Source organism: Castor canadensis, chromosome 4, assembly GCF_047511655.1.
Source record: "Castor canadensis chromosome 4, mCasCan1.hap1v2, whole genome shotgun sequence".
NCBI lineage: Eukaryota > Metazoa > Chordata > Mammalia > Rodentia > Castoridae > Castor > Castor canadensis.
The window spans coordinates 83078188-83296769 of NC_133389.1; the positions used below are offsets into that span (position 1 = coordinate 83078188).

The 218582-nt window shown below is 45.0% G+C and overlaps 4 protein-coding genes and 2 pseudogenes across 12 annotated transcripts; 3 read left to right on the forward strand and 3 right to left on the reverse strand.

Annotated features, from left to right (window-relative positions):
• Positions 1–18083: 18083 nt before the first annotated feature.
• On the reverse strand, positions 18084–21962 carry Tmem177 (transmembrane protein 177). The gene is made up of 2 exons (XM_020180273.2): positions 21884–21962; positions 18084–19356 (listed from the first exon to the last, which is right to left on the reverse strand). Exon 2 carries the CDS (start codon positions 19332–19334, stop codon positions 18399–18401), a length of 936 nt encoding a protein of 311 aa, XP_020035862.1. The 5' UTR covers positions 19335–19356; positions 21884–21962; the 3' UTR covers positions 18084–18398.
• LOC141422962 (small nucleolar RNA SNORA51) lies at positions 20530–20653 on the forward strand (annotated as a pseudogene).
• Positions 21963–22261: 299 nt separating the features above from the next.
• Positions 22262–43281, forward strand: LOC109699407 (elongation factor 1-alpha 1-like; annotated as a pseudogene).
• Positions 43282–49828: 6547 nt separating this feature from the next.
• Cfap221 (cilia and flagella associated protein 221) lies at positions 49829–135542 on the reverse strand. Its single transcript, XM_020184091.2, has 24 exons — positions 135169–135542; positions 133613–133799; positions 130920–131020; positions 122934–123020; positions 122677–122775; positions 119926–120026; positions 101117–101220; positions 93187–93346; positions 89642–89762; positions 89447–89558; positions 89171–89279; positions 85494–85581; positions 82313–82402; positions 80967–81065; positions 77447–77552; positions 75682–75815; positions 73757–73837; positions 73027–73134; positions 72807–72938; positions 67620–67778; positions 66287–66378; positions 60256–60345; positions 52728–52823; positions 49829–50051 (listed from the first exon to the last, which is right to left on the reverse strand). Exons 2-24 carry the CDS (start codon positions 133749–133751, stop codon positions 49943–49945), a joined length of 2517 nt encoding a protein of 838 aa, XP_020039680.2. The 5' UTR covers positions 133752–133799; positions 135169–135542; the 3' UTR covers positions 49829–49942.
• A 10111-nt stretch (positions 135543–145653) lies between these two features.
• Positions 145654–206510, forward strand: Sctr (secretin receptor). Of its 8 annotated transcripts, none has more exons than XM_020184084.2 (13): positions 145654–146062; positions 162551–162671; positions 172935–173042; positions 177209–177312; positions 183056–183153; positions 184120–184252; positions 186364–186517; positions 193860–193920; positions 195780–195849; positions 197291–197382; positions 198773–198899; positions 204051–204092; positions 205527–206510. In XM_020184084.2, the coding sequence occupies exons 1-13, from the start codon at positions 145985–145987 to the stop codon at positions 205695–205697; spliced, it is 1359 nt and encodes a 452-aa protein (XP_020039673.2). In that variant the 5' UTR covers positions 145654–145984; the 3' UTR covers positions 205698–206510. The 8 variants fall into 8 exon arrangements, with proteins under 8 accessions (XP_020039673.2, XP_073926649.1, XP_073926646.1 ...); XM_074070546.1 differs by lacking the exons at positions 145654–146062; positions 162551–162671 and adding exons at positions 164439–164540; positions 165049–165186 and having other exon boundaries at positions 177192–177312; XM_074070548.1 differs by lacking the exon at positions 145654–146062 and having other exon boundaries at positions 177192–177312.
• Tmem37 (transmembrane protein 37) lies at positions 204869–213716 on the reverse strand. 2 transcript variants are annotated; one of them, XM_074070551.1, is made up of 3 exons: positions 213581–213696; positions 212379–212504; positions 204869–208378 (listed from the first exon to the last, which is right to left on the reverse strand). In XM_074070551.1, the coding sequence occupies exons 1-3, from the start codon at positions 213599–213601 to the stop codon at positions 207806–207808; spliced, it is 720 nt and encodes a 239-aa protein (XP_073926652.1). In that variant the 5' UTR covers positions 213602–213696; the 3' UTR covers positions 204869–207805. The 2 variants fall into 2 exon arrangements, with proteins under 2 accessions (XP_073926652.1, XP_020039677.1); XM_020184088.2 differs by lacking the exon at positions 212379–212504 and having other exon boundaries at positions 213581–213716.
• Positions 213717–218582: the final 4866 nt, after the last annotated feature.

The window sequence follows — 218582 nt, forward strand, 5'->3', positions numbered from 1 at the left end:
ACTGATAGTAGTCAGACAGTCTCTCAAATGGAAAAGGGATAACAGCCCTATTATAGTCTCTTTAAGGTTGCTTTTTCATTGGCAAGACTTGAAGACATGGTCCATCATTCCTCCTTGGGAGCTTGTTTTATTCAGGTGTAGTGGATCCATCCCTTTTTAGCAATATGCGTACTGCAGTCTCGGTAGTGAGTGACACCTGACAAAGTCCCTCCCAGGATGGCTTGAGATTTTCTCCACTCCGAGTTTGGATCAGGGTGTGGAGTCTGGGCCAGCAGTCCCTGTTGCCTAAGGGATGATACAGCTGAAGACAGACCGAGCACAAAATTTCAGAGAAACTGATCTGTGAGCAAAGGTTATATTGCAAAAAGTTACAGTACTAGCTTCACGATCAAATATAAAGAAACTTCCGCCTTTATCATAAGCAAATGATGTTTCTTGAACTATGGCTTTTGAAATACTTTTTCTCACAGCTGGGATAAACTTACAGGCCTTTAGTGGAAGAGGAATGCCCCCACAGCCTGGAGTGCCTCCCCATAGGAAGCAAAAGGCTGTATTGCTTTTTCCTTTTTGAATATAATGTCCTGCCTTTTGGTTTCAAAGGCTATCTAAATTTAAGATTACTAGGGCTGTTAATTTGAATTTTTACCTTTAGAGTAAGATTTAGCAAAGCCTTTAGACTGCTTACAAGCTTAAGGAGACAGTGTTAGTGCCCCAGACAGAATTTTTTTTTAATTGACCAAGTGTTGGTCACTTTAAACTTTTATAACTTTAACCCCCATGAACTTTTGTATAGCATTTAAGTGAAATTTAGACATGCATTCCACACACTTTTAGTGTGATAAATGTACTAAAATCACTGAAAAGACATTCAGTTAGGACTCAGTTTCCTAAAGAGTCAAAACGCTGATAAGTCCCACAAGCAGTATTTTTACTTTAGGAAATACCTTAGATAACTCTTAAATTACAGCCAACTTCATTACACACATAAACTTTTATAAATTCCATCTATTGTATACTTTTAAGACTTACTTAGGACCTTTATACAACATTTTGAACCTTTTAATGGTTTGTCGTTGTTAGATCCCTGACATCCATAGGGCAGGCGGAAAGTCCTGAGGCTATCACTGAAATCAGGTCCCCTGGTCCATACTGCTTGCAAAATCTCCCTGCTTGCAAAAGTGCAGAAAACTTCCTGTTTTTCAACTAGCTATATGTACCGAGCCATTCCACCTGGTGATCACTGACAATCAGGGCCCAACAACCCAATTGTTCTCTGAAACAGATACTCTCCCCCCTTTGATGGATGGTCCCTCCTATAAAGCCTACAACCCAATCTGCCTGGGCTGCTGGACTCTGAACCCAAGGCTCAGCCCGGCAGTCTGTGCTTCCAATAAATCTTTCTTTTCTACACATGGCGTGGTTTTTGTTCGGCAGTTTCTTACAGTCCTTATCCCTCTTTATTTGGAACAATCTTTAGAACAAACCTTTCTTTACAAAATTTTTTCTCATCCAAAAGCACTCTTTTCCCCTAACACATACTTAAATATCTTTGTTGGGTCTGGAGACCTAAGGCAGATGAGTGAGTATCCCATCCCCCTGGAGAGCACTATCATTCCTGCATCCTGAAATCTGCATTCCTGCATGCTGCAAAGGAGCTGTAAACCTGCATTCTTGCATCCTGAGAGGGAGTTGTAAATCTGCATTTCTGCACCTAAAGAGGAGATACAGGGTCTGATAGATCTGCCACAGGGCGGATGAGCAAAATGCTCATCAACATTGTTTCCCCTCCTCCCATAAGGGGCAAACAGACCAGCTCATCTAGGAAACCCTGAGAATCCACGGCCAATGAAAAGAACCCACCTAACCCAGAGTTAAACCATCCATAAAAACCCCAGCCTTCACCTGAACAAGGAGCTACTGGTTTCCAGGCTCTGCTGTACTGCTCTAGCTGTAGCCTTTCCTTTCTTGCTAATAAATCTTACTTCATAAACCAGCTTTGGCTCACAAATTAATCAACTGCCTCACAAGCCAGTTCTCTGGCCTGTGAAGGCAAGGACCCTCAACACCAGCCGGCAACACTTCAAACTGGCATGTAACACCTTTTTATATCCTTTCTACTTGTTGACTTTGTAGCTTATATTTTAAAATAACCTTTATAAGAATTTTAAATTTAAATAAAGTTGTCTTTTCAATTACCCTTATTTTTTACTATATAGACCCATGAGGAAAGGCAATTTTGGTCCTTCCTATTATTGCTTATACTCTCTCTTCAACAAAATTAGAGATAAGGGCAAAATAGTTTCTGCCTGGTAGTGAGGGGGTGGGGGGGAAAGGGAGGGGATGGGGGAAAAGGAGGGGGTGGGGGGAAGGGGGGAGAAATGACCCAAACATTGTATACACATATGAATAAAAGAAATAAAAAAAATTTTTGCATTGGTTAAAAAGAAAAAGACATATCCAATTATGAAAGAATTGAAGGTAAGACAGGATGAAACAGGTCAAGATTACTGTCCATAAAATAATGCCTGCATTTTAGTTAGACCTGGTTGAAATAAAACTTTGAAAACTTGGTTTTTCTAAAAAGTAGTAGCAGGCCCCACCACTGATGAATGGATTAAGAAAATGTGGTATCTATACACAATGGAATTTTATGCAGCCATGAAGAAGAACAAAATGTTATCATTCGCTGGTAAATGGATGGAATTGGAGAACATCATTCTGAGTGAGGTTAGCCTGGCCCAAAAGACCAAAAATCATATGTTCTCCCTCATATGTGGACATTAGATCAAGGGCAAACACAACAAGGGGATTGGACTTTGAGCACATGATAAAAGCGAGAGCACACAAGGGAGGGATGAGGATAGGTAAGACACCTAAAAAATTAGCTAACATTTGTTGCCCTTAACACAGAGAAACTAAAGCAGATACCTTAAAAGCAACTGAGGCCAATAGGAAAGGGGGACCAGGAACTAGAGAAAAGGTTAGATCAAAAAGAATTAACATAGAAGGTAACACACACGCACAGGAAATCAATGTGAGTCAATGCCCTGTATAGCTATCCTTATCTCAACCAGCAAAAACCCTTGTTCCTTCCTATTATTGCTTATACTCTCTCTACAACAAAATTAGAAATAAGGGCAAAATAGTTTCTGCTGGGTATTGAGGGGGGGGAGGGAGGGGGCGGAGTGGGTGGTAAGGGAGGGGGTAGGGGCAGGGGGGAGAAATGACCCAAGCCTTGTATGCACATATGAATAATAATAAAAAAAAAGTAGTAGCAGAAGAGGTGAGGGAGAGAAGAGAACAGAACCAGCAATTCCTTTATATTAACTCTATAATAAGAATCACACATAAGAATAACTATAATAAGAATTAAAGTTGTTGAAACACACACATATGCAAAAAAAGTGTTAATTAAGCATGCCATAAATGTTAACTTAAGCACGCATAGATGACCTGGAATTCCAGAACAATCATAAATGGAAGACTAATAGACACACACACACAAAGGCATATAAAAACAACTAGAATGCACTCATGGGAAAGCCTTTTAAACCATGTATTAGTTAGGATTTTCCTTAGGGTAGAAACAAGATAAACTCAGGGTCTTTAATTTTTAAACAAATCACAAAGGATGTCTTTAAACATCCTGTTTTAGTATGTACCATCCCTTCCCTGCTAAAGACCAAAATAGAATTCAAATTTCCCTGCAAGACAAACTGCAGAAACCTAAATCAGTTTAAAAATAACACAAATGGCTCAAAATACCAAAGTTGCAATTGGAGTTTTTTAAGGCCCAACTCTGAGACATCTTAATATTAGGTGTGGCCATATATTATTTTTGTTGGCAATAATGGTGCCGATAGGTTTCGGTTCTTACTGCACCCTTAAGCTCCTGTTTTCCAGGGTCACAGTCCTGCCTCCCAGGGTCACGGTCCTGCCTCAAGTCTAGCTTGAATCCTCCTTCTGCCCCGACCTCCAATCAGCATGAACCATAAGATCCTAACCAATCAGATCATGCTGAGTCTCACTGAGGGGTATTTAAGCCTCTCTCTCTCTCTCTCTCTCTCTCTCTCTCTCTCTCTTTCTCTCTCTCGGCTCTCTGCTCTCTCTCTCCCACCCCGCAATAATCTCTTGGCCAGATCACTCCTCTCCATGTGGTCATTTGGGGTCCACATTTCCAACATTTTAGTGCCGTGACTCGGGGCAGGGTTCCCCACTAATCTTGGTGGGACCCCAATTCCAACTGACCCCTCGACCACCCTGAGGGTGTGACTGGCCAGGACTCATCCTCCCAATTGCCCTCGCTTGTATCCAACACCGGACATCTTCTTGGTGAGTCCACACACCCCTATTGGGCTCCCATTGCAGTCTCTCCCTTCGGTGTCTCTGGGGTTTCAATATTTCCCCTTTCTGATCATCCCTGGGACTCAGACAGTGGGGAAAGATCTCCCCATCTGCCACGGGCTTGGGTCTATGCTTGTCATCCTTGGCCCTCGCAGGCTGCCCTCCAAGAAAAGCCCGGCGCTGGGTGACCCATAGCCTCCACGGGCCTTTTTGGCCTGCAAACCACCTGAACTCAGCGGCGGTTGGTTCTCGTGCACTTTGCGTTTTCTCCGATATTTGTGCTGCGCGAGGACCCTCCACAGTACATAATATCCTCCTCTCCCATTCCGGGACCAGGTCCCTCATAATGGGTGCCTCTACATCTTCTCTGCTGTCTGACTCCCCATTGAGATGCCTCCTCAATAATTTGGACACCTTGGGTTTGACCCCAGACATAAAACCAAAAAACTTGATCTGCTTTTACACCCAAATCTGGCCCACTTATCCTTTAGGCAACCAAAGTCACTGGCCCCTTTTCGGGTCTTTAGATCCCAATCTCCTGCGGGACCTATATAACTACTGTGAGTGATAGGGACGATGGGGAGAGATTCCATATGTTCAGGCCTTTTCCTACCTCTGTCTGAATCCGGCTCTCTGCACCACTTGCAAACCTAAACATGTACTTCTTGCTCTAAAGCCTTCAGCCTCAACTTCTGCTCTCTCTTCGGATTTCGACCCAGCCGATGAGCCTCCTCCATATTGTGGGCAGGCTCCACCCGATCCTCCTCCTCCTCAACCTACCCCGTCATCTTTCAACCCGCCTCCACTTCCTGCTTCTTCATCCCCTTCTGCACCACCACCCCCTGCCCCCACTTCCCCTTCCACTCAGATTCCTCCCTCTTCCCCCACTTTCAGTCCGCCCACCACTAGGTTATGCACTCTTGCTGCCCAGCCTCCCCCTCCTTCCCTCCTAGCACCCCTTCAGGAGGTAGCCGGATCTGAGGGCATTGTTAGGGTTCATGTCCCCTTCTCTATGCTCGATCTCTCCCAAATCGAAGCCCGCCTGGGCTCCTACACGACTAACCCCTCTGCCTATGTCAAATAATTTCAATATTTACTCCAGTCTTACAGCCTAACCTACCATGATATCTATCTCATTCTCTCTAACACCCTCTTACCTGAGGAACATAGAAGGGTTTGGGAACAGGCTCACACGTACGCGGATGAGGTCCATCAAACCAGTCCTGCTCACCCTACTGATGCCCTGGCGGTGCCTGATCACGATCCCAATTGGGACTACAGCACCCAGGCTGGGCTCACTCTCCGAGACCAATTTGCCACCTGTCCCCTGGCAGGACTAAAACGGGCATCACAGGCCATTAATTTTGAAAAACTCCAGGAGATCATCCAGGATAGAACAGAAAACCCCTCTACCTTCCTAGATAGATTAACTAGGGCTCTCCAACAATACACCAACATTGACCCAGAATCTGCAGATGGTAGACAGCTCCTTATGCTTATTTTTTCTCCCAAAGCTACCCTGACATTAGGGCAAAGCTAAAAAAACTTGATAGAGGCCCCCTCACTCCTCAGACCGAGGTACTGGCAACTGTCTTCAAGGTGTTCCACTCCCAAGATGACAAGGCAAGACGCCAAAAATACCAGATGTTGGCCCAGGCTATGAGAGGCCCGAACCCTCAACCTGAATGGGAAAATCAACACCCATCACACAGGAGACCACCAGGCCCCTGTTTCAAATGTGGAAAGGAGGGACACTGGGCCAAATTCTGCCCTAATCCCAAGACACCACCTCGGCCTTGCCCTAGATGTCATGCTCATGGGCATTGGGCAACTGATTGCCCTGGCTCCTGGATTGGGGGCCGGATCAAATTCTCGCTCCAGTCCCGACCTTATAGGGCTGGCAACTGATGACTGAAGGGGCCTTGGGACTCCCCTCCTGGCGACTACCATCTCGTTTCTGGAGCCCAAGGTAAGCCTTCTGGTTGATGGGTGCCCCATCTGCCTCCTCCTGGATGCCAGTGCCACTTTTTCGGTTCTGACAGAGTTTTGGGGGGCCACCAGCCCATCACAAACCCCTATTGTCGGGATAGGGGGACAAACTATTTTTCCCAGAAAGACCGCCATGCTTTCCTGCTCCTTTTCGGGTCATCCTTTCGTCCACCAGTTTCTAGTCATGCCCCAATGTCCCACCCCTTTACTGGGAAGAGATATTTTGACCAAATTTTGGGCCTCCATCTCATTTAACTTCTATCCCATTCCCCTTCTTGCCCTTACGGCTATGGCCGGCCCTTCTGATTTCACCAGCCAGACTCTTCCCTTGGGGTGGACCCCAAGGTATGGGACACTAATACTCCCTCCCTGGCCACTTGTCCTCCCATTAAGATTCTTTTACAGGATCCCCATCGCTTTCCGTGCCAGCCTCAGTACCCCCTCCCTACTTCCAGCCTGTTGGGACTACAACCAATCATTAACGATTTACTCCAAAAGGGGCTCCTCAGATTTACCCACTCCCCATACAACTCCCCTATTCTAGCTGTAAAAAAATCAGATGGCACCTACTGCCTTGTCCAGGATCTTAGACTCATCAATAATGCTGTTAAACCTATACACCCCCTCATTCCTAACCCTCACACCATTCTCTCCTCTATTCCTGCCTCTTCCACTTACTTCTCTGTCCTTGACCTCAAAGATGCCTTTTTTACCATTCCCCTCTCCCCTGACTCACAGGACATCTTTGCTTTCACTTGGACGGACTCCCACACACACCACTCTCAACAACTCACCTGGACAGTCCTCCCTCAGGGTTTTAGGGGTAGCCCCCATCTATTTGGCCAGACACTTGCTAGTGATCTCAAAAACCTCCATCTCTCTAGGTCCACCCTTCTCCAATACGTGGATGATTTACTCTTATGTAGCCCCTCTCTAAACATCTCTCAAACCGACACCACTTTACTCTTAAATTTTCTGGCAGACAAGGGATATCGGGCCTCTCTCCACAAGGCCCAACTTTCTCAATTAACAGTTACATACCTGGGAGTTCAATTGTCCCATGACTCTAAGGTAAATACTCTGGACAGAAAACAGCTCATTCGGGAAATGCCAGCTCCCAAAACGAAGGAAGAAATTCTTTCCTTTTTGGGACTGGCCGGATACTTCCGGTCTGGATCCCCAACTATTCCCTCCTGGCAGCCCCCTTATACGATGCCACTAAGTGAGACCCCTCTGAACCTTTACTAACCTCTATTGACACCCCTTTCCGACACCTTCAACAGGCAGTCCTCCAGGCCCCAGCCCTCCACCTGCCAGATATCCAACAACCATCCACTCTCTATGTCCATGAAAATAAAGGCTTAGCCCTGGGGGTTCTAGGTCAAGACAAGGGTCCAACATTTGCCCCAGTAGCATATTTATCTAAAAAACTTGACCCCACAGTCCGGGGATGGGCCCCCTGTCTACGGGCCTTGTCAGCAGACTATGTTCTACTTCAGGAAGCAAAAAAACTTACTTTCGGGGGGGTCAATCACAATCATCTCCCCCCATCACCTGGTGGAACTCCTGACATATAAGGGCTTAAGAACCCTCCCCCCTTGCTGGATCCTGTTGCTTCTTGTCTCCTTCCTCCATGACTCCTCCATTACCCTCTGCGCTTGTTCTTTCTTAAACCCTGCCACCCTCCTGCCCACCTCTACTGCCATGCCTACCCACTACTGCATCGAGACCCTGGAGGCCCTTCTCCCCTGCCCTTCACACATCCAGGAGGGGCCCCTGCAGGGCTCCACCTACACCTGGTTCACTGATGGCAGCTCACATGTAGAGGGGTATACGGAGAGTGGGTTATGCTATAGTGTCCTTAACCCAAGTCATCGAGGCACAGCCCCTCCCTCCCAGCACCACCAATCAATTTCCAACAATTTTTTTAATTCCTCCTTTTAAAAATGATACACACTTAGTAGTACCCTTAGCTCAGTAAGCAGCGCTCATAAAATCCTAAGGGAGAATCTCCAGGACTGCGTTTTCTCCTGTGCTGTCTCAATTTGTGCCTGGAGAAGACAGAAGGAAGAAAAGACAGAAATGGAGCCATGCGTATCTACATCTGTTCCCTTTATTTGGAATAACTAATATAACCCCTTAAGGACGGAAGTGTCCTTACACCCTAATGAGCATGATTAATTAAGCCTGCAATGATTTTTATGGAGGCGTCCCTTTTTAATCATTGCACCTCCTCAGTCCTTATTGCTGGGTCCTGGACTTCCCCATCCTCTAGGGGTCCCCTTACTAGGCATATTGAGACACAGGACTAGGATCAAAGAGTGAGATCTTAACTTAAAATGGCCTCTTTTAAGACCTCAGATTTACCCTTAGAGGGTGCATTTTAAATAACCTTTAATAATAGTTTACCTGTGGTACAGCAACTTTGTTATTAGTTAAACCTTTTAAAGGAAATTTAGGGAGCCTAGTTTTGGATGGAAAGCTGCCATCCTATATCCTCCAGAAAAGGGATACAGGATGCTCGAGTCTAGCCTCTTACTTTACATCAAAAAATAGTTTTTCAAATTAGAATCTGAATGTCAGACAAGGAAAAAGGGATTACATCTCCAACGACACTGGTGATGTCTAGCTATCTTAGTAAGAATGGAAAAGGTAGAATGAATTAGCCGGTTAAGAGTTAATTTCAGGTAAGGAGCTCCTCGTAATCATAAAAAAACCCCAAATGCCTTATTGAATCCATAATAGAACCCAAGAAGGGGGATGCTTGTTGCCTTTTAGCTAATGTAACAACCTGGAATATTAAGATCCCATTTTAAACACATGGGCATTTGTAGGAGATAAAGAAAAGCTTACACAGGAAATTGAAATTCTCTCTCTGGTCTCTCTTGCCTGTGTGCACATGAGGTGGAGAGCATGGGTCCATAATCCCAACTGAGTGATGTCTTGGCCAGCCCATGGTTGCTGCCTGCAGTGACCAGGACACGATCTGTTCCCTCTCCGGGTCTTGACATGTCTGTGATGGGAAAAGTGTCCCATCTTGAAAGCAAGACTTAAAGGGGTTAACTGGTAGTAGAGAGTTTAGACAGATTTAGAGACTTAGAATTAGGTGGAAACAATCCAGGAGAGAAGCAGCCACAAGCCATTTAGATTACTTTCACCTTCCTTAGAGCTCTTGCAGTGTTCCCCATCCCCGTCTACTGGCTGGTGAGAATGCCCCGTAGATGCTCAACCTCCCTAACTCTCTGGAGGTGTCTCACACACTGACCCCACGTAATCTGTCCATCTCTGACTGATTCCCTTGTGGGACAATATCCAGTTGGTGATGCTACTTGGCAATAAGCAGGTTGGTAGAAGCCCCCGACTAGGTCTACATGGACTGCTGATAAGCCGTATGTAGTCGCCTGGATATCTGTGGAACTGCGGATTAGGACTCCACACTTGCCCTGTGTCTCAGACACATCTCATTCATCTCTCATTCACTCTCATGCAACCTCTGAGATCCTCTCTGATCACCAAGGAATACTTTCCCCGGTGATGACATTTCTTACCTTGGCCGAGGAACAGAATTGCTTGGTCACAGCAGTGCTTGCTAAGGCCCCTTTTCCCTGCATTGCTGAGATAATTCAGGCCTGGAATGGATTTCCAGTCCAAGAGCACTGGTTACCTGATACTCAAGGCCATTGCAATGAGGCAGAGGGATGAGTCTCCCCCAGGGGAAGGGGCTTATAAGCACCTCTCCCAGATGGAATTATCCGGGATAAGTGCCCAAACTGTTAGAAGTAAGACTCCTAAAGACCACAGGGTCACAGCTGAAGATATAGAAATGGAGAATTGTCTCTGCAAGGCAAAATTTACTTCTACAGAAGGGTGTGTAGGCACACAGGCATAGTAAGCACTAGGAGAAGGAAAAGAGTCTTCCTTTTTATTTCTGACGCAGTGAGCTCTGCCCCTTTACTCAGATTGGTCAAGTTCGGGTGCACAATGTGCTCTTGATTGGCTAATGTTACACTTGGAATCTAAGAGTGGGGTAGGTAGTAATTTTGGTGTGAAAATGGAGCTCAGTGAACAAGAACCTGGAACTGCAAGCAGCTGAGATGGAGACACACTTTGCTAGAAAAGACTGCTTCCCTCACAGTTCCCATCCCCTCCTATCCCCAGTTTCTCTGTAGCCATGGGCAAGTTTCTTAACCTCTCTGAGCTGCTGCTTCCCACCTGGACCCATACACTAGTCTCTTTCTTTCTTTGTCCCTTTTGCTTTCTTCTTTTTACATTTATTTGTTTTTGAGACAGGCTTTCGCTCTGTAGTCCAATCCCCCTGCCTCAGCCTCCTAAATGCTGGGATTACAGGCACCCATCACTAAGCCCACCTGCCTTTCTTTAAGGCATTTTGTGGTGGCAAGTAAATGAGATAAGATGAGGAAATCACCTGATTCCTCTCATGGGAACTGAATACTGTTCCATGGAAGAAATTCCACCGTGCCCCTGGGCAGAACAGGCTGAGGGGAAGATTCACCTCAGTGGGGTGCCAAGAGCCAACTCTACCACCCCAGGCCCGACCTAGTCAGCAGGAGGTGGACCTGATGTTCTCGCAGGCTCCCCCAGACCTGAGGTTGCAACCTGGGGCTTTCTCTTCAAGAAGCAGCTTGCTGTGCCTCCTCAGTTGTCTGCAGACTTCTCTGACCCGCCTTTCCCTGCGCAGTTGCTTGTGCCCGCCTCAGGTTAATGCAACTTCTGATAATTTAGCAATTCTCCACTTGCTCAACTGAGGATTTTATCAGAGGCAAAACAAAATTGCTTCCTATATATGTAAGCATGTTCCCAACAGCTGCCACTAGCATAGGCAACAGATGGCGCCTGACATCCACTTGGCTGGCAGGCAAAAGCCTTAATGCCGATTCAAAATGGGTCGAACAGGAGTCCGGAGCCAAAGGGAGCTGCGGGTCTCCAGGACCAGGAGGCACCAAGGCTGATCAGGGCAGCTGGGCGGGTGAGCTCCCTACTAGTCCGGACATCTGCGCATGCATCCTCTGGGGGGCAGCGTCCAGACCACCAGGTGGGGGAGGGAGAGAGGGGGAGACACTTTTCCTCCCCAGGGACCAGGCAGGATGATTAGCGTGTCAGAGCGCTGAGCCAGATCAGAGGAAGGATGGCCGAGAGCGGCCTCTTGCGGCAGCTTAGGAGCAATGCTGTTAGAAGGTGCTCGGGGCCCCTTTTGAGGTGTTTTGGTCAGAGGGGACCAGACTGGGGAAGAGAGGCCTGGCCACAGCAGCCTCTCTGCTGGGTGGCCCCCTGAGAAAGGTGCTCTGAGCTGACCGTCACAGCTCAGTAATGCATTTAGCAAACACTTCCTGAACACTGACTTTCAAGGCAAGGAGTAGGAGGAGGTGGGTGGCCCTCGTTGCCACCCTTATAGGGATCCTAGGCCAGGATGGAGTCACACTTATAAATAAGACTCTGCTGCAGCTTGAGAACGTTCTGTAGGGCACTCTGCCAACCCTGACTCACGTCACGGTCACCTGAGACTCTTCCAAAAGTGCCACTTTGGGCCAGCTCTGATTCAGTCACTTCCTGACAACTGCCTCAGGCAGTGACTGGTGAATAAAAATTATGTTCCACTTTTTCAAGCTTTAACTCTGGGCCATGCACTGTTTTACAAATTATTAACTCATCAGAGGAAAGTGGCAAGCATTGTCATTATTCCCACTTACATGTGGGGAAATTGAGGCACAGACAGGGTGACATGCCTAAACTATCAGGTTGCAGAGCGTGGATCTTAACCCAGGAGGAATGGCTCCGAGGCCAAAGGCAACCTGGAGAGGCACCTGAAGATTATTCCCGCTGGCCAAGGGCTCCCGAAGGTCCCCTAGTCTCCCAGGACCCTGATTCTGGTTCTTTCCTGCCTTAGTAATTTGACAAAGACGTGCACATTTCAGGTCTGTTGGGATGCTCACAAGCAGAAGAGTTCTCCCAATCTGTTGAGTTCGTCTGTGACATGAACCAGCTCAGGGAACTTAAGCTTAGGGACTTGGAAAGACAGGCATTTCCTGCCACTGAGACAATACCTTGACCTTTTCATGTGCAGATAAAGTTAGGGAAAATTCAACACTGACAGTGATTTGAAGTCTTGGGAAACTGAGTCAGTGAGCAAATGGATAGTACCCACTTGGCTGGGCTGCATAAAAGCAAGCATAGTTATAGGCCTGCTGTGACCTGTCCACACATAACTAGCCAGCCAGTGTCCTGTGGAATCCTTTTGGGACTTAGCAACAGTGAACTCTGGTGAGGCCCCTCCCAGTGGATAGCTTCCCCAGCATCCTCTTGGGTGGCTTCATATCAAGTTCTGAGCACCTCTTATAGATGGCTTCTGTTATCCCAGATAGTGAACTTCCGGAAGTTCTTCTAGTGCTGCACCTTGGCGACTTCTCTGCACTGGTGAGTCATGGGCATACCCTCTCCAATGTCTGGATGGTTTCCCCGGCAGGCAGGAACTGTTCCTTACATCTGCCATTCATGTAGTTTTATACTCCTCTTGATTTCTTACAAGTCAGTCCTGTGTCATGTCTTACTCGGTAGCAATTCATTTTAGTGAACTTACCCTGTTCAAATCACTGTGTGATTTTAGTCTTCTGTTTGGATCTGAACTGACACAAGAACCATAAGAACCACTTCATTGCTGGCCTTTGTCCAGGCTCTTCTCCTGGCTTGTTTCATCTGGCTAACATCGTACAGTGTTATGAGCACAGATCCTAGAGTCAGGGGGTCCCATGCCTTAGAGTGGTTCATGGGAAGCCACTTAACCTCTCTCTACCTTGATCTTCTTCTGTGCAAAATGGAGATTTCTTAGTCCAGTTGGCTGCTATTTCAAAATCCCATAGGCTGGGTAATTTGTAAACAGCAGAAATGTTTGACTTACAATTCTGGAGGCTAGGAAGTCCACAATTAAGGGGGCAGCAGATTTGGTGTCTGGTGAGGACCTGCTTCTCATAGATGGTGCCTTCTAGTGTCTGCAAATGGTGCGAGAGGCAGAAGTTCTTTGGTCCTTTTTTATAAGGGCACTAATTCCATTCTGTACCCATGGCTTATCACCTCCCTAGTGCCCTTACCGCTTACTGTTATCACCTGGGGGATTAGGTTTCAATGTATGAATTTTGGAGGACACATTTAGACACCAACAGGGGATAACAGGATTATTGTGGGGATTATGTGAGCTAATGTATGTAAAGAACTTTATTATACACCTTATACATGTACTGAGTATTATTTTCTTGATTTCTTTCAATTACTCGTAATGGTTTTGGCAACAGGGTTGCCTTTCCTAGGAAGTCCTCCCTGACCTCCCATCCCAGGCATGGCAGAGTTAGGTGCCCTCTTCCATGCCCCCTCATACACTGCACTGATCTTACGTGTTGTCACCGCAGGTGTGCTTATCAGAAAGTCTCTTTGGTAGGATTGAGAGCTAACTGAGGGCAGGGGTGTGGCCCCAGGAGCTCACAGTGTACCTGCCTGAGAGAGGAACCAAGTTAGTTGAGGTCCTCTGAGACTAGACACAAGACAGGAATAATGAGAAAGAGCTGCATTGGGGAAATGCCTGTGAAGGACAGAGGGAGGGGATAGAAAGGGGAAGATTGGAAGATCCTCTGACACCTGTAGAGAAGGGTCTCCGACATCAGAAGAGTTCTAAGAAAGCCTTTATCAGGCCATTGGGGAGTCCTCAAGCTACAGTCTCATCTGCAGTGGTGCTGCCACCGTGCCTAGTCACTGGTTGAAAGCAGCCCAAGGCAGCATGGCCTTAGAGTGAATGTGGTGGTGGACCTAGAGAAACACAGCTGGGGTTGTCAGTCAAGTCTGCTCCTGCAGCAGGTCTGAGCAATGCATTTTCATGGTTGCTATAGTTATAGACAGAAGGTTGGTCACATCCCAAGAATACAAGGCCAGAAGCTGGGATGCAGAATCTGGCACCTTGATATAGAAAGGAGGAGGAGGTCCAGGACCCTCTAAGCATGCCTTTACATATACACTCATGCAGACACACACACACAAATATATAGCGTTAAGTCCCTACCGCTTAAATGAATAAAATCATTCAAGATCCTACTATAACAGAATTACTTTCAATTTTGTGAATTTCTTACCATGTTTACATCATTAAATTCATCATGGAGGTAGTACTTAGTATTTTTTTTAAAGATTTGATATTTATAACTAATATTTCCCCAAGTTCCTACCATAGTTTTCATAATTATACTTTTTAGTGGCTAAATAATTCATTATTTCCTAAGTCATTGATGTTCAACATTTCCATTGTTTCTATTTAAAAAATAGAAACAAAAAATATACTTATTGTACATCTTTGGACATATACTATTTAATGTTTTTTGGGTTGTAACCCTGGAATAAATTTCTAGATTTGAAGTTACTGTGTCAAAAGATACAGCTTTATGTTTTTTTTTAATCAAGTTTTTCCACATTGCTTCCTAAAAGTATTTTATCAATTAGTAATTTATGTTAGTTATCTACTTACTGCCTAACAGGTTGTCACAAAAGGAAGTAACTTACTACAACTTGCATTCATTGCCTCACTGTTTCTACCTGTCAGGGATCCAGACACAGCTTAGCTGTGTTCTCTGCTTCCAAGTCTCTCATAAGCTTCAGTGAAGGTGTTGGCTGAGGCTAAGGTCTCATCTGAAAGCTGAACCTGAGGATTCTCTTCCAAGCTCACGATTACTGATAGTTCCTTGTGGGCTGTTGGACTGAGGTTCTCAGCTTTTACGTGGCTATTGGTCAGAGGCCACCCTGCTGTGGTTTCTTACCATCTGGGCCTCTCCAACATGGCAACTTGCTTCATCAAGACATGCAACTCAAGGAGACAGAAATTGGCAAGACAGAAGACAGTCTTTTGTAACTTCATCATAGCAATGGCATACTCTCTGTTAGTCAGCTTCCTATTACTATAACAAATACCTGAGATAATCAACTTGAAAAGAGAAAAAGGTTATTTGGGCTCACAGTTTTGGAGGTTCTAGTCTATGGCCCCATTGTTTTTAGGTCTGTGTTGAGGCAGTCCTTTATGGCAGAAGTGCATGGTGGAGCAAAACTTCTCATCTCATGGTCAGGGAGCTAAAGAGGGAAAGAGGAAGGGACTGGGGTCCCACTATCTCCTTCAAGGCATAGCTCCAGTGGCCCAAAGATCTCCCATCGCTTAAAGGTTTCACTATCCTGGGGACCAAACTGTTAACACTTTCAGGGCTATTCCAGATTTAAACTACAGCATCCTCAGTGTTGTCATATTGTATTGCTTAGAACCAAAGGGGGCAAGGAGAGTTTACAGAAGGCTAAGAACAGCATGACCAGGTACCACTGGCAGCCATCTTGAAGGTCATCTACCATGTCACCAAGTGTATATGCTTGTATCAATTTTACCACAGCTTCAGTAACTAAATGTTCCAGTGTTTAAATATGACTAATATAATTGGAGTAAAAGACCATCTCTTACCTCAGTGCACTCTTCCACAGCATAGGGCCATCTGTGGTTTGTTCTTGGTTGCTGCTAAGTAATTTCCCAAAGGTATCAACTGATAGCAACCTAAAGGATTGCCCTGACTGGGTTTTGAAATGATAGACAGTAGAGGTATATCGGGTGGCAATAATGCCTGAGAGGGACTGATTCTCAAAGATTTACTAGTATTGGGGCAGCAGCTCCAAGACCTGAATACCCTGGTACTTGCGTCACTTAAAAGTACTAAAATACATATTATACTCCCCAGGTTTCACATGCTGCAATGGCTTCTGTGTGGTATGCCCAGCTCCTGGCATGGCTGGGTGGATTCTGCATTGTGGACACTGGTGGGGACAGAAGTAGTAGGGCCAGCTAGGGTTGTGGTAGACAGAGCCTAGAGCCAATACCAATGTCATGATTCTGGGACTTGGTTCCCTATATTCTGGCTGTATCTGGATGTGCCCATGGGGGCAAAGGGGTAACACACACACACGCGCGCGTGAGCCAAGGTTTTGGGGATGGGATATATGTAAAGCATGTGTGAAGATTAGGAAGAGCCCATGAGTAGAGACAAAGATTGTAACTTGAAGTAGAGACAAGTAGACAGCCGCTCCAGGGACTTGCTCTCTTCCATACTGAGCTACCTTCCTGTTTAGTCTGTTTTCTATTGCTATAATACAGCACCTGAGGCTGGTTCATTGTAAAAAAGAAAGATTGCAGCACCAGCTTCTGCTAATGTCTGGCAAAGACTTTATGGAGGATGGCATTCAATGGTGGGAGCACATATAAGGAGAGATCGCAGGATGAGACAGAAAGCCAGTGGGGAAGGCAGTCTCACTCTTTTTATAACAATTCATGCCAGGCATGGTAGCACATGCCTATAGTACTAGTTATGTGAGAGGCTGAACTGGATCACTTGAGCATGAGTATCAGACCAGCCTAGGCAATATAGTAAGACTTCTCAAAAACAAACCAAAAATATAACTTGCTATTGCCAGAGCGTATTTCTCAAGACCAGCATTAATTCTGAGGGTGACGTCCCCAACAACCTCCCTCTAGGTTCCTACCACTTAAAGATTCTGGTACTACTTAACACTGCTACATCGAGGCCAACTTACACTTTCAAACCTTAGCACTTACCTTACTGTTGGACAGATCATCAGGATCTGATGCTGCCATTTTAGTTTCTGCCAAGATTAAGACTAGATAGAGGGGAGTGACAAAAACTCATGTTCAAACTCCAAACCGCATTTCTCCAGCCAAGAAGCAGGTGGCCCACATGGCCTTATGGTCCTTACCGCTCAGCAGCAGAGGCAGCGTGATATCCCAAAGAGCCCTGGGAATCTGTATTTGCCAGGGAGGTGACTCATTCACCCTGTCACTATCTCACTCATCTGTTTTTCAAGCCCACACCCTGTGGTGTCCTAGGCACCAAGGACTTGCAGATTGGCTGAGAACACTGAGCTCCAGCTCAGTTCCCAGCAGTGTATGTCATGCCCACCACATCCTTCAGTCTTACCTGGCTCACTCTCCTCCCAGGAACGATCTGCCACCACTGAGTGCTATTCCCTGGGTGCTGCCTAATCCTTTTTCCTTGAGTTACATTGGTACTGGGCTTGAATTCTTCAAAACTCTTAAAGAGAAAACATAATTTCCAATGAAAAAGATGACTCCTGACCAATAATCAAAGCAGGGGATCTATTCTATCTACCACTGAGGGTTCAAGGAAAACAAGCAGGAGGAAGATACAGCCCTCATGGGTCCCAAGTGTGACACAATGTCCTGTTCACTGCCCTTTGTGAGCCAAGTTCCCTCCACCTAATGCCCCTTTCCGCTCCAAGCCCTCACCATGCTCTGTGCTGCAGGAGATCTGCTGCTTTGGACTGTCTCAGAGGAGGCTGTTTGGCAATGGCTTGCTCCTGCCATGTTCCCAGAAAACTTCCCTGTCCCTCAGGTCCAGGGGCTCTCCTGGTGCACCACTACCCCTTTTTGGTTTCTCCTGTCTGCACATGCCATCTGCATCCACAGGACCCTAGTGGTATCCCTCTCCCCTGCCAGGCCCACCTTAAAGCAGCCTCTGGCCTAACTTCACATCTTGGCCTGTTAAATCTTTTAACTCCACCACAGTGGAGGAAAAAATTGACATCTGACAGACATAACGGTTCTTCACTGCAGGAAAGGGTTGACATACTACAATCATCTTTGGTGGGAAGACCTGGCGTGACTCCCACAGTGCACTGGACCATACACAGACTAAGACAGAGTGATATGCTCTTTATTTATGTTGCTGTCTGCCAGGCACTCCTGTTCATGACTTCATACAACCCTACAATCCTTCGAGGTAGCTTGTATCCTTTCCACTTTACAGTTGAGGAAAGATTCATACAGGGACTTGCCCAAGGTCACCGAGTCTATAAGTGGTAGGTGAGGGCAGACTCTAGGCTGTTTAATTTCAAAGCTTGTCACTGTCCTGACTTTGGGCAGTGGGTGCAGAGGCACCAAAGGATTCCCCAGAGTCAATGGCTCAGTGGTGGCTGCACAAGTTGGGAATGTCCTGGTGATGGGCTCCTCAAGAGTGGCCTGGGTTGAGTGCCACCCTCCACACCTGCAGTACAGAGTCCCGGCGGGTGGTGTAGGGTAAATGTTTGATGCGGAACCAGTGTCTGGGGACGATGTTTCCACTAGGTGTATACAGCTTCTCCCCATATTTTCCCAAGAGGCTGCGCAGGGCCAGGTTGCCTGACAGAATCTTCTCATAGAATTCTACTCCACCCTGGGCGTAGGCTGCAGACAGGGATGCTGTGCGGCGGTCCAGCCAGCCTTCCAGAGCATGAGTGAGAGAATCTGTGGAGAAGGCATAGGCCACAAAGCCTGCCACTGCTGCCACCAAGTTGAAGGCAGCTCGTAAATTCATGGGGCCTCCATAGAGCCCCAGTGCATGCTTGGCACCCACACTCAGTGCCCAGGTTCCTGCCAGGCAAGCTGGGGCTGGCAGAGCTTGCAGGGCAGCTGCACCACTTTCCAGGTACACCACCTCCCTGGCCAAGGCAAACTTCTGGGCATCATGGGACAGGGTCAAGGAATCTCTCAGCCGGGTGCCTGCTGGGCTCCGCCAGTCCACTTTTTGCCCATGTATGACCACAGGATGGTCAGTGTTGATTACCGAGCCACCCAGGAAGCTGGCAGGGATGCCCACCACAGCCCCAGCAGGGAGTCTCGGGAAGCCAGCACTCACAGGCTGGAAGGTGAAAGTGGTGAAAGGCTTGTAGCAGTGGCTTGAGGGGACACCCACATCCTGTAGCACCTCTTGGAAGAGACTCTGCAGCTGTGGGAAGAGAGGTGCTGGCTGGCCCTGAGGCCAGTACTGGTACAGCCACCGGACTACGGGATCTGGGAACAGGTGGTATGAGATTTGAGCTCCAAACAGGCATGCACAGGAACCCACCAAGAGGCCTGTCCGGTGTCTCTGTACAAAGGCTGCGGCCCGCCACAGGGGACCAGCCATGAGTACTGCCACTGCTGACAACCTGGCCAAGAAAAAGAGAAGTCAGACTGGTTTCCAGCTCTTCTTATGGCAGAACATCTTTCAAAGCCACTTTCTCCTCTTTTTTTTCTTCCCAGTACTAGGGATTGAACCCAGGTGTTAGGCAAGTGCTGTACCCATTCAGCTACATTCCAGGTACATCACTTTTTAAATTTTTTATTTTGGGAAATGGTCTTGCTAAATTGTGTAGGCAAGGCTCAAATTTGTGATACTCCTGCCTCAGCCTCCTTAACTAGCTGGGATTACAGGCGTGTGTCACCATGGGCAGGCCATATCCTTCTTAACTGAAGCAATACTGCACTATGGTTAGATCATAGGCTCTAGAGACAGACCACCTGGGTTAAAAGCATCATTTCTCCATCTGCCAAAAAGGCACATGACAATGGCAAAGGTGGCTACGATGAGTAAATAAAACATTTAGTGTTTGATATAGTAGCAGACATCCTCCTCACAATGGCTGTAATTAGTATTTTTATTCCCAAGGCTAAGTACCTAACTGCCTCACTCTACCCACCACTCATCACACAGTGAAGCTTTATAATCACTAACTTATAAATTAGTCACATGCTCAATTTATTGAATACTTACTACATGCTAGACAATCGAGAGTTTTCTCTATACAGCTGTCCCTCAGTATGTGCAAGGGTTTGGTTCTAGAACCCCCTGCACACATCAAACCCTGAGGATGCTCAATATATGTAAAGAACCAATGCTGTTGTATTTGCATATAACTTACAAACATTCCATTATACGTTTTAAGTCATCTCTAGATTACTTGTAATATGTGATACCTAATGTAAGTGCTATGTATATAGATATATTACATTTTTAGGGAATAATCACAGGAAATAAAAGCCTGCATGTCTAGTACAACCACAACTTTTCTTTCAAGTATTTTTGATTTTTGGTTGGTTAAATTCGTGGATGTGAGCCTATAGATATGAAGAGCCAACTGTATTAAGAAAAAAATCTGTAACAGTAATATACGCACTATATATATATATATGTATGTATATCCTTGTGTGTATATACATACACATACACACACCATAAATCTATAGAGTTGGCCCTCTATATCCACAAAGATTGCTCCTAGGATTTCCACAGATAACCAAAATCTGCAGATACTCAAGTCTCTTATACAAAATGGTTTAGTGGCCTCCTGGTGCTTACCACAGGCTGTGTTCTCACATTGTATGGAAAGAGGAGGCAAAGTAAACCTAACCCATATACACCTCTGCTCAGGCCCTGTGCCCAGTCTATATTGGGGTGAGGCATGGGGTGGGAGAAAAAAAATAAAAAGGCTTAGTAGCAAAAAAAAAAAAAAAAAAAGATAAAGGCTTATTACCTACACACATCCTCCCATAAGTTTAAAATCATCTCTAGATTACTTATGGCTGCTACTACAATGTAAATCCTATGCCTATAATTTTATACTGTTTAGGAAATAATGACAAGTCTGCACATGTTCAGTACAGATGAATTTTTTCCCCCAAATATTTGCCATCTGATTGAGTCCCCAGAGGGTTGACTGGTGGTGTAACAACTGAATCCTCACAATCCCAAGACATACAGTATGACTGTCCCTATTTTAAAGCTGTGAAAACTGATGCACAGACAGTTTAAGTAAATTGACCAAAATCCCAAGTTAGTAAAGTGGCAGTGCTAAGGGCTGGATTGTGTCCCTCAAAATTCACATGTTGAAGGCTAAGTTCTCTGTGGCTGCGTTTGTAGACAGGGTCTTTAAAAAGTGAAGAAAACGAGGTTGTTAGGATAGTCTTTAATCCAATCTGACGGATATTGCCCACATCTTGTTCTTGGGCCTCTATCCTCCAGACAGAGAGAAAGTAAACTTCTGTTGCTTAGGCCATGGGGGTCTGTAATACTTTTGTTATGACAGCTTCGACAACCTTTAAAGTGCACGGTATTTGACCATGGGCTGTGGGGGATGTCCACAGCAAACTTCATTTTGGGAAAGTTGTTATGCTAAATTACAGACGTACAAGTTTCAATCATTATCAACTGCTGGCCAACACTTTCATTTCTACTCTCACCCACACCCCCTGGCCAGGTTCATTTTGAGACATTCTGGGCACCCTATCACCACCATTAAATTTTAGTTGAAACGTACGGTATTCCTATCTGAAAAAAAGCGTTATAATAAGCAATGAGTTCCGGCAAACAAGAACGCAGAGTACTTCAACTCCTGCTAACGTCACATCATTTATGTCTTTTTTTCCGATGAGGAAATAGGTTTGGAGAGGAAGGGTCCCGGCCAAAGCCCCAGCACGCCAAGTCGCGCTACGAGGTTGGCCTCGGAGGCGGTGCCGCGCAGCCCTTGGCTAGGCGAGGAGGGGTAGCTGGACACTGGCAGATGGGTCCCCGCCATACTTCCACCCCGGGCTCCGTAGGCTACTTTCGGTAGCATGAACTTGATATCTCTGGGAAGCTAGGGACCGAGGACGACATCCAGAGCCCATGCGAATGCCCACCCAACTCCAGGTGCTCACCTCCTCCGCAGAGGCCCGGGAAGCTACAACGCGTGCGCAGGACTGGATAGCCGCAAAGCACGTCGGTCAGGACTCTGGGGGCGGGGCCTTCGGGGGCGGGGCCTTCGGGGGCGGGGCCTTCGGGGCGGGGCCTTCGGGGCGGGGCCTTCGGGGCGGGGCCTTCGGGGCGGGGCCTTCGGGGCGGGGCCTTCGGGGCGGGGCAGGGAGCAATTTTAACTGTGTGGAGGGAGAAACTGCGGAGGATGACGCTGGGAGGAGCCTGCTTGGCTGATTAGGCAGCGCGGGAGGATTTTCCCAAACCTAGCTGCTTGGGGCTGTCTGCTGGGACGTTGGTCATCGGTTTAACTTCGGAAGGAAAGGCAGCCCCGCGTGTTTCACATGGTGGCTTATGGCAAAACCCCTGTCCAGGCACTGGCCGATTTGACTGCCTTTTCCAGTCTGAAAGCGCTTCGGGGCTCCGAGTTTGTACGATAACCACGTGCGTTGCAGTACACAGAGCTGCGTCACTTCTGTCACATCTGCTTCTCAACATTAATGTGAGGTAGATCAGGGATCGCTTGCCCGTGAGCCAGAGCCTGCTCTTTACCTGATTTTGTAAGTAAAGTTTTACAGGCATACAGCCACAACCATTCCTTTTCAGGTTGTCTGCGACTGCTTTCCTGCTAGAAGAGCAGAGTGGCTGGGACCGAGACAGTCTGGCCCACCAAGTCTAAAATACTATCTGGCCCTTTGCAGAAAAAGCTTGCTGATCCTTGAAGTAGATTATCCCCATTTTACAGATGAAGAAACTGAGGACGGAACTTCGAGTTGGGGTGCCTAGCTGGTATGCACCTAGTACGCACAGGAGGAGGACGCCCCTGTGTGTTTCCCTTTCTGCAGTTCTGCCTCTCACAGGACTGGCTGCAGTGAATCAGTCCACCTGAGAAGATGGACTGTGCCTGAATCCCAGCTAACCCATCCCATTGGGGGCACCTTGAGGCCAGCACTTCCAGTCTCAAGACTGTAGCCCCTGGTGGCTGGAGAGGCAGAGAAGATCCTGCTGACTCAGGCTAGAACCTGGACTCCACGTGACTGCCCACCAGACTTGGGTCCAAAATCAGTCTTAGGGAGACTGCAGCCCAGGGCAGGAGACCTTGCCTGAGAGACCGGGAGACCTCCACCTCCCTGGACCTTATCTCTAAAATGAGGACAAAATAGCATTGCAAAGGGCCCTGTTGCACTCTACTCTTAGAAAATAACTGCCTAGACACTTGTATAGCTAAGGGGAGAGGATTCTTCAGGTCACTGCCCTCAAAATGAAGCTCTGACCTGGGGTCTCCCTTCAATCTTGGCCTTGAAAAACACCCTGTCTGTCACTTAGGGCTTCAGTGACTACAGGTAAACCTTGCAGTAGTGAAGAACCACAGATACTGGAGCCAGACTGCCTAGGGTTAAATCCCAGCTTCACTTCTTACTAACTGTGTGACCTGGGGCAAATTTTAACCTCTTTGGGCCTATGCTTTCATCTGTAATATGGGGATGAGCGTTCTACCTATCTTCTAGCATTGTGGGAATAAAATGAATTCATGTATGTATAATGTCCACTACAGTTTGTGCCATCTGGCTGGTACCTATTATTAAGTTCTTTTCTGCTTCTGAGACACTGAATTTGGCTGCTCAGTTGTTTGTATGTAAATTTGTGTGTCCTCAGCCAAATCCAGAATGGACATTCTACAGGGCAAATGATGTGGTTTAATTCAACAAATTGAGAGAATGAAAAACATGGAGGGAGGGGGGTCATTATGAGATGAAAGACATGAGAGACAGCAGATAAATGCAGTATTGGCTTCTGTTGGGAAACTGAAACAAACTAACTAAAAAAGACTCCTTTGAGACAACTGGAGAATTTTAAATAAGGATTGCAAATTTAAATAAGGAACCAGTCAACCAAAAACCAGGGGCATAGATGAAATTGAACAACATTGATAGAATGCTAGTCATTGCTGACAGTGCATGCAAGGTTCAGGGGGTCTCCCTTAAACCGTGTTCTACGTTTGTGTGTGTTTGGAAATTTCCATAATAAAATAGTTTTTAAAATGTATTTTAAAAATAGGCTGGTCAATTAGAGTTCATCAAAATGAAAAACTTTTTGTATCAAAGAACACTGTCATGAAAAGTAGAAATCCACAGACTGGGAGAAAATATTTGCAAATTATAGATATGATAAAGTCTCCAGAATATGTAAAGAACTCTTAACAACAAAAAGAGGCTAGTTAAAAAAGGATAAACAAGCCAGGGGTAGTGGCACATATGTGTAAACCCAAGTGCAGAGGCAGGAAGATTACGGGTTCAAGGCCAGACAAGGCTACATAGTGAGACGTCTGAAGGAAAAAAAAGTTTTTTCAATGAGGGAGACATTTCTCCAAAGATGATATACAAATAGCCAAAAAAACACACAAAGTACACTGGCCATTCTTAGTCACTAGGGAAATTCAAATTCAAACCATAATCACTAAGATGACACCTTCAGAAAAACAAAAAATAAATGAAGAATGTTGGTGAAGATGTGGAAAAACTGGAACCCTAATGTGTTGCTGTAGAAATTTAGAAAAATTCAACCACTGGAAAGAACCTTTTGGTGGTTCCTCAAAAAGTTAACTTACGGGACTGGCGGAGCAACTCAAGTGGTAGAGTGCCTGTCTACCAAGGGTGAGTTCAAACCCCAGTACTCCCAAAACGAACAAACAAACAAACAAAAAAGTTAATTTACAATAACCATGTGAGTCAGCAATTCCTCTCCTAGGAATATACTAAGGAACTACACACAGGTACTGAAACAAACACTTGTGCACCAATGTTTACAGTATTGCTATTTACAATAACCAAAAGGTGGAAACAACTAAACTACTAACTATTGCTTGAATAAACAAAATAAGGCATATGGAATATTATTCAGCCATAAAAGGAATAAAGTACTAATACATACTGCACTATGGATGACCTTGAAAGCATGATGAGTGAAAGAAGCCAGACACAAGAGCCACATACGGTATGACTTTATTTGTATTAAAATTTTAGAATAGGCCAATCCATTGAGACAGAAAGTTTACTTGTGGTAGCCAAGGGACAGAGGAGGGAAAATGGGGAATGAAGCTAATAGATGTACGATTCCTTTTTGTGATGATGAAATGCTTTGGAATTACTATCAATTCAGTGTGTGTGTGTGTGTGTGTGTGTGCGCGCGCGCGCATGTGTGTGTGTGTGCGTGTGTGTGTGTGTGTTTCTGGGGAACATGAAAATGCTAGGCAAGCACCCTACTACTGAGCTACATCGCTGGCGTGTTTTGTATTAGAGAGAGTAGTGATGGCTGCATGGCATTAAATATACTAAAAGCCACCATTTTTACACTTTAAAATGGCTAAAATAATAAATTTAATGTAATCTTACCTCAATAACAAATGCATATATTTATATCCCTATATAAATATCTCTATCTCTGTATCTATAAAAGCATGTTGGCCAACCATACTGCTGAGCAGGTAGAACATTTATCGCTCATTCCATGAGGCACCTGGAAGGGTTATTTTTCAGGAATGAGGACGGAGAGCCCAGGGGATAAGTGAATATCTTGCTTGAGGCTGGGCTTCCCAGTTGAGAGTGTGTGGTCATTGTCACGTGTACTTGGGGGTCCAACCATCCCCAACAATTCCTCCCTTGCCCCTTCTGGATGTGTCAAACTCTGCCATTTATGCATCAGCTCCTACCCTGTGCCAAGTGATGGAGGTAAACCAGGGATAAGGATCAGACACAGCACTCAGATTGCTCCCTGATCAATAAAGCAGACCGATTAGCAAATCTATGTGGGCAAAGAATCCTTGTCGCTTTCCTCATAGGGCCACAAAGGAGAGAGTGGCCACTTCTCAGGGAGGTGCCTTTGTGTGTGAACTTGGGAAGACTCGTGGGAATTCATTGGTAAAGGGGGGCAGAGTCAGTGCTTTCCTTGTAGACACTGGGTCCCTCATTTCAGGTAGGTTGAGTGGGTCCCCTGTCAGCTCAGCCTGATAGTTGCCTGAGTGTGGGATTGGACAGAGCATAAAGGACAAGGGAAGAGCAGCCATAACAAGATGGGAAAGGCCCAAGAGGGAAGCTCCTTGGGTGACTCTGGGTTGAAGTAACAGGTTCTTAAAGCTGAGGTCTATATGGTCCCAAAGGCCTCCTTACAATCCTCCCAGTGTGAGGCCAGGGTGTGGTCAATGTCTAGCTCACAGGCTTCCAGGTAGATGACAGATAGTAATTTGCTGCTTCCACTTCATGGAATCCAAGAATGTCTGTGACAAATGTCTCACCTCTTCTCTTTTGCTGGGATTCTTCTGTTCAGGAATGTCCTACTCTGGGTCTAGGAGTGACACAGGCTAGAGTTAGGGAAAATTCATGACTCATGGAAAATATATGACTTACTATTGTATTTTGGATTAAACATTCCTCCCTTTCTCTGAGCCTTCTATTCAATTACAGTTGTCCACACCCTGGCTCAGACTACTCCGATCGCCCTCACCTGGCCTGGGGACCACCCAAGCTTCTCCCTACTCATTGATTATTGGATGAGAATTACAGGGTTCCTCCTTTCCCATAGGTCAGCATAAGTTTTAAAAGCACCTGGAGAAGAGATGCACACTGTCTCTGCTTCCAGCTTCCACCTGGGTCCACCATGCTCCCTTTTGTAATTCCCTTCCCTAACTTGTAATAAACTCCATTTATACCCACTTCCAAGTGGGACACAAAGAATTTGGAAGTCTTCTATCACAGTCTGCACCACTGCCATTAACAGGAGGGGTTGGGCTGACCCAGGGTGGGTTACCCCAGGCCAGGACAAGGGTTTGATCCTGCCAGAAAGCCACTGTCCTTCCTTCTTTTTTTAGCTGACCTTGATTCTGAACAGTACCCAGGAGTGCCCTGGGGGTGGTGAACCAAGGCCATGATTATGCCTAGGAATGATGCTCTTGAGCTGTAGGTCGGCCAGGTGTCTCAGGGGCAGATCTGACAGGCATGGCTTCTTTCTTCCTTCCTTATTTCTGCTGCTTGTGGGTTGGGTGAAATTTTCAGTAAGGGTTTGCTTTTTCAGTCAGCACATTTATTTGCTTTCTTACTTATTCAGCAGCTGTGAACATAAGAAAATAAGATGATTTCCAAGAGGGCTAAGCAGTTAAAGTGATTAAAACTGAATAATAGGAAGTAGGATAGGGGGTTCTTTAGCTAAGGTGGTTGGGGAAGGACTGTCTCAAGGGATGCTGTTTGAATTGAAACCTATGTGATGGGAAGGATGAGATGGAGATCTGGTGGAAAATGTTCCCTTGTTCCAAGGCTCAAGGACAGGAATGAGGAACATGAAGCCCAGAGTGGCTGGGATAAAGCGAGACATGAGAAGGTGGGAAGGGGCTGGGTCACCAAAGTCTTAGAGAGGTGTTGCATTTTATTTGAATTGCAATTGCAGGTCAGTAGTGACACAGACAAGAGATATTTAATGGAATGGGCTGGAGGTATGGATCAAGCAGTAGAGTGCCTGCTTTGCAAGCAGGAAGTCCTGAGTTCAAACCCCAGTCCCACCAAAAAAAGAGATATTTAATGGAGAGGTGAGCAGGCATTTAATGCAATGTGAGATTACTTAGTCTGGTCAGAAAGAGATTGAGAGATGAGGAAGATGAACAACTCTTTTGGCTGTGAAGGGAGCAGAGACAGTATTGTAGCTCAAAGTGCACAAAGGGCCCAAGAAGGGTCTTGTGTTATTTTGTAAGGTGTTTATATGATAATGAGCTAACTGGGAGATAAACTGATGATGTCAGAGGGACCACTGCAGGAAGGAATTGCATAGGTAGGTGAGCAAGAATAAGGCATTTGATCAGGAACAATTCATCACAGCAAAAGAGGAAAGCTGTGGTCCATGGACCCAGCCTGGTGACTCATGCTGGGATGATGAGGTTATTCTTACCACATTGTTTCTTTTTCTTCAGTGAACTATAGAGTGAAGTCATCAACTGAGAGTTTCATGGGGAGAGGAGGGAGGGGTTGAAAGCAAGCAGAAAAGATGTAAAATTTCCATTTGAAGAGGGAGAAAGAATCCACTAGGAAGATGTAAAGATTGTTGTGCAGTGTTGAGTGCCCACTTGAGATGTGGGCCAGAAGTGCAGTGTGAGATTACTTAGTGTAGTTGTGTGATTTTCCTGGACTGTGTCCTGGTGCTCAGGTGCAGGGATGGGTAGTGGTTAGTCATGTTTAATCAGAGCTTGGAGTTTGCCAGTTGTGATGGTTAATCTTGATTGTCAACTTGATTGGATTGAACAGTACCCTGCAGATTAGTAAAGCACACCTCTGGGTGTGTCTGTAAGGGCATTTCTAGAGAGGATTAACAACAGAGAAGATCTGCCTTGAAGGTGTGTGGCACCATGCCATGGTCTGGGGGCCCACGTGGAATGGAAGGAGAAAAAGGAGAAAGCCCACTAGTGCAGGCATTCTTTCTCTCTTTCTGTTTCCTGGCTGCAATGAGCTCTGCTCTGCTCCACCCTCCCTTCCATGATGGACAGAAACCTCTGAAACCATGAGCCAAAATAAGCTTCTCCCTTGAAGTTTTTTTGCCAGGTATTTTGTTGAAGTCACAAAAAAGCCAACTAACACACCTGCCAAGTACAAAGTGGGGCGAGAAGGACAAAGGTTACTGAAGGAATTGGCAATGATGTGATCACATGGACCTTGAACACCAAACTAATGGGGAAGGTAGTAAATCACACACCTGGGGGTGTGTGATTTATGTACTTAACACCTAAATGTTGGTTAGCACTGTTTCTTGGCAGTTTGCAGAAGGAAGAAGCAGCAAGATCATTGGCTCAGTGAACTTGAAAATTGTTGGAATGGAGTCACCAGTCAGTCAAGTAGAAGTACAAGTGGGAGATTCCAAGATGGCGGCTAGAGGGAGGAAGCAGAAAGCATGCCTCCTAAAGTAAAACCTTGGAGAGACACTGGAGATACACCTTACAGGAAAAACCACCTAGAAGAGGCAAAACTTTGACTCCTCCACACCTCCAGCCTGCACAGAGCATTTCCACTCCACATTAAATGGAGAAACAAGGAGGGCTCCCACGCTGCTGCCATCTGGCTTGGGAAGATGTGGACCACAAGGTGAGCTAAGCAGCACTCGCTACTCCCACAGACAACCCTGGGCCAGATCAGCATAGCCCCCCTGGACAGACTGACCCCCACCCAGGGAAAAAAAGAGAAACTGAGTAATAAGCAATAACAACAAAAAAAGGCACATAGCAAAGAGGTGCTCTGAGCACCAAAGGGAAGAGGGGAAATCCCTCACCAGCTGACTGGAGAAGGCAGGAGAGGCGGCACACACCCAGCAACCAGGAGTGGGAAAACCTGTAAAAGTGGTGGTAGGAAAACTCCACAGGAGAGGGGGGCAGACCCACTTCCCACATGAACTGTAAATAAACACACTGGCCTGAGAAAGTGGGTGCAGTGTCACCTCCCCCAGTGTGCTTGGAAAGGGGAAAGCTTGTAGCAGTTGTGACCAGGAGAACTCTAAGTAAACAAAGCCTGTGGGGCCAGGTGAGTGCTAAGCTCACTCCAAAGATCTGCATAAATAAAACCTCCAGCAACAGCAGGCTGACAGCAGTGGGCAGGTGAGCCACAGTGTCAGATAGCCATTTACAGACCTGTCTCCAGACTCTTTTTTTTCTCCCTACCTTTGATGAGACAACAATTGAACTACATCTGCATGCTGAAAAACTTACTAAAATTGTATTGCATTTGAACTTGGGACACTTTGTGGGTTTTTTTTTTGTTTTGTGTTTTTTTTTTTTCCCCTTTGATGAGACAATGACAGAACTACTTCTGAGACACCATCTCTAGGATTGGAGGCTGAGGGACGAACATCAAAATTCTTAAGGCTGCAAAATGAAATTGAAGCAGCAATCAAGAGTCTCCCCAAAAAGAAAAGTCTAGGACCTGATGGATTCTCTGCTGAATTCTATCAGACCTTTAAAGAAGAACTGATACCAACCCTCCTTAAACTGTTCCATGAAATAGAAAGGGAAGGAAAACTGCCAAACACATTTTATGAAGCCAGTATTACACTTATCCCAAAACCAGGCAAAGACACCTCCAAAAAGGAGAACTATAGGCTAATCTCCTTAATGAACATTGATGCAAAAATCCTCAACAAAATAATGGCAAACCGAATTCAGCAACACATCAAAAAGATTATTCACCATGACCAAGTAGGCTTCATCCCAGGGATGCAGGGGTGGTTCAACATACAAAAATCAATAAACGTAATAAACCACATTAACAGAAGCAAAGACAAAAACCACTTGATCATCTCAATAGATGCAGAAAAAGCCTTTGATAAGATCCAACATCATTTCATGATAAAAGCTCTAAGAAAACTAGGAATAGAAGGAAAGTTCCTCAACATTATAAAAGCTATATATGACAAACCTACAGCCAGCATTATACTTAACGGAGAAAAATTAAAACCATTCCCTCTAAAATCAGGAACCAGACAAGGATGCCCACTATCTCCACTCCTATTCAACATAGTACTGGAATTCCTAGCCAGAGCAATTAGGCAAGAAGAAGGAATAAAAGGAATACAAATAGGTAAAGAAACTGTCAAAATATCCCTATTTGCAGACAACATGATCCTATACCTTAAAGACCCAAAAAACTCTACTCAGAAGCTTCTAGACATCATCAATAGCTATAGCAAGGTAGCAGGATATAAAATCAACATAGAAAAATCATTAGCATTTCTATACACTAATAATGAACAAACTGAAAAAGAATATATGAAAACAATTCCATTTACAATAGCCTCAAAAAAAAATCAAATACCTAGGTGTAAACCTAACAAAAGATGTGAAAGACCTCTACAAGGAAAACTATACACTTCTGAAGAAAGAGATTGAGGAAGACTATAGAAAGTGGAGAGATCTCCCATGCTCATGGATTGGTAGAATCAACATAGTAAAAATGTCGATACTCCCCAAAGTAATCTACATGTTTAATGCAATTCCCATCAAAATTCCAATGACATTCATTAAAGAGATTGAAAAATCTACCATGAAATTTATATGGAAACACAAGAGGCCACGAATAGCCAAGGCAATACTCAGTCAAAAGAACTATGCAGGAGGTATCACAATACCTGACTTCAAACTATATTACAAAGCAATAACAATAAAAACAGCATGGTACTGGCACAAAAACAGACATGAAGACCAGTGGAACAGAATAGAAGATCCAGATATGAAGCCACACAACTATAAGCAACTTATCTTTGACAAAGGAGCTAAAAATATACGATGGAGAAATAGCAGCCTCTTCAACAAAAACTGCTGGGAAAACTGGTTAGCAGTCTGCAAAAAACTGAAACTAGATCCATATATATCACCCTATACCAAGATTAACTCAAAATGGATCAAGGATCTTAATATCAGACCCCAAACTCTTAAGTTGATACAAGAAAGAGTAGGAAATACTCTGGAGTTAGTAGGTATATGTAAGAACTTTCTCAATGAAACCCCAGCAGCACAGCAAATAAGAGATAGCATAGATAAATGGGACCTCATAAAACTAAAAAGCTTCTGTTCATCAAAAGAAATGGTCTCTAAACTGAAGAGAACACCCACAGAGTGGGAGAAAATATTTGCCAGCTACACATCAGACAAAGGACTGATAACCAGAATATATAGGGAACTTAAAAAACTAAATTCTCCCAAAACTAATGAACCAATAAAGAAATGGGCAAGTGAACTAAACAGAATTTTCTCAAAAGAAGAAATTCAAATGGCCAAAAAACACATGAAAAAATGCTCACCATCTCTAGCAATCAAGGAAATGCAAACTAAAACCACACTAAGATTCCACCTCACCCCTGTTAGAACAGCCATCATTAGCAACACCACTAACAACAGGTGTTGGTGAGGATGCCGGGGAAATAGGAACCCTCTTACACTGTTGGTGGGAATGTAAACTATTACAACCACTCTGGAGAAAAATTTGGAGGCTACTTAAAAAGCTAACCATTGATCTACCATTTGATCCAGCAATACCACTCTTGGGGATATACCCAAAAGACTGTGACACAGGTTACTCCAGAGGCACCTGCACACCCATGTTTATTGCAGCAATATTCACAATAGCCAAGTTATGGAAACAGCCAAGATGCCCCACCACTGACGAATGGATTAAGAAAATGTGGTATGTGGGTGGTAAGGGAGGGGGTGGGGGTAGGGGGGAGAAATGACCCAAGCATTGTTTAAAAAAAAAAAAAGAAAATGTGGTATTTATACACAATGGAATTTTATGCAGCCACGAAGAAGAATGAAATGTTATCATTTGCTGGTAAATGGATGGAACTGGAGAACATCATTCTGAGTGAGGTTAGCCTGGCTCAGAAGAACAAAAATCACATGTTCTCCCTCACATGTGGACTTTAGATCTAGGGCAAACACAACAAGGGGATTGGACTTTGATCACATGATAAATTGAGAGCACACAAGGGAGGTATGAGGATAGGTAAGACACATAAAAAAGCTAGATAGCATTTGTTGCCCTCAATGCAGAGAAACTAAAGCAGATACTTTAAAGCAATAGAGGCCAATAGGAGAAGGGGACCAGGAACTAGAGAAAAGGTTATTTTGAGAAGAATTAATTTAGAAGGTAACACACATGCACAGGAAATTAATGTGAGTCAACTCCCTGTATAGCTATCCTTATCTCAACTAGCAAAAACCCTTGTTCCTTCCTATTATTGCTTATACTGTCTCTTCAACAAAATTAGAGCTAAGGGCAAAATAGTTTCTGCCGGGTATCGAGGGGGTGGGGGCAAGAAGGAGGGCACATGGAGGGGGTAAGGGAGGTGGTGAGGAAGGGGGAGAAATGACCGAAGCATTGTATGCACATATGAATAATAATAAAAAAAAGAAGTACAAGGAGGAGGTGGTTACAGGATGGGGTTCTTTTTTTGGGGGAGAATAGGAGGTGCTGTTCAGAATAGAACCCAGGGACTTGAACGTGGTAAGCATGTAATCTATCTCTCAGCCACACCCTCAGCCCCGAGGGTGGGATTCTTGAAATGGACATTTCAAGGGTGGTGTTGACACTGGTGTTGATAAGGTCAAGGGTACAACCATGAGAGCACTTGGTTGAGTGAGAGGAAGAGAACATTAGTGAGGGTTGAGGAGGCATATTAATCATGTTTTTCCCCATAGTTTATGATGCTTAACATTGGGTGGATTTGCTCATCCTAGAAAGACTGCCTTTCTCAGGGCTAGCTAATACCTAGAGATGGCAAAGAACTTAAACTATCTGTGTTGTCACCCCATAAGTTAAATTCCAGGTACCATCAAAACAGAAGGGTCAGTAATGGGAGATCAGGATGTTGGGCAGATTTTCTGTGCAGATGCTGAAGTTGGCAGCAATGGTAAAAGAGGAGCAGTAAAGAATACAGGGGTCTGGGTCTTAAAATAATTCAAGAACGAGAGGAAGTAACCAGGAGATGGGCAGATAGTGGCAGTATATTATGGGTCGCATACTGGAAAGGTTTGATGGCATGCGTTTCAAAGGAGGTGGGGTTTGTGAAGGGGAGAATGACTGCGTCCAGCAAGAGCACAGCTATCATTCCCTGATTTCTGCCCTGTCAGGGTGGTGTCTGCAGGAAGAGGGCTTTGGTGTCTTCAAGAAGGACAGCCAAGCTTTACTGAGATTAAGCAAGGGAAGAAGAAGGAAGATGGGATTTACTGAAAGTGGACCACGTATCTCAAGGTCATGGTGAAGTGACCTGGGAGACCTGCAGGGGTGAGTGATTGAGAACAGAGTAGGGGATAAACAGGAAATAAATACAGGGACAAGCACCTAGGTAATGATGGATGACTGGGCATCTGATGAGTTTTATAAAGAGAAATCTGAGGATGCTTTTGGGAATGAAACTAATACTTAAGAATTACTAATGTTTTAATTGTAATTCAGTTGATTAAATTAATAAATTTAAATAGCCCATGTCTCTTAAGCCTAAAATCTCAGCATTACCTTATTAATAAATCCAGAAATCTTTGTATAAAATAAGAATTTTTCTACTTGTTCTTTGATTAGTTTTTCAATTAGCCCATAGGCTTTACAGATTAAATTCTATTCATACCACACAACTTCTGTACTTAATTAATCAAATTTCCTCAGACATTTCAAGCCAAACTTTCAAAATTGAATGTAGTTAACCTTCTGAAATATACCAGCCTCCTCTAATAGTCCGAGTTCTCCAGAGAAATAGAACACAAACACACACACACACACACACACAGAGAGAGAGAGAGAGAGAGAGAGAGTGAGAGAGAGAGAGAGAGAGAGAGAGAGAGAGAGAGAGAGAGAGAATGCATTTAGAGAGCTTTTCTTAAATTATTTCTTTTATTCATATGTGCATACAATGTTTGGGTCATTTCTCTCCCCTTCCCCCCACCCCTTTCCTTTCCCTCACTCCCTCCTTTTACCCCTCCCCCCTCGCTACCAGGCAGAAACTATTTTGCCCTTATCTCTAATTTTGTTGAAGGGAGAGTATAAGCAATAATAAGAAGGACCAAGGGTTTTTGCTAGTTGAGATAAAGATAGCTATACAGGGAGTTTATTTGCATTGCTTTCCTGTACATATATATTACATTCTAAATTAGTTCTTCTCAATCTAACCTTTTCTCTAGTTCCTGGTCCCTTCTCCTATTGGCCTCTATCACTTTAAAGTTTCTGCATTAGTTCCTTTGCATTGAGGACATCAAATGCTATCTTGTTTTTTTTTTTTTGGTTTCTTGACTATCTTCATACCTCCTTTGTATGCTCTCGCCTCATCATGTATCAAAGTCCAATCCCCTTGTTGTGTTTGCCCTTGATCTAATGTCCACATATGAGGGAGAACGTATGATTTTTGGTCTTCTGGGCCAGGCTAACCTCACTCAGGATGATGTTCTCCAGTTCCATCCTTTTACCTGCAAATGATAACATTTCATTCTTCTTCATGGCTGCATAAAATTCCATTGTGTATAGATACCACATTTTCTTAATCCATTCATCAACAGTGGGGCATCTTTGCTGTTTCCATAACTTGGCTATTGTGAATAGTGCCACAATAAACATGGGTGTGCAAGTAGATTTGGAGTAACCTGTGTTGCATTCCTTTGGGTATATCCCCAAGAGTGGTATTGCTGGATCATATGGCAGATCAATGTTAAGATTTTTATGAAGCCTCCAAATTTTTTTCCAGAGTGGTTGTAATAGTTTACATTCCCACCAGCAGTGTACAAGGGTTCCTTTTCCCCCACATCCTCGTCAACACCTGTTGGTGGTGTTTTTGATGATGGCTATTCTAACAGGGGTGAGGTGGAATCTTAGTGTGGTTTTGATTTGCATTTCCTTTATTGCTAGAGATGGTGAGCATTTTTTGATGTGTTTTTTGGCCATTTGAATTTCTTTTTTTGAGAAAGTTCTGTTTAGTTCACTTGCCCATTTCTTTATTGGTTCATTGATTTTTTGGGAGAGTTTAGTTTTTTGAGTTCCCTGTATATTCTGGTTATCAGTCCTTTGTCTGATGTGTAGCTGGCAAATATTTTCTCCCACTCTATGGGTGTTCTCTTCAGTTTAGAGACCATTTCTTTTGTTGAGCAGAAGCTTTTTAGTTTTATGAATTCCCATTTGTCTATGCTATCTCTTAGTTGCTGTGCTGCTGGGGTTCCATTGAGAAAGTCTTTGCCTATACCTACTAACTCCAGAGTATTTCCTACTCTTTCCTGTATCAACTTTAGAATTTGTGGTCTGATATTAAGATCCTTGATCCATTTTGAGTTAATCTTGGTATAGGGTGATATACATGGATCTAGTTTCAGTTTTTTGCAGACTGCTAACAAGTTTTCGCAGCAGTTTTTGTTGAAGAGGCTGTCTTTTCTCCATCATATATTTTTAGTGCCTTTGTCAAAGACAAGTTGGTTATAGTTGTGTGGCTTCATATCTGGGTCCTCTATTCTGTTCCACTGGTCTTGATGTCTGTTTTTGTGCCAGTACCATGCTGTTTTTATTGTTATTGCTTTGTAATATAGTTTGAAGTCGGGTATCGTGATACCTCCAGCATTGTTCTTTTAGCTGAGTATTGCCTTGGCTATTCGTGGCCTCTTGTGTTTCCAAATAAATTTAACAGTAGATTTTTCAATCTCTTTGATGAATGTCATTGTGATTTTGATGGCAATTGCATTAAACATATGGATTGCTTTTGGGAGTATAGCCATTTTTACTATGTTTGTTCTACCAGAGAACATGGGAGAACTCTCCACTTTCTATAGTCTTCCTCAATCTCTTTCTTCAGGAGTTTATAGATTTCCTTGTAGAGGTCATTCACATCCTTTGTTAAGTTTACTCCTAGGTATTTGATTTTTTTTTCAGGCTATTGTAACTGGAATTGTTTTCATATATTCTTTCTCAATTTGTTCATTATTAGTGTATAGAAATGATAATGATTTTTCTATGTTGATTTTATATCCTGCTACCTCGCTACAGCTGTTGATGGTGTCTAGGAGCTTTTGAGTAGAGATTTCTGGGTCTTTAAGGTATAGGATCATGTTGTCTGCAAATAGGGATATTTTGACAGTTTCTTTACCTATTTGTATTCCTTTTATTCCTTCTTCTTGCCTAATTGCTCTGGCTAGGAATTCCAGTACTATGTTTAATAGGAGTGGAGACAGTGGGCATCCTTGTCTGGTTCCTGATTTCAGAGGGAATGGTTGCAGTTTTTCTCCATTAAGTATAATGCTGGCTGTAGGTTTGTCATATGTAGTTTTTATAATGTATGGTACTTTACTTCTATTCCTAGTTTTCTTAGAGCTTTTATTATGAAATGGTGTTGGATCTTATCAAAGGCTTTTTCTGCATCTATTGAGATGATCAAGTGGTTTTTGTCCTTGCTTCTGTTAATGTGGTTTATTACATTTATTGATTTTTGTATGTTGAACCACCCCAGCATCCCTGGGATGAAGCCTACTTGGTTGTGGTGAATAATCTTTTTGATGTGTTGCTGAATTCGGTTTGCCATTATTTTGTTGAGGATTTTTGCATCAATGTTCATTAAGGAGATTAGCCTATAGTTCTCCTTTTTGGAAGTGTCTTTGCCTGATTTTGGGATAAGTGTAATACTGGCTTCATAAAATGTGTTAGGCAGTTTTCCTTCCCTTTCTATTTTGTGGAACAGTTTAAGGAGGGTTGGTATTAGTTCTTCTTTAAAGGTCTGATAGAATTCAGCAGAGAATCCATCAGGTCCTGTACTTTTCTTCTTGGGGAGACTCTTGATTGCTGCTGCAATTTCATTTTGTGTTATAGATCTATTCAGGTGATTGATTTCCTCTTGGTTCAGTTTTGGATGATCATATGTATCTAGAAATCTGTCCATTTCTTTAAGATTTTTGAATTTATTTGCATATAGGTTCTCAAAGTAGTCACTGATGATTTCCTGGACTTCCATGGTATTTGTTGTTATCTCCCCTTTTGCATTCCTGATTCTACTAATTTGGGTTTTTTCTCTCCCATTTTAGTCAGGTTTGCCAGGGGTCTGTCGATTTTGTTTATTTTTTCAAAGAACCAACTTTTTGTTTCATTAATTCTTTGTATTTTTTTTGGCTTATATTTTATTGATTTCAGCTCTTATTTTTATTATTTCTCTCCTTCTATTTGTTTTGGGATTTGCTTATTCTTGTTTTTCTAGGAGTTTGAGATTTATCATTAGGTCACTGATTTGAGATCTTTCAGTCTTTTTAATATATGCACTCATGGCTATAAACTTTCATGTCAGGACTGCCTTTGCTGTGTTCCATAGGCTCCAGTAGGTTGTGTTTTCATTTTCATTGACTTCCAGAAACCTTTTAGTTTCCTCTTTTATTTCATCAATATCCCATTGTTCATTAATCAATGAGTTACTCAGTTTTCAGCTGCATGTTTTTTGTCTTTATTTTTGTTGTTGAGTTCTAGTTTTAATGCATTGTGATCAGATAGAATGCATGGTATAGTTTCTATTTTCTCATATTTGCTGAGGCTTGCTTTGTGCCCTAGGATATGATCTATTTTAGAGAAGGTTCCGTGGGCTTCTGAGAAGAATGTATATTGTGTAGAAGTTGGGTGAAATGTTCTGTAGACTTCAACTAGGTCCATTTGATCTATGGTATGTTTTAGATATAAGATTTCTTTATTGATTTTTTGTTTGAATGACCTATCTATTGATAATAGTGGGATGTTAAAGTCTCCCACTACCACTGTGTTGGAGTTAATATATGCTTTTAGGTCCTTCAGCATATGTTTCATGAAATTGGGTGTGTTGACATTGGGTGCATATCGGTTGATAATTGTTATTTCTTTTTGGTCTATTTCCCCTTTTATTACTATGAAATGTCCTTCTTTATTTGTTTGATCAATGTAGGTTTGAAGTCTACTTTGTCCAAGATAAGCATTGGTACTCCTGCCTGTTTTTAGGGTCATTGGCTTGGTAAATCTTCTTCCAGCCTTTCATCCTAAGCCTATGCTTATTTCTATTGATGAGATGGGTTTCCTGTAAGCAACAAATTTTTGGATTTTCCTTTTTAATCCAGTTTGTCAAATGGTGCCTTTTGATGGGGGAATTAAGTCTGTTAATATTAAGTGGTAGTATTGGCAGTATGTGGTGATTCCTGTCATTTAGTTGTCTTAGTTGTTTGAAGGTTTGATTGTGTGTAGCCAAATCGATGTTACTTTCTTCTTTCTTGCTTTTTCTTTTCCTATAGTTTGGTACTGCTTGCCCTTTCATGGTTATGTTGGGTTTCACTTTCTGTGTGCAGAATCCCTTGAAGAATCTTTTGTAGTGGTGGCTTTGTGGCCACATATTGTTTTAGTTTCTGCTTATCATGGAAGACTTTTATTGCTCCATCTATTTTGAATGATAGTTTTGCTGGGTAGAGTATCCGAGGGTTATAGTTATTTTCATTCAGTGCCCGGAAGACCTCACCCCAAGTTCTTCTTGCTTTTAATGTTTCTGTTGAGAGGTCTGCTATGTTTGATGGGTTTACCTTTGTATGTTATTTGTTTTTTCTCTCTTACAGCCTTCAATATTCTTTCTCTAATCTCTGCACTTGTTATCTTAATGATAATATGTTATGGGGTAGTTCTATTTTGGTCAAGTCTGTTTGTTGTTCTGGAGGCTTCCTGTACCTGTGTGGGAATAGATTTCTCTAGATTTGGGAAATTTTCTGTTATTATTTTGTTGAATATATTATACATTCCTTTTGCTTGCACCTCTTCTCCTTCTTCAATGCCCATGATTCTCAGGTTTGGTCTTTTGATGGAGTCAGTAAGTTCTTGCATTTTCTTTTCACAGGTCTTGAGTTGTTGAACTAATAGTTCTTTGGTTTTTCCTTTAATTACTGTTTCATCTTCAGGTTCTGAGATTCTGTCTTCTGCTTGTTCTAGTTTGCTGGATTGGCCTTCCATTTTGTTTTGCATTTCTGTTTTGTTTTTTTTTCTGAGGTTTTCCATATCTTGAGTCCCTTCCTCTTTAATATTGTCTATTTTTGTCCTGAGTTCATTTATCTCTTTATCATGTTCTTTGTTTCAATTTGGTGTTTATACAGTGCTTCTATAGTTTCTTTTATTTGTTCTTGTGCTTTCTCAAATTCTCTATTTTTGTTGTCTTGGAATTTCTTGAGTGTCTCCTGTACATTTTGGTTGACCATCTCCACTATCATCTCTATAAAATTCTCATTGATTACTTGCAGAATTTCTTCTTTCAGAGTGTTCTTGTGGGCTTCATTGTGTTCTTGGGCATAGTTTATCTTCGTTTTGTTGGAGTCTGGACTTGGGCATCTGTTTTCTTCATTTCCCTCTGGTTCCTGTACCAATTTATTATTGGGGGGAAATGGTTTCCCTCTTTTTTCTGTCTTCTCATCATTGCCCTTGCTACTGTTACTGTCCCTGTACTGTGTGTAATTCAGTATTGTCTAGCTTGTAATAGTAACAATGATGATATCTAGAATGGAAGGGTGAGAGGAGAGGGAAAGCAAGGAAGGTAAAGAAAAAGGGAAAAAAACAAAACAAAACACACACACACACAAACAGAATGAAAGAAATAAACAGGCAGAGACAGTGTACTAATCAACAGTGAGCTAAACAGGCATTAGAGAGACAGAGGATAAAAAAAAAGTTCAGGTGTTGGTGTCTGAGTAGTAGTTCTGTTGTTGTCTCATGAAAGGAAAAAAAAAAAGGAGTTTGGAGACAGCTTTGTGAATGTCTATCTGAGGCTGTGGCTCACCTGCCACCTACTGTCAGCCAGTTGCTGCTGCAGGCTTTATTTATTGCAGATCTCAGTAGTGAGCTTTACACTCACCTAGCCCCTAAGACTTTGTTTATTTAGAGTTCTCCTGGATGCATGCCCCTTTTGTTTTCTCCAGTATACAGCCCTACTCACCTGTTGCAATTACAGTCCTTTTTTATTTAGAGTTCATGTGGGGTTGTGCCCCTCTACCAATCGCTGATGAATCTTTCTACACAACAGCCACTGTTACAAGCTTTCCGCACTCCAAGGTTGCTGGGCGGGTGCCACCACTCCTGCCTTTTCTGGCCAGCTTGTTTGTTTACAGTTTGTGTGGGGAGTGCCTCTCCCCCACTCTCCTGAGCTCAGGGCACCCCGCCCTCTTTGCTATGTGTCTTTTTTTTCCTGCTGCTTGTTTATTATTCAATTTGTTTTTTTCTCTTTTTATCCCTGGGTGGGGGGTCAATCTGTCCAGGGGGCTATACTGATTTGGCCCAGGGTTCTCTGTGGGAGTACTGTGTGCCACTTAGCTCACCTGGTGGTCTGCTTCTCCCAAGCAGGATAGGCGCTGGCATCTGGCAGCCCGGGAGCCCTCCTGGTTTCTCCATTTAACATGGAGTGGGGATGCTATGCATGGGCTGGGGGTGTGGAGGTGTTGGAGTTTTTCCTCTTCTAGGTGGTTTTTCCTGCCAGGTGTATCTCCAGCATCTCTCCAAGAGTTTACTTTAGGAAGCATGCTTTTTGCTTCCTCCCTCTAGTCGCCATCTTGGAATCTCCTCTAGAGAGCTTTTTTAGAAGAGTTGGTTCATATAGTGATAGAGGCTGAGGAGTTCTAGCAAACTGGAGACACAAGCACCTCTGTGTAGTTCCAGGGTAAATCAGGAGCCCTGAGAAGCAAGAAAACCAAAAGGTGTAGGCTTCCATCTGAGTCTGATTCCAAAGCCGGGATGCCCCAGATTTTTGTTTAAAGTGTTGGGAATTGAACTCAAGGCTTCTACCACTGAGCTACATCCCCAGTCCCATGTCCCAGTTTTAACATTGGGAGGGAGGGAGAAAGAGAAAGAGGGTAGAGAGAAAGAGGAAAGAGAGAGAGAGAAGAAATTCTTTCTTCCTTTGTCTTTTGTTCTACTCAGAAATGGATTGGATGAAGCACATCTATTAGGCAGGGCCATTGGTTGAATCTCCTTTAGAAACACCTTCATGGAATAATATTTTACCAACTAACCGGGCATCCATGGCCCAATCAAGTAAACACATTAAATTAACCATTAAGCTTCCCCAATCCCCGCAAAAGAAGTAGTCTTTCAAGTGTAATAAATAAAATCCTACTAAACTTTTAAACAACTGTTTGTTTTTTTTAGTGATGGGACTGGGGTTTGAACTCAGGACCTTGTGCTTGTGAGGCAGGTGCTCTACCACTTGAGTCACACTCCCAGCCCTTTTTTGCTTTAGTTAGTTTTCAGATAGGGTCTCAAGTTTTTGTCTAAGGCTGAGATTGGACCCTGATCCTCTTACCTATGCCTTCCACATAGCTTGGATCACAGGCACAAGGTACCATGCTTGTTTTTTATTATTTGTAAAAAAATAATATCTGTGCATTGAAGCATAAATGAAATGACTTTATGTTTCCAGTAGTTGCTACCAACTGCACATTGGATTCAGTCATATTTCCTGCTCAGTAGCAACACTTCTTGATAACACACAGCCCACATCCAAAATTGCTAGCCAATATCAGTCACTAAGGTAGTCTCATTTTGCTCAAGACTGAGTCTCATTGTTTTAAAACTTAAAAACCACTTTTTCGCAAATAGTTTGCTGTCAAAACACAGGCATCATACCAACCACCACTAAATTAAAGCCAAGTAGGAAAGGCAAAGAGTCATAGCAACATTGTCCTCATTGGACACATAGATTTGGGCAAGTTCACCACTATTGCCCTCTGATCTATGGGTATGGTGGAATTGACAGGAATCATTGAAAAACTTGAGAAGGAGGCTGCTGAGATGGGCAAGAGCTCCTTCAGGCATGCCTGTGTCTTGAATCAACTGATAGGTAAGCTGGTATCACCACTGACATCTCCGTGTGGAAATCTGAGGCCAGCAAGATCTATGTGCCATTGTTAATGCCCCAGGACATAGAACCTTTATCGAAACCCTGGTTACAGGCACCTCTCAGGCTGGCTGTGCTGTCCTGATTGGTGCTGCTGATGTAGGTGAACGTGAAGCTGGTGTCTCCAACAACGAGCAGACCCATGACATGCCCTTCAGGCTTACACCCTGGGTGTGAAACAACTAATTGTTGGTGTTAAAATGGATTCCACTGGGCCACCCTACAGCTGGACTAGAGAAGAGGAAATCGTTAAGGAAGTCAGCAGCTCCATTAAGAAAATTGGTGGGAGGGGGATAAAGGAGAATAAGAGAGGGGGTGAATTGAACTATGATATATTGTAAGAACTTTTGCAAATGTCACAATGTACCCCCAGCACAACAATATGATAATTTAAATAAAAGGAAAGAAAATTGGTTACAACCTTGACACAATAGATTGTGTCAACTTCTGGTTGGAATGGTGACAACATAGTAGAGCCAAGGCTGACATGCCTTGGTTCAAGTGATGGAAGGTTGCCATAAAGATGGCAGTGCCACACAGTCTAAAGCTTTTTCTTTTTTTCCAAAGTTTGTTTATTTATCTATTTGTTTTCGCTGTACTGGGATTTGAACTCAGGGTCTAACACTTACTAGGCAGGTACTCTACTACTTGAGCCATTCCTCCAGCCCTGTCTAAAACTCAACTGACAAGTAACTGTGTCTACCCCTCCAGACCTGAATCACCCAGGTCAAATCAGTGTTGGCTGAGCCCCTGTACTGGATTGTCACCCAGCTCATGTTGCTTGCCAGTTCACTGAACTGAAAGAAATGATTGATCACCATTCTGGTAAGAAGCTGGACGATGGCCCTCAATTCTTGAAATTTGGCAATGTTGTTGTTGTTGATAGGACTTCTGGAAAGTCCATGTGTGATGACAGTGTCTCTGGCCAACCTCCTCTGGGTTGTTTTGCAGTTCTTGATGTGAGATAGCCAGTTGCTTTTAGTGTCATCAAAACCGTGGACAAGAAAGCTGCTGGAGCTGGCAAGGCCACCAAATCTGTCCAGAAAACTCAGAAGGCTGAATGAATATTCTCCCTAACACCTACTACCCCAGTTTGAACCAGTAGTGGAAGAATGGTCTCAGAACGGTTTGTTTCCATTGGCCACTGAAGTTTAATAGTAAAAGACTGCTTAATGATCACAATGCATCATAAAACCTTCGGAAGGAAAGGAGACATTTTATGGACCATTTGTGTGTGTGTGTGTGTGTGTGTGTGTGTGAGAGAGAGAGAGAGAGAGAGAGAGAGAGAGAGAGAGAGAGTGTTTTAAGTTACAAGTTTTCCAAAATGGGAACAACTTGACCAAAAAATTTGTCACAAAATACTGAGACCCATTAAAACAAAATTTAATGAGGAAAAAATCGCTTCAACCTATATTTCTCACAAAGCTGCCCTACCTGTAAAGTCCCTTTCACAATGGCTTTAACAAACATCCTGCAGAACCAGGCACAGTGGCTCATACCTGTAATCCTAGCTACTTGAGAACACGGGACAGATCTCTGAGGAGATTCCAGGAATCTCTGAGAGGATTTCAGGCTAGCAGGCCCTGTCTGCCTGTTGACCAGCACCTCTTGGGTAAGGTGCTTGTTCCGCTCTGATTGGATCCCCTAGGCTGAGGAAGGGGCTGCTCCTTTTCTGGGTGCTTCTGGGTAGAGGGCTCTCCTGCAAGGTGTCTTCTAGGAAAGATGGATTTCCTTGCATCCAGGAAGAGGCCCCTCTCTGTAATGGCATCCACTTAGAGAAGGACAGTGGCCTGTGGTCTGACCCAGAAGGGCAAGGCTGCAAGGCCTGGACAAAGAGTTCTCCTGCTTCTGGGGACCCATACTCCACCATTCCCACTCTTTAAACTTGGACTCAAATCTGTTCCTGAATCCCTGCTTGAAGAGGGGCTCCTTAGTGTTCTTTAGGGCAGTGTTTCCTTCCCCTCTCCATCTGGAAAGTTCTCTCAAAGGCTCCCATGCTGTTGACTCATGGGAGTTGGGTAGATGGAGGTAGACAGTGTAGCTGAAAAAGATGGGGTGGTACAGATGCAGCTTTACTCCCTCAGCAAACACTGTCATCCCAACAATAGCTCATAGTTACTGGGTTCTTATTGTACACCACCCTAGCACAGATATCTCGTTTAATCTCATAACAATCCCATGAAACCAATGCTGTCATTTCTGCCTGTTTAGTAGCTGCAGGAAAACTACATGAATGTACTAAATTTATAGAGATGATGCCATATTTATCATCATGGGACGAGCTGATATTCCATGTCCTTCCATCTGATGTTCTGGACTCTAAATTCATCTATTAGGTTCAAATCCTATTTTCCCTATAGCAAATATACTCTGTAAACATACAGAGCCACGAAAACGTAAATGAATATTAGAGACATAGTTTTCATATCTCTTTTCTATTTTTTAATTCAACAAACACCTGATCTCATGTGATGAGTTATCATCAGAACGCAAGTGCACTAGAAACATTGAATGAAATTATCTTTAGGTGCTGGGTGCCAGTAGTTTACACCTGTAATCCTAGCTACTCAGCAAGCAGAGATCAGGAGGATCATGATTCGAAGTCAGCTGGGGCAAATAGTTTGCAAGACCCTATCTCAAAAAGACCCATCACAAAAAAGGGCTGGTGGAGTGTCTCAAGAGTATAGGCCTTGAGTTCAAACCCCAGTATAAAAAATTATCTTTGGGTAATGTGTATATGAAACATCAATGAATTTCCTGTTTAGAATTGGGTTCTGTACCCAACATATCTCAATATTCCAAAATCCTAAAAGGTCTGAAAATGCTTCTGGTCTTGAGCATTTTGGAGAAGGATTTGTCAGCCAGTAGCAACTGTGTGGCTCAGAATGTGAGAATCATTGAGAAAGCACTTCACAAAGTGAAAGCCCTTGAAAAGGAAGAACAGAGGTAGATTATCCCGAAGCTCTCCAGTTAAAAAGCTGTTGGGCCTTAGAGAAGGAACTGTGACAATCTGAATGACTGCAAGAGAGAGAAGGCTGGCAGGTCTCCAAGACAGCCGTTTCACCCTGTGATCCTGTATCTCTTAGTCAGCCTTTGGATATATCCACAATCGCTAAGGAACCTGGGTAACTGATGCCACAGAGAGCCCCCAAAACTTCACATAGCCAGTGATTTAATTAAAGGCAATTTTCCCATAGGATCGATCACAGAAGGAAACAAAAGGTGAGGGTTCCCTGCCTATTTCCACCTAAAGGTGGAATGAAAAAGGAAAGAAAAACCCTGACAGCAATTCATATTTGGAAATCCATTTGGTTTATGATGGAACCGAGTCAGGAGAGGCCTTTCCTGTGACATCCACCAGGTGGCAACCAATCCCCAACACAGTCAATACAACCTTTACAAGGGGCCATAGCCTTAGGATGGACCTTGGGATGCCAGGAGAGAAATAAAAGAAATTGGCCCTTGTTTTTAGGAGGGGAAAGTGAGGTACATATAAATATATGCATTGACATGCAAACAGGTTCAAAGTAATGTAACAAGGCCTGAGCCAGAAAGGTCACTAAGGGCAAAGGAACTTGGCCTGGGAAGGCACCAAGGTGAGGAGGTAGTGGAATCTTAGGGAATGGCATGCAAAGGTCCAGGGGTGTAAACAAGTGGTCTATGCTTAGGAAATTGCTGGTAGGTTAGGCTTTTGAGAATGGTGCATGTGGTGAGGGGAGAGCGTGGTTTTCAGTCCTTGGGAGACTTAAGTCACAAGTGAGAAGGATAAACTAAACTGAAGAGGTTGCTTATCCACAGAGAGACAGTGTTCGGATGGGGGATGGGCATGGAACAGCAAGAATGACACTTGTCTGAGTGTGTCTCTGTATATACCTCTGACTCGTACAATCATAGTAATGTTTCCATTACATACCCCCAAAATAAATGACTAATTAAAACAAACTAGGATGTGGGGGAATTCAAGATGGAATTCAAACAGTAACAAGTGAACCTAATTATATCCCTAATAAACAACTCAATGATGCTGATGGGTGTGGAGGGGAAATAAAACCTAACCTAAGTGACTTTGGAAAACTATTTTAACTGGACCCTACAAAGGTGAAATAACACACACACACACACACACACACACACAAACACACACACACACATTCTGCAATCTAGTTAGTAAATGCTTCTTTCACTGGGAGAAGTGTTACTTTATAGTATACTAAGATTGAACAAATAAGTAAATATATTGTAGATAATGAGAATAGAGTTTCTCATGGTAGGGAAAGGAAGATACAAGTCAGGAAGGGGGAAGGCCAGAATGACCCACACAATGTTGGATTGAAATGGAAGTATCAGTGTTAATTGTATATGTTAATTGCATATGTGTGGGCATTTCTATCATGATGACAAAATACCTGGATAAGAAACTTACAAGGAGGAAAGATTTATTTTGGCTCATGCTTTTGATACATGGTCACTTGGCCCTACTGCCTTTGGGTCTGCAGCAAGGCAGCACATCATGGCGGGAGTGTGTGGCAGAGGTAACTGCTCAACTCATGATGTCCAGGAAGCAAAGAGAAAGTCAGGAAGGCCAGGGTCCCAATATTCTCTTCAAATGCACTTCTCTAGTGAGCTAACTTCATCCCACTAGATCCTGCCTCTTATAGGTTCCATTGCATCTAAACAGCACCACAGGCTGCTGACCAAGCCTTTAACATGTAGGCCTTTGGGGGATACTTATCCAACCATAGCAGTGGATCAAATTAAACACATGTATTTCCTAGCCTAGACACAATGAGGACCACAGTAACAATGAACACATCTGCTTCTCAGATCTTGGCTTCTAAACACTACTCTCCAATAGAAGATATCAGATCCCTCGGAGAAATGGTTCATTCTGGGGCAGAGGCAGAGAAAATGCAGATGAGCCTGCGATATCATGAGATGGCAGGAAGTAAGGACATATGTAAGAAAGGGTGAGGGTATGTCAAAGGGACAGAGAAATAACTTGCGGGAGCTCCCATGGCCAGAGTGGGAACAGTGGAAGAAACAAACAATGGTATTGTATGATGCGTTATAACCTTATGATTAAATATCCATGATCTCTTCCTGATCGAGATGAGGGAGAAGGGAAACTGATGGAAATCAGCACGAAGCAAACACCATGGTAATAACCATCACAGTTGGATGTGGGAATATATACACGTATATATGAACACATGAATATGCATATCTATGTATACATGTGTATACATACATACACACATGCAGATAGGTGGATACAGAATGGGAAAAAAGTGGAGAATAAATAGGATACTTGTATAATCTCAAAATCTCTCACTTAGATGATTGTCCATTACTGAGTGTTATGGTTTAGATCTTGAATGTGCCCCAAAGGCTCAAGTGCTGAACACTTGGTCCCCAGCCGATGGGATGGGTAATAGGTAGGAGGGGGAGGAGGTATTTGGAAGAAAGTATACTCTTCTTGGTGAGAGGAAAAAGAAGTGGCCAGTAGTTCTGGGTCAGGAGGGTGGTACCATGGGAACCTAATATTATCAGGGGTTTCCCTATCTGAGACTTACCTGGTCTCAACCCCATTGAGCTTCAGTGAAAAGGCCAGATGGGACTCTATGTGGATGGTGAGGCTTTAGACATTCACAGCCAAGCACTGGCATTCTGAGAGCCAGCACCATAATCCACACTTCTGCAGACCCTGGGCCCAATGCCTCCTAGAATAGGCCTCTGCAGCCTTCAGGGACTACTGCTGGCCCCTTCCTGCTCAATGCACTGGTCTCTAGAGAGTTCCCAAGTAACAGGTCATACTCTTAGGGATGCCAGGCCCATCTCAGCTTCTCACCTGGTTCCCTTTTTTTGTTGCCCACATAAGCAGTCAGACTGACTGAGGAGCCAGCCCCACCTCCATGGCGCAACTCAAGAGGGGAAAGAAGAGGTGGGTGCTAGTGGCTTATGCCTATAATCCTAGCTACTTGGAAGGTAGCGATCAGGAGGATCAAGGTTCGAAGTCAGCCTTGGGCAAATAGTTTGTGAGACCCTATCTTGAAAATACCCAACACAAAATAGGGCTGGTGAAGTGGCTCAAGTGGTAGAACGCCTGCCTACCAAGTGTGAGGCCTGAGTTAAAACTCCAGTGCTACCAAAAAAAAAGTGGCAGAGGGGCAGGGAAGAAGCCTGGGACACCTGAAATGCTAGGTGTCTCCCAACACAGGGTCTCTCTAGCCCTCCAGGCAGGCTTCTGAAATCCAACTGATCCAGCCAGATCTGTCTTGGATAGGGTTGTGAAGTTTTTTTTGGGGGGGGCAGGAGTGGCTGGGCCATTCCTTGTCCCTCAGTGGGCCCTGTGACCCTCAATGAAGCCCAGCTGAGCCCTGGCTCTCCCTCCAGCCAGGTCCCATCTTCTGTTACCCATACTCCTTTGCAGAGGGTTTCCACCTAGCTCTTCCTCCGCTCTGTGAAAGACCCCATTCCAAGACAGGAGGTGACTGAGTGTGCCTCCTTTCATTGTTTAAAAGAAGAAAACCTTTACTGATGAACAGGTTCAGGTGAATGTACCAGCTCCCCTCCCCTGCCACCCAGGATGATGATGCTTGGGCTGTGCCTGGAAAATGCCAAGCTGCCCTGGGGGTGGCTGTCAGCTGAAGGGATCCTGGGCATAGCGGTGACAGTCTCCTTTGGTTTTCTGGTCTCTTGGAGGTCACTTGCCAGGATCAAGTAAAGGACCATCTGTGTGTGTGTGTGTGTGTGTGTGTGTGTGTGTGTGTGTGTGTGAGAGAGAGAGAGAGATTCTGTGGGTTTATAATTATATACACACACATAAACATACCTATACGTATAGATAATTATATATACTTATGCTTAGAAAAATGAATAGAAAGAATACATTCAAACATATTTGTATAATTAACAGTTGTTATAATCCAAATTCCATCAGCCTTGCTAGCCTGTGAGTATGAATGGAGTAGACAAACAAAAAGGCCTGGTTTTTACCAATCCATGCTTCCAGGGGTTCCTGGCCCCTTTGCAATGACTTCCTGCCCCAGGTGCTTCTGGGAGTTTCTGGAGGGATGTTCCCCAGTTGTTTGCAAATCAGTCTGCAAACTCCAGCCATCTCACAATATCCCCTCCAGTTCTGGTCCCCCTTGCTAGTGTCTCCCACCAGCATAACTATTTGGGGAGCCAATGTCCATTCAGTGCTGTTCCTCCTGGGAGTGGTTGCCAGTGTCAAAATCCGAGATGCTAGTTCTGTGCAGAGGTGGGCACACATCCCAGTCCCAGACCTATCTACCTTAGGCTCCTGGGCACCACACCACAAAAAACTCCCTGAAACAGCTGTCAGCACCTGGTTCTTAGTCTCTGTCATCACAGTGGCTTGTGCCTTGTTCAGGAAGGCTTTGTTCCAGTGCATGAATCTTGCAACAAGAAGCTTTCAACACTGCCCTTATGCTAATGATATTTTATTATCAGAAAGAAAAATTTCAAAATATATACATCCACATTTCAATTTTTGCCTCTAGAGACTTTAATTCCAAAAATAGCTGGAGTGTAAATGGATACTCAGGCCCTTGGTGACCTGCGGGAAGTGAATGAGAAGAGCTGACCTCCTGGTGGTTCTATTCTAGAATCAGGTACGCACTGAGAGCTCTGCTCTGCAGGTTCTTCATCTCCTCCTGCACCTTTTCCCCCGCCTTTTCTGCTGCGTGGGCCTGGTCTTTCACTTCTCTGAACATCAAAAAACACAACAAGGTCACACAAGGCACTTAATAAAACATGCAAGTCACCCACCAATGCACAGCACTGCCAGTGAACATTGGAGTTTTTGTCTTAACAAATAAAGTTAACATATAAATAATTACATATCACAGTGATTTACTAAGCAGTGAGAACCTTCAGCCTGCAAGTGATTCAAACTTGTTTTCTAGTCTCAGTGGTACCAGTTTCCTAGAATTGGGCAAGTTACCTACAGGCCCCGTCTCCACCTCCTGGTGGTGGTAATTGCTGCCTCCCCTCATGGTTGTGAGGGTGAAATGAGAAAACAGTCACAGAGATCCTATCTTGAGGTCTTCTCCATGCCCAGTCCATATTAGTGTTTTAAAAAGTCTTTATGAATAAAGTAAACAGATGACATTTCTGACTCTGGTGATGGCTGCAGGAGGGTGGGGTATGCACCTGGACCAAGTAGCGGTAGACATGGGTCTACTGAGCACGATGGTAGGTGTGGCCAGGGCTGCTGTGTAGAACTTCTGCCAGATGTGGGGGGGCTGAGGCTAGGGCTGAGGGATGGGGAGTATCTGACCTTTGGTGGGGCCGATTTGCCCATTGGTGGGCTGGGGCCCAGGATGAAGGAGCAGATGGAGATGTGGCAGGGCAAGTGTACTGGTTGAAAGGATAGATACCTTATCTAAAGACCATGAAGTCTTTATATGAACTCATCTGCTTGGGAAGTAGGAGATCTAAAATTAAATGATTCTGAGACATTTTCTAAAGAGAGTGACATGTGACTCTGGCAAATGCCTGATACTTTTGGAAAGCCAGAAATATCTGAACCTGCAGAACTGAAATGTTCCCTACTGCACATAGTTAGAGAAATTAATTGGTGCTATGTTATGGAATCGTTTAAAATATGTAGATCATGTCTCCTTTTAAAGACAGTAGTGATCGAGTAATAACTGTGATAATATAGGAGTGTTGAGTGATGCGTCAACAACTAAAGTCACTCAGTTTCTGGGACATTTGTCAACACGATTCCCCTTTGTGGGTCTTGAGAGAGCTAAGACCTCTCACTGTCCAGGCAGCAAGAATCAATTTAGTTAATTATGGTTACTGAAGGAGAGCAGATGTCTTTGCATCAAGGAAAAGAAATATTTTCCAGAAACTGAATAGACAGCAGGACTTTTTCTTTCCTGTTTTAGTTTTTATGGTGCTGGGACTGAAGCCAGGGCCTCACGCATGCTAGGCATGCACCCATTGAGCCACATCCCCAGTCCTAGTTGATGGCTTCTACGGGGAATTTAAACACCATTATGTGTTCTTTTTATTTTGTTCCCTCTAACTGCAGTTGTGTCCGACAGGAAGGATTCTCTTGGTGTCTGACTGAGACTGAGGGAGGTGAGGAAGGCCAGCAGGGGAGGAAAAAGAAGACAAGACCAAACACAGGACAACGCTTGACAGGAGCAGAAGAGAATTCCAGAACAAAAAGAACTTTTGAAAATGGCCTAGGAGACAGATGTTAATCAGCCTGTTGGAATACTATGCAGTTGGTAAAATGAAATATAATGATGTATATCTACATTTATAAATAGACATTTATGATATACTGCTAAATAAAACTGCAGAAGACAAAACAGTATGTATAATATGATTTAATTTTGTTAAAACTCTGTGTGTGTAACACATACATACTCAGAAGTCAAAATAGACAAGTTGCTACCTCTAGGTGGTAGAATTGTTGTTCTTAATTTATTCTCATGTTTTTCTGATTTTTTAAATTAAATTCATTTTAAACATAAAAGTAAAACACTGAACACATGGAATTCCAAGCTTATAAACCATGTGACTCACAGAATGTCATTTATAGTGTAAAATATGTGAATCACAGAATGTCATTTATAGTGTAAAATATTCTTCAAAATTCTTATTTTATTCTTTGACAGCACTAGGACTTGAACTCAGGGCCTCACACTTGCTAGGCAGGCACTCTACCACTTGAGCCACTGTGCCAGCCCTTTTTTGTGGTGGATTTTTTCAAGATAGGGTCTTGTGAACTATTTGCCTGGGCTGGCTTTCAACCGTGATCATCCTGATCTCTGCCTCCTGAGTAGCTAGGATTACAGGCATGGGCCACTAGTGCCCAGCCTCAAAATTAAATTTTAAAAGTAACGTACTTGCTTAGCTAGTTAGCCCTCTGATGGAGAGGTGGAGGAAGGGACATTTTTCACATTTGGCAGCTCATTCAATCCTCACAAGTGCCCTGTGAATGATCATTTATTTTATGCATGTTACAAATGAGGAAACTGAGGCCCAAAGAAGATTAGTTGGGTAGAGGTCTTATATGTGATAAATGGTAGGGCTGAGATTCAGCCTCAGGTTTGGCTCAGAGCCTGTGTTCCTTATACTGAGTGAAAATCAATCAGCTTTTAACGAGAAACAAACACATCTCTGAAACTGAGCAATAAGCACCTAGAGAGACTGGAATCAATTTTTAAAAGTTTACTTGCCAGAAACCTTTGAAGGAGCTAATTGTGTATAAAATAACACATACATTTAAATATCTTAAGCATTGGAAATGTCTCGTTCAAAGCTTGGGATTATTAGATTCAGACAACGGGACAATTCTGAACTTCATACAGGGCAAATGTTATCCAAGCCCACCTCTTAGGGCGAAGAGCATTCACTTACTTCTCCTTCTCGGCGTCCTTTTGGTCCAACACAGGGAACTCCACTTGTATCATTTCTGGAGTCAGTACAACTTCTATATTGTGTTCACAGAGCTCACTGAAAAGTAATGAGATGCTTAGTGGGGACTGCTTTTCCTTCCCAACAGAAAATTAGAAGGAATATTGTGAATGTTAAGGAGTTATGCGCTCCTCGTGGTTTTCAACTTCAGTTCCATCTACTTTTGTTGAGTTTATGTTCAGAGATGCAAAGGCTGACAAGCTGCTGTCTGCCAATAAACAATGGTGGGAGTCGTTATTTATAAGCAAGAGTAAAAAGCAGTTTTTAAAAATGGGGTCACAGATTTCAGATTCTTTTCAAGTGTACATGGGACACTTAACCAGAATGGACCATATCTTGGGCCATAAAGAAAGCCCAGATGATTTCAAAACAGTGGAATAATTTAGACTATGTTCTCTGGTCGCAATGGAATTTGAATAGAAATCAAAAGCAAAGAATAACTAGAAATTCATGGTTGCTTTAAATTTAACCAGAGTATTTCCAAATAGAGTATGGTGAAAGAAATTCAAGGGATCTAGTCCCTTCTTTCTTTTTTTCCTTCCTCCTTTCCTTCCTTCCTCCCTCCCTCCCTTCTTCCTTCCTTTCCACCTTTTGGTGGTTTCCCCTAGAGAAAGGGTGCTATGGTTTGGGTATGAAATGTCCCCCAAAAGGCTCATATGCTGAAGGCTTGGTTATCAAGGCAGCAAAGTTCGGAGATGGGTTTTTTGGGAGTGACTGGATCATGAGGGCAGATGGAGTTACAATTTGGTGGCTTTATTGGGAGGTGGGGGGAGATGGGACCTGGTTGGAGGAAGGAGGTCACTGGTGGGGGGTGCCTTTGAAGGGTGTACCCTTTCCCCCAGTCCCTTCCTGTCTTTCTTCTCTTTGCTTCCTGGCCACTGTGAGATTAGCGTTTTCTGCCACACACTCCCACCACCATGATGCTTCTCCTTCACCCCGGGCACAAAGAAATGAGTCCAGCAATCGTGAGCTGAACCTCTCAAACTGGGGGTGGCCATAAATCCTCCCTTCTTTAAGTTCCTTTTTGTCAGGTATTTTGTCACAGCCATGGGAAAATCTGACTAACACAAGAGTAAGCTTTTTCTATGAAAACTGTAGGTCATTTGGCTTCAATTGTAACTACCCAACTCTGCTACATCAGCATGAAAGGAATCAGAGAAAAAATATGAATCAGTGGCCTTGGCTGGGTTACAAGAAAATTTATTGACAAGCACCGGTGGCTGTCCAGATTTGCCCATGGGCCGTAATTTGCTGACTTATGGTCTAGAGCTTTGTTGTTTGATGGTTAAATTTGGGTCATTGCTGTTTGGGTTTCAGCTGGAGAAAGAGGGCTGGAGTGTGTAGAGGAGACACACTGACTTTGCTGAGGGTTCTGACCTCAGAAGCAGACTACATGTCATCTGCTGACATCCCATTGGCAAAGGCCTAGTCAAATGGACAGTCTGGGATATTAGCCTTTAGTGTGGACTTAGAAGAAGAGGCAATGAGTTTTTGGATAACAGCCATCTCCAGTTCACTCTGTGAAATGCTTCCAAGATGAACAAAGGCAGTAAAGGTTTCAGAGTTTGGCAACAGAAACAGGAACACTTTATCTAGCAGCCATCCATAAACAGAGGTGGCCATGGCAGTTTCCTGTTGAGGAAAACACCCTGGAAAACTGCAAAAAGTTATTCAGGTCCCTAAGGCGGAGAGTCATTTCGCTGGCGCTCTGCAACATCGTCTTCCCAGCAGCAGCTTCCTCATCTCTAAGGGGCCGGCATAACATGACTTTGACGTGGGGATCCCACCGCCAAGCACCACCTGGTACACTCAGTCCTTGGGAAGTGCTAGTTATTCTAATTGTCACCCTCCTCCTCGATGTCATACCATTTCCTTTATGTCTGGCAACCCCTATGAAGTAGGGAAACTGAGTCATGATTGTGTACACATCAGTGCTGACTGAGGAAAGGCTGACTCTGTGTGGGTCTGCTGAGTGTCTCCCCTGTAGGCGGGGCTACAGGATGCTTTCTTCTGAACCTGAAGCAAGTAGGTGTCATCCTACCTTGCCTGTACTGCTCTCAAACAAACAGATTCTGGTGCAGAAGTTTGAGCAGAAGGCTTTTCAACTTCCCTTTTCTGATCTGGTTTCTAAGCCTAGACACCAAGTATTATCAAGGCTCAATGCCTGAGAGCAAGCCTTCGAACTGGATATATGCCTTGGATATTTAGGATTTCACTCATTCACTGTTTGTATGTAAAATGCATTGAATGTATTAATGTAGCATGTGTTTATAAAATAGAAAACTAAAAACAGTATGTTGAAAATTCTTATTTTTGAGTATATACTATATGAAAGATGCTGTAGTCTGTCAAGTAATAAACCATTTGCTTTGATCACAGAGCAGGCTGGCACAGATCCTAGTCTAACCATGGCAGTGATGAGTGGTTATCAGTGCTTGAATTAGCAGGATTTCTTTGCTTCGTCATAATTGACTGTATAATTTAGAATACGCATTAAGAACGAAAACATTTTTGAACAATGGAATTGAAGGAGTACAGACCAGCAAGGATGCAATAGGAGGACAGGTCCTGATGGCCTTAGCCTTTCTCTTTCACTTGCAGGGTTTGGGCCACAACCCCAAGTGTTGAAATCCCAAAGGATCAAAACCCCTGAAGTTGAAACTATTCATTTAAAAAATTCTTTAAAGCACATTCATTTATTTATTTTTGTTTTGGGTAGTACTGGGGTTTAAACTCAGGGCTAGTGCTTGCTAGGTGGGCACTCTACAACTTGAGCCCTGCGCCAAGCCCTTACTGCTTTAGTCATTTTTTTCCATAGGGTCTCATGCTTTTGCCTAGGGCTGGCCTGGAATGTGATCCTCCCAGCTCTGCCTCCTGAACAGCTGCCACCGTATCCACCCTTATTTACATTTTTAAAGGGGATTTATTTGATCAACATATGAAAATATGACAGAGCACTTCATAGGCCATGCTGTGCGATAAAATGGGCAATAATAACATACATATTTTTTGTAAGTATAAATCCTCAGGTAAACTAATAGTCACACGGGTATAACAGTTTTGAACACATGAACCATACATAAAGAAATAGGTCAAAAGCAAACTGTATGAACACACACACTGGGTGTGCTCACCTTTATAACTCCAGTCACTTGAAATGCAGACAACCTAAGTCTTTTGACAAAATTGATCAAAACTGTGATGGGTTGCCCTGCATATGCTGTTGCCCAAAGACTGAGACCTCAAGGAATTTTACTTTTCACAAATGCAGTTGTACAAAAAGAACATCTGAATTTTTCTTTTTGGTAGGATTGGGGTTTGAACTCAGGGCCTTACACTTGCTAAGCAGGTACTCTTTATCACTTAAGCCACTCCTCTAACCCCTCAAAGAGAACATCCTGGACTGCAAGTGTGGCTCAAGACATAGAGTGCCTGCTTTGCGAGCACCTGCTTTGTAAGTGTGAGCCATGAGTTCAAATCCCAGTTCCACCAAAATGAACATAATTTTTGTTGACTGAGAAAGTTTCAACATTTTTATGTTACAGTGCTCACAAAGTCAATACTGTGATAAGGCACTTTCACGTCAAATCATTCCATTTTCACTCAAATTTGTAAAAAACACATAAAACGAAACTCTCTAAAAGTTTTTATAACTTCAGTCTTAGAAATAATGTGAAGATGAAATTCATAGTGTAGTGAATTGTAAAAAGTAACACTCACAATTTAAAACAATGGGGAAAAAACTACAAAAGAGTGAAAAAATCTTTCCCCAGAAAATTATCCCCCCCGAAAAAAAAACTAAAAAGAAAATTCTGCACACAAATAGGTGTATTTCAGGGATAGATATGGCAATTGCACAGAGATACTCTGTCTCAGCTGGCTAACATTCACAATCATTAACCATACTTTGAAATCTTGCCTGGTAATGAATAGCTGTTTTTTTTTTTTCCTTTTAGGGCATGATTCTCATCAGAGGATATCTTCACATTAATTTCCTATTTGCTACTTCTTTTGAAATTCTTCTGTGATTAAATATATAATATTCGTATTAAATTTTCCCATCTTCTGTGCACATTGCTTAGAATTCTTGGGCAGAAATTACTGAGAACGTCACATCCTGAAGTCAGGAAGGAATGTCCTGAACGACTGGGCTGTGTCTGTGGCTCCCGGAACAGCATGTTCTGCAATGCTTGGACTCAGTGATCCATGTGATACTCAGGTGCTTTCAGGTCCCTCATATGAATGTATGTGGGGCATGTGTAGATGTGACTGTGTCACCCTGGCAGCCTTCATCCTTGGGTGACCAGCTCACCTATGTGTGAGCAAGGAACCTGCTTTGTCTGACTTGTACCTATCTTCTGTTTCACTGGACTAGACTTAAGAATCTTGGCAGGGTGGGCACCAGTGACTAACGCCTATAATCCTAGCTACTTGGAAGGCTGAGATCAGGAGGATCATGGTTTGAGGCCAGCCCAGGCAAACAGTTCACAAGACCCCATCTCCCAAAATAACCAGAGCAAAATGGACTGGAAGTGTGGCTCAAGCAGTAGAGATCCTGCTTTGCAAGTGTGAAGTCTTGAGTTAAAAAAGAAAAAAGAAAAATAAAAGAACTTTGGCAAATGCCAGAGAAATAGAAAAGTTACATTGACAAATAAATGAGTTTCTATAACATTTTGAAAAGTGGCAGGAGTTAAATCATGAGTGCTTCATTGGTGAAATGATCATTTATATAGAGGAACAACTTATTCAAGTCATATCTCAAAAACAAAGCCATCTATCTTACTAAAGAAATGCAGTTATACTGTAGAATACTTCCACTTTCTCACTTCAACAATTCCATGTCTATTAATCAGCTTTTTGTCACTATGACAATGCATCAGAGATAATCAACTTAAAAGGAGGAAAGGCTGCTTATTTTGGCTCAGTTTCAGTCCATGGTCACTTGGTCTGGACCTGTGGCAGCACAGCACATCATGGTAGGAGCAGAGAGAGAGAGACAGAGAGAGAAGGACCAGGATATCAAGTCTCAAGATCTCATTATCCACAGGCACACCCCCCAGTGACCTAACTTCTCCCACTAGGCCCCATTTCCTAAAGGTTGCACCACCTCCCAATAGCACCAAGCTGAGGACCAGATATTTAACACGTGGGCCTTTGTGGTATTTCTGACCCAAATTTTAGCACCATGTAACTGTCACCAGCACAGAAGTGAGAAACAAATTCAGGAACAATCAGGCAGGCACAAGACTGGCACTTGGCTAGAATGGTGACGAGATCCAGACTCTTCATGCTAATGCTTTGCTCCAGTCACACAGAAGGGTCACTGGTTTTTGGTGAATGGCTAAACTGGCTCTGTGTGTTTTCAGCTTTTCACCTTTCCTTTCTCCATATTTTCCCTGGCCTCCTCACTAGACTAGGATTCCTCTCATTTCCACCATTTCTCCTGTCCTTGGCTCCCAAAATCCTGAACACTAAAAAGGCTCTGAGTTATGGATGTCATCCCTCCCCAGATGACAAAGCTGAAGAATGTATCTTCAGTAACAGAAATTCAAGAAATAGAGAATAAATAAAGCATGAACTCTGGGCCAATGTCTTCCTAATGTGTCTGTAATCTTGCACCATAAGGCTGGTGACCTTCTTTGGGCTGTACTCCAATACTGCTGTCACAGATGCAGCAACACATCCAAGTGTTCCTTTATACCCCAAGGGTATTAAAAGATCAAAAGTTAAAAGTATTAGAAATATTTATTCAGCTTCTATTTTGGTACAACAGTGGATAGAAGGAAACTTCTTGGAAGATGATTATGTCTTCACCTGCTATTTTGGAAATCTTTGAATCATGTATCACCTGCTGTTCTTACTTTCTTTGTTACTCTTGTGTGCTAGGACATTTATTCAAAAATGAGTTGCTGCTTGCAACAACTCATTTGTTGCAAGTGTGAGATCTTGGGCCAGGGGGTTGGGATAACAAGGTCATTAATGATAATGGTCCCAGTGATCAGGAACTTACTATGTGCCAGGCACCCAGCTACAGCTTTACATGAGATGGTTCCTGTTATCCCATTTTAAAGATAAAGACATCGAGGCACTGAGAGTAGTCACTCCTGGTATACTTAGTGGCAGAGTGGGAGGTTTTGACCCTACAGCCTATACCCTCCATCATGACATCTAGAATGCTCTAGAACCATTGAAATGGAAATTTTAATGAAAGATGGTGCTATGGTTTGGATGTGTCTTGCTCCTTTTTTTTCTTTGGTGGTACTGGGGTTTGAACTCAGAACTTCACACTTGCTAGGCAGGCACTCTACCACTTGAGTCACTCTACCAGCCCTAGGATGTGGCTTGTTCCCAAAGGGTTCCTGTGTTGGAGGCTTGGTCCCCACTGTGGCCATGTGAGATGTGGTGCCTCAATGGGAGGTGGCTAGGTTACTGAGGGTACTGCCCTCAGAAGGGATTAAGGAGGTTCTTTTGGGGACCTTGAATATGTTCTTGTGAGAGCATGCTGTTATAAGAGCAACCCTGACCCTTGAATCACTTTGTCTTCCTGTCTGTCCTGTGTTTCCACTAGGAAACTCACCAGAGCTGAGTTCATGTTGGCGTCATGCCCTTGAACCTCCAGAACTGTGAGTTAAATAACTTAGTAAAGTTAGCCTGCCTTGGGTATTCTGTTACAGTAGCAGAAAACAAACTAATGCAGGTGGATATGTCTAAAACTTTGTTAGAAATGGCCCAAACAATGTATGTACATATGAATAAATAAAGAAAAATAAAAAAGAAACAAAAAATAAAACTTTGTTATGTTGATTAATTAAACTAGAAAACTTAAATGGATTTTAGTTTGCCTGGTAGAAAGTACCTTCTAAAACACATGGAGCTTGTGATTTTTCTCCCTGAAATTATGTAGTGATATAACAGAGAGCTAAGCATATTTTTAGAAGGAATCAGAAATGACTGATGTAGAGGCTTTTGCAAATGGGCAATGGTGGTGTTTTGCTGGAGACATGTGTGCTGGGTGTCTGGGAGGAGATCACAGAAAAGAAGCTGCTCTGTGTGGCTCACATTTCCCCGTCTTGGGCCTGCAGTTGGGTTTCTAGCCACCAGGTTTATTTAAGTGGCCCTGGGGACAGGAGAGTCCAGGACATGCTACAAGATGCTGGTCAGTAAAATCTTGCTTCTGGGTTTGTATTTCTTCATGTGTATCCAAACCCTACCATCTTTCGTGGGCTAACCCAAGTCCATGGAGCCTCTCCCACCCACTGGTGTATTTTAGACCTCAGGAAGGGTCTCTTTTCCATTATGAGCTGAACTTATCACCTCAGTGGTGGCAGGGCTGGGCACCAGCCCTATCTGCTCATTTAGGAGGCAAACTCAGGATATGGGTGCGCTTCTGAAATGCCTCCCAGCACCTCGTGGCTTTTCTTTTTTCCTCCAGAAAATACACACCATCAGAGATCAAAGGCAAAAAGAATACCGTTCCATAGTTTCCAGTCTGTCTTCTTCTGGTAAGGCATCCAGGAGCTCAGGGACATCTACAGGAAGCAGAACTGAGTTGTAGGCACAGCTGTGGAAAAATCACACATGCAGCCAAGGATAAATGATGGTGCTGGCAGTCACACTAGCCTTTCAAGTTCACCACTCAGGAGGCTTCTACTTCTCTGCTCTCTCTCACTCCTGAACACCCACTCATGCTTCTGGAAAAGGTGAAGGCAGGGGCCATGAGAGGCCCTGGTACACCTCTGGAGAATGCCACCAAATAAGAGATTTTCTGGAGTGTAAAAAGAGAACCATAGAAGGATCTGGGGGTGTGGCTCAGTGGTAGAGTGCTTGCCTAGCATGCACAGGGCCCTGGGTTCCATCCTTAGCACCAAATAAAATACAATAAAACACCATAGGCTCTTAAAGTGGTAGTGTTTAAATTATATTCTTTCCTAATATTTTTTCCTTATGTTATCAGTGTTTCTTACTCTATCCAAATTTAAATCTTCCCAGTTCCCTTATGTATTGTCTGGTATTATAAATTTAGGACTTTATATGAAAATTCTTAAGTGTTAGGGCCAGGTATGGTGATGTATGCTTATAATCCCAGCTATTCAGGAGGCAGAGGTAGGAGAATCATGGTCTGAAGTTGACCCAGGCGAAAGCATGAGACTCTATCTGAAAAACAAACTAAAACTAAGAACTGGGGATGTGGCTCAAGTGGTGGAGTGCTTACCTAGCAAGCACGAGGTCCTGAATTAAATCTCTAGTTCCAAAAAAAAAAATCCTTCGTATTGATTTTTTATAATTAAAAAATCATTAAAGGAATTGAGATGGAGAGAAAAAAATGTATCATTATTTAAAAAGTTGGCAGCAGGCTTCTGTTTCAAAATGGTGGAACAAGCATTTGCTATTTTGGGCTTCAATTCCTTCCTTATAAACCTTTTAAATTATATTAAAGGAATAAAGACTGAACACACAACAGTGAGGAGACCATCAGAGAGGACATCAGGGGAGAAGAGATTTTGTGGAAGAAATTTCTAGAAGCTTGGAAGAGTGCTGTCACATGAAGAAAAGTAAAGAATGACATGAGCATACTTCGAAGTGACCTCCTCCCAGATGTGGGGAAAGCAGTGGGCAGCAGGAAAGGCAGGGGCGGGATGGAAAACAAGAACAATTGAGGGCTCCTGTGTGTGTGCAGGTGCTCAGGTGAGACTCACTTGTTTGCAATCTTGCAAGTGCACTTGCTTGGCAAGGGTGGAGATGGGTGTGTGTGGGGGGTGCGGAGGAACACTATGGCACTGTGGCTTTTACAGATGGAAAAGAGAATGGGAGAGGGTTCTGTGAGCTGATCTGCAGTGATTTCCAAGGCATTTATTAAGAGAAAAAAGGAAATGCAAAAGCTTATCTAGATTGCCACCTTTTGTATAAGAAAGAAGGGAAAACAAGAAAAAAGTACCTTCTGTTTAGCATTGCAGAGGGCAACACAGGAGGGCAAGCTGGAGGGGAAGTCAGAAGACTTAAATGGATTTCCTTCCCAGGGAAGGAATGGGGTGCAAGGCAGGTGGGAGAGAGAGGGGCTTCCCTGAGTGTGCCTCTTTGTGCAGTTCAGTTTGGCAAACATGATGATGACCTGTCTATTGAAAAAACAATTCTATAATCAGATAATTAGAGCAGAGGGGAGAGAGAGAGAGAGAGGAGCAAGAGAGAGAGAGAGAAGCCAGAGAGAGAAGCAAGAGAGAGAAGCAAGAGAAGGACGGAGAGAGGAAGAGGGAGAGGGAGGGAAAAGAAAGAGAGAAATAACCAAAGTACCTTATAAATATGGTATTTGCCATATTGGGTGGGGGGGGAGTGAGGAGAGGGGAGAATTGCAAATGAATCTGAGCTCTATTTGTTGTGCTTGTTTATTCAAGTGTTTTCAGATGAGGCACTTCTGAGGCTATTTTAGGTATGTCATAAAGTTGAGTGAGTGTTGGGAGTCAGGGTTCCCACCGTGCTGAAGAAAGGAAACACAAATATGACATAGAGGAGGCAGACACTAACTCTGTGGCTGTGGACTGGACTTGTAGGTGCTGGTGTAAATTCATGATTCCTAATATATGTACACGTGTATATGTGTGCCCACAGGCACATCATGTACATATGTGTGCACATGTGTCTTTGTATGTTAAATGTGTGTATGTGAACCCTGGCTTTGTCTGCTGAAGACACCCCAGAAGCAGTGTGCACACAAGCATTCCTGGATAGAAGGCCCCATCATCCAGAGGTTGGCCATATCTACTGACTTCATGACAAAGAATCCAGGTTCTGACTGAAAATTCTACCAAAACTTTAGAACACAAGAAGTAAGAGGGGATTCCTGCCCAGAAGAGGGGCTGATAAAAGAAATGTGGACCACTCTCCAGAGACCAGACTGGTCTGGGATGATCAAAGGGAACAATCAAGACATTTTCATGAAACAAAACACATTAATTTAAAAATTCTGAGCTCGCTGTCCTTTATCTTTTTTCTGGTGTGAATACACTTTCAAAATTGAAGCAGTGATTGTGGTAATAGTGGCTGTGCATTTCTGTTTTGCTTCGCTTTATCTTAACGTCCTTACTTGATAACCTAAAATCAGACCCAACGTTCTTCTGAACAGTTTGCTCGTCTATAAAATTGAAGGTCTGGCAACTACTAGACCAGATCATTTCTTTGGGTGCTGTTCACCCTTAGAGTTTATGGACGTCCATAAGGCTCAACAAATTGTCTCTGAATTTATCAAAGAGTAAAGGAATCAGTGAACTGCTTTGATTCTTATGAATCCAAAAATGAACTGGAATATATAAATGTTAAGTAACCACACTGCATTGGTTTAACAATCCACAGATAATTCTCAGGGTCAAAGGATACAAGGAAGCAATTCATTCAGGCAAAATGACTGCAAAGCTGAAAAGTCCCTAATGGATTTGTAAGGACTTGCTATAGACTAAACGTCCTTTCCCCGGAATTCAGAATTGAATGTTGAAATCTCTACCCCCAATGGACAGGGAGCCTCTGGGAGGGGATTAGGTCATGAGGATCCAGCCCACATGAATGGGATTACTGCCTTTAGATGGGAAGCCCTGGAGAGTCACCTTGCTCCTTTTTCCATGTGAGGACACAGCAAGAAGGCACTGCTTATGTGCCAGGAAATAAGCCCTCACTAGAAACCAACTACACATGGTGCCCAGCTTTAAGAACTGTGAGAAATAAAGTTATACTGTTTATACTATACTCAGTCTATGGTATTAAGTTATAGCAGTCTGAAGGAATTAACAGAATTTTAAAAAGGAATTACCATTTTTATTTTGTAGCTGTTTTGAGAAATGTAATGGTATGATCTAGAATCTGACACCCTGTGGAAATCCATAATAAGGAAACACAGACTCTGTTCTTGATTTGTTACCTAATGGCAGTTTATTTTGAAACAAACTGGTCCAGCAGAGAGGAGAGCTTTCTTTAATTCAGATAAAATTCAGGCGTAATGGTTGGCATTTCAAGCCAAAGACAACTGCATTCTGACTGCTTGTTGAAACAGCAATCTGGAGAGACTTTTCCAGAAACATTGCTTTGGAATGTTCCAAATTCTTGGGATCCCTGTGTGCTGACAGTAGGTGGCCCAGGCAGTCTCTAATTCTCATCACTTTCCCTTTTGGTTATTATTTAGTCTCTGAACAAAACCCCAGACCCAGTTATGTTTGGTTTACAAATTACATGGGTCAAATTATTTTTATTTTTATTTTTTGAGCAGGCTGGGCAAGGTTCTAGCACTGAGCCACACTCCCTGTCACTATGTGAGTCCTTTTGGAAGTGTCCTCCCAGCTGAGTCTGTCTGGGGGTGCTGATGCCATCTGGTGGCGACAGAGTGATGGCAAGGTGGGAGGGCCAGGCTGAAGGTAGAAGATACCAAAGCACACACCGGGAAGACCTTAGATGGTTCACGATCATTTAATTTCCATCCTCACGACAGCCCATGAGTACATCACCAACCCTCTTTCACAGGTGAGGAATTATTGTTTAAAGGGCTTCAGTAAGAAGTGACAAGAAGAATGACAGAGAGCTGGTGACAGCCCCAAATAGAGGAGGCAGGTCTCTGGTGCTTGTTACTGTTTCCCTCAGTCCTGGAAGTTTTCCATCTAAAAACTGTGCTAAAATAAAGATTAGAGACGCTGACTTTGAAACAGCAACAGGGCGAATGAGGTTATGATCAGAAAGGAACTAGCGTGTTTGAGTTTCTGTGCCATGCTGGGTGCCTTGTGTTCCTTTCCTATAATCTCTAGGCAAGGGGGGTAGGGGTTGGAGATGTGCCAGGGAAGTAACCCAAAGGGAGAGAGAGAGGCCTCTGGAAGTTTAGCAGTCTCTACCTCAACTCAGGAAGACTTTCCCAGCTGGCAATGAAGGAAGAAATAAAAATCAGTATCCTAGGATCACAAACAAGATTCCAACAATTTCCCCAAATACCTGGGGAGGGGCGGGTGGGCAGAGTGTGGACATGGGGTGTCTGAACTGGGTAAGTGCTTTAGTCCACCTTCTGTTGCTAATAACAGTTACCATGGACTGGGTAAGGTATAAAGAAAAGAGCTTTGCTTGGCTCATGGTTCTGGTCCAAGGTTGAGGGGCTGCATTTGGTAACAGTTTCTTGCTGTCAGTGCCCTGAGGTGGCACAGATCATCATCACAAGGTAAGAGGCAGGGAGTACATGTGTCCACTGGTGTCTTTCCATTCATATAAAGACATCAGGACTCAACCATGGGGGCTGCACCCTGATGTCCTTAGCTAATTCTGATCATCCCCCAATGGACCGCTAGACACTGCAGTTGGGTCAAGTTTGTAACCTCTTGGTAACCCCCCACAATGGGGATTAAACTCCAACTCGAGTCTCAGAAGGGACAAAGTATATCAATGAGCTTTCGTTCTCCTAGGAAAGTAAAATATTGAGGGTGAGAAGGACCCTCACCAGTCCAAGCCTGTCTCACTGACAAGAGGACTGGGCCCAGAGAGGTGGTGGTGGAGCGAGGCTGAGGCCCCACAGCTCCTGGGGGTGGTGTGGAGGTCCTGGTGTTTCTGGGTCAGAGGATCTAGGACACTGGTGGGAGTCGGGTGAGGGGTGTAAGGATGCCCTGCTGGTCTTGGGCTGTGGCAGGGCTCAGCTTTCCTGGCCACCATGGGGATGGGCCTCATTCTGGACCACAGAATTTGAAGAGGTAACAGCTGATGATAGTCATTGTGGGACACTAGTCACATTTGCTCACCAATATCTTGTGTTGTTTGTAAGGATGTGGGCTAAAGAAACAAGTTCAAGACTGTTGGTCAGGCAGAGTCTAGAGAAAATGCATCTGGCTACTTACTTGATGTCTTGAGACTTTGAAGAGATATTAAACAGCACATCGGCAAAACTGTGTCTACTCTAATTTCTTCCTTTGTTGCCCAGCAATATTTTCATCTACTGTTCTGTGCCTGTGGCTGACCTACGAGCTGCACATTTTGCTGAGTGTCTCTGAGGACAGTGTGGGACCCATAGCAAATGCCAGGCTGACAGGAACGTGTGATATGGAGGGCACATAAGGCTATTCTTGGCAATTTAAAAAAATTCAGCAGAATCATGTGGATCAGTTGTTTACCTACACTGAAGCACTGCCAATTAGCCACTGTGACATTAGTTTTATTATTAGTGGTGCTGGGGTTTGAACTCAGGGTCTCACACTTGCAGTGTGAGCAGGCGCTCTTCCATTTCAGCCACACCCCCAACCTCTGACATTACTTTTCAAAAAGTGTATGAAGACAAATTTGGTTAAGATAAATTCATTTGACAATTTATTTGATTAGGACAAATTCAAAATACTAAAATCAACTATAGGTCACCATGTCTCTCTGACCGGCAAACCGCCCTCATGCTTTAAAAGTTTGATTTGACGTAATGCTGGCTTCTAATTTCTGTAACTCTCAGCCTCTGTACTTTGCGGGTGAAATGTGCTCCCATGAGACAAGAAGAAACTGAGGCTCACCTCTGAGTGATTTCCACCTTTGAGGGGTCCGGCAGGGAGGACAAGACCAGGGGCTGGAACTGCTTCCAGAGCATGATTCCAGGAATAATGTCCTGTGATGAAAGTTGGAGCGGGGGCACAACATGGAAAGGAAGTGTTTAGCAGGGCAAAGTCTAGAAAGGATTTCATTTCATTTAGTGGACTGTTTGTAAGCCCCCCAAATTTAGCTCCTAAAGTTGTCCTTTCACTAAGTTTGGTTGAATTTTTCTGAAGCAAAAAGACAACTGCTCCAGCAAAGGACCTCAAACAAGGCAACACAGAATGTGAGACAAAGTGGAGCCCGCAGCTCTTCACTAGCCACACAAGCGACACGTGCTCTCGCTGGGGGCAGGCATGGCCTCACATCTGTCTCCATGACTGTGAACATGATGCTATTGCATCTTCAGAGAGGGGGCTTCAGAGAAGTGGCACACCAGGCAGGGGGCCAAGTGTGCAGATGCATCTGGCAGTGCTGGCAACCGACTGAGGGTGTATGATTGGGTTGGGGGACACTATGGCTGGAGAGGCAGGTAAGTCACTGAGGGCCTTACGGGACAAGCTAATGAGGTTGGAGCTGCTTCCACAGGCAGTAGGATCCCACTGAGGGTTTTTGAGCAGGAACCTACAGGACCATTTGTGTCAAAGGAAGATTTCTATGGAGGCCCAGCAGGAGCAGTGCTGAGCTGGAGTGTGTGTCAGGGGTAAGAGGCAGGCTGGTTAGATGTGGGGATGGGAGGGCAGGGTCAAGATGCCCATAAATTCTACGCTCAAGTTCACTGCACAATGTCATGGAACAAAGCCCCAAGTGGGTGACAGGAAGAAGAGGCAGTTTGGGGTGTGGCTCAGGGAAAGTGGGCAGAGATCAGGATTTGAGTGAGGGACTTATTGAGTTTGCGGGGCCCCCGTGTGGTTCAGGTCAGGCTGGCCACTCGGGGAGAAGGAATTCTGTGGAGCCATTTTCTTTATTATGCACTTGTCACATCATCCCCCGTCCATTCTGTTTCTGCACTTGTAGGGCTCACGGTAAGAGGTCAGAGCACGGCTACCACAGATAGTGTGACTGTGGTAGGGTTGAGATAGAATCTCCCTTAACAGTGAGGATATTGCAAAGGGCAGTCTTGAGGAGAGGTGGGCGTGGTCAGGACAGGAGTGGTGTTCAGCACCCCTGTACCCCTTTAGGACTCGTGAAGGAGGGTTATTGTCACCATCCTGTTCTGCACCTGTGGCTATAGCCTTCTTTGTCCTCTGTCCTCATCCCCTGCCCCTCCCTGCAACCCAAGGCCACCTCTACCAGTGAGCCTAGTGATGGCTTTACCGTGTGATGGAGAAACTGCTTTTGGGTGAGAGGAATGCTGGACTTTTCGTGGGATTCGTGTGTGAACTTGTACTTGGGATGAGAGCACAGATGGTAGTCTATCAACGTTTCTGTGTAGGTCAGAGGGTGCTTCACGGCAAACAATCCTGGGTTGGGATTCTGCAGTAAAGAGGAAAAAAAGACTTTTTGTTTACCCATTTCCACACCAGGCATAGGACAGGCGTCAGCTGTGGCTCCCACTAGCACTAACACTCTGGATTCGATGTCAGCTCATCTAGAAACGAGAAACAGGAGAGCAGAGATTCTTCAAGTGGGTCATGCTTTAAAATGTTCCAGTCATTCATAAATGCCATTTTCTGGTTTAAGAGTTTCATTACATACCATTTGGATTTGCTAATCACACGTGGAAGCAAGTGTAACTGAAATCACAGCTTAGAACAGTCTACAGTGTTTGCTTCCAAAGATGATGGATTAGGGGATTATTAGATAAACAAGCTGGTTTTAAAAAGCAAATTAGTCTCTGGATCTGAGAACAAAAATAGCTCTTAGGAATGAAGTTAAAGAGAAGACAAAGAAGGGGTGACATTTGATGTACCAGGAAATGTCAACAGTTAACATTGTTTTGGTAATGTTTTTAATTCAGGAAGGCTCCTCTGGGATTCAGGATCTGGTTTTTAAGGGAGATCTTTTTTTTTTTTTTAATTTCCCTGCAGAACTAATAGAGGTGCAAAGCAATTATACCAGAATCCTAAACTAGAGAGCCTCTTAATGTTCTTTCCAGACCTTGCACAGCAATCCCATGCTCCAGTCCCAAACAACATAGCTTTCCCCTCACCTTGTCTAATCTTAGGCCTTAAAGAACCCACTAATATGAGGTTTTGTTTACTTTGCTTGTATGATTTTTTTTTTTAACCATGAAAAAGTCCCGTAACTCCACTTGATTTACGGAAATTGCAAAATGCCCCCTTACTATTTAAATGATGCACAGCTAGATTGGGAGGCCTTCCAGCCCCTAGGGGCAAGGTACGGGAGGACCCAGAGGATCTGAAAGTGGTATGTTGCTGTCAGGGATTGGAGTGTTTCCTGGGGAAAGGTGCTGAATGCCCGGATGTAAAGGAAGGGGAGGGCGTCTGCAGTGCCCACAGCTGTGTAGAGACAAGCCCATACCTCAGAAAGGCGAGAGGTTGGAGCCATATGTAGGAAGCCAGTGTGATGGGAATGGGGTTGGTAACACCCCATGGGGGTAGCAATGGGGCACAATGCAGTGGGAGGGAAATCACCTATGTGCCTTTGGGAGTGTGGCCTGCTCTGGTTGACAAGGCATGAAAAGAGAAAGACGCCAGGTAGCCAGCTCTTTTGGTTTGCCTTGGGCTACGGTAATGAATGCAGTCTTTTTGCAGAAGGCAATAGCACTGTCTCCAACAGCTGTACCTCAGATCCTCCAGGGTGGCCATTGCTACAGAGTTGAGTGGTCTGAATGGTCATTCCAGGATGATTTTAATTTTGATTTTCCTTAAAGCACTGCCCGGATAAGGTGGCGTCTTACCAGCTGCTCCTGTGGCTCCTCCTGTCCCCACATCCCGGAGGCTTTCTTTCCTTTGTTTCTGGGTTTTATGACTCTAATGGTCATAACTGTAATCCTAGACATTACGCTAACTTTTCCATTTCTTGATTATCGACTTCACACAGTATCTGTGGAGTCACTGCTGTGCAAGGCAAAGACTTAGCTCGTGTACACAGTGCCTCTTTGTACCAATTTCTTGTGTCATCATTTTTAGTTGAGTATCTCAGCTTCTCTTTGGGTGAAATGAAGACATTATCACGCCTATGCTTCCCTCTACTTTTTCTTCACTGTTCTACAATTTTACCTTTGTATTATTGAGATTAACATTCATGTCTGGAACCACCCAAGACCTTCATGCGTTGTTCATAGGTTGTTTCTAAAGCTGAGGACTCATAAGTAGCATTTGTTTTGCCTTGACAGTGTAAATCTGTTTCTCTTCAAGGCCAGAAGGAGGCTTAGATTATAGTTACTTTGTGTGTGAAGGTTCAATATCATATGACAGGGAGGTAGCTCAGAGGCAGAGCACTTGCCTAGTGTGCCTGAGCCCTGGGTTGTATCCTCAGTGTGTGTGTGTGTGTGTGCGCACGCGCGCGCGCACACACACACACACACACACGCAAGAAAAAAAAGAGAAAGAAAAAAAAGTCCACATAAAATTTAGAATAAGTCTGTATATCTATTTAAAGATGACTTCCTGTGTTTTTGTTGCCTAAGATTATTGTGAATTTTGTGATTAATTGGGGGAGAACTGATATGCATATTTGGTGGGACTAAGGTTTGAACTCAGGGCTTCATGCTTGCAACGCAGGTGCTCTACCACTTGAACTACGCCTCCAGTCCACTTTGCTCTGGTCATTTTGGAGATGAGATCTTGCAAACTATTTTCCAGGGCTAGCTTGAACCTCGATCCTCCCAATCTCAGCCTCCCAAGTAGCTAGGATTACAGGCGTGAGCCACTGGCGCCCGGCTGGAGAATTTATGTGTTAATAATATCATATCTCTGATCTACCAATGTGGTACATTTCTCCACTTATTTAGGTCTTCTTTGATTTCCCTCTGCAATGTTTTATAATATTCGGTGTATCAGTTTTATATGCTTTCCTCACATTTATCCTGAAGTGTTTTTACACTATTTTTTCAGTAATAAGGCTTTATAAATGTCAATTTTGTATTGTTCATTGCCAGTACATAGAAATACAACTGATTTTTGTATTGTGAGCCCATGTCCTGCAGTCTTGCTAAGTTTACTTACTAGTTTCAGTAGTTTTTTGGTAGGTTACATTGAATTTTCTGCATAGTCAATACTTTTGTTTGTGAACAAAGAGAGTTTTACATCTTCTTTTCAAATATGCATGCCTTTTTATTTCTTTTTCTTGCTTTATTGCATTGGCTATAGTTATACTCTTGGATAGAATGACTTAGAGCAGGCACCTTTATCTTATTCCTGATCTTAGGGGAAAGGCATTCAGTCATTCATCAACTTGATATTAGTTCTGGGGTTTATTTGTTTATGCAGTACTGGGGTGTGATCACAGGGCTTTGCACTTACTAGGCAGGCATTTTACTGCATGAGCCACAACCTCCAGTCCTTTTGGCTCTATTTTTGACATCGGATCTTGCTCGGGCCTGCCTGAACCTTGATCTTCCTATTTATGTTTCCTGCCATAGTTGGGATGACAGGCACAAGCCACCACACCCAGATCTCTTCTGTTGACACAGGGTCTCATGAACTCTTTGCATGGGTTGGTTTGGAACCACAATCCTTATGCTCTCAGCTTCCTGAGTAGCTGGGATGACAGGTGTATACCACCATGTCCAGTTATTTGTTAAGATGGGGTCCCTGAGCTTTTTCACAAACCTGATCCACAGGCTGGCTTCGAATCATGATCCTCCTGATCTCTGCCTCCTAAGTAGCTGAGATTACAGGCGTGAGCCACTGGCATCTGACTCGGGATTTTTAATTGATTCCATTTACCAGGTTGAGAAAGTTTTCTCCATCACTGAAAATAGTTATCAGGGATGAACATTATACAATTTCTCTGTACTTACTGAGATGATCATATTGTGTTTGCCTTTTGGTCTGTTAATCCATAGGTACATTAAGTTTTGAATGCTAAACTAATCTTGTTTTCTTGCACAAACCCTGACTTGGTTATGATACTCTGCCCTTTTATATCATGATGGATTTAATTTGTTAAAATTTTGTGACAAGATTTTGTTGTATGTTCATGAAGAATATTGGTCTGTTCTATTATTCTTCCTATAATGTCTATGCCTAGCTTTGGTAGCAGGGTAGCTTTGGAAGAGTTCAGGAATAGATATCCCTTTTCTGTTTTCTGGAACAGTTTTTATGGACTTGGCATTATTTCTTCTTTAAAAATTAGACAGAATTCTCCTGAAGGCATTTGGTCCTGATGTTTTCTTTGTGAGAAGGTTTTTAGCCATTAATTTAATTTCTTTAATAGACATAGAGATGTATGGGTTATTTATCTTCTCTCGAATATTTGATTACTTATCTTCCCCTTAAATAAATTAGAATATTTAACTTAAGTTGTTGAATTTACTAGCATAAAGTTTTCATAATATTAACTTACCTTTTTAAATATCTGTAGAATCTATAGTGATGTCACCTTTCTCATTCTTGATCAGTTTCGTTAGAGGTTTATCCATTTTACTGATCATTTCAAAGAACCAGGTTTCTCTCTCTTTAAATATTTCATTGTTTTTAATTGGATCCTTATTATTTCTTTTTTGTGAGTAAAGCAGGAGAGCTTATTTAAAAAAAATTTTTATTAGGATGTATTCATTATATGGGGGGATTCACAGTGACAATTCCTATTAGACTTATATTGTACATTATTTACATCACCCCCATTGTCTCGCCCCCTCAAACCCCTTCCTGCCCCACTTAAAGCAATTGCAAGAGGTTTCTTTGTTCTGTTTCATACAGGTATATGAAGTCTATCTGCCACTTACCCTCACCCTAATCTCCGGGAGAGTTTATTGAGGTAGAAAGGTAGCAAAAAGTATAGCTCCCAGAGCTGGCAGGGGTCTCAGGAGAGGGTGCCCTCCTTACTATTTCTTATCTCTGATTAGTTTAGGTTTCTTCTGCCTCTTCTTTTTCTAATGTCTTAAATGGGCAAACCTGGACATTAATTTGAGACCTTTCTTCTTTTCTAATGTAGGTGTACAGTGCTGTGAATTTCCTACTACTTTTTTGTTTGTATGCATTTTCATTTAGTTAAAAATATTTCCTAATTTCTCTTTTGATTTCATTTTTGGGGCAGACAAGTACAAAAGATCATAAAGCTGCTGTCATAGAAATGAGTGCTGGAATTATTATGACAGAAACATTGATTCGCCCAAACAATAAATAACGGCAAGCGATTTCAAAGGTGAGATAATGTTTTACACTTGAAATTCTCAGGCTGGGGATACAGCTTAGTGATGGAGGGCTTGCATGGCATGCCTGAGGCTCTGGGTTCAATCCCCAGCACTGAAACAACAGTAACAAACAAAATAAGACACTTGAAATTGCAAGGAGGAGAAAATATTCCCAAGAACAGCTTTTGATTTCTTACAGGAAGTAAGGAACATAGAACACAAGGCCAACTGTTACTCACGAAAATATAAAGTGGGTTATATTCTACACCCATGGCTAAGCCCTCGGGTGGCTTCATGCTCAGGATGGAGGACTTGCCAGAGAGCTCTGTGGAGTCCTTATTTGGAAGGGCTATGATGGTGGTGACTTCATCCTGTGTAAGGACCAAGAACAGAAGTTAGTCTTGATACCAGAATAAGAGGGGAAAGTGAGAGCAGTTCTTGGAGGTAAAGACATGTCACCTCAGCTCCTTGCTTCAGGGATCGAGCAAGCTTTTGGGGTCTGTAACTGACTGAAGCCTTCTGGGTGGAGAATGGTTGATATCCCTTCATTTTGTACAGTTGAGGGACCTGAGGGTGCAAGAAGACAATTGATTGAATATCCTTGAAAAGCCAGTACCATTTGGAGGCAGTGACTTCTCAACAATAGTTGCCTAATGGCAAAAGTGAGTCACCCTGTCATCCATTGGCAGATTGTGGCAACTGTGAGTTTGGGCCAGTACTGAACAGATGTCAGTGCCAGTCCTGAGCCTGGTTCTCCACACACATCAGTGTTCATGATTGCTTTTTATACCATATGCCTTAACTGTAGATACATACTGAAATATTTTTATTTTCAAAACCGGAAGTGGTCATATTAGTGGCTTCAAGAAAGGCTAACTAATGTGTGTTCACTTCACCTGTGTTTTTTCCTGAAATTTCTAATAGATGTGGTGGGAGTATTTCATACAGGCATGGCATGAAGCACACATATCTACAGAGTAAAGACCTGGGTTTCCATAGTCATGTCAGGGAAAAGGACATGGGCTACCTCTAACATACCGTCAAATAATAGCAGAGAGGCACACGGCATGTCGCTCAGCATAAGATACAATACAACAAAGCTAATACACGAGTGTTAAGTCAAGTTTGAGAATATTTTGTTCATTTCATAAGAAACCCAAATAATGAATGTTACGTGGACAGGCCTGACCTGCAAATTGAAGAAGGAATAACTCTGCTTGATTTGAACTTCTGAAGACTTAATTGGAACCAGTCCAAGACCGTCAGGAGCCTAAAATGTGAAAAGTAGAAAAAATCAAAACCAGCTGTGCTCCTGTTCCCATGACATTTTGAGACGTTATGTGACATTCTATCTCAAAGTGGCCCTTCTCGCATCCACAGTTGCCACTTGATGTATGACACACACAAAGGCAGCCCTGGCCAGCCCCTCTTCATGTCTCTCAGTGTCTGTGAATATTCTTTTTATTGTGTAATGCCATGAAGGCACAACGCGTCACCTAGACCCCCCTCAGTCCCCCACAACCAGGCCTCAGCTGAAGGGAGCTGTGTCACTCAAGTTACAAGTCCTTCCTCCTGCAGCCTGCCTCCAATGATAGGTTGAAGCCAAGGCACAAAGGCTGGGTCCTGTCACCCTATGCCAGCTTCAGAGCTTCTCTTGGAAGCTAAGACCTTTGCCAAGATACACTGCAGTCCTGCTGCTCTGGCAGCTTTGCTCCCTGGGCTGGCCTTCCATAGATGCTTGTCTGTCTCAGATGCCCAGAGAACCAGAACAGGGCCTGGCACAAGGTGGGCACTCAATGGGTTCTCAATGAACACCACACATCACTTACTCTAAGACACCACCATTGAGTCAGTGGGATGCAATGTGCACATGCCCTCATTTGTAAGAGGTTTCTCAATCTCAAAGATGCTAAATGTAAAAAAAACAGTGCATCTTAGAATGGATAAACCCAGTATCTATGGAATAAATTAACAAGGTCTTCTTTTACAGACAGGAAGGTTGAGCACTGCATTTGCCATCAGTCTTAGCAGCATTCACTAAATACCAGAGGACATGCCAAGCTTTGACCTACTCAGAAATGAGAGACAGGCTCCAGAGCACAGTAATCATCCCTTTCCACCCTACCACCCTCTTTACCACTAACTACTGAGCATTATTCTTATGTGAAAGTCACAGGCTCACTGATGCCTAGGAACCAAATATTCTAATCTATCAAGTCAATTGACTATCAAGAACAAAAAACATGGGACTTCTGAATTCAGTCCTGTAACTCTTGAGTACATTAACCTACAATGCTTAATGAATATTTTAGGATGTGAATGACAGGTTTATTCTTTGAAATAAAAATATTTTGCATATGCACTTGCAGTGAAGATTTCAGCACACTTTATTTTACTCATTCTGTGAACTTGAGCCATGGTTTATAGCTGGTTATGGGATGCTGGACCTTAGTTTCCTCAACTGCAAAATGATACAACTAGCACAAGATTTGTTGAATACTGAATGAGGTCATAACCCAGAACACTTAACTACAAGGAAAAGTTAATTATTATTTTTCTTATAGTGCATCATTGTACCCATAAGGAAAGAGGATGAATTGTGTGTGTGTGTGTGTGTGTGTGTGTGTGTGTGTGTGTGTGTGTGAGACAGAGATGGAGAGAGAGAGGGGAGAGAGAGAGAGATGGAATTTTGTCAGACCTGAGGCTGCACTCCCTCTTACTAGGCTGGGTCCAGACAGAGAGGCTGCCCTTGTCTTGGCCTTCTGTTGCAGAAGGCTCAGCTGCCTCCCTGGGTCACGTGGCCTCTCAATTCCTCCCTGCCACAGCCTCCCAGACCCAATTTCAGGGCAGCCTATATGCTCGGTTGCAGACTGGGGAGGACCCAGCCTGCATTATCCGGGAGCTCAGCGCAGGTGTACCAGGTGTGCCAGGAATTCCAGGGGCAGGGCAGATGGCAGTAGAAGCTCCCTGGTTTCCCACTGGTCATAATCCCCTGGGCACAGGTCCCTTTTGGAGCCTTTCATAGGAAGTGAAGGGACTCAGGTTGGATTTTCCAATAACCTGCCCAGCAACCGTATGGTCACGCCCACCCCAGCCACAGTTGAAGGCACCCACCAGCTCGTTGGAGTCCTGAGGAGGGGTGTAGGATGGGAAGGCGAAGGGCAGCACTTCTTTGGACTGGACTGAGAAGTGACATTCACAATCTTCCTGACTGACTTGTGGCTGAAGGTATATGGAGGTTTTCTTCTCTAAGGGTGAAAGGTAAGATGGTACGTTGAGGGCGTCCTCAAGGTGTTTTTATGTGAAACCACCATCTTTACTTGCATATTTTCTACATATCATCTCAAAATGAATATTTTATGCACACATGTATATATATATATATATATGTATAATAACATGCATTTCCATTTTTAGTTCCCCTTTCTTTACTTCAACCACTTCTCTAGTTTTAAATTTTTAAATTTCACTTTAGCTTCCTCAAACTATAATTCTTTAAACATTTCTATTAACAAGTGTTACTTGTAAATAGTAATGGGGTTCAGTGTGATATTTCCACAGGTGTATGTAGCATGCATTGAGCAAGCCCAGTCTCCTTTTTTCTACCTTCCCCTCCCCTCTTCCTTCCTAATCCCTGCTAATCCCTAGCCTACTTTCAGGTACACCCAAAAAACTGTAATTCTTAATTAAAATATTTGGGGCGAATTCGACAAAGAAAAATGTTAAAATTAGAGAAAGACATCTTATAATCTTATAGATGGCTAACTACACATGATATATGGGTAAGTTTTACTTTTTTTTGTTAAGCGTTTATTAGAAACTTCAATATCAGAAATAAACATAACATAGAAGGAAAAAAGAGAATAATTAAAATGGCACAAAATGTTTTGGGAAATACACATCTGGATCGTGGTGGAGAGGGAAGAAGGCCTCAGGGGAGCAGGGTCTGTCTGCAGGAAAAAATCTAACCAGAAGAAACGGCGACATGGCTTTGGACTCCTAGAAGTTACTAGACACTGGCCACTAACTGCCCCAGTCAGCCACAGGACCAGAGGATCAGAATTGCTTTAAGCAGCAAAGACAATTTAAGATTTAAAAGCTCCCCAACAAATGCTAGGTTGAGAAACCCCAGGTTTGGACAGTCGATCAACAAGCATAAATGACAACTATCCTCATCTGTCTGGTGACAAGAGAAAGCAAGGGTCCAAAACAAGAGTTGAAGCCCCGGTCAAAGTTCACAGATGTTACAGCTCGGTCTGGGAGGGGTTGATTTTGTTTATTGTTATCTGGGCAGGTATTTCTCCGTCAGCCGGACTATGGAGATCTGGTATTATACTAAGAGACAGGTGGAGTAATGGCGCCTAAGGTATCCACATCCTACTCCCTGGGTATGTGGGGATGTGCTCCTTTACACGTAAAAGAGAATCTGAGGATGGGATTAAGCATCGTGAATTGCGGGGATCATTCTGGACTATCCAGATGGATCTGGTGAAATCACAGGGCTGACACGAGGGAGGCAGAAGGGTAAGTCAGAGAAGGGCATGTGGTGTCTTTATGGAAGAGACTGAGTGCTGTGAGGAAGGGTCCATGAGGCAAGGCAGGCAGGCGGCCTCCAGAAGCTGGAAAAGGCAAGAACACGATGGATTCTCCCAGAAAGCCTCCAGAGGAGCCAGCCTGCTGACACTCTCATTTTAGACTTCTGACCTCCAGACCTGTGACATCAGAAACATGTGTTGCTTTAAGCTGTTAAGTTTGTGGTGGCTTGCTGAGCTGCAATGGGAAGCTAACACGTGACTGATGAAACTCTTTATTCCCCACAGCTCACTTCATTCCAAAGACATTGGTCCCAGCGAGCCTGCACTTCATAGCCACGCTTTACCTCGAATGAACAGCTGTTTCGCTTGATCGAGCTTTTTCATTATGCCTTCTTTGTCCATTTCACGAACAGCCCCCAGCATATTCAGCAGCCGTCGCTCACGCATGATCTAGGGTTGGAAAGAAAAATGGTTTCAAATGAGGAATTTTGCTAAATTTGGTGTTTACTTGAATTCACTTTTCCCAGTTGCAACTAAGGGCTGAGACCACCCCTCTGAGTCAGAAGTCCCAGGGAGAGTGGCTTGCTGCCCCAGACTACAGCCATGGGGACCTCGTGGTCTGGACAATAGGAATTTACCTGGGTACTTGTCCCACCGGATTTGGGAGCCCCAACATCCTCTTCTTTCTTTCTTACAGATGTAGCTGACTAGTAACACTATACCTCTGTGCTCTTTTCAGAATTAGGGGGTGATCTTAGCTTGGGGCTGAGGCTCCTGGGTAGTGCTGGCTGAGCTTTGCATCAAGCCGTGCTGCCACAGGGAAGTGCTCCCGGTGCATCAGCACTCTTTTTTGTCTCCTCAAGAACTCTTTTATCTAACAAAGACTGTGACGTGGCTACTTTGTGCTCAGCTCTGTGCAAGCCATTGGAGACACAGAGGAGCAAAGAAGTGTCCTGCCTGCATGGGGCTGTCATTCCGTCTGTGTGTGTGTGTGTGTGTGTGTGTGTGTGTGTGTGTGTGTGCTGGAGTGGGATGACAATAAACCCTTAAACAAATAGACATGATGAAAGCCATGTGAAATAAAAAAGGACAAATACATGAGGGCAAGACTGAGGGGAATAAAGATAAACACAAAGATAATGAGGGAAGGTGTCTCTGAGGAGGTGAAGTAAGCCTGAGTGACAGGAGGACAGGACAAGAAGACAACACTGAGCAGAGGAAGTGGATGGCACAAAGATCCGATGCAGGAACAAAGGGACAGAGAGGAATTCAGTGTGGCCTTGTAGCCTGGATTAAAAACCACATTTCATTATCATTGGGACGGGAAGCCTTTGGAAGGTCTGATTTAGCAGGGGACAGGTGTGGTCATCTTTCTGCTTTGCAAGAACTCCTCTGGCTGCTATTGGGTGACCTGTGGCGGTGGTCCAGGTGAGAGAGGCTGAGCTGGGGCTCAGCTTGGGGGACAGCAGAAGGTTGCTAGGCTGGGGAGAGATTGGCACATAGAACTGACAGTTCTTGCTATGGCATGCGAGCAAAAGACTGAGCCATCACTAAGAACAAAGCACCAACCACGAGCAGCTCTTTCCCGGGCTGAGGGCTCGCTGAAGAAGAGCTGGGCTAGTCCGTGCCATGGCAAACTGGCCTGGCCAGTCTCTTGCTAGTGTTGCACACTGTGAACAGCTGTGTCTTCCTCTGTAAGGCCCAGCTCTGTGCTGCCTCTCTCTCCCCTTTCCTGAGCATCCCATGGCTGCCCCTGCTCTTTGTGTATACAGAGAACAAGGCCCAGCACACTGGTTCCACGGGGCCTAGAGGTTGGTGAGCAGATCATCTGACACAGGTAGCATCGCCAATCCAGGCTGGGGGACTTCGTGGAAGGAAACCTGCAGCACAGACTTCTGGGGCCCCTGATATACAGCTGCTCACTTGCCCCTCACAGCAAGCCTGGCAGGCAGGTATTCCTATCATCTTCAGAGCTCAGATGGGGAAATTGAGGCACAGAGATTGTGCCACTTGTCCAAGATCAGAAAGTTCATAGGCATTTGGGTCCCAGAGCCCCAGGGTCATGGTTGTGTCTTAAATGCCCAGCAAACCCATGTGCTAAAGGCATGGCTGCCAGCCCGCAGCACTACTGAGAGGTGGTGGAACCTTTAGGAGGTGGAGCCTAGTGGGAGGAAGTTAGGTCATTGGGTGTGTGCCCTTAACCAGATGTTGGGACCCATGCCCTTCCTTTTTTTGTTTGTTTGTTTTTCCTTTGCTTTCTGGCCACTATGAGGTGGGGAGCCGCCTCTGTCACTTGTTTCCTGCCATAGGCTTGAAAACAACAGTGCCACCTGAGCATGGACTGAAATGGCTAAAGCAATGAGCCTTCCTCCTGTAAGCTGATTATCTCAGGTATTTTGTCACAGAAATGGAAAGCTGACTTACACCAGTCTCTCTTCTTTTATTGTGGGACTGGGATTTGAACTCAGGGCTTCACATTTGCAAAGCAGGTGCTCTATCACTTGAGCCACACTTGTCCTTTTTGCTCTGGTTATTTTAGAGATGGGGGGTCTCATGAACTATTTTCCTAGTCTGGCCTTGAACCACGATCTTCATGACCTCAGTCTCCAAAATAGCTAGGATTACAGGTGTGAGCCACTTATGCCTGACTACACATAGGTCTTAATCACTGCTCTCCCTTGCTTGAGGTATGGCCCTGCCCCCTAGAGAAGCCACGCTGGAAGGACAGGGTTGAGAGATCTATTGCAGTGGGAGATGCAAAAGGCACCGGGTGGATCCTTCAGTGCCAAGAGATTGCTTCTTGGAGGAGAAGTAGACTTGAGCTGGCCCAAGGGCAGGTGGGACTCGTGAAGTGCAGCAGAGAGGCACTGGAGCTGAAGGGTGGCAGCAGAAACAGGCTCACAGTAGGGAATGAGCATGGAGTGTCTGGAAGACAGGGATGGGGACGGGGACAGTGTAGAGGAAGTGGGCTGCTGAAGAGATGTGGCTGCAGCCAGACCCAAGGTCACTTGACACCCCCTGCTGGGATTAGACGCTCAGGGTCTTTATTTTATCCTGACAACTGGAAGCCACTGGAGCTAATGATGCACTCAGTGGGTGGCAGACAGCTTTAGGTGAAGCAGCAGCAGGAGAGGACACCTTTGGAAGGGAAGTCATATGCCCAATGTGAGGGACAAGAACCCTCTGGAATTCTCAGTTCTCTCTGGAAACAACTGACCCAAATCTCATTGTTTTAGAGCTTACCATATGCCCCAGCAATGCCACTCCTAGGTAAACATGCCCAAGAGAGTTGAAAACTGTTATCTACTAATTTGCACATGAATGTCATAGCAGCACTGCTCATAATAGCAAAAGGAGAAAACAAGTGGATGGTCTATCAGTGAATGAACGAAGAAAATGTGGTCTATTCACATAATGGAATATTATGCAACCACAACAAGGAACAGGTTACTTACACATGCTACAATGCTAATGAACTTGAAAATACATTAAGTGAAAGAAGTCAGTTACAAAAGGCCACATGTATATATGATTCCATTTATACGAAATGTCCAGAAAAGGCAAATCCACAGGCACTGAAAGATTAGTGGTTTCCAGGGGTAGAGAAAGGAGGGAATGGGGAGTGGCTGCAAATGGATACTGAGTTCCTTTTGGGGGTGGTAAAAATTTTCTAAAATTAGGTAGTGATGGTGGCTGCCCAATTCTGTGAGTATACCAAAAACCTACTCAGTTGGATACTTTACAAAGTCGATTTTTATGGTATGTGAATTGTATTTCAATGAAGATGTTATTAAAAAAGCCATTGTTTGACTTCCTTGTGCTGATGACTAAACAAATCAAGGCTCTAACGTGGAGCTGACTCACCCTGCGTGCTGCTTGTTGGAACCGTCTTTGGGCCCTGAATCTGTTGATCCAAATATTATTAATGAGTGGATCAAAATTAGGATGAAATTCCTGGATTTTCTGTGAATAGAAAACACAGGCACACCTTACACTTAAATTCTAAATCCTAGCACAAGTATTCAGTTAAAACATTTCAGAGTTTGATTCCAAGTCAAGGTATTATTTATTTGTTCTGACCACTTAGTCAGCCATTTTGGGGTATTCGGTGTCACAGGGAAGGCTTCTGGAGTTGAGGGCCAGTGGGGAAAGACAAGACTTTCAGTCTAGTTTAGGGCAGCTTAAGCAAATGTGCAACCTGAGGAAGAAGGTAAAGTCATGTGGAAATCACAGCCCCACTGGGAGGGGCAGCACTGCATCCAGAACCGAGAGGAATGGACTGTGAGATCCTGGCTGGGAAGGAGGACCTGGGTGCCCAGGGTCAGCACTGTGTGAGAGTCCCACACCAGGGTGCACAAGCCAGGGAACAAATGGAGAGGAGGGGGTGCAGGTATAGAGAGGCCAGTGCTGGGGTTCTGTAAGTTCTTGAGCAGGGAAATGGTCACCAGAAATGAATAGGTCTCACGCTGGCCAGTGCAGTGGGCTGAGGGGGGGCAGGCAAAGGAAGGAAACCTTGTGGGATTAGCCACACGTGAGACAGGCAGGTCAGACTTGGGTGTGGCCTGTGGAAAGCTACTGGCTAGATTTTTCAGCTAGAGGGGGAGCAGGAAAGAGGTAAAAAAGTAACTCAAACATGGCAAACCCAGGACAGAAGAGTAAGAATAACACAAGGTGGGGGAGATTAGGAAAAAATAATTTTCATTGTTAAGATCAAAAGCTGGAGTTTTAACCAGAAAATGTTAGACAATGGAGCAGGTGGAGGGGCTATGTCACATGTCACAGCTAAGAGGCTTGTTTTGGGTCCCAGCTCTGCCACAGAGTTGGAACCAGAACTCAGGCTTCTGCCTTCCGGTCTTGCCTTCTTTCCACCAAGGGGAAGGAGGCAGTGAACAGAGGTCAGGGACCCACCTAGAGGACCTCCCTATGCTGTGGCGATCAAAGGGAGGCAAAAAAAAAAAAAAAAAAAAAAAAGGAAGAAAAAGAGGTGGAGCAGAAGGGAGGAGCCACAGTGTAGGATGCTGATGCTGCCAATTTGAAGAGAAACTTTCACTAAGAGTTTTGATGCTTTTCAGAACACGTATTAAAAAAGTATATGACACATGATCAGCTATCTCTTGGTGAAGGAATCTACAAAATTGTTTAGAATTTTTAGAAGCAAGCATTTAAAGAACTGCCAATCATTAGATTACAGACAAAAGGAAGACACCTACCTCCTCCAGGTCTCGAATGACCCGTTCATGGCCAACTTCTGTCTTGATTCGGTGAAATTCCTCATCCAAAATAGGATCTCTTTTATCTAGCTGGGATTTTCATTGTCAAAAATATTAGATTTGAAGACAAATGCACAAACTCTTATTTCTCTTTAAAACTGGTAAAAACCCAGTAAGCAACTGTTAAGTCCTCCTGTGGAGTTCTTTAGAGTTGGGAGTGGTGGGGATGCAAGTAGATTGAAACACTCATTGTAATTATTTACTACCAGATACAGGAGCTTTTATAGAAACACAGACCCAGGACCTTGCTCTTTTTTTTTTCAAAAAAGTGACTAGTGGGCAGTATTTCTGGAAATTATTATTTCCAAGGCACTTGAAATGCAGAAAGGGCTGCCGGAGACACCACCACTATGGGAATATGTGCATTATACACTTCGTTGAAAAGAAATGTAGTGTCCCAGTGAAGTTTTAAGCCCCTTAGGGGTGATTATCCACGTGGCTGGTCTTAAGGAAGCACTGTGGTAATTCCTCCCTTCCTGGGTGGTGGAGATGGATGGGTCTTTTGTGGCTGAAGAGTGACTGGTGCCTGGCCTGGAGTAAGTGTCCCTGAATGCTCTCCTCCCCCCATCTGCCCATGGATGTCTCCTAGGCTCTCTTTCCTAGTCCTAGGAGCCACAGGTGACCCTAGAGGTAGGCTGGCTGAGCTGGACCTATATCTTTATCAATGGAAAGAAGCCCGTGCACGCCACAGATGTTACTAATTTTTTTTGACTCTCTGTGGGTTCTATTATTTGTTCGTTGGGTAACTTTGAGAAAGTAATTTTTTTTTTTTGGCAGTATGGGGTTTGAACTCAGGGCCTTAGGCTTGCAAGACTGCTGCTCTACCACTTGAGCCATACCCCAGCCCTCGTTGGGTAACTTTGAAAACTAGCTTTGCTCTTGGGTACACTGTTCACAGTCATTTCTAAAGACTTAATTGGAAGAAATCTATTCTAATAATCACATTGATACCCTATTCGGAAATAAGACAGGAGTAGGCGGGGTGTCATGGCTCACATCTGTAATCCCAACTACTCTGGAGGCATAGGTAGGAGGGTTGAGGTATGAGTCTGGCCTGGGCAAAACCACAAGACCTTATCTGAAAAATGAAGTGAAAAAGGGCTGGAGGTATGGCTCAAGTGCTAGAGTACCTGAACCAGTGGGAGGTCCTGAGTTCAAAAAAAGAAAGAAAGAAATATGGTAGGAGTGTTGTTGTCACTAAGGTGGTGACTGGTCTAGCTCTGGTTTGCGTGTTTCAGGAAGATGAGTTTGAGACTGTGGATCTCAAGTTCACAATTCAGATTTCATGGGGGAATACCCAGATCCTTCCCCTCATCACTAAGGGTAAAATAAAATTTTTGGCAGCTTAAAGAGAGGACTGGCACAAAGGTTATCGGGTAGACTACCTTCTCATCTCCTTATGTTTGATAATCATTTCAGAGTCAACATCACCCACTGTCTCCCCTCTGCACCGACCAGCTATGATGCCAACTCCCTCCTGGTTCTCAGCCATCTCTGATTCTCAACGTTCTGCCCATGCTTCAGGCCTCCAGGTGTTTCTGGCCAATGGGTCACCTGCTGGGGTTCAACTCAGTGTCCCCATGACAATTGCCTCCCACACCCTGGTCCCCAGGGCTGCCTGCTCACCCTTCCCTTAGTCTGGGTGAGCCAGACAAGGCACATGTCTGGTGACTTGTCTGGTGACATGTCTGAGTGGTGACTCAGAGCCTAAATGTTCCCCCTGATCTGGCCATGGGGTCTAGATCACCTTTATCTTTAAAAGGGGGAGCATTCCATGGTGGGCTTGATAGAAAACACTTGACATTTTGCTTTTAAAATAGCTTGCAAAGAATCTAAGCAACACATTTAAATGATAATCTAATATATGTCTTTCCATATATAGATTTGAAGATTTACCAAGGCAGTACTTTTATAGCTTTTGTTTGTCTTATGGAAAATGAAAAATAAGACACATTTATCCAAACATCTGGATGGACTCCAAATCTAAAAAGAAAAATGAGACATGGGACAAGACATGTTTTTCCCTAATCTCTCTTCCTCACTGCTACCACGTTAGCTCCCTGAAGCTCACACCACCAAGCTTCAGTACCTGCTATGGGGTGCACTGTGTCTCCCACAACTCTTAGGTTGGTGTCCTTGGCCCCAGCACCTCAGCATGTGACTGGAGGGAGTCTTTAAAGAGGTGACCAGTTAAAATGAACCCATTAGAGTATGTCCCAATCTACTGTAATTGGTGTCCTTCTAAGAAGAGGAGATTAGGACAGACATACACAAGGAGATCACCCAAGGACACAGAAAGGTGATGGCCATCTGAGAGCCAAGAGAGAGGACTCAGTAACTAACCCTGTCAACACCTTGATCTCTGGAACAGATTTCTCTCATTCCAGTCCCCCAGCCAGTGGTACTTTGTAAAGGCAGCCTGAGCAGACTATTGCAAAAGTCCTACAAATGATGCCCAAAGCTCCCAGACATGGAGCCCTGGCCGAGTCCTATCCATTCTCCCTCATGTGTATGTTCTGTGCTTCAGCCACCCTGGGCTTGTCCCCAGTGCCCTCGGCATCTGTACTGCAGGTAAAAACCATCTCCATGCCAGATCCCATAGTTCCTGTTGCTGAGACCACAGGTGCTGGCTGGTGTCCCAGTGAAGGCCCTCACCCCAGCCCAGCTTCCTCCCCCGCTTTGCTCAGTCCCTTTGATGCCTCTCAGTTGGGACTGTTGTTTGGATCCGGCTCTGGGGTGGCTCCCAGGACTCCCTTGTCTTCATGCTCTGCAGACCATGGGAAAGATGCACCTCACCCCAGAACTACAGCCCGAATTTCAGCCACTCTCTTCAGCTGAATGTTTTTGTCCTCTTTACTAAATCTCAGGATTGCACTGTCTTCCAGGAAGCTATCCAACTCAGTGAGTTCTCTTTCCTCTCTGGCCTTGGAATTCACGTACAATATACAGTATCGGTGCCTTAGAAGCCATCCTGGACTTACAGTTAGCAATTGACTTGTCACCAGCCTCCTCCCCTCCCAGCCTAACTACATCTTTTCTTTCTCCCAGTTTGGCATCTTGCATGCAATGGAATCAAAACATTTAGTGAAACAAATACTACCAAATTAACTGCCACTCTGACCTTGTATTTGTTGCACATTCTTTGCCAGTCTTCAGCAAGCTCCTTTCTAAACTTAAAAGACATATGATCTTTACCAAGGTGCACCTGCCTGGAGAGAAAAAAGCCAATTTCCAGAAGCCATCAGAAAGCATAATCAAGCTGGGTTTGGTGGCTCATGCCTATGGTCCCAGCTACTCGGGAGGCAGAGGCAGGAAGATTGCAGTTAGAGGCTGGTCCAGGCAAAGTCAGCTGGAGACCCTATCTGAAAAAGAACCTTTAAAAGCAAATGGACTAGGAGCATGGCTCAAGTGGTAGAGGGCCTGCCTAGCAAGCACAAGGCCCTGAATTCAAACCCCAGGACACAAACAAAACAAAACAAACCCAATCAGGTTTAGGAGGAAATGTCTCTGCTGTATTGTACAATCAAAAAGGGACACTGAGGTGGTGAGGGAAGTTCCCTGGGGGAGAGAGACTGTAGTGGCCTCAGCAATGAGGCTCAGGCTTGGGTGAATAACAAGTCCTACAAAACGAAGTTTATCTTCTGAGGCACATGGTAAATATTTGTGAATGACAATATTTGTAAATGACTAATGATTAACATCACTAGACATTCACAAAATTCAGATCAAAACCATATGATATATCACTGCATACCTCCTGGGATGGCTAAGATAATAATAATAATAATAATTGTTAAAATAATGGAAATCACAGGTATCACTGAAGGTGTGGACAGACTGGAACCCTCCCGCGTTGCTGGTGCAGTCACTGTGGAAAGCAGTTTGGTGTGTCCTCAAAAAGTGGAATCTGGAATTACCACGGACAGCAGTTTTGCTCCTAGGTATATAACCAAGAGAACTGAAAAGATATGTTCACATAAAAACATGTATGTAAATGCGTATAGTAACATTATTCAGAATAGCCGAGAGTGGAAACCTATTAAAATGGCTGTTAATGGATGAATGAAGACCCAAAATGTGGTATATGCAGACAACAGAATATATGCTGCCATTAACAGGAACGAAGTACTAATACTTCACAGGCTGTGATGCAGACAAACCTTGAAAATTTGTTAAGTGACAGAAGCCAGTCACAAAAGACTACGTGATTTCATTTATACAAAACACCCAGAACAGGCAATCCATAGACTCAGGTGCACAAGTGGTGGCCGAGGGCTGTAGGAGCAGGGAGAGGGGAGAGACGTTAGTGAGCACAGGGCTTCTTTCTTGGAGTGATGAGAATGTTGTGGCATTAGTAATGCAGACGTTATGAATATACTGAAAACCTCTGCACTATCTACTTTAAAGTGATTAAAATGGTGAATTTTATATTATGTGAGCTTTACCAACAATTGTTAAAAAAATCTAGCATGTAATGTATCCATCATGGAACCTAGAATAAATAGCAGCAATGATTTAAAAGTGGGGTGTGTCATGGAGACTAAATACAAATTAATGATCTTTGACTTTTGGTTAGACCTTGGATCCCGCTCTCCAAAACCAGAAAACCCCCAAACCAAAAAAACTAAATCCCCCAAACCCAAAAAACACAATAGCCCTCCCCACCACACACCAAATCTCAAGGACATTTTTGAGAAAACTGGGTGCGTTTGTCTACAGACTGACTGTTACCTGATGCCACTGCTCTATCAGTGTTAAGTTTCTTGGAAATAATCGTGGTACTGTGGGAGCATGTCCTCGTTGTTAGGAGTCCCATGCTAAAATGTTTTGGGGTGGAACGTTCTAATGTTTGCAATTTGACTTCAAAGGCCTCAGGGAACAAAGCATGCGTGCTGGTGCGTGTCCACAGCATGTGCACATGTGTGTGCAGAGCGAGGGGAAGTGGCTCCAGCATCGAGTTAACAACTTCTGGGCCAAGGTCAAGAGTATATTGGTGTTCCATGCAGGCTTACTATCTTTTACCATAAAAAGCTGAGAACAACAGAGTGCTAGGAATGGGATTTAAGATGAGATTTCAAGTATGTTACAAAGAAGCAAAGAGTGCCCAGTGTTAGTGTGATCATTGTCCAGCGGTGGCATTAGGGGTGTTTTTCCTTCTCTGTAATTCTTTTTTTGAGGCAGGGTTTCTCCATGTAGTACCTTGGGCTGGGCTTGAACTCACCATGTAACACAGGCTGGCCTCAAACTTGAACTCGTGATCCTCCTGCCTCACTCCTGAGTGCTGGGATTACAGGCATGCACCACTGTACGGGGCTTCCTTCTATCTAGTTTTAAAAAGTATTTTTTATGGTTTCCTATAGTGGCAGTGTATCCATTTTTCACAATAGGAAAAACATTTTAAAAAATGAAGTCTTTAGATTCTTGAGTACTTCCCATTGAAGTGAGAGCAAACCAGGAATACTGACTTCAGCTGAAGCAGACTGGATTTCTGTCAAAGAAAAATCCATTTTCCCATTTAAATAGGGCATCAGCATGGTAGACACCTCCTCCAGGGTTTTCAAGGTCAAGCATGTTCCTGTGCGTCTGGGAAGCATGAAGGCAGACCTGGGTCAGACAGTCTCTCAGTGACACTTTCCAGGAGTCTCTTTCTTAGCTTAGTCCAAGAATTTCTGAAGGGCCTGGTGTGGTGGCTCACACCTGTAATCCCAGCCACTTGGGAGGCAGAGATTAGTAAAACTGAGGTCTGAGGCCAGTCCAGGCAAAATGTTAGTGAGATCCCCATCTCAACAAAGAAGCTGGGTGTAGTGATGCACGCCTATGATTCCAGTTATGTGGGAGGCATAGGTAGGAGAATCATGGTCTAAGTCCATCCTGGACAAAAATGTGAGACTCTATCCAAAAAATAACTAAATTGAAAAAAGACTGGGGGCATGGCTTAGGTGGCAGAGTACTTGCCTAGCAAGCTCCAGGCCCTGAGTTCAAACCCCAGTACAGCCAAGAAAAGAAAAGTTTTTGAAGTTTACTTTAGTCTTAATACTCAAGAAGTTGAGGCAGGAGGATTGCTTGAGCCCAGGAATTCGAGGCTGGCCTGGATGAGAATTTGTCTTAAACAAACAAACAACAACAGCAAAAAACATGCTCGGCACCAGTGACTCACGCCTGTAATCCTAGCTACTCAGGAGGCAGAGATCAGGAGGATCCCTGCTCAAAGCCAACCCCAGCAAACAGTTTTTGAGACCCTATCTCGAAAAAAACCATCACAAAGAAAGGCTGTGGAGTGGCTCAAGGTGAAGGCCCTGAGTTCAAGCCCCAGTACCACAAAACAAACAAACAAAAAACCAAACCAAAAGTTTACTTCAGCTGACTCTTAACACATAAGCAGCAGAATTCTCACATCTGAGTTTTAACCACCAGGACCGTTCTTTAACTGCCAGTCTCTGCAGAAGGTTCCTGGGCCCAGGGACTCATGAGGGGTTAAGGGGTGACAGGGTGAGATCTGAGGTGCCTGAGCCACCCCAGATCTGTCCTGGAATTGGACAGCAGGGTCCCAGTGTCTCCCACAATCCACTCTGGCTCTGCACTATCCCCTCACACTTAGGAAACAGCATGGCTTGGTCACATTAATTTGTTCCTAATAGACACTCATTCTGAAATAATAAGACCATGGGAGGGGAAAGAATAATCAAATTCTCCAAAGGGAATAAAAATGATTACGTTTCATTGTGTCTTGTGCATACGAGGTCATCCTCAGAAAGCAATCATACTGTCACTTGATACGAATAATTGCTCAATATTTACCACTTAAGATGATTTTCTGTCTCTTTCTGAACATCCTGTCTGACTTTCTGTTCGAACAGAGCCTCCTTCATCTGTCTTGTTCTTGAAATCTCAGTGCCTTGGTCCAACACTGGAGGCAGGGACAAAAACACTCATTCCAGTAATCCAATCACAGCCATTTGCCAGGAGGTAAGCACCTTTCTAACTGAGTTTGGTAGCTCATAAATAATGGATGTGACAAGGAATAATTCTTTCATATCTGCCCAGGGACTGATTGCTGGTGGGTTAATGTGTTACCTTCTCTTAATTCTTTAATCTTCAATTTTCCTGGTTCTTGGTTTAACACAGTTGCCACAGCAAATGGATTAGATAGATCTGTTGGGAATCTCAGGTTCTGGTACTCAATTTCCTGAGGATCAAGTCAGGAGGAAGATTAGTTCCTGGGGTACTGCATCATCCCTCCCACCATGCTGAGGACTAAGCCTGCCTCACCTTCATCTTTGGAGGTTTTGTCTTTGTTGGTAGTTGGTGAAAATTTATGGATAACATTGTTTTTTCTTGAGGAACGTTTATTTTCTTAGAAAGAGTATTTAATCTTTTAAATTCTTCTAATCTATAGTTTAAAACAGATATTAAATTAGTATATAAGTCAATCACTCCAGGTTTCTATTCTTATGTTCCTTCTGATAATACCAGGACTTGAAACCTATTATTATACCTGAACTGAAAATAATTCTGCGTGCCAAAGTAATGACCCACTAAAATAAATTCAGTGTCAGTATATCAGTGTATAAATATATGTGTGTATATATTTAAATATACATATACACATATGTATAAATAGACTACCAATGGTTGTTTTTCCTTATTTTTTTTTTGGCAGCACTGGGATTTGAACTCAGGGCCTCATACTTGCTAGGCAGGCTCTCTACCACTTGAGCCACTCCCCTGGCCCCTTCCTTACATTCTTAAGGAATATGAGTAGAAAATGTGACAAGCTGACAAATGCTCTCATGATCTAGCAAAATTCATTTCTAGGATGTAGGTTTTTGCCAGCTAAATCGATTACATTTTAAAAGATCTTATACTGGTAGCAAGGACTTTCTAAGAAAGAGATCCAGTGCAATGTTTAGCGTGTTTTCTGAAAACTGCCCTTGAACAGTTAGGTAGAGACACTGCAGCCGAGCCTGCAGAAGCCATGAGATGCACAACTGTGCACAGTCAGCGATGCTACCTCTTCAAACAAACTTGTTTTCCAGGATAAGCTCTTCTTTTCTATGGCATTCTAGAAATAAGCTGAGGATGGCCTAATGTGCACTCATTCTGGCAGTCCGTGTGCACTTGCAAGCATTATGCAGAACCTGCTACCATCTCAAATTTGATACAAGAGCAGCCTTGAGGTCCATGGCCCAGGAGAGCTGCCCCCTGACACACAGTGACCACCAGGATCCAATGTGCAAGCTTGAGGGCTTAGCGAGGACAGTGCTGTATCCAAATCGTACAAACATTTGATACCACCCTGCGTAAATATTGGGGAACAACAAAACCTTTGTGGGGGTGGTGCCACAAAAACCAGCTTTCCAAAGAACTCTAATCGCTAGTATTGGCAAAGGAGATGGAGAGGTCTAAGGATGTGAGCAAGTAAAGACTTGCACTTGGAGTCTGGCCAAATGTAGGACATGAGTAAGTCCCACACTGAAACAGAGAAAGCAGTCTATGAAGATTTGAGTGAACGCTGCAGCCAGTCTCATTTTTCCCCTTCCTGTGGGATTCATATGCTATGGCACTGTTTGCAGTTTGAGGAGACGCATAGGTGTGGAGATACACTCCCTGAAAATGTAACAGTGTACTACATAATTAAACTCTAGGTAGGAAACCAAAGCATCATAGTTTAGAAAGAGTGAACCAGGATGGCTCACGTCTGTAATGCCAGCACGTGAGAGGCTGAGATTGGGAAGATTGTGGTTCAAGGCCCTGGGGGTGGGAAGCAGGAAAAAGTTCACAAGACCCCCATCTGAACAGAAAACGGCTAAGTGTGGTGGCACATGTCTGTCATCCCAGCATGGTGGAAGCCTAAAATAGGAGGACTGAGATCCAGGCTGGCCTGGGTGGGGGTGTGTGTGGGGAAGCCTCCAAAATAACTAGAGCAGAAGGGGCTGGAAGTGTGAATCAAGTGGTGAAGCACCTGCCTCACAAGTGCAAAGCCCTGAGTTCAACCCCAGCACTGCTAAAAAAAAAGAAAGTAGGGCCCCAGTGGTTTACACCAGTAATCCTCAGGAGGCAGAGATCAGGAGGATCAAGGTTCGAAACTAGCCCCAGACAATTAGTTCATGAGATCCTATCTTGAAAATACCCATCACAAAAGAGGGCTGGAAGAGTGGCTCAGGTGGTAGAGTGCCTGCTCAGCAAGCGTGAGGCCCTGAGTTCAAACCCCAGTACTGCCAAAAAAAAAAAAAGTCAGAAATAGTGTATGCCTGTGCTTGATGGTGCTCTCCTGTATTTAAGAACACATCTGGGCAGGTAGGTGTAGCTCAGTGGTAGAGTTAATGCTCAGCATGTGGGCTGAATCCCAGCACCAAAAAAATAAATTAATTATAATAAAAACAAGAACTCATTTATGGGAGGATATGAAAATAAACTCTCATGGAGTGACATCTTTGAGAAAGTCACTTGAATGTGGGCACATGTGACAGGAGATGGCAAATGGCATTTTGTTGGCCCAGTTTTCTGACACCAGAAAAACTAGCATTGCTTTTATTTGCACCAATTCCATTTCTTTATTGTCAGAATGATTTTATTGCTACCATGGTTTCTTGTAGGATTTGGGTTCAATAGGTCACACTAATATCTCATAGCTGACTTTGGCTGCTTTGAGTTCTTAGGAATAAAATCATGATATGAAAGTATCATAAATTGCAGAGTTAGTTCTATGTCAACTTTATGTAGACATAAAGTTGTTTCTCCACTTTTAGTTTTGATTGAACCAGGGGCCTCACGCGTGCCAGGCACGTGCTCCATCACTTGGACCACATCCCTAGCCCTTTTGTTTGTACTTTGTTTTTGAGATAGGATCGCCCTAACTTTTCCTGGGCTGCCCTCCTGCTTCCACCTCCTGAGAAGCTGGGATTACAGGCATGCACCACCACAAGGTTTTTCTCTGCTTTTAATATGTGGAATGATGTTAGTATGATATATCGCATCTGTGTGTGAAGAGAAGGCAAATCAAGACATTTGTTTATCATTGTCAAAATAATTGTGGCATCTTTTCCCTTAATCTTTTTATAAAAACCAAGCATATTATAATAAAACATATAATATTAATCAGAAGTATTGTGATGAAAAAGTTCAAGCTCATTTTCAAATGGATATGGAAGTTCAAGAAAGATCTGTTCTGAAGTAAAATACAATCCCATTGCACATCTTCACTCCTGAAAACTCCTTCTGTGTGGCCCATTTCTGACTCTGCCTATGGAAATCACTGGATGCAGAGGATTTATTTGGGGCCATTTCCCATGGGGCTTTGTGACAGGCACCATACAAAGCAGACACTCAGCAGAGAGTAATGTCACGTGGAAACTTCAGAAATCGTTCTGTTGTTCTGACCATGTATGATTCAGACTTTGGAAAGGCAGCAATGAGTGCACATGGCCAAAAACCAAAGAGCACACCAGCAGAGGTTATGGGAGAAAGTATTCCTCAGAGGTCCCCTTCTCTCAGTCATTTCTTCTCCTCTTGGCAGAAGCAACTTTGCTACCAGCATAGAGATAACACTATTATATTTTAAAACTTATTTCATGGAGGCTTATCATTTAAAATAAGTTCTGTTTTTTTCCTTTTTTTTTTTTTGGCATTGGGGCTTGAACCCAGGGCCTTGCCCATGATAGGCAAGAGGTCTACCATGAAGCTACATCCCCAGTCCTAAAATAAGTTTTTGATGGTATTCTGTTACAAAAAAGAGACACAGAATGGAAGGAAGAAAGACATGGGTTTTTGAAAAACTATTGAGAACAAACAGGAACATTCCACAGAAGTCATACGGTAAGGCCATGTTGGGGTAGCACGTTCCAGTGAAGGTGCACTCGTACGGCTGAGAGTTGAACTGTGAGATCCATAACTGCATTCTCATTTGTGCTGTCCCATACTGGAAGGGTGTAAACTTGATGGTCACATTCATCTTCCCATTAGCTGGAATTATTCCTGAAGGGAAAGAAATGAGGGGAAAAAAAAAGTACTGTCAAGGGTGTGGACACATAAATACATTCTTCCCAGGATAGGCACAAATATTTCTATGATCTCTACACAGTCTTTTCACAAAATGCAGAAGAATCAACATCTGTATGTTTACATGGATCTTATCTACTGATGACTACTTCAGTCATTTATAATATTTACTTGATTGTGTCAATTATATAAATATGTCCATATCAATCTACATTAGTGGTTCAAATATAAATTCCCAGAACAGTAATCTCCAAGTAAATTACTAGTCAATGCTGCAAGGAAAAGCTAGGGACACACATAAAAGTTTGTGTCAAGGTAGCTACCGACTACTGATATGGAGAACTATGTTTCTGAATACTTTGATTCTCTCCTTTCAAATCTTTTTTTTTCCTCTTTCAGTGCTGAGGATGGAAGCCAGGGCCTTGCCCAGTGCTCTACCACTGAGCTACGCTCCCACTCCCCTCCTTAAATATTGAAGATGAGCTCAGTTTCTCCCAAGAGCAAATACCAAACCCTGCCTTATTGCTCCTTTGTGTCTCTGGTGCCAGGCTTGGATCACAGTAATTACTTCCCTAAAACAGGAAGAAAATAGAAGGGATGGAAGATGAATGCAGTAGGTGTGATAGTCATGCTGTTACTTCTGCTGGAGTCTCCTTGGTTTTCTTCCTACATGAGATCTCCTGCCCCCAGTACCTATCTTTCTACTGTCCCCACACAGCCCTCACTCAATCCCTCCCCAGTACCTGGCCTGCCCTCCTCCCCACTGCCACCCTTTTCTGAATCTTGTGCCACTCTCTCTTTTCCTTCTCTATGCTCAACCACATAGAACACTCACGCATTTATTATTCAAGCATTTATTCATCACTCACCGTGTGCCTGGCACCACTTTAGGTACTTGTAGATATAGCAATAAACAAAGAAAAGCCCCAAAATGTCATGAAGTTTACATTCTAGTTGGGGCTGGCAAACAAAGAGAAGCAAATGAATATAAAACACAAAGTTAAGTCATGAATACTCACAAGAAAACTGAAGCAGGGTCCTGGTGAAAGACACTTTGGGCAGAGAACTGAGGAAGATTTGGCCTTCGCTCTAATCCCCAAACTCTGGCTCATGCTACCTGGGATCTTGCCACTTGCTGTTCCCTAGGCCTGGAATGCTGCCTCAAGACTTTTTAGAGGCTCTTCTTTCTCCCTGAAATGGTGTCCTCAACAGTTTGCCTTCCCCTGGGCTAGAAGGTAAGTTTTAGGAACATAGGCACCTGTACAGCTCTGCTTTCCCAGCTCAATAAATGCTGTTGAGCATGTGAATGAACCTGCACCCTCCAGCCTTCTTCATCCCACACCCACAGGGATTCCTCCTGCCTCTCCACCCACTAGAAGCTTTGCTCTCCTACATGCACACGAGTCCATGAAACGCATCCTAGCAAATTGTTCCCCTTTAAACACATGCCTCCCAGTTAGACTACAAGCCCCAGAGGCAGATCCCAGCCCCACAGTGATTTTTACCACCCTGGGTCCCACGGAACTTTAGAAATAGGTATTTGCCAATTTCCTGAGCACAGAGGTCAAAACTGTGAAATAACACCCACTAGTGACCAGCAAGCCAAGGGCTGGGCAGAATGGACCAGCAGAACAGCTTGGATCTGACAGCCAACCAAGGTCAACCGAGTAGAAGCCTGACCGTCCATGATGCAGTGGGCTTCGAAGCCTTGCCCACTGCTTCTGCAGACCCATGGTTCGCTGAGGGCTTAAGACCAAGATCATTCTATTGCTTCTGCTCCAGCATGTTAGCTTAAAAAATCTCCTCTGGAGCAAGGATGACTGTTTGCCTCGGCCTGGCTGATTTATTTCCGAGAGCTCCCAGCCCAAACCTAATACATAAAACACACTGTGGAGATGGAGTCCCGGCAACCAGAGAAAACCACTTTGTCCATTAGCAGGGATGCCAGTCAGCTCAGCTCTGTTACCAGAGCACGGTGGCAGCTGGCCATTCAATGTTAACAGCTATCAAAGGTGTGTCACACAGTCAGTCACAGCTTACTGCCTGGCAAAAATTCACAGGGATACAAAAGAGAGGCTGTTCCAAGTTTTAAAAGTAAGAAAGGTACCTGCCCGAAAAATGATAACTTCAGTGGAAAACGCCCAAAGCACTGCTTTCTGGCTCTAGCCCAGTTTCATCTGGGGTCAATTTCAGATGGCTACCCTTGGGGTAATCAGGGATAAATGTTAAATCACAGGGTAGGGAGGGTGGTAGCAGAGACTGGGAGGGGAGAACCAAACTTAAGGGAAACAGGAGTTGAGGCAGGAGGGTCCCAAGTTGAAGGCCAGTCTGGGCTAGGTAGCAAGATCCTGTCTCAAAAAAAAAAGAAAAGAAAAAAGAGGAAATGAACCAAAGGCCAGGAAACCCCATAAAACTCTACATCATCGATACAATAAGTATTATGAAGAAGATGTGACAACACTGAAGGATGCCACAATGACACATGAAGCCAGCACCAGGAAATATCACCGTGTGTTTTCTAGATTACGAGGATATAAAACGTGCATGGGTGTGGAAGATGGAAAAACAAAAGCACATTATTTTCTAGAGCAGTAAGGTCCAGGTTGGGGATGACTTAGAAAGATGTTTTCTTTCTTACATGTCCGTGCCATTTTATAATTTTTAAAGTCTTAGTTTGGTTTTGATTGATACAGTATTGTCTAATGCGTACACTGCGTGTCAAACATTTTACTGCTTCTTTGTGGTGAAGCGTTAGAAAAGCTCTAGCCTAGCTATTTTGAAGAACACAAAGCATTATTACCACAGTCACCCCACTGCGCAATAGAACACCAGAATCTGCTCCCCAACTGGAACTCTGCGCTTGTTCACCATCCCCTCCTCCCCTCCCCAGCTTCTGGTAACCAGTATTCTACTTTCTGCTTCTATGAGATCAAAATGTTCAGATTTCACACATAAGTGAGATCATCAGTATTGATGATCTTACAATTTTAAAACAACGTGCCCTCCAAACATCTCAGAAAGTACAGCTTATTCTCCCAGAATTGTCAAAGAGCCCTCCAACTCACATGCTTCAAGCATTAGTAAGGATTGTTTTTAACCTTCCAAGATTTAGAGTTCTACTAACTGTGAAATTTGGGGTAAACTACTTAATCTCCTTAAACTTCAGCTGGGCAATTAACAGTTACACTGTTTAAAAAACATGAGCCAGCTGATAACAAATTCTAGCAATGCCTTTGATTCACTGGGTTACAGAGGGAAGGTTCCAAGAGGGAGGGTTACCCTCTGGCTCACATTGGAGGTCAAGGCCACCATGGTTGCCTAGGGTGTGGGGCAGGAGAAAAACTCTAGGGACCACAAAGACCCTGATTCACAGCTCCATTTGAACACGCAGGAGCTGTGTGTCTTAGCTTGGATATCTTTGGCTCAGTTTTCTCATCTGTAAAATGGGACAAAGCTTAAAGGAGAAAACAACCTACAGGGTCTGGGATAATGTTTGGTATAGTGTATGTCCTATAAATGTGGCCTTTCCAGTGTTTATGCTACATAAACAAGTGATAATTTACTGTGATTAAATAATTATTGAAGTGTCAGAAGGAGGAAACTTTTTTTTTTGGCAGTACTACGGTTTGGACTTGGGGCCTCATGCATATGAGGCAGACGCTGTTCTTACTGCTTGAGTCACTCCACCAGTCCACAAAAGGATATGCCTTAGGAAAACTTACACTTGAGCCATTTGAGTTCTTAAAAAGGAAGAGGCAATTGCTGCCCAATGCCATGCTATGGTGTGAATTTCACAGGTGTCCTTTCCTTCACAGGTGCCAATGTGTCAGTCAGAAGACAACACCCAGGCTGCCTCTAGCATGGCCTATTTTAAAATTAGGGCCGGAGACTTGTCATGGGGAGGTGATGCATAAGCCCTGCAGATTCTGGATGCATGCTGACTTCTAAGCTTCTAGGAATGAACTCCCATCCCATCTCAGCAGGTGGAGGCACACGTGGCTAATGAGTGCTGGCACTTATGATGACCTTTACTTTCATTCGCCCTTCAGCGACCTTTTTGATCAGAGCTAGAAATAACTGGCAAAATTAAGTCTACTACCTTTCCTTTTTCCTCCCTGCATCAAACACCCCGAATGTACACATTAGGAGCGAGAGACCAGGATAGCCCGGGGCTCTGCCTGAGTGCATAGGAAACTGAGGAGTCCCAGTGGGAGGCTGGAAATTGAGCCAGCTCAGCATCTGACCTGATGGAAGGAGGACAATGAACGCAGCATACTGTAACAGCCCCGTGTCCAGTACCATAAAGACAGGACCTGTGGAGGGCAAAGGCACTCACTACACAGGAAGCCCTTCCCAAGTGAAGCACATTGCATGCCACCCCTGTCCACGCATGGCTTGAGCTGGAGCCAGGAGCCACCTCCTGACCCACCAGCCTTGCTCTGCCCTTCTGCACTGTCCACTCCACCATCCACCTCCAGCCGTCTCCAAGGTCACTGCCCATCCAAGCCATCAGCCTCCTTTCTAAGAATGCACACTGCACCCCTGCTAGAAAACCTCCAGTGGACTCCTATCCACTCAGAACCAAACCCAAGATCCCTCCTGGAACCCCCACCGGCCTCCCCAGCTGGGTCTTGCACCTTGCTCCCCTCTCCTCCCCTCCCCTGCTCGCCCCTTCAGCCTCCTGGGCCTTCCTGTCCCTTGAATGTGACCAGGCCTTGCCTGGGCCAGCCTCTTGCCTGTATTGCTTCCTCACCTCAGGGCTTCCCAAGTCTGACACCTCTTTTGTCAGTCAGGTCTAAAGGGACTTTCCCCAGGGAGACTCCTGACCACCCAAGTGACACCAGCTTCTGTCTTAAGCATTTTTATTTCATGCTGTGTCTGTCTTTGTGTCCCTGTCTCCCCCCCATGTTGCACCTCTAGCACAGCAGGGACTGTGTGTCTCTCTGTGCTCTCTGGTCCCCAGGGCCAAGGACAGTGTCTGATGGTCCACAGTTGCTCAGTAGCTATTTACGGGATGGATGGATGGATATTGCAAGGCCACAGGGGAGGAACCAAATTCTGCAGAAACCAACCCCAGAGCACTTGTTTACTTTTCTTCCCAATACAGGGTCTCTCTATGTAGTACAGGCTGGCCTCAAACTTTTGATCCTCTTGTCTCAGCCTCCCTAGTGCTGGGATGTCCAGCAGAAGTAAACCTTCTAACTCTATTACACTCCTTTATAACTTCAAAAATAGGGATAAAAGGGGGAAAGTGGAGAGGAAAAAAACTTTATTAAAATAAAGGAAATGACTACAGCCTCAAAGCACAAATAAGAAGCATGACTAGCAAACTGTAAACTGAGGCATGGAGCACACTGGGAACAGGAGGGTACAGCTTTCCCCAAAAGTAAGAATAGAATCTTGAAAAATATGCACAGCTACCCTTTAGTAAAAGTGACAAAATGTAGGAGTGGGGATGGCCCTGGTGAAGCAGGATAGTGACAAGGGAGACCTGACCTCAACATCATAGACTAGCAGGGCAAGATCCAAGGAAGCAGCTCTGCTCCCAGGCCAATGCTATTGTCTATGACCCTGAACCTGCTTCAGAAGGTGGCTGGAGGTGACATGTCAGGGAGGGATAGAGTGACCTCTCATGTCAGCACACAACAGGATGAATCAGTGACTCCTCTGTGAGCACAGGGCAGTGAGGGTGACATTCTCCCAGGATGCTTGAACACAGCTCTGCCACTTAGCACTGCATGCCCTTGGGCTACTTACCTGAACACCCTGTGCCTCAGAGTCAGAGCAGAGTAGACTTAATAATGGAATAAGTTAGGCCAGGCCATCAGCTCTTCAGTTTCTCTTCCTTTCCCTCCTATTCACTCCAGTTTGGTTCAGTATCTCAGGATGATATAATTTCATCCCAGCACTATGATTTCCCAGTCTCTTGTCTGTATCCACCCCAGAGACCCTGAGCACTGTGGCTACCCTGGCCTGTCTAAAAACTAGCTCCCATCATGACTGCTCAGAAATCTTAGCTATTCCCTTCCCGCTATGGAATATATAACAGAAGTACAGATGATGAGGGTTAGGACCTACAGGTCAAACTAGTCCAGTCATTCTCAAAGCACCACTCTAAGAACATCCCTGTTGGAATCACATGGAGGTGCTTGTTTAAAAGTACAGAAAGCCAGGCCCTGCCAAGATTCACTAACTCCAAGTGATCAGGGAAGGATCCCTGGGGTTTATAATCTTCCCAAGTAGTCAGTATTAGGGAACACTGGTCTGCTAAAGCCCTCCATCTGGTGTTAGACTCTCCTCTACCCCTATTCTCACCAGTCCTCAGCGATGCTACTTGATAAGACCCTGACACCCTTCACTAGGACTAATCTGGATCTGACTGAGACTGTGACTCTCGAAGATAATCCCAGAGCTCCAGTGATATCAGGGAGCCCAGGCTGGGCCGGTGCTACCTCCTCTTTCTTACTGGAATCTCTGCTTCTGTAAACAGTCTAAACCAAGATCAAGGAGCGGCTCAATTTAGCAACAGGTGTCCTTGGGCAAAAATTTATTACCTCTTCAGGGGTAATAAATGAAAAGTGAACTTGCACTTTACAAGGCAGTGCAAGGCTCTGGAGCCAAAGTGAGTGGGTTCAAATCCTGCCTCTGCCACTTACTTACTACTTAGGGACTCAGACAAGGTATTTCTAGCCCCTTGGTGCTCTTATGTCTATTAAATGGACCTGACATGGCTGTAGCAGACATTAAGAATGGGTCAGCTCTCTCTCTCTGAATAGCACCTAGCATATAATAACCTCAAAGTAAGAATTCCTACTATTATTCTAACAAAAGGCTTATTATGGGAATAAATTATGGGGATAACTTACTTATGTATCTGAAATATTATCTTGTTTAGTGTGAACTGAGTAACCATTTATTTTCCCTCCTTTTTAAGGCTGAAAATAAATCTCTTTGGAAAGAAAATAAAACCCAATTTTTTACACTATAAACTATTATATTTTTAAAATCTCAGAATAGTTCCTAGTTCTGTAGAAAATAACCTAAATGCATTTCATAACTTGGAATTAATAAAAATCTTCTGCTTTGAACATTCATTTATTAGACAAAATATGTACTTGCAATGATGAAAGAGTTGCAAACAAATAAGTATCTAGGCTTAAAACAAAATGAGATAAATAACTTTAGCATTTACAGTAGACCATGTGTGAACAAATATTTAAATCCCAAACATAAACATCAAGAGATAGAAACTGGGAAGCAGGATTCACTTCCTGTGTGATATTTCACTTTCAAATGTAAGGGATCTACGTCCTTCCCAGCATATAAAGACAACAATCACACCTCTTATGAGACAAATGCATTTGACTCTTCATTAAGATTCTGAAAGCTTGGGAAGAAATCATATTGCCATTGTATTTGAAATCAAATTTAAAAATGACTACAAAACCAACAATGAGCCAAGAGCCAAAATTAGAATTAGACTGGACTAACTTTTGATCCTTGGGCAAAACTTACCTGGATATTATTATAAATTACCTGCATGATACAAATTATTCCAAATGTCCAATTCTAATTTACAGCATGTCAGATATGTAAAATTTGTCACTGCAACACACTTGAAAACAGAATCAATTCATGGATGGCTTATTTTGTTTTCTTTCAGAAACTGGGATCTACTTTCCAAGCCCTGCCTTTGACACGAGGCCTCTGAGGACATTGGAGACTTGAAGTTGTGACTCTTCTCACCTGACATCGGCTCAACAGCAAAGGCTTGATGGGACTGAACCAACATGACATGGAACTCGAAGTCCACAGGACAGCTGCACTGCAAGGGAACCACGTAGGTTTTGCTGTAAAACCAAAAAGAAAATAAAGCGTATTGTTTTAATTCATGATCACCTCTTTTGGTAACAAGATACAGACACACAAGCTTTAAAAAAATTGTGACAGCTGACATGGACTGTACCCTGTGTGCCAGGAGCTGTTCTATGCATTCTCACAGGGGAACGATTACGAGCCTAGAGGTGTGTTATGATTATCCTTGCTTACAAAAGAGGAAACTGAGGCAAGCCTGGGAAACCCCCAGCCTTTACAGAGCCTGGAAGAAACCTTGCCTTGGGCCATGGTGGATTGAAATATGCCTCTTAGAGGCCCCATTTGGTCAGCGAGCAGAAGAGAGCCCAGGCCAGGGAAATGCTGGGGCTGTTGCTCACAGCACCATAGGCTCAAATGCAGGGGTAGCATTTATCTATGATCCGTTCTGCTTCCCGTCCTGTGGCCCTTCTATCTGGGCAAGGTCAAGTCATCTGGAGTTTGTGGTATGAGCTAAGGCCTGGGCAAGCAGAGCCCTGAAGTGGCCATGAGGCATCCTGTGCTGCTCTTGGGGCAGTTTATCTGGTCCCATTTCAGCAGCAGGAAGCTGACTTCCTCCTTTTACGTCACACAGCCTGCACCCCAGCCTCTCTTTGCACCTCATCCCTTCTCCTCCAGTCACCAGCTGGCTTCTTTTTCTTTGTTTTCCACTCTACATCTTTTTTTTTTTTTTTTGTGGTATCAGGGATTGAACTCAGGACCTCATGGTTGCTAGACAAATGCTCTACCACTTGAGCCACGTCTGCAGTCCATTTGCTTTTAGTTCACTTTTCAGATAGGGTCTTGTGCTTTTTTCTCTGCGTCACCCTGTGATGGTGACCCTCCTATCTACCTCCAACCTCCCAAGTAGGTGGGATTACAAGTGTGCACCACCATGCACAGTTTAGTTTTTTTTTTCCAGTACTGGAGTTTGAACTGAAGGCTTGCTAGGCAGGCCTCCAGCCCTTTTTGCTTTAGTTTTTTTTTTTTTTTTTCAGACAGGGTCTCACACTTTTGCCTGGGCTGGGCTTAGATCATAATCCTCCTACCTCTTCCTCCCATGTAGCTGGGATTATAGGCATAAGTGTGTAATCTGGCTCAAATTCTTTGGTTTTTTATTTTTCCTTTTCTTTTTGTGGGGTGGGGCGGGTTGCTGTGGATTGAACCCAGAACCTCACACTTGTTAGGGAAGTGCTCCACTACTTGAGCTGTACCCCCCCCAGCCCTGTGTCTTATAGCCTCTAAGCCCTCATGGCTTGTCACAACCCATCATGGTTCTCATGCCTCAGTTTTCAGATGCTGGTGTCTCTGCAACTCCCCATCCTCTCACACCTCCTGGATCACACTACTGGACAACACTATTGTAATCTGGTGTAAGCAGAGCTGTGGGCCAGCAGGTATTCACTTCTGGAAGTACCTGCTCCAATCCACCTACCTGTGGACTTTGCACTACACACGCTGTCCGGTTTTCCCTGGATACTGGGTTCTAGAAAAGCAGTCTGAGTCCACTCAGGTCTCAGTGTAACCTTAACTCTATCCCAGTCCAAATGCTCAACAAATATTAGTTGGAACAAAGTGAAATAACCCTTTTCTCAGGAGCAAATTGGGAGACTGAAAAATGTGGTTTTTCAAATATGCCCAAAGAATTTTTATTTGGTTTTAAAATTCATTACCTTTTAAAAAGGTGTGGCCAGTTATGTGGATCATGCCTATAATCCCAGCACTCAGGAGCCTGAGAGAGGAGGATGGTGAATGCAAGGCCAGCCTGAGCTACATAGCAAGATCCCGTCACACATACACACACACACAGAGTCCAAGTAACAAAAAACAAAACAAAAAAAATCTGTGAATAGTTGAAATATTTTAAATATAAAGAAAACATTTTAAAAACAAAAAATTAGAATCCTTTTATCCACTACCAAGCTCTACCAAATCTTTTGTGCATCAGTGTTACATTTTCAAAAAAGTAAAACATTACAGAAAGTTGAAGCTTCCTGTCCATCCCTATCTCTTCCTCCTTCCCCAGGGGACCGGTCCCCTGTATTCATTATCTAACATCCCATGTGTTTAATAATCTCACTACATATGTATGTACTTATAAAATATCTAATATTGTATATTTACTTTCAATAATCTTGTTCTGATAGTTTTCTTTCTGTTGCGCTGTGATGGAACCAGGACCTTGCGAATTCGAGGCAAGCACTGTACCACTAAGCCACACTCCTGTCCTGAAATTGCGGGTTTTGCTCAACACTAAGCTTTTGAAGTTTAGCCATGACGATGCATGAAGTTCTGTGCTTTATTTTAACTAGTGAAGGGCATTCTAGTCCATGACTGTCCCGCGCTGTGTTCACTCACCTGCAATTTGCTAATGGACAATTGAGTTGTTTGTACTTTTCCACTATTGCAAATGTGACAATGGAAGTCCTTGCATGTGACGTGTGCACCTGCTGCAATGGTACTCTATGTATAACTGAAAAACGGAGCTGCCGATTAGCAGTAAAGTAAAAATATTAACTTGACTGCATATGGCCAGCATTCTTCCAAGCCCTTTCCAAGTTTATGCCTCAACCTGTACACAGGGGAGTTTCTACTGCTTTACAACTTAGGATTTTCAGACATTTTCATCTGCCACCTGATGGAGGTGAAATGTTACCTCATTTTATTTTAATCCTCTTTTCTTTGAAGCTGAGCTTCTATTATTGTGTGTCCATTTGAGTTTTCTCTTCTCTGAATTGCCTGTGCATGTCCTGTGGCCATTTTTGTCTTGGGTCTTTTTTTTTGTTCCCGTATTCATTTGTAAATTCTAATATTAGTTTTTGTCAATTATATACATTGCAAGTATCTTTTCCAACCCATAATTTATCTTTTGATTTATTCACGGTGCCTTTTGTTGAACAGAAGTTTTCAACTTTAGTCAGCTTTATCAATCTTTGTTTTGAAGAGAAAGAAATCTTCCAAATTTAGGAATATGGCTTGTCTTTAATTTAGTCAGGTTTAATTTTATATCCTTAACTCAAATTTTGTAAGTTTCTCCATAGTGAGACAGTACATTTTGGGTAGAAATGTGTCCCTATGTGTCTCAGTATATTTGAGCCACTATAACACAACACCATAGACTGGGTGGCTTATAAACGACAGGAATTCATTTCTTACAGTTCTGGAGGGGCAGTGAGCGGGGGGGGGGGGGGGGGGGGAGTCCAAGATCAAGGTGCTGGCAGATCTGTGATGTCTGGTGAAGGCTGCTTTCCAAGTCATAGACAGCCATCTTCCCAGGGGCCAGGGATCTCTCCCTGTTCTCTTTTCTAAAGACACTAATTCCATTCATGAGGGCTCTGCTCTCAAAGACCCCACCTCCTAACACCATCCCCTTGGAAGTTAGATTTCAACACATGAATTTTGGAGGGACACATTTGGACTTACAGCTTCTATTGCTATTGTGATAGGCTTTTTTCCTTTTGTAATTTACTAGTATAGTACAATGCTTATCTATATTTGAAGGTGGATCTCAAACCACGCTAAAGCCTCTTATGCACCGTTAAAGTTTATCTATAGATTTTTCTGCTATGTAAGAACATTGTATGATTTGGAAAAAACCAGTCCTTTTCACATTTACTTTTCCAATTCATACAATTAGCCCCTCCCCCCACCGTGTTCATTACATGGATAACTTCTAGTAAACACTGAATGGAGTGGTAATACAGGGCATCTTTTTCTTATTTTGACTTTATTGAAATACTTTAATGTTTTACCACTAAGAACGACACTTCTGGAAAGTTTCTGCTAGCTGGCCTGTATCAGATCCAGAAAATTTCTTCTATTCCTAAGCCTTTTTCCTATTTAGTCAGAGTGAGTTTTCTTGGTTAGAATTTGCTGGTACACATAACCTTTCCAGTCCATTCCTTTCAAACTTGTTGAAAAGTTTTATTTTAGGTGTATCTCTAGAACAGTATTTAGGTAGCTTTTTTTAAAGGACAATTTATAATGTACTGTTTCTCAAAGGTAAGTTTAATTCATTTTCATTTATTATGGTGAATGATAGATGCACTGGAATTTATTCCTACCACTTCATTTTGTGTTTCCTAAAAATCATCCTTGCTTCATTTTTGTCCTTTTGATTCTTGCTGGACTGATTGGTTTTACATTTTTCCTCTCCTATCCTATTCCTGTGATTTTTGATAGACTGTATTTCTTTCTTTCTTTTTTTTTTTTTTAGCAGCCCTGAAACTCAGGGCCTCAGGCTTTTACTAGGCAGGTGTTCTACCACTTGAGCCACTCCACCAGCCCTTTGTTGTGTTGGTATTTTCAAGATAGGGTCTTGCAAACTATTCACCTGGGCTGGCCTCTAACCTTGATCCTCCTGATCACTGCTTCCTGAGTAACTAGGATTACAGATGTTAGCCACTGGCACCTGGCCTCCATATGTCTTTTTAAATTGCTTTTAGTGACAGCTTTGGATGGTAAATTCTTGTGTATATAAAATTATTTTCATTTCCTCCCTTAGACAATAATTTAGGTGGGACAAATTTGAGGCTGACTGCTTATTCTCCCTTGGCATTTTGAGAAGATTTACTCCTCATCTTTCCCTAATTGTTTTTTGCAACTGGTCTCTATCTTTGATGCTTTGCTTGACTCCTATGCAAAGATGTAGGACTTTATCTTTATCCTGCTTGATATTTAAATGCAGAGATCCGAAGTTTCACATTTATCCTGAATTTTAATCCTGGAAAATTCTCAGCAGTGACATCAAACATTACTTCTCAGCTGTCCCCTCCACTCTGCTTTGACAGAACCGCCCTTCTCTGCCTCCCCACCCCCCCCCCCACCCCCCGCAACTTGTGGTTCTGGGAATTGAACCAGGCCTTTGTGCCAGCTAATCCTGCTCCACCACTGAGCTACTGCTCCACCCCATAGAATATACATATGTTGGGGTTTCATGGTCTTAATTCCATAGCTCTTAATTTCCTTTCCTTGCACATTTAATCTCTTTATGCTATATTCCATATGAAATCCTAGGTATTATTTTCCAGTGTATTAATTTTTTCTTTTTGTCAAGTATAGAATTTATTTGATCTATTGAGGTTTTAAATTTCAATGTGCATATTTTGAATTTCTAAGATTTCTAACTACTTGATCTTTAAAAAAATTTCCTGATTTATGACAGGATTTAAGAGTTTGGTAGAAAAACCTACAAAGCTTCATTTCTTGTGGGCTGAAGAGAAGGCTGTGACCCTTTTCAGAATTAGTATCAGAAATGTAGGGCCTTGGGCCTGATTTTAGGAAGTCTGGGGCAGGCCTCTCCTTGACTAGGGATCTCATTTCACAGAGACATCACAGCTAAAGAACAGCATCTTGAAAATAAATATTGGTGAAAATTAATTGGAAAGAACACATTCCCTGGCAGGCATCAGACAATGTATCGCGTTTTAAATTTTCTTGCTATTTTTAAATGGAAGTTTGCTTCATTTATCTCATTGAGGAACCCAACTGTACCTACTTTAAAGTCTTAATCAAAATGCTCTAAAAAAATCCATTTCACTTAATTATAATTTGATGGTTGAGTTTTGGCCTTTCTCAGCATGAGAAATGAGTTCATGGACTCATTTGAGTAAAAGGATTCAATGACTATTTTAAGATACTGAGTTTTATGACTGCATATTAGGGTACCTAGCAGACACCTACTTTAGTGCTATAGTGCACTTAGTCACTGAGCCAGCAGGCAGCTTGCCCACCTTGTGTCACAAACTGGCTATCATCTGCCCTCCATTTTCCTCTGCCCACCATGGGACACAGGTCAGCAGAAGTTTCTAGTTTTCTCTCATGGGGTGCAAAGGAGGAGTACCTCACTCTCCCCTTGGCTGCAAGCAGCAGGCCAGATGCCGGTCCTCTGAATCAGTGGGACATGTGGCCTCTTGTCCCTGTGGGAGTGAACTTCAGGACCCCACTGCCTGCTTCAGAACCTGGCACCTGTGAGCTGTGGCTTTGGCTTGCTCCCCCTTGGCATTCTATTCTGTTCCTGCCCCACAGAGTTGTCACCTTGTTTCTGAGCCTGTGTGCATCTTTCCTGAGGTGTCTTCTATATATTATTTGTCACTAGTAGGCATCTGGAGTAGAAGAGGTGCTGTACAATGTAAACTCCCTGGCTCGTCTTGACCAGATGTCTTAATGGGCTTTTGAGAGACCTGTAGCCTGAGTGCAGGGAGCTCCCAAGGCCTACTGGGCAGTCCTGTTTCTAATAAATTATCACTGGTATTTATTTTCAAAATGTTGTTCTTTAGCTCTGACATCCTTGTGGAATGAAGGCATCTGTTTTGTGAGGATATGAGATCCCAAGTAGAAGACAGGCCTGTCCAAGGGATAAGGTCGAACAGAGACTTCTCTTCAGTCTGTGTGAGATGAATACTTTATAGATTTTTCTACTAGAATTATAAGTCGTGTCCTAAATCAGGGTCTGCTAGAGGTAGTCAGTCAGTCAACCTGAACCTTCTGAGATGCTTCATAATTCTGAAAAACAGTACACAAAGGTTATTACATTTTCAAGACAATTCAACCTACCAGACACTATGGCCCCGCTAGCATCAGCCAGTCCATCAAAGCTCGTGAGATAAAACTAACATTACCAACAACAGAAGCACACAAGTTACACTGCTCTCAGGGATGCAAGAAGCCTCAGGAAATGGTCAACACAAAGCATTACACTGTCCAACATGGTCTCTGAAGGTTAGGACACGGACTCACAGCACCTCTTGGGTTGTTTGGTCCTCGGACCAGTACCCTCAGGTATCTCCTTGGAGCTGTCCCAGCAAGGTACAGTCTGGTGCTCAGGGCTCTCCTGCTGAAAGCTGCATGGTTGTATTTTTCTGAACTTGAACAAAGTGAAAAACCCTCTTGGGGCTTTTCCCATTGGTGGTGAATATCCAGTTTTCAATTAACTTTACAGCTCAGATAATTCCTATAGGAAAAGTGTCAAGGTGTTTGTTTAATGGTGATTACATGAGGCCAAGTTCCTGATGCACTAACCAGTCTGGAAAAATAAACAATTCCTAAAGGCCACAAAATTCCAAGCACTGGGACTTGGAAGGAGATGCATGGTACAAGTCACCCAGTTCACAGTGGGACAGCTGTGCTTTGTGTTCCTCGCTGCTGCCCCTATTATGGATGGCAAATTGGTACAGATGGCACCAAAATCAACATGTAGGGTAGTCTAGAATTTGGATCAAAAGGCAGTTTAGGTGATACAAAGTTCAGTTTATTCAGTTTTTCATATTTGAAGAAACAGAATCTCACCAGGATCTGGGTGGAATTAAAAATGTTAAACTAATTCTCACTGCTAAGCTCCATTAAAACTGACCTATAATAAAGAAACCTGGCTGGTAGAGTGGCTCAAGTGGTAGAGTGCCTGCCCAGCAAGTATAAGTCCCTGAGTTCAGACCCTAGCACTGAACTGGGTTGCTTGGGAGGTTGAAATCGGTAGAATTGCAGCTTGAGGCCAGTTTAGGCAAATAGTTTGTGAGACCCCCATCTCCAAAATAAACCAGAGCAAAATGGGCTGGAGGTGTGGCTCAAGCAGTAGACAGCCTGCTTTGCAAATATGAAGCCCTGAGTTTAAACCCCAGTTCCACCAAAAAAAAAAAAAAAAAAAAAAAGAGAGAGAAAAAAAAATCCAGAATAAATGTGCATATTTTGTACCTATTATTCTTCAGAAGCAAATAAATAGGAGCTTAAATTAGAGTTCTAGAACTTATGGGAAGCAGACAATTAAACTATGAAAACAAGTAGAAGTTGGCCCTTTTGGAGATAATCCAGCTTTTATCCCTGTTATCTTATTATTTAAGCATTTTATCAATTATGTCAGGGCTATGTATAAAAATACATTGAGTACATGTTTTTGTTTTTGTTTTGGCAGCAATGGGGCTTGAATTAAGGACTACCCACTTGCTAGGCAGGCACTCTTACCACTAGAGCCAGAGCCACTCTGCCAACCCCACTGATACTTTTAAAGAAGTATTTCCTATTTTTGAATAAAATTCAACTCAAACTATTTAAATAAACTAAGCTTTTCTATTATGATCATATGCAAATTTCATTTTAGGAGAGAGCATGAATGTGCCTTACAGAAGCAAACAGAAAATAAATTCAAATTTCTTTCTTGTCCCTTCTCTGATATTTTGAGGGAATGAATACTCTCTGACCTTACCGGAAATAACATGAAATCAAATATACCCTCCACTACCTCCAGATCACTCTCCATATCTAGTGAATGGAGTGAGTCTGGTTACTTTACATAACAAGCTTTGGCTCCTTTTCTGGAGAATGAAAGGTAAGGGACAATAAAAATGACAAATGTTAGCTATTCCAAATGGCTAGATTCAGAACCCAGAATGACTTAATCATCAGTTATTATGTGTGTATAAAATTCAAGGAAATATGATCAAGATAAAGAAAATTGTTTACACAGAGATGTATGGCTAAGACCAACCAAGCAGAGACAATAGTGGGGTGACATTCATGCCAAGTGAAGCCTAGAACTAAGAGAACCAATGATCTCATTTTAGGGTTAAGTCAACTTTTTCTATGTCAACTGCTCATTGATGTGGGAACCATTCACAGATCAAAAGATGTGGACAACAATGATATATCATTGTCCCCTGAAACAATCCAGAGTCTGGGCAAACTTTGGGGTTACACAATGCAGCTTTCAAACAAGTCTACAAAGTCTGACATTTCCTCCATTGAGAAGTACAACCCCTGCCTCCTGGGATTCTGGACTCTGTTGTTACTTAGCTAACAGTATACAGTGGAAATGACACATTTTTAAGACCAATGCCTAAACAACTGGCACTTTCCACTTCTCTTGGGAAGCTCATTCTAGGGTCTAGCTGCCATGTTGTAGGGAAGCTCAAGCAGCCTGTGGTGAGTCCTATCAGTAGAGAACCAAGGCTTCTGGCCTCAGGCCAACTGAGCTAGATAACAGCCAGCATGTGAGGGGACCATCTTGGAAGTGGACCTTGCAGCCTCAGCTAAGCAGCCCTCGCTGACTCTACGAGGAGCAGAGCTGAGCCTTCCCATCAGGCCATGCACAAGTTGTAGATCCTTGGGCAAAATCAGTGATTCTAAGATGCTAGTTTTAGGGTAATTTGTTACACAGCATTTTTGGGCTGGTGGAATGGCTCAAGTGGTAGAGTGCCTGCTTAGAAGTGTGAGGCCCTGAGTTCAAGCTCATGTATGGCCCCCCCAAAAACAACAACACCACCAAAAACCAACCAACCAACCAAAAAAACCTCCACAAAACCCAGCATTCTCTCTTTCCCACCTCATTTCTCCTTCAGTGAATGATTATCTTACTCATTTCTGGTTGCTATCTTAATTTGGCAATTTGAAGTCTTTTTTTTTTTTTTTTTGTACTAGCCTTACTATGTACCAGCTGTTGTATCTCCGTAAACCCTCTAGACGCTGTGAGGTAAGTACCATCATTACCCTCCATTTGTGGATAAATCGGCCTATAGGAAAGTCCAAGGCCACATGGGACGTGGGGTTTAATGCCAGCTCTCCAGCTCCTGAGCAGACACACCTAAGATTCCTGCTGTACTGTCACCTCACCTGGGTCTCTAATATTAAGGGTCAGCTCTGACATCTCACGGTTTGCACTGCTGTCCTCTTCTCTTGACCTTCTCTTTGAAACTGATCCCTCTGCCACTTTCTTTGTTGACCCTTCTGGAAGGCATTTCCTTTTATTAGCCACCATCAGGGGAGGCCTAGCACATCCTGCTGTGGACAGTTGTATCCCCCTCTCCTCCCACACACATGTTCAAGCCCTGATTGCCATGATGGAGGTGGGGGTTTTAGGAGGAAATTAGGTTTAGATGAGGTCATGGGAGTGGTCCGCCAATGGGAGTAATGTCATTTTCAGAGAAATAAGGAGCCAGAGCTCTCTACCACCACCACCCCACCCTGCCTTGTTAGAAAACCTGGAAGAGGGGCCTCACCAGAAGGTGGCCATGCTGGCACCGTGATGTTGGTGTCCAAATCTGTGAGAAATGTTTATTGCTTAGGCCGCTCAGTCTAGGGAAATTTCTATGAGTTGAGACAAATCCCAAAACTTTTTCCTAAATGTTACTACCTTCCTCTCAAGCTGTGGCACACACAAGAGAAAGAAGGACATCTGAGGACTAGCCAGTTCTTTTCATTTAAGCTTCAGATACAAATTGGAAAATTCAAAATATAACTGACAAAAACAGAAGGAAATGAGACACCCTACAAATTGCACAGTAAATCAGACTCCCTCCCCTTCCAAACAAATGGGCAACAATTTGAAAACATATAAAGAGTGGACAGTAAATTATGTTTCAAGTTTCAAAGAATGCTCTTTTATGTAAGATAATTTATGTTCTTTTGAACTTTCATAGGTTGCTTATCTTATTTTCAAAGATACAATTCATCTCACTGGGACTGGAGTCTCATGATCCATAATGACGCAGTCAGATAAGGTGATAAAAAATTTATATAAATGCATGTTCAAGTAACAGGCATTTAATTAATTTTTACACCTAGAGAATAAACACCATCCTTACTTTAGACTAAGCTTAGACTAATATTAAGGCAAAAGGAATGAGAGCTCAGAGAGGCCGGCCTTTGAGCTTCCTTCTTGCCCACAGTTCAAATCCTTTTTTCCTCCAGTGTGTGCGTATCCCAAATCCTTCTTCAATCTTACTTAGTCCTTCCTATAGGTAAAGCTGTGCCCCCTTACCCTACCCTGTGCCAGCAGTTTGGGAACACTCTCCACACTTGGTAATTTCTCTGAGGCTGGAAAGTAGCTGAATTCAGAAAAAGAAGGACTGGATGACACCCATCACCTGCAGACATAATATGTAGCCTGCTTATATTTCAAAATCACCTCTTTAAGGTTGGGGTATAGCTCAGTGGTAGAGCTGAGCAGGCATGAGGTCCTGGGTTCAAACTCTAGCACCAAAAACAAAGCAAAACAGAACAAATCCACTCTATGAAAAATAATAAAAATCTCCATTTCAAGGTGCACAGTTCAGCAGCATTCAGCATATTCACACTGCTGTGCAACCATCACCCCCACCCATCACAAAACTCCTCATCTGGCAAAACTGAAACCTTGTCCCCGCTAAGCACTGGCTCCCATTCCTGCACCCCAGCCCCTGGCAGCCACAATCCACTTCCTGTCTAAGAATCCCGTGCTTCATAGGACTGGACTCATAAAGGTATAAAATACCTTTAAAAATTGAATTTTAACTTCACTTAATCTGCAAGTACCAATAAAGGTGATACATGTGATAGGAAGAAGCTCTTTACAATTTCCTAGGGTGGTAGATGACATAGAATAATGAGGAAAGGAGTGAAATTTGGGGGCGGTGGTGAGGGAGTGACTGCTTCCTGGAGAGGCAAGTAGGGCCAGTGCCTGGAGCCAGAGGCTAGGATGAGTTGGTGGCAGTAATAGGAGCCAATGCAAGAGAAAGCAGGAAGTAGAGACAATGGATGGGAAGGGAGAGGGAAGGACTGCAATCCAAAGCAAATGCTTTCTTTGTTGACAAAAATATAGCACTTATCAGGGGGAAGATAGGAGGACACACTAAAAGCTACTGACAGCCTTTGCTGCTTTTAGGATAGGGGTAGAAGAAAACACAAGCTGACTACATTCAAAACACACCTCCTCTCTGCTAAATGACCTAGGACATTTGTCCTGACACAACCAGTGGGCACCCAGCTGCCAGCCTTCGTGGCCTGCCAGCAGTTATTAAAACAAAGGCTCACTCTTGATGGAATAAGAAACGGGTATTTTTTTAAAAGCAAGCAACTTAAATTAAAATGCTATTCAAATTCTAACGTATCAGAATTTGGAGTGAGAAATTAGGGGTGTATTTAATAGGAAAACAACTATGACAGACACAATTCTGGTGACTGGTTGCTAGTTACACCATTCTGAATATTTTGACAAGCACTAAATAACATGAAAAGCACATTGGCTGTGTGGGTGTGCACGTGTGCATGCGTGTGTGCACCACGTATCTGTGGTGCAGCAGCAGTGCCGGTTGTGGCCATGGGTACAGTGTTAGGAGTGGGACTCAACAGCTTTATTAACCAAGCAAGTAGAGGAGCAACCAGCAAGCACTCTTAATGTAGTGATGTCTCTACAGCAGAGACAACTATGCACGGTGTTTCCCTTTGCTCCTCCTAGGAATGTGCTTTGGGTCGACATTGACACCCCTTATGTTTTATATATATATATATATATTTTTTTTTTTTTCTGGTGGTAGTGGAATTTGAACTCAGGGCCTCTCTGTGCTTGCTAGGCAAGGATGTTCTACCACTTGAGCCACACCGCTAGCCCTTTTTGTTTTAGTTACTTTTCAGATAGGGTCTTGCGTTTTGGCCCAGGCCCACCATTGTCCTAGTGATGCTTCCCGCATAGCTGGGATAACAGGCACACACCACCATGTCCTATTTATTGACTGAGATGGGGTCTCCACTTACTTTTTACTCAAGTTGACCTAGAACTGTGACTCCCGATATCCACCTCCAAAACAGCAAACGATTACAGATGTCATTGTGCCGGCCATGTGTGTGGGATTTCAAACGAGCCTTTCCCTAAGGTTGGTGAGTGCTTTTCTTACTTTAGGTTTTTTTAGTCTTTCCTTTGCTTTTTCCAAGAGCTGAAAGCCAATGTTGTGAGAAAGACAAAAAGACTAAAAGCTAACCCAGAAGTTCCATTAGAAGTCCCCTTTGTTGGCTATTTCAGGTTGGCACCCACTTCTGCTAAACGAAAGGGGGAAGAATTTATGCCCTTCTACTATTACTAATATTGGTCCTATTGTTTAGAGAGCAGATGATTTTCTTTTCCTGCTAAAATCATAAAAGGAGAATGGGTCATGATGAATAACTAGCTTGGTACTCAGCCAGAAAAAGAATATCTTACCAAAGAAATTTTAACTACAAAGTGCAGGTGGGAATGTGGGCTGCTATTAAGTGACATTGGACATGATGACTGTCATATCCAAATATTAACTTTGAAATATTAGCTCACTGTTATTCCATAGTCCTAGGTGGACGTGTGTGTGTGTGTGTGTGTGTGTGTGTGTGTGTGTGGACAAGTATGTCTCCAGGCTCTCAAGTCACTCACCTTGTCAAACGCTTTCATAAAACGTGGCTGCTCCCTTTGTATTTGGAACACATCAACAGAGTTCCTAGTATGATGAGTGAGGAGCAGGTTTCTCTTGGCAAGCTGAGCAATGTGAGTTTTTCTCACGGGGGGAGGCCTACAACTCCCCCTGGGGACTGACTTTGGTGTGTTCTCCTGGGCCATCACGGTGCCAACACAGCTGCAGCTGGTTCTTAGCCCCTCGCTTGAAGGCTCTAAGTTGGTGCCTGCGGGGCTGGGCTGCTGTCACCTGTGCTGGGTAAACCCTCACCACGGACACTTCCTGTTGGTGTTAGTTCAGGCACGCATGCCCCCAGTGGCTCAGAGCACTGTGGTGTTCCCATACTTCTGAAAATGAGCCATGAGGTTCAGTGCCTAAGGAAAGGCCACCTTGGTAAATTCCTAAACTTAGGACTGAAAAGTTCCCGAAGCTAAAACTTCTTGGCTTTGGAATGGAGTAGCCAGAGTCTTTTTTTTGTTTTCTTTTCTGTTAGTGTTGGTAGTATGGCCCTGAGATGAGAGTCTGGTCTGCTTGCTGCAGAGCACAAGTCTGCCCAGCCCATGGGACCAGGTCCAGATTCTGTATTCCCTGCCCCTTCCTCAGGTGACTTCCATGTGCTCTTGTCTATGGAGCACACTAACCAACTGGTTGGCAGAGTCAGCTGGGTGTCAGGAAGCCTGATGGGAAAACAAAACCCATCAATTGACTGCCTTTTGCTCCAGATTTCAACTATTACGTGGTGCCAGAAAGATACTGCTTCAGAAACTCCAGAGCAAGATGAACTAACACAGATCTTTTCAGAATCAAGGGAATGGAACCACAGAAAATTTCTGTATCTAATATAGCACATTGTTACGTACTTGTATACACAGAAAGGATGAAATTGTATCTGATCGATAAGACTAAGATACTGAATGATCGCCAAATTTAAGAAGCCAGGGTGGTTGAGTTTATCCCACGAACAGAGGAGAAGGAGAAAGTGCACGTCCTCCACTGTCCTATGCTGTGTTCGACTTAGAGGCATTGGACAGGAAATGGAATTCAACTTTTCCTTATCCACAGAGGCGGCCAGAGTAGACTTTACCAGACCCGAAGCCACCAAAGTTGTTTACAGGTAGTTGGCAAGGGTCCACACGCCCTTTGCCTCAGTGAGGAAAATTTATAGCCATCAGACCCAGCCAGCAAGTGTGGCTGGTGAACATAAACAAGCCCACTCATGACCTTGAAGAAAATGGACAGAGGGGTCATCCCATCTTCAGAGAGGCTCTGCCCAGCCCACAGCTGCTTCTCTCCAGAAGCAACCCCAAAGCAAGAAAGCAAAATTAGTGTTCCACACAGATCCAACATCTTCTGGCAATTTTATCCAAATTGATTGTATGTGCAAAGGGAAAATATATTCATCTGAATCCACCTTTTGCTGAATTCATGTTTTTCCATCAGCTTTGCACTTCTTTACAATGTAGAATGCTTCTTTTTGGTTGTAAAAATGGTTGCTTTTCTCAGATGCTTAAGAAAATATGTGTCTTTGAAAACTTCACACATTGCCGTGTGAATGCAAATAGTGCAGCCACATTGGGAAAGAGTCTGGTAGTTTCACTCTGTGTTTAACTGTGATCTAGCAGTCCCACTGTGAGGTATATATCCAAGAGAAGGTGAAAACACATCCACATAAAAACACACCCACAAATGTTCATTGCAACAGTACCCATAACAGCCCAAAGTGAGCAAACTCAAATAATCCATTTACTGCTGTATGGATGAGTATAATGTGGTAGGTCCATAAAATGGAATAGTATTCATCAATAAAAAGGAATGAAATACAGAAACAAGTGGGGTGAACTACAAGTTGAATGGCCCTTGACAACATGCTAAATGGAAGAAGTCAGTCACAAAAGACTAAATAATATAGAATTTCAAGTATGAAATGTCCACAATAGGGAAACTCATAGAGACAGAAAATAAATTGGAGTTTGCTGGAACTGGGAAGTTTTGGGGGTGGGAAATGGGGAGTGGGTGTGAGATTTCCAGAATTGGAAAATATTTCTATTGAATATATTCTAGAATTGATCATAGTGATAGTTGCACATACTAAAAGCCATTGGATTATACATTTTAAATTAGCAAAGTTGTGAATTAGCAAATATATGAACTATATCTCAATAATTTTTTTAAAAGTATAATTGGGCCTAAGTCTGTGTTGTCTGCTGTTACAGAAAACCACAGACTGGGTCATTTATAATGAACAGGAAAGACAATGAAGCAATACAATGTCATGTTTACAGACCCTGAAGGTTCTGGAGTCATTCTGCCTGGATTCCAATCTGGTCTCTGCTTCACGATGGCTGTGTGACCCTGGAAAAGAACAACCTCTCTGTGCCCTCATCTCCTCATCTGGCTCACCACAGCAGTCTTGGTCATGGTCCCCTGAATCTTCCACACAGAGTGAGGTTTCTAAAATCTAGACGTGCTGTGTCATTTCTCTGTTTAAACCTTGCTGTGATGGCCTGCAGGTAAAATGTGCACTCCTGGAAAAGCTATGAGGCCCTTCTTGTTCAACCATCTTCCTTCCTCCCTGCCATGGCTCCTGAAACACACACCTAGTCACAGAATGCTCTAGACAGGCACAAATGTGCTGTGCCATTTCACATCTCAGCTTGGCCTATGATACTGCTCTGCCTGAGCAGCTCCTCTTCTTCTCCACTCCCTCCTTTGGCTGACTAAATTCTAGTCCTCATCAAAAACTCAGCTCAGATATACTTTCTTCCTGAAAGTATTATCCGAGCTCCTGCCCTCAACCTGCCCCAGTTCAAGCCAAGCTGGCTAGGCATTTAGTCCCCAGAACACACTGAATTAGAACTGAGAATTTTCCATTTAAACATGGTGCCTGGTCCTAATCACCTCTGCATCCTCAGTATCAGCTATGGGGTTTTGACTCTGCATTGTCCCCTCCAAAACTCAAGTTGAAATCTGATTGTGGTGGTGGGTGGTTGGGAGGTAGAGCCTTTAAGAATTATTAGGTCATTTCATTAAGAGGAATTAATATCTTTCTGGTGGGACTGGGTTAATTCTCATGGTGGTGAGTGAGTGCTTGCTCATTCGAGACTGGACCCATTGCTGTGAGGAGTGGATTATGATAAAGCCAGGGTCCCCCTTGAGTTTTGTCTTTTCCACATACTCCCACTTGCCTGTCTGCCACGAGGCTTTTACCAGAGGCTGAGCAATGCCAGTGCCATGTTCTTGGGCATCTCAGCCTCCAGGACTGTGAGTCAAAGTAAACTTCTACTCTTCATAACTGACAGTCTCAGGTATTCTGTTATAGCAACAGAAAATGAGCTGAGACAGAACCTAACATTGTGCCTGGGACATGTCAGATGTTCGATGAATGAATGAATGAAAGGAATGCTAAATAAACAGCCCACTCAAATGATACCTTAAACCTTCACGATGGCCTAGGACAAACACTGAAACATTTTAGGTGGAAGCTCCTCTAAATACTCACCCCCCCCCACCCTGCTAACACATACTTTGGATTGAATGTAGTGCATTTGGGTTTGAGTGGTTAAATATTGCTAAAGAGTCTCTAAGTTGATTTGGGATGGAATTGCCTGCTGCCAGGAAAAAGTACCATGTTTATCTTTTGAAAGATTTTTAAAAAAACATATTATACCACTATAAACAATAAGTCAGTTAAATAAACTGTTTAACTGAAATTTTCATTCTGATTACAAATGGATGGCACTGTGTTCCCAGGAGCGGACAGGCCTTTGTTTTAAGAACCCAAGATTAATGTCTGTTTTCACCAGTTTAATAAAACCATTTTTTCTCAACTTATAAGCCTAGCTTATGCTCCAAATAAAAGGTAATTTGTGGACAGGAAAAAAAGAAGGAAAGAATTGATGAACTAAGAAATTAGTTCTTCCCCATCACTTCAATTTTGATAAAAATTACTGTATTTTTGCTTTGGAGGAAACAACTGTGTGACCTCACAATGCACAGATAGTGGGCCCTACAAGGAGGGATTCATCTTTCAAGACCCTTGGGATCCCTGTAGGGACCACCTCATTTGAGAAGGAGATGATAAATACAGGAAATGTGAGGGGGAGAAAGGAAATACTAGGATGGAATTCTGTCAGAATGTTTTGAGGAAATACAGAATGAAAGAGCATGGGAGCCAAGAATATATAAGTCACCAAAAATGGGACAAGCTGATAATACTCATTGTTGGTAATGATGCAGGAGAAATGAGAACTCTCATGCATGGCATGTGGATGTGTAAATGAATAAAACGATTATTTTGGGAAACAGTTTGGCTTGCATCGTGACAGCAAACCTAAGATGCGATGTGTAAATCTACTTCTAGGTATTTGACCTGCAGAAACTCCCGAACATGTGGCCCTGGGGCCTTGTGCAAAGACATACCAGAGCAGTACTTGTCATAGCAAAAAAAAAAAAAAAAAAAAGAGAGAGAGAGAGAAAATAACCTATAATTCATCTACAGTAGAGAAGGGGACACTACACAGCTTTGGTACATTGATGTAGCTGAACCACAAAACATAATGCTGAGTGAAAAGAGCAAGTTACCAAAAGACTTGTGTGCTGTACGATTCCACTTACAGAAAGACCAAAGCCCAGCAAAGCTAAAGAGTGTGTTAAGATTCAGAATAGTGGTTGCAAAACTACTGGTCATGTTTGATACTGTGCAATCAGTATTCATTATTATTAGTCTTTAAAATGCAAAAATTATGAAACCCTCTTCTGCATATATTATTCACTTTACGAATTTTAAGGAGTATGTTTTTCTCTTTGTTTTTGTTTTTTTGGTACTGAGGATTGAACCCAGGGCCTTGCACTGGGGCAACCACTTGAGTCATGCCCCAGCCCTCGGAGTGATTCTAGAACAAACACGATAGTGAGTCAGAAATTCACTGGAAAGGGAAAGGTGTGAGGGTAGGAAAGGGAACCACATATCAGCTAAAACCAAAATGTGTTCTAGATAAAAATTTTGAAGTTTTATTCAAGGACAGAAAAAACAAGGGTGCTACTAAGAAAAGAAGGGCTCCATGCATGGTCATAAGCCCCCACCACCCCCAAAAGGCTTCCACTGCTCCTCTTTCCAGCCGGCCTTTAGGGCCCTACATGCCTCACCCCCATGCTGACTGAGCTCACTTGCCCAGGCTAATATCAGACGCTGTCTTGCCCCCATGAGGAGAGCTTATTGAAAAGCAAACATGGGGCAGCAGAACCAGGACACACATGGGGAAGAGTCAGCTGCTGCAAATGGATTTAAGACCCTACATCCGGCTGTGCCAGAAGAGCCCTCCCTGTACCTTTTGGTTAAATGACTCAATACATTCTCTCTCAGAAACAGTATTTTGATTTGGTTTTATGTTGTGTTGTTTTGCTTTCTGCAACTATAAGTCCAGTCTAACTCAGGTGGAAGGATAAACTTCTGGTAGAAAATCCCAAATCTAAGTTTTTACATATATATTTCTTAACTTTCCACACTTTATGACATTTTGCTGGTTTATTTTTGGAGCTCACCTCTCACCAAGGAGAACATTGGATAAATTTATAAATGTGGGGAAGACCAGGGTGTTCATGACAGGATAGGCATGGATAGGAACAAGCAAGGCGTCATCTCCCTAAAATCAAGGAGAAAACAGTCATGATAACTCCCCGAACACTGTAATTTCTAAAGACAAACGTGTAGATGCTTTATTTCTTCTCTCATTTTCTGTCATGAAAAATTCCTTAAGAAACTTCAGTGCTTAAGTGTACATTAGAAATAGTGAGTTTTCTTAGTTATAAACACAGCGAAGAAAATTTTAGGTACAACTTCATTGGAATAAAATGTTCACTATTACCCAGGAAAGCTAAAGATAGTAATGCCCTCATGTAGATATGAGGATAGTAATTTGTTTGCTTCTATTTAAAAAAAAAATTATAAGAAAAAACACTTTTTTTTTTGAGGTACTGGGTGTGAACTCAGGGCTTTTCACTAGCTAGGCAAGCTCTCTACCGCTACTGTTTGAGCCCCACCTCCACTTTTTTTTCCCCACTCTGGCTATTTTGGAGACAGGGTCTTACTTTTTGCTTAGGCCAGCCTCCATCATGATCATCCTATTTCATTCTTCCTACCATTGCTGGAATGATAGGTATGTGCCATCACACCCAGCTTTTTTTTCTGTTGAGATGGGGTCTTGTGAACTATTTGCCTGGAACTGTGGTCCACCCAATCTCAGCCTCCTGTGTAGGTTGGGGTGACAGGCACAAGCCACTGAGCCCAGTTATTGGTTAAGATGAACTTTTTGCCTGGGATGGCCTTGAATTGAGGTCTTCCCAATCTCAGCCTCTCAAGTAGCTAGTATTATAGATGTGAACTATCGGTGCCTCGGGTTAGGAAAGATGCTCTTTAGTGATGCAAGAGAGAAAGCAACCAGTTCAGGGTTATCCAATCTAGAAAGCACAGAATAGTAAGCAACTTATTGGCAAGAGTCAACAGCAATCCATTTCTAGTTCTGCATAATGTCTGATCTTGACCAAGACTTTTAACTTCCCCACGATTAGTCCTTTCTTTGCAAAGTGGAGACAATCATATCTTTTCTCAAAGGTAGCTAAGAATTAAAGCAGATGACAGCCCTAAAAAAGTAGAAGTAATGTATCCATGTGAACTATGACTATAAGCATTATTAACAGTGATACCCTGTATTTTATTCAAAGTCTATTTTAGGAAGTTTCCTTCTGATGATCATGGAATATTCCTCCTGAAAAAAAAAAAATTCTGGCCGGGCACCAGTGGCTTAGGTCTGTAACCTTAGCAACTCAGACAGATAGTAGGAGAATGGGAGTTCGAAGTTAGCACAGGCAAACAGTTCACAAGACCCTGTCTTGAAAATACCCAACACAAAAAAAGACTGGCAGACTGGCTCAAGTAGTAGAGTCCTGACAAGTGTGAGGGTCTGAGTTCAAACCTCCAGTACCCCCCCAAAAAATATTCTGGATAACTTTTAGGCTTTTTTAAAATTTAAAATTCCCAAAACATAACAGTGGTTTACCCATTCTTAAGGAAATGTGTTTCTTGTTCTAAAATGTTTTACTGTCTAGGGTTTAACATTCTTTCCCTCTCTCTGTGATGATATTGGAGTTAGAACTGAGGGCTTTGCACTTGCTAGGCAGGTGGTCTATCACTTGAGCACACTCCAACCTCCCACCTTTTTTATTTTTTTCCCCCCTGTGGTTTCTTTTGAGATAGGTTCTTCCTTTTTCCCCAGGCCAGCCTGGACTGGGATCCTTCTATTTTACACATTCTATTGTAGCTGTGATGACAGGTGTGGACCTCTACCATCAGCGTTTTTTCTGTACAGATGGGGACTCATGAACTTTCTTGCCCAGGCTGCCTGGAACTGAGATCCTCCTGATCTCAGTCTCCCAAGTAGCTGGGATGACACATGTGGGCCACTGGCACCTGCTGGGAAAGCATTTTTAATGTGATGGTGTAAGTCAATAAGACCATACTATTCCTTCATAAAAACTAACTTTGCAAGTTTTTATGCCTTTTCAAAAATGGAAAATCAAAGTAAAATGTCTTTAAGAGAAGTCACCTGATGTACACATGGTAAATGATAAAAGCATTACATGAAAAGGCAAAAAAGGTAACTCTTCCATTGTGTTTTTGAAACATTAAAGATACAGTTAACTTTGAAGCTTCTTGTGTTCTAGAACAGGCCTGCAACACGGAGAAAGGGAAGGTAGAGGTGACATTTTTAAGAGAATTGACAGCACTCAGAGCTGGCTGGAGGCCAAAGGGCGAATTAGGGGACCTAGGAAAGTTTCCTAAGAACTCACACTTCACAACCACCTCTGAGGCTGCCTTTGTGGCAGTCAGGCTCAGGGCTGCCTTGGTGGACCCAGGAGGTATAGGACAGTGGCCAGTGTTTATAATCACAGCTTGGGCAGTTGTTAATTTTTTAGCCTAGCACTTGAGCCCACTGCAGTTGTTTGACAAAGCCTTCATCAGCTCCCAGCACCACAGGATAAATGAGGGTTTGGCACAGGCAGTGGAAGACCTGCAGCACACAGAGTCTCTGGAGCAGCCTAACGCCTTCCCAACCCAGGTGCACCACACCAGGCAGTATCTTCCACACCAGTTGGATGGGGTACCTGGGGAACACCCGGTACTGGGCAGAGGCAGCTCTGACTATTCATTTTGTCTCTCTTCTTCCTCCTTGAGAATATGTGTTAAACCCTCCCCCCGCCCTGCCGCACAGTCAAAAGCAACTTTAAGAAACTTACCTTACAGTGAACACGGATGCAGTCATAATAGTATCGCCACTCATCTGGAGAAAATGTTATGGTGACTATGAGGGACAAGCCAGGGACGAGGCGGTACTCCTGGAAGGTAAGTGGGCTGTTGTCAGGTCAAGGCCTCGGCCTGGCACACCACAGGACTGTGTGTAACACGCTGCGCACTTGTCCAAGCAGGCCTGAGACAGAATGTCACATCCTGCCAAAGAGCACCTTGGGGACAGCAGGTGACCTAAGCTATTTACCTTTTTCTCATAGCTGATCTGAAAGTATCTGGTCTGTGGAGGTAAAATATGAACGCTTGTGTCTTCATCAGAGATGTTGACCAGGTGCTGGGCAAGAAAAAGACACATTTAAGAGTTAAGACATTGGTTTATGTTTTGCATATTCATCTCCTTATGCATTTATACCATCTTATTCCTAAGGGGATTTGAGGAGACATACTTTTTAACTTTTTAAAGACTTGAACTACCTCACACACAACTTAAAGAATAATAAACTATGCCCATGTGCCTACTGCCCCCGCCCCCTAGAATTATACCAGAGCCTGCAGTCCCCAAGGGCCAGTGCAGGAATGGTTGTTCCCATGCTCCCTCAATCCTGAATGGTTACTGTGTGCGCTGTCTGTTGAACTCAGCTGAGAGGACAGCCATCACTCCCATGGGCTCCTCTACTTACATGTGACTGGCTCTGGGGCCAGAGGACATTCAGAAAATCAGGAAAGGCATGGATCTGGGTCAGCCTCCTATGTGATTCTGTCTGATCTGACAGCCATTAGAGAAGGCCAGCTCCATGAGGCAGGATGGCCTAGGGGTCACATTATCCGAGTCTCTGAGGAAAGAGGTAGGTTTCTTCTGCTGAAGAGGGAAGCAAGAATTTTGGGTTCTGGGGATCTGTGCTTCACTGGGACCAGGAGAGGATAAAGAGGCCTTTGGTTCCTGACATCTAGGGCAGAGGCCTCACCTACACTGGGACTCCAGAAGGCCTGTTGACTGAGGCCCTGTGTTCATGGGAGAGCCTAAGTTAGACTTCAGATGTGAGCTCTTGATGAGGCATTGGAGGTGTCTGCACAGAGGTGGTGTTTAAAGTTCTTAGTTACATGGGAACGTTCTTAAAGTACCACAATTTTAACCTTGTTTTGTTGTGTTTTCTTTTTAAGAAAATATGCTAAAATTCTAATGATAATAGTTTCCCAGGCCTTTCTTGACTTCCAAAAGGCAATACGGAAGGGATGATCTTGGTGAAGGTGGGGCTCCAGGGGCCCAGCACACACTCTCTTTCAAGAGAAACTGGGAGGACAATTGTGCTGGGCTTATCACACTTGGAGCCGTAGGGTACAGGGTCTCACCTGGGGATAAACAGGTGCCATGGACCTGGTAGACTTGACCTCCAGCCCCATGCTTGTCATAGGGGCAGGACTGTAAAGACCTCAAGCTGGGAGTTGAGGGAGGACTGGGAGCAGAAGTGGTTCTATTATCCATCATTTATTAAAAGTGATTCAGCAAGGACAGTGTACCAAACACTGATGCACGAACTGGTGTTAGTGAGTCTCGGTGTGGGGAAGGGAATCACATTCTGTGCTCAAGGAGTGTTCAGTGGGCACTGAAGGGTCTTTGTCTAGGGCCCACATTCTAGAAGCAGGGCCCAGGGATACCCAAAAGAGTGGGTGCTGCAGGGGCTTCTAGATTAGCAGAAGAGGTGCTAGAGATACATGGATTAACCGGAAATATTACCCTGGTGTTCCACTTTCAACAAGAGGGATATGAGAGAATCTGGAGAGACCAGACGCCTGATGGATTGACACTCAAAGGCCCCCAACGATCTTAGATCCTGTCTTTTGCTCTTTTTGCAAAAAACTTTTGTCAGCCAGCTGTTGCATCACTGCCAGCAAAGCGTCTGCTCTGAGCTACAGCCGGGGCTTCTGGGACATTGATTACAAAGGCACCAGTCCTTCTTGCCTGCCTCCTGAGAAGACTGCACACGTAGCAGAGCTTCTGCCTTTATTCCAAATGATTGGGATCAGAAGTGTCTCATATTTTGGATTCTTCTAGATTTTGGAATATTTGCACACACATAATATCTAAGGGATGGAACACAAGTCTAAACACAAAATTCATTATGTTTCATATATATTTTATCCACACAGGCTGAAGATAACTTTATCCAATATTTTAATAATTTTGCACAATGACACAAAGTTTCATAGTGCGGAATTTTCCATTTGTGGTTTCATGTCAGCACTCAAGAGGTTTCGGATTTGGGGATGTTATACCTGTGTTTGTTTTCATTGCTGCAGACTACCTGGTAGCCAGGTTGCCGGAGAGGGGACCTATGGCTCTCACCTCCTGAAAATGGAGATCTAACCAGAGCCTATAGGCAAGAGGCTGACTCAGATTTGTTTTTTTATTATTATTATTATTAATTATGTTGTGCTGAAGATGGAATCCAGGACCTTACATGTACTAGGCAAGAGTTAGGACTCTACCACTGACTCCTAAGCCCTGACCCAGAATTTGATTTAGAAACTTGACCCTACATCCAATCTGAACAAATCCAAATACATTGACTATGGCTCTGACCAAGAAGGAGGCATTTCAGAATTTATGAGATGATATCTCATTGTCAAGTGAGTAAAATAAAGAGATAAAAAACAGAAGATGATTTTCTTAAGGGATAAAATAATACAGATCTCACGTGTGATAGTAAAAGATACATTATTTGGTTATATTGAATTTAAGTAATTCTTGATTGAGAATTATTTGTTTGGATGAGACAGAAATAAGAAATAGCAAACTCAAACAAAAAATTTAGATATTTAGGTAAAAGCAGTGTAGGGAGAGAAAGAAAAATTTCAGTTCTTCTGGAGCTCAGAAGTGAAAGAGACTAGTTAAGACTGAAAGGCTGGGCACACTGTTCTACATGGGAGATGGCAGAGAAGGCTGCAACAGCCTTTAGACAAGCCCTTCCTCCCTCTCTCCCTCTCTCCCTTCCTCTCTCCTGCCCTTCCTTCCTCCCTCCCTCCCTCCCTTTCTTCCTCCTTTCTCCCTCTCTTCCTTCCTTTTTTTCTTTTTTTTTGAGACAGTCTTACTATGTTGCCCAGACTGGTTTGAACTCCTGGGCTGAAGCAATCCTCCTGGCTCGGCCTTCTGGGTAACTGGGAATATAGATATTACGTGCCTCTGTGCCTGGCTCAGATAAGAACGTTTAAATCAAATGTTGACTAAGACAACTCCAGGGGACATGGTGCCAAAGAGATTTTTAAATAAACTTGGAACATCAACAAAACTTAACAAACTGACTTCCAAAACATATTTGGAAGACTAGGGAATCTATTTATTTTTCAGTTCTTCGCTTTGGGTTGCCAATACCCATTGTTTGCTATAATTGTGCATATCCTTGGTCTTAGTAAAGACTGTGTGGTTCAAGCACTAGGTTGACAGAGAGGTCATTAGTACAAAGTCACGATGACTTGTGGCCCACAGCACAGAGTTGGGTCTCCTTCCTTCTGTAGAGCTAAGTGATCTCTTCACCCCCTTCCCAGTCTGTCTCCTGCTCCCTCCCTCTCAGTGTATTCTTCCTCCTCTAATGTGAAGAGCAGAACCTGCTTCCAGGGGAGTCTTGGCCTGGGATGGGTGAGGGGTCATTCTTCTACCCCAAGCGTTTCCCATGGATGAACCAAAGACAACATTTCAGCCTCCAAGTTGGGGTGTCTCCTCAGCTGCTGCTCCCCTCAGTGGCACAGCTCTTCAGAGATTAATACTTTATCCAGGGATCTGAGGCCAAATTCTAGCAGCCCTACATGTCCTGAAGGTGATTTATCTTAAAATGTATGTTGCTCAGTCTTATGCTAAAATTTTGCTTTAATACTGCATTTCTCTAGACGCAGAGTAAAACTCACACCCTAGAAGCATGCACTAAGTTTGTATTGTGTCTTCTTTCCCATCCCCATGCATCAAAGAGAAGCCATTGGAATTTGTGGCCCTAATTTGGAGAAGCAAGATCCTGGTTGGGGAAGGGACATCCCTAAAGGCTGCAATATGGAGTTGAAAACTAGTATTATTTCAGAAATCTGAAAAGAACTATCCATTTATTTAAGATAAGGTTTCATAGGGTGACAATTTTGTTTGAGGTTGGCAATAGCAACACTGGTTGTCTCCTAGGAAAATTGATGGATTATCTACTTAATAAATAAAATTTCCCAGGCAAAATCTTTCCACAATGCAAGGAGTTTTAGTTTTGAGAAAACTGCTGACTGTTATTTCAAACTTTAAAGTAACTTGAAGCTCTGTTTTTCAATATGAATCCAAGTAATATGTTTCAAATCCCTTAACTAGATCTCGATTGATCTCAAATGTTAATGAGCAATTTATTGTGATTTTAAATACACATTCAATTGGTCCATTCCTGGGAAATTTGCAGTTTCCTATAGCAAAACCAAGAGAAGAGCAGAGTTGTTGGCAAGAATGTCAAGGAAATCGCCTTAGACTTCCGCTCAACTTTGCTTGTGGAAATAGGAGGCGGGTTCTCCCAGGAGGCTCCAGAACATCATGAAGTTGAAGTCAGTTTGTACTTCAATCTATTTCTGTTTGCGCTTATGCTGATAGGAGCAGTATGACTACTTAGACTGCACACTGAATTTACTCGGCATTAGTGGCCAAGTCAACCTTGTCTTAGAAAGTGAGTTTGATATCATTCTTCCACAAGTGTGAGCCTCCTGCCCTGTACCCACAGAGGTGGAAAATACCCCAAAACTAGTAACAAAAGTTATAAAACATGTATCATAAACAATAATTGTGGGCTAATATTAGGATTGCCTTATTCCCCCAAATTGATTCAATAAGACTCCTATCAAAATTGCAGATGTTTTCTCAGAAATTGACAAGCTGATCCTAAACTCACATGGAATTACAAGAGACCCAAGAATAGTCATAGTGATCTTAAAAAGATGAGCAAAGTTGGAGCACTTTCAATTCTTGGTTCCCAAACTTGCCAAAAGCTACAGTAATGAAGTCTAATGGCATTAGGATATATACACAGATCAGTGGAGTAGAAATGAGAGTCCAGAAGCACAGTCTTACATTTACATTAAGTGATTTTCCACAGAGTATCAAGATAACTCAATGGGGAAAAATAGTTTTCAGTAAAAAATACTGGCATATGAAAAGATTGAAGTTGAACCCCCTACCTCACACAATACTCAAAAATTAAAGTGAACTGCATACCTGTATTTAAAAACTAAAACTCTTAGGAGAAAACATGGGTTTAAATCTTTATGACCTTGGATTTGCCAATGGATCCTTGTGCCAAAAGTACAAGTAACAAGACGGCGGGGGGGGGGGGGTACCCAAATAAATTGGACTTCATTAAAACTTTTGTGCTGCAAAGGACACTATCAAGATAGTTAAAAAAAAACAGCCCACAGAGTAGAAGGAAATATTTGCAAGTCATATCTAATAAATGACTTATATGAAGAACCCATAAAAGTCAACAGTAAAAAAACAAACCACTTAACAATAAATGGGGCAAGGGATTTGAATAGACATTTCTCTAAGGAAGATACAAGTGGCCAGTAAGCTCATGAAAAGGTTCATCCTTAGCCACTAGAGAAATGCAAAAATAAATGCAGTGATTTGAATAGTGACCTCCAAAAGGTATGTCTGCCATTTAATCCCTGATACTTGTGAATGTGACTTTGTTGAGTGAAAGGTCTTTCTAGATGTTAAATTAAGGATTATAAAATAGGGTCATCCTGGATTACCTGGATGAGCCCTAAATAGAAGAACAAGTATTCTTTCCAGCAGAAAAGAAGACACAGGGAGACAAAGGGAAATACCAAGTAAAGATAGAGGCAGAGATTAGAGTGATGCTACCATCAGCCAAGGAATACCTGGAACCACCAGAAACTGGGATCTTGGAAGCAAGCACAGTCCCCTGCTGACACCCTGAGTTTGAACTCTGGGCTCCAGATATGTGAGAATAAATTTCTATTTTTTGAATACCCTAAATTTGTGAGAGTTTGTTATGGCATTTACCTGAAATTTATATACTATATATTCCAACAATTCCACTGCCAGGTATATACTCAAGAGCATTAAAAATTTGTTCACATAAAATATGGTCATAGCAGCATTATTCATGACAGCACCTGAAGTGGAAACAAACTAAATCTCTATCGACTAATGAGTGGATAAATAAAGTGTGGTCTATCCACATGATGAAATATACTCAGCCCTTAAAAGGTATGAAGCACTAATTTATACTATAAGTTGTACAAACATGGAAAACATTGTACTGTGTGAACAGAGCCAGTCACGTCAAATAGCAGACCACAGGTGGTAGGATTTCATGTATGTGCAATATCCAGAATAGGTAAATCTAGAGAGACCGAAAGTAGTTAAGTGGTTGGTTGCCTATGTGGAGGTGGGGTAAGATGAGGGTGTGGAGAGTGACTGATAGTGAGTACAGGGTTTCTATTTGGGGTGATAGAAACTTTCTGAACCTAGATTGTGATAATGCTTGCACAAATCTGTAAATCTACTGAAACTGAATTGTATGTTGCAAATGGGTGAATTCATGATATGTGAATCATATTTCAATGTAGCTATCAAAAAAGAATAATAGATAGCTGGTAGCTAAATTCTATTTTAGCTTTTGGTGTATATTTAACTTATGAACAGTGAGTAATTATGAATAGTAACTGTTTTAGATCTATCCTACCATAAGTGAGACCTCAAACTTCAACAAAGAAAAGTAGACTCCAAAATGAATCCTTAATGCTAGTGTTTGATGCCATGTTCTCAGAGTGCATCCTTGGAAGTTGGTGGGGGAAGTTCCTATCCATAGTTTTAAGTCCTAGTCCTCTTCTTAAGAATTAAAACTTCAGGGCTAGTGGAGTGGCTTAAGTGGTAGGGCGCCTGCCTAGCAAGCATGAGGCCCTGAGTTCAAACTCCAATACTGTCAAAAAAAAGAAAGAAAGAAAGAAAGAAAGAAAGAAAAGAATCATACTTTTCTATCCTGATCTGTCCTCTCTGGCCCACTTCAATACTCGGACTCAGGGACACTGTGTTTTCCTCTTTGCTGGGGACAGCTGGACAGAGATCTCATTTCACTTCCTAACAGCTTCATCACAGGCTCGTTTTCCTGCAGTGACTCCCCACTCTGAATATCTAGCACAATAATCAGAACTCTTTCTTAAAATGGTCCACTCTAAGTCATGAATCCTAAGAATGCACTACGTCTAAAGTAGAGTCTCACGGTAAGCCTCACCCATGACTCATTACACATGAAAGCAGGGACTCAGAAAGCCTGCACGGAAAGAGCCCATCTCTGCCCCACCCCAACACAGCCCAGAGGCCAGTTTGGCCCAGATCTAGGGCCCAGGGAAAAGCAGCTCTGAGATGTCCCGTTTAGTGTCACTTTAGGGGAGCATGTGAGGTAACTAAGTTCGGATAAAAGATTTACATATGTTTTCACATATGTTAGTACAGATGGGATCTTGGTCAACACCCAGGTAGTTCAAGGAAGGGGACCCAGAAAGACTGGGTCTTGATGTGGCTCTGAAGTAAACCAGTCATTGGAGGCTCTGGCTATTTTACAGCCTGGCCTTTCATCTGTCTCTGGAACCTGATCAGTGGAGTGACCTCTGCCACCCTAGACCTCACCAAATCTTCTTGGGCCAGAATGAGATTCAGCCATTGGCATGTGACCCAAGCAAGTTAAAGGGAGTCAAGTCCAGAACCTCCTAGGAAAGGAATACCCCTTTCCTGGGGTTGGAACCAGAGTGGATTGGAGGAAGACAACCCAAGAATCAAATTCTGACCCCCAAAGCACAATACCTGGCCCCTCCCAGTCACTCAGCAGGGACACCTATGTGGAAAGAGTGCTGGGAAAAACCTTTGGCAGAACAGAATGGAAATAACTTGTCCAGGGACACTAACGCAGCATTAAAATTTCTCGTTATGGAACTGTCTTTCTGACCCAGCACTTTAACTGTTTATGCTGCTCTTTAGGTGAGTGAGTAATATAATTGCAAAACATCCATGTCATTTTATTATTATGATTAATTATACCCCTTAAAAAGTATCTATCAAGAGAGCCAGGTATGGTTGTTCATCCCTGTAATCCCAGTCCTCTGAGGCAGGAGGATGACAAGTTCCAGGCCAGACTGGACTACACATAGTGAGATACTGTCTCAAAACAAAACAAACAAACAAACAAAAAAAAGTACCTACCAGAATCTGTCGGTGCTGTTTTTCTACTTGATAGCCTCCAAAATGTACTATGCCAGGCCTTGCTTGGATGACCTTATTATTCAGAAGCTTGGCATAAACCTCTATAAAAGCAAGGTGGATAAGTACATCGTGAGACATCAGAGTGAATATTAAATTAAATTAGATTCTATTAACGTGGGCTCTGCTTAATTTAGGACATTTTAAGACATGAAAGTTTCAGACAGTGGACACAGCTGTCAATAAAATTCATTATCTGTTCCAAATAAACTGGACTGCTTCTCCCTCTCTACTTTTTAAATTTTTTTTTGGCGGTACTGGGATTTGAACTGAGGGCCTATACCTTGATCCACTCTACCAGTCCTTTTTTGTAATGGGGTTTTTTGAGATAGGGTCCTAGGAACTATTTGCCTTGGCTGACTTCAAACCGCCATCCTCCTGATCTCTGTCTCCTGTGTAGCTGGGGTTAGAGGTGTGAGCCACTGACATCCAGCATTTCTGTACTTTTGAGCATTGCTTAGGAGATGCTCCTATCACAATACAAATTCAGATCATGTTTATTACCTATTAAAATAACTTTCTCTTCATACATGCTATACTAATAAAATACCAACTCATAAAGGCCACACACCCTGTCTTTGCTTGAGCACTGAGATTACTTATTGTACTATAAGTACAAAGTATGCAAACACCAAGTATTTAATTTTATTGCTGTCTTATTTAACTTTTGCTATTTGATTTCCTCAGGATAGCATTACAATGTGATACAGAGTCATCTTGAAGCTCTGAGTGTCACATTGGACAGTAAAGTCCTGAATTGCTTTTGTTGTAATGAGAATACTTTGTTTAAAGGTTTAAGGACAAGGTGAAAATAGCTGAACTCATAAAAGTGGCCAGATTTGTAAACCTTTTCTCTGTTCTTTATTTAGGCAGAAGGGGAAATGTATGGAGAAGACACTGAAGCCTCACCACATACTCCTTTGGATGCCTTCTGTGTTTTGTGTCAGGCAGGGCTCTGCACACATTTGTTTATAATCTTCACTTCAACCCCATGACCTATTATTTCCACTGTGCAGAGGAGGGAGCTGAGACTCAACAAGGCTGAGCAACTTGCCCACAGCTGGTTGTCAAAAATCAGGTCCCTATCTGCAAGATTCCGAACTCTAAATCACATCCCTCAGAATGTCTAGTATCTTGCAAATGATAACCTTTTTACTTTGGCCATATCCAAATCCCATGGGCCATAGACACCCATAACTCATCCTTTCACCCACAGGTTCTGGACATATTTGGAGGGGGGGGGGTGAAAGGTGTGGTGGTGTTTTCTTTCACCAGGTAAACTGTCCCTGTCGTCAGCTTGAGGCTAGAAAAGGGTAAGGATAGTATGTTGGGGACTGGAGAATCTCTGTAAGTTACTACTTGTTTTTTTTTAAGTGCTGAAATTACCAATATTCAGTAATTTTTTGGAGGGGTACTGGGGTTTGAACTCAGGAGCCTCATGCTTACTAGGCAACCACTATACCACTGCAGATATACGTATAGCTCCTTTTGGTTTACAACTGCTTCAGGTAGGGTCTCGAGTTTTTTGCCTGGGCCTCAATCCTCCTATCTATGGCTCCCATGTAGCTAGGATGACATGTGTGTACCACCATGCCCAGCTTTTTATTGATTGAGATGGGGTCTCACTAACTTTTTGCCTGGGCTGGCCTCAAACTACCAAGATGCTCCTGATTTCTGTTTTCCCAGGAGCTGAAATTATAGCTGCAAGCCACTGCACCTGGCTACTAGTGATTTTTTTTTTAATGCTGAAATTTTTTGGTTTTCAAGTCGCAAAACAGAGTGAAAACTAGTATATTTCTTCTAATGCCCAGAAATGGTCAAGTATGCCAATTTGAAATTGACATGCTTTAAGGTAACAAAAGTCACAACAAAGTATGACATTTCTAAGATTTAAGATGGGGTTTAAGGATGAGTGAGGGGCAACCAAGCATGATGTTGAAGAACTAGACATGGGTCTAGAGAAATCACGGGGCCTCTCCAAGTCTCAGCTTCTCCAACAGCAGATGGAAATAGAATGGGTAAAGGTAAAATGAGAATAATTCATACAAAATAATTAACCTTTTCCATAACAGCCAGAGGATTTCCCAGGTTTTCCAGGCCTAGTGTATGATGGGGGCAGACAAGGAAGTATGAAATACCCGTTCTCTGAAGGAGCTGGGAAACTTGATATCGCTGGAGCTGGGGATGAGCACAGCACAGCTCGTGGATGATTCTGTGCGATCAAGTTCAGCAGGCAGCAGAGGGCCAAATGCCAAGCAAGGGAATTGTGACTTTATTCTGTATGCAAGGGGAACCACTGAGAGGACTGGGGGAAGATGGAGACAAGCGTCAGCCAGGCTTCTAGAAAGGGAATGAGAGGGCTAACAGTTCCCAGTGATCTGCAGAGGGTAAGAAACGGGCAAAGTGATGGATAGGAAAGATATTTGAGGAAGTGCAAATAGTAGAAGGTGGTCACTAATTTACATTGCAAAGTTCTACCGTTTAAGAAAGAACTACTGTTTGTGATACTAAAGACATTTATGAACCTATAAAATGATATAGATAAGGCAACAGCAAAAATTCCATTATGCCTTCTGGACTTTGGAGCCCCTGGGAAGACGTGAGCTATAAAGCAAGTCTGTTTTCTGATCACTCACTTGACTCCAGGAGGTGATTAGGCACTTCTGCTCTTTTCTTGGGCTCCTCCACTAGGCTCTTCAAAAGGACAGGTGATATGTTATTAAAGTGTTCTTCTGCATTCTTTAGTTCTCGGCTGGGGGTTTTCACTGCTGCCATTTTATCATGAAAAATGGCGTCTTGCTTCTAAGAGCCAAAGGTCATTTCCTGGGAAGAAAACAGCAGTAGCATAATCATCCATAAGAAACCACATCCATACTTTTTCTCAATTCTTGACAAAAGTACCTCGAGCCACTGCCTGGCGTACTGTAGTTCAGGGCCTCCCTGTCTCTCATCTCTGTTGGCCACTCCTTTCCCACACATGGCTGCCCCATTAATCTCTTATATCACCTAATATGGTGGCATCATTCCAAACCCTTTCCCTGTCTTTAAAAGCTGTCCCCAAAATGTTCTCCTGAGATTCTTCTTGGGAAAAGATTCATGAAGGGATTCGTGAAGAGAAAAATAAAGGCTCTCACAGTCAAATTATCTCAGAAAATGTTGCAGTAAATAGGATTCTTCTTTCTAAGATAGCTCCAAATCAGTTTCATATATGTGTGTGATCATGGATCCCTTCAACATCTGGATTGATGTTTCAAGACATTGCCTTTGTAAGTCACCTTCCTGTTGGGAGGTGATGTAGACGTGGTGAAGGCTACAGTCAGCTAGGTATAGAGACCTGGGGACACTCTTGGGAACTCTGTGTGAGACTTAGCTTAAGTAACACTCTTTGTCAGACTTGCTTTCCCTTCACATGCTGAGGAATTGTCAATTGGAATTTGAAGTCTGCACTGGTCCCAGCACCCCTTCACTTTCTTTAGCAATTACTGCTTCTGCTGCTCATCTGGTATTAATAATTTATTGCTTTGTAACAGCACTTTACGAATCTCACATTTCCTTAAGTCTCTTAACGTGTGGGCTGTGTAAAGCCTTGGGGGCTGCCCTTTGTAGGTCCTGAAATTGAATGTAAAGTCACGTGTGCATGTTTGTGTATTTTGGTTTTGTTTTTTTTTTCTGACTAAGGCTCATAGCTTTCAAGTATCAAGAGTCCATAGCATCAAGTGAAATACAGTGAATACACTGAAGGAAGTGCTTAACAATCACTTTCAGAAAGAAATTTCTGCTGCTTCTCCTGCTGCATCCCCTCTCACTAGCATTGCTGAAGGCTGCCCACCCACTCTTCAGCACAGCCTCTACCTCAACTGCTTCACTCACTTCCTGCCCTTCCCCACCTGTCCCAAGTTCACCCTCCAGACCCTTCTCCTCTCGGTCCCTCACATTTCCTGCCTGTACTTCAGGCAGGTACAACAGTGAAGTTTTCATGCCAGCTCGCCCACCAACATTGAACTTGGCCTCACTGTTACACCCCACACACCTTAGCCTCAGCCTTATCCTCTACTAAATTGGCCCCTCACCCTATCCAAACACCTCCTCCCCTCACTGACCTTTCACCCCACCCCCTACTAAGGCTATGTGGGTGGGATCGATTCCAGGCCCACGCACCACTACCAATCTCATTTAACCCTTTGGGCCCAACCTCCTCTCCGACCCCGGCCCAGGCTGACTGGGCTGGACACCTGCCCAGAGTTCAGGATGCCTCAGCAGCTCGGTGGCGGCCACTTGGCCGACGCTGGGCCACCGGGGTCCCTAGCTCCTTGGCTCCTCACAGTGATGTTCCGGGATGGGATTCGGCTGGAGCTTGCACCTGCTCAGGGCGTCGCCATGACGACGCAGACGCGCTCCCAGGGCTGGCAGTCGGACGCGACCAAATGCCCCAGGACGTGGGGAGAACCGGGTGAACTTGGCTTTGGGAACGCAGGCCGTGGGTAACTTCTGGGGACTCCTAGCAGCCTGTGGAGCCTTGGCAAGAATGGAAAGCGCTATTTATGATGTGAGAAGCTAATGGATTTCCGAAATGAGAAAGTCGGGAGACACCATAAACAGGAGACCGGCAAGCGCCGATCCGCGGCGGGGCGGGGCCGCGCAAGCGCAGAGGGTGGAGCTCGTTCCCGGACGCCCTGCTTTTTCGTACTTTGCTTTACTTTTTCTCTTACTGCAAATTTCATACACACGCAAGTGTAGGCAGAATAGTATGATAAACTTCAACGCCTAGCTGCAACCATGATCGTATCATACCTTTCACCCTGTACCTTTCCCTCCCTGAAATATTTTGAAGAAAATCCCAAACATCATCGCAACCACAAATATTTAAGAATATGCCTCCAAAAGATAAGGACCCTTAAAAAACAAACGAACAAACAAAAACCTTTAAAATTGCAGCATTGTCTTAACATATCTAAATATCCAGGACTGCACTCAAATGTCCCATAAATGGCATATTTTTCTCTCAGTGTTTGGCAGTTTAAATCAAAATTTAAATACAGTAAAACCCAGATGCTGGGATAGACTGTTGTCTTTTAGGTATTTTTTAATCAATAAATACCCCCTGCGTGTCTTTTTGTAGTTGCTGCTGCTGCAATTTCTTCATTGAAGAAACTGTTTCTGCCCTTGATGCTGATATTGAGGGGTTTTATAAGCCAGAAACCTGGCAGCTCACCTGCCCTCTGCCCTGTGAATTCCACACTGCTAATCCACAGACGTTTCTCCTTATAAGGTGGCCTTTGATAGGTATCCCGCTCAGCAGCTGTTTTTTTTTTTTTCCTCTCTCTCTCTTCTTCCCTTGCGACTTGACATTTGCTTGATGTTAGTAACAGCTTTAGGTTAAGGTATTCTAGTGGCCTCCAATGGAGCTACCTGCTTTCCTACATGGTCACTGGTGTGCTAGATGTACCCCCCTCCCAACTGGGAATGTTAATTTTTTCCCATCTTCCCATTCTCCAATTCCCCCCTACCCACCATCATTACTACCTATTTGAAATCTCCCCATCTTTCAAGAGTAGTGCTGGGTAAGATTCCCCATCTTTCTAACTTGCAGGCCAGAAGGACTCCTTTTCCTCCCCTGGACTTCCATATCCTTTGTACCACCATGTTTCTTTATAGTGCTTATCTCTTTCTATGCTGCACCCATCACTATTTGTGTATATGTCTTAATCTGCAGAGTTCTTAGTAGGAGGGCACTGTGACTTATCATTGGATCTCTCACAGCCCTTGACACGGTTTTTTGTCTATAGCAATGACTCAGTAACTGTTGGCTAAGGGAGTGAAAAAGTTCATTTACTTATCAACAGGTTACTTTCATTCTTTCTGTTTTGTTGCCCCAACAAGGTTGTAGTTTACAGGTGAACAGGTACCAGGTTTCTTGTGGCCCCAGACCATACCACCCCAGCTCAAACCATGAGATGTTTATTTCCATATACTATTTAATGGGCATATACATTTATAAATTTGTACTTAATTGTTTTCTTAGGAAAAATTATTCTCAATTATATAAAGACAATACATTGGTCTCCTTATAAGCAATTAAGCAAATCAAATGTCATAACACATGGTCACTATTTGTCACTATCTTTCAAACAGAACCTTGGATTGTCTCAGGTTTCTCCCCAGTTCCCCAGTTCTAACAGCAGACCCCCATTAATGTAGGCCAAGCAGGAAATGCTTGATTGGTTTGGGGCTGGGCATGTAACCCAATTGTGGCCACAGAGACATTAGGGGAAGGCTTTTGGGAAGCCTTAGAAAAGATGCACATGGATAAAGGAACTTGCTCTGTCTGGACTTTGTAGTGTCTGGAAAGAATTCCTGGAACTGCTGCAGCCATCAGAGGCCCCAAAGGGCACTTGCATTAAGGGATGGGAAAGAAGGAAGATAGGAAGAAGATCCTGAGCCTGGGGCAATCATTTCACCTGTGGTTGTTTGGTTCTTGTATTCCATTATTTCCTTTTTGCAGCTGCAAACATCTGACATACAATGATTTCCAAGCCCTCACTACTCAAAGTTCGAGCTGTGGCTTCAGGAGCCGGTTAGGAATGTGAGTTTTCAGGGTAGGCTGGATCTAGCGAATCAGAAGCTGTGTTTAAATGAGATTCCCTAGGAAATTTGTACGCCCATTAAAATTTGAGGGACATTATGGCTGTTTGATCACAGGCTGATGAATCCACTCGTGTGTGTAAGCCATGTGTGCTTAGCGTTCACGATGAGCAGGACATAAAGGTGTCCCAGGCTCTACCAAGTGAATACAATGGGATGAGCGTAACAATGAGCATAGAAGTCACAGCTTATTAATAAGCTTGGGTAGAACGGGGGAGCCGTTAATTTCCTTGCTTAAACCTCCTCAGTGGCTTCACATTTTACAGAAGATAAATTCAAAGTACTTAACATGGTTTCAGGGCTTGGTGGGACCTGGCTGCTGGCCTCTTGTTCCACCTTCTCCTCATTCCACTCTACTGTGCTCCCCTGATGGGGGAGAGGTGCTAGGCTGGCTGCAGAGCCTTCCGTACTGCTCACATGGTGAAGTGGGGGCCCTGTCCCATCCCCCTGGATCTAGGTGAGTCTGTGAATGCTTTCACTGCTATTCAAGCCCCACCTGGATTTCTGACTCCAACATTTGTGGATGAAATAAGTTAGAAGGCATCATGCTAAGTTTTGGGATTGTAGGTTATGCTCCAACCATAAATAACTAGAAACTTGACTAATTCCTAGCTAGCCTGAGGACTTGCCTCATAGGGTTTCCCTGTCTTTCTGTCTAATCAGGTCCTGCTCTATTCCCCTCTCTTACCATACTGTGCTCTCTTCCTTCACAGCTGCCTGAGTCCAATCAGGCTGCTGTAATAAATATACCTTAAACTGGGTGGCTTAGAAACTGCAGCAATTTATTCCTCACAGTTCTGGAGCTGGGAAGCACAAGACATTGCACCCGCACTGTGGCTGTCTGATGAGGACCCACTTCCTGGCTCACAGACAACACTTTCTTGCTATGTTTTCAAATGGTGGCAGGAGGCCTAGGGCCTCCTTTAATCCCTTCACAAGGGCTCTACCTTTGTGACCTAATCATGCTTGCAAATCCCCAATGCCATTACCTGGGGCTGTGGTCTCAACATGTGACTTTGGGGCACACATATTGAGGCCATAGCCACTGGGTTTACTTCTTTGGCGTGTTTCTCCCATGCCACAGTGATGATTGACTGTGATTGGTTCACTGCTGAGCAGATATCACTGTGAACACCGCCCAGTGCATGCTGGGATCTCAGCATCCTTTGTAGAGTCAAGTCAATGAGTTATGCCAGAGATTTCTTAATTTTAAATTATATACATTTATATGCATATATGTATATATATTTGAACTATGGATAATCATATGATTCAAAATTCAAAAATCAAAAAAAACCTCTCCCCATACCTCTGCCCTATAGCCATCATATTCCTCTTTCCTAGACGTAACTCTTTTACTAAATTTGTCTCTTTTAGGGATATGCTTTATACATATACAAACAATTGTATTGTAAGACCTTTATAACTTGTTTAGAAGTCCAAATAGCTTACTCATCTGACCCTTCATTTTTCACTTAAGAATACATCTGAGTGATTGTTCTATATCTGTGTATAAAGCAGCCCTACATTGGTTTTTATGGCTGCATAATATTTAATAATTTAATTATGCAGTCTCCATTGTTAGGTATTTAGATGTTTCTAATCTATGCTATTATAAACATTGTTATTCATACAAGTGTGTGTGTCATTTCTACAAAATTGTGCATGTATCCATTCACATCCCTGTGAGTATATCCTTAGGGTAAGCTCGCAAAGTACAAGTGCTTTTGATCAAAAGGTCTGTGAATCTGTGATATTATCAAATCTGTTATTATCAAATTACCCCTATGAGTATTACATTAATTTCTACTCCTAATGGTAACACATGAGACTGTCTGTTTCCTTATGGCCTCACTGAGTGCTAAAACTGTCAGGTGGCCAACAAATTAAATGCACTGAATTATTTTTAACTTTACACTGATGCTGAAAGAATGGTATTATTTTCCCCATTACATAGATGGGAAAATCGAGGCCTAGTGGGCTGAAGGTCATGGGGTTAATTGTTGGTTAAGTCAGGATTTGAATTCAGTGTTGACTGTTGCCAGAATTCTTTTCTTTACGCTAAATGCCTTACCAGGAAGAAATGGGGGGGAGCCTGGGCGGGTGGTGTGCACCTGACCTTTCTTTGCTCCGTCCAGTGAGATAAGGTCCCTGTTAGCACTAGCAACATTATCTTTCAGATGTGGCTTTATTTGCTCTCTTTTATTTGATCTGCTTTAACTATAATATTTCATATACATATTCAAAAAGATACTGACAAATGGAAGAGGGAAATATGAAAAGTAAAGAAAACTGCTTTTTTGAGAAAGCAGGTCCACATTTCCAGAGTGTAAACAGCGAGTCTGGACCATAAAAACCTCATTAGAATGTCAGCAGTATACCTTTGTGCTTCAGGACTGAATAGCAAATCACTCTGCCCCATTATTTATGTCTCATCAACAATACATTAGTTTGGCTCCCACTAAAGCTGACATTCATGGGAAGACAGGTCTCTGTGTGTGGTTTATTCCATTCCTGAAGGGGCACAGCATGTTCTTTACACTTGTGTGGCCATTTGCTGAAGACCTTAGACTCAGGCACCCAAAGGCAGTCAACTTTCTCCCACCCCAAGGCTCTTGCTCTCACACCCCTACACCAGCCCCTACAGCTCAAATATTCTCAGAGAAGCCTTCTGCAAGTGAAAGTCAGGGCTCTTTCAGTTGTAAGGATGGAAATGGATTCAAAAATTTATAATGTTCAGACAGACAGACAGACAGATGAAGGCTTCAGCTATAGCTAGGTGCAGGATGCTGGTGTCAGGATTTGACTTTCTCCATCTCTTGGTTCTTTTCATTCCAAGCTGGCTTCATTCTCAGCCATGAGTTCCTCATGTTGTGGAAAGACCACCATCTTGCTATTAGCTTGACGGTGATACTAACACATAGGGTTTCTTGGTGTCACTCTTATTGGCCCAGGCCTAATGATGTGCCTATCCTTGAACCAATCATTGTGGTTAGTTGGTTTGGGGGATAGTGATTCTTCTTGGCCAGATCTGGGTCATGTGCTCACTGTGATCTTGGTAAAAGCCCCACCCAAGCCCCACTGGTCTGAAAGTGGGGCAGGGAGGGAGAAATGGAGGGTAGACAGGCAAAACCAACACATCTATAAACTTGACCCTTTTAAAATTGTTGATATCCAAATGCATGTAGCCTAAAAGCATGGTGACTGACAGGACCCAAGCTGATGCATTGGTCCATCAAGCTTGATCTGGTCTCCTACTATCTGTTCTCCCAGAACTTTCTACACTTGCTAGCATGGCACCATACATTCTGCAGTTGCTTATGCCTGTCAAACAATAGGTCTGTTCAATGTTGGTGACACAGGTCTCTTAAGTGTTGAGTAACAGCCTTGGTCATCTTCCTGGGCCTCCTGTAAGGAGTGCAATCATAGCACCTTGGTCTTGTGTATAAGGCTGAGGTTGCCAAGGCAATTTCCCCAAGGCTCTTTCATCCTAGCACACCACCTAGAACAGGTACTCAATAAATAGTTGTTGAATGGACGTTAGTGCTCCAACAAGTGTTTATTGCTGTTGGGAAAAAAATTAACATGATTGGAGAAATTTAAAAAAAAATAGAAATTCAGCCAAGTTGTAATCCTTTCAACAAAGAATGGAAAACCATTTTATAATTTAATAAGCATCAGAGCAGACTGTAGACATGTGCATCAGTGGCAATCCACAAAAGAGATTGCAAAAAAAAAAAATAGAAATCTCACCTTTGATATAGCCAGGAAGGTATAATTCTTAACACACATGTGAATTGTTTTTATCCAAAGGAAAAAACTTCTCAGCCCTTTGGACAAATAGGGAGTTTCTACCAACGCTACCCAAGCCCCAGCCTGCAATCCCACAGAAGCAGGGAGCCAGTGCATCAACCTCCTTAATACTCACATTTCAAGGAGATGGCACCAAGGCCCCCAAGAAAGGCATTCCTGGATGATTCCTGGATGCATTACTGGCAAGAGATTTAAAAAGATTTGAGAGAGAGAGAGAGAGAGAGAGAGAGAGAGAGAGAGAGAGAGAGAGACAATACTGGAAGAAAAGGAAAAGAAGAAAAAAATCTCTTTACCTGGAGCACCAGGAACAGTTTTAATTTAAATTTTATTTTTTGGATTTGTATTTACCCTTACTGTCTACCTCACTGGAGTGATAAGAGTGTCTGTATGAAGCCACTGGAGAAATTTATCCTAAAACCAAGTACAGACTCTCCCATCCTGAGGGTAATACTTAAATTGTGGTTAGGAGAACACGGAATTTCTAATGTTCTAATGGTTATGACTTGAGTTGTCATGACCCACCTTCCTGGGTAGTAAGATTGGGAGAAAGGGATTAGAATCAAGACCTGGGAAACCATCAAGATCTAAGTGATGCTCCAGGCTGGCAGAGTGGCTCAAGTGGTAGAGCATCTGCTAGCAAGCATGAGGCTCTGAGTTCAAACCCCAGTATTGCCAAAAAAAAAAAAATAATAACAAACCCAAAAACTAAAGGATACTCTGTCTCTCCTGGGGGGTTATAATGAAGAACAGAGGGTGATCAGTATAGTATTCCCCACAGTGGCCATCACTTCACAGTATTTACAGTCCCTCCTACTCTTCCAGAATCTTCTCACTCCCCTATCACAAAGTGTAATCTGGGGCTGGGGTGTAGTTCAATGGTAGAGCACTTGCCTAGCATTCGCAAAGCCCTGGGCAAAATCCCTAGTACTGAAAAAAAAGAAAGAAAGAAAAGGTCTATTATAGTTTGGACGTTGGCTGTCCTCCAAAGGCCCATGTGTTAAAAAGGCTTGGTCCTCCCGGTGGCACTGTTGGAAGGTGGGGCCTAGCCAGAAGTCTTTAGGTCATTGGGAGCATGCCCATGTGTCTTCCGAGAAGATTACAGACCCCGAACTCGTTCTCTTTCATTTGTTCCCTGGTCCATGAGGTGGGTGGCTCTGCTCCACGGAGAGATCCCACCACAATGGGATGCCTCACACAGGCCAAAGCAACAGGACCAACGGATTGTGGACTGGAGCCTCCAAAACTGTGAGACAAAATCAACTTTTCTCTTTATATGTTGATTATTTATTATAGTGATGGAAAGCTTACTGATGCAGAGACTATGTCACCTCCTCTTGAACCTGGGCAGGCTTCTGTGATTTTTCAAGACACAAAATTGGCTGAGGGCACAATAAAGTGGTAGGAGCACTTGCTTAGCCTTTATGTGGACTTCAAGTCCCAGTATCATAGGGGGTTAAAAAAAAGAGAGAGAAAGAAAGAAAGGAAAGAAAAGGAGGGTGGGAGGGAGGGAGGGAGGGAATGAGGGATGCAAGATAAAGAAAAAGAAAAAAATTATCAAGACAATCACAAAAGCTTGCCCAGGAAAAGAGACACAGTGTATTATCTACGGATCCCCTAGCCAGGCCACCATTCTGACAGAGGCTTCAATTGTCTATCTAAGCTTCTGCTCTCTCAAGGACAGCTCTTGCCAGCTTTTGGTAACACTACTTTTTGCTCCTTGCCCCTTGTGAAAGAAAAATTATTCTGACACTTGCTAAAATAGGAAGAAAAACTTTATTTGGCACTATTGCAATAGAGGTTTTCTAATAAGGGGCCTCTGGATATAACAATGCCGGTGGGGATTTCTAGCCAAGAAGCAGGGTGGGGGCAGTATGTGGAAAATGACTAAGAGAAGATACAGAGGCTGGGGGATTTTTTGGGAGGGGGCAATACTGGGGTTTGAACTCAGAGCCTCACACTTGCTAGGCAGGTGCTCTACCACTTGAGACACACTCCAAGCCCTTTTTGCTTTAGTTATTTTTTGGATAAGGTCTCATGTTTTCACTGGATCCAATTCCACACCACAGTTTTCCTTCCCATGACCTCCTGAGTATCTGGGATGACAGGTGTGAGCCACCTTGCCAGGCTCGAATTTCTACCAGACTTCTTAGCACATGGTAGGTGGTAAGCACAGTTAGCTTTCCCGTTCCTGCCCTTTATAAAATCGTTCCTCAGGCAGGTTTTACAAGCACCCACAGCTTGTAAAAAGGCTTTCCACAGTGCACTGCCACCCTTTCCCAATGCTCTGAGAGACGGATCTTCTCTCTCAGGCTTACACCGGCCGACATGTATTGAACTGTCCGGAACAAATGTCTTTATTTTTTCATTGGACATCATAAGACTGTGGTATAGAGCAGATTGCATTTTTTGTGTGTTTTATTCTTATCTCTTTCAATTGAAAAAATACGTAGAGTTATTAAAACATATATTCAAGCAATGCAAAAGTTCAAATAATAGAAGTTGCAAGGGTATTAAGACCCAAGGGATCTAGAAAACAAATTTTTTCTCTATGCTGAATTTCACACTCATTGAGAAGTAAGACTAAGACCAATGGGGCGAAATATCACTTTTTGTCGCTCTCTCTTTTTCTCTGGTGCTGTGGATGGAACACAGAGCTTTGAGCATGCTAGGCAAACACTTTACCACAGAGCTACGCAGCCCCCCCCTCCTGCTCCGCGTCCATAATAACACTTTTATTAGTAATAAAATCGGGCTTGGAAACCCGGAATTAGATCGACCACCACCTTGTCACTGAGGTGGAGGAGGCAGAGCCCTGACCACCAATCACAACCTGACCTGAGTGATCCACAGACAGGCTGAAGACAGAAGGGGTGACATCATGCCATTTCTTATCCCAAAAGCAGCAGTTATGCAGAGCTGGCCGTCCCTGTGTGTGCGCACATGTGTGCGTGTGTAAATGAAGAGGTGGGAAGAGGGCAGGAGGATTATACTATTGGTTGCTGTCTCAGAGGAAGGAAATCTCAAGGTGGGGCTTAGAGTTCCCAAAAACATGGTCTGCATTTTCTGCTACAGTAAGAGGACTTCCACGAACACCCCCACACTGATTTCCCAGGGACTCTTGCATGAGTGCTGGTGTAGGAAAAGCGCTGGAAGGAGACAGTGGGTGTGTATGCACGGTAGGTCGGCGTGCCCTGAGCACTGTGCTGAAAACATTTCCCCCCTTTATTTCTGCTGGGATTTGCTCGTGGAGACGTAGCAATAATCTCTTCCAGGAGGGAAGGCTGCTAAGGCCTGGGGCACGCTACTTGTGATACAGCTGCTTAGCAGTCTGACCAGAATCCCCTTTTCTGTGAAAATGTCATCTAGGGGCTTGCAGGAATTCATGAACTGATGTACTTAAAGGGCCTGGGAGAAGAGTCAGAAAGGAGGAAAGACAGGAGGAAATGGGGTGAGCAAGAAAGAAAAATTGGATCTACAAGAACTGTTGGGGAGCAGGTGCCAGTGGCTGCTGCAATCCTAGCTACTCAGGAGGCAGATATCAGGAGGATCGAGGTCTGAAGCCAGCCCTGGGAAATAGTTCGTGTGACTCTACCTGGAAAATACCCAACACAGATAAGGGCCGGTGGAATGGTGCCTGCCTAGCTAGTGTGAGGCCCTGAATTCAAACCCAGGTACCACGGGTGGGGCGGGGGGGAGAACTGTTTGGAGGACCAAGTACTGAGGGATCCAAAGTCACCTTACAGGACAACGGAGTACTGAGACTCACTCAGGCTATGGGATAACCTGCTTGATGTTTAAATGGCCTCCCAGGGACTAGCAATCACAGAGCTTCCAGGGCAGGCACAGTTCCAAAATGCCTGGGTAACTGGAGGGTCTTCCTGGTCTCACCTGTCCATCAAAGGCTCCCTGGTGTGGAAAGAGTTCTGGAGGTCAAAAAACCAGAATGAGTGAGCATGACTGTAATAATGAAGAAAAACCAAGTGAAAATCGGGAATGCGCGCAGTAGACGCTTACAAAACCCCTGCTTCTTTGAACCGGGGCCTGGGTGGAATTAGATTGTTGTTTGGAATGAGAATATTGAGGTTCAAAACTGTGGCCTAATCCGGGTACGGTGGTGCACATCTGTAATTCCAGCACTCCAGGCTGAGGTGGCGCAGGCTCCGCAGATCCTGTCTCTAAACAAACAAATATTGCGTAAATTCTTTGTGGGCACCCAGCAAGTCTGTGGCTGGGTCGGTAGCCTCCGGAGCGTGCTCCTCTGTACCCCAGAAAGAGGGAGGATTGCAGTCCTCCCTCCGCCTCTTTCCCAGTCGGCTGCGCGCCCGCCCCCAGCAGTGGCGGCTGGGCGGAGGCGCGGTCAGCTTCGTGTTCTTATCAATGGGCTGGGCGGGGTAGCGCGAGACCACCTTGTCCCGGGCGGAGCGATCCTGAGACCCGCGGAGGATCGGGTGTTCAGCTATGGCTCCCCGGCGCTCGGGGACCGCCCTGAGCCCGGGGCACTGAGCTCCGGAGCCGGCAGGACGCACGGGCGCCCGCGGAGTGCACCTGACACTATGCGCTCCTGCCCGCCTTCGCCACTGGCCGTGCTGCTGCTGCTGGCGGTGCTTGTGCTCGCCTGCGCCGCGCACCCCGTGAGTACCGCGGTCCCGGGAGCTGGGGGTCCGTGCGCGCAAGGGATCCCCCCGTTCAGTCCCAGGCGGGATGGGGTGCACGGGGGCCCGCAGAGCTTCAGCTGAGGGGTGGGACCCTTCCCTATCCCAACAATGACCTCCATCAGCTCCTCTCCAGGGGGGCCCTCTCCAAAGATAAAAACAGCAGCTCTCAGCTAAATCCCCTTGCCCTCTACCTCATCCCTTTTCCTAGCCAGCCTCAGTATCCCTTCTGGATGGAAGTTCTGGAGCCACCCCTGGCAATGCTGGGTACTTTGCCTCCACAATTTCATTTAAATCTCCTGATCGCCTTTTGAGACCATTGTCACCCTGGATTTACAGACAAAGGAAGCCAAGCTTGGAAAAGTGGGGAGGGAGAAAGCTTGTCCCCTGGCAGAAAAAGAGGATCAGACCCACATCCGTTTGTCCCCTACCCTTCACATTTTCTAAGGCGCCAGGTTGCAGATGGTAAAATCTCAGAATGCTCTGGCTAGAGTTCTGGGTCTGGGATGGTACACAGTTTGCAGCTCCCCATCCTAGCTCCTGTGGGATTTGACTTCCTAATGTCTGCGTGTCTGTGGGCTCTTGGGAGAAGCTGTTCCCCACAAACCAGGTCTAGAGAAGGGGCTGGAAGATAAATGAAAAGCGGCAGGGTGGGTGGTTTGTTTTTCTTTCCCATAGAAACTCCTGGGGAGTCTTCCCCTGGGATGTGTGAATTGGAGACAGGCTGTGTCCAGACTGGTAGGACAGAAGGAACAGGGAAGGATCAAGACTGAGAGGCTTCCAGAACCATCCCTTCCCACAAACATTCCAAATGGCCCCCAAGGCCTGAGGTCTGAGAAACTCACAGGCAAAAGTGGTTGGGAACCTGATTCTCAGTCTCCAGTGTCTATTTATCCTGCACAAGTCCTTCCTTCTGTGGGACAACCTTGCCTTCCTGTGGTCTGCTCCTGTTTGATTATAAAGAAAACCACTGCTTCTGGGCTGCTGAGTGTGCCCACCCTCAGGGGATGCCCATCTTGCTACAGTGGGAAGGTGCAATTTGGGCTCACTCCCAGCTCCTGAGTCACCCCAGAGCCTCTTCTAGTCAGTGGCAGTACTGGGTTGGAAGGTGCTAGAACAGTGGCACCCACTCGTTAGTCTGAACTCCCAACTGGAAGGAATGCTATCTGGGACACTGAAGATTGTTCAAAGCCAAATACAACCTGAAGTGGGGGGTGGGGTAGCGATAAAGGAGATTGTTTGAGGGGGTGAATTCAACTATGATATATTGTAAGAACTTTGGTAAATGTCACAATGTACCCTAAGTACAAGGATTAAAAAAAAAAAATGAAGGAGGCTTCCATTCCCTCATTTTACAAATGAGCAGGCTGAGACTCACAGAATGGAGTTGCCCAAGACCAATAAGTTAGTAGCAGAGCTGGAACTAGAACCCAAGCTGTAGCTCCCAGCCCCCTGTCATTTCCATACATCCATGCACTGTATGGTATTGTTACAGATGGGTCCCTGTATATAAGCCATAGCTCTCTGATTGTTTTATGGGCTTCTTGAGAGCCATGGCTGGGTCTCACACTTCATGGCAGCGAACTCCAATAAACCTACTCTGGCTGGTGCATTTCCCAGCCTCTGAAATTCGACTTTCCTTCTAGTTGTTTGACTCTGGGTGGCCAGATATTGAATTTTGAAATTCAAAGCTATCAGGGTTAATTTTTTACTCATTTGGGGTCCCCCTTGAGGGAGATCATGGGTATCCTTCTAGTGTGGGGGCAGAGTTACTGAGGTCAAATAGCTTACTCCTAGCCCTGACCCCCATGCTCTGTCTCTGCATACAGGGAGCTGTCAGAAGGGTCCCTTGCAAGTGGACACCAAAAATGGAAATGGAGGGGGGGACAGGTTTCTGATGTCTTCCATAGAAATTCTAGGGTTGGAGGCATGGCTCAATCGGTAGAGCCCCTGCCTAGCAAGCATGAAGCCCTAAGTTCAAGCTCCAGTATCGCCCAAAAAAAGAAAAAAAGAAAAGGAAAAAGGAACTGAGCATATCTCCTTCTGCTACTCTGCCCCCATATAGTTCCTGAGTACTTTCACCTGGAACATTATTGTAATTATTTACTAACACATCTATCTCCCCACCTATCCCTCCATACACACCCTTGGAGTTGAGCACTGAGGCTTTATGTCATTCATCCTTTATCCCTAGAGCTTGCCCTGGTGTAAGAGGAAGCTCAATGGGTGTGTGCTGAATGAATGAATAATGAATGAATGACCGCACTGAGGACTGCATCCATAGGAGAGTGTCTTAAACTGTGGCCCATAGCAAACAACAAGTAACGAAGAACCATGTCCTGAAAGCAATCACTGCCTGCCAACTTGTATATTAATGTGGCATGCAGTGGAAAAGAATCACTGGAGGCATTTAATCCATGACAGTAGGCAAACTGCCAGCCTGATAACCTCAATGAATTAAGTGGGACGGGTGGGGCTGTTCTTTCCTTCAACCGCTGTTTCTTAACTTTGGCACTATTGATATTTGGGCCAGATAATCCTTTGTGGTGGGGGTTGTCCTGTGCATTGTACCACATCTAGCAACATGGCCTCTAACCACTAGGAGCCAGGAACATCTCTTCAAAGTTGTGATGATAGAAAATGTCTGCATGCATTGCAAGATGTTCTTTGGGCATAGCAATTGGATGATTGGTCTGGTGTAAAACCACTGCCTTAAAGACTGTCATGTTTCCAGGGAGATACATCAACCAGGGGTTGATGACAGGGAATCGGAGTGCAAGGTTGGAAACAGATGGCTATAGTTTAGATCTTGGATGTCCCTCAAAGGCCCATGTGTTGAAGGCATGGTTCCCAGTCTGTGGCACTATTGGGAGGTGATGGAAACTTTGGGAAGTAGGGCCTGGTGGGAGGAAGTTAGGTCACTGAGGGTGTGCTTTTGAAGGGGGTATTGTGAACCCATCCCCTTCCTGTTCCTTTCTCTTTGCTTCCCCGCTACAATGAGGAGAGCAGGACTCCTCTGCTGTGTGCTCCTGCCATGATGTACTGTGCTGCCACAGTCCCAAAGTAACAGGGCCAAGTGACCATGGACTGAAACCTCTGAAACTATGAGCCAAAATTAATCTGTCCTCCCAGGTATTTTGTCATAGTAACAGAAAGTCAACTAACACACTAATAAAACTAACACCTAATAACTAACATTTAACAGAAACACCTAATAAAAACAAATAATAAAAACTAGTTTCCATGCCATACAAAAAGATTTCTGCAGAGTATGTGTGCCTTGGCCTTTTCTACCCTTCTTTCCCATCTTCTTCCCTCCTGTCCCTACCCCTCCCCGGCTGATAGCTCAGAAACATGGACTCTTCAAGTATGAAGTCTGGCACACAGAGGCTTCTGACACATGGTGGTCCCTGCCCTTGACCCTAGTGCTTTGGATCCAGAGGCTGATCAAGTTTTAGGAGGGCCTGCAAGGGTCGTGTGGGGAGCAGACACTGGTGATGTTCAGAGGGTCACTGGAAAGACCATGTATATCTGAAAAATCACTTCCTAATTTTCTCCAGAAGTGTTTATAGATTTCTTTTTATATCATTATCCCTAAAATAAGTAGATGATTATGATGATAAAGATTCCTTTGCTGAACTTTTTTTTTTTTTTTTGCAGTACTGGGGTTTGAACTCAGAGCTTACACCTTGAGCCACTCCACCAGTCCTTTTTTGTGATGGGTTCTTTTGAGATAAAGCCCAGCTGGCTTCGAACTGAGATCTTCCTGATCTCTGCCTCTTTAGTAGCTAGGATTAGCCACCAAAGCCTGGCTGAGCTCTTATTTCACAACAGACTGCCAAGCCCTTCCCAGCCTGCCTGATTTAATGCTCACATCGGCAGTCACTGCCCCATTGTGCAGATGAGGACACTGAGGCTCAGAGACAGGTGCAGACACCTACCCCAGCTGGCCAGGCAGTGTGAGAATGCTACCCTAGGTGATTTAACCAGCCCACCATCTGCTCCCATAGAAGTCTGCTCTGGGTGTGTGGCTCCCAAAGGGCTCCCTAAAATTCTCCCCCAAGGCTCACCGTGACATTACTTTTCATTCAATCTCATCATTTTATGAAACATAAAAAAAACAATCACCTGTACCACTTAGTGAGAGAGCTAAGGATGAGCTTGCCAGGTGGAAAAATCAAACAGTAGAAGAACCACTTCCCAAATGTTTAGAGGAGTCCATCTCTTGGCTTTGGACCATGCTTGGAGTCCCCATAGATCTCTCCTCCCATCGTCCTGCTCCCACTATCCTCACTCACAGTGGGAGGCCCCCAATTTCCTGCCATGCCTTGGGAAGGCTCAGCCTCTCTTCCCAGCACTTCTACTTGAAAGCCTAGACTTATTCTCCAGGATTTGTTCTCCATCCCTATGTGCCCCCTCTGGTGGCCCTCAACTGGGTCCCAGCCTACCTGCCTTTAGAAGGTGGAAGGCTCTCGAACTGACCTTCACCCAGGCTCCAGGATACCCTTGTAGCCCAAGGTAAACCCACAACACTCAGATCCTATCTGTTTGCTTACACTACAAACAGGAGGCTGTTCAGTGAGAAAAATGAGACTATCCTGGTCCCACCTGTCTTCACAAACCCATGTGTGATGGAGTCCAGGAGGTGTGGCGGGAGGGGCAGCTGGGTCTACCATGTCTCTTCTTACAAGGACATGAATCCTTCAGGGTCAGGCTTCTATCCTTAAAACCTCACTCAGCCTCCTGAGTCCTCTGCAGACTCTCCTGTGCCCCTCCTTGCTCACATATGGCCCTGAGGTACTCCTGATGGCTGCCTGTCTTCTCAAATTCCTGACCCTACCACCTGCACGCTCATTTCCAGCAGATGGATTCATTTGCCTCTTATTTCCTGAGAGTTAAGACTATGGACGGACTTCCTCTGACGACATCTCACCCTGATGATGTGTCTAAATTGTATCCTCCGCTCCCTTTCTTCCCATTCATCTTAGTCAGCTTGGCTATCAGGACAAAAATAGCATAGATGGAGTAGCTTAAACAACAGAAAATAAACATTTTCTCAGTTCTGGAGGCTGGAAGTCTAGATCAAGGTCTGGCAGGGTCTGGTTCTGGTAAGGGCTCATTTCCTGACTCCCTGACTGTCCCCTGGATAGGGTGAGGAAAACACTGTGTCTTTTCTTGTAAGGACATGAATCCCTTAGGATTTATAATGTCACCTAACCTTAATTACCTTCTCCAAATACAGCCATACCGGGGGTTGAGGCTTCAAAATATGAATGGAGGGGAGGGTGACACAAGCATTTGGTCCATAACACAGCTTGAATAGAACCCAACCTATGTCCTTTCACCAAGCTCACCTGTGTTAGCTTTCTGTACCCCGAGAGAATCAGTTTCTAAGGAGAAAATGTTGATTTTGGCTCACAGTTTTGGGGACTTTAGTCCATGGTTGCTTTGAGCCTGAGGTGAGGCCCATCATTGTGGGCCATTAGGTGGACCTCTCACCTCATGACTAGAAAGTAAAAAAGAGAGGAAGAGGAAGGGGCTGGGGTCCTATAGTCCCTTTCAGGGACACATCCCCAGGACCTGAACACCTTCTACTAGGCCCTAGTCCTAAAGGTTCCACCACCTCCCAGTAGCGCCAACCTAGGGACCAAGCCTCTAACACATGGGCCCTTAGGGAACATTTGAGATCCAAGCTATGGCACCACCCCACACTCATCCTCAGGGACTCCTTCCACAGATGACACAATGACAATCATCTTACCAAATCTCCACTCTTTTCTCATCAGCCAGGTCAACTTGCTCAAGTCTCCTCAGCGCAGGTGGTAGAGGACTCCCTCAGCTCTCTAGACCCTTCCTGCCATGGTCCCACTTCTGTCCCCTGGTGGCCAGCTTCTTGGAAATCGTGTGGTCTCCACTGCCATTTTTTCCTCTGCAGCTTGACTGCAATGGCCCATCCCCCACAGAAGCAGTCTCATCAGTGGCCTTCGTTTTGTCACGTTCACTAGACATTTGTAAAAAATATTTTCATATATGTGTTTAAAGCGCACAATATGTTTGATGTATATGTGTATCAGGAAACGATTACTATAGTCAAGCAAATTAATCTGTGTCTTCATATAACTGCCGTTCTGTGTGTGTCTGTGAGAGAGAGAGAGAGCGATATCGAGATCCCTTGAAATCCACTCTCAGCAAATTTCCAGTGTACAATACAGTATTATTACCTATAGTCACCCTGCTGTTTCTAGACGTAATCTTCTGCATAGTTGCAATGTTTGTGCCCTTTGACAAATGTCTCCCCTTTTCCTCCACCTCTTAGCCTCTGGTGAGAGGCTACTTCCATGTAATTTTTTAATTACTTTTCCCTATGGTTCTGGGGATTGAACTCAGGGCTTTCAGTATCCTCGGTAGGCATGGAGCCACTCCTAGCCCCTGCTTCTGTATCTCTGACATTTTTAGATTGCAATTGTACAGAATTTTTCCATGGCTGGCTCATTTCATTTAGCATAACTCCTTTAGGTTCAGCCGTGTTGTCATTAATGGCAGGATTTCCTTCCTTTTTAAAGCTGAATAATATTCCGTTGTTTTAGGCCACATTTTAAAATCCTTTCCTCTGTGGTTGGACACTTGCATCGAGTCTGTATCTTGGCAACTATGAATTGTGCCGCGATGGCTGTGGGAGAATAGATGTTATTATGGAGTGCTGATTTCATTTGCTTGGGTTGCTGGGTCATATTCTTGCTCTGTTCTCAAGGTTTTGAGGAACCTACCTGTGACTTTCAGAGTGGCTGCATCAGTTTACATTCCCACCAACAGTGTAGAAGAGTTCCCTTTTCTTCACATCGTTGCCAGTACTTGTTATTTTTCAGAACCATCCAAGCAGGAAGGAGGTGACATGTCACTGTGGCTTTGACCTCCCTGTTGAGTGGTGATGGTGGCCATTTGTATGCACTAGACACCTTTCAGTCCTGGTTGTGCCTAGGGCAGTGCGACAGTCATCAGGTTGATGGAATTGAGAAATGCCTAGGTGGTTAGGCCGTCATGATGTGAACTGTCCTGCTCTGCCATGCTCTCCCTGCCACAATGAACTGACATTTCTGAAACTATGAGCCAAAAGAAATCCTTCATCCTTCAAACTATGTCAGGTATTTTGTCAATGTGATGAGAAAAGTACTATCTCAGAATACCTGAGTCTGGATACTTTATAAAGAACAGAGATTTATTTCTTACAGTTCTGTTCTGGAGGTTGGGAAGTTGCCTATAGAGAGGGTCTTCATGTTGTGTCATCCCACGGTGGAAGGGGAGAAGGGCAAGAGACCATGTGTGTGTGTGTGTGTGTGTGAAAGAGAGACAGAGACAGAGACAGAGACAGAGAGAGACGGAATGAGTTTCATTCTTTTACCAGAAACCCATTCCTGTGCTAATGGGATTAATCCATTCATGGCTAATCACCTCCTAAGAGAAGTCCTGCCCCTCTCTCAACACTGTTGTGCAGGTGGTCATGTTTCCAGCACGTGAGCTTAGGGGACACTCTTGAGCCACAGTACCACATAGTCTAAAGAGAGAATGGCACTATGAATAATTACATGGAGCCAGAAGGCACAGATCGCTCTCCCAGGTCTGTTGTTGACCCCTTACTCTCCCCATTCTGCTTGCTCTTACCCAGAGACCTTCTGTGGCAGCCCTACATCCTCATCCCTCAGACCTTTCTCCTTTTGCTTACCCCACTGCCAAGCCTCCTTCTCTTGTCCTTGTTTTCCCTGTTCTCAGTGAGCAAGGCCCCCAAATCTGACCAGGGAGCCACTGTCCCCTGTCCACACTCCTGCATTCAGTCTGCCATCTGCTCCTGAAGAATCTGCCTGCTCCATGCAATGTCTCGGCCTCTTTTGGGAGATGCTGCTGCTTTGGGTGTGATGGTCCTCACTTCTCCTGAGGGTCCCAGCTACTGTTTGGTCCATCATGCTCTGTAATGCATTCCTCAGCCATGCCAACCTGACTCCTTCCCAACCTCTCTCCTGACCTTTCCCGGGGGTCACTGATTCACAAGCTCAAATCTTCCCAGTCCTTGTTCCCTTTTTGGAGGCCCTTCCTCTTCCCTGTCACTTCATCCTGGGTCGCTGTGGCCTCTTTGCATCACCTTCCCTGCTGCCCCCACACCAATACCTCTTCTATCACAGCCCTTACCACCACAGACCAGGGCCATTGGCCTCTCCACAGCCCTAGGATACCATGAGCTAAACTTCAAGGGCAGAGACCATATCTCATTCATTTTGTGTCCCCAGTAATGGACAGACTGCTGGGCATAGAGAGGTGCTAATAATGAATGTTTTTTGTGGGGTTTTGGTGACAGTACTGGGATTTGAACTTAGGGCGTTGCACTTGCTAGACAAGTGCTCTACAGCTTAATCCATGTCCCCAAGTCCCCCATCCTACCACCTTTTTTGCTTTAGTTATTTTTCATATAGGGTCTTGCATTTTTATCTGGGCCAGATTGGGCCAAGAGCCTCTTATTCACGCCTCCTGTATAACTGTGATGACAGGTGTGCCCCTCCACGCCTGGCTTATTGGTTGAGATGGGGTCTTGCAAACGTTTGACCCAGGCTGGCCTCAAACTGTGATCCTCCTATTCTCCACCAAGTAGCTGGTATTACAAATATAAGCTACTGAGCCCGGCCACATTTTGTGTCTTGAACTGGAGAATTATAATGAGTACCACCCTCTTCTTATTTTTCATTGTGTAACCATATCATTGCTTCCTTCCCCTTCCCCCCTTTCAAGTCTCAAGTTAGCAGGCAAATAATTATGATGTTTAAAGAGAAAAATGATGTTTAATCTCTTCTTTTTTTCAGAATTTAGTTGATATTATGTCTCACTCCACATTTTATCTTTTCAGATTTAGGAGCCCAAATTAAACTGTACAATGACTAATAGAGCTCTCAACATTGCTCCTCTCCGGTACTGAAGTCTGCTTCATTCCTCTCTGTCTGCAGACTGGATTCTTCTTTTGCTTTCTAAAGGACACACATGGCCACCCTGATACACCCAAGCTCACATGCCTTAGGAGGGGAGAAACTGACTTTATGGGATCCCCAGTGCAGTACCGAGCATCTGAGGGGACACAGGTTGTTGTCCTAACTGGGTGAGATGCAACCTCACAGCACAAACCAATCAAGGCAGAGGGGATGGATTTTTCCCAGGGAGGAGATGTTGGCTCTAGGCTGAGCATACATCTGAAGATATATCTATGATTTGGAAAAACTGCTGAAAGAAAATATTCCCCATAGAGAATGGGTGGATGGGCAAAGACTCATAAAGTTTACAACTTACGTGCAATAGGTTACACCCCAGCAAAACCAAAACTGAATCCAAATATAGGATTTACAAAGGTGGAATTCACCTAGGGCAGCAGTGGATGGATATCTACTTCAGTTCTGCAAGAGACCTAGGAAGGATTTAGTACAGAAAGTCAAGAGAATTCTTGAAGAAGGGCCCATATCAGACAACTGACAGTACAGTACAAAGATGTTCCATTCAGAACCTAGAAATATAACCATGAGATGCAACTGATAAGAAAGGGGTGGGATGTAGTGGCATATGTCTGTAGTATCAATTACTCTGGAAAAGGAAGGTCACAGTTCAAGACCAGCCAGGGCAAAAAGTGAGGTCCCATCTCAACAAACAAGTCAGGAGTAGTGGTTCGTGCCTGTAATCCCAGCTATACAGGAGGCAGAGGTAGGAGAATCAAGGTACAAGGCCAGTAAAAGTAAAAAACACAAGACCTTATCTAAAAAATAACTAAAACAAAAAAGGGTGAGGGGTAGGGCTCAAGTGGTAGAGCACTTGGCCCTGAGTTCAAAACCTCAGTACTACAAAAAAAAAAAAAGAAAAAAGAAAGGAAGAAAGAAAGAAAAGAAAAGAAAAGAAAGTTAATTTTAAAGCTCAGTAAAAGACAAAAGTTACACACAAAAAATTTGTGGCCCATATATTTAAAAAGTCAACCATTATCATGATTTTTGTAATATAAAAACTGCAGTTATAAAGACGACTTAGACTCAAACTCTGAAACCAAAAGGGACAGAACATAGAATTTATGTTTTTGTCTGACTAATAAAAATAATAAAGTCACCACTGAGTGATTTTCCTCGGACAGTCTCTTATTAAATTTATGGGGAAGTTTTTAAGTGTACTTGGGACACCCAGTTTACAATGGCAAATTGACCACAAGCTTTGCTCTGCCCTGGAAATTCCCTTAAAATGACAGCGAAGGGAGTCAAAGTGAGCAAGATAAGAGACAATAAGGAAGCAGAGATTTAAAGAAATCTTTGTGAAAATGTGGGAGCAGTGTGGGAAAATTCACCCTAAATGTTGACAGTGGGTAGAGGGGCAAGCATCAAGTGGGCCTGCAGCACCCCGGAAAGCCCCAGTCAGACAGAGAGACCCCACTGACCCTGAGAGCGGCCTGCCTCAGCCTGACTGTGCTGCAGTGAAATCTACCAGCCAGCAAACTCTCTGTGGTTCCCAGGGGACCTCAAGCTGAAAGAGAATATTGAGGTTGGTTATGGTGGTACATGCCTATAATCCCAGTACTCAAGAAGCTGAGGCAAGAGAATCTTGAGTGAGATACTGGCTCAAGAAAAAAGACACTGAGGAGGACCTCCAATGTGGAAGTAAACAAACACAAGAAAGAAACTTAGAGAGTACAGAGACCACCCAGAGAGGGAAAAACCCTTAAAATTTATCACTACAATTAATATTCAGAAATAACATTTGCAGTGATTTGAATGTGTCTCCTAGAAGTTCATATGTTGGAAATTTGATTCCAGAGTCCTACGTTGATGGTGTTTGGAGATGGGACCCTGGGAGGTGGTTAGGGTTAGATGCAGTCATATAGGTGGCCCCCAGGGCTGTCAGTGGCTTATAAGGAGAGGAGACCTGAGCTCTCATACTTTGTCTCTTGCATGGGGTGGCTTGCCCTTCCACCGTGTGCTGATGAAGTGCAAAAGGTCTTGCCAAACGCCAGTGGTATACTCTTGGACTTTCCAGCCTCCAAGATTTTGAGCCAAGTAAATCTCTTTTCTTTATAAATTACCCAGCCTGTGATATTCTGTTATAGCAACAGAAAATGAACTAAGATAACAACTTTTCAAAAGAATTCCAGAGCCAGAGAACAAGAGTATTCTATGGGAATGAGAGAGGCTTCTTTGAAATCAAATGCGTAAAACCAAAACATTCATTTAAAAACCTCCACAGATAATGTCAAGGAAATCTCCCCAAAAGAAGATTGGAAAGAAAGAATGGTAGAACCGTGCAGAAAGATGAGATAGAGGATCGATCCAAATTGTTCAATGTCCAACTGACATGGATCCAGGGAGACAGATGCAGACAATGAAGGGAGGAAATAAGAAAATCAATAATATCATGGTTTAAAGCCAGCCCAGGCAAATATTTCCCTAGATCCTGTCTCAAAAATATTCAACACATACAAAAAAAAAATGTCTGGCAGAATAGCTCAAATGTTAGGAGTTCCTCCCTAGCAAGCACAAGGCTCTGAGTTCAAGCCCCAGTACCACCAAAAGAATGTTTTTACCCCGATGCAAGCTTTTTTAGGAAGCTACTAGAGAATTCTGTAAAGCCAGAGAGCAAGTCAAAGAAAATAACATGGACTTTAGAAACAGAAGTTCAGGTAGGAGAGGAGGGGAGGAGACCCCCACCACAGTCAGGTAACAGACCTCAGGTGGAGCAGGAGGGAGAAGGAAAACCAAATAGAGCTATGGATGGATGTGGGCCAGAGTGTGAGACCACTTGGAAAGATTAGCCATAGGTACACAGAAACTAATCGAATGAAAAAGGCACACAATTACTGAGCTCAGGAAAAACAAAATGTACAGGGACACATAATCGTTTTATGTCACTTAACTCAGCAGCAAACAATACTTCATAGTTAAAAGAGGCCATTATGCACACTGCACATTTATTTCACTAAAGATTAAGTGAAGACAGTGTATATAATCTAGGGAGAGAGGAATGTATGTAGGAAGATTTTAAAACATCTACATCTTTATCTTCCATACCAGGACGTTTTGGGAGTTCCAATGAGATAGGCGATAGCAGTATGAGAAGGTAATTTTAAAATGTGGAGACAAAAGTGGACATAAGTAACTAAAAGGAGCCGAGAATTGCTGCCTCTGCAGGGCAGATAACGATTAAGGCAGAGATCTGCTGCCTTTCATTTTAAATTCTTTGGTACTAGTACAACAAACAAAAGAAAAAAAATGTTCTTACACAAATACAATTTCTTTTGGCTGCTTAAAGGGTTATTTTTAAAATTAATATAAGCCAGAAATTCTCCTATCTTCATTTATCTTTTTCTCCAATCACTAAGTATATAAAATGCACGTATAAATATACTTGCATATGTCTGTCCATATTCATCTTTCCTCTTTTCTCTAGGCTGATTCAGGTGATAGGGAGGCTCGTTTTACATTCTTCACCAAGGAATTTTCCAGTTGCTTGCTCATCTGACCAACATGCTCTACCCGGCCACTCCCAACCACTCCAAGGGACATTCTTCTTGGCTGGTCACCCTTTGGAAGCCATGAGTTCAATCCTTCCAGTAGAATACTGTTCCTGTCACATGGACACTGGTGGACACCTTACATTTCTTTTGTTGGCATGCCCCACCACACAAAATGATCTCACTTACATGTCAGCAGAAGGATCACAGGTAAAAGAACTGTATGACCACTTCACACACACTAGGATGGCCATTATAAAGCAATGACAACTGCGACCACGACAGAAAAATAACAAGCATAGGCAAGAAGTTAGAGAAATCAAAACCTTGGGCCTGGTGTGGGCGGGACTGTAAGATGGTGTAGTGGTTGTGAAAAATAATTTGGTGGTTCCAAAAAATTAAATATGGTTTTACCATAGAACTCAGCAATTCTACATCTGACAGTACAGACGGTCCTTAACTTATGGTGGTTCCACTTGTGATTTCCCAGTTTACAATGGTGCAAAAGCAATCAGCATTCAGTAGAAACCTTACACTAAGTCTTACATTTGGGTCTTTTCCCAGGCTAGAGATACACAGTAGGATCCCTTCTGGGGATGTTGGGTGATGCGGTGGCATCTCCCAGTCAGTCACGTGATCACGAGGGCACAACCTGACACTAGAGATTTGTGCAGCTGGGCAGCGATGTTCAGTAGGTGGAACGCATTGATGCATTGTCGACTTATAGGGAAAGAAGTCAAGGAGCGTCTATACGTCTCCGCATTTAATTAAATCTTTAATTTGTCTGCATTATGTAGTTTTCAGTATACAAGTTTAAAATATTTGTTGGATTTATACCTAAGCACTTAAAAAAAAAGTGTGCTACATTTTGAAGCTAGAATATTTTCCCAAAGCCCATGTGTTAAATAGTCCCCAGCTTGGCATTCTTGGGAGGTGGTGGAAACTTTAGGGTGAGGCCTAGTGGGAGGTCTTCTGGTCACTGGGGGTGTGTCCTTGAAGGGGATAGTGGGCACCAGACCCTCCTCCTTCTCTCTCTCTTTCACTCTTGGCCATGAGGAAATGGATTGCTGCTCCACACGTTCCTGCCAGGCCCATAGCAGTGAGGGTCAGCAGTCATGGACTGAGCCTCTAGAACTACGATCCAGGCCACCTGTCCGTTTTCTGTGTTGATTTATCTCAGGCATTTGTTACAGTGAAGAAAGCTGAGTACCACACAGAGGCAGTGCACTTTGAACTTGGTGCTGAGTGCTCGTGGTTAGCAATAGAAAGAACTCGTTTGTGTATGCCGAGTTTCCATCCTGAGACCTTTCTGAACACATTCGCTGGTTCTAGGGAGGTTTTGGAGATTGCTGTGGATTTCTACACAGTTGGTCATCTACAAATAGGTGTTCCTATGTGAACAAGCACTTGGTGCTGTTTTTGCCTGTGAAGGCTAAGTCTGCCACTTAGTTTCTGTTTTATATTTGTTCGCCAAGCTTTTCATGTCTTTGTTTACTTTTTCCTGTCTTCTTATGGGTTATTTCAACATTTTAAAAACTTCATTTTGATTCAACCATGGTGTTTTTGAGTATATCTTTTTAAGTATTGTTATAGTGGTTGCTCTAGATACTATTATACATGTGTATATATATGTATATAAGTTACATAGCTACATATATGTAACTCCTCACAGTAGACTGCTATTATCACTTTACTGGTTCAAGTGATGTATAGAATCTTTGTGTGTGTGTGTGGTACTGGGCTTGAACTCAGGACTTCACACTTGCTAGGCATGTACTCTACCACTTGAACAACTCCTCCAGCCTGAAGTATTGACTCTTACCTCTCTTTGTGTCCCTTTACCATCCCCCTTTGTGTCCCTTTACCATCCCCCTTTGTAATATACTTGTCTTAAATATTTCTGCTACATACATTAGAACCATGTCAGACAGTGTTAGAATTTTTGCGTCAATCATTAACATTATTTAAAAAACTGAAGAGAAAGAAAACATTTAGCCATATTTTTGCTTGCTGGGTTCTTCCTTCTTCTCTGTTTAGAGAATTTCCTTTAGCCATTCTCTCAGAGTAGGTCTGCTGGCAACAAATTCTTTTAGCTTTTTTTCTGAGAATGTCTTGATTTTTCTCTTCATTCCTGGAGGATATTTTTCCTGGATAAAAGATTCAGGGCTGACAATTCTTTTCTTCTGACACCTGGAAAATATCATGCCACTTTCTTCAGACTTCCATAGTCCTAGATGGAAAATCAGTTATGCTAATTTTTATTTTCCCTCTTTAGGAAAGATGTAGTGTTTCCCTGGCTGCTTTCCAGATTCTTTGTTGTTTTCAGTTTTCAGAGCTTTATTACACTGTGCCTTGGTTTGAATTTCTTCACATTTAACCTCTTTGGGGTTTGTTCAGCTTGTTGAACCTTTAAGTGATGTGTCTTGCCAAATTTGGGATTTTTCAGCCATTATTTCTTCCAACACATTTTCAACCCCACTCTTTCTTTTATAAAATTCTTGAGAAATGAATCCTAGCTATACTTGTTTCAGTGTAAAAGTCTAAATACAAGTTGTACTATTAAGTTGTCAGGGGATACAGTGTAGTGCTGTGATAGAGTGCTTGCTTAGCATGCGTGAGGCCCTGGGTTCCAATTCCAGTGAGCTTGCATGTGTGTGTACACAAATCATTTGCTCCATTGTGTTAGGAGTAGAATGGAAGGCTGAGGGCTGAGGATGGTGAAGGAAGAAGTGGGATGTAATCTTAGAGTTGAGTGGACCCGGGCATCTCTGGCAGTTTGCTGTCACTGAGCACAAGCCCTGGGCCAGAAGAGGTGATATGTGTTTCATGGGGACAATAAACCTTGTCCAGATGGTGTCAGGGAATGGGGAGACAGGAATACTTGGCAAAGCTGGCCAATCCCTTTCCTTTTTGAGTACGCTAGTGAACTGGGGGGAAGATGTGGAAGATCCTACAGAGAAGGCAGTTGAAATCACTTGACTATAGTGCGACCTCAGGTCTCTTCCAGCCCAGGGCTTTTGTTGAATGGGGCATTTTGGGATCTGTCCTTGGGACTTCTTCCCCAGCTGCATTGTTGCCATTTCTATGTGTAAAGCATTAGTGTAGGACTGACTGGGAGTGTGTGTGTGTGGCGGGGGTCGGGGGGGGCAGTGTGAAACTTGGTCCATTGCCTTTTGGAAGGTTTGTTTCTGAAGTCCATAGCCATGGATAGACTATCCTGGTCATATCCTCTAGCCACCATGGACCTCAGCTTCCTTCTCTGTGACTTTTCATAGGATTATTCCAAGAGCTGATGAAATTAAGTGTATATAAAAAGAGTCTGTAGTACTAAAATTCTACACCCATACTTTCTAAGTAGATTAGGAGTCACTTCTATTCATGTGTTCGGTTGCTTATAATGCATTTATTTATTCAGTATATTTGTCGAGTCTCTGGCATCAGTGAAACAAGAGAGTCATGCCATGAAGAGTAACTTGTGAAGAACAAGGAGGTGACAACTGTGAGCCAGTAACTCCTCTACCCCCATCCAATGCTTCCCTGTGGTCACATTTGTCTGGGCTGCACCTATGCTTTTGTCTGTTGGACAGGGAGGGTTAAGTGGAGGTTCCAAAGAACTTGTCTGAATCAAAACAAAGCTTTCAAAAACTGAGGTATCCACATTGTTGGAGTGCAATCCAGTAAGTCTTATGGGCCAATAAGAAGGTACTCAACAAACCAGCCACTTGTTGAACTCAGGTTCCTTAATAAATCTAAAAGCAAGATTTGCAGTGGACCAGCTCCAGGTTGTGTGAGTATCTCCCATGAGTGACTGCTCTGCCCCCTGCAGAGCAGGAGCTCCTGTGGGCTTTGCCTCACTTTGAATTCCTGTTGTCCAGCCTCATGCTTGCACACAGAAAGTCCTTGTGTGGCAGGACTGAGTAGTGGCAACAATGAGCACCCTTGGTTTTGGATTGCAGGTGGGAGCCCTGCCCCGACTGTGTGATGTTCTGCAGGTGTTGCAGGAGGAACGGGCCCAGTGCCTGCAGGAACTCTCCAGAGAGAGGAAAGGAGATCTGAGCATGGAGCTGCCAGTGCCAGGTATGAGGCCCACCTCAGGACATGTGCACATGGATCATGTCCAGTTCCCACTGGGCTGGGGAGCTTGTCCTCAGGGCCAGGGTGAGGGGGACAGGTCCAGCTTTGCTCACTCAATCAGCTGGGACACCTGGTACTACATGGACCCAGAAACCAGCACCTCCACTCCTCCCTTCTCGGGCCTGTGGGGACAGGCGGTGTTTTCTAACCATCAGTTTCTGTGTATGTGCATTGCTAAGGTATGAGTTTGGTGGGAACTGCTTCCCTAGGCCATTTCCCTCCCATGCATACTGTCACCTCTACTGCCAGCTTGATGAGTGAGGTAGGTGGGAGCAGCATGGGGCCAGGAAAATTTGCTGTCCTGTGCTGGCTGTGTAACAGCACACAACGATTTAACCCTTTGATCTATAGAAGGGAGATGATAATATCCATGGTAGGATTACAACAATAGATGAGACAAAGTATATAAAATACGGTGTAAATACTTAATTTAAATATTATTAACAAACACTTAGAATATTATTAGTTTTTCTATTTAAATGTTAATTGTAAGCTTAGCATAATACAAATGCCCATAATCTCAGCTACTCAAGAAGCAGAGGCAGCAAGGCCGTGAGTTCAAGGCCAGGGGGAAAATTACTGAGACCCTAGCTCAGAAATAAAATAAAAACAAAAAGGTTTGGGGGCATGGCCCAAATGGTAGAGCACAAGCTTAGCAATGCAAGGCCCCGAATTCAATACCCAGTGCCACAATAAAAGAGAAAAAAGTGAATTGCCTTTCTATTCCCTTCCTCAATTTCTCTTTGCTGTCTATCACCTAAGGGTGTAGAATTAAGAAAAGAACTTGGGCTGGTGGAGTGGCTCAAGCGATAGAGCACCTGCCTAGCAAACATGAGGCCTGAGTTCAAATGCCAGTACCACCAAAAAAAAAAAAAAAAAGAAAAAGGATTTAAGAAGAGAACCTATTGTAAGTATTGTAACATTAGTACTGAAAATGTTCACAGCAACATTGTTTGTCATAACTAAATAACCAAGATGTGGGAACATCCGAATGTCCATTAGCTGCTGGATGGATAAACAGAATGTCATCCATCCTGCAAAGATGCATCAATGAGCCTTAAAAAGAAACGAAGTACGAATACATGTTACAACATGGGCGAACCTCAAAAACACAGTGCCAAGTGAAATAAGCCAAAGGTCACACAATGTACAATTCCATGTATTTGAAATGCCTAGATTAGGCAAATCTACTGGGACAAGAATTGTATTAGTGGTGTTGGCAGGATGGAAGGGGAGGGACAGTGGGCAGTGACTGTGATGGGCTCAGGGTTTCTTTTGGGGTTGTGAAAATGTCTCAACCAAGTAGAGGTGATGGTTCTGTAACATTATACTGTGTCTGCTTGAAATTGTTAATGATTAATTTTAGGTTGTGATTTTACTTCAATTTAGAAAAAAGTAACAAAGAAACACTATGTTTAAATTAGATAATTCTGTGATCTTATACAAGTTACTTAGTATCTTTGGGCCTCTATTTCTCCATTTATTTTAAGAGATTGGCATGCAACTGAAAACATTCATTCCAAAAATATCAATGTAGCACTTACGGTAGGAGGTGAGAAGAGTTCACAGATCACAATAGTGAGGAAGCGGCCACAGAGCCGCTCGTCACTTCGGAATGCACTGTGCAGCTTGGCTTTACCAAATAGGAATTTCTTTGTTGCATTGCAAAAAGTCCAGAGCTGGTGTAAAGTACCAAGATGTCACATGCTCCAGTTCCCCTGTCTTTTGACTTAATGTGTGGCTTTTGACCTCTTGGTTGTACAATGGCTGCTGTACCTCCAGGGAGGAGAGGAGATTCCTTCGAGAAGGAAGGTGAGGAATACTGAGAAGCCAGATGGCCTCTGCTTCCGCCTCACCTCCTGGCCAGAGCTGCCCAGCGCTCCTGGCTGCAGGGGAGGCTGCAGGACATGATTTTCAGCTGTGCTGGAGGGTTTGTCGGGTGGGGGTGAGAATGAGCAATATGTGCTGTTCTGCCTGAGCGTAGGACTGGAGCTCATGATCCGCCCCAGGACACCATGAGAACTTTTTGAGATGTGGCGTTTGAGCCCAGATCTGATCTTTCCCAGGCACAGAGATACATGTGAGCTCAAGGGCCACGTGTAGGATTTTCATCCCTCTCATAAGAGTGACGGAAGGCCTGAGAGTGTCAGAGGCCAGCGCTGTGATCATCTGTGTTTTATGAAAAGATTGCCCTTGCTGCAGCATGGAAGGCGAGGGAGAGGGACAGAAGTGGGTTCAGAGACCCACTGGGAGCAGGTGGTTTAGCCAAAAAACAGTGATCCCTGGGACTAGCTAGTGTGCCTTTGTTTGGATTCCCCAGAAGCAGATGATCAGTGGGGATGTGAGAACTGAAACCAATAGGGAAGGAAGCCAGCAAACACTGCGTTATCTCTGTGGGCAACCTGAGCTGAATCAGGCTCCTGAGGGACTGGATGGAGCACACACCCAAGTGGCAAAGGTACTGAAGGATTTGGCTACCCATTCCTCAAGTAGTTAGAGATGGGAAGCATCCCCTGGGCTTGGGCTCCAATAGCTGGAGAGACACTTGGACAAGAGATGCAGGGGACAGTGAGATTGGCAGGCACAGAAGTCAAGACCAAGGAAATACAGGCAGGGTATCCTTTGGAGGGCCGTGAGGTGAAAAGGAGTGGGCATATTCAGGAACTCAGGCGTAGCAGAGCGATCACCCTTGGAGGGCTGTTCTAGAGGGCCTGACCAATCCGAGATGGAGCCTTTGGTCCTCCTTGGTCCTCCCTTAAGGAGCATCAGGCTGGCTTCACCCACTGGGCTCAGTCTCAGACTAGGCGGCCCTGTTAGCTGGGCCTCCAGTGCACCTGAGTGCCCAGGTGGTCCTGTTGGGCTCCCAAAGAGCAAGGAGTAGCCTCCTTCCTGTAATCAGAGTTGGGCTCATGGCCCCTCATGCTGGGTTGGTGAAGTGGGGGGTGAGTTCCAAAATGCTATTGTGGGGAACAAGTGAATTCATCAGTGAAGGCAGGTGTCTATCACAGTAAGGAGCCCCTCTACAGCCTCTCTGTCCCAGCTCCTTGACGCAGCCGTGTGACCTCTGCCATGGCTGTCTGGGGTCCACTGAAGCCCTCTGTCCACCAGCACACTCAGCCCTGCCTTTGGGTAGCACCTGTCCCATGAACCACTTGCCCAGCCACTCTCAAAGCTGACTGCAGCCCTGTGTGTGGGCCTGCTCCCCTGATGAAAAAGGGGAGCAGTTGAAGTGGTTTACTGAGATCCTGGCCATGGAACCAAGGCAGGCTGGTGCAGGAGGGTGACAGATGACCTGCCCCTGCCTGGATCTGTTTTGCATTTGGCCTTCTGCATTTTTCATTGAGGAGTCAGGGTCTGGGGCTTGGAGACATGGTTGTAAAGCCCCTAAAACAGAGGATGTTCCAGGACAAGAGTTGGAAAAGTCTCTAGGCCCATCCTCTGATTAGTAGAGGAAGGGCAGCCAGGCCATCAGGAAGTGTGAAACTGATGTGGTGGGTGAGGGGGGAATGCCCTAAGAGACCAAGAAGAGGAGAAATGACAAAGGGAAGAGCAGTTGTGGGGTGCTCTCATCTGAACCAGGTGGTGCCATGTTGGAGTCTCCTGAAAGACCCTGGAGAGGATGAGGTGGAGGGACTAGAATCAGGCCCAGCCCTGTGCCCCTTGCCCAGATCTGTCACTGCAGAAGTTCTCCTAGGAGCTCAGCCAGGGGTCTTCCATCTGCTCCAAGGCTCTGTCTGGCTGCCAAGTCAGGTAGGGGTGGGGACTCTCTGCTGGGGACCCAGGGTTAATGGCTAAGCTGCCCTTCCTCCCCCAGGGAGAAGGTTAATGTTTGAAAGCCAGACAAGTCACAGGAAATGCCACTCCTGGAGCTGTCACTGAGCCGGGCATACTTATCACAAATAAAAAATTAACTCTTCAGCTATTCTGGGCTAGGTGACCAAGGCCGACCTGGCATTTTATGGGAACATTTCAGGGTCACCCTAATAGCTGCATGTCTTACTCCGCAGGGATATTTATTAATCTGTTTATAGAAGCCACTACCCCCAGAGCTGGCTGTTGGGAGGGTTCTGGCTCTCCTTAGGGGAAGAATGTTCCAGAAGGACAGTGTGATAGCAAAAAAAGTATAGGCCTTGCAGTCAGACAGACCTGGGCATGTGTCCTACCTGCTCTGTAAATTAGGGGCTGTGTGACCTCCATGGGCCTTGGTGTCCTAGCCTGCAAGGGGAGCATGCTAGCCCCCTTTCTTCTTGTCTTTGCCCAGCTAGTTGCCCACTCCCCAGAGCACAAGCAGGAGGGAACAGGCTTTTTATTTTATTTTGGTACTTCTGTTTTTGAGGTGAAATTCACATGGCCTTAAAGTGCACAATCCTGTGGCATTTAGTGCTTGGGCAATGCCATGGAACTACCACCTCTACCTAGCTCCAAAATAGTTTCATCACCCCCAAATAAAATCCCAGGCCCATCAAGGAATCACTCTCATGATTCCCTCCCCAGCTCCTGGCAGTCGCTAATCTGCTTTCTGTCTCTCTGGAGTCACCAACTCTGGACATTTCATAAAAATAGAAACATACAATCTAAGACCTTTTGCATCTGCCTGCCTTCCTTCACCAAGAACAACGCTCTCAGAGTTCATCCATGGTGTGCGTCAATCAGTACTTCATAAATGCTGGCTTTTAATTTGGCTTTGCTAGAAAATAGTCCTGGCTCCCTTTGGGATCCCTGATGCTCTTTGGCCATCAGTCCTCATCCCTTGTCCAGGACCATTTCCCACTGGCTGCCCACAGCTTACCTCTCTCCAACCCCTCTGACCACACTGGTCTTCGCCCATTTTTCAGAAATAAGTTAACTTATTTTAGATAGTTTTGAAATTTTAGGTCTTAAAATAATGGTGCAGTAAGTACTATTATCATCCCCATTTCACAGATGAAAAACTGAGGCTCCAGGAGGCCCAGGATCTCACAGAGCTGTATCAGGACTCTCAGCCCAGATCTTTTGCCTCTAAATCCTGAGCATTTTGTAGCTCACACAACTGAGCTGTGAATGACCTCATCTTGATAGGGTCAGGGATATCCTGACCCTATCAAGATAGGTTTTCAAGGAGAGGGAGGGAGAGAGAGAGAGAGAGAAAGAGACAGAGAGACAGCGAGTAGGGGACAGGTACAGTTTGTACAGTTCCTGGGAAGAGGGAGATTTAACTCCTGAACTCAGGAGCAGATGCAGTCTGTCACAAAAGCAACCGCTCAGCCTCAGGGCTGGGTGGATCTTTCATCTTTTTAGACAGCCTCCATTCAGTGCCCAGCACTAGCTCCATGACTCTCCACTTGAGCAGGGTCCATGCTCCCAAGACTGTGCATCCCACCCAACTGCCTATGCTTCTTGGTTTAAAGATAAACACCCCTGGCCCTTAACTGTGTCGCCTGTGGTGTGATTTTAAACAGCTTTGCCACCCCAGGATCTCTGCCATCTGAAAGATTACAGATGTGAGTCACAGGTGTCCTGCTTCAATGGATGTTTTAAATTTAGCCTCATCCTACACAATAGTAGCTATAAAATCACAAATGCAATGTGCTAGCCTTATCATTTTTCTAAATGTGTATTAAATTCTCTAAAGAACCATGCAACTATTAAACTAAAAATGTTCAGACATGTGCTACCCAAAAGCCCATACCCCTCGTGTCCATCACACACTGGGCACCCCTGGGTTTGCTCTGAGCTTTCTGTGCCCAGGCAGTGAAGCCGAGGTTGGGAGAGAGACTATGAGACTCTGTTGCCAGCACCCAGGAAATGAGCAGTTCCTTGTGGGGTTAGCAGCCAGGTCTGCTATGGCTAGGAGGCAGCCTGCCAGGTGGGACCTTCCCTGAGCAGGCGAGATAGGAAGGCTGGGTGGGGTCCTAACTCCATAAGGACTTAACTCTGACCCCCTGCACTTGTCATTGGGGTCCTCCTCTACCATGAGACAGTGGCACTACCTGATCCCTGGACTGCTGTAACATTCAGTTCCAGAATGTCTGAAGTGTGTCCAGCACAGGCCTGGCATGTTCTCTCCCCTGTCCCAGTGCCTTTTTTCTATGCACAGCTGACATGAAAGGTGTGGCAGTGATCCAGCTGGCAGAGGTCCCCACATGGCCCAGACCCTCCTGCCTGCCCTTTGCCAGCCCCAAGCTGGGTGTCCTGTGGGCCTTGCCTGGCATGACACAGCTCAGAAAGGCCCTCAGATGTCCTGGCCCCTCTGTCTGTCTAGTCAGCCAGGCACAGGTCATCAGCTGCATGGACTGGAGCCTTCCACCAGCACCCAGGCAGCCCAGTGAGCCTCACTGGTCCTGAGTCCCTCTCTCCTCAGTGAGGTAATGGCTGTGCATTGTCCCACACTCTGAAAATGCCTACTTGCTCTGGAGACGCCACCTAGTGGGCAGGATGGGAGCTGCCTAGTCAACACAGCATCCTGCAGCCACACAAGGATGTCTGCATAAGGAAAGATGTCACAGCGACTCTTGGGAGTTCAAATGCTGAATAGCTCAAAGTGGAGAGAGGCAGAAAAAGGGGCCTCCCAGGGCCAATTCACAGCCCCAGGATATCTGGGGAGGCTCAGAGGCACCCAAGGGTCTGGTGTGCTCCAAGAGACCCTGCTCAGGCCGGGGGAGTCCCTCCCAGGCACTCTTAGGCCCAAAATAGAGCAACTCAGGCTCCTCCTGCCCCGGGCTTGTTGTGACATTTCACTGGCCTTGTGGGAGGCCCATCCAAACCCTGCCCTCTCCATCCTGGAGTCTCCATTTCTCCGGACCCCACCACCCTGGCCCTGGGCCACAGCCTGCCCTTATCCTCCACCTCCATATCCAAACCCCTTCTCAGGCCTTCTGAGCTCAGCCTGTGCTCCTCCCTGGACCTCCCATGTCCTTTCCCTCAGGGCTGGTACTACTTCCAGGGCAAAAACACTTGGCACCTGCCTTAGCTTCCTACCTCCCCAGCGCCCTCCACCCCTGCTTGCCCACCCCATTGCCTCCTCTCCCTGGCTCCCCTAGCCTGGCTGCTACAGTCCAGGAACAGGGAGGCTGAGAGGTGGCCCCAAGCAGTGGGCTGAGTGGACACGCCCACCTCCTGCATTTCCTGGCTGTGAACCTGTAAGCTACTTCTCCCTCTGCTTCATGACTTCATTTATAAAACAGGTTGAGCAGGTGCCTTGGGATCCTCTCATTAGTACCAAGCCAGAGTTGGCAGATGGAGGACCAGAAGGCCAGGATCTGGACATGGAGCTGAGAAGTTAACATGGGCACCCAAGTGACAGCCTCCTTTACAAGGGATGTATCATGGGAACTGGTGTGCGAGCCATAGACACTGGCCTTGGTCCATTCATTTGCTCATTTGCTGTGTGTGCTGAGCACCTTCTTTGTGCCAGGCTCACTATAGGAACGGTTGCTCCAGCCATACACAGTCAGATAGGTTCGTACTCAAGGAAGCTCTGCCTGGTGGGGAGCAGAAACTGCTGATGAACTTCTCTGACCTCCTTGCAGTGTCCTGTCCGTGACTATTTATGTCACTGTCTGCTGGGAGCCAGGGGTAGGTCTGGGCCTCTAGATATGGGGAAAAGGAAGATGCAGCATGGATTCTCCAAGCAAAACCCGATGACCACATACAGCAGCATCTCTGGAAAGTTCTGAGGGTGCAGGTTTCTGGGTCTGGCCTCCAATCGGCTGAATTAGCATCTCTTGGCATGAGGTCTGGAGATATGCAGGTGGGACATGCTCCTGGCTGAGCTCCTGGCTGAGCCCTGCAGAGGAGCAGGTCACCAGGGAGACTACACTTAGAGGGGGTGAAGGTGTCATGGAGGATATTGATACCTTGAACCTGGTGGGATTGACATCTGAAGACTTTTGCTCTTTTTAAAGTGGGGAATTTGCCCTTTCAGTACACAGAGGGCCCTGGAAGATAACATACATCCCCAGTCCCCAGATCCAAAATTATAGTCCACAGGACCCAGGCTGCCCGCCCCTCAGGTGCCAGGATGAAAAGTGAAGCTTGTGAAGGGCTGACATTGCCTTCCATCTGCTGTGTGCAGGTGTACCTGTGGGCTTTGAGCTAATTCTCCCAACCACTTCAGGAGAGAAGTGGGATAGGCAGGGCCGGGACCCAGCTTTGCTAGACTTCCAGAGCCCAGCTCTTTCTGAATGGCTCTAGGGTGGGGTGGTCTGTGCTATGTCCTCCAAAGTGGATGAGGGTTGACATCATGGGCCCCTCTGGTGATGTTCTCCCAGATGGCATGGGTCCCCAGAGCCCTGTCACAGGAAGCAATATCCCTGGGCTCCACCCTCTGAGATCAACTTCAGGAAAATTAGTGAGTGATTATGTGAACTGATATATTACAAACATAGAATGAACACCTCCTCAACCTTTTATTTAATTTGTGAGGGAATCCGTAAGATATCGCCTCTAGTTCATAGGAGAATTCAAAGTACTATACATATAATGCATTTATGAGTGAATGCAACACTGGCTGCCTACAAGGGGAGGGGAGTGAAATCGGTTGTATTCAACTAGACAGTAATCATTTGTATGTTTTGGACAACGCCTGGTTCTGCACTGAAGACACCCAGTAATGTTTTTTATTTATTTCAGAAGTCTTTCAGTTACAATAAGTGATCCACAAATTGGTCTATGAGCTTCCTAGAAGCTAAATAAAAGAGGAAATCAACTTCAAGACTCTGTATGCATAAGGACAGATACCTACTAGCTCCCCACTGCATTGAGACCAGGTTCTCCTTCAGGGAGGGGTCTTCGAAGGGGACAATGTCCTTAACAGTATCATTACTACAAGGGCAGTGGTGACTGGAGTAGCAGCCGAGGAAGTGGTTCCCAAAATATCCCAAATCAGCAGCAGGATATTTTACGCCCCAGGCCCAAACTCCCGGGTTTCAAAGGTCAGGTCTGGCCACCTGCCCCAGGACACCAAATACAAAAGATGAATAATGGTGAAAGGCAGAGAAAGGAGGGTAATTATAAGTCATGAGCAGCCTAAGGAAGAGGAAACATAGCATTTCAATCCATCTTCCCCAAACAGACATTTACTTTAGGTTTAAACAGGAGGAAGGGGAGAGTTATGTGTAATTATTAAACAGTCCAGTCACAGGTGTGTTCAGGTGGCAAGGGGTGTTCTGTCAGCTCATTGTCTCAGGAGCGGTCAGGTGGGGCCTTGTTACACCTGCAGGTCAGGTGATCGGTTTTGTGGAGGCTCTGCTTATTCCTTTCCTTGGGAGCAGTTTCCTCCATCTCTTGCTGTAAATCAATCAGTCCTGTACTTCCTGGACTCTTAAGGTGACTGCAAAGTGACTGCAGAGCAGAGAATAGCTTAGAGCAAAGACAAAATGGACACAGTGGTGCCAAGTTTTTCTCCTGTTTTTAGTTAATTTGGAGGCCCAAGTAAGGAGGCAGCGGTTTTCAGCACAAGCAGCTTTTAAGCACCGTTCTACAGCTGTTGCATGAGCAGCCTCAGCTGAGAACCTGAGAAATGCCCCGCCCCAAGCCCTACTCCAGACCTCCTGAGCAAGCTGTTTGAACAATCCCTCCAGGCAATCCTGAAGTTCAGAATGATGGCACAAGAGTTCTTAATCCTGCCAACATTTTAGAATTACCTGGAAAGCTTGGCATGATACCGGCTTGGGCCCACTCAGGCTAATTCCACGGGAATCTCTGGGTGCAGGGCCTGGTTGAGTACACTTTTGGGGCTCCCCAGGAGTGGTGCTCCCATGGTGGGTGCAGTCAGGAGGAAGGCCCGCTGCTGTCAAGTCATTTAACACAAGTAGAGGCTTCTGTTGGTCCTGAGCAATCCAGACCTGCACACATAAGTAGATGTCATCCTGTCTTCCGTATGTCTCAACTCTAAGCACTTACACAAGTGGCAGAGTCCCAGGCCCTGAAGATTACAAAAAAAAAAGCATTCATTAGACACCACTGGCTCCTCATCTCAAAGAGTCAGGGACTGGGGACATAATTCAGTGACAGATTACTTGCCTAGCATGCACTAGGGTTCTGTCCCCAGCACCATAACAAACAAACAAAGGTTGAGTCCAAGGAGTCAGTGCCTACTGGGAACTTGAAAGTGTCCCATGAGGACTCCAGAAAGGCAAGGGGGGACGGGGAAAGGTTGCAGATGCTGTGGCCTGTGGCCCTTGTCCTCTGCTCCATCAAGCCCGGTGCTGTGGCTCTTCCCCACAGGCTGCGAGGCGCTATGGGACAACATGAGCTGCTGGCCCCCCTCTGCACCAGGACAGACTGTGGAAGTGGAGTGCCCAAAGTTCCTCCAGATGCTCACGAGCAGAAACGGTAACCACCCCGCCAAGGGGCATGGCGAGGGGATGTGGGTGGGCCCTGGGTGGAGACTCGGCCCAGAGGCAGGAGACTGGGAAATGTCTCTGGGGACAAACACTGGGTAAAATGATGGGGGGGGGGATCCCTGTTGGGGACTGGAAGTCTTGCTTGGGCTTAATTCTCAGGGTCCCATGGAAGGGGGTGGGAGGCAATGTCCGGGGAAGGTGATAAAGAAGACTGGCCTTACTTCTTCTGCCCCATGCCCCCCCACTTAGGGGCTTCCCTTCCCCTTCCACGTTTCCGCCCTCTCAGCAGCAGAACTTGCTCCAGCCACCATGCGTGGCCCTACCCTGGCAGTCCCAGGCTCCCAAACAGCCTGCCTCCCAGAGCACTCATTTCCTTTGCCCATTCTTCCAGGCCCTTCTGGTTAACTGTGGTCTCCCTGGGAGTCCTGGCCTCCCAGGGATCCCTTATCTCAGGACGGCTAAAATTTGTGAGAATTTTCTTAATTGACTGACTCTTGCTAGGCACCTTCATGCACATGGGCTCATTCAGTCACCATGAAACTCCTGCAGGTCACATACTTTTCCTTCTGACCCAGTAAACCACTTGACTCAGTAAAGAGTAATAGCAATAGTTGGGTGTATTGTTGCATGCCTATAATTCCAGCACTCAGTACTCTGAAGCAGGAGGATGGTGAGTTCCAGGCCAGCCTGGGCTACATAGTGAGACCCTATCTCAAAAACAAACAAACATAATAGCAATAATAGTGACTGAGAGAGGTTTGGCAGTTTGTCCTAAAGTTCATAGCAACAGATGGAGAAACTAAGAATCAAGTCCAATTTCTAACTTTAAAACTGATGCCCCGTTCTTGAGGTCATGGTCAAGGCAGGTCTCTGGCCCCATGGTCAGGGTGTCCCTGAGAGGAGGAAACACAGGTTCATGGCCTTTCGCTCCAGACCCTGGTCTCCAACTCCTGTCCAGTGCACCACCATGGCTGTCTGGATTTTTCTCCTGTTGGAAAGGATTGGAACGCCTCCTTCCCAGGCCTCCTTTCAAGGCCTTCTCAGAACTATCATTCCACATCTTTCTTCCTCTCCCCCTCCTGCGTTTCTGCAGAGCGGCCAGGCAGAGTCGATGCCCGCGGCCATAGGAGTGACCAAGTGCCAAACCTGTCACATCCCTCCCCAGTTAACTAATTAAACTCCTGCTCACCTCACTAACTCGAAGTCCACTGCCCCTCAATTGAGTCTTCCACCCTTGAATTTCTTGATACCCACTGGGTATCCTTCAGAGGGTCTGCTTCTTGTCTTCTGCTTTGAAAATGGAAGCTGGGGTCCCTATGCCTACCTTTACTGCAGTTTCATGTCAATACCACATGGTGTCGCTGTGGGGATGCAGGTCCACACTGAGGCCTGCCTACTGGACTCTGGGCCCAGCTCCTGGGGTGATTGGGAGAATCCGTTCACCTGGTGCCACCCTTTTAATACCAGGCTTCTGGGTGCTGACTGGCCCAAAAGCATGGGTCCAGGTCTGTCCGGCCTCAACCTGTCACCAAGAACCTTCCCCACCCAGTAGCTCTACCTCTGGGTCTGATTAGAACCCTGCCCTTATCTCCCTCCAGGAAGGGACGGCACCCCCAATGATGGCCCACCCCAATTCCAACCCCTGGAGAAGTGCCTAGGAAAGACAAAGAAAAAGAAATTCTAGAATTCATGAATAAATAAATTCTTTCTCGGGGCACCCACCACATGGGGCTGGGGAGGACGGGCTTCGGTGTGACTGAGAGACTACCAGCTGCACTCTGCCCCAGATAGTTCTTGTGCTAGGCCCAGAATGTTCCCTCCAGGAGGCATTCCTTTGATTCTTAAAAGGGCACTGGTCTTTCAGAGCTCCTTATTAAACTATGCATTTCTGGGCAGGGTCAGGCTTGGGCCCTCTTTCTCCTTTGGCTTAGTAGGGGTCGTCCATATAGCAGTAGCAGTTCCTAGCCTGGATAGGGTCTGGGAGACTTGATAATCCTATGAAAGCTTTGTTTCGGTTCCTCCCTGAATTGCATATGTGTATATGTACAAACGCACTCACTGTGCTTTCAGGACACCCCACAGGTAGACGCTGACCTGTACCTAGTTAAGGACCCCTAACCTATTAGAAATGGTACTTGGGGAAGCAATTGGAGTTGAAGGAACCCCAGAGATCATGCGACCCCATCCTTTGCAGTCCTGCCTGTGGCTCCCTCAGCAGGGTCTCTGCCTTCTTGGCAGCTCTGGGCATCAGGCCTGAATCACATGCAGATCTCTTGGGAATGCTGCTGGGTCCATGAGATGGGGCCCCAGACAGGTAGGCCAGCTGTGCTGTGCTGGGCCCACGTGGAACCTGCCACTAGGCATGCACTGTCTGATAACCTTTGGCTTTAGGCTCCAGGAAGTTTGTGTTCCCATCAACCAACCCAAATTTAACCACCATTCTTTCCCATCCACCAATCTAGCTACCTTGATTTAATTCTAATGGCTTCCCACATCCTCTCCCCTGAATCCCAGACTCTGCCCACTCCTCTCTTTTTTGGAAAAGCCAAGGGGAGAAGGAAGTAGCATTGCAGGGCTGCTCTGTTCTGCATCAGTAAGACATGGACAGTCTCCGTGTGCTAACCTATGTCCTGCTCACTCTTACTGTGATGGTCATTACTCCCATGTGGCACAGAAAGGTGACATACCTGAGGTTGCACAGCCCCCAAAAGGCAGCATTGGGCTGCAAATTCAGCAGATATGGCTGCTTATAGGCCTGTGTTCCAGGCATCCCCAGCCTTCATAGCCTAGGCACGTACAGATCCCAAAGGACATGACCCCTAGGGCTGGAAGCCACTCCAGGGACCATAGGGAGAGGGCCAGGAGGAAGGGTGACCACGGTGGTAGGCATCATGGCTGGGCTCTGTAGCCCAAACCTGGGGCTCGGTTTTCTGGTCTGTAAAGTAGACAGCACCTTCCTCACTGGGATCAGAATCCCTAGCACAAAATGCTGAACACAGTGGCTATTTCTAGAAAAGCTTGCCAGCTATACCTCCCCAGCTCAGGGAAACCTGTCTGACCCTGAATACTGTGAGCAGTGGCCTACCCCTGGGGCCCATGGGAAGGGAGCATTCCAAGTCCACCTGGGACGATTAAGGGACCCCTAAATAGGGCTTTCATCTACAAGACTCAGTGATTGTGCCTTCACCCCACCATGGATGGCATACTGGCCAGAGCTGAGGAGCCCAGTGCGTGAACACAGTGAGCCATTTGGTGCAGGGAGAGCCACTTCTCCCCAGCCTGCAAGCTTCCCTTCCTGCCTGGTGGCTCCCTTCCGTGTCTTTGGCTTTGAAAGCTCCATTGGGGGTGGGGGTGTAGATCAGTGGTAGAATGTGTGCCTAGCATGTGCTGGCCTTGGGTGAGATCCCCAGCAAGAGAAAGAGAGAGAGAGAGAGAGGGGGAGAGAGAGAGAGAGAGAGAGAGAGAGAGAGAGCTGCAGTGGGAAACTCTCCCCTCTCTTCCATTAGAGATGCTCAGCACAGGCTCATCAACCCTATTCATTGATTTTCTGTCCAGCCAGTTGGCATGAATACCCTGGCTCAGGTGCTAGGGGCCGAAGAAAGCACTGCCTGGGGAGAGAGGTCAATCTGCAGTCTTGTGCCAGGGATGGAGGGCAAACAGTTGCAGGACTCCTTGTCATGGCCAAAGGATGCATAATTCCATTCCTCCCTGAGGGGCAGCTGTCTGGTAGGGGCTGATCTCTGATGGATTCCAAAGATGGGTGAATGGGGCAAGAGGTTGGGTATAAAAGAGAACTTCCCTGGAACAGCATTGTGACCACAGGAGCCTGAGAAGAGTTGATCATAGGAGTGGTGCTCCAGAAGTTCTGGGGACCTTCCTGGTACATGGTGGCAGGACCAGGGTTTGGGCAAAGCAGCGGGAGGAGTAAGAAAGGGACTACACTAGTACGTGGCCTTTGGGGAAGAGCGTGGGCCCTGGCATCTAATTCCCTTTCTTCAATTCCTAGGCTGGGATCCTGGGCAAGTTGTGTAACCACTGTGCCTCAGTTTTCCCTCCCGTAAAATGGTTGCAATATTTACATGTTACTGTAGATTTTACTGTAAAAATACCCGCGCCTGGCCCCTGTTGCTCACCACAGGACATTAGTACCCACAGGGTCCCTGTTCCGAAACTGCACACAGGACGGCTGGTCAGAAACCTTCCCCAGGCCTGACCTGGCCTGTGGGATCAACGTGAATGACTCTTCCAATGAGAAGCGGGTAAGTCTGTCACCCTCTACCCCTCAACTCTGGGTGGGGGGCTGCGGGGTGGGAGGCCTCAGAGAGGACAGAAGAAGCCAGCATAGGCCAGGACTCAGGACCTGGGCTGCTGTCGGCACCCACTTCCCCTGCTCACCCGGGGCTCACTGGCCTGCTCTTCTAGCCTGGTCTATCAACTTGGAGGTGAAGGTCAGGAGGACCCTGAGCATTGCCAAGTGTCACCATGAGACCGGGGGTGTTTTATTCACTAAACTGAAAGAAAGGAAATGCTCAGAGCCAGGTCAGTGAGTCTGAAGCCCCACCTTGACCTCAGCAGGTCTGGGAAGGACTATGCTCTATGCCTCAGTTTATTTGTCATGGAAATGAGGTTAATAAGAGTTCTGACCACAGAGGCTGGTTAGGAGAACTGAACAAGTTGATGCGTGGATGTGTCAAGATGTGTGCCTGGCCATAGGAAATGCTCTATAAGTTTGTCCTCAAGACAGTTTCCTGCCTCTGCTAAGGAAGGAGAGAGCAGCCGCAGGGCAGGCTTAGTCTAAGAGAGGAAGTTCACTAGGAACTGAGGGCGGGCAGACCTCCAAATGCTCCCTGTGAGGGTGACTGTCAAGGTCCAGCTCCAGCTGGGTTCATTCTGAGTTACTGCCCCTTCCCAGAACAGCCCTTTTCTAGAGTTCACTCATACTCTGCCACCTTGCCTCTCACCTGGGGCTTTTCCCTTAACAGGGGGCCTCCTGCCTAGACAGCACTTTTGTCCTCTCTTTTTCTGACAGATTCTTATACATCCTTCAAGACCCCACTTAGGTCAACTCCAGCCCTCTCTGATTTTCCTATTACCTGCCATGTCATGTTCAAATGACCATCGTGTGCCATGTGACTCCACCTCTCTTACTTCAATGTGAGCTCTTTAAAGTGTTCACTCATCCAACAAACATTTACTGAGCACCTAGTATAGGCCAGGCATTTGTCTAGGTGCAGGGCTCCTGCAGTGACAAATTGGAGAGTTTTATTTACTTCTCACATGCTTGATAAATGTTTGTTGTTATGTATAAGTTCCTGAGTTTAATTCCCTACCTCTCCCCAAGTTTGTTGTTCCAAGCTGCTTGATGTACATTAAATCCTCAAAATAACCCTGCAAGGACATGGCTTCACTGAATAAAAGTTCATTTGTTCATTGCGAAATTCCATGTTGCAGACAAGGAAACTGAGGCTCAGAGGGGCTAAGGAACACGATTATGAAGTAGTAGACAGGATTTGAACCAAAGTTAGCCCTGGATAGGATAGCCTCAGATAGCTCAGTCCTCTGTCTTTTGCCACCTCCCTGACCCTTAGGAGGTGCACTTTTAAGTAGCACCATTAGCTAGAATCCCAGGCAGGAACATGGGTGGACAAGATTGCTTGTCCCTTGGAGGGTGGGCTGGGGACATGTCAGAGAAGCATGGAGTGGGGAGTGGCAGGAGTAAGGGAGAAAAAGGTGAAGTTGGCTGGCAGACCACCCAGCCTTCCTAATTTTTTCTAGCACCCCTCTCTCCATGGTCAATCCATCTGGTTCCATTTGAAGGAGGGCGGGCAGGGGGTCAAGGCAGGAATGGAGTTTCTTTCTTTCAAGAGCTTGTTGGGGAAAATCCACAAGGCTTTCAAATCTGGCCAGAGTGAGGCAAATTAAGGGTGAAATTCATCAAAGATTTATCAGTGGGCACTTTCGGTCCTGGGAGCGTGGCTAGTATGCTCTGTTCTCTGTAGATGACCCTTTTTGTCACTGGCTTATGTGAAGACCCAGGCACTTATAAGTATCAGATTTGTGAAATTCAATAAACTAAAGAAGGCATATTCTTATGATGGGTGGCAGGATGGAGGGTTAAAGAGTGCTTTGGGCTACAAGTAACAAATTTCTAATTGCTTTAATAAGCGAACGAGGCTCATATCTCACGGAATGCAGAGAATGGGCCTCGGGAGAATGCAGAGAATGTACTGAATGAAGCAGTACAAAGCGCCAAGGGCCAGGTTACTTCCAGCTCTCTTCCTGCCACCATGGCGGCATCTTCCTGAGGTGCCAGCAATGACAGCTGCAGACCTCCCCCTTCCTGCTTGCTCAGGAGGGACAGTCTGGCTTCCTGTGGTTCCTTTCTGAGAGCTAGAAAGCTGCTTTTCCCTAAACCCAGCAAGCCTGAATTCACATCTCACTGGCCCAAAGTGACTTAGGACTGCCCACCCCTGAGCTCATCAACCATTGGCAGAGGAATGAAATTCATGATTAGCTTAGACAGTAGCTCTCAAACCTTTTGGGCTTGGGATCCCTTGACACCTTTAAGGATTACAAAAGACAGAAAAGAAAAAGGAGATTAGTTTTTGTAATTTACATCAAAAACCACACATTGAGAACTGTGTGGTTTAGACTAGTCAGCTGGGAAGAACCGAACCCAGGGCCTTACCTGTAGTGTTCACAGCAGGATTAAAACCCAAATCCAAAACGAAGAAGCTGAAACTTAGCAAAGGTAAATGCCAAAATTGTGAGCTTAACTCAGAAGATTAATTATCCAAGAATGGTGGGAAGAAAACGTAGCCTGGCTTCAGCTCACATTTTTTAAAAATTAAAAAAATAGTTAAATTGGCGTGCACCTATGGTGCTCGCTACTCGGGAGGCTAAGGCTGGAGTGTTTTGAGATTTCTGCCTGTCTGAGCAACATAGTGAGGGGACCCTTCTCAAGGGAAAAAAAAATCTCGGGAAGACTGGGTTTCTAGATCTCATGATTCACTGGTGACTAAATGCTGGTCCACAGCTGTGCTCCTCCTCTGGGATTTGAAATATCCTATTTCTTATTGGTAAAGTGTCTTGCTTTTATCAACTGATTGTGAAGACATGCATTAAGTGGGTTTTATTTTTTCAAAGTTCTTACAAGTCACTAGAGTATTGACAAACACCAGTTTGTCAACTCAGGTGGATGGAAAGACCAGGCATAGAGGCACTAAGCTGTCTGCTTACCTAGAGCAGGGAGTGCCAAGCTACAGTCCTTGGACCAAATCCACCCACCACCTGCTTTTGCAAATGAAGTTTTATTGGAACAGAGCCCAGCCATTTGCACCCGAAGACTACTGTTTTGGGACAAGGATAGAGTTGAGTAGTTGCAAAAGAGACAGGTATGGCACCCAAAGCCCAAATTATTACTCTCTGTCCTTTTATAGGGAATTCTTGCTGGTAGCTGGTCAAGAGGAGATAGCAAGAGGGTGGCACAGCCAGGTTCCACAGCACAGACAGACAGACAGCAAGGGGGCTCCTAGACCCCCTGGGGGTGGTGCATGTACAGCTGCAGATGCTAAAAGCTGAGGGACCAAAGGGTCACATGAGGACTCCTGGGAGCAGGGCACTTCCTGGGTCAGACCTTGCAGACAGGTGGAAGGCATGAGAGCTGGCATGAAGGTGACCAGGCAGCAGTGACCACAGCATGGTATGGTACAGAATAGTCTACCAGGACACTCGGCAACTATCAGTCTTTTCCTTCTCAGACTCCTGAAGGCTGGCACAGGTGTCCCCAGGGTGAGGCTGATACCCTCAGCTGTGGGGCTTATCTTACACACGGCACAAATACAGGATGCCATGTTGGTATCCAGTTTTTTGTCACTTCACATGTCTTTGATGTCTCAAATTCTAGGAACCATTCATATAAGGCAACTCAGTGCACTTCAGGGCTCTTTTCTTCATCCCTGAGAGGTCGCCCTTGCCTTCTGAGAGAGCAGTTAGGTCAGGGGGAGGCTTAGAGTACCACAGCAGGCTACCATGTGGATGGTCAACTCTTGCTATCAAAAAATTTGGGGTTACTGTGAGTCAAAACCTACTTACTACCTGGTAACTTCTCCCCACTGGAGCTTGCACATGAAGTCTTTGCCTTTCTTCCACATGTCAATCTTTCTAATATTTTTCTCCCCTAAGTTGTTTTTTCCCCTCTGGGAGAAAACCATGCTCTCCTCAGATGACACAATGACTGTCCTCTGGAAGTGTTCAGTTTATTAATGCACCTCTTAAAATAACACACTCAGACTGGACACAGCACTCCCTACATTCCAGCATGAATAGCTGCCACAGCACTTCAGCAATGTAACTGAGAATAGGCCTAATTTTTTCAGCAGCTACCTCATACCCAACCCTTTGTACTAGCTCATACTGCTGACTCATTTGGAATGGAGGATGGGGAAAAATTACCTTATACTTCAGATCGTGTCTAGATGACTGATACAATTGGATACTTTGGAAGTACTTGCTTTACTATATTGTTTAGGGAATAGTGACAAGAAAATACTCTTTACATGTTCAGTGTAGTTTTTTTTTTTTTGTGGTACTGGGGTTTGAACTCAGGATCTCATGCTTGCTTGACAGGTGCTGTACCGTTTGAGTCATTCCACCAACCCTGTTTTTGTGCTGGGTATTTTGAGATAGGGTTTCACAAACTATTTGTCTGGGCTGGAATTGAACCATGATCCTCCTGATCTCTGTCTCCTGAGTAGCTAGGATTATAGATGTGAGCCATGAGAGCCCAGTTGGTTTTTTAACAAATATATTTTAGGTTGTGGTTGGTTGAATCTGAGAGTGCAAAACTAGTGAATATGGAGAACTGATTGTATTTCTTAGATTTAATTGTTGGAGTAGAGGGAGGTCAGAAGAAATGCACATTTCAAAGGTTCTTGACATATATTTTCTATGTTACTTTCCAGAAAGATTGAACCAAGTCTCTCCCACTCTACCCTCACCTGAATAGAATATTATTACTTTTAAATACTTGTTTATTTGGCTGACAAAATATTATCATTGTCTTAATTTCTGTTTCCTTGATTCTTTTTAAGACTATTATGCAATTTATTTTTCTGAACCTGAATCCAGGTGTTTAATCTCTACATGTCACAATTTAAATTTTCTCAGCATTCCAATCCACTGGGCTTTTTGTATCAAAGATGAGCCAACAGTGTGAAGTGGTTGCTGAGCAAAGTCAATGCCTACTTGGCTGCATTAATAGGAGAGCAATGTATAGACTGAGGAGGTGATGGTCCCATACTTCTTCCTGGTCACTGAATACATCTGGAGGTTTTCAGCTGTGTGGCCCTGGGTAGCTGATGTAAGAAGGACATTGACAGGTGGGAGCATATTGATTGAGCTAAATGGTGAAGGATTGTGGGTAGAGGTTAAAGACACAGAGAACAAGACCTGAGAAGGTAAGTGAGGAACAATGGGTAGAAGAGCTTTATTCAAAAATGACAGGTCTCGCTAACACAATCTCCATAACTTTTCTATATAAGATAGGCCTTGCCAGGTGCCTGTGGCTCACATCCGTAATCCTAGCTACTCAGGAGGCAGAGATCAGGAGGATTGCAGTTCAAAGCCAACCCTGGGCAAATAGTTTGTGAGATCCTATCTCAAAAATACACAATACCAAAAAACAGGGCTGGCAGAGTGAAAATTTAATATTTCATACTGTTGTACACCAAATGACCTCCTAGAATGTCAGGGAGTCCCTTGTCCCTGGAGGTACTTAAGTAAAGGGTTGAATTTGTAGTGATGGGTGGGGGCCTATGCAGAAGGTGGAAGGTTGAACAGGCATCAGGTGTTCTGTTGTTTTGGGTCTGTGAACTGGCACCCCTGGCCTATGGATGAACTGGTAGTCAGGTCTCCAGCACTCATGCTGCCTGTGCATGGAGGCACTGCAGGGCCAGCCACAGCCAGGAGGGTGGGTGGGGCTGACCCTGCCTCTCTCTGCAGCACGCCTATCTGCTGAAGCTGAAGGTCATGTACACTGTGGGCTACAGCTCCTCCCTGGTGATGCTCCTGGTCGCCCTCAGCATCCTGTGTGCTTTCCGGTGAGAACACACTGTCTGCTCTGTCTCACAGCCCTTCCTGGGTACAGACTTTGGGTTTTGTCTTAATCGCTCAGGAGGGAAAAAGAAAAGAGGAAGGCCTCAGTGGGCTGCTCTGTCATCTCTCCATCTACAGCTCGCCTGGGGCAAAGCATGGATGTTCCTATGACTGCATTCATTCCTTCATTCAACATTCACTAGGCGTTACTGAGAACTTGAGGCCAGTTACTCTACCTATTTTATTTCTAATTTTCCCGTGATAGGAAGAAATAGGTACCATTACCTCCACTTTACAGGTGTACTGATCAGATTCTCGGTCACAAGAGACAGAAATCCACCTCAAAATAGCGTCAGAAAAGCAAAAGTGATCTGACCCATGTCACCCTCTTCCCAGCTGGCTCCAGTAAGTGTCCCAGGGAACACTCATAAACCCAGCTTAGGTCACGTGCCCAATCCTTAGGCCAGGATGGAGCACACTGGTTGGTCAGGTCTGTCATGAGAGCAAGAAGGGCGGAGTCATCTCCCCCAATGTTGGAAGAGGCTCCCAGTACAAAGTCCTGTTTCTCGCTAGTGGAGTGGCTCAAGAGGTAGAGCACCCGCCGAGCAAGCATGAGACCTGAGTTCAAGCCCCAGTACCACCAAAAGATAAAAATAAAGAAAAAGAGACTTCAGAAATCTTGTTTCTGGTACCAGAGGAAGGGGAACAATTAACAGACTTCTGATCCCACATCGGAAGAAACAGTTACAGGACTGGAGATGGTGGATCAGGACAGAATATGTATTGCCCATTAACCCTAGCTTCTTTATTTTTTTCAAACTGTAGTGTGAGTCAGAATGGAATTGGCCCCTGGGGGCCCCAGGTCTTATTCAGGTTCAGCTAACAAAGAGAGGTGTGACCCGGAGGGACTGATGACCAGACCTTCAGTTTCCCCAGTGCACTGAGGGCGGGCCCTGCGTTCTCTCTGCCAGGAGGCTGCACTGCACCCGCAACTACATCCACATGCACCTGTTCGTGTCCTTCATCCTGCGCGCCCTGTCTAACTTCATCAAGGACGCTGTGCTCTTCTCCTCCGACGACGTCACCTACTGTGATGCCCATCAGGTGACATGCCGGGGTGCCCCAGCCTAACTCGCAAAGGGCAGTACCCCAATTGCCCTCACTCCAGCTCCCTGCCACAGCTGCACTAATGCTGGGGCAGGGCCTGGAAGTTCTGGGAGACGCCTCGCTGCACACACAAAGCCTGGGCCATGTGTGAGGCAGTTTGCTGGGAAGTGACCACTGGGAGTCAGATCCATTGTGAGATTTCTCTCTTCCCATCCTGCCAATCCCTAGGTGCCAGTTGGCACACACAGGTTTGTGGAAAAATGTGTATTTTGCTAAATCCATCCCCCAATGCCCATGTGACTCATAATTCACTGCAATCGTCCAGCACTTGGGAATCTGTTTTGCTGCAAATAACAGAACTGTTCACCTGGGGCTTCAATAAACCAGGGTTGCTTCCCACACAGGCAGCCCACAGATGGGGAATCCAGAGATGCACACTGTCTTCATGTTGTCATGAAGGACATAGTCGTTCCCCTTTTTTTCCCTTTCTGCTCTGCCATCCATAATGCATTCCTTTGATTTCAGGCTTTACACCTCATGGTTGCAATATGGCTGCTGCAACTCCAGACACATGACCGTGTTCTGGCCAAGGAGGAAGGACAAAGTTTGAATATTTTTCCTTTTGGGAGGCTTTGCTTTTTCATCCCTCCCCAGAGGCTCCTATATATACTTCTTGACTAGGATTGTCATGTGACCACACCTAACTGCAAAGGAAGCTGGGAGATTTGAGATTTTTTTACTATGACAGTCTCTATAGCAGAGCAAGCAGGGAAAGAGACTGGAAATTGAGATTAGTTCAGTCAACCTGCCTGCACCTCCCCACCACTCTCATCTGCTTGTGTTGCTTCTGGTTTTGAGTGTGTGTGTGTGAGTGAGTGTGTGTGTGTGTGTGTGTACACATGTGGTGCATTTGCATTTTCTTAGTTAGACTGGGAGGTCCCTTAAGTTGGGCACTGGTGGTGCATGCCTGTAATCCTAGTTACTCAGGAGGCAGAGATCAGGAGGATCTCAGTTCAAAGTCAATACCGGGAAAATAGTTAGCAAGACCAGATCTCAAAAAAACCCATCACAAAGAAGGACAAGGTGTAGGCACTATGTTCAAACACCAGTAGCACACACACACACACACACATACACACACACACACAAAGAAAAATAGAAAAAGACTGAGAAGTCCCTCAGTAGGATCCGTGTCTCTCCAGGACGGAACAAGAGACCCAGACTGGGAGTCAGGAGATTTCAATTCTGGCCCCTCCCCTTCCTGGCTAGCAGTGAACACATCCAGCAAGGAATCTTCTTAGGTTCTATGAAACATCAAACTTATGAGCCAAGCTTGGGCCACACTGGGACTCAGAGCCTCTGGGAGGCCCCCAGGTAGGAGCCACAGCCAGCCAGCTCAGTAGCAATGGGGCCATCCCAGGAGCTGTCCTCTCCCTGTGGACACCACCACCAGGAAAGGAAACCCACATGCTGCTATGGGAGCCTCCTGCCCCAAAATCCCATGGGTATAGCCCAGTGGTCCCTGCAGGGGACCTGCCTGTCAAGGCATTGGGAAGCCCAATACCATGGTGTCCCACCAGGCATTTGGAAGGCTCCAGGAGAGGTGTAACATGCCAGTTGGGGGGCATCTTTACTGTCATCAATGTTGCCTCCTAACAGATGGCACATCCCTTCATCATGTTCCCTGGGAAACTGAGCTTAGAAAGTGTTGTGTTAATCTGGCTCAGAAATCCCTCCCTCCCCTCTCTAGGCTGTGGTTTCCTCTTCAGAGAATTGAGGGCTTTGGGCAGTATCTTAGAGTTTTCCACTGGAAGGAGTGGCTTCCTCACCAAGCCTAAAAGCCAGTTCCAGAATTGGTACCCAGTGCCTGCTCCTGCACCGACTCATTGGCCACCTTGGCTGAACCCTCTGGCCGTGACTTGCTCTCTCTGGGAAATGACAAAACCAGGGCCTGCTTGCCAGACAAAGGAATGCCTTAGGAGATGGCCTTGAACCCAAAGGCTCAAGCTCTGCAGCCTGGTTCTGTCACACCCCCTGCTTCTTTTGGGGCTGGTGCAGAGGGAAGCCCACAGTCACCAGCCTGGACTCACCTGCCTTTCTCTGTGCAGGTAGGCTGTAAGCTGGTCATGGTCTTCTTCCAGTACTGCATCATGGCCAACTACGCCTGGTTGCTGGTGGAAGGCCTCTACCTTCACACACTTCTGGTTATCAGCTTCTTCTCAGAAAGGAAGTGCCTGAAAGGATTCATTGCCCTCGGATGGGGTATGTTTCTCCATGGTGTAATGCCCATGTGTTGTGTAACAAACAGCATTGAGTTGTATCTCAGACTCAGAAGGATTTGCTTTCTAGTTCTGGCTCCACACTTAACTGACTTGTGATGGATTAGACACTGGCCTTAGTTTTCTTATCTGTCAAATGAAAAATAATAGCTAAAATTTATCTGCCACTTCTGGTATCCAAAGCCTTTTTCAATTTTTACAATTTTGTTGCCTCATCTTTATAGCCAGTCCATTCGTGTCTTCTTTTTTGCTTCCTTTCTGTAATCAGGATGTCAAGCTGACTCCAGCAACTCAACAATGTCTCTCCTTAGCCTTTCATAGCATCAGCTTTATTGTTAGGGTGGTGGTCCCAATGTCATTGCCAGCAGCAGCTTCTGGGCTACAATGCATGAGGCCCTGGGTTTTATCCCCAGCACCACAAAAAAGGAAACAACAGCAAAAAAACGACAAAGACAAACTATGTTGCAGTATTCCCAGCCTATGCTCTGAGGCACTTTCTGACTGGACCTCTTATAGCTCATACATATCCCTGAACCAATCTCAGGTTCCTGAGAGAATAGAGTATGCTGATTGGTGTAAGCTGCTCAAACCACATGGCTTCCCAAAGGTAATTCAGGTTTCAGTTTCTAAGAGAGAGAGGAAATAATATCAAGACAGCCACCTGCAGAGGTTCCCATGAAATCTCTCCCTCCTTTCCTTTTTGGTCAAGGAAAATAACTCTATTTCTTGAGCTCTCTGTACATGCCAGACACTGGGCTTAGTACTTTACCTGGATCATTTAGTCATTACATTAACCTCCCGAGGTCCCTCAGAGACCTCAGATCAGAGACCTCAGCTCAGAAATCACAGCTCAGAGACGGGACATCATATGTTTGCCTCACATTGTAGACAAGGGCAGACCCAGGGTTCAAACAGAAGCCTGTAATATTCAGAACCCTTTAACTCCTACCCTATCGTTAACGAACTTCCGCTTCTCTGTCCATTTGCTTACCCATCCACACATCCATTTATCTGCTCATCTATCCATATACCCACATACCCATGCATCCACCCATCCATCCAGGCATGCATGCATACCCCTGTCCATCCATCCACTCATCCATCCATCCATCCATCCCTGCATCTATTCATCCCCTCACCTGCCCATCTGCCCATCCATCCATTCATCCATCCATCCAAGCATTGCTCATTTGCTAATCCTACATTTAAGGCACCCACTGGGTTCTGCGCAGGGAGCCAGGTTCCTGTGAGTGCCTGCCTCACAGGCTTACAGTGATAGTCATTGGTCCCAGCATTAGCTTCATTTGGTTTCTTTCTGATACCTTTAATTAAGAAGTGTACCTGACAGGAATGTTCTCCACTGACTTTTCTGCTTGTCTAAATCATTATATGCTAGGGTCCTGTCTCCCCACGGAGCAGCAGGGAGGCTGCCTGAGCTGGCAGAGCAGACTGCACCTTCCTGCTTCTGAAGCTTGGTAGTCTGATTAGCACAGAACCCTCAGCCAGAAGGGGCTGATAGAGCAGTGCAGATGTCTACAGCGGCCAGCAGCCCCAGGGGCCGAGAAATCAGGGACTTGCTTTATTGCTGCTGACTGCCAAAAAAAACACCCAGTTTGGAGCCTTACTTGCCAAGCTCTGAAGCCCACACCTGCCAGGATTCACCCATAGGAACATGGAGAGTTTCTTCATCTGTAATATCAGGATCATAATTTACTCCTCATTCTTTAAGCATGTCTTGGACTTAGAGATCACAAAAATATAGAAATTAGTCAAAAAGTAGAAATTACCAAAAACATTACAGTTCCATCACCCAAGGGATTTGTAGTCTGGTGGGGAGACAAAATTGCATTGTGGGTCTGAGGACGTAGCTCAGGGGTAAGGATGTTGTGTGAGTTGCTGAGTTCTATCCCCAACACTTAAAAAATGCATTATGATAATATCTCTGACAAGGGTTTTTAAGAGGTTCACAAGAAATAGTAAGAATGTTCCTTTTTTTCTTCAAATATTTGTTGAGCATCACTGTGTATGGGCTCTGTGCTGGGTGCTGGGGTTTGCATAGCACAATAGTCCCTTCCCCCCCACCCCCACCCCCGGGGCTGTCAGCCCCAAGACAGCCCTTTAGCTGTTCCTCCTAAGGTTCCCTCTCCTGTTCTTAAACAACATACCATAATTTCTTCCATTGTTCTTTTTCTTTTTCTGGCAGTACTGGGATTTGAACTCTGGGCCTCTCACTTACTAGGCAGGCACTCTACCACTTGAACCATTCTTTCTTGATCTGTTAACTCTTTATGGTGGATGCTAAGGATACAAAATTTTCTAACCACTACCCCCATTCTTCCATTATGGATTCTTAACATTTTGGGCTAAATCATATTCAATGAATGCATTATTATCTTTATGTAAATTTTGTTTACTACCAAGCAAAGTGGTATACAATGATTTACTTCCATTTTAACATTTTGTTTTTCCTAGAATAATTTTTATTTGGTTATTATTTTTTTATTTTGCCTTCATTAATTCTCCCAAATTCTCTGTAAAACCCTCTAGTACTGTTTTCTAAATCATCAAATGCAACAGGAAATCTATCAATTCCTATTTTTTATGTCAACCTAAAATGTAAAAATCAGTTAGCTATTGTCCATACAATAATTATATTTATTTGGGAATGACAGAACTTTCAGTGAGGATATGCAAACTGTGAACATATTCAAAAAGGTTGAGACAAAGGGAAGGTTTATGTTGTTTGTTTATTTATTTTGAGATGGATCTCCATATGTAGCCTGGGCTGGTCTTGAACTTGAGATCCTCTTGCTTCAGCCATCTGAGTGCTGGGATTACAGGCATGTACTACCATGCCTGGTTTAGAAGTTCTTTTTATATGCAATTGCAGTGACCTCTGTGCAAGCTTGTGGTTACTCTTTGCAATAGCTTACTATCAGGCAATCCTGCATAAAAACCCTTCCTTCATCACCTTCTGGCTTTGTTTAATTTGTTTCTTTATTTGTTAAGGTTAACATAAGTGACTTTATTTTGATTCTCACAACTTTCATATGTCTTTCATAGTTTGCTTCTTGCTATATTAGTTTCCTAGGGCTGTCATAACAAATTGGTGGCTCAAAACAACAGAGATTAGCTGGCCATGGTGGTACATGACTGTAATCCAGCCCCTGGGGGAGGCAGAGATCTGAAGGATCATAATTCAAGGCTGGCCTGAACAAAAAAAGTTAGTGAGACCCCATCTCAAGCAAGCAGTATGTGAAGGTTCATATCTGTAATCCTAGTGATGAAGGAGATATAGGTAGGATGATCATGTTCCAAGACTGGCCTTGGAGGAAAATGCAAGACCCTATCTGAAAAATAACTAAACCCAAAAGGGCTGGAGGTATGGCATAAGTGTTATCACTCTATCCTACCCAGCATACCTGCTGCTGTTCTTTCTAGAGCTTTCTCTCCCCTGCTTGCCTGGGGATGGTTGTTCTCAAGACTTGCTCGGCCCTTATCCTTCATGGGGAGAGCTCTCTTCACTTTCCTCCACAAATTCTGTTTCTTTTATTTCTTGACTCCCCCTCTCTTTCCTTCACTCTCTCGTTGTGTTGGAGCACATCCTCCAGTACACGTCTAACAAAGATGACCTGGAAGGAACATTTTTTTGCATTGTGTATCTGAAAATAGCTTTGTTCCACTTGCACATCTGATTTATCATTTTCCTGGACTAGAACATCAGATTGAAAAACTATTTTCCCCCAGAATTTTGAAGGCCTTGTATTTTGGCATGTGGGGTTGTAGAAATGCTATGCCATTCCCGAGCCTTCTATTAACCTCTCTGCATATCAAATGCAAGGGCGGGGGTGTGGCTCAGTGGTACATCACTTGCCTAGCATGTGCAGGGCCCTGGGTTCAACCCCCAGCACCACAAAAAATAAATAATATAAAACATTTATAGTTTTCTCTCTGGGTTTGGACACACCGTTTTCTTTTTTGGTATGAGATTTGAACTCAGGGCTTTATGTTTGCTAGGCAGGTAGTCTACCACTTGAGCCACTCTACCAGCCTCTCTCTGGGTTTGAAATGTCACCATGGCTTGCTCCAGAGCATGTCTTTTTCTATCAATTTTGCCCACACATGGTGGCCCACTCATCAGCAAATTCTTTTAGTCAGAGAGAACATGTCCTGGAACCATCCTCTAATTTTCTAATTTCCCACTTTGCATTCCACTGTTTTTTGTTTGCTTTTTTCTGCCCTCTAGGAGATTCCTAGTCTTTACCTTCCAAGCCATCTACTGAGTTTTAACTTCAGTTATCTGACATTCAGTCTCTATGCCTGTTTCTTACTGTATGGCTGCGCCTGGTTCACAGCATCCTGTCTGGATCTCGTAGATACAATCTTTTCTGTCTCCGATGATATTCCCTGGAGTTGTTTTGTCCAACCTCTGTCTGCTCCCTGCATGGTCTGTTTCCTCTGAGTTCCTTTTCTCTGGTTGTTTTGTTCCTAGTCTTTTATGTAATCAAATGTCCGTGACCTTGGCGGTCTGTTCATATTTAAGAATGAGTCACTTGGAGTCAACTAAAGGCTCTGGGGGAGGGTCTTGTCTCTCAAGGGACACTGGCCTGGAAGTAGCCACTGTGCTGGGGGGGAGTTCCCTGGCATTGCTCCCTTGAGGCCCTTTTGTCTGGGGTTGTTCAGCTCCTCCAGAAAAGAATCCTTCAATCTCCTGCCTGAGGTGGGGAGTAAGGAGCCAGAGTGGGAGCAGAGTGGCCTGAGGGTCAGGGTTCTTACCATCTAGTGTAGAGAAAGGAATTCCACTAGAACGTAAGCCCCATGTTGAACTTAAAGGCCAGGTGGATACATCTATAGCACTGGCTCCTGGAGGCTGAGGCAAGAGGAATGCTTGAGCCCAGGAGTTTGATACCACCCCAGTAACACAGTGAGACCTCATATCTTAAAAAATAATAAAATAGAGCTGGGGTGTAGCTCAGTGGTAGAGCCCTTGTCTAGCATGTATGAAGCCCTGGGTTCTATCCCCAACATCCTAATTTTTTGTGGGGGAGGGGTACTGGGTTTGAACTCAGGGCCTACACTTTGAGCCATTCCATCAGCTCTTTTTTGTGATGGGTTTTTCAAGACAGGGTCTTATGAACTATTTGCCTGGGCTGGCTTTGAACCATGACCCTCCTGATCTCTGTCTCCTGAGTAGCTAGGATTACAGGCATGAGACACTGGCACCTGGCTAAAAACTTTTTTAATAAATAAAAATTTTAAATAAATAAATTGTTAGTAACCATAGTGAGCATAGTAAAAAAGAAACGTGAAAATAACATATTCTATTTAACCTAATATAACCAAAATAGTATCATTTTGTTGTGAAGGACATATTTTACTTTCTTTTATTAGTCTTCAAAATCTGGGCTCTATCTTGCACCTAACAGCACATCTCACCTGGGGCCAGCCACATATCAGGTGCTTGACAGCCACGTGTGGCAGGTGTCCACAGTACTGGCCAGCACAGACCACTTCATCCCTGCATTCAGCCTGTGCCCATGCCCGTCTGCTGCTGGGCTGCAGCCAGCCCTCCTTGCTGAGTTCCTCTATAGAATAAACTCAGCTGCAGATGCACAGCGAACTCTTTGGTCTCCTGAGAGTAGTACTGGCCGCCTGGGGTGCACACTTCCAAGCCAACCTTTACTCAGTCCCACCCTGTCTCTCATCTCCTGGGGTATCTGGTATTCCCCAGCACCTGGGGACTTTCCCAGCAGCATCACCCCATGTGGCACTTGTATTTCTGCTTTCTCCACTCTGGGACATCAGTTGCTGTCCCTCTGCCAGCTTTCAATGTTCCTGAATGTGTTGACATCTCTGGTCAGCTCCACCCTTCCTTCCCAGTCTTTGTGCTTTTGGGCTGAGACCATTTCTATTATTTTCCCCAGTGTTGGGGATGGAACCCGGGGCTTCACACTTGTTAGGCAAGCGCCTTACCACTAAACTACAGCCCCAGTTCCCATTTCTATTTCTTTACTGTCATATTGGGGGTGGGGAGGGGCTTCGGGGGAAATATGTAAGATCAATTTGCCGTGTTTAACCAATATTTAAATCAGATCGATGCTTCTTCCGCCGGCTGGGTCCCCACCACTCCCCATGCACTTTGCCAGACATCTCCTAGTTCAGAAAGGGGCTCCACCCATTGCTTCCATGGGCTCTATGAGCCTGCCCAGGAATCCTGTCTCTGCTCTCCTTCTATGCAGAGGTCCTCTGGGGCCTGGCCCCAGTTACACCGCCTGGGGACCTGGGGACCTCTGGGTTGTAAGTGTTTCAGGTTCTTGGTGAACTGGACAAAATGCACACAATCAGCAAGCAAAGCATAGATTTAGTGTGAACAGAAATACACTCCCACATAGGACGGTAGGGGTCTGAACAAAGAACTGAAGGCACTAATTCTCTGTTCAGATTGCAATTTATGGCCAAATCTGGGGGTGGAGGAGGGCTGAAAGGGGGCTTAAGAGGGGCATCCCTCTATGATTGACAGCCTTGACTGACAAGAGGATGTTATATAATTTATTTGTGACTGCACATGTCCCTACCTGTACTGCATGCAGTTCTAATTACCTGCATGAGTACAGGGGTATCTCTGAAGGTCAATTGAGGCTGGGTGTCAGTGGCTCATGCCTGTAATCCTAGTTACTTGGGAGACAGATCAGGAGGATCATGGTTCAAGGCCAGTTTGGGCAAATAGTTCGCAAGACCCTCATCTCTAAAATAACCGAAGTATGACTGGAGTCATGGCCTAAGTGACAGAGTGCCTGTTTTGCAAGCACAAAGCCCTGAGTTTAAATCCTAGACCCACCAAAAAAATAGAACCAAAGATCATCTAAGGACAGGTTCCCTGGCCCTCAGTGCAGCCACTAGTTCCCGGACTTTCTCCTCTGCGAATTCTCTTTCATTATGATGTAACAACTATGGCGTTCACTACAGAAAGGGGGTTCCCAGGACTTTTCCAACCAGATATTTCCTGAAGGGGACATGTCCCAGGCAGGACTTAATGCATGCCCCAAGCAGTTCTTTTGCGACATTTTATCCAGTCAGGCTTCACCCCCTCTTGACCAACCTGTACCTCCCTATCCTGCCTCACCAGAAGACCCCAGTGAACTCCCAGCATCCTTGAAGCATGCAGATACACATTGATACAGGATGGCAAAAGGGTTTCCATGGAAACCAAATCTTGGTTCCTGCATAGTACCTGGCTTAGGGTAACAGGATTGTCCTGTCCTTCACACATGGCATTGATGACTGAGTGCTCTCTCTGGCCCCCTCCCTTTGTTTTTAACCCTCAGGTTCTCCAGCCATTTTTGTGATTTCATGGGCTATCACCAGGTACTTTCTGGAAGATGTTGGGTAAGCTGTTGGAAGGAAAGGTAACAAGAGCACACAGACCCAGGGCTGGGGAAGGGGCTCAAGTGGTAGAGCACTTGCCTAGCAAGCTCCAAGTTTGTCAGTACCTCCAAAACCAACAACTGGCTCTCCATAGTCACTGGTTCTGCATCTACAAATTCAACCAACCTCAAATTGACAATATTTTAAAAATTGAGGAGGAGGAAAGGGGATAAAGGACTATAACAGAAGGAGTGAACATGAACTTATTCAAAGTACACTATACATATCTATGGAATTATCACAATGAGCCCCTTGTACCATTAATGTATGCTATTTTTAAAAATTGCTCTGCACTCAGGAGGCTAGCCTGGACTACATAATGAGATCCTGTCTCAACCCCTACCCCTCAAAATGGATCTGTGCCAAGCATGTACAGACTTTCCCTCTTGTTTTTATTCCCTAATGAAACAGTATAGCAAGTATTTATGTGGTGCTTACATTGTATCCAGTATTACAAGTAACCTAAAGATCAATTCACAGATAAAGGCATGCCTACCTTCTATGCAAATACTACTGCATTGTATGTAAGCGTCTTGAGCATCCTGGATTTAGTTATCCACAGAGGATCCTGGAACCCAGTTCCAGTGGATTCTGAGGCTGAACTGTGTTGGACATCGTTCATTTCTACACACAGCATAGACACTTCTTTGGAGCTACCTAAGAAGACCTGTTGCTCAAGTTAGGGTCAAGCAGGAAGCTCTTTGGAGCATCGTCATTGCTCCTCAGCAAGGATCTTCAGACTTCATCTCCTGGGTCCAGGTCTCCTTGCCCACTGGTTCAGCTCTGGGTGTCAGGTGCCAGATAGCAGCTTCAGGAGTGTAGGCAGGTACTGCTCTGGGGGAAGCAAGAGAAGTGCCAGTCCAGTTTTTCCACTCTCCTGGGATCTCACTCCTGCCCCCTCCTTAGCCTTGGGGTTTTACATGCCCTCTAGAACAAGACACAACTGAGCAGTGGTGACATTCTCAACTCCCCGTGTGGTGGTATGGGGACAAACCAGAGCTCTAGCCTGTTTTCTAAAGGAGTGAGGTGCTGAGGTCTTTAAGTCAGGGAAGAAGTGAGGCAGCGAGATGGTGGGAGTCCATTTCTCCAGGGTGGAAGGACACAGCTAGGCTAATAGGCGGGCCAGGGTGGATGAGGCTCACACATGTCCTAAAGTCTAAATTTGGCTCAAAATAATAGTTTCGAAATTTTTTTATTGGGTTAGTTCATTTTTTAAAAAATCTGACAGGTCCCGGTGGCACATAATTTGCAGTCCCCACTGCTTGGAAGGCAGAGGAGAGCCTGGGCTACATAGTAGGACTGTCTCTTAAAAAATAATGATAATATTTAAAAAGAAATCTGGATTTTCTGCCTTTCTGGCAAAACTGGAAAGTTTTGCCTTGTAGCAAAAGTTAGCTGGAGCAGAGCTGTGACTGCCTTGGACCAGGAACAGGCTCTTATTGGCAAGGTCACCTCCATGCCTGATGTCCTGAATCCTGAGGTCACATGTCAGTCACCCAGACACTTCACTCATGATGTCTGCCTCTGTTGGCAGCTGAGTTTGCATGGTGCACCCAAGTGAATCCTGAAAGCAAGATAGCTTTGGGATCCCATGACCCCAGCTCTGAGGTTTCCACAGATGCACAGATGCAGGTGGCCTCAACTCTGTCCCCAGCAGTGCTCCTCAGTGCAGGGACAGAGGGGCAGTTTCTCACAGGACTGGGTGCACACCTGTGGGGACTCAACATGGGTCCTTCATGCAAGGGTTAACTCAGGAAAGGTGTCTGCTGGTCAGCCTAGCTCTGCCTCCTAACAATGCCTGGCTGTTCCTCTCCCCATAGGTGCTGGGACATAAACTCAAAAGCTTCAGTCTGGTGGGTCATTCGAGGGCCTGTGATCCTCTCCATCCTGGTGAGTGGCCATCCTCTTGGGAGCTGGGGGCCAGTGGGACTGATGGAGACAGTGCCAGCTGGCATGGCCAGAGAACCTGGAACCTGGGATTCCTAACAGATCTGCTGGAGGTTGCCAAGAGGGTGGTCCCAGAATCTCTGCCCTGTCAGGAATGGTGGGAGGGTGGGGCAAGAGGTGCCAGCAGGAGGTGATAGTGTCTAACCTTGCTGTTTTCTGAGGAAGGCGGTGAAGCCTGATGAACCCAACTCCTCACTCTCAACTGGCTTCTGCCATTGCCCCCAAATCTCACCTTCATTTGCTCAGCCCGGTGGGGTTTGGTCATTTTTTTAGGTACTCTCTTGTTAGCCTGAGATGAGTTACCGAGATGTCCCCCTTGGTGACAGGGGGAGGTGAAGTTTGGCTGGGGACAGCTAAGTGGAACTATGGTCTTAGGATTCTGCAGTGCTGCTTGTGGATTTGATAGGGAATAGATGTAGGAATGACCCCAGGATGGCGAGGATTGCAGTCCTGGCTGACTTTTCCAATCACCTGGGAGCTTTGAAAAATACTGATAGGCTGAGATTTGGGCTTTAGTTGTAGAGAGGGGCTGGGGCCTGGGCCTTATTTTTAAGTCCCTAAATGAATGTGCTCTGCCACCAGGGTTGGGAGTCCTTGTTGTCTGGCCACATGGATAAGACTAGGGGACAGAGAGAGAACAGGCACAGGGACACTCTGAGGTCCTCAGAGATAACTAACATCACATGGCTCAGATTGATGCCAAGGCCGAGGAAGCAGTTCACAGAAAGTTCCATCATAGGTGACTGGGGGACAAGGGCACAGGTTAGGGAGGCAGCCCCTCCTCTTGCATTGGAATCCTTTGAGAGGGAGGGACTATTTTATGATCGCTCTCTCTCTCTCTCTCTTTCTCTTTCTCTCTTACGGGGTCTCACTATGTAGTCCAGGCTGGCCTTGAACTTGTGATCTTCCTGTCTCAGCTTGCTGGGATACAGGTGTGCACCACCATGCTGGGCTGCCCTTTTTAAAACTACACTTTATGTTAGAGTAGAGCTTGAAGGCATGATTGTAATTCAAGCTCACTTGCACACTCTCTCTCTCTCTCTCTCTCTCTCTCTCTCTCAGAGAGAGAAGAAAGGAAAGGAAAGAAAAGAAATGCAGAATCTGAGGCCAGTATTTGTCAAGATATGAAAGGGAAGTGGAGTAGTCATCCTGAGCAGACCCTTAAGCTCCTGCTGCTGAGGGTGGGAGAGCTGCCACTTCCAGCTATGGTTCCAGTTTGGTTCACCAGGACTCTGGGCATAGGAGCAGGCAGCTGTGATGTGCCACCCTGGCTGTGGTTTCTGCAGTGTTTTCCCTCTACCAAATCCAGGGCCAGGGCCAGGCCCAGGAGAGGGAGCTGGGAAAGCAAAGACACCTCAGCCCCACTCTGCTTTGTGTTTTGCAGGTCAATTTCATCTTCTTTATAAACATTGTAAGGATCCTGATGAGAAAACTGAGAACCCAAGAATCAAGAGGAAGTGAAGTGAACCATTACAAGTAAGTGGAAAGCTCAGACAGAGGCACCCTCAGGCGACCAGTCAGGCAGCAAGCACTTACTGACCACCTACCTTTTACTCGACTAGTGCCAGCTAAAATAAGGAAAAGTCGTGAACCTCGTCCTGCAATGAAAATGGGGTGGGTGGGAAAAATGCATCTGATAATGAAGGATGGGGTGGGGAAATTAAGAAATCTCATGCAGAAAGCCTGTATATAGAGATCTGATCCTTGAGGGAAGGCTACGGGTCCAAATTCAGTCAAATTTGTGTGATTCAAATACAGTTATAACATTTAAGATGTTAGTCACGTTTGTCAGCCTGGCTGCAGTAACAAACTACCACCCACTGTGAGTCTCAAAGAGCAGGAATTTACTTTCTCATGGTTTTGGAGGCTGGAAGCCCAGGTTCAAGCTCCTCTCTGGCCCCTCTTCTTGGCTTGTAGATGGCCACCTTCATGCTGTGTTCACATGTGTTCTCTCTCCTGTGTACTTGCATCCCTTTTCTCCCTGTGCTCAAATTTCCTTTTCTTATAAGAACACTGGTGGGCTAGATTAGCACCCACCTACTGGCCTCATTTTAACTTAATCACTTCTCTAATGACCTTATCTCTAAATACAGTCACATTCTGACATACTTCCAAGTTAAGGGCTTCACCATATGAATTTGGAGGGGACACAATTCACAATTAAGCCTGTAATGACTTTAAAGACAAAATAGTGTCCAGCATACTCTTTCTCCGTGACATCCTAAGTTCTGAGACTTTGTCAGCAGGCGCTCCTTTGCCTGTGTCAGACTCTCCTTCACATTTCAGGAGCCAGGGGGCCAGGATAAAGTTGCCAGATAAAATACCAGATTTTAAAAAACAAACAGCTTTTAAAGGACCTAGTCACAAAGTAATGATCTAACGTGCATCTGAAATTCAGATTTAACTGCACATACTATATTTTTTATATACTAAAATTGGGTACCCTAATCCGGGAAGAAAATGTAAGAGCATCGCCTCTCCTTATAGTCATAATCATTATCTAACAAATAAGAAAGCTGGCTTTGCTCATCATTTGTTAACACAGGTGACATGAAACAGGTATCTAGTTTATGACACAGTTATTTGCCTGGGTGTTTATTTATATGCACTTACTGGTGGAGATGGCAGTCAGAAACTTTGGGGTTGGTCATAAGTTGATGAGTGTTGTGTCTGAATGATGGATGTAACTCAGTGGCAGAGTGCTTGTCTAGCCCTGGACTTAACTCCCGCACTGAAAACAAAAAACAAAACAGCAGAGGCAAACATAAAACTGAAAACAAAAACAAACACCTGAGCCAAGCCTGAGGCAACCAGACTTTATTTAGTTGAGCAGTGCAGGAGTGGCAGTGTGTCCCTGTGTCCCCAGACGCTTGACCAAGTCCACACTCCTGTTGATCCCCCTCTTCGGCATCCACTACATCGTCTTCGCCTTCTCCCCTGAAGATGCTATGGAAGTCCAGCTGTTCTTTGAATTGGCCCTGGGCTCCTTCCAGGTAAGCTTGGGGGACTGTGACTTGGACAGAGTTTTCTGTTCCCTTAGAGAGAAATGAGGCTGTAGAGACAGCAAGCCAGGGAGAGCTTCCTGAAGTTCAGTGAGGGCTTGGGAAGGGGATGGGTCTTTCAGCAGACCCAAGGGACACAAAGCTAGGATCTGCCAGTGCAATGGGACCCTGAGCGGGACCTACAATCTCCACCAGTCAAATGGGGGTGGGAGATGAAATGAAGAAGCCTGAGAGACTGACTTCAGGGGAAGTCACCCAATACGCCAGGTTGCACAACTCTGTAGCACACAGTTATGGAAGATAAGCAGCATGGAAAGCTTGGGAAGATGAGCCTGTGGGAGGGCACTGGAAAGCCAATACCCTAGTCAGTCAGACCAGAAGTCCAGAGAAAAGGCCCAAAGCTGCAGGCTCCCCAAGCAGCAGCAGCAGCAGCTTTGTTTAGAATCAGTTAAGAGAAGGGGCCCAAGGTACAGGAAACCGGGGTGGGTGTCAGGAGGCTGCTGGGGTTTTTAACCACAATTATTTTACTTCTTAAAACCATGTGCAATTAATTACTAATATAAACTGTCATCCAAAGAAAAAAGAGGTGGAAAATTGCCTCCTATTAATTCCCCCAAGATGTGAGGTTAAGACAACACTTAAAAAAAAAAAGTAGGGAAAACATATTTGAATAGGAGGGAGTCTTTCTTTTTTTGCAGCACTGGGGTTTGAACTCAGGGCCTCACACTTGCTAGGAAGGCACTCTACCACTTGAGCTACTCTGCCAATCCTGTTTTTTGTGTATTTATTTATTTATTTATTGTACTGGGTTTGAGCTCAGGGCCTACACCTTGAGCCACTCCACCAGCACTTTTTGTGAAGGGTTTTTTCGAGACAGGGTCTCGTGAACTATTTGCCCAGAGTGGCTTCGAACTGCAATCCTCCTGATCTCTGCCTCCTGAGTAGCTGGGATGACAGGCGTGAATCAACTGCACCTAGCAATAGTAGGGCAACTTAATATGAATCCCAAACCTTGCAGGGCTTATTTGCTCATAGCTATTTCCTTCAACAAAATAATATGGCATCACTTTCAGGAAGAAAATACAGAAGACAAAAGATTATATAGATGAAGGATCAGTGAAAAAAGAAGAAAAAGCCAGTTGAGTTCCTATACAGAACAAATTTGATAAAGTCCTACAAAGGCAGTTGAGGTGGGTCAACTTAAATTGGATCGAAGCTTCCCAGTATTCAAAACAAACAGGCACAATTTGTTTCAAGATGTATGGTACTCATAAAACAAAAGCAAGTGGGCTGGGGATGTCCCCACATGCACAAAGCCCTGGGTTCAAGTCCCAGCATTTGGGAGAAAAGGAACATGCCAGTTGCCCCGAGAAGCCCAGTGATTATAGGCTGTAGAACTTGTGAGAAATTTCTCCCAGTGGGTTTCCTACAATATTCTCACAACCAAACTTTTTTTTTTTCTTAGAGATACTGGGGTTTGAACTCATGCTTGACACTCTACCACCTGAGCCACATCCCCAGCCTTTTTCTGCTGGAGTTATTTTTCAGATGTCTCATGTTTTTGCTTGGTGCTGGCCTTGGACCACAATCCTCCTACCTATGCCTCCTGCACAGCTGGAATCACAGGCACATACCACCACAACCAGCTCATTTGTTAGATGGAGTCTCATTAAGTTTTTCCCTGGACTGGCCTCAAACTGTTATCCTCATGTTCTCTACTTCCTGAGTAGCCATCTCCCCCAGCCCACAAGGAGCAATATTGTCCAGCAAAGCCTTCATCAGGGAGGCCTTGGCCTCCGTAGGGACTCCTGCCTACATTGCCCACTGTTCTTTTCCTCTTGGCTCTTGTAATTTCCAGGAAGGCTGGGCTGACTACAGCCCTTCCAGCAGCTGGGGAACTTGAGGTCTAGGCCAGTGGAAGGACTTGACCTGGCTCATAAAAATGGGCAGTGACCATGTGGAGAGCTTGCAGATGCAGAGCTGCCTTGCCACATGGACAGGGACTTCCTGTCCCCAGAGTTGGGGGTTGTGGTTAGGACTTTGGACTATTCAAGCAAAGGCCACTTGGCTGCTCCCTGGGAAAATGTTTAGAGAAAACCAAGGCCAGGTGCTGGTGACTCACACCTGTAATCCCAGCTACTCAGAGGCAGAAATCAGGAGGATTGTGGTTCAAAGCCAACCTGGGCAAATAGTTCATGAGACCCTATCTTGAAAAAAAGCCATTGAGTGGCTCAAGTGGTAGAGCACTTGCCTAGTAAGTGTGAGGCCCTGAGTTCAAACCCCAGTACTGCCAAAAAAAAAAACCCAGAGTACTTTCCCAGTATGCCTATAGAAGTGCTTATGGAAAAAAAAATCATTAAAAATTTTATATCTGATGTGTAGTACATGCACGTTCTTATGTATATATACACATATGTAAGTTATATATAAACCCAGATGAAATTTTCTTCCATGTACAGAAGGGAAGAAGACAACAGTACTACCAACCTGGGCACTATAGTGAGACCTTGTTTTAAAAAATCAAAAAACAAGGGCTTGAAGAACACACAACCACAACGCCATTATCATTGTCATGTGTTTTTAGAGACTAAAGTGCATTAATTCTTTCTGATTACATTAGTAGTATTACATTAATTCTTTCTGATTGCATTAGTAATATTGCATTAATTCTTCTGATTGCATTAGTAATATTTGCTTATTATAGATAATTTGGAAAATGAGGAAAAGTAAAAAAGAAAAAGAACTGAGTGTGTAGCTCAGTGGTAAGGTGCTTGTCCAGTATGAACAAGGCCCTGGGTTTGATCCTGAGCAGTAAAAAACCAAAATCATATATAATCTCTAACCTAAAACTAACTTCTATCCTGGAAGACACACACACGCGCACACACACACACAATGTGCTTGGTTTTTTATCCTGCTGTTCCCTCTGTCATGCCCATCGTGAACCTTTCTTCATGTCGTTACAGTTATGCGAAGTCTTCATTTTTAGTCACCACTAGTGACCGTGGACTTTACTAAACTTGATAGCTTGTGTGAGGCCTGGCATTGGCACAGCTAGCTTGGGGCTCCTGCCATCCCCTGAACAATAAAAATGTGTCCCTGAATTCTAGGACACAGGATAGCTGAGGTCCAGGTGACTCTGAGTCCATGAGACAGATAGCAGCCTCACCCTGACCACCAGGTCTAGGCCAAACGTACACAACTCTAGTCCTTCGGGAAACCCTCTGTGACTCAGGTCCCTTACTTGTAAAGTGGTCCTACCTCCCAGCAAGGGCTTTAGTGGGAACTTTTTCTTTCTTTTCTTTTCTTTCTTTTTCTCTTTCTTTCCTCTCTCTCTCTTTCTCTCTCTCTCTCTCTCCCTTCTTTCCTTCTTTTTTTTTTTTTTTTTTGTAGACACAGCCTCACTATGTAGCCCAGGCTGGTTTGGAACTCACTATGTACCCAGGCCTGGAACTCTCCATCCTCCTGCCTTAGCCACCTGAGTGCTGGGATTATAGGTGTATCCACAACACCCATCTCTTTGGTGAGGATTGAATGAAGCACTAGGAACCCTAGAAACTCAGAATCCCTCAATCAGCTCAGGACAAGCTGTGCTACAAACCTAGTTCTGAGTCACTTCAAAGCCTATCTTTAAGTGCCCTTCACTCCTTCTCTCTACCAGTGGTTCCAAGTGCAGCTTTAAAAGCTGCTGATGCCCCTGGTACCAGGCCTTCAGATTTTGGGTATAGAGAGCAAGACAAAAACTCCCAGGTGATTCTAATATGCAGCAAAATTTGGAAAGCACAGCCCTGAGTAAGCATTGCTGACATTTTGTGCAGTGTCCCTGATGCCTGAAATTCTAAAGCAAATTCTTCTAGTTTTGCTACTAACTTATTAAGATGCCAGTATCTCCAGCTCAGCGGGAGAGCTCCTGCTTAGCATGCATGAGGCCCTGGTTTCCACCCCCAGCTCCAAAAAAAGTCAATATCCCTGAGTAGTCGTACATATTAACCCACCACACAGGGCTGGTTCATTGCCCTGGGGTCCTTTCTCATGTGATAAGTAGCTAAGGGCAGAGCTGGATGGACCAGGGAAGAAGAACCAGGCCACCCAACGTTAGAGCTGCAACGCCAGCCTCTATGAGGGAAGGGTGATTGCCACTGGGAAGCCTGTGTCAGGCCTGGAAAGAAGGCAGGCTGGCTGAGGTGGGTCCTGAGAGGAGGAGAGTAGGATGTGCCTTGCTGCTCATGGCTCTGCAGGTGTCTTTGGCTGGACTTGGGCATCCAGACCAGAGTTGCTACTCTGGCAGAGCTCCAAGCCAAGGTCCTGGAGACACCATCAAGAAAATAGCAGGGTAAGCTGGGTGCCGGTGACTCACATTGATAATCCTAGCTACTCAGGAGGCAGAGATCAGGAGGATCATGGTTTGAAGCCAGCCCAGGCAAATAGTTTGCAAGACCCTATCTCAAAAACACCCATCACACACGCAAAAAAAAGGCTGGTGGAATGGCTCAAGGTGTAGACCCTGAGTTCAAACCCCAGTACCACAAAAGAAAAGAAAATAGCAGGGCAGTAAGGTCCAGCAAGCATAGATCTCACAAGCCAGGGAACATGGGGCCATGACCATGGAACTGCTCTCACCTGTCCACAGTCTAGGTCTGGACCTAGACACAGTTTGTTCTGGCCACAAATTTGTTCTTCAGTGCAAAGGAGTTGTCCATGCTTGTCTTGAAAATGAGACTCCCACTGGGCTGACCCTGCCCTTCACAGTGGGGTGGGGACATTCTTCAGGGGCCACCAACGCCTACTGCTCCCAGATGGCTCATCTTACTGATTCAAGTGACCTGCCTGGTCTCTCTGTCTGCCAGACCCAAGTCAGCAGCACCTACCTCACTACCAGTGACACCACGTGTTGGAGGCCCTTATGCTAGACACCAGGGACAACAGATGAAAGGAACCCCCAGTCGCTACTGGACAGTCAGAGCACTGTGGGGCCAAAAGACGTGCCAGAGTAGTGCGACCCAAGCCTAGAGTGGTGATTGGAGGACTTGGGCAGGAGTAGGCAGATGAAGGCGCCCAGGCTCAGCTCACATCTCCTTGGTGTGATGCACAAGAGAGCTGGGGATGCCCAGCATGTGTACTAACTCCCGCTCCCTCTGGCAGGGGCTGGTGGTGGCTGTCCTCTACTGCTTCCTCAATGGTGAGGTGAGTGTCTTGGGGTGACCAGATGAGTGTCCTGGGGTGCCACTGGGTCCTAGTGCAAGAGCTCCCTGAGAGAATGGTGGGTGGGGAGGGTATAAAGAGACTGGGCCTCATAACAAAGGGCTTGACAAGTCAGTCTTCCAGCAGTCTGACCTCAACAGGAACAGCAGAGTCATTTGGTGGCATGCACCAGGCACTGCCCCACCCTGTCCTGAAACATGTTTGCTGAAACATAGATTCTGTAGGTCTGGGATATGGCTGGGCCTGAGAAAGTTTTGTTTTCCAGTACTGGGGCTTGAACTCAGGACCTCTGGCTTATGCTTTACCACTTGAGCCACACCCTCAGCCTTTTTTGCTTTACTTTATTTTTCAAATAGGGTCTCGGACTTTTGCCCAGGGCCAACCTGGGACCAAGATTCTCCTACCTCTGCCTCCCAAGTTACTGAGATCATAGTTGTGCACCTCCATGCCCAGCATAACATGTTCTTTAATAAGCACTCTGGGTACTTATTATCCACGGGCAAGTTCAGAAGAAACGGGAAAAGAGCCCAGGCCCCAAACACAGCTCACATTCCTAATGACTCTGCTGTTTGCTCCATGGGTGACCTTGGTCACTTCTCCTCCCTGGGCCTCAGTCTTACCATAGGTGAAATGCGTGACTCAGAAATAGTGTCTGCAGCTCAATCTTCCAAGGTCTCCTGTGGGGGGAGGGGAGGTGTGCCCTTGCTCAGAGCCTTTGGGTCAGGACACAAGGCTCCAGGCACACAGAAGCCAAGCCATTAACACTGGCTGAACACAGTATTTATTGCATGCCAGGGAAGCCTTCCTGTAGCTGTTGACCACCTATTTGGGCTACCGCACTTAAAAAAAATTTTTTTTGGTGGGACTGGGGTTTGAACTCAGGGCTTCATGCTTGAAAAGCAGATGCTCTACCACTTGGGCCACACCTCCAGTCCAGCCACTGCACCTAAGTGGGAATGATATTTGATGTTTTCCAAAAATCAAGCAGCAAGCTTGGCCTGAAAGGTTTGGCTGCCCCATTTAGGGACTGTGAAGGAAATGTCCACAGGCAACTCCGCAGCTCCCGTGTCCATTCTGAGGCAGGGTGGTGGCTTCATGGGAATGAGTATGCTTGTGGCTCAGCTGATAATATGTCTGTTTGAGTTCTGCAGTTTGGGAGACAAACCCCAAGTCCTTTCTTTGGGATACCGTGTAGTGAGATGGCAGGTTCAAGCATCCAGGGTACAGGGGCCCTTGTACTTGTTGGACACGGGCTTGAAATGGTCATTTGGAGTGGCCTGCAGAAAAGGTGATAGCAGGACCTGCTGGGCAGGAGCTGCAGGCCCTGTGTGGAGCCCAGAGGGAGTGACAGGTTCCAGGCTCGGGGCTGCATCTCCCTCCTGGCTGATGCTGTAGCCTGTGGCTGGTCTCACACAGGTGCAGCTGGAAGTTCAGAAGAAGTGGCGGCAGTGGCACCTTCAAGAGCTCCCACTTCGTCCTGTGGCCCTCAGCTCTTCTTTCAGCAATGGCACCAGTGGCCCCGTACAAAGCACCAAGGCCAGTCCTTCTGAACAGAGCAGGGCCACCTTCAGGACCAGTGTCATCTGAGGCTGCCTAGGGACAGAGGTCAAGCCAGGTGCTGAGAGGGTTGGACATTGCTACAAGAATGTGCCCTCCTGAGGCTGAACATGCCCTTCCCCCAGGCCTGGGACTCCTTGGTACTGAACAGAAGGGACTTGGTATATTATGGGGCAAGACTTGGGGCTGAGAGCTGGTCTGTTGTGCTCTTCTGGGAAGGGCAATTCAGAGATCCCAGAGGGGCCAGGGAATAAATGATGCCTGGGAAAAGATTTGGTCTGTATTTGTCCATCTTTTTACCCTCCAATGCAAGGAGGGAGGATGCTCTAGCTTATTTCCTGACCCTTTCCTGCAGGAGGAGGGGGCCCAGCTCATGGTCAGGGACAAGTCTAAAAGCTCAGAAAACACAAGAAATTAAGACTGCCTGTCCCTGTTGCATTCACCTGTTCAGTAGCTCTCACCATAGTCTTCAAGATCACAGCTAGATTACTCTGATAAAGTCACAGGGGACCCTGAGACCCTTTTAGTAGCTCTGGCATGGTGTGAGGCATAAGAGGGTGGGGTATAGCAGGAAGCACAGCACTGTTTTGTAGATGAGAAACAGCTTTGCTAAGGTCCTGTGACAGGCCCAGCTAGGATGTGGGTTAGTCACACAGCCCTTTACTGTAAATGAACGTGCTCCCAGGCAGGGAAAGGACAAGGACCTGTCTCCCTCAAGCAGTCCACACAGCCTCTCAGGAGGGACTCAGTAGTAGACTGCTTCCCAGCATGCAGGCTGGGAAGAGAGAGAGAGAGAGAGAGAGAGAGAGAGAGAGAGAGAGAGAGAGAGAGAGAGAGAGAGAGGAGAGGGAGAGAGAGAAAATCTCTCAGGTGAGCCACATGGACTCCTTGCATTCAATTCATAATGGTTCAAGCTTAGCATCCTCACCCTTTTGACTCTGTGCATCTTGTAATAAAGATTTTTTTAATCACCATGAGAGGGTTGGGTGTGGTGGCACACATCTATAATTTCAGGTTCTTATAGGGGTGGAGACCAGCCTGCACAACATAACAAGACCCTGACTCAAGAAAAAAATCACCAGAGTCAGATAGGTATAGACACCCAGCCCAGGAAGGGGCCTAGAGTGACAAAAGCAGGGCAGACACCAAAACCTTCACCTATTTCTGAGCAGAAAAGGGGCAACAATGGTGAACAAAAATGCAGACATGCAGGCAAAGATGGAAATCTCCACCAGTTTTTGACTGCCTTCAGCTCCACTCATCCCCAGGACGTTGTTAATCATTGTCCAAAGTCTGGCAGCTCCCTCACCCCCTGCGGAGTCCTGCAGGTCCTAAATGTGCTCTTTGTAATACATTCTAGGTTCAAAAATGGTACCCTAAGGCCATTTGGCCCTTACAAAGAATAGTCTGTCAAGGGCTCACACCCATGCACACTGGCCTCTGAAGGACTGTCAGAAATCAACTGAGCCTCCTGGGATCAGTCACTCAAGGAAGGATCTGGCCACACTGAGGGCCTAGAGAGGAACAACAGCTGGTAGAAGCTGGGGTTAGCTGGGGTTTCTGAGGGCCTCACAAAGGGCACAGGAGAACTTGAACCAATGGTTTGAAACCTATGTGCAAGACATTCTGAGGAATTCTGCTAAGTGAGGGAAATGTGCTGACGGCCTCTTGAGCTGGTGGAAGTCCTAGGCACTCACAGGTTCCTTAGCTGGAGAGAGGATCCATTCTTAGCAACCCCGGAGCCCCAGGGTCCCTCCAGCTCACATCCCAGCACAGAGTCCATGAACCAGGCAGGCAGCTAGCCCAGGCCCCGGTTACCAGGGTTGCTTCCAAATCAAGCCCATCCAGGGAAAAAACTCAAGAAAAGACTTTTAAAATATTTTCTTCTTTTAGAATCAACATTCTAATAACTTTGCTAAGCCTGTGCAGCTGGTGGCACTGAGACACTTTCCTGGCCTCTGGCCCTACAGATAGATGCAGAGGTCCCCAGGCTATTTCTAGCTGACCACCCAGAGCCTAGGGGCTAAGAGGCAGCTTCAAGGTTATTGTCCCACCCTGTCCTCGCCAGAAGTCACATGTTGGAGAAGTCCCATCTTAACTACAATTTCTTGTAGAAGTCAAGGTTCCTGGAGGGGGCCCTAGAATTTCATCTGTTGGTCCCAGGGTTGGGTGAGGCTGTTGATGTGAAAGCCACTAATGGCATTGAGGAAGAAGAGGAAAGAGGCCGTGAACTCGCACCAGAACATCAGGGTGAAGCCAGTGAGTGTGACCTGATTCCTGAGGAGGATCACAAAGCTCAGAAGCCCCCCAGAAGTGAGGATGAAGGCAACCAGGAGGAGGAAGGAACCGATGGCCCACTTTCGACGTGAGCGAATGTCTTCACACACTTGGGACACCATGAGAAGCTCCAGGCCAAAGATGGCGGACACTACAGCCATGACAGCCATGCTGCGGGCCAGGCCTATGCCCACCGCCAGCCCAGGGATGCGGGCCTGACTCAGGTCTCTGAGGCAATGTGGCTCACTTTGATTGGTGATGGTGCAGAAGTGCCAAAGCCCAAAGAGACGGTCATCATTCAGGAGCCAGTGCCCATCGCAGATGGAGACTGAGCACAGGACCACAGCCAGGGCAGCACACACGATGATGAGGGTCCGGATGAAGGATTCAAAGAAGGAGCGGTGGGGCCTCTTGGGGCCCAGTAGCCTTTGGGCCTGGAAGACACCACAGGTCACAGTGAGTCAGTGAGGGCTGGTGTCACATCCTCTCCAGGAAAGACCTCAAACATACCTCCCCCATCTTTTGCTCACATCTCACAGGAGGCCTGGAACTTTGACTTAGTTTCCACAGTAGACCCTCCTTCAGTGGGGCCATTCCTTTCTACCTGTCTTCTGACCTCCATTCTAGCCCTGTAAGCAACAGACCATCCAGTGTTTACTCAGCACTAATTATTCCCTTATCATTCTTCATTTCATGATCTCTACAATGGGCAAAAGCCCAAATGGACCGGCAAATCCCACTCAGTTCTGAATTCAGAAAACCTGCATTTCCTGGTTCATGTGAGCTTGAGCATGAAGCCTGCCTTAGTGTCTTTGTACACAAAATGATACCACCTGGTACATGTACAGGACTATATCCAGCATATATGAGACATGAGCGTGTCTGTCTGTAAGTCTGCTTCCCCCCCCAGAGCACATCCAAACCCTACTCACTTGGGACTGCACTTTCTATATTTGGTATAGAAATAGACTCCATGTTATTATCTTGTTTTTCTGAGTCCTGACAGTGATGTTTGTACCTTGCCCTTCAGCCTTGCTCTGCCTGTACCCCACCCAGAGCAAGTGTCACTTCCCAGCAGCTCCTAGGCCTGCGGAAGCCACTACAGTCCTCTGGTCCTTGTATGGGAAAGGTGTTCTTCCCCACTCCCTGACCCAGCCTTCCAGCAAGCAAGTTCGGTGTCCGTTGAGGTTCTCTTTCTACCCTGAGACACCACCCAGGCATCACTGTCAACAAAGCAAAAGGAAGAACTACCACAAAAAGGGAAGTACCTTACCACTGGCCCACAGACCCTGCAAGACCTACCCATCTCCTCCTCCACCCTCATTTTTTATTCTCTTCCTTGCCACCGTGCCCTATATAGTTCTGGGCCCAGAACTTTCTTCCTCAGACTTCCTGGCCTCCTTCTGTAGCTCCCCTGCCCCTTTTTTTTTTTTTTGGCAGTACTAGGGATTGACCTCAGGGCCTCAGGGTTACTAGACAAGTGTTCTACCACTTGAACCATGCCCTCAGTCCTTCTGCATTTTAGTTTTTCAAATAGGGTCTTGTATTTTTGGGCCGTGATCAACCCTCCTATCTCCACCTCCTGAATAGCTGGGATTCTAGGCATGTGCCACCACACCTGGCCCTCTTTTTCTCCATTCTTTAGATTTGTTTAAAGTCACCCACCTCCTCGGAGAGGTCTTTCCCACTTACCCAATCCAAGCTGGTCCTCTCCTGGTATTCTACACTAGGTACCTTGTTTGGCTTTCTGCATCATTCTGTCTACAATTTGGAGTTACATGGATGGCTGCCACAGTTGGACACTGTCTTCCAGGAAGGCAAGCCCTCCATGTCAAGACACCACTGTGTTCCCAGTATATGGCCGTGTTAGACCTGTTAGGTTACTTGAGGAAGAGCCATGGGATCAGTGTAGGGTCAATTTACAACCTATCACTTCCATATGAAGCTCCCTATAAACTAAGTCCCCTGCCCAGTCATAAATTAAATCATCCCCTTTACAGTGTGTATAGAAGCAGGTCACACCCCCAATTTGGGAGGTAAGCAAAACAGATAGCCCTCATAGGACAGTCACTGCTAGGAAACCAGGGGAAGGAAGAAGAGGACCACAGGGTGCACATGTGCTAAAGAAGCTTCCAGATGCAAAGCCTTGTTCCTAGGAGACTCTGGGCAGAGCCCTCATAAGGCTGTCTGCTGACATAGCTCAGACACTCAAGGTACCTCTCATTTCAACCTGAGGACACAGGAACAAGAAATCACTTCGCTCTTAGTATGGCTTCCTAAGTAGCATCTCACTTTCTTCTTGCTTTTGGTGTTTTGTTTTTATTTTTACTTTGGCAGCACTGGGGTTTGAACTCAGGGCCTCACGCTTCCTAGGGAGGCACTTTACCACCTGAGCCACTCCGCCAGCGCTCACTTTCTTCTTAAACCTGTGAAGATCACTCACCCAAGTCATGTAAAGCTTATTACAGCAACCCAGACAATGGTACCGATTGCAGGAGGTGGGTTCCATTCAGCAAGGAAATATAGAGGGGCGGTAGGGGGGAAGGGGAGGGCGTCTAAACAAGACCTTTGTGCTGGGGCTCAGTGTTACTGGTGAGGAAAAGATATGAGCTCAGAGGAATGCCCAAAGGGCTGGAACCAGGACCTGCACCTCCACTGGCAGGCTACCAAGAACACCAAGGTGCTCATATGGGCTGTGGTTCTCAAACTGTGTCCCTGGTTTCCAGGGGGCTTCTGGGCACTCAGTAGGGTGACAGAAAGCTTATCAGGCCACCTCTAGAGCTCCACCCCACTTCAAGTTGCAGCAGATCTGTTACCAGCTTGAGACACTGGGGGCCTAGGAGTCTGCATTGCATTTTATTAGGAAGAAAGAGAATCTACAGGTAAGAAACAAACCAAAGGAAGCTGAAAATGGTGCTTCTCTGGCTACAGTACAACCTCTCTATCCTGTTTTCTAGTTGGTGACACCTGTAAGTGTGGCAAAGAAATGGCTAGAGATTGATAATGGTCAGAAGGTGGGAAGCCCGGATGCAGAGAACAAGTCACAAGACTACAGGACTCAGAAACCTTTTGACCCTAGACATAGCATTGTCTGGCAAACAGGCACGTCCTGTGCCTTCCTTAGCCCCGCCTGTCCTGGGCCCGGACTGGACTTTAATCTGCAGGCCCTAAGACATCACACTGGAATCAGAAAGAAAAGACAGATGATCTCATGTTACCTATCCTCCCTCCTGTCCCAAACCAGGGCTTCCTTTAAACTCTCTGATGGCCAAGAAAACCCCAGGAATTAAATGAGTCCATGCAAGCAAACGGGCAGCTCTCAGATCTTGGGAGGGATTGATGTAACAATAATTCATATTGGCATCTTCATTCCAAAACACCAGGCACCTCACCCCCATGCTGGCCCCTCCACCAGCTTTCAGTGATCAGATTCTGAAATCCTCTGGGAGGGGGGCAGCTGGGCAGCAGCAGTTCTGTGGAAGGAAGGGCAGGACAGAGAGGAGGAGTGCAGCGAGTCTGCCCCTGCCCTGCCAGCCAAACTCTGTGCCTTCGGGCAATCACTTAAATCTCAGAACCTTGACTTCCTCCCCTAAAAAATGCTGCTTAGCATGATTCCCTTTTTCATCTGTGACCTTGAATGAGTCCTAGTGGTAAACTGTGAAACTAGGATTCCTCAATAGTATTGGTCTACCTGAGTTCAATGTCATGGTCTTGTCCTGCCCTGTAGCCTAGGTCCTCACCTGCGCCTTGCAACCAACAGCACCCTCAACTAAACACCTTGAGCTTCTACTCACACCTCCAACTCCCCAACATGGCTTGATATTTGCTGCTCTTCAACACCCATTTTGTCCAGGCCTGTCTCCAGCGCTGACATTCTGCTAAGGAATCAGCCGGCCACCTGCTTCTTTCAGCCCCACCCTGGCCAACCCCTGCCTTTGTGACCTAGCCTTACTTTTTACCTGTTAATTACTCCCCCTCCCCGCCTTCCTCACACAGGAGCACTGGTGGCTCACGCCTGCAATCCTAGCTACTCAGGAGGCAGAGATCACAAGGATCAAGGTTTGAAACCAGCCTGGGCAAACAGTTTGCGAGACCCTATCTTGAAAACACCTAACACAAAAAAGATCTGGCAGAGTGAATCAAGCAGTAGAGCGCCTGCCTACCAAGCATAAGGCCCTGAGTTCAAATCGCAGTACCTTCACCAAAAAAAAAAAAAAAAAAGGAAGAAGTGGTGATAACAGTACCTTCCTCATAAGGTGTTGTAAGAGTATAGTTATTGGCTAAGTGCCTGTAATTGCCAGGGACAAGTAAGTACCTCTCTCCTCCCTAAAAGTCCCTCTCCTCCCCCATCTTGAGCTTGTCACAGAGCCCTCCTCTTCCTCCTATGCTGAAGGGATCCCTCTTGACTTTTGCACTTCTTAATTTTGCACTCACTTCCATAGTGACTCCTTGTTTACAGATCCCTCTTCTCAGCAGGGAGTAAAGTCCTTGAAGGGAGACCAAGCTCCTGGTGGCCAGTCCCCTTCCTCCCAGGGTCCCTCTCTGGAGAAAATTCAGGTTCTGCCCCAGAACAAAGAGGAAGAATTCATTGCCTAGTGTTCCACACCAACTGTTGGGTCCTTGTTGGGGGATGGTCTGTGGGTGGCCTCTCTCTCTTTTTTTAAGGGAAAAATAAAAGGGGCAGGTGGGACTTGGAGGCAGAAAGTCCTGGATTTAATCCCTTGAGCCCAGGAGTTGGAGACCAAGCTAGGGCAACATAACAAGATCCTATCTCTAATAATAATGACGACGGTAACAACAACAATGATAATAATAGTGGGACAGTGTTTTTTAACATTAGCAGTGTTGTGAGGCCTGAGCACTTGAAGGTAAAACTCAACAGGCCTTTCTGTAATCATCAGGACAGGGCGGGACAGACAGTGGACAGACAGCCTGGAGCAGCGAGCCTCTGGGGTGCCTAAGCCGAAAGGCAGCTGGCAGACAGGGTAGAGGGACGCGGCCCGGCGCCAGGACGCCCCTTCCAAGCGTAGGAATGTGTAGGGTCTTCCCCAACATAAGCATCCTACACCACTCCAAGAACAAGGCAACCCCCGCCCGGGGGAAGCAGTCTCCCTCGGGCTGAACCCTTTCCTATGAGGTGCTGGGTCCCTAGAGTCCACTCCCCGCCCTGCACCCCAAACGCGGTTTAGGGGAGATGGCCTTTTATACCCCGCCCCAGAAAGCCCTAGCTTCCCTATCGACGCATCCCCTGTTACGTAAGGGGAGCCTCGTTTTGCAAGTCCTGTCTATCCTCTACCCCAGACACCTCACTTTTTAAAAAGGTGGGACACCTCTGGCAGTCCTAAGCGACAGGTCGCTGGCGATCCCGCAGAGAAGCACAGAAGACCTCCCGGGGGGAGGTTGGGGGCTTCGACCAGAGGCCCGGGGACACCGCTCCGCAAGAGCAGCGCTGGGGGGCGGGCGCCCCAGCTTGCTTCCCGCGCAACCTCTCGGGGACCCGGGGGGCTGCACAGGGACTGGGCGCCCTGGGCGCGGGGCGCGGGCGCTGGCACCCTGGTCCTTGGCTGAGTCCCTGTCCCTCCCCCACGTGCCTTCCTGGCACTGGTCTCCCGTGTCCCGCCGCGCCCTCGGGCTACCTGCACAGCGATGGCCGTCATGCTGAGCCGGGGCGGCCGCGCTGTCGCCTGGCCTGCTCCCTCCCGCAGCTGCGCTGGCCACGGCCGCCCGCCCCGACCTTTCCCGGGGGCGGGGCGGCGGCAGGGGGCGGGGGCTTCGCCGCCGAGCGGTGACCCGGGGGACGCTCTGGGGACGCTGAGTCCGCGGGGGTGGCGGGAGCGACCCGGGTCCCAGGAAGGAGGACCCGGCGGGCTTTCTGCGCCTGGGGCGAGGGTTCCTCGAGGGCCGGGACAGCTGCAGAAGGCTTCCAGGACTCGATGTCACCCAAACCGAACCAGTCGAGCGACTGGGGAAGGCTGTAGGGCCAGACAGAGGAGGCTTGGGCGGCTCCTGCCTCCACCGCCCGCTGTGTGACCTTGGGCTGCTCAGTTAACGTCGCGGAGCCTCGGTTAATACGTGAGATAATGTGTCCGATAGGCTGGGCTCTTGAAGGCCCTTGTACGTGTGAGTGGAGTGGAACCTGCCGGGGTAATCCTGCCAGCGCCAGCTTTCTCTACCCCTAAGGGGAACGGAACAACCCGCTCTCTTGATCTTAGAGGCCATCAAAAACGCACATCTGGAGATGGGCGCCGGTGGCTCATGCCTGTAATCCTAGCTACTTGGGAGGCTGAGATCTGGAGGATGGCTGTTAGACACCAGCTCGGGCAAATAGTTCTCTAGAACCCCATCTCCAAAATAACCAGAGCAAAATGGACTGGAGGTGTGGCTCAGGCAGTAGAGCGGGTGCTTTGCAAGTGTGAGCCCTGAGTTCAAACCCCAGTCCCACCAAAAAACAAAACCAAAAACACGACTTGGGCTGCTATACTTCCCTAGTATAACATAAGGTCCTGGGTTCGGTCTACAGCAGGGTGTCGGGAAAGGGCAAGTAAGCCAAAACATTCTTGCTCCAAAAAGGCTGGAGACTGGGGAGGGTCCAAGGGTAAATGCAGTAAATTAAACCATCTGGTGCCTCCCACACCACCACCACCAGAGCCATGGGAAAAAAGACCACGGTAGTGTATACATCTGCTTCATGGGTGTTCATCTGCTTCCATTACTGCCAGAGACCTTGGAAAATCCTGGAGTCCGTCGTAGGGCTGGACAAATGGATGGTGGAAGCCAGTACAGGAGAGTCTTGCTGAGCCTGCCCAAACCAGGACCCAGCTCTCCTCACAACTCTGCAGTAGCACCGCCACTTGTTCAATCAGACTGCTGGGCCCTCCAGAGTTTCTTGCTCAGTGGCCCTGGGGCAGGGCCTGCGTGACATTAATGCTGCTGGTCTGGAGGCCAGGCTTTGAGAACCACCCAACTAAGGTGAAAGGCAACCGGCCAGGCTCACCCAGCTCAGCCTTTCTCTGCCCTGGGTCTTTTCTCCCTGGCCCCACTGGCCTTCTTCCCAGTCAAAGGAGAAGGTCTCCAGAGGAGGGACTCAACAGGAGAAGAAAGGTGTTGAGGGTCCCTTCAGGGAGCCCTAGAATGCTCTCTGAAAGCAATCTCTGGGTTGCAATCTCTCACCTGACTGGAGGCCAGTGCCCAGAGAGAATATCTGAAAGAATTCTCTGTGTGTGTGTGTGTGTGTGTGTGTGTGTGTGTGTTGTGTGTGTGTGTGTACTTGCGTGTGTGTGTGTGTACTTGCGTGTGCATGTGTGGTCAGACGCGTTTGGGAGGTTGCCTATTATTCTTTGCTAGTCAGAATAGAAAAGTCTTGAATCAGTAGAATTTAGAATAACATGTCTTGTCAGCAAGAAGGCTGGAGAAGCAGAATGGCTTATGAAAAATAAGGAGGAAGTGACTATCAAGTTCCCATTACTTTTTTTTGTCCCTGAGAAGCATAGAAAACAGGCCTGGAGTCTGGTTGGATTTTCTGCCAAGATCCTGAGACCCTAGCTTGGGTGTAGGACCCACAACACTCCCACTCCGGTTGTGTGATCCCTCTCCCATAGCAGAGGAAGACCCTCACAGATGAATGTCCAGGAGGCAGGAGTTTGAGTGGGTGGGGCCATGGCAGAGACAGAAGTGCAGATGGGTTGATAGGGTGAGGTCCCCACTAATGAAAACCAGAAACATGGGTGTGAATGGTAGGGCTCCAGGACAGCTCAGAACCTCTTCCTAGATTTTCTCTGCCTTTTCTCCTGCATGGCAGATTGAACAGCTCTGTCTCTGCCCCACTTCTACTTATGCGCCTGGCCTGGGGGGAAGAAGAACAGCATAAAGGGAAGAAGTGGTCCCACCCCATTCCTCTGACCATTCTTGTCTGATGAGAAAGACCCAGGCATGATCTAGGAACACTCAACAAGCTGTACGTGGATTGTTCAGCAATCTTTGAAGCAGCCTTTGAACTTGCTGCTTCCTATGCCTAGAAAGTTCTTCCTCAAATATGTACATCTGGGCTGAGGGTGTGGTTTAGTGATGGGTGCTTAGCGTGTATGGAGCCCTGGGTTCAATCCCCAGCATGGGAAAAAAATGCACATCTGAGATTCACCACTCACTCCAGAACTCCTTGGAGTTCTGGCCTCAGATGTCATCTATAGGAGAAGACTATGATGACCAGCACCACATCAAAAACAGCCCCCTGCTTTCTCTTCCCTTCTTCCATCACCTCACAGCCTCTTCCTTCATAGTGTAAGCTCTGTCTAAGAACAAAAGTACAACTACTTACCTTAAAGATCTTAATTTACTTTATTTTCCTTTCTAGAATTGGGCGACACTTCATTTTATAAAATAGAACACTCAGTTCATAAACTAGAACTCACATTCCTATTGAAACGAGCAGATTGTATAGATAGAAAAGGGCTTGAAAGGAGCAGAAACAAAAAAACCAAAAAGAAGATCGGTTATTTCAAAGTTTCTTTCCTTGTACAGTAGGGAGACAAGAACAATTGGAAAATAACTGGCTGGCTAATGTCAGGTTAATTCAAGTTACCTTTGATGTGAAAGGATTGAGTCAGAGGGAACTTCATTGGCATGCAACTGAACTCGCCGCATTTGGGAAGTCTAGCTGTTACCTCTCTTGGAAGGAGAGATACACAGCTCCATCTCAACTGGACGACCTAGAGCCTTAGCACGAATGACTCTATTTTGATTTTAGCCTACTCTGTTCTGTTGGGGCGTATTGTAGGAGCTTAGTCCAAACCAAGGACACCCATAATTTTTATTTATCTTCTACCTATCTATATATCTATCTTCTATCTATCTATTTATCTATCATCCAGCCATCCATCATCTATCATCTATCTTCTATCTATCTATCTCTCTATCATCCATCCATCTATCATCTATCTATCTTCTATCTCTCTATCTCTCTATCATCCATCCATCCATCTATTATCTATCATCTGTCAATCTATCTATCTATCTGATACTGGGAATTGAACTCAAGGCCTGCTCTCTATCTCTTGAGCTACACCTAGTCCTTTTTGCTTTTTGGTTTGTTTTTAGGTAGTATCTTGAACTTTTGCCCAAGCCAGTCTCAGACCTCCATCCTCCTATCTACCTCCTGAGTAGCTGAGATTAATGTGTCTGCCACCATGATCAACTACTTATTCTTTTGAGGCAAGATCTTAATATGTAGCTCAGGTTAGCCTTGAATTCCTATGCTGAAGTTATTCTCCCATCTCAGTATACCAAGTAGGTGGGACTACAGAAGTGTATCACTGCACCTGGGTCTGTAATTTTTATTTAGCAGCACTAAGAGCCCAAAGACTTTTGCCATACTCACTGTTTACAATAGAGCCTGACACATAATACGTGCTCAACACATATTCATTCAATAAATGAATTAATCATTCAATTAACTATGTAGTTGCCACTGTCTTGGCCAGAGCAGGACAAAGAAGAAAAAGACAAAATCCCTGTGGGGTAAAGTGGGATTGGAGGATAAAAATCTACCTCTCCTTTGTTCCTGCTTATTCCCTGGCCTCCCTGGCTTAGGCCCCACATCATCTGTTTCTCTCTTCACCCTTCTTTTACTCTGTGCTTTCCTCTCTGCCCTTCCAGCTGCCCAGCCTGGGCCCACTGCAGGCCCCTCATCTCTAACCTGGGTGCTTGCATGGTAGCTTGTAATCTCACTCCTCTGCACCTTCAGATGTCTTTATTTCCTCTTTCCCAAGGCCCTGGAGGGAGTTGGCCCCTGTACAGCCCTCAACTCCATCTCCAGCCAGCGCTCCTTAACACTGGGCTCCAGCTGCACCTGACGGCTCAGGCCCTGGACTGGACTGCGTTCTGTGTGGCAGGCCCTCACTGGGGGGCTGCAGGGCTTCTGTGACTTCTCCAGCATCCTTATCCCACCCATACACTTGCCATTCTCTATTGTGTATGTGTGTAGTGTGTGTATTTAGGAATCAAAGCCAGGACCTCGTGTATACTAGGCAAATGCTCTACCACAGAGCTAAATCCCCAGTCCCTCTTTGTAGACTGGAAGTTTCTTCTTTGGATTGGGATGTGAAGTGAAGTTCTCAGAAGTAGGTGCATCTATATTAAATCTCCTGCAGACTGACCTTGGCTGAATAGAACATCATGGCTGTGGAGTGATGAAATGTTGCAAATCAAGAGCCAAAGGTAGCTAGCTGGGGATGGGGCTGCACATGTATAATCCCAGCACTGGGGAGGCTGAGGCAGGAGGATCTCAAGCTTGAGGCTAGCCTGGACTACATAATGAGACCCTATCTCAAAACAAAAAACAAAAGTTATCTTGGGCTATGGCAATCCCTGTCAATAACCATTTGTTATCAATCTCTGTGTCTGACCTAACAGCCTCAAGACCACTATATAAAACTCTTGAAATGTGTGGCTAGGCTTGGCAGACCTCTGCTCCCACCAACTCTAAAGCAAACAATGCTATTCCATCACGTCTGTTCCCACCAATGTGATCTGTAAATGTATTTATGATTTTCTTTTGTTCTATGAGTATAAATTCATGCAACATCTGCCATGGGGAGCATAGTATTTAAGCCAACTTGAACCTGTGTTCCTGGGCCAAGGTCA

Excerpts from the sequence above, each read along its gene's own strand:
- Tmem177 (XM_020180273.2), bottom strand. The coding sequence starts at position 19,334 with ATGGCTGGTCCCCTGTGGCGGGCCGCAGCCTTTGTACAGAGACACCGG.
- Cfap221 (XM_020184091.2), bottom strand. The coding sequence starts at position 133,751 with ATGGCAGCAGTGAAAACCCCCAGCCGAGAACTAAAGAATGCAGAAGAA. Across the intron at positions 81,066-82,312 it reads TCATTCGAGACCTGGAGGAG|AAAATCCAGGAATTTCATCC; the intron begins GTAGGTGTCTTC and ends TTCTATTCACAG. Across the intron at positions 73,135-73,756 it reads ATTCCTTCTTCAATTTGCAG|GTCCCTCAACTGTACAAAAT; the intron begins GTCAGGCCTGTC and ends TTGCACCCTCAG.
- Sctr (XM_020184084.2), top strand. The coding sequence starts at position 145,985 with ATGCGCTCCTGCCCGCCTTCGCCACTGGCCGTGCTGCTGCTGCTGGCG. Across the intron at positions 186,518-193,859 it reads ATTCATTGCCCTCGGATGGG|GTTCTCCAGCCATTTTTGTG; the intron begins GTATGTTTCTCC and ends TTTAACCCTCAG. Across the intron at positions 204,093-205,526 it reads ACTGCTTCCTCAATGGTGAG|GTGCAGCTGGAAGTTCAGAA; the intron begins GTGAGTGTCTTG and ends GGTCTCACACAG.
- Tmem37 (XM_074070551.1), bottom strand. The coding sequence starts at position 213,601 with ATGACGGCCATCGCTGTGCAG. Across the intron at positions 212,505-213,580 it reads TGACGGCCATCGCTGTGCAG|AACCTGAATTTTCTCCAGAG; the intron begins GTAGCCCGAGGG and ends GTTCTGGGGCAG. Across the intron at positions 208,379-212,378 it reads AACAAGGAGTCACTATGGAA|GCCCAAAGGCTACTGGGCCC; the intron begins GTGAGTGCAAAA and ends GGTGTCTTCCAG.